Below are 271,206 nucleotides of genomic sequence, written 5' to 3'. Positions count from 1 at the left end.
CAGACCAGCTTTTACAAAGGAAGCAAAAGTGGTTTGGTGCAGCTGATTACTGGGTAGGTGTAAGTTGGACCTGATTGGACAGTGCAAGACCAGAGAAACACAATCTCCAAAATGCTAATTTAAAACCGCCTTTTATTTATTTATTTATTTATTTATTTATTTATTTATTTATATTTTTGTACCGCCCTTCCCTACGGCTCTGGGCGGTTTACATAAAACATTTTTGAACATTCACATAAAGGTAAAGGTAAAGGTATCCCCTGTGCAAGCACCGAGTCATATCTGACCCTTGAGGTGACGCCCTCTAGCATTTTCATGGCAGACTCAATACGGGGTGGTTTGCCAGTGCCTTCCCCAGTCATTACCGTTTACCCCCCAGCAAGCTGGGTACTCATTTTACTGACCTCAGAAGGATGGAAGGCTGAGTCAACCTTGAGCCGGCTGCTGGGATTGAACTCCCAGCCTCATGGGCAAAGCTTTCAGATGGCTGCCTTACCACTCCGCGCCACAAGAGGCTCTTAACATTCACATAGATCACTATCAAAATCAATATAACAGTATAACAATAACAACAACACATAAACTGGAACAATTAGAATGGCACTTGAACAATAACTTGACAATCCCTCAGTAGGTTCGGTCCCTCAGTCTAGGGGGCACCTGTAGGTGTTATGGGTCAGTCGGCCCCTCCAAATGCCTGGTGGAAGAGCTCCGTTTTGCAGGCCCTGCGGAATTGTGGAAGTTCCAGCAGGGCCCTGATCTCTTCGGGGAGCACATTCCACCAGGTGGGGGCCAGGACAGAAAAGGCCCTGGCCCTTGTTGAGGCCCGACGTGCCTCTTTAGGGCCAGGGATCCGTAGCCAGTGGGAGGTGGCGGAGATAGAGCTCTTCTGGGGGTATAGGCAGGGAGGCGGTCTCTCAGATACACTGGGCCCAGACCGCGTATGGCCTTAAAGGTGATTACCAAAACCTTAAGCTTAATCCGGAATTCAACTGGGAGCCAACCAAATTCTTGGAGTACTGGCCGGATATGAGATCTCCATGATGTGTTGCAGGTTGTTCTCAAGAGTCTAGCATTTTTTTTAGGGGGACTCCACATTTGTGGTCCATTCCGCACAGTGCTAACATTGCCGAAGTGTTACCATTGTGTAACACTATTTATTTTGCGTTATTCACGATGTCGTACACAATCTGCAACACTTTGTTGTAGCGCTTTTCGGGGAATCCAGAAAAGTGAGAACAACTGGAAGAGACATGTGCATTCTCAATACAGCGGTAGCAAGCATGTCCCTCCCTAATCTCTCGCACCCGAGCTTCCGGTGTCGTGATCGCCATTCCCCCCCCCTAAACCAGCCCAAGCAATGAATAATCGATGCTTCTTCAGCTGAAATCCCTCCACAAGCAATTGTCTATAAAGTTTCCAAGCACAATACAGCCCCCCATTTGACACTGCCCGTAATTTCAGACAGAAATAGCACTGGGAGGGGGTTACTTTCAGAGCATGTAAATGAGTAAGCGCCAGCTCCTAAGCCAGCGAAAAAGGTCTTTCTGAAAAAGGTCTTCTCCTCTGGAGAAGAGGAGGTTGAGAAGGGACAGGATTGCTGTCTAAGTGTGTTAAAGGTTGTCACTTAGATGAGGGCAAGGAGCAAATCTTGTTGGCATCAGAGGATAGGACCCGCAGAAATGGGTTTAAATTACATGTAGATCGGTACAGGAAAAAAATTTCATGGTCACAGCAGTTCAACAGTGGAATGGGCTGCCTCAGGAGGTGGGGAGCTCCCCCTCCCTGGCGGTCTTCAAGAAGTGGCTGGACAGATCCTTATCCTGGATGCTGGAGGCTGATCCTGCACTGAGCAGGGGGTGGGACTGGATGGCCTGCATGGCCCCTTCCCACTCTAGGATTCTAGGAGTCTAGTTCAGCCATGGGATGAGCTGCCTAATGAGGTGGGGAGCTCCCCCTCACTGGTGGTCTTCAAGCGGCAGCTGGACAGATCCTTCTCCTGGATACCTGAGGCTGATCCTGCACTGAGCAGGGGGTGGGACTGGATGGCCTCTATGGCCCTTTTGAAACCTAAATTCTATCATTCTATTTGATGGTTCTCTTTTCTGCCATTGCCCTCACAAAGAATCTTGTTGGTTGGGTTATGCTGAGAGTGGCTTGAGTGGGGATTCGATCCCAGGCCTCCCAGTTGCCCATCTAGCACCTTTAATAACACCACACTGAACTGTTCCACACCAGGCTTTTGCTGAAGCTCAGCTTTTTACCGGCCTCACCTGTGTGGAGAAGCCCACTCCAAGGGGCTGTTTCTGTGAATTGTCTTACAAATTGCTTCCAGGTGGAGATATTTCCCTCTGGCTCTGCTGCCCTTGGAGAGCCTTTCCGTTTGCTCCTCCTGGGTGTGAAAATGTCAGAGCCTGATGGGAGGGAGAAATATAATGCAGGAGAAACGGCCTGCTTTCACAGAAGATAAGAGAAGGCAAAACAAACATGCCTCTCCTCTCCAGCCATCTGGCAGAAATATTTATTTATTTATCATACTTCTATACCGCCCTCCCCGGAGGCTCAGGGCGGTTTACATTATAACAGAGAACCATACAAAACAGTCTGTAAAAACATGTATAACTGATAACTGATAATTGTAACCAAATAACAACACAGTATAACAGTAAACAATATAGTAATACAAACAGGTCCAGAGCTTGTTGATGAGGAATGTCAACAGCTGCATTACCTAAATGTGGTAGCATCAGGGGATGTCAGGGTCAGTGTAACCTGTGTGACATTTAGAGGAGAAAACAGGCAAAATATTACCGGGTCGCCTTGCTTTATTCTTGCTCTCTAGCCTGTTGTTTAGGCCAGTGGTCCCCAACCCTCGGTCCGGGGACTGAGATCGGTCCATGGATCAGTCGGTACCGGGCCACGGCTCCTCCTTGTCCTCCTCCCCAGCTGCTGCCTCGGGGGCTGCCCGCCGGCTCACCTTTGGTGCTCTCCGGCGGCTGCCATGGCTGGGGCTGCCCCTCGGAGTGGCACTGCGCAGCTGCTGCTGGCAGCGCCCCCCAGTGAGCGGCGGGAAGTCAGGGTCCCGGCAGGAAAGCAAGTGGAGCAGGGGCTCAGGCGGCAGCGGCAACATCCCTCGGCAAAAGACTACCCCACCCCCAGGCCTCAGTAAAATTGTCATGCGTTGACTGGTCCCCGGTAATAAAAAGGTTGGGGACCACTGGTTTAGGCCACACCAGCAGGGCTGGTGCCACCAAGCAGGGCTCTACAGAGGAAGGCCATGGCCAAACTCCTTTGGGTCTCCCTGGGCTTGGAAGCCCCTGGCTGGGGTCACTATGGGTCTGTTGTGACTTGGTGGCACTTACATATGTGCATTCTGAGGAGGGGAAGGCAGCCTGGTCTAGCCTGGTCCCATTTCAGAAGCTACGCAGGGCCAGGCCTTGGAAGGGAGCCCACCAAGGAGGGCTCTGCAGAGAAAAGCAATGTCAAGCCATGTTGGCTTAATCACTTTTCTCAAAGACCCTGTGGGGCTTCCACAAGTCAGCTGTTTCTTGAAGGCAGGACACACACACACACACACACGCAAACGTTAAATTATTCCCAGCATGCACCTTTTCAGCACCATCATTAACTGCGAGGTCCCCAGTGGAAAGAGTGGAATAGAGTTTTCGAAAGCCTTCATTTCTGCAAGAACTTGTTCTTGGCAAGTAGCACGAACCGGCTGACGAACTGAAGCTCGTCACGGATTGCAAAGCAACATTCACGAACTGAAGGGCCGCCACAAACTTCCAGGAATATGGATGCAGTTCATGGGGATTTGTGAAGAGCAGAAAGCAGGAAGTTAAACTGTAAATGGCTCCAGAGCTCCAGGTTCAGTTTGCAGACCAGCCTATCAGTTTATGGTCCAACCACAAATCAAATGGCACAAATGTGTGGTGTTGTGCATTGTGCATTGGCAGGCCACTGTTCCTGTTTTGCCTTTTGGATACTTGTTAGGAGTCCTGTTACTGGAGCTGCCTTCTTTTCAATCCTCCGCGAATGGTGCAGGATAACCTCTGGGCAGGGCAGGGCAGGGCAGGGCAGGGGTGATGGCAGACCCCTTTCCACTTCTAATGGGAGATTCCGTTTTGCTTCTAGTGCTTTGCATGTCAGGCAGATGTTTGGATAAAAGGTCTCAAGGCAAAGCTCACGGCTTCCAAAGGCTGCCCAGCCTGAAAGTTTCTGCACTTGTTCAGTTCATAAAATATTTGTTCTGAGCTGGCCTCTCTCTCAAAGAAGGCAACACAAATACTAAGAAAACTGTATGTTTGGGGGGAGGTTCTGTCAAGTCACAGCCAACTTATGCGCTATTCCTCATGGGGAGATCAGGGCAAGAGACATTCGGAGGTGGTTTGCCATTTATTTATTTTATATTCATATTTATTAACCGCCACTCCTGGACCCAGCCGACCCGTGGCGGTAGTTTGAATCAAAATCTTAAAAGCCCCTCGTAAAACAAAGCAAGCCCAGGATGCAATTCCGGCCTCACTGCTGCTTCGTGGCTGATTCTTCAGAGCTGCTTGTTGTTGTTGCCATTTTTTCTGTGCTTTCTCAAATCGGATCAAAGGCTGTTTGAGGAACATGGAAAGACAACAAATTGAGATTGAGGTCTCGGGCAGCCTTTCACGTCACCGACTGCCAGGTGCCGTAACTGGAGATGCCGGGGATTGAACCGGAGGCCTAGTGCGTGCCAAGCCTTCCGCTGAGCCACCACTGCTCCCACAAAAAGTACGGGTATGGTTAAATCCATGTGTTTGAAGGAGGCCAGGACCCTGGGTGCTCAGCCACTGATGCCTTTGGCCAGGAGATAGTGCTGGAGGCGTCTCTCGTAGGATGGCCGTCTGGCAGGGCAGCTGGGGTCAGAAGGCTCAGTTCGGCTCATGGTGGCTTCCATGTGACTGAGCCTGCCCCGCAGGCAGGGCGGCAGCCTTGTGGCCGGTCCCTCCCCTGGAGGTCAGGCACCACATGGAAGAGTGATGTCCGGCAGATTGTCCCCCCTCGGAAGGCAGGCCCCCCCAGCAGAGTTCTCCAGGAGTCGCCCTTACCAGGGCTGCCTACCTGACTTGGCAGTCCCATCCTTGTCACCAGCATTAAACCTGTGAGTTCGAAGGGAGCCGGGAGACCGGGGGTTCAAGCGGCTCTTTATTGTGGCCACAGCATGATGTCACAAGAGTCAAAGCTGGACCCAGAACCACAACTTCCCTGGCCACGGCACATAGGAGATCTCCTCGCCAGTGCAAGCTGTTGGTCAGTTTCACTTTAAACTCTGCCAGTGAGCTCAGACCTTCCCAGTGAAACCAGGGCCTAGTCTGCACACAATAGATAATGCACTTTCAATGCACTTTCGAAGTTGATTATCCTGTTCTGCACAGGAAAATCCAGCTGCCAAAGGACATTGAAAGTGCATTATCCTATGTGTGCAGACTAGGCCTAGATGACTGGACCAGAAGGAACCCATCCTTGGAGACCTATTTTTTTAAAAAAACTTGCAGTGGCATTAAAGGGGAGTGACTCTGCCCAGCCTCTCCCCCCCCCCCCCAGTTCCTAGCCCCTGTGATTCTGAAGCATGAGGCGGTGACCCTCGAGCGACACGAGATGCAGAGCATGGTGCTGCCCATCAGTGGGGGGAGCGTTGCATAAGCGGGAGAGAAAGGGGAACACAAAGCGGTAACTCAACAATGCCGAAAGCCTTCACAGGGCTGCAAGGAAAATAACCCATTATTATTACAGGCAACAAAAGCTTTTCACGAGGATGAATGGAGGCTGCGGGGAGCGCAGAGAGGCGATGCCAAATGAAAACAGCCGGAAGGTCTTGCCGAGGCCCTTGGCAGGAGTCATTCTGGCCACGCAGCAGTTCCAGCAGTTCCTCACCGACGGAATATTAAACGGGGACGCTTGGACGAGGTGACTCACTGGGGTTGATGGGGGGGGTCTCTGTGGATACGGCTGGGCCTGGGAAACGGCAAGTACGCAACGAGGCGACAGCCGCCTTGTGGTAAATGTGACCGAGTGTTTAAATAAGGACCCAGGTGCAAAGGAGGAGGGTCCTTCGATGCCTCCTATGTTAGGGTCGCCAACTCAAATCCATGTAGAGTTTGGGGTGGAGACTGGGGAGGGCAGACATTGCAGGAGAGACCTCCTGCAAGGCGGGGTCCGTCTTCCAAAGCAACCATTATCTCCAGGGCAACTGATCTCTGGCATTTGGAGATGAGTTGTACTTCAGGGGCTTCTCCAGGCCCCACCTGGAGCTCTGTTGTCTAGGCATACGAAGGTAGGTAGATTGGGATTTAAGAACATAAGAACTAGGGATGGGAGACTTGGCCCGGCTGCTTCGGCAATCACCGAAGCCCAAGGCCAGAGCCACAGCGCAGGGGTAGTGGTGGTGCAGCATCTCTGCTTGTGTGCAGCCGCTGGCTTGCATGCCACTGCCGTCCCTCCTCTCTGCACAGTGGCACTGGCCTCCTTTGTGCGGCCTCAGTGCACCGCTTTGGTGATCGCCAAGGTGGCTGAGGCTGAGGCACACATCCCTAATAAGAGGATCAGAAGAGCCCTGCTGGATCAGACCAATAAGTGGAAAAAACAGGCTGCCTGTCTGCAGAGCTAAGCACTGTTTATTTTGCCCTTCTAGACTAACTTCTCCCTGTGCCCTGACTCTATTAGAGAGTGAGAGCTGAAGTTCGTTCCTGTAACCAGCTGGCAACCCAAGGAAGCCTCTCCCTCCCAATCTCACTCTTGAAGCCACTAGAGCAGCCGAGGTGCACGATTCAAGTTATCTCAGGAATCCTATTTTAAAAGATTTAACCTTAATGAATTTTAAATTTCTCCTGCAGGACTGTTTTTGCTGAGGTTTACCCTAAGGACTGCTTTCCTTCCCTAATTTCAAGGCTCACAGCTTGTAAGTGGGTGTTGGCCGTAGCACAGCACAGCCGATAGGACACAGCCGGAGAGGCCGGGAAGGGAAGGAACAGCAGCGTCCTTTTTAGTGCCAAACTATCAGGGCTTGCTAAATTAAGCTCCCTAAATTATCAGAGGGCTTACACAACTAAACCAAATAGACCAACATATTCAAAGTACGGATCCCCAGAACATGCACTGGTTAGACCGCACCTGGAGTACTGTGTGCAGTTCTGGAGGCCTCACTTCAAGAAGGACGTAGATAAAATTGAAAGGGTACAGAGGAGAGCGATGAGGATGATCTGGGGCCAAGGGACCAAGCCCTATGAAGACAGGTTGAGGGACTTGGGAATGTTCAGCCTGGAGAAAAGGAGGTTGAGAGGGGACATGATAGCCCTCTTTAAGTATTTGAAAGGTTGTCATTTGGAGGAGGGCAGGATGCTGTTCCCATTGGCTGCAGAGGAAAGGACGTGCAGTAATGGGTTTAAACTACAAGTACAACGATATAGGCTAGATATCAGGGGGGGAAATTTCAGTCAGAGTAGTTCAGCGGTGGAATAGGCTGCCTAAGGAGGTGGTGAGCTCCCCCTCACTGGCAGTCTTCAAGCAAAGGTTGGAAACACACTTTTCTTGGCTGCCTTAGGATGCTTTGGGCTGATCCTGCGTTGAGCAGGGGGTTCAACTTGATGGCCTGTATGGCCCCTTCCAACTCTATGATTCTATGATTCTATGCCATTAAGTTGCAGTTGATCCATGGTGACCTTGTAAGGTTTACTTTTTTAATATATATTTTATTTATTTTTAGTGTATATGAAGTGCTTACAGAAAGCTGAAATGAAAAAGAAAAAACCAGCTAGCAAAATAATTGTTTATACATGTGAGAGTATAGTCTGTTATTATCTTTAAAAGTACATATGACATGATTGCCTTCCTCCCAGAGAGTGTGACATGATTGCCTTCCTCCCAGAAGATAAGATGGACTACAGCTGCCCCAAGTATAAGCTGGTAAGACTTTTGGAGGAAAAGATTAGGGGACTACAAAACAGAATTATTACTCTGACCCAAAGTAAGAAAGGGGAGGAGTTCATAGTCCAGAGCTCTGCAACTTGGAATAAAGACAATACAACCAGTCCTGAAGAGGATGAGGAGATTGACCACAATAGGGAGCCTCTGCAGGCAGTTCGGAAAAAGACTGAACGGCGAAGGGCGAGACAGTTCTCGGGGCCTTTAGAGCTCCAGAATAGATTTCAGGCCCTTGCAGAGGAGGTGCAAGGGTCAACAAGGGAAGAGGTCCCAAAACAAACTCTAAGACAAAGGGAAGAGGCCACGGGGACAGAAGGAAATGGAGTTGATAAGAAGAAAAAAAGGAGAGTACTGGTAATTGGAGACTCCCTGCTAAGAGGAATGGATCGCACATGTGGCTGGGCCCGACCCCCTAACCCGAGAGATGTGTTGCTTGCCAGGGGCGAAAATTAAAGATGTTTCAGAAAGGCTGCCCAAACTCTTCAAATCTACGGATCGCTACCCATTTGTGATGGTCCATGTGGGAACGAATGACATGTCCCTGAATACCATCGCTCCTATTTAAAAAGACTATCAAGATCTGGGGAGGAAGCTCAAGCAAATGGGGGCACAAGTGGTATTCTCTTCAATCTTGCCTGTCAAGGGAAGAGGAATGCGTCGGGAGAGGAAGATAATGGAAGTGAATCACTGGCTGCGTAGTTGGTGCCGGCAGGAGAGATTTGGTTTCTGGGACCATGGGATAGCTTTCTTGAGGAAGGCCTACTAGCACCTGATGGACTGCACGTATCGAAACTGGGGAAGAATGTGTTTGGCAGGAACCTGGGGAGATTCATCAGGAGAGCTTTAAACTAAAGCCAGAAGGGGAAGGAGACGATCAACATAGGGAGTGTATGGAAGGAAAACGATCGGAGGCAGCCCAACCGGCAAGGCCAGCTCATAGGGAACCAAAAGTAAAAGGATTCAGATGTCTTTATACTAAAGCCCAAAGCATGGGCAATAAAAAGGAAGAGCTGGAACTTCTCATGCTGATGGAAAGGTATGATCTAGTAGGCATCACAGAAACTTGGTGGAATGATTCTCATGACTGGAATGTAATGGTGGATGGATATGAACTGTTCAGAAAAAACAGAATAGATCGAAGAGGTGGAGGAGTGGCACTGTATGTGAGGAAAGGGCTTATCTGTCAGGAAATTCTAGTGAAGGTGAGCATATCTACAGTGGAAAGCATCTGGGTGAAAATAAGCGAGGGGAAAACAAACAGTGTGGTGGTTGGTGTCTGCTACCGACCGCCTGACCAACGAGAGGATGTGGATGCTGCACTTTGTGAGCAGCTTGAGAAAATATCCAAGCGGCAGGACCTTGTCATCATGGGTGACTTCAATTTCCCAGATGTGTGCTGGGAAACAAACTCTGCGAAGTGTCCTCAGTCATGCAAGTTTCTGACCTGCCTGGCTGACAATTTCATTTATCAAATGGTAGATGAACCCACAAGAGGTTCAGCCATACTGACCAACAGGCAAGAGTTGGTGGATGAGGTGAAGGAGGTGGGGACCCTAGGGGGAAGTGACCATGTCCTCATAGAATTCCTTTTGAGATGAGGAGCCAAGGAAGCTTGTAGCCAGACGCAGATGTTGGATTTTCGTAGGGCAAACTTTAATAAACTCAGAGACATGATGAGTGTCATACCATGGACGAGAATGCTGGAAGGGAAGGGAGCATGTGAAGGGTGGGCGCTACTCAAACAAGAGCTATTGCATGCTCAATCAATGACTATCCCAGAAAGACGAAAACACTGCAGGAGCTCTAAGAAGCCTATTTGGATGAACAGAGAACTTCAAGAGGAACTAAGAAAGAAAAGGGAAATGTTCAGGAAATGGAGGGAAGGACAGAGCTCTAAAGAAGAGTACCTACAGGTTACTAGGCACTGTAGATCAATCATCAGAAAGGCCAAAGCTGAGAGTGAGCTAAGATTGGCCAGGGAAGCCCATTGTAACAAGAAAAGATTTTTCAGTAATGTGAGGAGCAAACGTAAAGTAAAGGAGGCAATAGGCCCACTGTTGGGTGCGGATGGACAAACTCTAACGAAAGATGCAGAGAAAGCAGAAAGGCTTAGTGCCTATTTTACATCTGTTTTTTCCCACAGGTCAAAGTGTTTAGGCACATCTAGAGATGGCCGTAGCCAAAGGATAGTGTCTGGGTGGCAGGTTAACATGGATAGAGAGGTTGTCGAGAGGCATTTAGCTGCACTGGATGAGTTCAAATCCCCTGGTCCGGATGAAATGCACCCGAGAGTACTCAAAGAACTTTCCAGAGAACTTGCACAGCCCTTGTCCATCATCTTCGGAACCTCTTTAAGGACTGGAGATGTCCCGGAGGACTGGAAAAGAGCAAACGTTATTCCGATCTTCAAAAAAGGGAGGAAGGATGACCCAGGAAACTACAGACCGGTGAGTCTGACCTCTGTTGTGGGGAAGATAATGGAGCAGATATTAAAGGGAGCGATCTGCAAACATCTGGAGGACAATTTGGTGATCCAAGGAAGTCAGCATGGATTTGTCTCCAACAGGTCCTGCCAGACCAACCTAGTTTCCTTTTTTGACCAAGTAACTGGCTTGCTGGATCGGGGAAATTCGGTTGATGTCATTTACTTGGATTTTATAAAAGCTTTTGACAAGGTTCCCCATGATGTTCTGATGGATAAGTTGAAGGACTGCAATCTGGATTTTCAGATAGTTAGGTGGATAGGGAATTGGTTAGAGAACCGCACTCAAAGAGTTGTTGTCAATGGTGTTTCATCAGACTGGAGAGAGGTGAGTAGCGGGGTACCTCAGGGCTCGGTGCTCGGCCCGGTACTTTTTAACATATTTATTAATGATCTAGATGAGGGGGTGGAGGGACTACTCATCAGGTTTGCAGATGACACCAAATTGGGAGGACTGGCAAATACTCCGGAAGATAGAGACAGAGTTCAACGAGATCTGAACACAATGGAAAAATGGGCAAATGAGAACAAGATGCAATTTAATAAAGATAAGTGTAAAGTTCTGCATCTGGGTCAGAAAAATGAAAAGCATGCCTACTGGATGGGGGATACGCTTCTAGGTAGCACTGTGTGTGAACGAGACCTTGGGGTACTTGTGGATTGTAAACTAAACATGAGCAGGCAGTGTGATGCAGCGGTAAAAAAGGCACATACCATTTTGGGCTGTATCAACAGAGGCATCACATCAAAATCACAAGATGTCATAGTCCCATTGTATACTGCACGGGTCAGACCACACCTGGAGTACTGTGTGCAGTTCTGCAGGCCTCACTTCAAGAAGGACGTAGAAAAAATTGAAAGGGTACAGAGGAGAGTGACGAAGATGATCTGGGGCCAAGGGACCAAGCCCTATGAAAATAGGTTGAGGGACTTGGGAATGTTCAGCCTGGAGAAAAGGAGGTTGAGAGGGGACATGATAGCCCTCTTTAAGTATTTGAAAGGTTGTCACTTGGAGGAGGGCAGGATGCTGTTTCTGCTGGCTGCAGAGGAGAGGACACGCAGTAATGGGTTTAAACTTCAAGTACAATGATATAGGCTAGATATCAGGAAAAAGTTTTTCACAGTCAGAGTAGTTCAGCGGTGGAATAGGCTGCCTAAGGAGGTGGTGAGCTCCCCCTCACTGGAAGTCTTCAAGCAAAGGTTGGATACACACTTTTCTTGGATGCTTTAGGATGCTTAGGGCTAATCCTGCGTTGAGCAGGGGGTTGGACTAGATGGCCTGTATGGCCCCTTCCAACTCTATGATTCTATGATTCTATGATATTCAGTTCACATCGCATATTAGTCCTAACCTAAAAGTTACTGCTGTCTTTCTTAGCAAAGTAATTGTTGATACATATGAGAATATAATCTGTTATTATCTTAAGTAATATATAGTCAGTTCCCATCGTATGTTAGCCCTAACCTAAAAGTTGCTGCTGTCTTTCTTAAGAAAGACCAGATAATTGCTCCACTGTTCGTCACATTCTTCAGGTGGCTGCAAACGATGGAATTGTGCTCTTTTCCATGATGTATCTGCTGGTAGGTCTTGAAATATTTGTGCTTCTTGATCCACCAAACTCAGCATTGTGTCGCCTGATGCTTTTTGAGTAGGATATTTCTTGCAGCCTTACTGTCAGAGCTCACAAAGATGTCTCTTAGTTGCTTCTTGCGTGCGGTCACCTTTGAATAGACTCTGTATACTTTGTCAATCCGAATCTCTTCCTCCTCTAAGTAGTCTTCCAGGCTTTTGGTGATTTCCTTCCTTGGGTCTGTTTTCCCAAATTCTTCCGAGACGCCTTTGATTTTTACGTTCTTGGCTTTAGATTCTACTTCCAGGGCTTCGGATTTGTCTTCTGCCATTCTCTCCCTCTCCTGTTGATTAACTTCCAGACATTGGATTCTCATTTGATGTGTTGCCAGCTGAGTTGTGTTTTCATCAGCTATTTTTTTCAAACCGTTGATTCTGTCTGAGAGCTCTTTCTTGGTATCTTGAATTTCCTTTTCAACCTTTTTGACTACTTTCAGTATCTCTGAGTTGCCTTTGCATAACAAACGAAACATCTGTGCATTAGTTAGGTTTTCTATTGCTGCAAACAGTCACAGATCACAGACAGGGCGTCTCGCGAGAGTTCGGGCGATCAGGAATTATCAGTTAGTCAATCTCCGTATTCTGTCAACATCTCCCGCTGAGCTCTCCTTAACAAATTCTTAAGTTCTTTCTTTTGTTTGTTTTAACGAGTGTATTTAGCTGGCTTGCCTCCCGTCCAAAGAAATAATTCCCTTGTAAATTGGTTAGGGGGGGGAAGAAGGGGGGCTAGTGCCTGGCTTTAAAGAAGAGGAAAGCAAACAGAGAACTCACAGTCTTTGCGTTGTTTTTTTTTTTTTTTTTTATAATGATTTTTTTTATTTTCATAAAGATAGAAATATAGTCATCATTTGAGAATATACGACCCCACATTGACTCCACAGTGATATAAACTTTTGCCCAAAACTCTAAGAGCCATGAGTCTAAGAGCCATCCACATTTCCACTACATTAAAAAAAAAAAAAGCCTGTTTAGATATACAAAAGAAAAGTTATTATTAATCAACTTACTTGAGAGATCGTAGACCTCACATTAACTGCTTGATACAATCTGAGAGCTATCCTAGCAGATATTTCTAGGTTTGAGTTAGATGCTTAACATTAAACATTTCTTATAGCACAGTATTAGTTTTGGCCCTGTATCAATACCCTGATAAAGGGAGAGGAAAGTAGGGCTTTGCCTTAAAGATGTACAAAGAAAAAAAATTACAAAGGGATTTCATAATTTCTCCTTATCCTTAATACAGATACATCTACAAACCATTTATACTTGGCCCATTCTAAGAGCCATCCTGACAGGTATAAGTTGAGAGCTTTGCATTTTCTACAGATCAATATGAGCTTTGGCCCTATAACAATACACCAATAAAAAAAATAATAAGAGGGGAAAGCCCCATTTTATATTTCCAACGCTAACGATTATATTACCTATATGCCTACTAAGAAAAAGAAACAAGAGAGAAAAAAGGCACTGCTTCCCCTTTTTCATAAAAATAGCAATATAGGATACAGTATATGTTGTTAATACAGAGAATAATAAGATTTCCAGGTTTAGATTAAATGCTTAACATTAAACATAGAACAATATAAGCTTTCAGTCTTCTATAGCTTCTCCTTATCCTTGGTTCTAATACATCTACAAAACAATTTTTGCTTGACCCATTCTAAGAACCATCCTCAGTGTAGGCTTTAGTCCTAGGACAATTCACTAATAGAAGAAAGAAAAAATAAGGGGGGAGAACCCCATTTTACATTTTCAGCACTAATGATTATATTACCTATATGCCTATAAAAGAAAAGAGACACAAAAAAAAAAACAAGAGCGAAAGAGACACTGCTTCCCCTTTTTCATAAAAATGGAAATATAGAATACGGTATAACATTAAACATAAAACAATATGAGCTTTCGGTCTTCTTAAGGGGGTCTCATCTCGAGGCTTGCTACATCTTGTCGTTCCCGTAAAATTATATTCTGTCCCATTGGCCTTTGGCGTAGAAAGTGCAGTTGTACTCTTTCCCGCAAAATATGCATCGATAAATCTTGAGGCCGTTGCACCTCCTGGACTCCAGTATCAATACAATTTTTTCCCCAGAGAGATCCTTTAAATCGGTTACTTTCACTGCAGATCCATATTTCTTTTGATTGATTTTTGTACACTCTTGCTTTGAGATGGCTGTATGTCTTTTTAAAAAGGGTGTCCTTATCTGGGCTGCAGAACTCCGGCATCCCATTTTCCGTCTCCAGAATTTCAGATTTCTCTTCTACTGTTGGTTTTCCACCTTGTTTAGAGCTGTCATCAGCCACTGTTATTGATCCATTATTCCTGTTAAAGACGTCTTCCTTGGCATCTTGGATCTCCTTGAAGATATGAATTTCAGATTTCTCTTCTGCTGTTGGTTTTCCACCTTGTTTAAAGCTGTCATCAGTCACTGTTATTGATCCATCATTCCTATTGAAGACTTCTTCCTTGCCATCTTGGATCTCCTTGGAGATATTTTTGATCAATCCATCTAAGAATACTTTGTAATCTTGGGTTTGTATCTCTATTAGATGAGCCAATCTTTTTAACATAGACATGATTTTGACTTTAAAAAAACCCGGCCCCAAACAATTTTACAAGTGGCCAGTAGAGGTCCTCTGTTTTATCCTCTAATGTTCCGGCACAGGCATGTGACGTATTGAAGCCGGTTAAGGCAGGGATTCTCGTACTGGCACAAAGTTCTCGTGAGATTTTCACATTCACTGCTCTTATCTCTATCTCCGAAAACCAAAACAATTACAATAAGAGCTTTTGCCAATTAATTCGAGTTGATTTGAATCCTTCTTCTGCTTAGTTAGGAGAATTAGCCTGCCTCTTAACGAGGTGGCTTCAGGCAGAGCAGAGTAAGAGGAGGGGGGAAACAAAGGGCTTTGATGCAGGAAGAGAGACGGAGAAAAAAAAAAGCGAGAGATACTTGCAGTAAATGATGTTTTGGAACTCAGCCGAAGTCCTCCCCTCAGTTCAAAGCGTTCATTTGTGGTAAATCATCATGTAGGGTTGAAGCAGATACTTTAAGATTAAAGAAAGAAAAGAAAGTCCGAGGTAGAAAATGGCAGTCGTCCTCTGGACCTGGAACGCTGACAGCCTATAATCCAGGGAGATATACTCCCTAAAGGATTGGAGACGGCCCCAAGAACTTCCTGGGTAGAAAGGTGAGGTGAGGTTTGCGTACCCCTCCTCTTTTCTGCCAATTGCTTGCACAATTGACCCCTGTCAGGCTTCAGAGATAGCAGAGCAGATGCCCTGCCACCCTCTCAGGACGACATCTTTAGCCACACCTGACAGTCTTTGCGTTGTTGATTCGTCAGACTTTGGCTCTTGTCAAGCTGGAAAGAGATAATCTGGGGAAAATGCAGGATTTTATTCGGCTGGCTGTTTCAAGCTTAGAAAGTTGTTTACGACAAGGACACCATTATGGCCCTGAGCACAGGCAGCGGTGATACAGGGAACTTAGTCTCTGCGGATCTGTAGGACCTTCAGGATGCCGTTCCCGGTTCCTGGGGTGACCAGCGAGCGAGGTTTGCGCATCCCGCTCAGGTCTATCAGCTGCTTCTGCTCCTGGCCCTCTGCTTGGCTTGGGAGCTCGTTACAGAACGGGCTAGCACAGCGCCATCTTCAGTCGTCTCCACCTTGTAAGGTTTTCAAAGCAAGAGACGTCCAGGGGTGGTTTGCCATTGCTATGCCTCCACTTAGTAACCTTGAGACCAGCAGTTCTCAACCTGGGGATCAGGACCCCTGGGGGGTCAATCGACCCTTCTTCCAGGGGTCACCGAGGCCACCGCTGCACCGCCACCACCAGTGGGTGGGAGCTGGGAGGGAAGGGGAGGCAAGCCCCAGCCTAGACACTGTGGGTGGGGGCCTGCTTCCATGGAGAGGCAGGGAGGAGGGCCTGGCAGAGAGGGGGACCCACAATGCAAGGCCTCACTGCTGGCTACCTGCCTGCATGTGGCCCATGTCCACCTCCAAGCCTCGTGCAAGGGTAGTGCAGGCAGGCAGGCAGGCAGGCGAAGAAGAAGGAGGAGGAGGAGGAAGAGGAAGAGGAAGAAGAAGGAGGAGGAGGAGGAGGAGGAGGTTCTTATATGCCACTTTTCCCTACCCGAAGGAGGCTCAAAGTGGCTTACAGTCGCCTTCCCATTCCTCTCCCCACAACAGACACCCTGTGAGGAAGGTGAGGCTGAGAGAGCCCTGATATCACTGCCCGGTCAGAACAGTTTTATCAGTGCCGTGGCGAGCCCAAGGTCACCCAGCTGGTTGCATGTGGCGGAGCACAGAATTGAACCTGGCATGCCAGATTAGAAGAAGAAGAAGAGTTGGTTCTTATATGCCACTTTTCCCTACCCGAAGGAGGCTCAAAGCGGCTTACAGTCGCCTTCCCATTCCTCTCCCCACAACAGACACCCTGTGAGGAAGGTGAGGCTGAGAGAGCCCTGATATCACTGCCCGGTCAGAACAGTTTTATCAGTGCCGTGGCGAGCCCAAGGTCACCCAGCTGGTTGCATGTGGCGGAGCACAGAATTGAACCTGGCATGCCAGATTAGAAGAAGAAGAAGAGTTGGTTCTTATATGCCACTTTTCCCTACCCGAAGGAGGCTCAAAGCGGCTTACAGTCGCCTTCCCATTCCTCTCCCCACAACAGACACCCTGTGAGGAAGGTGAGGCTGAGAGAGCCCTGATATCACTGCCCGGTCAGAACAGTTTTATCAGTGCCGTGGCGAGCCCAAGGTCACCCAGCTGGTTGCATGTGGCGGAGCACAGAATTGAACCTGGCATGCCAGATTAGAAGTCCACACTCCTAACCACTACACCAAACTGGCTCTCAAGATTCAAGAACTATCTTTCAAACAGAACACGGCAGGCTGAAATGGAGTACAGTTTGGTCAGAATACAGACTCGCAGAACCAAGATATCCAAGAAGTACATAATCTTAGGGGCAAAGGCTATGGGGGGGGGGGGGCTAAAGGGGCAGGCTGCACATTTTTGTTTTATGCAGCTATTCTACCATGAAATCTGAGCAGTTGATCATTAGGTGCTCTAATAGCCACTAAAGAACTCAGCTAGGACTTTGTCCAGAGTGGGCTAAACAAACAGGGAGAAACTCCTTGACCTGTTGTGGTTTCCACTTGCAGAGTACTTCGGTAAACCTCCTTTATGGCCATTGCTCTATGAAGCCCTGACTTAGCAGATGAAGGATGGATGAAGGATGAAGGATCAATGTTCTTGTGATGACACTGAGGAATAGGGAGATTCCAGCTTGTAAGGCTTGTCCTGCCAGATTGTTCATAAACAGTTTGCCAGCTAGCCTCCATGTTGGATCATAGCTCTTCACTTCTCCATCTTGGAGTTAGCTTTTCTGGGCAGTTTTTAAAAGGGCAGATCTGGATGGCCCAGATCCATCAGTTCTTGGGAGCTAAGCAGAGTTGGCTCAGGTTAGGACTTGGATGGAAGTTGGGGATGCCAGATTTCAGGTGGGGCCTGCCTGGAGATTCCCTGGAACTTTAGGTCATCTTCAGATGACAGACATGAGTTCCCCTGGAGAAAATGGATGTATTTATTGGTGGGTCGACATTGTGCCATTGTACTTCACTGAGGTCCTTGCCCTCCCCAGGCTCCTTCCCCAAATCCCCAGGAATAGCCACAGCTGGAGCTGCCATTTGTACCCCTTCTTACCCCACCATGGGTGGCCAAGAGAGATCTGACAACCTTGAAGGAAGTCCAGGATCGCTATTACTGAAATCAAGATAAACAGTGCCCACAGCATTCTCTTGATCCAGCAAGATAGTAACTTTCTCAAAAATAGATATAAGGTTAGTCTGACATGATTTGTTCTTGAGAAAGCTGTGCTGACATTACAGCCATCTGGTCTAGCTGCTTAAGGACAGACAGTTTGATGATTTGTTCTAAAATTTTACCAGCTATAGAAGTCAAGGTCAGTAATTACCTGGATCCTCCTTTTTCCCCTTCTTGAAGATGGGGCAACATTTGTCCGCCTCCAATCATCTGGCATCTCACCTGTTCTCCAAGAAGTTTCAAAAATAATGGTCAAAAATTCAGAGATGACATCTGCAAGTTCTTTTAGTACCCTTGGATGCAATTCATCTGGCCCAGAAGACTTTGTTTCATTTAAAGAAACTAGGTGTTTGTGGACTGCCCCAACAGTGATCCTAGACCACCATTCCATCTCCCCTGTTGTGTTACATTTTTTCCACATTGATCACTATTTCCCCCACAAGAGAAGACTGAGAAATAGGAGTTGAGCAGTTCAGCCCTCTCTTCATCATCTGTTATAATTTCACTTTCTTGTCCTCGCAGTGGTCCTACGGTGTCCCTATTCTTTCTTACTTGATATATAACTAAAGAAGACTTTTTTGTTATGTTTAGCACTTCTTGTTAGCCTAAGCTCATATTGAGGTTTAGCTTTTCTAACATTCCCCCTACAATTATTGGTTATTTGTTTATACTCATCCTTGGTAATAAGGCCTTCCTTCAATTTCTTAAATTTTTTTTTATTTCTTAAATCATTTGACAACTGCTTATGGAGCCACCTTGGCTTCCTTAGGCTCCTTCCATCTTTTCTTCTCAAGGGAATTATTTGTGGTTGACCCTTCAGAATTTCACTTTTAAGAAACTCCCAGCCCTCTTGGACTCCAATCCCTTTTAAGTCTATTAAAATCTACTTTCCTGAAGTCCAGTTTATACATCTGACTATGTAAAGTTTTTCTCTTTCCCACGATTGAAAATTCCAAAAGCACATGGTCACTGCTACCAAGTGTGCCCACTACTTCCACCTCATCCACCAGTTCTTCCCTATTGATGAGAATCAAGTCTAAAATAGCAGAGCCCCTGGTTCCCCTCTCTACTTTCTGGGAAATGAAACTGTCAGCAGGACAAGTTAAGAAATTAACAGAGTTTGTATTTTTAGCAGAATTGGTCTTCCAACAGATCTGTTTTATTTTAGCCCAGTTTTCTAGCCTGTCAAGATCATCCTGTATTCTGATTCTGTCTTCTGCTGGGTTTGCTACCTCTCCCAGTTTAGTGTCATCAGCAAATTTAATAAGTACCTCTCTAATCCCTCATCCAAATCATTTATAAATATGTTGAACAACACAGGCCCCAAGACAGATCCCTGAAGCACTCCACTCATCACTTCTCTTCAAGAAGATGACGAACCACTCACAAGCACCCTTTGGGTTCGATCTATCAACCAGTTCTCAATCCAACCAACATTAACAGGGTCGATACTGCATTTTACCAACTTGCCAATAAGAATGTCATGGGGAACCTTATCAAAAAGTTTACTTAAATCAAGGTAAACTATATCCACAGCATTCCCCTGATCTAGCAAGGTGGTAACTTTCTCAAAAAAAAAAAAAAGAGAGAGAGAGATACGGTTAGTCCGATATGACTTGTTCTTTAGAAAACCATATTGACTCTTAGTAAGTCCAGCCATCCGCTCTAGCTGCTCTAGGACTGACTGACTGATGATTTGTTCTAAAATTTTGCCAGCTATAGAAGTCAAGCTGACTGGTCTGTAGTTAACTGGATCCTCCTTTTTCCCCATCTTGAAGATGGGATAACATTTGCCTGCCTCCAATCGTCTGGCACTTGTATTGTAAAAAAAAAAAAATGGACAGAGTCTCAGAAATGACGTCTGCAAATTGTTTTGGTGCCCTTGGATGCAATTCTTCTGGCCCAGAAGATTTGGGTTCATTTAAAGAAACTAGGTGTTTGTGGACTGCCCCTACAGTGATCGTAAGCTACATCCCTCATTACATTAAATGATTTTGCCATGTTGAGCACAATTCCCCTTGCAAGAGAAGATTGAGGAGAAGTAGGGGGCTTTTTGCACGGCTTCAAAATCGCACAATGGTTGCCAATTGGAAACGCTGTTGATTTGCCATAACGCACGACGTCGTAGACAATCTGCAACACTCCTGAAACCGATCTGCAAAAAGCGCTTCGTTGTAGCGCTTTCAGGGGAATCCCAAAAAGTGGATTCACCCTCTGGAAAGCGCTACACTCTTGCAAACAATCTGCAACACTAGCGATAAAGACCTGTGCGTTAACATTGTTGCGGTTTCTTCAAAGTCCCTCCTCTTGAGCCTGTCCTCCAAACTTCCGGCGAACTGTTCGCCATTTTTTTTTCTCGGACCGAGCACAGATCAACGAGGCAACGAGACAGCGCCTGGCTTTCTATAGAAAACAATAGAAAACCCGTTCCAACGGCGCCAATGATTTAACGATGATGCGTTGCTACGGGGTTTTCGGGGTTTTTAAAAAAAGAAAGGGGAACCCCACCAATTTCGGCTTCTGGGTGGAGGTCAAAGGTGTCCCTGCAGTTTGATTGACGGCCACGGGAGGCCAGAAGCGCTAAAAAGGGACCTCCTTTGTAGCGATAAGACGGAGACCGGAAGCCTGTGGGTTACGAAACTGACGAGAAGTGAAAGTGCCAAATTCCGCAAAAACCGCAGCTGTGCGTTACGGGCACAGCTAGTTAAATTTCGCTAGTTAAAGTAGCGATTTCACAAACAGCAACCAAATAGCCACTTTGAGCTCTGTGCAAAATGGCCCTAGGAATTGCCACAATTCAGCCCTCTTTTCATCGCCTGTTACAATGTCACTTTCTTGTCCCCCCAATGGCCCTACCATGTCCCTATTCTTTTTCCTACTTTGACTATAACTGGATAACACTTTTTTGCTGTTTTTAGCATTTCTTGCTAGCCTAAGCTCATAACTGCCGCATGCCCAGCACAGAGATGCAGTCCCTCCCAGAAAACATGATACTCGAACCCATGAAGTTAATTTATTCTGAATTGAATCATGAGCAACTCTCAAGAGAGCCAGTTTGGTGTCGTGGTTAGGAGTGCGGACTTCTAATATGGCGAGCCGGGTTTGATTCCCCGCTCCCCCACATGCAGCCAGCTGGGTGACCTCCTTTGAGGAGAGAAAAGTGGCACATAAGAAGCAACTCTTTCTTTTGCTTCTTCATACAATATGCTTCCATGTATGTGTGATCTGTCGACATGTATGAAGTGTATGTAAGTCATCCTTTTATGCCCTGCCTCTCTCCCTGGTGGGAATGAGGGAATAAGACCCAGGGAAAAAACCATCAATGAGGAATAACTGACAGTACCTTCCATGCATAAAGCATAAAAGGATATCACAGGGCTGCAAGATGGAAAAGGAAAGGAAAGGGACGGAAAGGAAATGAAACTTATCAACAGGATGAAGGCGTAGATTTTGCAACCGAGAGAGTGCATGTGCACCTGAGAGACGGTCATGCAGCCATCAAAGAGTAATGAGCTTCGTTAAAGACAGTAATGGAGGGAGTACCTCGGGAAGACAAGGGGAAGGAGGCACAGAAAGAGGAAGGAGAAGAAGTCGTGGAATGCAAGCGAGACTCGCTCCAAATGCAAAAGCTACACAATAGCTTTGAACCCCGATTCATGCCAGCTAAGATTCGTTTCTCACCAGCCTGGTGGATCCGAGTCCATAAACCTGTAAATCTGTCTTCAGGCTCCAGGCCTCCCTTCTTTTCCCAGCGGGAGTTTTCCGCTGTTGATGCATCAATCTCACTATAAGTGTCCTTGTGGAGACAGCTCAGTCTCAACAATACTGTAACAACTTGGATTAGATTCTTAGCCATCTGGCATCCTGTGAACCTTTGATGCCCTTTCGCTCTCCTGCCAAAATGCCTTTGTACCCCTCCCTTATGAACAGGGCTCTATATCTGCCCTGGGTTACCCATTGTTCTTTGTTATTACCAAGATCTTTGCTTAGGAAGATCTTGGCTTGCTTTAGCGTTCTGCGGACTCTTTTTAATAAAGCTCTCTTTGGATTTTCAACTACCTGTTGGATCTCGGATGTGTCTTTATCAATGGACTCTGCAGGCTTGGCTCAGCCTGGTTCCTGACAAATTGATAATAGCCACTTTCTCCCTGTTAATCCGCCCGTCGACGTGCCTCGCCACCCATGGCAGCGGCACGGACGGAGGACTTAGGGTTGGACATCGTGGAGCAGTCCCCGGACGGGGGGCAACAGCGGCTAGTGATCCATGTCCCCGTGGGTGAGCAAGCGGTTGTGGAGGCGCAGATGGTGCCCCTATCGACGTCCTCCCACCAGCGTTCCACCAACCCCTTCGAACCAGCGGGTTCACAGACTTTTCCCCGGGTTGCCTCCAAGAAAGAAGAGGGTGGCTCGGCATCCTCCAGGCACGGAGACAGCGTGGAAGAAGTGCCCGAAAAACTCTGAGACTTGCGATGGCTTCGCCTCGAGGACGGTGCTTCTGCCTAGCCCCTCCAAGCCGACCCTCCGAAGAGGGGTGGGAGATCGCGTTCTCCATCCAGCCCCGACGAGGAGGACGAGGACCCGACCTTGGGCGACAGGAAGTGCCTAGACCTGGCCAAGCTGGGCCGACAAATCGGGGTGGATTTAACCTGAGATGGACACCAACACCTCGTCCACGCAGGAGAGCTAGAGAGTCTGGTGGAATGCGTTGGGGACTAATGGAAAGAAATCGAGTCCCTGCGTACCCAGGCCGACGCGTATCGCGAGCTCTGGTGCACGCAGATCTCTATGGAGAGGTGGGAGAGGGACAGGGCGGCCACCAAACCGGAGGCTAACCTTCCCCCCCCCAAGATGCAGGGGCAAGTCATCCAGCGGTGAGCTGGGCTGCTGGGGGCGTTGCAGACACCGATCTCGGACCCTGGCTGGCCTCCACCTGACTTCCCAGTTTCAGCGAGCTGCTGCCCCGCCACGGATCCCAATGTTCAAGGGGCGAGGGATCACCATCATTGTCCCAACAATCGGCCCCAGACACCAGGACATTTTTATCAGGCCCGTGGGAAGTGCCTTGCCCCCAATCTCCCACACCTCCACCGCCACCGCCAGTGGTGGTAGGACAATGGGACCCATATTATTATTATTATTATTATTATTATTATTATTATTATTATTATTATTATTATTATTATTATTATTATTATTAGATTTATAGCCCACCACTCCCTTGCGGCTCGTGGCGGGTAATGCCCCTCCCCAGGGCCCCAACTGCCTTCCCCCATTTTTCGAAGGTTGCCCTGCCCCTTACTGAACTATTGAAGACCAAGGGGTGGGGATCCCGGGAAAGCCAGCCAGGAGGCTGCGGCCATCAAGGCTGACCTCACCACCAGGCGCCACTTCCTAGAGGGGTCCAAGGAGCCTTTCGAGCTCTGGACCAACCACAAGAACTTGGAGGCTCGGTGCAAACCGCACACCCTCAACACCAAGCAAATTCGCTGGGCGGACTTCTCCCAGTTCAACTTTAAATTGGTGCACATCCTGGGGAAGAAAAACTTTATGGCATCTGGCATCCTGTGAACCTACTCACCTTTGGTGCACTTTTGCTCTCCCGTCGAAATGTCTTTGTACCCCTCCCTTATGAACAGGGCTCTATATCTGCCCTGGGTTACCCATTGTTCTTTGTTATTATCAAGATCTTTGCTTAGGAAGATCTTGGCTTGCTTTAGCGTTCTGTGGACTCTGTTTAATAAAGCTCTCTCTGGATTTTCAACTACCTGTTGGATCTTGTCTTTATCACGGACTCTGCAGACTTGGCTCAGCCTCATTCCTGACAGATTGGTGGTGGGAAGTACCTTCGAGCTGTGGCCGACTTAGAGCGATCCCATTGGGTTTTCAAGGCAAGCAGTCTTCAGGGGCGGCTTGCCATGCCCTGCCTCAGCCTAGCAATCCTGGGATTCCTTGTAGGGATGCCAGCCTCCGAGTAGGGCCTGGGGGTCCCCTGGAATCTTCATCTCCACACTACAGAGGTCAGTTCCCCTGGAGAAAATGGCTGCTTTGGAAGTCAGACTCCTTAGCATTATATGCCACTGTGGTCTTCCCCTGCACCAAATCCCGCCCACTCCTGGCTTCACCCCCAAAGTCTCCAGGTATTTCCCATCTCAGAACTGGAACCCCTGTTTCCGGGGTGGCCTCCCCTGCAGGCACTCTGAGCCTGCTTGGCTTCTGAGACACGACAGGATCCGGCCAGCAACAGGATCAGGCCAGCGTGTGATCAGAGGACGATCATTTATTAGGACCAACCCAAATGGCACCCTGCCTTTGAGGTGTCCAGAACTCTTTACTGCATTGGGTGCTTCTAAAGGAGAGGAGAATAATGTAACTGGATGAACAGGGCTACTTGCCCCCTCTAACCACAAGTTTTATACGAGACTTAAAACCCTTTCGTTTAAGTTAATCTCTGGAAAACGTTTTCTGCTGAGGTTTGAAGAATTGTTTACTAGTTTGCTGAACAAGGAAAAACTGGTTCCAAAGGGCAAGGCAAGGTATAAGAAGAACAGATATTTGTTGTTTTTTAAAAAGAAGAAAACTGGGCATCCTCATGTTCTTGATTTTTGGCCAACATAAACCTGTCTCCAAGACAGCCGCATTCAGACATGGTCAGTACGGTGGATTCACAACTGACCACTTTGGTTGACCCACAGGGGTTATTTGCATCACCAGACAGAAGGTACGCCGTTCTCCCCTTGCTGGTCTTGCATTTAGCACTTGAATACTGGAGGGATACTGCTGAGAAGGAGCCTCTTGAGGCACAGAGTGGTAAGCAGCAGAAATGCTATCTGAAGCAGTCCTAGCCAAAATAGCACACAGGAATAATAAGCATTTGAATATATATATATATATATATATATATATATATATATATATATATATATATATATATATATATATATATATATATATATATATATATACTGATCTTTATGAGCAGGGGTCCCCAACCTTTTTATCACTGGGGACCGGTCAACGCTTGACAATTTTACTGAGGCTCCGGGGGAGGGGGTAGTCTTTTGCCGAGGGACGTTGCCGCTGCCACCTGAGCCCCTGCTCCACTTGCTTTCCCGCCGGCACCCCTGACTTCCCACTGCCCACTGGGGGGCGCTGCCAGCAGCAGCTGCACAGTGCCACACCGAGGGGGAGCCCCCGCCTGGCGGCCGCTGGAAGCAACCAAAAGTGAGCCAGGGCAGAGTAGCAAGGCAGCCCCTGAGGCAGCAGCCGGGGAGGAGGACAAGGAGGAGCCATGGCCTGGTACTGACTGATCCACGGACCAGTACCGGTGCCCGGGCCGGGGGTTGGGAACCACTGTTTATGAATACCAAACAGGGCAAGATTAGATGACCCTCCTTGGTCCACTGTTGTAGTGCCTGATTCCAGGTAGAGTTGGAGGCATTAAAAAGATGGTTCTAATGAAAAAAGCTCTGAACCCCTGACTCAAACATCCCCAGATCCAGGGGGCTGCACCCTCCAACATGGTTCGAACTGTATGTTGAGGTCCAGAGTTTTAAATTGCCCTCCTTTTGTGCTTGGATTCACCAATCAGGAACTGGGATCCAACTTGAGCCTCGTCCAGAGCAGCCCTTCTTGTCTCCAAGGGAACCGATCTCTTAGTCTGGAGAATAAGTTGCAACAGCAGATCTCCAGGGCCCCCCTGTAGGTTGGCAGCCCTAGTTGTGGACCTCAAATTCTAATTCATTCTTGTCCTCTCAGACGGAAATATTTTCTTTTCAGCTGGCTGCCAATAATTGGTGAGGCCGGCCTTTCAGTTTACTTTTCATTCCACACTTCCTTCAGTCGAGACAAGAGTCTCGTTCACGGCCTCTCCGTACAGGTCCCGGATGAAGCCACGGACTTCTCCCAAAGATGGCCAAGATCGGCCTGGGGTTCCCCCCCCCCCCGTGCTTCGTTTTCATTCAGGGCACGTCTCCACAAACTTTGCAGAAGCAGCGGGCAGCACTCACGGCCTCCTGTGTGTTGTGGACATTTCAGCAGGGAGCCCCGCAGGCCAAGGGCCTCTGTTCTCGCAAGCCCTCTGGAAGTGCTGGATGGGGGGAGCCAGGCATTCGCTAGGCCAGGCTTGCTTCTCCTGCAAAACAAGCAGGGCCAAACCTCCTGGGTCTCCCCACTGGGGTCAGTTGTGTCACTGACCAGGTTTTCCCAGAAGATCCCCCATCTTATCTCAAGCTCCCTGCCTAGTCTTGCTCAAGTGACTGTGTATTTCTATCACGTATTTTCAGCCAATATGACCCCTTTAAAAAAATTATTCTTAAAACGTCCTTAGCACACAGAATAATAAAAAGGAAGGAAACCCAAAACGGTATTTTTTTTAACTTATAATAATGTTTCTTTTTATAGCCCGCCCTTATTGGCTGGTTCAGGGCGGGTAACAGCAAGAAGCATGCAAGTATTTGATCAGCCAGAGGGTCATTTGCACATGTCACCCAAATGCCTTCACAGAAAGCTTAGCAGGGTGATTCTAGTTCTCCTCCATTTTACATCTTATGCCAACTCTGCAAGGTAATTAAGTAAACACAATAAAGTATGGGAAACAGGCAAAACACGATAGTGATGCACACAAAGCAACTGTTGTTTTGAAGGCCATATGACAGTTAATGCACAGTTTGTGTTATCTCAAAGCAAGTTTAGTTATCATCAGCCTCAGCAACAGACCACATAAAATGGGCAGGGCACTTCCGATGATGTGCTAGCCCTCTGATTGGGCCTGGGCGGGGGGCCCTCTCCCCCATGGCCATTGAGAGGGGCAGGTGCACCATTGGCAAGTACCTGTGGGCCTCTGATTGACCCTCACTGGGAGGGCCCTGCCCCACTGATTGGCCCTTAGGGAAGAGGACCAATCAGAGGGCTGGCATGCCCACCTCACCGCCACTGAGACCCTGGAGCTCTTGCTGACCTCCTTGCCACCCCGGGGCTATGAGAGGCCTCCTGCCTCCTCTGAGGAAGCCATGGTTCTTCCCAGCCTCCACACTGCCCCTGGGAATGGGGAAGGCCAGCTGCATCCTCCTCCCTGCCGCTGGGAGCAAGGAGGGCCGGTTGCCTCCTCCACGGAGGCCATGCCACTATTGCCCACATCCTTGCCCTCTCTGGGAGCTGGGGGTGCCAGCTGTCTCCTCTGTGGAGCCCTGCGCTGCCTTCCTGGTCCCCGGTAGCACCTATGAGGCGGCTTCTGCAGACAAGGCGCCTGCCCTTCCCGTCTCCAGATGGCAGGGAGAGATGCCCGGCCTGTCTCACCACCTGCTTGGGGGAGCCGGATGGGCCTCTGCATTGGGGGAACAATGGCCTCCAGCCTTCTTCTAAAGTGGGCTTTGCAGCTCATGTTTAACGTAAAACAAACTCCGCTCGTACAAAGGCTACATCTACGCCAGGGGTAGTCAAACTGCGGCCCTCCAGATGTCCATGGACTACAATTCCCAGGAGCCCCCTGCCAGCGAATGCTGGCAGGGGGCTCCTGGGAACTGTAGTCCATGGACATCTGGAGGGCCGCAGTTTGACTACCCCTGATCTACGCCAAACTGTATCGTCCTGTCTAGTGTTTCATTCAGCTGTTGAGACACCTGAGCACAGATTTCACCTCCAAGGCATAACCCCTTTCCCACGTGGCTTTATCAGGGAAAGGTTAGGACACAGGTATTCTCCACTCTTATTGGTCTCTCCAAAGATCTGCTAATCTACCAGTAACAGTGCTTCCATTCATTCAACTGCACGGATTTCTTGTCAAAGTCTCCTCCCCACGTGCAGGCCACGTCACTGACCCTGGGTCATGCACAGTTCTCCCAGAGCTCTCACAGCCCCATCTATCTTACGGGGTGTCTGTTGTGAACAGAGGAAGGGTAGGCCATTGTAAGCAACTCCTTTGGGTTGTAAAAAACAGGATACAAAAAAAACAGCTCTTCTTCATCTCCAGGCAACAGAGATAAGTTCCCCAGAAGAAAATGGCTGCTTTACAGGGTGGACTTTCTGTCAACACTCCATAGCAAGGGACCATCACGAAACTCTGGTCTCCCGTTCTCCACCTCCAGATCTCCAGGAATTGTCCAATCTGGGGCTGATAACTTTATTGGAAAATGGGTTTGGGGGAATTTGCTCTCAGGGATCCCTTTGCTGCCGACCTTCTTTGCTGCTCCACAACATTCTTTGCTCTTGCTCTTCTCTGCTTCGGGCTAGGGAAAGAGGCAATTGTGGTAGGATCCTGGCCTCCACTGTGCTTTCCATCACCAGAAGAGGTTTGCATTACTAGGAGCTTAAAACACACACACCAAAAACCCCACGCACCTTTTGTCATCGCTTATTGACAAGCAAACAGTGCCACCTAGTGGCTGTGTCAGGCAGGGAATTGTGTCTGGTGCGGCTTTGCCCGTGGCTCTTGTTTTATTTTAGTGGCTTTCAAAACAGGCTGTTCTGCACTTGCTCTCTTGGCTATCTGGGACTCCTTTCCACTGAGATGGTCAAGCAGCCCACAAAAAACATTCTTGGAAAAATTAGTCAAGACCTAAAAAAACAAAAAATGGAGCTATAGCTTTTTGCCAGAAGGGGACAGCCCCAGCCCCGGAAGCCAAAATCAGCCGACGTTTGGAGCATTTCAAAGAAATAAAAAGCTTTTGTGGACTAGGAACTCCTAGTCCTTACCCTGTGGCAGCGTGTTCAGTCCCTGGCCTCTCCCCTTTCCGAAAGGACCAGGCAGATGGAGGTGATGTGAAAAGCCTCCACCTGGGACCCTGGAGAGCGGCTGCCAGTCTGCGTAGGCAATTCTGACCTGAGCCTATTCTGCACACATTGGAGAATGCTCCTCCAGTGGAGAATGCTCCTTCACTGTGCTCTCTGCAAATGTATTTCCCCACGCAGAACGGGATAATCTACTTCTGAAGTGCATTGAAAGGGGATTATCCGATGTGTGCAGAACGGGCCCCGGATGGGCTGATATGAGATCTGAAAAGCAAAAAAGAGGGCCTGTTTCCCAGCTGACAATTTCAAACAAGCGATCCTTACGTCAAACCTTATTTTAGATGCCCCCGCTATTGTTGCGGTGGTCCTAGCCACGAACTAGCAAGATTCCTTCCCTTCCAACCCAAAGAGAGGCCTTTTAAGTGCCTGAGATGCACTCCCTTGCATAGTCCATCAAATAAGGATCTGCTGCTTCTCCACAAAGACCTGAGTGCCACGTCTCCCCCCCCCCCCATCCACTGCTGAGCCCCGCAGGGCGCCAGACTCTTAAATCCGTGCTTTCAGAGGTGGACACAGACACCAGAACTGAAGGACTGAACCCAAACCCCACAAAACACCCCAACATTTATACCCAAGCCATACAATAGAGCTTCCCAACAGCGCACACGATTGGTCAGTTTCAATTTAAACTGACTGGATCCTGCAGCCAGGATCTCACTATGCCCTGGGCAATACTTTGCTGCCGAGGTTCCTGCCTGGGACCTCAAGCTCGGTCCTTGCAGGGCCTGAAGGCACAACCCAGACTCCGTCATCCCTCTAACCTGGGGGGCTGGCTGCTGCAACGGGGGGAATGGGTTGACGGCCACTCGGAGCCTAGAACACCTCCCATGATCCATAGTGACTGCAGCGGGGTCCAGAGCACCTCCTGAAGAAGGAGAAGGTTTTGGTACTCCACTTTTTACTATGCAAAGGAGTCTCCAAGCAGTTTACAACCCCCTTCCCATCCTCTCCCCACAGCAGACACTCTGTGAGGTAGAGGTGAGGCCGAGACAGCCCTGAGAGAATGGTGACTGGCCCAAGGTCAGCCAGCTGAGCTGCATGTAGAAGAGGAGTGGGGAATCAATCCTGGTTCTCCAGAATAGAGGCTGCCACTCTTAACCATGACACCCAGCTGGTGTCTGCTGCTGCTGTGGCCCGGCCCGTAGTGGCTACCAGTGTCCACTGCTGCCAGGGCTAGGGCTGGAGAGGCTCCCTAACTCTGCTGCCTGCCAACCCCCTGGAATTACGGGTTCCCAGCATGGCCCTAGACTGCAGATTTAGATATCTGCAAGGGGGAACCACACTTGAGAAAAAAGGTACACAGACCCATTGACCTCCTCGTAGCAGAAGAGACTACCTGGCTTGGTTTTGGGTCACACTGAACCCCTGCACAGTGTGAAATGCCTGGAAGATAACCGTTTGCTTGCCCAATGCTGCTGGTCGTCTCCAGCGCATGCCCCAAATCCATGCACAGCTGGCAAAGACTGATGTTTTCCTCTCGTAGGGCTTTCTACTGCGAGGAGCTGAGGATCAAGAACACCCTGGGGCAACAATCCTCCTCCACAATCCTCCTCTTTGTGCCTCCTGAAATGAAATGAGCCTGGCCAGGACAAGGTTGCCACTCTGGACTGGAAAATTCCTGGAGGTTTGGGGGTAGATCCTGGGAGACAGCTTAGCAGGGATGCCACTCCATGGCCTAGAGCAGAGGTAGTCAAATTGTGGCCCTCCAGATGTCCATGGACTATAATTCCCATGAGCCCCCGCCAGCATTCGCTGGCGGGGGCTCATGGGAATTGTAGTCCATGGACATCTGGAGGGCCGCAGTTTGACTATCCCTGGCCTAGAGTTCACTCTCCTAAGCAACCATTTCCACCGGAGGTTGGCAACCCTAGTTGAGGAGGGGAAATTCTCTTAACAAAATGGTTTCTTTGGAAAATGCATTCTTTTTTTTTTGGGGGGGGGTTGGCGGAGTCAATTAAGAAAGGTTTTATTTGTGTTGTTTTTATAATATTGTTAGTTAATTAGCCAGCATGGTTAAGGGCAGCAGCCTCTCATCTGGTGAGCCAGGTTTAATTCCCCGCTCCTCCTCCCCTACATGCAGCCAGTTGGGTGACCTTGGGCTAGTCACAGTCCTGTTAGAGCTGCTCTGACCGAGCAGGAATATCAAGGCTCTCTCCCTCCCAAGGTGTCTGCTGTAGGGAGAGGAAGGGAAGGCGATTGTAAGTTGCCTTGAGACTCCTTCTGGTTGTGAAAAGTGGGGTATAAAAACTAACTCTTCTTAATTCTCCACAGTCAAAGGGTACAGTACCAGTTCAACAAAGTTTCCCAAAATGGTTGAGTCCAACCATTTGAAAACACACCAGGAACCAGTCGTAATACAAGACCCAAAACCCGAGGTTGGCCACATTTGGACAAGGCCTGGCCATCTCCTACATGCACCACACCGCTCTCCCCCCAAGATAGAAGAAAAAGAAGAAGAGTTGGTTATTATCTGCTGCTTTTCCCTACCCGAAGGAGGCTCAAAGCGGCTTCCATTCGCCTTCCCTTTCCTCTCCCCACAACAGACACCCTGTGAGGGAGGGGAGGCTGAGAGAGCCCTGAGATTACTGAAGAAGAAGAAGAAGAAGAAGAAGAAGAAGAAGAAGAAGAAGAAGAAGAGTTGGTTCTTATCTGCCGCTTTTCCCTACCCGAAGGAGGCTCAAAGCGGCTTACAGTCGCCTTCCCGTTCCTCTCCCCCCAACAGACACCCTGTGGGGTGGGTGAGGCTGAGAGAGCCCTGATATTCCTGCTCGGTCAGAACAGCTTTATCAGTGCCGTGACGAGCCCAAGGTCACCCAAGCTGGCTGAATATGGGGGAGTGCAGAATTAAACCCGGCATGCCAGATTAGAAGTCTGCACTCCTAACCACTACACCAAACTGGCTCTCTTGAATCGTCATTCATCCAGTTGCACACAAAGTACCGGGGAACAGTCCATGTGCGCAAAGATATATATGAAAAATTAATTCCCACCCATTCCAGGGCTGTCAAAAAAACCCAAGGCTTCACAAAACCCTGCCTGAGGAAGGTGGCTCCGAAGCATCCGTTTAGAATCATAGAGTCGGAAGGGTCCATAGAGGCCATCTAGTCCAACCCCCTGCTCAACGCAGGATCAGCCCAGAGCATCCTAAAGCAGTGGTCTCCAACCCCTGGTCCAGGGACCAGTACCGGTCCGTGGATCAGTTGGTACCGGGCCGCGCCTCCTCCTCCTGCCCGGCTGCTGCCTCGGGGGCTGCCCTGCCACTCTGCCGCCGGCTCACCTTTGGGGCTCTCCAGCGGCCGCCATGGCTGGGGCTCCCGTTTGGCGTGGCACTGCACAGCTGCTGCTGGCAGCGCCCCCCAGCGGGTGGCGGGAAGTCAGGGGTGCCAGTGGGAAAGCAAGTGGAACAGGGTTTCATGCAGCAGCGGCGACATCCCTCGGCAAAAGACTACCGGGCCTCAGTGAAATTGTCAAGCATTGACCAGTCCCCGGTGACAAAAAGGTTGGGGACCATTGTCCTAAAACATCCAAGAAAAGTGTGTATCCAACCTTTGCTTGAAGACTGCCAGTGAGGGGGAGCTCACCACCTCCTTAGGCAGCCTATTCCACTGCTGAACTACTCTGACTGTGAAAAATTTTTTCCTGATATCTAGCCTATATCGTTGTACTTGAAGTTTAAACCCATTACTGCGTGTCCTCTCTGCAGCCAATGGAAACAGCATCCTGCCCTCCTCCAAGTGACAATCTTTCAAATACTTAAAGAGGGCTATCATGTCCCCTCTCAACCTCCTTTTCTCCAGGCTGAACATTCCCAAGTCCCTCAACTTATCTTCACAGGGCTTGGTCCCTTGGCCCCAGATCATCTTCGTTGCTCTCCTCTGTACCCTTTCAATTTTATCTACGTCCTTCTTGAAGTGAGGCCTCCAGAACTGCACACAGTACTCCAGGTGTGGTCTGACCAGTGCCATATACCAGAGGTAGTCAACCTGTGGTCCTCCAGATGTTCATGGACTACAATTCCCATGAGCTCCTGCCAGTGTTTGCTGGCAGGGGCTCATGGGAATTGTAGTCCATGGACATCTGGAGGACCACAGGTTGACTACCCCTGCCGTATACAATGGGACTATGATATCTTTTGATTTTGATGTGATGCCCCTGTTGATACAGCCCAAAATGGCATTTGCCTTTTTTACCGCAGCATCACACTGTCTGCTCATGTTTAGTTTACAGTCCACAAGTACCCCAAGGTCTCGTTCACACACAGTGCTACCTAGAAGCGTATCCCCCATCCAGTAGGCATGCTTTTCATTTTTCTGACCCAGATGCAGAACTTTACACTTATCTTTATTAAATTGCATCTTGTTCTCATTTGCCCATTTTTCCATTGTGTTCAGATCTCGTTGAACTCTGTCTCTATCTTCCGGAGTATTTGCCAGTCCTCCCAATTTGGTGTTGTCTGCAAACTTGATGAGTAGTCCCTCCACCCCCTCATCTAGATCATTAATAAATATGTTAAAAAGTACCGGGCCGAGCACCGAGCCCTGAGGTACCCCGCTACTCACCTCCCTCCAGTCTGATGAAACACCATTGACAACAACTCTTTACCAATTCCCTATCCACCTAACTATCTAAAAATACAGATTGCAGCCCTACAGGGGAATCGATCTCTGCAGTCTGGAGGTGAGTTGGAATTCCAAGGGACCTCCAGTTCCCACAAGGAGGCTGGCATCCATAACACACAGCACACTAACATAGCTTTAATAAAATGCTGTTAAACATTTGCAATTGATTCTATAACATTTTAGTTTGTAACCCGGGCATCTGTAAATGCCCTTTTCTTATTAATAGTAATTTGCATGAAGAAGGGAATTGGAGATTATTAACGTCACATAATAATTATACTAGCTCACAGCTTTCTTTTTAAGCTTGGCTGGTGTAATGCACATGCTCCTAGCCATGTGCAATCCAGGGGCACACAGATGCCCATGTGCGCTAAGCGCAAGCAACAGATCAGATGCACACGTGCATACAATCACTTGCTTATTGACTGATTGGATTCGTTTTTATGCCACCTTTCTACCCAAATAGGATGGAAATATATGGAAACATTTCTTTTTCACTGCCCTGGAGAGAGGCCAGTGTTAGGGTTGGAGGCCTCTGGGTGGGGCCTGGAGAGCTCCCAAAATTACAGCTAGGGTTGCCATCTCTGGGCTGGAAAATAACTGGAGATTTGGGGGGTGGGCAGAGCCTGCCAATTGTTTAAGGTCTGGAAAACGGAGGCGGGGGCTATGGTCCCAATCAAGCCCCCACATGACTGGGCTTCCCAGCTCAAGGCATGTTAACTGGGGAGAAATGTAACCAGCACTTACAGGCGTGACCATTAGGCACTCCTGGAGCAGCCGGCTAGGGCCGGATTCCTCAACCAGGGGTTCAAGCCCTGGGGTTTCTGGAGGGCAATGGAAGGGTTTCCTCAATGTTGGGCGGGGGGAGTTAATTAACGTTTATGTATGTATATATATATGTGTACCTGGCCACTGACGGGCCAGGAGGGGGTGGGAAAAGGAGGGGCTGGGGTGGGCGTGTCCACAGCTCTGCTTTCCAACCACATATTACACGACCCCAACACTTCTGGGGTTTCTTATATCCTGAAGAATGTTTCTGGGCTTTCTCAGTGGTAAAAAAGTGGAGGCAGGCTGGGCTAGGGAAATACTAGGAGATGGGGGGGGAGCCTGAGGAGGGGGGAGTTTGGAGAGGAGAGCCACAGAGTCCACCTGCCAACGTGGCCATCTTGCCCAGGGGAACTGGTCTCTGCTGCCTGGAGATCAGCTGTCATCCCAGGAAATCTCCAGCCACCGGCTGGAGGGTGGCAACTCTATGTATAATTCTTGCAGTGCTCTTAGACCTAAATGTTGCTATCAGATTCTTTCATTACATGGTTTATTTTGACTCAGAAAAGCAAGCAGGCAAGCAGGCTCTGATCACAAACAGCCCTGAGCAATTGCAACCTGGGAGGAATGGGAAAATTCCAGAATTCAGGAGGTTGCCATTTAGAAATCGGATCCCCTGGAGAAGGAGGGATTGCTCCAGTGTGGATGCTGCGGCCCTGGCATCAGGGAGCGGCTCTTTTGTTCGCCAAAGAGAACTTCTGCATTTGCTTAACACAGTGAGTGGCTCATGCCATAGGGAGCATTATAAACCAGGGGCCTCCCAGTTTACCGTTTTGCGGCACTGTGGAAGGAGAAAATCCAGCCCCCACGTGAGGCTGATTTGTCTGAGGCATTAGCGGGGCATTGGTTGTAGACGAGCTGCCTGCAGTTGACTCTCCACCCTGAGTAATGAAGCGTTTCCATCACCTTCTCCTTTCTGTGAAGGGCTGCAGGAGTCGCACAGGCTCCTGGACCCTGGCCTGCCTGATGTCCCCACGCAAAACAGGGAGGAGGAAGGCCAGGCGGAAGCGGATACTCTACGATCCGCAGGGCCTGTATTCTGACCACAGGAAGCGATTCTGTCTGCTCAGACCTCAACGGCATCGATCCGGAGCAGCACGAGGGTTCCTGTGACCTTTGCTGGAGGGAGACCCTGTCAGAAGACTGCTGCTTTCTCTTATGGCATTAATGTTGGGAGTGGCCAGAGGAAGGGGTCCCCAGCATGATGCCCACGGGCACCGTGACTCCCACCAGCCCCTTTCCTCGCACTTACCGGGTGTTTTCAGAAAGGCTTCTCATTGGCCGTTGCAGATTTGATGGGCGGGGCAGATTTTTTAAATGTTGCATCAGGGCAGCTGCCCCTGCAGAACAAGGCTCTTTGCGGCCGCTGTTTTGTGGCTGTGTCAGAATTTCAAAGGGCCCTGCAGCCTCAAAAGAAAGTTGGGGATTGCTGAGAGGATTGGACTAAGATTTGGGAGACCCAGGTTCAAATTTTCACTCTGCCTTAGAAGATCTGAGAGTGGCCAGTCATGCGCTCTCAGCCATACGCACCTCGCAGGGCTGTCGCAAGATGGGAAGAATGAAGTAAGCCAGCAAGAAGGGTGGGGGCAGAGGTGGGATACATTTCTTACGAACTATGTTACATGTTCTACGTTGCTGTAACTCAGGGGTAGTCAAACTGCGGCCCTCCAGATGTCCATGGACTACAATTCCCAGGAGCCCCTGCCAGCGAATGCTGGCAGGGGCTTCTGGGAATTGTAGTCCATGGACATCTGGAGGGCCGCAGTTTGACTACCCCTGCTGTAACTCAAGATATTGCATTCCGTTTGGCAAGAGTGGCAGTTTTCACCTGTACGCCCTGCAGTGTGGCTTAGGGGTGGAGGGAGGAAATTTGCCTCCCTTTTCAGCTTGGCCTTGCCTCCTTGGTCTGCACATTGGTGCAGTGTCATAAGATCGCAGTGGAGGAACCCACCGCTTTATTTACCTCCTTGCTTGGTTTGGGTGTCCCTCCGGCTGAGCCCTCTACAAAACTGGGAACGAGGATTTTAAAGCAGAGAATGAGTCCTGGGCAAGAGGGCCTGAGAGGAATTCAATCTACTAACTCTGTTTTCCCACCCGGAATTAATTTTTGAAGCCATTTTTCTCCCAGAGGGGATTTCTACCCATCTGCAACTCCTGCTGCGAGAAGAAGTCGTTTTTTAAAAGGCAGATCCATTTGCCGCTCCCTCATGGGACTGAGATGCGGGGCCAGAAAGCCCCCCATTCGTATTTCATTCACTTTTCCTCTTCAGCTGTCCGAACTGCAAGACTGTGATGCCACTTTACCTTACAGGGTTGTTGTGACGATTATAGTGAATTAGTTAGATGAAACCTCCTGTGAAGTGATACTGAGAAATGATATATTCTTATTGTATTTATTTCATTTCTACCTCGCCTTTCTGTCCAATGGAGTCCTAAAACAGCTTACATCTTTATCCTCTCCTTTTTCTCCTCACAACAACCCTGCAAGGTAGGTTAGGATGGGAGTGTGTGACTGGCTCAAGGTCATACAGAAAGCTTCCATGGCAGAGTGGGGATTCCTTCACCTGCCGTAACCACTTTGTAAATTATGCAGGACACACTGATGGAGCAGAGTGGGGATTCAAAGCTGGGTCTCCCAGATATTCATCTGAAACTCTAACCACGACACCTGGACTGATTATTATATGGCACCCTTTTAAATATTTGAAGATGGTTATCAGATCGCCTCTCAGTCACCTCCTTTCCAGGCTAAACAGATCAAGCTCCCCCAACCTTTCTTCATACGTCTTAGTCTCCAAACCCCTCACCATCTTTGTTGCCCTCCTCTGGACACGCTCCAGTTTGTCTACATCCCTCTTCAACTGGGGTGCCCAAAACTGAACACAGGACTCCAAGTGAGGCCGAACCAGAGGAAGCGTGAACTGGACACAATACTCTGTTTGATACAGACCAAAATCCCAGTTGCCTTTTTAGCCACTGAGTCACACTGCTGACTTATTTTGAATGCATGGTCTACTAAGACTTCAACATCAAGAAAATGAAGATCATGGCAAATAGATGGGGAAGAAATGGAGGTAGTGACAGATTTTATTTTCCTGGGCTCCAAGATCACTGCAGATGGGGACTGCAGCAAAGAAATTAAAAGAAACTTGCTCCTGGGGAGGAAAGCTATGGCCAATCTAGACAGCATCCTAAAAAGCAGAGACATCACCCTGCCAACAAAAGTGCGTCTAGTCAAGGCTATGGTCTTCCCAGTTGCAATGTATGGCTGCGAAAGTTGGACCATAAGGAAGGCCGAGCGTCAAAGAATTGAGGCTTTTGAACTCTGGTGCTGGAGAAGACTCTTGTGAGTCCCCTGGACTGCAAGGCGAACAAACCGGTCAGTCCTAGAGGAGATCAGCCCAGACTGCTCCTTAGAAGGCCAGATCCTGAAGATGAAACTCAAATACTTTGGCCACCTCATGAGAAGCAAGGAATCCCAAGCTTAGAACAGCCTACCAAGTGAACAAATAAACTAGGAGTTGAATTTATTTAAGGTCACACTCGTTTCAGATGGAGCAACAGAAAAACAAGACAGGTAGCCTGGTCTTTTCTCCACAAGGACAGATTTGGGGGTTCCAGATGCTGGTGTGGAGCTCCTGTCCCAGCCCCTCGAGGCTTTTTCATGTTTTCTTTAAAATCAGCAACTGAATCTTATTATAACAGCCCATGTGACCCATTATCCAAATCCACAGCTCTCCTTGTGTTTACAAAAGTACATCTTCAGTCCTTTTCGCTGCAGTTATTAAGGGAAAGATTTCCCAAACCCACAGCTTTCGTTTTAAAAAACCAAAACTTCAGGCCTGTTCATATTTTTAATATTTAATCTCCAGCCCTTTTCACTGTGGAGTTCTAGCGGGCACAGTCTCCCTGTGCAAAGCGGTGCTAGAGCATCCGGGGAAGATCAGGGTGAAGTTGGGAAACTCCCAGAGGCTCCTGCTCCCACCTGCGTGGATGGCGGCGCCGAAAGCGAGGGTCTCTCCCGGCGGCGGGCACGAGAAGCAGCAGCCGCGCCCAGGGCGGACGCGGAGGGGCGCCCCGAAGCTCCCGGCTGCGCGGAGGGCACGACGTGCGCCTGGACGGCGGGTGCCAACCTCCTGGGGTCGCCTGCGCTCCGGCATCCTCCCCGCGGGGTCGCAGCCACGGGCCGCCGAGCCAGAAGAGGTGAGCCAGCCCACCGCGGCTCCGTCAGGCCCCCACGCCGGACACGCCCGCCTGGCCGCCCACCTGCGCCTAGCCCCGCCCCCAGGCCCGCTTGGCCCGCCCCCTCCTGCCGATCAACCCACCGCCAGCCCCGGATTGGCCCCTGGGCGCAGAACCCCCCTCCATGGCCCCGCCCAGCAGGGGGAGCCGGCTGACCCTCCGCCTCCCGGGCTCGGCCATTGGCTCCCGGACAAGGAGGGGGCGTGCCTCCCTCGGGGCTGAGGCCGCCCTCCCCTCGTGGGTTGGGCGCTGGATGCTGCGGTCGCCTCGAAGGGAAGGAAGGGAAGGGAAGGAAGGGCAGCGCCTGGAAGGAGCCCCGCCGCCCTCTCGGGACTGACTCCGGCAGGGACAGAGAGCAGAATAAAGGGGGCGGGGGGATGGGGGCCACCTGCGGGACCAACTGAGCCTTATTCAGGGCACGCCCCCCCCCCCCAAAAAAAAGCCGGCTGGATACAGCAAGAGGGATTCCGCTTCCCAGGAGGTGCTGAAGGCTCTGAAGCCTCCTATTGGTGGAATCCCCTCTCCCCCAGGGCCAATGGCTGCTCTTGCTCAGCGTTCCGCACTCCCCCCCCCCTTCAGGCCTGCTGTGAAGGAGCCTCTGACAGGAGGGGAGGGAAGACCCGGGGGCATCTGTGGGCATGGGCGTGCATCCCTTGGGAGGGGAAGAGTTCCTCTTCTGTCCAAGGCCACAGAAAAGCCCCCTCCCACTTAAAATACTGCTGTCGCTGGCCTCGCTGGTAGAGACAAGCCATGCGTGTCTCTTCTCCACTCTCTGAACTTTTGAGGCCTACTGTGCAGGGTTGTTATGCAGATGAAAGTGGATGCTGTTGATGAGGTTCTTTTGTCTCCTGTTTCATCTGCACAACAACCCTGTGCAGTAGGCCTCAAGTGTTTCAATTCAACAACCTGTGTGGGAAGCCATAAATGTTTCTTCTTCACAATAACCCTGTCCAAACTCCAAAGCAGCCCTTTCTACCTGGGGAGATGATCTTTATACTCTGCAGATGAGCTGTTATTCCAGTAGCTCTCCAGGCTTCACCTGGAAGTTGGCTACTCCTGGGTTGGAAATATTCCTCGAGGTTTGGAGGTGGGCCTTCAAAATTGTACAATGCTTCAGAGCCCACCCTCCAAAGAAAGCAATATTTGCCAGCAGAGATGATCGTTATAGTCTAGAGATGAACAGTAATTCCAGAAGATCTCCAGGCCCCACCTGGAGGTTGGCTACCCTTGGGCTAGAAAAATCCCTTGAGGTTTGAAAGCACAGAGAGACCTCCTAGCTTCCAACGAGGCACAAAACCCACACCAAACCATGGGCCCATTGCATTACAGAATTCCAGCACGCAAAGGGCTTTACTATCAGGACCTTGAACAAAACGTGGTTGGTCATTAAAGGGCCCCTGGATCCACGTTTTGTTCTGCTCCCTCAAACCAACATGGCTATCCACTTGAATCTGCCTTCATGGTAAAGAAAATGTCAGCAACACCCCCAAATTATTACTACTACTACTACTACTGCTAAACAGTTGCAGCCAAGTTATTCTGTCTTTATTAATTAGTCATATTTGTAGTCTATTTCCTTCCTTCCAGGGTGACCCACTGCCCACTCTAGACAGAGATTGCCTGTGGCACCCCCAGCCCGACTCAAACATCTTGGGGAAACCATTCATTTATTTGGTAGGCTTTTTATGCCCATCCTGCTGGGGGGGGGGTCTCCTTACACCCTCACAACAACCCTATGACGGAGACTAGGCAGCAAAAGAGAGGGGCTTTCCGCACAAGGACCAATTTTGCTGAATGTTTGCAGTATGCAGAAATGCTATATTAAATAGTGGAATCTCGTAATTCCGCATACCTTTAATTCTAGTGGAATATTGAAGTCCCAGTAGCGTTTCATTCATTCCCCACAGGTTTCCGGTCTTGCTGGAATCGCAACAAAGGAAGCGATATTTTTCCACGCTTCTTCCTGCCCCTGGCTGTCAAACAGAACAGCCCCCTTCCCTTTAAAAACTGTTTTTTAAAAAGCTGAAAACACCGGTAGCAACAAATATGTGTTCATTCATTGTCTCAGAAAAACCTTTTTTGCTGGCATAGGAGCTGGCGCTTAATCATTTACACGCTCTTCAAGTAAACCCCCCCCCCCCCCATGGATGCAATTTCTGGCTGAAATTATGGGCAGTGTCAAACAGGGGGCTGTATTGTGCTGGGGAACTTTAAAGACACTTGCAGTAGGGAGCTTTGTTTGACTGTGTTAATCATTTCTGAGGAGGGACTTTAGCCGGAGAAGCCTCACTCGTTCGTTGGTTTCGCCGGTCTAAGGGGAAAAAAATGGCGATCGCGTCTCCGGAAGCTCGGGGGGAGAGCGAGGGAGGGACATTCTTTCTACCGCTACATTGAGAATGCACATGTCTTTTTCGGATGTGTTGCAGGTTGTGCTCAGAAGTGTAGCGGTTTTTTTAGGGGGAATCCACTTTTCTGGATTTCCCGAAAAGCGGTATAACAAGCGATTTTTGTGGGAGTGTTGCAGATTGTGTACGACGTCATGCGGAACGTTGAATTAATAGCATTTACCAAAGGCAAGACTTCTGCTACATTTAAGTCGTGCGGAATGGCCCAGAGACAAGCCAAAGGCAAGTGGGGGATAGGAACCACTAGATAGGCAGAGCAAGGATTTGAACTCAGGTCTTCTGGATTGTAGACCAACCACTATTTCCTTGCTTCATGGTGCGCCCCCCCCCCCATAAATGGGACCCCAGGGTTTGTGAACACCTAGACTCTCCCCAATTCTCAGCTCCCCTTTCATCTTGACTAATTACATGTTTCTCACTTCCTTTTTTGACCTGTAATATTCAGGTGGGTGGCCATGTTGATTGAAAGCAGCAGAATGAGGTCTGAGTCTGGTGACACAATATTAAACTGGGAGGGGTAGCAAACACAACTGAAGACAGCAACAGAATACAGGCTCGAATACAGGATCTTGATAGGCTCGAGAAGTGGGCTAAACTGAATAAAATGAAGTTCAATAGGGACAAATGTAAAGTTCTGCATTTAGTTTGGAAAAACCAAATACATCAGTATAGGATGGGGGAGACTTGTCTTGGCAGTAGCATGTGCGAAAAGGATCTAGGAGTATTAGTAGTAGTAGTTGTTGTTGTTAGGTGCAAAGTCGTGTCCGACCCATCGCAACCCCGTGGACAATGATCCTTCAGGACAATGATCCTTCTCTCAGTCATCTCCTCTCCAGGCCAAACAGACCAAGATCTCCCAGCCTTTCTTCATATGGAGTTGAGAAAACTGCTACTTTATTGTTGTTGTTAGTTGCAAAGTCGTGTCTGACCCATTGCGACCCCACAGACAGTGATCCTCCAGGCCTTCCTGTCCTCTACCATTCCCCAGAGTCCATTTAAGTTCGCACCGATTGCTTCAGTGACTCCATCCAGCCGCCTCATTCTCTGTCGTCCCCTTCTTCTTTTGCCCTCGATCGCTCCCAGCATTAGGCTCTTCTCCAGGGAGTCCTTCCTTCTCATGAGGTGGCCAAAGTATTGGAGTTTCATCTTCAGGATCTGGCCTTCTAAGGAGCAGTCAGGGCTGATCTCCTCTAGGACTGACCGGTTTGTTCGCCTTGCAGTCCAAGGGACTCGCAAGAGTCTTCTCCAGCACCAGAGTTCAAAAGCCTGAATTCTTTGACGCTCGGCCTTCCTTATGGTCCAACTTTCGCAGCCATACATTGCAACTGGGAAGACCATAGCCTTGACTAGATGCACTTTTGTTGGCAGGGTGATGTCTCTGCTTTTTAGGATGCTGTCTAGATTGGCCATAGCTTTCCTCCCCAGGAGCAAGCGTCTTTTAATTTCTTTGCTGCAGTCCCCATCTGCAGTGATCTTGGAGCCCAGGAAAATAAAATCTGTCACTACCTCCATTTCTTCCCCATCTGTTTGCCATGATCTTCATTTTCTTGATGTTGAGGTCTTAGTAGACCATGCATTCAAAATAAGTCAGCAGTGTGACTCAGTGGCTAAAAAGGCAACTGGGATTTTGGTCTGTATCAAACAGAGTATTGTGTCCAGTTCACGCTTCCTCTGGTTCGGCCTCACTTGGAGTCCTGTGTTCAGTTTTGGGCACCCCAATTGAAGAGGGATGTAGACAAACTGGAGCGTGTCCAGAGGAGGGCAGCAAAGATGGGGAGGGGTTTGGAGACCAAGATGTATGAAGAAAGGTTGGGGGAGCTTGGTCTGTTTAGCCCTAGATAGGAGACGACTGAGAGGGGATCTGATAACCATCTTCAAGTATTTAAAAGGGTGCCCTATAGAGCAGTGGTCCCCAACCACCGGGCCGTGGGCCAATGCCAAGCCGCAAAGGCCCCAGCACCGGGCCGTGGCTCCCTCTACCCGCCCCCCCGCCCCCCGTCCCCCGCAGTGAGAAACTTCCCAGCCTGCAGGCAAAGCGGCCACCAAAGCGGCCGATTAGCTTGCGACCTGGCAAGCTTCTTTTTGCAGGAGGGGGGGGAGGGAAGAGCGGCCCCTGGCACAAACCCGCACGTGCGGCAAGTCCGTGCATGAGTGTTTGCGGCTGTGCATGGTGCAAATGTGCGTGTGCAGATGTGCCATGCACGCGCGCATGCTCGAAATTGGCATGCATGTGCGATTGCGCAAACTCATATGCGCGGACCTGCCGCGCATGCGCGTTTGCGCATGGACTGCCACGCAGCCGGATCGCCCTCTCCCCCACACCGGTCCGCAGCCTTAAAAAGGTTGCAGACCACTGATATAGAGGATGGAGCAGAGTTGTTCTCTCTTGCCCCAGAGGGACAGACCAGAACGAATGGGATGAAATTAATTCAAAGGAAATTCCGTCTGAACATCAGGAAGAAGTTCCTGACAGTTAGAGCGGTTTCTCAGTGGAACAGGTTTCCTCGGGAGGTGGTGGGTTTTCCATGTTTGGAAATGTTTAAAAAGAGGCTAAATAGCCATCTGACGGAGAGGCTGATTCTGTGAAGGCAAAGTTGTGGCAGGTGACACTAGATGAGCAATTGGGATGTGAGTGTCCTGCATAGTGCAGGGGGTTGGACTAGATGACCCAGGAGGTCCCTTCCAACTCTATGCTTCTATAATTCTATTCTATGACACCTTTAAAGATAACAGAGGTAGCTTGGCTTCTGAAAAAAATGAGCATGTACAGAAAAGCTTCTATGCAGAATAAAAAAAAAATTGCCTTCCACTGGACTCCAGCTTTGTTCCTGGAAAAATCTACGTTCCATGTATGGTTTTTTATGTTCCATGTAAACTGCCCTGAGCCTCCAGGGAGGGTGGTACATAAATACAATGAGTGAGTGAGTGAGTGAGTGAGTGAGTGAGTGAGTGAGTGAGTGAGTGAGTGAGTGAGTGAGTGAGTGAGTGAGTGAGTGAGTGAGTGAGTGAAGTCAGGATTGGGGTGGTCTTAGGGGAAGGAGACAGGGCAGCCGCTGGACATCCTGGGTGTTTCTAGGAGATGGCTCCCTTGGGGAATAGAATAGGCTGGTGTTCCTTATTGGGATATTGCTGCACATTTTCTTTAGAAAATGTTGAATTTGCTCTGGAATCTACCTGTTTGGAGAAGCACTTGATACCATTAGATGTTTGCATTGCTGGAACATTCAAGGATCCTTGGCTTTCTGTGTGTTTTGTCTGTTTAGCAGGAAATAGATTTTGCTCATGTGTCCGCTCTTGAATGAAGTATCAATAATGTACTTGATAGCCTCTGGTATAAAATATGCTCCCCTGTTGAAAGTGTAGCTCCAAAACAAGGAGACCGAAAGGATCGCTGTTCTTTGTCAGGAGAGAAATTGTAGCAGGGCGAGGCCTACAGTTTGCATCTTGGAGAGTTTTAGATTTGAGCGTGTCATAACCATGAAGTTGGTGAACAACTTCTCCATTAAAACATGCAAACAGTTTTGCCTGAAGCGAAGAATCTTAGGGAGAGCTGCCTTTTCTACTTGTTTGTCACAAAGCAGAGTGTTAATGTGTACGTTGGTGTTTCACTTTAAGATGTGTGGTGGGGGGGGGGAGTTAAAGAACTAAAGTTTGGTATTCTGTTTGGACTTTCAGGAATTGCTAAGTACATCTGTGTGTCAATTAGGATCTATAATTGGAAGCCAAGTATGGATGATATTTAATAAACCTAAAACGGTGAGATCTGGCATTTAGTCCTGTTGGGAATTTTAATGAACTCTAATGTGGGATTATTCCTTTGTCAGGATCCTGATGACGTGCCTCAGGGCATTCCCTTTCAGAACTTCTCTATCCATGATAAACGGAGGGTTTATCATGGAAATTATGAAACTGTTCTTTTTAAAGCGGCTTTTGGTCTGCTGATTTGGGGACCATGCTTACACAAGAGACATTTTATTGGAACGAAGTGCTTGTTTGAGTCCCACATCCTTTGGTCTTAACCTTCAGGACTCCAAGAGAGAAGTTAAAATGAGGGATGGAAGGGTAGCTGTCTCTGTGGAGGAATTAAGATTCCAGTTTTGGGCTGGAAGTGCCCAGCCATGTGAACAGCCAAAATATTACACTGTCCAATTCATAAAGTGTGCTGAAATCGGCCACTTCTTCCTACATCGTCCTTATTAAGGATGAATGAAGTAACAGAATATTCACTCTGACCTGGATGGCCCTGGGTTAGCTTGATCTCCTCAGAAGCCAAGCAGGGCTGGTCCTGGTTACTGCTTGGATGGGAGGCCACACCAAGGAAATCCAGGGTTGCCGGGCAGAGGCAGGCCGTGGCAACCCCCCTGTGTTCTGACTGGATGGCCAAGACCAGCCTAATCGCGTCCTGCAGGATTTGTCTTGGGTCGAACTCGGGTGGGAGACCCCCAGTGAAGCCGAGGGGGGCTGCACAGAGGCAGCCTATCCCACCCCACACCCCCTGCGTTCCGGCCTGGATGGCGAAGGCTGGTCTGATCTTGTGAGTCAGCTGCGGCCTGCCAGCCTTTTGCACCACTGATCTTAAGCGCTTCGTGCTCTTGTGAATGCAGCTGAACTGCCCGCATTTCTTTTATGACTCGGAGCGAGGAATGTAGGCTCTACACTAAACTGAGGGCCATTCCGCACAAGGACCAATGTTGCCAAATGTTCACAGAATGCAGAAATGCTATATTAAATAGTGGAGTTTCATCATTCGGCATACCTTTATTTTTAGTGGAATATAGAAGTCCCGGTAGCATTTCATTCATTCCCCACAGGTTTCCAGTCTCGCTGGAATCGCAACAAAGGAAGCGATTTTTTTCTGCACTTCTTCCCGCCCCTGGCTGTCAATCAAACGGAACAGCCAATGGGATGTTGTGTTCATGCTGCCAAAAAGCCCCTTTCCCATTAAGAACTGTTTCTTTTTTAAACCAAACACACCCATTGCAACGAATATGCGTTCAATTGTTGCACTGGTAAGACCTTTTTGCTGGCGTAGGAGCTAACAATTAATCGTTTACACGCTCCTCAAGTAGAACCCCCCCCCCATGGGTGCGATTTGTGGCTGAAATTACGGGCAGTGCCGAACAGGCTGTGTTGTGCTTGGGAACTTAGGGAGATTTGTTTTACTTTAAGCCACTTCTGTGGAGGGACTTTAGCCAGAGAAGCCTCGTTTGTTCGTTGCTTTCCCCATTCTAAGGGGAAAAAATGGCGATCGCTTCTCCGGAAGTTTGGAGGCGAGAGCGGGGGAGGGACTTTCTTTCTACCGCTACATTGAGAACGCACATGTCTTTCGCTGGTTTGTTGCAGCTTGTGCGCAGAAGTGTAGTGGTTTTTTCAGGGGGAATCTACTTTTCCTGATTCCCCGAAAAGCGCTACAATGAAGCGCTTTTTGCAGGAGTGTTGCAGGAGTGTTGCAGATTGTGTGCGACGCCATGCGGAACGTTGAATTAATAGCGTTTACCAAAGGTAAGACTTCTGCTACATTAAATCATGCGGAATGGCCCTAAGGCTTGCTTTGCCTCCCTTTGTAGCCCACATGCTGCCCCTTCTGTATGACCTCAGACCGCCTGTCTCTCTCCTTGATCGTGATCTATGTTATGGATAGTGGGTTAACGCTCTCCGGGCCGAGGGTTAACATGGAGACCTTTGTTTTGTTTTAAATCTTTGGATTCTTTGGGGTCCAGACAAGGTGTCTCAATACCTAAGGAAGCTTTTACTTATGTGTTAATAAATGTTTTTAAAGTTTTTTTTTCTTTAAATGTGTCTGAAAACAGCGAAGTAGCTTAATACATGCTGGTGATCTTGTCTTAGAGCTGATGCGCTTGGGGGCCAGAGAATGGTGGGGTGAGTTGGGGAAGACACAAAATGCATGAAGCTGCCTCCTACGGAATCCTACCCTCGGTCCCTCAGTTTGGTCTGCCCAGACTGGCAGAGGCCCTCCAGGGCCACATCGGCTGCCACCAAGCACTTTGAATGGAAGGTGCCTGCATTGAACCCGGGACCTTTTTGACCCTGGCCCGGCCTGAAGAGGACCTCTGGCAGTTCCACAGGGCTTGTAAGATAGAGCCGTTCCGCCTGGCCTCAAATAATGGCCACAAATCAATTCTGCATAAACAAAGGTAACAAAGAACTGACCTTCCGTAAACTAAATCAATGGTGTCTGATCCATGTCAAGTTCAGGCTAAATATTAATTAAGTGGCATTGAGTAAGGCCCTTCTAGCGTACCAACCTTCTTTCTGTCCAAGCCAGAGGTGCTGGCTAGTCTCAAAAGGGGAGGGGGGGTAGTCCCAGGGTTGGCAACTCCTGGTGGTGACTGGAGATCTGCCGGGATCACAACTGACCTCCAAGCGAGAGAGATCAGGGTCCGTGGAGAAAATGGCTGCCTTGGAAAGTGGTCTGTAGGACATCGTTCCCTATTAGTCCCTCCCCTCCCCAAGTTCTGCTGTCCTGGGGCTCCACGTCAGGAGATGTAGGTCAGCTGAAGACAGAGAGGGGGCACAACGCTGGGGCTTGGGTTGGGGTGGGGTTGCCAACCTCCAGGTGAGGACTGGAGATCATCCAGAGTTACAACTGTTCTCCAGACTATATAAATCGTTTTTTATTTAAAGCATTTATTCCACTTTGGAAGGTGGACTGCACGGCCTTACACCCGACCAAGGTCCCTGTCCTCCTCCAAACCTCCGCCTCCCCGGGCTCCAACCCCAAATCTCCAGGAATTTCCCACCTGGAGGTGGCAACCCTAAAAGAGGTCATCAACTAGTGCTCCTTCTGGAACCCAACTCTATCTACCACCCACTGTCTCTTGAATTCAAGGCTGTGTATTTTGACCACCGCAGCATAAGAATATGAGAGGCTTTGTTGGGTCAGGCCAATGGCCCCTCCAGCCCAATGCTCTGTGTCACATAGTGGTCAAACCCAGGTGCCATCAGGAGGCCCACCACCAGGGCCAGAACTCCAGAAGCCTTTCCCTTGTTGTCCCCCCTGCCCCAGACATACAGTGGCTTGCAAAAGGATTTACCCCCCTCAGTGTTTGTCCTGTTTTGTCTCTTGCTTCTCACAACACTTTGAAGGTGCAAAATATTATTGTAACACAAACAATATTCAAGACAAGAAGAACAGATATCATGACTATGCATAAATATTCACCCCCCCCCCCCCGCCAAGTCAATACTGTGTAGAGCCATCTTTCGCTGCAATTGCTGCTTCAAGTCTCTTGGGGGTATGCCTCTAGCAGTCTAGCCCATCTAGCCACTGGGATTCCCGCCCATTCCTCCGAGCAAGGCTCCTCCAGCTCCTTCAAGTTAGATGGGTAGTGCTGGTGTACGGCAACCTCCAGGTCATGCCACAGATTCTCAATTTAAACCATTCCAGTGTGGATGCTGGGGCCATTCTCCTGCTAGGATGTGAAACCTTCGTCTGACTCTAAAATCTCTGGCAGATTGAAAGAGGTTTTCCTCAAGAATTGCCCTGTATTTAGTGCAATCCATCTTTCCTTCAGTCCTGACCAGTTGGCCTGTCCCTGCCGATAAAAAACCTCCCCACTCCCAGATCCTTCGCCATTATCCTTGGTGTTTGTGGCCTTCTCTGGGCAGGTTTATAGTGGTGCCATATCCTTTTCATTTTGTTATAATGTATTTCATGGTGCTCTGTGGGATATCCATTTATAACCCATTCTTGATCTATACTTCTCCACAACTTTGTGTCTGAATGGTTTGGAGTGCTCATGTCGCTTGCTTAGTGGTGCCCCAGCGTCAGGGGCCTTTTGTGAAGAGTCTATTTATACAGACAACCTATGGTAGATCATGTGCCATTTGGATTGCATCCTGGTGGATTGATTAATCATGTGACTTCTGAAGTTAAGTGGTTGGACTTAACTATTTAGAGGTGCCCCAGATCTAGGAACATCAGAGAAGCCATATTGTATCAGGCCAATGGCCCACCAAGTTCAGCACTCTGTGTCACATAGTGGCTGAAACTCAGGGGCCATCAGGAGGTCTACCAGTGGGGCCAGAAGCCCTCCCGCTGATGCCCTCCAAGCAACAAGAATACAGAGTATCACTGCCCCAGAAATAAGAACAGAAGCCATGTTGGATCAGGCCAGTGGCCCATCCAGTCCAACACTCATCTGTGAGTCTGTCCAAGTACTGTGAACTGCGCCAGAACAGTGAACAACAAGAAATGCAGGATGGGGCCAGATGAGTTACTTTGCCATTAATAATAAATTGGAAATGAGAATTGTCAGTTGATCCGGACGTTAAATCATCTGGAAATATTAAGAATGGAGGAGGGGCTGAGAAGGAATGGAAATAATGTTTTCAGAGAGGTGACTTCTCTACATTAGAGTATATGTATGAAAAATCAATGAAACGTTGGATTTATTCTTTCCCCCTTGGCAGATGCATCACTAAAAACATCTTTGCCTGCATTTCTCACATCTGCATATGAAGCAGTGAATTGCAAAAAGGCTTTTTTCCTTTGTCTTAGCTGCGAACAATCTTATGGCTAGGAGAATTGTTCTCTCTGTCTCTGTGTTGTGTTTTGAGAGAGGTTCCATTTCCAAAATCATCGTGGCTCATGGGGGGACATTGTGCACACTGGTGTAATCCTTGGAAGAAGGACTGGAAGCTAAATATGAGCAGATAGTGTGATCTGGCGCTAAAGGCAATGCATGAAGTCTTGGGCCATATCCACTGAGGTGGGAGCTAATCCAGCAAAATGAAGAGATCTGCTTTCAGAGTAGCTACCTAAAATGTAGCAAGTTATATCCGCTCCTGGATATCATGAGGGGAAAGTTAGTGTCACCACGGATCAATCATAGATGTTGCAGAGGGAAAATTTAAGGTGCTAAATATCAGAATGGAAATCAAATAATGTAGCGATCCTCAACGTGTGGGCCGCGGACCACATGTGATCCTTTGATTAATTGGAGGTGGGCCCCGAAGGACGCCTTCTCCCCACCCCCCGGCCCTTTACTTCTTCCCCCCTGGCCCTTTACAACACACTTCGGGTGTCATTGTCTCCCATCACTCCCAGATGGGACTATCTCGTTGCAAAGAAACAAGCTCAGGGTTCCCATTGATTTGTCATTGTCATGAGTTAAAATTTCCATGAAAATAAAATGTTCCTTATGTTCATTGTTGTGGCGTGTCTGTATCTTATTTTGAAGGGATGTCTAAACATTACCATAGCGATCAGAGAGCGTTAGGGCAGTGGTTGAGAGTAGAGGAGTAAACTACCCCCCCACCAGGCCTCAGTAAAAGGCGTTGAGTGGTCCCCGGCATTGAGTGGTCCCCGGTGATAAAAAGGTTGGGGACCACTGATAATGTGTAGATGACTTTTTAAATTTGGGGTTACTGGGGATAAAAAAGCCCAGTGCAGATTCAGCCCCAGGTTAATACTTGGCTGGGAGACCACCCAGAAACTCCAGGATCGCTTTGGAACAGCAAACAACCTCTGGACATCTCTTCCCTTGAAAACCCTATGAGGTCACCATAGGCTGACGGTGACTGAATGGCATTTTACACATGCCATGAGCATAATGAACTGAAATTGTTTTTCTGTGAACAAAACTGGACAGATATTGTTATGTGGCAAACGGGCTTTAAAAATGCTTTTAGCTTGAGCAAAACAGACACATAAACCACATCTCCTCTATTACTCATTCAACATACCTACTAATTTGGACTAATTAAATTTCCAGTCTTTCTAGCTTGTCAGTCAGAATAATCCAGGAGGAATGAAGAAATTCTGGCACTGGTTTGGCACGGACTTCCCTTCCTCCACTTCCTTAGGAGAATCGAGGTGTCATCCTTCTGATGCGTTCTATAATCATGAATAGAGCCCTTAAGAAAACATTCATTCATGCCAGTATTTCACATACCTGGGAGGAGATGCAGTGCCTCCCTCTAAATGTTCCATATTTAACAGTTTTACGCAGAGTACCCCCCAAACTTGATATAGCCTCCAGTTCATATCAGTGTGTTGAAGAGGCTTTTTGGTTGTGGAAAATCCTGGTTGAGACTGCGGTAGACCTGGTAGCATGGGCAGGGTAGGGCAACAAGGGAGCAGGGCCTAGATGCCAGTTGAGGGGGGTGCAGGATGCCTCTAGGAACAAGGCCAGCCAGCAGCTCTCCCTCAGCTGGGTCATTTGTGACAAGCGGACTGGTGGGTGGAGGAGATATGTGGGGCTGGAGGGCCGTCAGAGGAGATGCCCAAGTGAGAAAGGGTGCCTACCCAACCTGGATGGAGTGCAGCTATCAGTGGCTCACTCCGTCAGGATCCCGGGTGTGGTTTTAGATGCCTCCCTCTCTATGTTGGCTCAGGTCACATAAGTAGCATGGCTGGCATTCTTCCATCTCCGCCAAGCTAAACTACTAGCGCCCTACTTGGCCATAGAACACCTAGCCAGTGATCCACGTGACGGTCACCTCTAGACTGGACTTCTGCAACTCACTCTATGCAGGCTTAACTTTGATCATGAAGCTGCACTTAAGCCATGAGACATGCTCCTCCTCTAAGACCTTACCAGAAATATATTATGTGGAACAGATAAATAAATAATACATTAGTTACCAGGGCCCCCTTGAAACCCTCGAGCTCCCCTTCTCACATTTGTTGGTCCGTGGTTTCCTTAAAATGTGCCAGAGGCCCCCAGGGGTCCATATGGTCCCTATTGAGAATGGCCTTAGCAGAGCATCTGCTTGGCCTGCAGAAGGTCCTGGGTTCAATTCCTGTCCTCTCCAGTTTAAAGAGTGAAGGAGTAAGTGGCAAGTTGTGTACCAGAGACCGTGGAGAGCTGCTGCAAGACTAAGCAATACTGACCTTGAGGGACCAATGGTCAGATTCAGTATAAGGGAACTTCCTGTGACCACATGACCATTTCTTCAGAAAAATCATTCTGTCCTTATGCATCCATATGCAATAGCTGTACCTATTTTATATCTCATAAAACTGATTCAGCATCTGTGGCCATATCCATTTTAGCAAATTGTGTAAACCAAAGGTCACCAACGTCGTGCCCAGAGATGCCGTAGAGCCATCTGGCACCCTAATGATGCCCAAATCCATGAACTGGTGATATTGTGTTACATGCTCTATTGCTAATCCAGCTAGCTAGGTCAGCCTTTTTTAACCTTTGGATTGCGGAGGAGCCCCTGAAATAATCTTTTGGGCTTGGAGGAGCCCCAGAAAGGATGTCAGCTGACCACCTCCCGGCCAGAGTCTCCCACGACCCCCAGAAGGGATGTCAATACTGCATTAACAGACAGGCTCGAGGGGGATGGGGAAGAGGGACAGGAGGGGCTTTGAGGAAGGAGTGGCCATGTGGCCTCTGCCCCCTCCCAGGCACAGAAACCTGAGAGAACTCATGCTTTTGGGGGGAGGGGGGGGCACAATGGAAGCTGCCAGTTCCCTAGCTTGTGGCCAAGTCTATTGAGGCAGGAGGGGAAAGGCCGTGGATGCCCTGCAGAGCTCCCACTGACCCCCGGTTGGGGACTTCATAGGAGGTACAGAGGGCAGAATACCCGTGGATAGTCAAATGCCTGAAACATTCAGATGACAAAGACTTATTTGTCTGCTTATGAATTTGCTGGTTGTCCTGGGACCTTGAGAAATTTGCCTGGCATCAACCAGGGCCAAGGCCTTTTTGGTCCTGTCTCCAACCTGGTGGAATGAGCTCCCAGAAGAGCTGAGGGCCCTGACAGAGCTTTCTGGGTTCCTCATGGTCTGTAAGACGGAGCTGTTCCACCAGGCATTTGGTTGAGGCCAGGGTGGAGTCCGGAGTTACCAAACTGAGGATCTTGCCTGCCCCCTGGGCTAACATTGCATGCGCTGCCAGGGGTTCATGGGAACTGTAGTCCACGGACATCTGGAGAGCCACAGTTTAGCCCCCCCCTGCCCTAGAACAACCAGGAGGACACTGGGGCACCCCAAAATAGTCTTGGGACAGACTTCATCCTCATTTACCACTAAGCCATGGATTAGGGACGGCTGTGCCCCAGAGTCCGTAACAGGGGGAGGTGGCGGTAGGGGTGGTGGTGGGGCAGGTGCTGCCCCTCAGAGAAGACACAGGCTGGCTTCCCTAAGATCTGTCGGCAGGAGCGATTGCCTCAGGAGGGCGAAGCCGAAGAGCCCCCAGGCACCCCTGGCAGCCCCCTCACCTCAGGAGACGGGTCTGAGGGGCCCAGACTCCGGAGAAGCGGCAGAATTGTGGGAAAACAGTTAGGGGCGGAGTGCTAATCTGATTGGGCAGCCCGTGGGTGGACAACCAATCAGAGGCATACAGGCGCCAATAATGGACCTCATTGGCCCATAACCCTTAAGACCAACCCCTCCCAGGACTCCTTGCCCCTTTCATGGTTGCAGATTGTAATTTTATTGGTTTCATATTCTGTAAACGGCCATGAGACGGCTGTTGCCAAGAGTGGCAGTCTAGAAATCGAAAAATAAGTATGTAAACACCAAAGAAGTATAAGAAGATTTGGGGAGGAAAAGCCCTGTCTGGAAAGCATGGCTTGAAAAGAAGAGGTTGAATAAGAAGAGGGGAGTTCAAATTCTTAGAAATGTTTTGTTGTGTTCTTCACAGAGGTTCTGATTCAGGCTGCCGACTCTGAGTTGGGGAATCCCTGGAGACTCAGGAAAGCTCAGAACCTGCCATAATTTGTGTTGGTCTTCAAGGTGTTACTGGACTCCTGCTGGGTTCTTGCTTGGAGGTAGGTTTGGATGAAGACTCTTAAAATCATAGCACATTGGTTTGGGCTGAACTCTTGAGGAACTCCAGTTTCCTCTGGTGGTGCTGAAATTGTAAGTTGTTTTTCTCCCCCCCCCCCCCGGAGAGTTTGTGTTTGTGAACACACATGTGAACACGGCCCCTCATGCACGGTGCGCACAAAAGGGACTTGTTATCTGTGCGGCCAACAGAGGCAGCTTCCTGCTGTCTTCAGTTCTCTGGCAGCTGGCAGCCGTCCACCTCTCATAAACAGCCGCCTGACGTCAGGGCAGTCACGGCTGAAAGCAGCTCAACTGCAGGGAGATTTTTCGGCTGGACGAGCTGTTGAAAGCCCAGCGTTGGTTCTGATAATATTTGGCAGTGCTTTAGAGGACCCAGAGTTATAGGAACGGATTGGCTAATGACAGAAATAATGTGTCAGTTCTGGATAATATTGCCTGTAACAGAGAAGTGATTGGGGGGGGGGGCACTTACATTTCAGGGTTTTCTTTTAACTCACCGTTTCCGACTCTGTATCATTCCATTTGCTGTGTTAGAGATAGGAGCAGAATCTAAAATACAACACTTTGACACACTTGACCTTTTTTGGCACTGTTTGAAACAATCCAACTACTTTCTTAAAAAAAACATGCAGTTCTTGAGAGAGTGAGGTTAGCTGTGCGGTGTATAAAGCTAATATTTCACAAAACCTACCCAATTAACTTTTGCTTTTATTCGGGCTCCTTTTTATCTCAGTTTTGTTTATTTTTCATGTTCACTGGTTTGCACCTCTAATTTCTTCTTGGTGACTTGTAGTGGTGAAAGTTGAGTCCATGTTGTTTATTATTTGATTGTTTATTTATTTGATTTATTTACCATCTGGACTAGCCTCCTTGTGGTGGTTTACAATGCTAAGACAATAAAGCATTGCTTATAAAATTACCGTAATCCAGTATGGCAGCAACAATAATCCCCCAAGAACCCTAAGCACCCCAACAAACCCCCTCCTACGGAAGCCCATGCCTCGAGGAAGATGGTGGAGACAAGTAGGGAACCAAAATCCTCCTTGCCCTGGCCTCAACCACATGCCTGACGGAAGAGCTCTGTCTTGCAGGCCCTGCGGAATTGTGTCAGATCCAACAGGGCCCACAATTCTTCTGGGAACTCATTCCACCAGCTGGGGGCCAGGACTGAAAAGGCCCTGGCCCAGGTCAAAGCTGGGCACACTTCCCGTGGGGCCAGGGACCACCCACAGAGCAAAGTGCTTGGGATAAGGAGATTTATTTATTTCATTAATTTTATTAGATTTTTATGCCACCCTTTCCATATGGCCCAGGGCGGTTTACATGGAACATTTTGGGAAACATGGAACATCATTTATCAATAACAGTCATAACATATCAGTAACCGTCCTAACAATAAATGTAATTTTAGCAGATTATTATAGTTAATTTCCCCCTTCAAGGATCGCTGCCTTGTTGTGGCAAGGGGGCTTGCGTAGCTCAGTGAAGCTATGAGCTATGCCGTGCAGGGCCACCCAAGACGGACAGGTCATAGCTGAGAGCTCTGACAAAAGGTGATCCACTGGAGAAGGCAATGGCAAACCACTCCAGTATCTTTGCCATGAAAACTCTATGGACAGTTCCAATAGGCATAACGATATGACGCTGGAAGATGAGCCCCTCAGGTCGGAAGGTGTCCAATATGCTACTGGGGATGAGCAGACGGCTAGTACGAGTAGCGCCAGAATGAATGAAGCGGCTGGGCCAAAGCCGAAAGGACGCTCAGTTGTGGAAGTAACTGGTGGCGAAAAGACAGTCCGATGCTGTAAAGATTTTTATTCCATAGGAACCTGGAACGTCAGATCCATGAATCAAGGCAAGCTGGACGTGGTTAAACAAGAAATGAGAAGACTGAACATCGACATTTTAGGAATCAGTGAACTAAAATGGACAGGAATGGGTGAATTTAATTCAGATGACCATCAGGTATACTACTGTGGACAAGAATCTCGCAGAAGAAATGGAGTAGCATTCATAATCAATAAGAGAGTAGGAAAAGCAGTCTTGGGATACAATCCCCAAAATGACAGAATTATCTCAGTTCGAATCCAAGGCAAACCATTCAACATCACAGTGATCCAGGTCTACGCCCCAACCACTGCTGCTGAAGAGGATGAAGTTGATCAGTTCTATGAAGCCCTACAACACCTTCTAGAAGCAACGCCCAAAAATGATGTGCTTATCATCATGGGGGATTGGAATGCTAAAGTAGGAAGCCAAAAGATAACCGGGATAACAGGCAAGTTTGGCCTTGGAGTACAAAATGAAGCAGGGCACAGGCTGGTAGAATTTTGTCAAGAGAATACAATGGTCATAGCAAACACTCTTTTCCAGCAACCCAAGAGACGACTCTACACATGGACATCACCAGACGGTCAACACAGAAATCAGATTGACTATGTGCTCTGCAGCCAAAGATGGAAAAGTTCTATCCAGTCAATAAAAACAAGACCAGGAGCTGATTGTGGTTCAGATCATGAGCTTCTTGTTGCAAAATTTAGGCTTAAATTGAAGAAAGTAGGGAAAAGCACTAGGCCACTCAGGTATGAACTAAATCATATCCCTGACGAATACACAGTGGAGGTGACAAATAGATTTAAGGAATTAGATCTGATAGACAGAGTGCCTGAAGAACTATGGACGGAGGTTCGCAACATTGTACAAGAGGTAGCAACTAAAACCATCCCAAAGAAAAAGAAATGCAAGAAATCAAAATGGCTGTCTGAGGAAGCTTTACAAATAGCTAAGGAGAGAAGGGAAGTGAAAGGCAAGGGAGAAAGAGAAAGATACACCCAATTGAATGCAGAATTCCAGAGAAAAGCTAGAAGAGATAAGAATGCCTTCTTAAATGAACAGTGCAAACAAATAGAAGAAAACAATAGAATGGGGAGGACCAGAGATCTTTTCAAGAAAATTGGAGATATGAAGAGAACGTTTCATGCAAAGATGGGTATGATAAGGGACCAAAATGGTAGGGACCTCACAGAAGCAGAAGAGATCAAACAAAGGTGGCAAAATTATACAGAAGAACTATACAAGAGCGAGCTTAACATTCCTGATGACCACAATGGGGTAGTTACTGACCTGGAGCCAGACATCCTGGAATGTGAAGTCAAATGGGCCTTAGGAAGTCTGAGCAACAATAAAGCTAGTGGTAGTGACAGCATTCCAGTTGAACTATTCAAAATCTTAAAGGACGATGCAGTAAAAGTGCTACACTCAATATGCCAGCAAATTTGGAAAACTCAACAATGGCCACAGGATTGGAAAAGGTCAGTTTACATTCCAATCCCAAAGAAGGACAATGCCAAAGACTGTTCAAACTACCGCACCATTGCACTAATTTCTCATGCTAGCAAAGTTATGCTCAAAATCCTACAAGCTAGGCTCCAGCAATATGTGGACCGAGAACTTCCAGAAGTACAGGCAGGATTTCGAAGAGGCAGAGGAACTAGAGATCAAATTGCCAACATACGCTGGATCATGGAGAAAGCTAGGGAGTACCAGAAGAACGTCTACTTCTGCTTCATTGACTATGCTAAAGCCTTTGATTGTGTGGAGCACAACACATTGTGGCAAGTTCTTAAAGAGATGGGAATACCAGAGCATCTTATTTGTCTCTTGAGAAATTTATATGCAGGTCAAGAAGCAACAGTGAGAACTGAACATGGAATGACTGACTGGTTCAAAATTGAGAAAGGAGTTCGGCAAGGCTGTATACTGTCGCCTTGCCTATTTAACTTGTATGCAGAGCACATCATGAGAAATGCGGGATTAGAGGAGTCACAAATTGGGATCAAGATTGCAGGGAGAAATATCAACAACCTCAGATATGCAGATGATACCACTCTAATGGCAGAAAGTGAAGAGGAACTAAAGAGCCTGTTGATGCGGGTGAAGGAGGAGAGTGCCAAAGTTGGCTTGAAACTCAACATCAAGAAAACAAAGATCATGGCATCCGGCCCTCTCAATTCCTGGCAAATAGAAGGGGAAGAAATGGAGATAGTGACAGATTTTATTTTCCTGGGCTCCAAGATCACTGCAGATGGGGACTGCAGCAAAGAAATTAAAAGACGCTTGCTCCTGGGGAGGAAAGCTATGGCAAATCTAGACAGCATCCTAAAAAGCAGAGACATCACCCTGCCAACAAAAGTGCGTTTAGTCAAGGCTATGGTCTTCCCAGTTGCAATGTATGGCTGCGAAAGTTGGACCATAAGGAAGGCCGAGCGTCAAAGAATTGAGGCTTTTGAACTCTGGTGCTGGAGAAGACTCTTGCGAGTCCCTTGGACTGCAAGGCGAACAAACCAGTCAGTCCTAGAGGAGATCAGCCCTGACTGCTCTTTAGAAGGCCAGATCCTGAAGATGAAACTCAAATATTTTGGCCACCTCATGAGAAGGAAGGACTCCCTGGAGAAGAGCCTAATGCTGGGAGAGATCGAGGGCAAAAGAAGAAGGGGACGACAGAGAATGAGGTGGATGGATGGAGTCACTGAAGCAGTAGGTGCAAACTTAAATGGACTCCGGGTAATGGTAGAGGACAGGAAGGCCTGGAGGATCATTGTCCATGGGGTCGCGATGGGTCGGACACGACTTCGCACATAACAACAACAATAGTTAATTCATTGAACAATTTCAAGAGAACAACCTCTAGGAAGGTCAGAATCCGTCAGGTGATGGAGGGAATGGCTTAAGGGACTGCCAGATGTTTTTTAGGTCAGATGTTTTGAGGTCGTGTTGTCTTGTGTTGAAAAGCTAAATGAATGTAAAATAGTTTGTTTTATTAGATTTTTATCCTCCCCTTCCCCTAAATGAGACTCAGGGTGGCTCACAGCATGACAGTACAGGGACTACAATAAGACCATCGTTCTACTAAAATGCAGTTAATCTAACACGCCTCTGTTGGTTAGCAGAGTCCACCAAGATTACGGTCCTGGAATACCTCACACTTCTTGTGGCTTGTTACGTATGTGGGCATTCAATGCCACAATACAAATGGCGGCTTGAAGGCTTCACAATTGCAACCAATCAGTAACTGTCTAGTGACTCAGAGAGTGGGCCAATGAACTGCTCCCGTTAAAGACCAATCAGGTTCTTGGTTGGGCTAGCCAAACTGTATATAAATCCGTGTGGTGTCCATGTTCCCTGTTGGGTGTTTGACGCTGGTGTTGGATTCACTAAAGAGCTGTCTGTTTTTGGAATGACTCTGTGGCCTGCAGGCTTTACACTACTTAGTATCAGAACTTGCTGACTTGTACGTGCCATGGTTTAGTGTTTCTTAAGTGGCAGATTAGAGTACAGGAGACCCAGGTTCAAATGCCCGCTCTGCCTTGGAAGGTGGCTGGGCGACCTGGGGTCAGTCACACATTCAGCCTCACCTGTGACATAGAGTTGTTTTGATGATGGGAGGAGAACAGTATGAGCTGTTTTAAGTCCCTGCTGGGGAGAAGGGGAGCGGGAACAAGTGAAGTCAATAAAATGCAAAATTGCAGGAATGTGGCCCAAGAAGCTCATTCCTTTGCACATATGTTTGGCCCAAGGAACTAATTCCTATGCACATATGTTCAGAAATCTTTCTGACACCAGTGGGAGATTCTCCCAAGAAAACCTGCCAATGATTGCTCTTGGAAGGTGCTGCCAAAATGCTGGTGACTCTGTCGATTTTTCTAGACAAGAGATGTTCAGATCGTTTGCCCTTGCCTGGCTCTGAGTTGTAGCCCTGGACCTGCTTGGTGGTCTCCCATTCAAGCACTAACCTTTTTCTGCACTTCCTTTGTTTTTGCACTTTGATTCTGCACTTACTTTGTTTTTTCCATTGTCAATCCTGCTGAATTCAGATTGATTTGAACCCAGGTCTTCCTCCTTGCTTTCCCCCGAATTGAAATAGAAAGCGTTCTACACTTGATTGGGGATGCTCTGAGGGGGAGAGCGGGGGGCGGGTGAAGTTCAGCTGCCATTAAAGGAGGGTGCTTTATTTCTTTTGACTGCCTGTCGAGAAGCCAAATGCAGCAGGAGGCTGCTTGTCTCTTTCCTTTCCTTAACCAGTGTGTGTGTGTGGGGGGGGGGGGGAGCCGAGCCAGCAGCAGCCTCACAGAACGAGGCAAATCTCTGCTGAGAGAAGAGTGGGCTTCTGGAGCGCAGTCACTTTAAAACAGATCCCAAAAGGAAGGAAAAAATAAATATTGGGAGGAAAGTCTTGCAGCTGGGAACCAGGAAGTCTTTGAACTGACACCCTGGCCAATCAGGGAAGACTGCTTTGCTACGAGGCAAATGGAAATCAAATTCAGTGTAGACGGGAGGGATTTATTCAGGCTGGGAGTGGGTAAAAAGCCTTGTGCACCCAGGGGTGACCCTGCTTAGCTTCTAAAATCGGTCAGATTGGGCTAGCTTGGGCCATCCAGCTCATGATAGAGGTGGGTTTTTTGTTGTCTGCCACTGTGGGACAGCCCTGGACTTCCGTAAAGGCCTCCCATCCAAGTACAAACCCGGGCCGATCCTCCTATAGTTCCAAGATCTGACTGATGTGGATTAATAGAAAAGACCAAGAGTCTAGTAGCTCCTTAAAGACGAACAGAATTTGTGGCAGGGCTATGAGCCCTCACTTGTGAGCAGTGACTCAGAAGCTCACACCCTGCCACAATTTTTGCTAAGTCTTTAAGGAGCCACTGGGCATTGTTCTCTTCCACTGCTGTAGACAAGCTAGCATAGATACTCTGGATTTAATTTCTCAAGTCAGGTGAGGAAACCCTCTTGTATTCAAAGTGGGAGATTGGCTGCTTCTTGGGTGTTTCCCCTTTTCATGCTTGTGGTGAAAATGATAGGAGAACCCCCTTCACATCTCCACTTATGCTGTTGAAGCCTCCTTCCATGACTTTGGACCAGTAACACTGTCTCAGCCTAACCTACCTCACAGGGTTGTCATGAGGATAAACTGGAGGAGAGGAGAATTATGGGGTCCCCACTTGGGGTCCCCACGGAGGGGAAAGTTGGAGTTTACATGAAGTAAGTGAATAAATAATTTTGAAACCATCCCCCCATCCAAAACAGTTGAGGGGTCCCACAGATTACAGGCCACGGTGCTGTTTCCAAATACATTCTTGATGGTGCTTGTAGGCGGGGGGGGGGGGGAGACCTGTGGTCTGAGTTCAAGTCATTGGCTGCAAAAGGTTTGGCAAGAACAAATTCAAATTGATGGTGTGTAAGTTGGGGGGGAGCACAAGAGGGACAGGCCGAAAGAGAGCAAATGGTGTTTGACATTCCTTCTTGTTGAGACTTTTCCCCTGCAAGGCTGCTTATTCGCCATTGGAGATATGACTGGCTGTGCAGATTTTTTAAAGCAATGCTTCGGCGGCAGCTGCTACCAGGATCCAGAGATCTTCCTTGTGTGACTGCAGGGAAGCTGTGGCAGCCATTTTGTGGCTGACTTTGCCTTCTTTGGCTGCCATTTTATGGTATTTTATGGCAGCTCCAGCAGCCATAAGCTTTGCCTCTGGCAGTCATTTTGTGGCTGCACCCCATGTACACTTTGGGGATTTCCCCATACTTTATTATTATTATTATTATTATTATTATTATTATTATTATTATTATTATTATTATTATTATTATTATTATTATTATTATCATTATCATTATCATTATCATTATCATTATCATTATTAATATCCCGCCTCCCCCCGGAGGCTCGAGGCGGGTTACACAAAACAATCCCATTAAAACAGTATCATAAAAGCATGAACCCACAACTAATCCTTAACAACATAGTTATAGCAGGCAGCAAGGTTCAATAACTAACCTGATCTCTACCCCCCCCCCTAAAAGGGAAGTGGAGGGGAGCTGCTGACATACGCAACCGCCGCTTCGTGAGGAGGGGGGACAGATCTTCATTGCTGCCTGGTCTCAACTGAAAGCCTGGCGGAAGAGCTCCATCTTGCAGGCCCTTCGGAATGTTGAAAGCTCTCGCAGGGCCCTCAGCTCTTCTGGGAGCTCATTCCACCAGGTCGGGGCCAGGACAGAGAAGGCCCTGGCCCTGGTCGAAGCCAGGCGAGCCTCCTTGGGACCAGGAATGACGAATAGGTTAGCCCCCGCAGAGCGTAGAGCCCTACGGGGGCCATAGGGCAAAAGGTGGTCCCCCATATACCCTGGGCGCAGACCACGGGTGGCCTTGAAGGTCGAAACCAGAACCTTGAACCTGATCTGTAATATAACTGGTAACCAGTGCAGTTGTTTCAGCACTGGCTGAATACGGGTCCTCCAAGGTGTAGCTGTGAGGACCCTAGCAGCCACAAGAGTACCTACAGGTTACTAGGCACTGTAGATCAATCATCAGAAAGGCCAAAGCTGAGAGTGAGCTAAGATTGGCCAGGGAAGCCCACTGTAACAAGAAAAGATTTTTCAGTTACGTGAGGAGCAAACGTAAAGTAAAGGAGGCAATAGGCCCACTGTTGGGTGCGGATGGACAAACTCTAACTGAGGATGCAGAGAAAACAGAAAGGCTCAGCGCCTATTTTACATCTGTTTTTTCCCACAGGTCAAAGGGTTTAGGCACATCTAGAGATGGCAGTAGCCAAAGGATAGTGTCGGGGTGGCAGGTTAACATGGATAGAGAGGTTGTCGTGAGGCATTTAGCTGCACTGGATGAGTTCAAATCCCCTGGTCCGGATGAAATGCACCCGAGAGTACTCAAAGAACTTTCCAGAGAACTTGCAGAACCCTTGTCCATCATCTTTAAGGACTCGAGATGTTCCGGAGGACTGGAAGAGAGCAAACGTTATTCCGATCTTCAAAAAAGGGAGGAAGGATGACTCAGGAAACTACAGACCAGTGAGTCTGACCTCTGTTGTTGGTAAGACAATGGATCAGATATTAAAGGGAGCAATCTGCAAACATCTGGAGGACAATTTGGTGATCCAAGGAAGTCAGCATGGATTTGTCTCCATCAGGTCCTCTCAGACCAACCTAGTTTCCTTTTTTGACCAAGTGACAGGTTTGCTGGATCATGGAAATTCGGTTGATGTCATTTACTTGGATTTTAGTAAAGCTTTTGACCAGGTTCCCCATGATGTTCTGATGGATAAACTGAAGGACTGCAATCTGGATTTTCAGATAGTCAGGTGGATAGGGAATTGGTTAGAGAACCACACTCAAAGAGTTGTTGTCAATGGTGTTTCATCAGACTGGAGAGAGGTGAGTAGCGGGGTACCTCAGGGCTCGGTGCTTGGCCCGGTACTTTTTAACATATTTATTAATGATCTAGATCAGTGGTCCCCAACCTTCTTATCACCGGGGACTGGGGGATTGGTAGTCTACTAGAGGACCCCTCATTGGATGGCACCGGAGGGGCGGGATTAGCTGGCAGCCACTACGGATACTCTGATTGGGCAAATGGATGAGAAGGACGAGGGAGCAAGCTGGCCTCTGTTTCTTTTTGCCGTGGTTGCTGGAGGCAGTGAGCAGGAACCTCGTTGCCATGGAGTTGTGTGGGCTGCCCTGGGAATAAGGTGCTCCTGGATGTGAAATGAGGGAGACCTAGTCAGAGCAGGAATGGAGAAGGGGAGCTTTGTAACCTCTACTTCTGCAAAGTTGGGTCAATATTGGTGGGCTGAAGCACCTAACTTCTTAGACAGACCCACGGCCCGGTACTGACTGATCCACAAACCGCCACCAGTCACCGGACCAGGGGTTGGGGATCACGGATCTAGATGAGAGGGTGGAGGGACTACTCATCAAGTTTGCAGATGACACCAAATTGGGAGGACTGGCAAATACTCCGGAAGATAGAGACAGAGTTCAACGAGATCTGAACACAATGGAAAAATGGGCAAATGAGAACAAGATGCAATTTAATAAAGATAAGTGTAAAGTTCTGCATCTGGGTCAGAAAAATGAAAAGCATGCCTACTGGATGGGGGATACGCTTCTAGGTAACACTGTGTGTGAATGAGACCTTGGGGTACTTGTGGATTGTAAACTAAACATGAGCAAGCAGTGTGATGCAGCGGTAAAAAAGGCAAATGCTATTTTGGGCTGTATCAACAGGGGCATCACATCAAAATCACAAGATGTCATAGTCCCATTTTATACGGCACTGGTCAGACCACACCTGGAGTACTGTGTGCAGTTCTGGAGGCCTCACTTCAAGAAGGACGTAGATAAAATTGAAAGGGTACAGAGGAGAGCGACGAGGATGGGTTTAAACTTCAAGTACAATGATATAGGCTAGATATCAGGGGGGGAAATTTCACAGTCAGAGTAATTCAGCAGTGGAATAGGCTGCCTAAGGAGGTGGTGAGCTAGGGGGAGCTCACCACCTCCTTAGGTGGGCTCGTCAGGAAATTGCTACTGGTCCAAAATCATAGAATCATAGAATCATAGAGTTGGAAGGGGCCATACAGGCCATCTAGTCCAACCCCCTGCTCAACACAGGATCAGCCCAGAGCATCCTAAAGCATCCAAGAAAAGTGTGTATCCAACCTTTGCTTGAAGACTGCCAGTGCCCCCTCACTGGTTGGATACACACTTTTCTTGGATGCTTTAGGATGCTTAGGACTAGATTGGACTAGATGGCCTGTATGGCCCCTTCCAACTCTATGATTCTATGATTCTATGATTCTATGATTCTATGATTCTATGATTCTATGATTCTATGATTCTATGATTCTATGATTTTGGACCAGTTGCAGTTTCCGGATCAAGCCTAGAGGCAGGCCGGCGTAGAGCGAGTTACAGAAATCTGTTCTGGAGGTGACTGTTCTAAGCTGTTCTGAGCCAGATGGCATTTGTTGTTGGCTTGATTTTGAGTAAAGCGCTACAGGGATGGGAGTTTCAGACAGTGAATCTCCTTGCATTAACAAGCCGCCTCTGAGGCACTGTGGCCATTATAAACAGCGCCACTTCCCCCCTCCCCCTCCCACCTGTCTTCACCACATAATCTTCTTTGGATGTTGTGTTTTTTTCATCTTCTAATATCAGCCTTGAGTCCGTGGAGTGCTATAGCGGTTTTGTGCTGCAGCGCTCACATTAGAGCCTTAAAAAACCACCTCTGAGTACGGTCATGCAGGGGGAAATGGTGGGGAGGGGGGCGGCATTGCAGGACCTGCTGCAGGCATTTTACACAGCACATCACAACGCTTCGAAAACAACCAGAAAGAAAGTGGTTTTTATCCATTGCAGTTTAGCCACACTATGCAAGAGGGTCTTTCTGAACATGTAAAGAAATTCCACCAGCAGCCAATTACGAAAATGGGCCTGTCTGAAATGCCAGAAAAGAACTTTCAGCAACCAGCTACTAAAATGGAATAAAAAGGCAGCTTGAAAAACTCCTGTCAGAATTGCAAAAGGCCCGTAGGCTGCAATTTATATTATTAGCCACTTTGAAAGAGCAGAAAGGCCGGATACAGATTTTGTAAGTCAACGAAATAACTCTTGTAGCCTTGGCTGGGGCCATTTTTCGTTTCTTTCACTGAACAAAGCAACACTTATCCCAGATGAAAGCCTGTCGGCGTGGCCCTCAGCTTGAGTTTGGGGGAGAAACCTGTTTGGTTTCCTGAGGGAGCTGTAGGAGGGGGCTCCGAAGGACAAACGGGGGACGAAGGAAAATAAAGGGGTCTCCGAAGGACAAAAGGGAGCCTTGAGAGACGACATGGCGAGGGTGGCTGCAGCGTCTCTTCAGCCTTTCCCTGGCAATTCCAGGTTGCCAAGGAGAGCTCCGCCTCCAGGCTGTACCTCTCGATGCCAACCACCCTGGTCCTGCCTCGCTTTTTGTGGCAAACTGGCCACCTGCGTATCGGTCCTCAGACCTTCAAGGAATGGAAAGGACACCACGGGCCTTTCCGCATGCAAGGAATGTAGCCACCCGGCTCCCAAAAGGAGGCAGCATCTTCCAGCCCCTCCGTTCAACGTTGCCTCCAAGCGCAAGATATCTTCCATTTTAACATGGGACCTTGGGAATCCCAAAAAGTGGATTCACCACCCTAAAACGCACAATCCCCCGGCAAACAACCAGCCTGCAAAGAACAGAAGGAAGGTATGGAGGGGGAACCGCGCTGTAGTGTGCCAGCTTTGTCCCGCCCCCGTTCCCACCGTTCCCTGCCCAGGGAGGGAGGCAGAAATCCCCCCCCCCTGCCATTTCAAGCAGCAGACGTCTCTCTGTAGTTGTTCTTAACTAAGTGCATCCTTCCGTTCCCCTGCAGTTTTCAGACCCCCATCCCGTCTTCTCACCCCCCACCCCACCCCCCACTGCCCAGACAGTCCATGCTGGTCCACAGTCAGCCCAGACCCCTTCCCCCCATCGCCCTCCCTCCAGCACCCCTTAAGCCAGGAGCAGCCTGCCTCCCGCCCGGCATCCAGGATCCCTCCTCCCCCTCCCCAGCACCCCTCTCGCTGGGCATCCACGGGCAACAGGGAGGCTGAACAGTGAAGCGCTATATGTGCAGAAAATAACTCCTTTGTGTGGAATAGTCTCATATCCCTTGATGGGAAAACCTTGCACAGGATTAGATACATTTATTGGGGCTTCGGTGGATTTCCCTGCGTATCAATTGTTTTTGTGGTATTTTGAGTAAAAAGATCTTATCAGTTGGGTTTGCCCTTCTCCTTTATGAAGTCTGTATCACTGGTATCTGGCAGTACGTTTTATGGCACGCATGAAAGTGACATTCATATCAGATCTGACCCTCGTAATAAATGAGTTTGATGCCTGTGCTCTAAATCAGTGGTCCGCAACCTTCTTGAGGCTGCGGACCGGCGGCAGCAGGGAGGGCGATTGCCCGGCCGCGCATGCCACGCAGGCACGGCCGTGTCGCATGTTTGTGTTTGCGCCAAACCTTTTGCAGCAAATGACTTGAACTCAGACCACCTCCTTTACAACACACTTTGGGTGTCCTTGTCTCCCATCACTCCCAGATGGGACTATCTCGTTGCAGAGAAACAAGCTCAGGTTCCCATTGATTTGTCATTGTCATGAGTTAAAATTTCCACGAAAATAAAATGTTCCTTATGTTCATTGTTGTGGCATGTCTGTATTTTATTTTGAAGGGATGTTTAAACATTACCATAGCGATCAGAGAGCGTTAGGGCAGTGGTTGAGAGCAGAGGAGTAAACTACCCCCCCCCCCACCGGGCCTCAGTAAAAGGCATTGAGTGGTCCCTGGTGATAAAAAGGTTGGGGACCACTGCCCTAGAGGACTGTTTTGAGAAGGGGAGGGATTCTCAGACTGAAAAAATTTGAGCTGCCTTTCCAGGGTGTAAACTGCACGGAGCTTTTATTCCAACCCCAGATCGATTCAGTTCCTGCCCTCTACACAGAATGAGATTTCCGTTTGGATTTGGGGCGATTTTAATTTTCCTTCTGCAGCAAGAAGGATTGATCCGGAGTCACCCTACCTTTATTGTGCTTTATCTTGGAGTGCTGAAAATCTTGAATATATTCAGAAAATCGCATTGTTTTGAATCTGGGCTCTCCTCGTGGTAGAGGACCCATGATTGGCTACAGGTGGTCATGTGACAAGCCTGCCTTAAAGGAGAAGCCCCTAATTTCTCTCAACTTCTGTCAGCCTTGGATTTTTTTGTGTGCCTTCTTCGTCCCCCCCCCTCAAGAAAAGAAAGGATTTTTTCCTCCCTCCTCTGACTTCTTGGATCCTCTCCCCCCCCCTTCAAGAAAACAAAGAAAGAGTCTCCATTTGCCCCCCCTCTTCTGAGCCTCCCTAACCATGTGCAGAAGACTTTCCTGTTTCAATGGGGAGGGGGGAAGAGGAAGACTCGAGTTCAAAGCGATCTGAATTCAACAGGGTTGACAATGGAATAAAAAAAGTAAGTGCAGACTCTGCCCTGAACTCGACCTTATCGTCGCCCATCTGATGTGTGGTCAGACTCCAGTTCGAACTTGCTGCTGGCAGAGGTGAGAAAGGGGCAGAGAGGAGACTCTATGGCTGCCCTTCAGCAGCCTTTTCCAGTGAGACACACAGAGGATTCTAGTCTGCACAGTGCCGGGGGAGTCGCCTCCTCTGTTAGAACATCAATAGAACAGCCAATGAACTGTTGTGTTCATGCTCCCAAAAAGCCCCTTTCCCTTTAAAAACTATTTTTTTAAAACCAGAAAACACTAGTAGAAACGAATATTTGTTCATTCGATGTCTCAGATAGACATTTTTCGCTGGCGTAGGAGCTGGCACTTAATTTGTTTACACACTCTTCAAGTAAAAAAAAAAAAAAAATCTCCCCTGAAGGGTGCAATTTCTGGCTGAAATTATGGGCAGTGTCAAACGGGGCTGTTTTGTGCTCGGAAACTTTAAAGACAATTGCAGAAGGGAGCTTTGTTTTATGTTAAGCACTTCTGTGGAGGGACTCCAGCCCAAGAAGCCTCACTTATTTGTTGCTTTCACCGGTTTAAAGGGGAAAAAATGGCGATCGCGTCTCCGGAAGCTCGGGGGCAAGAGCTAGGGACGGACATTCTTTCTACCACTATTTTGAGAACGCGCATGTCTTTTGCTGATGTGTTGCGGCTTGTGCTCAGAAGTGTGGCGGGGTTTTTTTGTGGGGGGGAAGCCACTTTTCAGGATTCCCCTTAAGCGCTATAAAATTCCGATTGTTGCTGGAGTTTGGCGGGAGTTTTGTTAACGATGTCATGCGGAACGTTAAATTAATAGCGTTTACAAAAGGTAAGACTTCAGCTACATTTAAGTTGTGTGGAATGGCCCTGAGTCTAGTTCAACAGTGGAATGGGCTGCCTAAAGGGGTGGGGAGCTCCCCCCCCCACTGGCCATCTTCAAGCAGCGGCTGGACAGATCCTTCCCCTGGATGCTGGAGGCTGATCCTGCACTGAGCAGGTGGTGGGCTAGATGGCCTTCATGGACCCTTCCCACTCTAGGATTCTAGGAGTCTAGTTCAGCTGTGGAAGGGGCTGCCTAAGGAGGTGGGGAGCTCCCCTTCACTGGCCATCTTCAAGCAGCGGCTGGACAGATCCTTCCCCTGGATGCTTGAGGCTGATCCTGCACTGAGCAGGGGGAGGGACTGGATGGCCTGTTCCAACTCTACAATTCTAAGGTTCCTAAAAGCTGAGAACTGGTAGCATTACAAGCATAATGCAGATGTGATCTCAAAAGTGTTTGGTGCAGGTGTGCTGCTGTCATAGTTGAAAGGGATATAAATTAACTGAGGGTGGACTGATCAGTGGCTTGATGCCTAAGGGGAACCTCCAGCAGTGGTACAACAGAGCTGGGAGGCAGCATCACGGAGGGGCCTTGGCCTCATCCCCCTGTTTCTCTGGCTCTCCAGAGCACAAGTCTCCAGCCTTTATCAACCTGTAGGTGCCTTTGGAATTCTGACACACGGTAGTGGGCACAGCGCCAAAATGGCTGACTCAGGAGGTGGAGCCCAAATGGGTGATGCAGGAGGCTGAGCCAAAAGCAAAGAGACAAGGAAGAAGAGGTGTGGTTTAAGAGGAGAATGATGTAAGCTGCTTTGGGTCCCCATTGGAAAGAAACACATTTGACAAGGAAGACAGAAATGGACACAGCAAAGAAAAAGGATTTCTTAGCACTCTGGGTTCTGGGGAGTAAGGTTCAACGTTCTAGATTTTCCTAGGATGAGTTCTTTCCAGTGTTATCTTAATGGCCTCTGAACCACTGCAGGCTTGTGTCTTCTTCTATCCCCTTGTGGTAACACCAGGAGCTCTGGTCTGGTTGAGGGAAAGCCCAAAATCCCTTCCATCCTAAATCAGTGCTAAACCAGCATGGTGTAGTAGTTAAGAGTGGCAGCCTTAAAACTGGATAGCCGGGTTTGAGTCCCCTCTCCTCCACATGCAGCCAGCTGGGTGACCTCAGGCTTGTCACAGTTCTCTTAGGGCTGTTCTCACAGAGCAGTTCTTCCAGAGCTCTCTCAGCCCCTACTACCTCACAGGCTGGATGTTGTGGGGAAAGGAAGGGAAATCAGCTGCTTTGAGCAGTGAAAAGCCGAGTATATAAACCAACTCTTTTTCTTCCTCCTCTAAGCTGTAAAGCAATTGGGTGTGTTTCCCCGGCCCAAACGAATGTCTCTCCCAGTCAGTGAGGCCTGGTGCTTACTCAGTTTTGTGCGCTGTTTGATGGTATTCCGTGTGTCTCCTGTTTTCCATTGCTTCTGCCAGGTGGGTTTCCTGACTCTGGCCTAACCAGGCATCAGAGTGCTCATTTTTACCCCAGCCCATTTCCTGACTTCATCATCATCCTCACTTTAACAAAATTTACAAAACCTTCATGGCACCAGTAAGCGTCTGCAGGAGCCCTTCTCTCCTTGTTTATTCTTCCGGATGCGAAGGATGTTGGGAGTCCAGTGCAAACATCATTCCGAATGTAAAGGGAATCTTTTCTCCCCTGCCAAATTGTCATTTCAGTCCTGTTTTGTGGCGGGTTCTCAGTGCGAGTAAACTGGGGCTTTAGATTAGTGAGGTATCAGCGGATTAAATGAGAATGGTGTTATTATTATAATGCTTTATTCGTTTCTTACCGGTCTTCCTCCCCCATTGGTACTCATTCTACTCTTCTCCATGTTACGCTTAAAACAACCCTGTAGGTTAGTTAGGCAGCTAACTCAAACTCACCTAGCAAATTTCCATGGCATGAACACAGATTCGAACCTGGTTTTCCTAGTCTGATGTTCCAGGTCAGGGGTGGCAAACTGTGGCTTTCCAGCATGTGCTGGCAGGGGCTCATGGGAATTGTACATCTGGGGGACATCTCCAGGGACATCTGGAGAGTCACAGTTTGGCTGCCCCTGATTTAGATCCTAGTCCATTACTAACTCTAAGACAATGGCTCCAATGAAATATACAGCATAGGGACTCTGACATCTTGCGATTTTGATGTGATGCCTCTGTTGATACAGCCCAAGACGGCACTTGCCTTCTTTTCCACCGCATCACACTATCCGCTCCTATTTAGCTTACAGTCCACAAGTACCCCAAGATCACGTTCACACACATGGCCACCCAGAAATGTATCTCTCATCCAGTAGGCATCTCCTCATTTTTTTGACCCAGATGTAGAACTCCAAACTTGTCCTGATTGAATTGCTTCTTGTTGTCATTTGCCCACTTTTCCAGCATGTTCAGAATTTGTTGAACTCCATCTCTATTTTCTGGCCTCCCAATTTGGTGTTGTCTGCCAATTTAATGAGGTGTCCCCCTACCCCCTCCTCCAGATCATTGATAAAAATGTTGAGAAGTACCGGACCCAGTACCAAGCCCTTTGCTCACTGCTCACCTCCCTCCAAATCTGATGAAATATCACTGGGTGACCTGGGGACAATCCCAGTTCTCTCAGAGCTCACTCTCAGCCTCACCTACCTTGCAGGGTGTCTATTGTGGGGAAAGAAAGGTAAGGCGATTGTAAGCCTCTTTGAGACTCCTTCGGGTAGTAAGAAAGTGGGGAATAGAAAACAACTCTCCTCCTACCTTCATTGACCCTGAACAAGGAGCAAGGAAGCAGAGGTGGTTTGCCGTTCCCTTCCTCTGCATATTCTTCCTTGGAGACCTTCCTTCCAAATACTGACCCTGCTGAGCTTCCAAGACTGGCCTATACCATGCTGGCTTCTCCTTCCCATCTAACTAAACTCTCATCTTGCAGCCATAGCAATATTGTAATACTGGAGTCCAAAATTTCTCAGGTGGGCATTGAGAAGGCGTATAATTAGCATTAAGAGTCCCTTGGACTGCAAGGCGAACAAACCGGTCAGTCCTAGAGGAGATCAGCCCTGCCTGCTCCTTAGAAGGCCAGATCCTGAAGATGAAACTCCAATACTTTGGCCACCTCATGAGAAGGAAGGACTCCCTGGAGAAGAGCCTAATGCTGGGAGCGATCGAGGGCAAAAGAAGAAGGGGACGACAGAGAATGTGGCAGCTGGATGGAGTAACTGAAGCAGTAGGTACAAACTTAAATGGACTCCAGGGAATGGTAGAGGACAGGAAGGCCTGGAGGATCACTGTCCATGATGTCGTAATGGGTCAGACACGACTTCGCACCTAACAACAATAACAACATAATTAGCGCATATATTTGCATATAAGCTGAGTATTTCAACCCTTTTTTAAAGCTGAAAAAGTCTCCATCGGCTTATATGCGGGTATAAAAAAGCTGCCAGACAAGAAAGGAAGATGGGGGTGGGAGACAAGTATACTTAACTGAAGAGGCAGATGCAGGAAGAAGCAGAGATGCAGCAAGCCCAGGAGGAACAGTGGGAGGAGAGGGGAAAGCAGTCTCCGCCTCCCCCCCCCCTCAATGCCTTAATGAGGCTGTGCTGCTGCTGCAGGAAGCTCTGAAGCCTCTCAGAGGGAGAGCAGAGAGCAGAAGGAGGAAGCACCCCTAGAGGAAGGAATAAAAAGTGGAGGGAACAGAACACCCGGCTAAGAAGATGGAAATTGTATAAAAAGAAGGATGGATATAAAAAGGCAAGAGGGGTCAGAGGGATCAGAGGGATCAGAGGGAAAGAGGGAGGAGGGGAAAGAGGGGAGGGGGGAAGAAAAGGAAAAAATGATCCGGCCCAAAAGGGGAGAGGATGGGGAAAAGCCACTATCCAAACACCAGCCTTGGCTTATATGCGAGTCAATAAGGTTTTCCAGCATTTCGTGGTGAAATTGGGTGCCTCGGCTTATATGCGGGTCAACTTATAAGTATATACAGTACTGCTTTTCTCGTCAGTGAGAAGTCAGGGATAGAGACATGCAACTGGAAAGGTCTTAAAAGGTCATCTAGTCCACAAGGCATAAAATTCACACACACAAACACACACGACTCCTGCTCTATGCCCCACAGAAGGAAACAAAACCTCCAGGATCCTTGGAGCAGTCTAGCCCGGAGGAAAATTCTTTCCTGACCCTAAAGTGGCCCTCAGGATCACTTTGTTTTTTTTCCTACTTCATTTTAGCCTCACAACATCCCTGTGAGGTAGGTTAGGCTGAGAACATGCAACTGGCTCAAGGTCACTGAAGAACTTCCATGGAAAAGTGGGAATTCAAACCTGGGTTTCTCAGATACGTGTCTGACCCTCTAATGGTTCACCTCTACCCTCCCCTGCGCTGGTTGTGGAGAAGTGCCACTGTCAGCACAACACACAGTTCTCCAGTAGTTTTGCCCCCTTGGATGACTCCGCCACGGGAGAGTTGACAGACAGATACCCAGAAGCCACCCTGAATCTAAGTTGCTTAAACAGACTGTGCAGACAGCAATGAGATCCAGCGGTGGGATCTCTGAAAGAATGTAGAGGCAGTTCTGCAGGCGTAACGGCATGGCTCCTAAGCGCATTTCTTGAAAGAGAAACATGCAGGATCACACAAGAGTTTTGCGACACCCAAAAGGTGCATCCTTCCCCCCCCCCCCATAATCATACACTTCCACGTGGTGCTTCCCTTTCTGTGCAGGTACAAGCTGTGTTTCTGCAGCGCTGTCTTTCTTTCCACCTGCCCCCAGAGGAGAGCTACTCACGTGCTGTTTTGACATATGATTTCCTGAGATTTTTAAAATTTTTCTATATTCGTAATTCAAAGATGGCCCACCACTTACTGCACAGTACATTTGTTCTATTTGAATCTATTTGGTCTTTTACTTTGATGACGTTCAAACACATTTTAAATAATATCTATTATTTGTACAGCGCATCAGGAAAAAAGCTAAGCACTTTACCTAAGAAGGAAAGGAAGGCTCTGTCTTAAAGATGTAAAAGTCAGATACTAAAAACCAAAATGCCCCAGCACTTTTCTCAGTTAAAAGTGAACAAATTATTCAGGGGGAGAGGATGGTCCCTAAGAATTTGGGGGACACTTTGCTCTTTTTGTGGGGAGAGGAAGGATGTTTGTAAGCTGCTTTGGACTCCTTCAAGTAGTGAAAAGTGGGGTATTTAAAAAACAGCTCTTATTCCTGCAGCAGCCACTTCACAGAAGCTGTTCTGCGGCTGTGTCTACCATGCCGGGTCATCATTCCAGAAGTGCTCACAGACCCCCCAAAAGTTCTAGGGTGTGAAGGGAGGAAGAATGAAGACAGGACAAGCTGCCATTTTTGGGTGCTGAAGTCAATATGTTGCCAAGACTAAAGAACTATGGCAAAGGAGTGCTGATTTCAATTTCCCCACGTTCCCCTGCCCTAGTTCCAGTTTTCAGCAGAAAACAGGCTCCACAGGGTGAAAGACATAACAATTCCCTGTGAAACAAAATCAAAAGCTGAGAGAGACCGAATCAAGGACACGGAGCCCGGCCTGCATCACACCCAGCTGTCCATTTAGCAAGACAATGGGGAACCGGGACCAGGTCCGATCAAAGGGTGCCAACGGACAGGCTACAACCAAAAGGCTAGGTGCAGATTGAAGGGAAGGGCGCCCATACAAGGGTGTATGGCAGATAAAAGAATACAGGACAGCTGAATGAATACATGGCAGAATCGACCGCTTTTGACAGTCTGCTTCTTGGACACAGAGGATACACACACCATGTAGGGCAGGCGTTGTGTGCAGGGCGGGGGGAATAGGGCTGTCATTTCTGGGTTCAAATCCCCGCTCAGGGTCACTGGGCGACCTTGGGACGGAGAGCCAGGGTGGTGTAGTCTTTGAGCATATCAGGTTGGCATCTGGGAGGTCCGGGTTTGAATTCTTGCTTGTGCCATAGTGACTTTGGCCCCGTCACCCTCTCAGCCAACCTACCTCCCAGGGGCGTTGTGAGGGTAAAATGGAGGAGAAGAGAATGATGAAAGCCGTCTTCAGTCCCCACTGGGGAGAAGGTTGGGATACAAATAAATGAAATAAATCAGGCAAACCAAGACAACGACTAAAGATCCCAAGTTCAATCCCCTTCATCTCCAGTTTGAAGGATTTGAAATACCTAAGATCCTGGAGAACTGCTGCTACGAGATATTATTATTATTATTATTATTATTATTATTATTATTATTATTATTATTATTATTATTATTATTATTATTATTATTTCTACACTACCCTCCTGGAACTGGTGGTATAGAGCCAGGGCCTGGCTCTGCATAAGGCAGCTTCTTGCATCCGTTCCTGAGCAGAGGTCCCTTTCTCTCCCATGCAGGGCTTGCTTGGAGCAATCGCAGAACAAGGCTGAGGTTTTGCCGAAACCGTCGCTCCTCGTGGTAGCAAATGTGTGAATGCTACCAGAGATGGAGGCTAGCTCTCTGTCTCTCTGACACCCGCCCCAAAAGAGCGAGAAATATCTTTGCACTTCCAGCATGAACATGCCATGCTGATAAGCAGCCAAGAGAATTATCGCAAGGGGCCATAATCCCCTCTCCGCCTCCCAGTTGTGCCTGTCGTGTGCCAGAAGCAGCTACAAGAAGGGGGCCAATGGACCCAAAGAGGTTTCGCTGTGCATTCACAGGCTGCCTAGCCTGACCTCGCCAGGTCTCGAAAGCTAAGCAGAGCTGAGCCTGGCCAGCCTTTAGATGGGAGACCACCAAGGACACTGTGGGTTCTCATGCAGAGCAGTGGATGGCAAAGCGCCTCTGCCGTGACCTTGGTAGCCCAAGTGAACCCAAGAAATTCTGATATCAGAAACTCAGCAGGGCCATCCCTGGGAGATGGGAGACCATCAAGGAAGTCGGGTTGCTGCACAGAGGCAGGCCTCTCTGTTCCTCTCTTGCCTTGTCCTGGCTGGTCCAGGGTTGCTGCCTTCAGAATTCTGTGGGTTGTCCCCTGCAGGGCTAGGCAGTGCTGGATGGAGGGGGGTGGCAGGCACTGAATAGCACTTTTCCTGTGTTTTGCTGCATTTTATGGATAAACATCCGCAGGAGCGGTATAAATAAAATGCTAAGGGCAAGTTGGGAGGAGAAAGGGGCGGGCTGAGTCCGGGAAAAAAACTCGGAGGGGCCAATCAGGAGCCATGAAGCTCTGGGGCCACGAGCTTCTGGGGCCAAGTGCGCGCGGGCCAAGTGCGTGCAGCTCCCCATTGGCCACTTGGCCTGCCCTGGACTGGCCACTCAGAGGGTTCGCCTCGGGGAAAGGAGCTCCTGCCGGCGACCCAGGGACCTTGGCCGGGGAGGGGTTGACAGGAAAGGAGCAGGGCCCTGCTCCTTTCCTGCTGCTGAGCAAGCCACTTTGCCTGGGGGGGGGGGGCAAAGGCTTCACAAGCCTCCCGGCCTGACATCCCCCCACGTCACCATTCCAGCCCTGGCCAGCCAGCCGCCGTGGCCAGCCAGCCGCCATCGATGCCCTGCTGGAGGCGGCAGGGGGTGGCGGTGCTGCGACCGTGACCGCGACAACCCAGGTAAGACGCCCGCCCCCCACACACCCACCCTCCCTCCGCGCTCTTCCGCCCCCACCCCCCAACACGCCCCTGCAAACTGCCGCTGCTCCACCGCAGCTTCCCCACCCTCAACACCCCCACCTTGCCACGATCCCTTCCCCCGTACCGCGTACCCACGCACCCACCCCTCTCTACCCCATGCTCTTCCCCCCCAAATCGCACCCCCCTCACAACTCCCCCCCACCCTTCACAACATCCCATCCTTTCCCCCCTCCCCTCCCAGTCCACCTCCCTGCCTGCTGCCTGCCTGCCTGCCTGCCTGCCTTCCTCTATTTCTCTATATACTTCCTGCCTCTCTCTCTCTCACTTCCTCTCTTTCCCCCTTCCTGTCTTTCTGCCTTTCTGCCTTCCTTTCTTTCTCCCTTCTGTCCATCCCTTCACCCACCCCTTGCCCTCCTTTCTCACTCCCATCCCCCCCATACACAACTGAGGAAGAGTTCTGGAGCACTCAGAAGTTTGCGCTGCTTTCAGCCATTTTCCTTGGCCTCAATCAAAGCCGTCCCGTGGTTTTTGTGTTTGAGGCTTTTTCCCCGTCTGGACCAACAGAGCTCCTGGGAACAGGTGCTGCAGATAATGTCCCCTCACAGTAGCCTGACTCTGTTGGCTCAGCACAGTGGAAATAAGATACAGGCTTCCTGGCCCAGAATCCGCCTGGGGTCGGCTCAGTGGCCTGCGTAAACTGTAATCTTGGATCTCAGTCCAGCTCCTCTTGGAGAGCTGTCCGCACACCACTCCAGACCACGGTAGCTGTTGGGTGTCTTCTTTACAGGCCACAGCTGGGAATCGAACGGGAGGCCTGAGAGCAGAGAGCTCTTTCAGTGTTCAGTGGTGAAAGGGCATTTTTTAAAAATCGGCTTTGCTGCTCCACCAAGCTTTAGCTCCTCTGTGAAAGAGTGAAAAATTGTAATTCTTCTCTGTGGGCAAGGACAGGGGTAGGGTGGTGAGGCATTAGGGAGCAGTCGCTTTAAAACAGGGAGGGAAGCCTTGCAACCAGGGAGTAGGAAAACTTTGAACTGACATCCTGGCCAATCAGGGAAGACTCCTTTGCTACAGCGCTGGAGGCAGGAGGCAGTGAGTTAATTTGCAAAAAGCAGAGAGCTGCACATTTACTCATGGTGGTTTCTGAAATATCGAGGCTTATATCCACACCAGGATGTTGCGGGGAAAAGGTTGAGTCACCACGAATCAATCATGCATGTTGCCAAGGGAAAATTTAAAGTGCCCCAAATAAAAATGCAAATCGAATTCTGTGTAGATGGGAGAGATTCATTTGAACTGGGATTGGGTAAAGAATCCTGTGCAGACTACACACAGGTGTTACGTATCTTTTTAATGTGGTCTTTCCCAAACCTGCTTTACCAGGGCTGTCTTGTTTCCCTGGAGGAGGGGGGGGGCTTAGAGAAGCCTAACCTGATGTTGCAGAAATGTCACCAGTGACATCACTTCTGGTTCGCACTGATGGGAAGTGATGTCATCATGTTGCCAGCAATGCAGGGCACTGTTATTTGGGCAAAATTCTGTGATAGAACCTGTTTTACCATAGAGATTTTGCCCAAATACAAGAGTGTCCTACACCACTGGCAATACAAGGATGTTACTTCCAGAATATACTGAAAGTGATGTCACCAGCAACGTCTCTGTCCCACCAGACTAGGGCAGAGTCTGCACTTACTTTGTTTATTCCATTGTCAATCCTGTTGAATTCAGATCAATTTAAACTCGGGTCTTCCTCTTTCCCCCCTCCCCATTGAAACAGGAAAGTGTTCTGCACGTGGTTAGGGTAGTTCAGAAGGGGGGGAGCCAAGCTTCTTTCTTTCTGTTCTTGAAGGGGGGAGAGGAGCCAAGCAGGAAGCTTCATTCTTTTCTTTGAGGGGGGGAGAGAGGATCGAAGAAGGCAGAGGAGGGGGAAAAATACAAGACCGACAGAAGTTGACAGAAATTAGGGGCTTCTCCTTTAAGGCAAGCTTGTCACATGACCAGCTTTGGCCAATCAGGGGTTCTCTACCACGCAGCAAATCCCAGATTCAAAACAGCCTGCTTTCTCAATCCAGATTTGAAAAATATTGTGCCTTAAAAGCACCGTAAGATATCGCACAATAAAGGTAGGGTCACTCTGGATCAATCCTTTTTGCTGCAGAAGGAAAATTTAAATCACCCAAAATCAAATCGCATTCTGTGTAGACGGCAGGGACAGAAATGACCTGGGATTGGAATAAAAGCTCCGTGCAGTTTACACCTAGGCCTCCCCCTGTTGCTGGTAAGAGCCCCCAACTTGGTTGCCCTGCCTCAATTTTGGGGGAAATCACCACAAGGATGGCGTTGACAGCCATGCGGACAGGAAAGTCCAGATCTCCCCAGTCTAGCCCACCTTGGTGCTATTTTTTCTGCCCCTCACTATTATAGCTGATCTTAGGGTAGCCAGATCTGGCTTGGGAAATAACTGGACACCTTGGGGGTGGAGCCGGGAGTGGGTGGAATGTGGGACGGAGAGGGAATAAAAAAAACTCCACCCTCCAAAGCCGCCATTTTCTTCAGGGGAACTGATCTCTCACGTAGAGACGTAAAACTGGAGGGCAGTATGCACTTTTTCACATTTCAAACGGTCCTGTTTCAAGCCACTTAGAGGATTTTGCAAGTGGATTTTGCCAGTTCACCCAGTAAAATCCAGTTGCAAAGTGCATAGGAGGTGGATTTTGCAAGTGCGTTATTTAGTGGGTGTAAAGGCCATATTAGAGCCTCTTGTGGCGCAGAGTGGTAAGGCAGCAGACATGCAGTCTGAAGCTCTGCCCATGAGGCTGGGAGTTCAATCCTCACAGCTGGCTCAAGGTTGACTCAGCCTTCCATCCTTCCGAGGTCGGTAAAATGAGTACCCAGCTTGCTGGGGGGTAAACGGTAATGACTGGGGAAGGCACTGGCAAACCACCCCGTATTGAGTCTGCCAAGAAAACGCTAGAGGGCGTCACCCCACGGGTCAGGCATAACTTGGTGCTTGCACAGGGGATACCTTTACCTTTAAAGGCCATATAGCTGCCATGCATGCAAAACATTTCTGGGCTTTTCTTCTGGGTCATAAATCATCTCTCTTGGCAGGCTTCTGTCATTGTGGCTACAGGTGAAATATCTGGTTTATTTCCTTTATGTACACCCCACCTTTCTCCAAAGCAGCTGACACTGTTCCCCTCTCTTCCATTGTCCCCTCATCACAGCCCTGCCAGGTGTGACTGACCCAAGACCGTTTCTGTGGCATCAGTGAGGGTTTGAGCCTGGCAGTCTTCAAGCAAAGGTTGGATACACACTTTTCTTGGATGCTTTGGGATGCTTTGGGCTGATCCTGCGTAGAGCAGGGGGTTGGACTAGATGGCCTGTATGGCCCCTTCCAACTCTAGGATTCTGTGATTCTATGAATTCCTAGATCCTCGTCCAGCACTCATGCTGACTCTCGCTTCCAGGGTGAAGCATTTCTTTACTTATAATGGTGGAGAAAAGTAGCATCCCAGGGATCAGAAATACAAGGAAGTGTGGCCTTGAGGTTTACTATCCAAATCAGGGAGATAGATGGACTTGAGGTTCCTCGTGAAACTGCCCTTTGACATGACATGCCTGTTGCCCAGAGAATATGCACACTCTACATGCGTGGAAGCCCCTTCCCAAAAGACTTTGTTATGTTATGAAAATTTGGTTTTTATATCCCACTTTTCACTGCCTAAAGGAGAATCAAAGTGGCTTCCAATCGCCTTCCCTCCCTCTCCCCACAGCAGACACCCTGTAGGGTGGATCGAGCTGAGAGAGCTCTGACAGGACTGCTCAGTCAGAACAGCACTACCAGGGCTGTGACAAGCCCAAGGTCATCCAGCTGGCTGCATGTGGAGAAGCAGGGAATCAAGCCTGGCTTGCCAGGTTACAAAGCAGCACTCCTAACTGCTACACCAAGCTCTCCCGCTTCCCTTCCTCACAGTAGCTGCAAAGCTATTCTGTGATGCATGTGCAGGGTTACAAGCTCTGGGCTGGGGAATAACTGGAGATTTGGAGGGGAGGGGACATCAATGGAGTGTACTTAGTGTTGCCAGCTCCTGGCTGAGAACTACCTGGGGATTTGGAGGGGCAGAGCCTAAGGAGGGTGTGGTTCAGGGAAGGGAGGACTTCAGGGGGGTAAAATGTAATGCAGTCCACCTTCTAACGCAGCATTTTCTCCAGGGGAACAGACCTCTGTCTCCTGGATATCAGTCGTAAGAGTGGGAGTTCTCCAGCCACCCCCTGGAGACTGGCAACCATATGTTTTCATACAGGCAAGGAAAAGTAACTTCCCAAAGGCTTTTGGGAATTCCAGTCTCCTGAATGCAAATGATAAATGTCAAATAGAGTTAATTTCAAAGAAAACAGGCACAGAGTCAGTCTTTTATACCTTGGACTTAATCCTCTAAGCTTGGCATTCAGGCCATAGTAATTTGTTTCATTAACTGCAATATTTTTTTTATACCTCTCTGGGGCCAGCATGCAAAAAGCCTCGCCTCCTGGTGTGTGTTCCTCGTACGGCACAACTAATGCCCGAGACAACAATTTGAGAATTGTACGGCAGACCGTCTTCCCGGGCTGAGCGTGGCCGGCACCAGGATGTCTCCCTTGGAAAACCCCGAAAACACTGTTGCAGCCAAATCAGGATTTCAGGAGGCCTTGCCAGGCCTTGACAGGACTTCATTTGCGAGATGGGAGACGCGATTGCCCACCCTTTGCCAGGGCTCTCTGTGTCCGTGCAGGCTAATTAACCCCTTCCCTTCTAAGGGGACCCCTGCAGAATTCCCTGCAGATGAGCAGGCAAAGGGGACTTTTGTCCTGAGGACGCTGCAGGCGGAATGAGAAGGCTTCTGGGGGACGGTTTCTGAGGCCGATCTCACTGGCTGGCAAGGAGCCAGGCACCGTTCTGACATAGATTCAGGCAGCTGTTTCTGTGCCCGGCATTTCGGCGGCTCGTAAGCCAGCCAGCAGAAGGCTTCCAGAGAGGCCTCCAGATGCAGAAATGAACTTGGCAAGAATACTGGAGCCAGAACACACGGGCAATGAGAACTGAGCCTAGCCGTCTGGAAGATACGATGCACACTCTCCAGTCTGAAAATCAGCATGCATAAAAGCTATACATGAAGCAGAATCTTAAAAAGGGAATTCCATATGTTTCTACCCGCATTTATCTGCTTCCTTTGTGTGCCCCCTGGCTCCCTGACTGGGACTCAAGCCAACAAAGCGGCCGACATCGGCCTCCTCTCTTCAGCCACTCATTGTGATGAGCGATTGCTTTGAATGGGGGGGGGGGGACATTTTGTGGTTGGCTCCACCTCCTGCAGCCGTGTTAGGGCAGACATCGTACAGCCCGGTGTCGGAACGCCAAAGGCCCCTAAATTAGCGCTCGGTAGAACTGAATTCTTATGTCAAGTTGTAGCAAGGGAATTGGCCACCGCGTCATATGGCAGACTCGCTGTCTGGTAGATGCTCATCTACTGTCACGCCCCAAAAGGGCCCCGCTCCAAAGCGTAGTGGTCCACTGACTGAAAGGTGTCCACATGACCTGTGTCTCCTCTGGGAAGGGACTTCCACTTCAGGTATGCAGCTTTTGGCACTCCTTCATTCCGCTTGTGCTAGTTCTAGCCTAAGGTTTTCCTTTGTGCATTTTGACCTTTTCCACATGTACGAGAAACTCCTGGTTTTCTTGGGACTCGGTCCATAAACATCAGAATCCATTGGGAGGCGTTCTTCTACACCTCTGCACTTCCTGCGCATCTGTACAGTTGAGGAGTCGGTTTATTTTCTCCCAAGTGGCTTAAATGGTGAGGCTTTCCAAGGGAAATGGCTGCTGTTATTGGTATCGCTATAGGGGGTGTCGTAGCTTCCCCCTATATTTTTAGCAAGGCTCTAAATTAGTGATATATCGCTGTGGTGTTAATGAGCGTTCAAATCCAAATTCAGTACTTTTATTGACATATATAGGAAAAAAAACATTTAATCCATAGAAGAAAGCCTTTGCAATTCAGACTCCAGCACTGAAGAAGAAATATCGTGGGGTGTGGACAGGGGCCGATGCAGAATCCTGGCCATCGTCTCAATCATCCGAGGGTGGCGCTCTTGGGGAAAGCACCTGGCCAACGTCTTGGTGTTGCAAGAGCCATCCCTTCTCGTTCATGGATCCCGGAGATGTCCCCTCTGGGGTTTATGTCACTTGCAGTGGAAGAGAACAGGCTCAACAGAGTCGGGTTGTTTAGCGGAGCAAGTGCAGAGTCTCTCCGAGTACGGGACTTTTAAAAGGTGGCCTTTAGTGGACGCGGTTGGGGGTGACTTTGAACATGCCAACATGAAACATCTTCTTAGAGAAAGCGAGGCCAGTGATGAAAAATAATCTGGTTTTCTTCCTGCAGAAGGGAAGATATCAAAAGTTATTGGGGAGCAACTTTTACGCCCTCCAGCTATGATAATCAGAAGGCCAATGTCAAGGATTCGCGGCTTAATGATTTTATAAGCTTCAAGGTTTTCACATCGATCCAGTGAAAGCCCCACTGATTTTAGTTTGCAGCTGATCATCTCTGACCAAGGGAAGAGAAGAGGACGCTGTCATTTAACATCACAGGACTTAAACTGTGCTGGAGCTCTGTAATTTATTCTCAACCAGAATTTAAAGATACGGAGCCAGGCTTGGGAGGCCATTAAGGTAACGCTCATCTCTAAACAGATTGTAAAATAGGAGACACATTTAGGAATGCCAACCAGGCATCACAAAAAGTAATATTGAACCCTCTCCAAATCAAGGGAGATTTTCTGGCCCCACGTAGGAACGCCATGGAAAAGTTTCGCTAAGAGTTCATCATCCGTCTTGTTGTGCATCCCCAGATTGGGACTGCGCACACACAGGCCTGCCATTCACAGCTTACCCTGTCTAAAAGCTTCGAGAGAGGGTGCCTGCCCACCCCCACCCCCCGACTGCACATGCCCGGGCAGAGCAGCTCTCTTTTGCCGCTGCGACCGCTGGGCGTCCTTTGGTTGTTGCTCTGTCTTTTCTCTCTGTTAGCTGTAATTTCTTCTTTTGCTAGTCTAACAATGACCTGCCAAGATAGATTCAAATGAGTAGCCCTGTTGGTCTGAAGTAGCACCATAAAATCAGAGTCCAGTGGCACCTTTAAGACCAACAAAGATTTATTCAAGGCTCACGAATAAATCTTTGTTGGTCTTAAAGGTGCCACTGGACTCTGATTTTAATGACCTACCAAGTGACTTTCAAGAATTGCTGTCAGTGTAATACGAAAATGCTGTGACTGATAAACATGATCAATGCCTGAAGCTTACCCTGACAGGGCAGCTAGACTCAAGGCAGCTCTCTGGGAGAAGGCCCCTTCAGTGGATCCACCCACTAAGGCCTCAACAAGCAACAGGATCAAATCATTGAAACAGAATAAAATCATGTCAGAAAACCTGGGGATTCCGACATTCTGCCCCCCCCCCAGGGCCTTCCCTAAAATCAAGCCCCCCACCCAAGCCAGGGGAGCAAGTTTGTGTGGGTAGGAGGGCAGTGGGTATCATGGAACACAGGATAAAATGGGCTTGCTTGGAGAACGCATCTACCACCAACTTTGGTATGGGACAGCAGAACTGCATCGTCCACATATAAGAGTGGCGGAACTCTGGTCTTGCCAAGTTTTGGAGCATGGGAATCTTTGACTTGGAGGTTTTATGCTAAATCCGAAATGTACAGATTGAATTAATGTGGGGTTAATGATAGTTGAAACAGGCTGTTAGAATTACCAGCTTCATTTTTTTAATCGGTTTTTAGGCTTTTCCATCAGAGATATAAGGAAAAAAGCATATCTCCTACAAAGGAAGGAACTAGAACCTTACTATCAAAAACACAAAAGCTGGGGATTTAGAGGGCTTGCTTCAACTATCATTACTATGCTACAGTGATCTATGACCATTTAGGGCCTTTAAAAAGATTAAAATTACTATCTTGGAGGGGGGGGTGGAGTGATTTAATGAAGATGACAAATAATTGAAAAAATGAGCCAATGGCAGGTAGGAGTGGGTGAGGCCAAGAACACAGACAGAAACATTAGGGGGAAAGTTGATTCAGGCTGATTCCGCACAAGGACCAATGTGGCCAATTGGTCCCATAAAGCGGAAATGCTGTTTTTAAAAGTGCAATCCCGACATTACGCATACCTGCTTTTTTAGTGGAATCCAGTAGCGTTTCATTCGTTTCCCAAAGGTTTCTGGTCTTGCAAAAATCGCTAGACAGGAAGCGATTTTTCCTGTGCTTTGTCCCGCCCCTGGCCGTCAGTCAAACGAACAGCCAATGGGCGGTTGTTATCATGCTCCGGGAAAGCCCCTTTTCTTTAAGAAAAGTTAAAACACACACACACACACACACACGTTCCAACGAATATGCGTTAATTCGTTGCAACAGAGAGACCCATCTAGCCGGCAGCTGGCGTGTGAACTGGCGATTCATCGTTACCATGCTCCCCTGAGTGAAAAAAAATCCCCCCCCCTGCATGGGCACGATTTTCGGCTGAAAATAAAGGGAACTTGCAAACGGGGCTGTGTTGTGCTTGGTGACTTAGGGGAGCTTTAAAGCACTTCTGTGGAGGGACTGTAGCCGGAGAAGCCTCACTGGGTGAATGAAGGCTCGCTGGTTCATTGCTTTCTGCGCGCTCTGAGAAAAAAAAATGGCGATCGCTTCGCCGGAAGTTTGGAGGAGAGAGCCAGGGGGAGGGACTTTGCTGGAACCCCAACAATGGGAACGCACAGGTCTTTTTCGCTACTGTTGCAGATTGTTTGCAAGAGTATAGCGCAAGAGTATAGGGTGAATCCACTTTTCCCGATTTCCCTTTAAGCGCTACAACGAATCGCTGACTGTTTCAGGAGTGCGGCAGATTGTGTGCGACGACTTGCGGAACTGCAAATTAGTAGCATTAACAATTTGCAAGCCTTTTGCAACTTTGAAGTCGTGTGGAATGGACCTCAGAATTGGCTTCCAGAAAAGCATCAGGCTGAAAATCACCCCAAAAAAGCCAGAAGAAACCCCGGGGGGAATACAAAACAACAACAGCAAAGTGAATTCTAAAGGCACAAAAATGCCTGTGGGGAATTGGAATCAACCAAAGCAGTATGGAGCCAGAACCAATTTTAAACCATTCAAAAAAGCCCTTCATCCTAACAACAGTCCTGTGGTATAGGCAAGACTTTGGCAGTTGTATTCCATGTGTGCTTATTAATGCTTTTTCCCGTGTTGTGTTTAATTTCGACCTTCCCAGTTGATTTGAAATTTGAGTCCTGCCGCTTCTTAGAGCAGCCATTGCCGGCAGCGTCCTGTGTGCCCCCCCCCCATAAATAAACTCTGTTCTGCAGTCAACAGTGGTCACCGCTTAAGAGCCCTCCGACCCTCCCGAGGGGTGCCTGCAAGATCTCCCCTATGCATTTTATATAAAGGGGGCTGCCTGAGAGCTTTTGCTTGTCGGATTCTGCCTGCGTCGCCCTCGAAGAACACCTTCTGGTCTTCAGCCGAGACTTCAATGAAGGCTCCTTCTATGCTTTATTTAGCATGGCAAACATATCCCTGTTACATCAGCTCGTGAACAACTCGCTTGTGATCTCATCAGCTAGAGATGTGAGTTGTTCCATGAACAGCAAATTTCGTGGGCGGAGATAGGGGGGATCGTTGTGTGGCATCCCCCCCCCCCGCCCCCAAAGGAGCTGGTTAATTAGAATAAATGTTCACAGGCATCAGGCAGCATTCGGGCATTTGGCTCCCGTTATTGGACTGTTTTAAAGGGAAAACAGCGCATTCATGTAGGGATGCCAGCCCCCAGGTGGAACCAGGGGATCCCCTGGTTTTACAACAGAGATCAGTCCCCCTGGAGAAACCGGCTGCTTTGGGGGGCACTGGGCTCCACTGAGGCCCCTCCCCACCCCAAATCCCGCCCACTCCTGGTTCCACCCCCAAGTTCTCCAGGTCTTTCCCGACCCAGAGCTGGCAACCCTGTGTGTGTCCTGGAATCGGAATGAGAGCCTGCTGCTGCGAGTTCTGTTCAGGGAGCCTTTGCTGTTCCTGTATTGCAGGGATTCCCAACTAGGGGGCTGTGGACCCCCGGGGGCCCACTGGAGCTCTGGAGGGGGTCTGCAGCCTTTCCTCTCCTGCCTTGACGGACTTGGCCACAGGCTAGGGAACTGTCCGCTTCCATGGCCCCCCTCCCAAGCATGAGTGAGGTCTCGTGTGGTTTCTGTGCCTGGGAGGGGGCGGAGCCTGTAAACCCACTCCCACCTTAACCCGCCTCCTGCCCCTCCCTCCCCTCAGTCTTCCTCAAGCCTGCCTGTTGATGTGGGTCATGATGTCACTTCCGGGGGCATGGCAGGAAAGTGTGGCCGGCTGACATTACTTCTGGGGCTCCGCGAAGCCTGAAACATTATCTTAGGGACTCCTCCGTGGTCAAAAGGTTGGAAAAGTTGATCTAAAAGGAAACTCCCTCCCTCCCTCCCCCAAGAAAAGGGTGGCATCAAAGAAAAGAGGGTCTGTCTTATATTTGCATGCAAGTGACAAAGGGTATATGGCAATTCAAACAACTTCCTGTGCATGATGTTTAGGGCTGTCTGCTTAGTTTCTGGGTCCGCTTTGCAGGGTAAACATTGGGCCATTCCGCACTCGTTCAAAATTGCACAATGGTTGCAAATTGAAATCGCTACTGATTTGCTGTTATGCACAGCGTCGTTGATAGTCTGCAACACTCCTGAAACCGATCCGCAAAAACCGCTTCGTTGTAGCACTTTCAGGGAAATCCCAAAAAGTGGATTCACCCTCCGGAAAGCGCTACACACCTGCAACCAATCTGCAACACTAGCGGGAAAGTTCTGTGCGTTACCATTGTTGCGGTTTCTGCAAAGTCCCTACGCCTGGCTCTCTCCTCTGATCTACCGGCGAAGCGATCGCCATTTTTTTGTTCTCGGAGCGAGTGGAGATCAATGCACCGGCAAGCCTTCGTTTACCCAGTGAGGCTTCCCCGGCTGCAGTCCCTCCCCAGAGCTGCTTAAAGTCACCAAGCACCAAGCAACACACAGCCCCGTTTGCTGGTTTATTTTCCCTTTTTTTCCCCCTATATTTTCGGCTGAAAATTGCGCCCGTGGGGGGGGGGTTTCACTCGGGGGGGGGAGCGTGACAACAATGAAACGGCAGCTCAAACACCACCTGCTAGCTAGATGGGTCTCTCTGTTGCAACGAATCAACACAGATTCGTTGCAACGTGTGTGTGTGTTTTTTTTAAACCTTCCTTAAAGGGAAAGGGCCTTTTTGGGAGCATGGTAACGGCCGCCCATTGGCTGCTCGTTTGATTGACAGCCAGGGGCGGGACAAAGCTCGGCAATATCGCTTCCTGGCTAGCGATTTTTGCCGAGACCGGAAACCTGTGGGAAACGATAGAAACGCAAATGGCAGGTATGCATAACGACAAATTCCACTATTTAAAATGGCGTTTTTTTGTTCCGCAACCAATTTCCTACATAGATCCTGGTGCGGAATGGCCCATTGTATAGGCTGCTTGCCTCGGTGTGCCCTTCGTGATAATAGCAAGTGTTGGACTGGAGATGACAACGGGCCAGGGGCGTTTCAGCCTTGCTCAGACTGTGAGAGGCTCATTGTGAGACGGGATGAGGAATACTGTTCATTGCAGTAAGCACAGGCGGACCACTTCCTGTGCCCCATATGCATTCTCTAATGATCCTTCGATGGGTCTGTGGAGCAGGGATCCCCAGCATGGTGTGTGAGCGATCCAGTGTCCACCACGCAACAACGAAACAAGGCGGGGCCTGGTGGGCTGTTTGCGATGTGTTGGGGAGCCAGGTCCCACGGCCCGAAGCAACATGCTGATGTCACCCGGAAGTGACGTCAGCACATTGCAGGGCGGGTGACACGCTGGCTATAGGGCAAACTCTAGGCTAGAATTAGCTTCTTACTATAGAGTTTGGCCCCCAAACCAGCATGTGCGCCCCGACATCAGCATCTGGCATCAAATCTCCACTCTGCCATGGAAGCTTTCTGTGTGAGCTTGGACCTAGCCTACCTCGCGGGGTTGTTGCATTGATAAAATGCAGGAATTGTGATGAAAGTTGCCATTGGGGAAGAGCAGTAGGATACAAACATCTGGAAAGAAAGTAATAATGCAGGCCTCCAGTTCTGAATAAGACTCCGGGGCTGCATTCAGACACCATTTTTAGTTATGTCTGGGATGATGTAATTTGGAAATCCACAGCCCCCCCCCCCCCCACACACACACACACAGCCAACTCTGGTTAACGGGAGGGCTGGAAGCCGTGATTCCTAACCTGAGTTCCAGTCTGACCTGTGAATCCTGGTCTGTGGTAACTCCACTTAGTCATTATGTCCAAGTGCATAAAGCTCAGCTTCTTTAATGTCATCCCAGAGTCCCGGGTGCAAGGAGGCACGGCCACTCCAGCTGCAGCAGATAAACTGGGGGCATTTCCACACATCACAAAAATTAGCATTGCGCCAGTAGGCGTAGCACTAAATATTATTGTGCCCCTCCTCACCTTTTTGCTGTGTCACTTTCGTCTGCCGCCTTTTCAAACTTCTCCGCCTCCACATCAGCTGCTGGAAATGGCAGAAGAGAGCAATGCAGTTTATAAACAACTCTCTTCCGTCTGTCAATCAATCCAGGCAACCAATCCCCTTTCTCAATGCCTTAAAGCGGTGGTCACCAACCGCGAAGGCCCTGGCACCGGGCAGTGGCTCCCTCTCCCCACCCCACCCCCAGTAAGAAACTTCTCAGGCCGCAAGCAAATCAGCCGCAAGGTTCTTTTTGTTGGAGGGGGGGAGAGGGAAACAGGGCCATGCATGCGCATTTGGGCCATACCCATGCGCAAATGTGCATATGTGGCATTCCTGCGCATGTGCTTGAGTGCCGTGCATGTGTGTTTGCGCCATGCGCGGCCGCAAACACGCATGCGCGGCACTCCCAGGGTGCACGGGCCTTTTATTCCAATCTCAGGTCGATTCAGTCTACACAGAATGCAATTTCCATTTTGATTTTGGGCGATTTAAATTTTCCCTCTGCAACAAACATGATTGATCCGGAATGACTCTACCTTTATCCTGCAATATCCTAGATTGGATATAACCCTCAATATTTGAAGAATCGAATTGAGATAGCAGTTCTGAATCTGGGCTTTGCTCCCTGGTAGAGAACCCTTGATTGGCCAAAGCTGGTCATAGAATCATAGAATCATAGAATCATAGAGTTGAAAGGGGCCGTATAGGCCATCTAGTCCAACCTCCTGCTCAACACAGGATCAGCCCTAAGCATCCTAAAGCATCCAAGAAAAGTGTGCATCCAACCTTTGCTTGAAGACTGCCAGTGAGGGGGAGCTCACCACCTCCTTAGGCAGCCTATTCCACTGCTGAACTACTCTGACTGTGAATTTTTTCCCCCTGATAACAAGCTTGTTATCATGTGACAAACTTGTCTTAAAGGAGAAGCCCCTAATTTCTCTGAACTTCTGTCGGTCTTGGATTTTCCCCCCCTCCTCTGCCTTCTTCGATCCTCTCCCCCCCCCCCCCGCCCCTCCAAGAAAAGAAAGAGGCTCCCTACTTGGCTCCTCTCCTCCCCCTTCAAGAAAAGAAAGAGGCTTGGCTCCCCCCCCCCTTCTGAACTACCCTAACCACGTGCAGAACACTTTCCTGTTTCAATGGGGATGGGGGGAAGAGGAAGACATGAGTTCAAATCTATCTGAATTCAGCAGGATTGACAATGGAATAAACAAAGTAAGTGCAGACTCTGCCCTGGTTGCTCTGCAGTAGCTAGCAGTAAATCCACTTTATGTGATTCCCCAACTAGTGCTTTAAAATGGAGGATGTAGCCGGCCGGTTACTGCCCAGATGTTGGATGTTGGCGACATCATGTCGAGGGGCCGGAATATAATGACTACGTAAGGTCAGCATTTCACGACATTTAACGGGAGCGGATGGGCCCTGGGATTTTCAGGCGGGCACAAAGGTTAGTTTGGGTCATCTGCTTGCCTACCTGAAGTTATTTCAATACATTTTATTTTAAGCAATCTTTAGCCACAGGACCATATGGGTTCTCTGAAAATGATGATGGCTTGCTTATATGATTATCTATTTTGCTATCACCCTAACATTCTTTTCCTGCATGAACAGAATCCTAAAACTATACACCAGGGGGCCCCACAGGAGGCCCTGCTGCTCACCAAGTGTCTTTGGAAGGTGGGAGGAGCCTGATGGGGTACTTGTCCCTGCGGGGCTTCTGACTGGCCACATGAAATCTGATTGACAGGGCAGATTAACATAAAGTTGTGTCATTGGCAGCCACCACCGCAATTTTGGCTTTAATCTCGCTCACTCCTCATTTTCCCCAGCACTCAGTTTTCCCTTGTGTATGTTGCTGTGTCCTCTTTTGATTTTCAATTGCAGTTTGATTCCCTGCTCCTCCTCCACATGCAGCCAGCTGGGTGGCCTTGGGCTAGTCACAGCACTGATAAAGTCGTTCTGACTGAGCAGTGATATCTGGGTTCTCTCAGCCTCCCCTCCCTCACAGGGTTTCTGTTGTGGGGAGAGGAAAGGGAAGGCGACTGTGAGCCACTCTGAGCATCCTTCGGGTAGAGAAAAGCGGCATCTAAGAACCAGCTCTTCTTCTTCTTCTTCTTCTTCTTCTTCTTCTTCTTCTTCTTCAGTAATCTCAGGGCTCTCTCAGCCTCACCTTCCTCACAGGATGTCTGTTGTGGGGAGAGGAAGGGAAGGCGATTGTAAGCCACTTTGAGTTTCCTTCAGGTAGAGAAAAGCGGCATATAAGAACCAACTCTTATTTTTATTATTGTTGTTGTTGTTGTTATTATTTTGTACACATCGCCCCTCCCCTGAATGGACAGATGAATGAATGCATGTCTCTTTCATGCATCTCCTGGTTATCCTTCCGAAATCCCAACATGAGAGCCATAGTGGTGTAGAGTTTAGGGGTGTCGGCCTCATTATCAAGGAGGCCTGGGTTCTAATCCCTACTCTGGATGACTTTGGGTCAGTCGCACCCTGTCAGCCTAGCCTACCTCACAGAGTTGTTGTGAGGGTAAAATGGTGGAGAGAAGAACAGCTTCAGCTGCTTTGGGTTCCCGTTGGGGGGAAAGGAGGTGTGCAAATGCAGTCCATCAATAAAAACACAGGACCCCTGTGGCCATTCTGGGCACTTTTACCTGGACAGAAGCCCTACTGAATGCCATAGCCTGACTGTCTTCCGCTCCCTTGGCAAAATGAGTTGCGTCGCCACTAACTGAGAACATGTTTGCGCATCAGTGCCCCTCCCCAGTCCTTCGTTCGTGCCCTTCCCTTTCCATTCGGGTGGGAAGCTCAGAAATCTCTCTTAACAACCGACTGCCTCTTTTGTGGCATGCTGGCTTCCTCTCCCTTGTGCAGCCTGCTCGCGTCGTGCTGCCTGCCATATCCGTCAGGCAGGTAGGAGGGGGGATACGTCGGGAGGGGGCGGGTGACTCGACTGCCTTTTTGGCACACCGAGCAGGCCGGGAGGGGGAGGGCAGAGCGAAGGAGGCGGAGTTACGCAGATGCTGGAGGCGCCGTGGATGTGCCACACTGCTTGGCGTGGACGGAGCGGAGCCAGCCGTGAATCGCGGTTGCTGTTGAAGGCTTCCTGCGTGTGTCAGCGCAAGTGGGCTGGAACATAGTTTTTTTTCCAAATGTAAGAGGGATAACAAGCCGTGAACTTGCAAGCATTACAGAGTCACATCTTCTTGTTATGTTCTGGCACTTCTCTCTCCTCAGGAAAGTGCTGGTGTCAAGGCCTGTAACTTAGAAGTGAGGGCACATCTTAGTTGTTGTTTTTTTTTGGAGGGGGGAGTCAAATTTTAATAAGACACAGGTATGTTTATTTGTGTATTTATTCATTTGCTTTACACCCTGCCTTTCCCCCCCCCAGTGAAGAACCCAAAAGGGCTTGCATTGTTCTCCTCCATTCCATTTTATCCTCACAACGCCCCTGTGAGGGAGGTTAGGCTGGGAGTGTGCAACTGGCGTAAAGTCAGCCAGCGAGCTTCCATGGCAGCATGGGGTTTGGACTTGCACCTCGCAGCTCCCCCTTGAACACTTTTAACAACCATAAGATCACCCAGCAAGCTTCCATAAAAGAGTAGGGACTTGAACCTGGGTCTCCAGATCTTAGTTGGACCCTCTGAGATTGTGCTTTCCATAACAGTGTTGCTCTCTGCCGCATCAAATAAGAGTTCTGCCATCAGGACAAAAATTGAATCAACATTTACATTTGTAAAACTAAATTTTCTGGGGGGATTTGCATGGGCAGCTACCAAGTTACACACCCAAAGGACCAGTAACTGCTGGTAGGAATTTTATGTTTCAAACTGGAGCCTTTAATGGAGTCCGTGGGGTACAGGGCCACGGATCCGAACTCTGTTTAGGATTGCATTCTTGATTATGGTCACCAGCTAGCCAGCATAGGCTAATGGGGTAGTCAAGGTAGGGGTAGGCAAACTGCGGCCCTCCAGATGTCCATGGACTACAATTCCCATGAGCTCCTGCCAGGTCTAAGTGGTCAGACTAGGATCTGGAAGGCCCAGATTCGAATCCCTCCTATGCCATGGGAGCTTCCTGGGTGGCTGATCTTCTGCTTCTCAGAGCTAGGAGACAACTTTAGGGGAAGGAAGGCCTCGGCCTCTGTGCCCCGTTGTCTGCCACGCAGTGAGACAGGAGGCTGGGCTGGATGAATCACTGGCCTGATCCAGCAGGTTTCTTCTTATAAATAACATTCTGAATCCCAGGGCCAGGAGACAACATCAGAGGAAGGCCTTGGCCCGTCTGCCCTGTCCTGGGGCCTCCAGAAGAACTGGTTGGCCATTGTGAGAGAGGATGCTGGACTAGATGGACCTCTAGTGTGATCCAGCAGGGCTCTTCCGGTGTTGTTACGACCTTGGGCCAGTCACATACTCTCAGCCTCACGTACTGTGAGGTTTCTTCCAATTGCCACCATACCTTGATTTGGTGAAAAGATTGATTTATTGGGTAAATGCAAGCAAACCTGATCAATAATGTTGCCAAGACTATAGAAATAATACGATCACCTGGATCAAAGAGCAACCAGTTGGCGGGCAACAACCAAAAGGACAGGTGCAATAAATAAGGAAATAAGTTACCATGAATGGGTCAAGAAAGAAAGCCTAGCAGATAAAAGACTTAAATCGTTACATTTCAGGATACATGGATACACAGATGCATAGCAGAAATAACCACTTCTGACACCTACTTCACAGGGTTGTTGTGAGGATAAAATGAAGAAGGAGAAAATGTAAGCCTCTCCCCTGCTGGGGAGAAAGCTGGGCTGTAAAGAAAATAAAGAAATAAAACTACAAACAGCCGGGGGGGGGGGGGAATATGTCCTATGCCTTCGATAGAGGGCTTAATATATGGAATGGGGGTCTGGAGCATATCACAGCATGGAGCTAAATAACGTCACCTGGTTAATAACAGGCATTAAGCCTCTGTTCAAGGCGTAAGATATTTGTTCTCCTGGCTGTTCTGCTAGTTTTTGTGTAAACCGCCCTGAGCCTCACAGGAGGCCAGTATAGAAATATCATAAATGAATTAATAAACAGTTGCCCATGTGTGACTCTGCAGAGGAGATGACCCATGTGCTTCTTGTTTCCAGGCCAATGATCAATGTTTCTCCCTGCAGAGCAGAGAATCACTACTGAATTACAGAATCACAGAATCACAGAGCTGGAAGGGGCCAAGATGGATACAGGCCATCTAGTCCAACCCCCTGCTCAACGCAGGATCAGCCCAACGCATCCTAAAGCATCCAAGAAAAGTGTGTATCCAACCTTTGCTTGAAGACTGCCAGGGAGGGGGAGCTCACCACCTCCTTAGGCAGCCTACTCACATGACCAGGTGTAGCCTATCAGAGGTTCTCTACCACGGAGCTTTCTTTCCCAAATGGATATTCAGGATTAAAAGCAGTCTGAGATATCGCACAATAAAGGTAGGGTCACTCCGGATCAATCCTTCTTGCTGCGGGAGGAAAATTTAAATTGCCCCAAATCCAAACGGAAATCGCATTCTGTGTAGAGGGCAGGGACTGAATCAATCTGGGGTTGGAATAAAAGCTCCGTGCAGTTTACACCCAGGTGTTGTCAATAAAGAACAAGAGTAGCAGTGGGATTGCCAACCTCCAGGTGGTGACTGGAGATCTCTTGAGTTTACAATTGATCTTCAGCTGACAGATCATCTGAGGGGAAAGGGCTGCTTTGGAGGCTGGACTTTGTGGCTTGTCCCCCACTGGGGTCCCGGCCCTTCCCAAACGCCACCCTCCTCCAGCTCCACCCCCAAATCTGCACCTGGTCCCCAACCAACAGCTGGCCGCCCAGCTAAGAGATCAAGCCTCTTCATGATTCCTTCCATCGATCCAGAACCTGATTAAAATGGACCAGGGGCAGATGGATGAGCCAATGAAGAGAAACAACAGAGCACTGTTCGTTTTAATAATGTTTTGACTGTGATTTTGTAAACAATGTGCATGCATGTTGTGAATGGCCCGAGGCGGTTTGTGGGGAGAGGCGGTACATCAAAACCAATTAATAACAACAACAACATCAACCCCCTGCAGGAAACGGAGTTCTGCCAAGCCGTCCAATGGCACTGCATCCGACTCAGCTCCTCCCCATGCGCTGCTCCCAAACCCCCAGCAATGTCCCCTACTGGACCTGGTAACCCCCAGACCTGCCTGGGACAGGGTGAGTGGGAGTGGCTTGGGGCAAAAGAGGTGGAGCCTGGCACAGCTGGGGGCAGAGGTTTGGAACCTGTCCTTCCAGAAGGCCTTGGGTTTCCCCTGTGCAAAAGCCAGGCTGGATCGCTTTTGAAAACTCAAGACCCGCTTCCTGCAAGGCCACAGTGGCTGTGTGTGTGTATGTGTGTGTGTGTGTGTGTGTTAAATGTAGCATGCACAGAACAAAAAGTCCGTTGTCAGCTGTGTACAAGAGTTGGTGAGAGTTTTATTCCGCTCCTTTTTTTTGCCTGTGGGAGTTATTTCCTGTTGTTGACTCCAGTTCTTTATTTAGAACCACCTTAGCTCCGCAGCAACTGCTAGCTGGGGCGGGGGGGGGGGCTGTCAAAAGAAAAGGGGCCGTCCAGTTGGGCTCCCTTCAAACAGATATCCTGATCTCTGCCTTTCAGTGCCGGGGAGCTGGGCGGAAAGCAGAAACGGCAAGAGAGGACTTCGAACTTCCTACTGCGGGAAGGAAACATGTTGCATCTGACAGAAGTGCTTTCCCTCCTGAGCCTGCCCCCCACGCTGGGCATGGGAGCTGGCCAGCCAGTCGCGTGAGGTTGCAGAAGGGCGCCATTCGCTTTGGCAAGGCAGAAAAAGAATCTACTTTTTAGGCGCATCTTTCTTCTTCTAATAAAATGGCATGGAAGCGAGAAAAGCCAACAAAATCTACCCAGCGACCTTGGGTTTCCCAGCTGTTGTGAATAAGCTGCCTGGGAAGAGAAAAAGCAGCCAACGGGCCGTCTGAGTGCGCATTCTGTGACTGGTGGAGACGGGGCTTTTCAGCTTTCTTCGGCTGCAAATCTCTCCAGGGCCCTCCCAACAACGGGCCCAGGGTTTCCTTCAGCAGCAGCTGCCAAAGAGGAGAGAGGGAACGCCCTTCACCCCAACTGGGGGAAAAACGCCTTGGCTTCTCCCCAGCCTTGCCCGGAGTGAAGAAATGTAAGACTCTTGATGACGGGAGGGTTTAAAGACCCTCCCAAGGGGCCTATGCACACAGGCAGGCAGCTACTTTGCATTATTTAGTTGTTTAATTTCTCTCCTGTCTTTCTCCACCAATGGGGACTCAGTAGTTGACATTCTCCTCTCCTCCGTCTTATGCACACACCAACCCTGTGAGGTGGGCTAGGCTGAGAGGGTACGGCTGGCCCAAAATCGCCCAGTAAACTTCCATGGCAGAGTGAGAATTCAAACCTAGGTCTCCCAGATCCAGTTGGCTGATTGCTGAATTGGGCAGATAGAGCTGAAAGTGTTGCATTTCGAACAGGACGGATCTTAGTATTCTGGTCTGGGGTATATCTAGGGTTGCAAAACTCCGGGAGGGATGTGGTGACCCCCTGGAATTACAACTGGTCTCCAGGCCACACAAATCAGTTCCCCTGGAGGAAATAGCTGCTTTGGGGGGTGGATTCCCCTCCTCAAACCCTGCCCTTCCCAGGATCCAAATCTCCCAGAATCTCCCAACCTGGAGTTTGCAGACCGAGATCTGGAATGATACTGAACAAAAAACTGCAGCTGAATTTTGATCTCCTGGGGAAAAAGAGAAGGGGAAGAGGCCCTATGGTTGTCAGTTACATATTGGGAAATTGGAGATTTGGGGGTGGATTTTGGGGAGGGTCTCAGTGGGCTACAATATCATATAGTCAAACTACTGAAATGGGCATTTTCTCCAAGGGAATGGAACTTTATCCACCAGAGGTCAATGGCAATCCTGGGAGAGCTCTGCAGCCACCACCTGGAGGTTGGCAACCCTAGGAGGCCGATTGGACCTCCTCACAAGGCTTTTGCCAGAGAGCCCACAAGAAAGGAACCACAACCCAATGGCAGCCAATCAGATGGTGGACATGAATGTGCCAACTGGTTCTTTTCACAAAGAAAAAGGCTAAACTGTGTTTCTAGCAACTAGCAAGCCTGTTTCAGTTGCATCGTCACTTTGACAGAAGAGCGGATTTTTATACCCCGCTTTTCACTACCTGAAGGATTCTCAAAGTGGCTTACAATCACCTTCTATTTCATCTCCCCACATCAGACACCCTGTGAGGGAGGTGGGGCTGAGAGAGCCCTGAGATTAAAGAAGAAGAGTTGGCTCCTATATGCTGCTTTTCTCTACCAAAAGGAGTCTCAAAGCAGCTTCCAACCGCCTTCCCTTTCCTCTCCCCACAACAGACACCCTGTGAGGGAGGTAAGAGTCAGAGAGCTCTGAGACAGCTGTGATCAGCCCAAGGTCACCCAGCTAGCTGCATGTGGAGGAGGAGGAGGAGGAGGGGGAATCAAACCCAGCTGCCATTTTAAAACTCTACTGATGCAGACCCGGGACTCATAGATTTTGGTAGGATTTAGGTTTGGCACATTTGCATAACATTGTGGGTTGAATTGCAACAAAACCCCTTTAGCATTTTGCCTGGAAGTTCCCTTGTTAAACATCATCTACTGTGGACAAGAATTGTATTTTCTTTTTGTTTTTGTTTTGTTTTTGCATTCTGCATAGTGAAGACTGCTGATTTTGGGTTGCAAATATCTTCAGAGAATTCTTAAGAAGTTTAACTTTTCTTACAAAATGCTGTGAACTTGAGGAGGGCAGTTGTATTGCGTTGATGAATTAACAAAAATAATGAACTGGGAGGGGTGGGTCCCAGTGAAGAAACAAATATAGAAAAATATAGACGCACAGGGAAACCAATATGGCAATAAAATATCCAAATTGGACTTACATATTATTATTGTTGTTGTTGTTGTTGTTGTTGTTGTTGTTGTTGTTGTTATTGTTTGATTTATATCCCGCCTCCCCCCGGAGGCTCAGGGCAGGTCACATAAAAACCAATCCCCTAAAACAATAAAAGCACAATAAAACATAACACAGTTAATACAAAAGTTAAGACAATTCCCGCAGGGCCCTCAGCTCTTCTGGGAGCTCATTCCACCAGGTTGGGGACAGGACCGAGAAGGCCCTGGCCCTGGTCAAGGCCAGGCGAGCTTCCTTGGGGCCGGGAATGACCATATAGTCTTCTCTCTTCAGTGATTCTTATTATTTCACACAAGTCCCGACGCGTTTCGCCTTACAGCTTTTTCAAGGGACAATGGATTTTATATTTAAGGGGCAACTCTAACTTCTTGTGGCGTCTGAAGCGCCACAAGCTAAGTTTAGCTATTGTGAGCATGACCTTACACTCTATCAAGAGATTCCTTAATAAGTTGAAGACTCTATATAAGTCCAATTTGGATATTTTATTGCCATATTGGTTTCCCATTGCGTCTATATTTTTCTACTATTGATGAATTAACAGCACACACACACAATATCCCCCTTCAAGGATCGCTGCCTTGTTGTGGCAAGGGGGCTTGCGTAGTTCAGTGAAGCTATGAGCTATACCGTGCAGGGCCACCCAAGACGGACAGGTCATAGCTGAGAGCTCTGACAAAAGGTGATCCACTGGAGAAGGAAATGGCAAACCACTCCAGTATCTTTGCTATGAAAACCCAATGGACAAGTTAAAAAGGCAAAACGATATGACGCCGGAAGATGAGCCCCTCAGGTCGGAAGGTGTCCAATATGCTACTGGGGATGCGCAGACGGCTAGTACGAGTAGCGCCAGAATGAATGAAGCGACTGGGCCAAAGCCGAAAGGACGCTCAGTTGTGGAAGTAACTGGTGGCGAAAAGACAGTCCGATACTGTAAAGATTTTTATTCCATAGGAACCTGGAACGTCAGATCTATGAATCAAGGTAAGCTGGACGTGGTCAAACAAGAAATGACAAGACTGAACATCGACATTTTAGGAATCAGTGAACTAAAATGGACAGGAATGGGTGAATTTAATTCAGATGACCATCAGGTATACTACTGTGGACAAGAATCTCACAGAAGAAATGGAGTAGCCTTCATAATCCATAAGAGAGTAGGAAAAGCAGTCATGGGATACAATCCCCAAAATGACAGAACGATCTCAGTTCGAATCCAAGGCAAACCATTCAACATCACAGTGATCCGGGTCTACGTCCCAACCACTGCTGCTGAAGAGGATGAAGTTGATCAGTTCTATGAAGCCCTACAACACCTTCTAGAAGCAACGCCAAAAAATGATGTGCTTATCATCATGGGGGATTGGAATGCTAAAGTAGGAAGCCAAAAGATAACCGGGATAACAGGCAAGTTTGGCCTTGGAGTACAAAATGAAGCAGGGCACAGGCTGGTAGAATTTTGTCAAGAGAATACAATGGTCATAGCAAACACTCTTTTCCAACAACCCAAGAGACAACTCTACACATGGACATCACCAGACGGTCAACACAGAAATCAGATTGACTATGTGCTCTGCAGCCAAAGATGGAAAAGTTCTATCCAGTCAATAAAAACAAGACCAGGAGCTGATTGTGGTTCAGATCATGAGCTTCTTGTTGCAAAATTTAGGCTTAAATTGAAGAAAGTAGGGAAAAGCACTAGGCCACTCAGGTATGAACTAAATCATATCCCCGACGAATACACAGTAGAGGTGACAAATAGATTTAAGGAATTAGATCTGATAGACAGAGTGCCTGAAGAACTATGGACGGAGGTTCGCAACATTGTACAAGAGGTAGCAACTAAAACCATCCCAAAGAAAAAGAAATGCAAGAAATCAAAATGGCTGTCTGAGGAAGCTTTACAAATAGCTAAGGAGAGAAGGGAAGTGAAAGGCAAGGGAGAAAGAGAAAGATACACCCAATTGAATGCAGAATTCCAGAGAAAAGCTAGAAGAGATAAGAATGCCTTCTTAAATGAACAGTGCAAACAAATAGAAGAAAACAATAGAATGGGGAGGACCAGAGATCTTTTCAAGAAAATTGGAGATATGAAGAGAACGTTTCATGCAAAGTTGGGTATGATAAGGGACCAAAATGGTAGGGACCTCACAGAAGCAGAAGAGATTAAACAAAGGTGGCAAAATTATACAGAAGAACTATACAAGAGCGAGCTTAACATCCCTGATGACCACAGTGGGGTAGTTACTGACCTGGAGCCAGACATCCTGGAATGTGAAGTCAAATGGGCCTTAGGAAGTCTGAGCAACAATAAAGCTAGTGGTGGTGACAGCATTCCAGTTGAACTATTCAAAATCTTAAAGGACGATGCAGTAAAAGTGCTACACTCAATATGCCAGCAAATTTGGAAAACTCAACAATGGCCACAGGATTGGAAAAGGTCAGTTTACATTCCAATCCCAAAGAAAGGCAATGCCAAAGAATGTTCAAACTACCGCACCATTGCACTCATTTCTCATGCTAGCAAAGTTATGCTCAAAATCCTACAAGCTAGGCTCCAGCAATATGTGGACCGAGAACTTCCAGAAGTACAGGCAGGATTTCAAAGAGGCAGAGGAACTAGAGATCAAATTGCCAGCATATGCTGGATCATGGAGAAAGCTAGGGAGTACCAGAAGAACATCTACTTCTGCTTCATTGACTATGCTAAAGCCTTTGATTGTGTGGAGCACAACAAATTGTGGCAAGTTTTTAAAGAGATGGGAATACCAGAGCATCTTATTTGTCTCTTGAGAAATTTATATGCAGGTCAAGAAGCAACAGTGAGAACTGAACATGGAATCACTGACTGGTTCAAAATTGAGAAAGGAGTTCGGCAAGGCTGTATACTGTCGCCTTGCCTATTTAACTTGTATGCAGAGCACATCATGAGAAATGCGGGATTAGAGGAGTCACAAATTGGGATCAAGATTGCCGGGAGAAATATCAACAATCTCAGATATGCAGATGATACCACTCTAATGGCAGAAAGTGAAGAGGAACTAAAGAGCCTGTTGATGCGGGTGAAGGAGGAGAGTGCAAAAGTTGGCTTGAAACTCAACATCAAGAAAACAAAGATCATGGCATCCGGCCCTCTCAATTCCTGGCAAATAGATGGGGAAGAAATGGAGATAGTGACAGATTTTATTTTCCTGGGCTCCAAGATCACTGCAGATGGGGACTGCAGCAAAGAAATTAAAAGACGCTTGCTCCTGGGGAGAAAAGCTATGGCAAATCTAGACAGCATCCTAAAAAGCAGAGACATCACCCTGCCAACAAAAGTGCATTTAGTCAAGGCTATGGTCTTCCCAGTTGCAATGTATGGCTGCGATAGTTGGACCATAAGGAAGGCTGAGCGTCAAAGAATTGAGGCTTTTGAACTCTGGTGCTGGAGAAGACTCTTGCGAGTCCCTTGGACTGCAAGGCGAACAAACCGGTCAGTCCTAGACGAGATCAACCCTGACTGCTCTTTAGAAGGCCAGATCCTGAAGATGAAACTCCAATACTTTGGCCACCTCATGAGAAGGAAGGACTCCCTGGAGAAGAGCCTAATGCTGGGAGCGATCGAGGGCAAAAGAAGAAGGGGACGACAGAGAATGAGGTGGCTTGATAGATATACTGAAGCGGTGTGAACTTAAATGGACTCTGGGGAATGGTAGAGGACAGGAAGGCCTGGAGGATCATTGTCCATGGGGTCGCGATGGGTCGGACACGACTTCGCACATAACAACAACACACACAATATCTAGTTACTCCTGGGATGCTTGTATGACCACATCCCTTGAAACACACTCGCTATTCGTCAGTAGGATTTTTGCTCTGAACTGGGGAATCCCTGAAGATTTGGGTGGTGGAACCTGAGGAGAAGGACGGGGACGGGGGCTCAGAGGGGTCAAACACCACAGAGTCCACCTTCCAAAATGGCCATATTCTCCAGGGGAACTGGTCTGTGACCTGGAAATCTTCTGTAATCCCTGGCGACCTCTGGCTACCACCAGGAGGTTGGCAATGCCATTCTTCAAGCAGGGTTTCCTACCATAAGGGGAAAAAGTCTTGAAATGTATTTTGAAAATAAATCCCCACTCCCACCTTAGAAAACAAATTTAGATTGTGCCAGATGAATGTTCTCATTTTATTATTGTCCCAGTCCCAAACACAAACCACAAAAACAACTCATTTCCAAATATTCAGCACACAATGATGAAGAAAACCCTCAACCCTTGCTCAGAGGTAACAAAACACTGTGGTGAGTAGATGTAAAAAAAATGTATTCACCGCGTGATGGCTACATGATGGATGATTTCTATCCCTCAGGGCAAGCGATTCTATTAATTGCTTATTTCACAGCAGCTGGTACCTTCATTAGAAACCATGCGGAAAAGGGAATTGGGGGGACCAAACAAGCTTTCTTCTCGATGGACTGCTCCGGTGGCTTTTTACATGATGTACCAGTGGAGTGATCTTCTAACTGAGCCCCCGTGCAAATATTTGCCTGCTGAAGAAAGGGAGTATTTGAAGCCCTCATTTTTGGCTTGGGGAAAGGGTGGCCAACCAGTTCCTCTGGAGGGCCAACATCAGGGCAGAGAGCCCGAGGCCTTCAGAAGAACATCAGAAGAACCCTGCTGGATCAGAACAGTGAAGGTCCACCTAGTCCACCGTCCTGTTTCACACCTGTTCCTCCAGAGATCTAACAACAAGGCAAATGGGATTTTGGGCTGTATCAAAAGGAGTATCGTGTCCAGATCACAGGAGGTGATGATACCTCTTAACTCTGCTCTGGTTTGGCCTCACTTGGAGTACTGAGTACAGTTTTAGGCACCTCAGTTGAAGAGGGATGTTGACAAACTGGAACGTGTCCAGAGGGGTTTGGGGTTTGGAGACCAAGACATATGAGAGCTTGCCCTGTTGCTGTCTTCTGCCACTGGTATTCAGAGGTTTACAGCCTCTGAACATGGAGGTTCACCATGGCTAATAGCCACTGATAGACTCCTCCATGAATCTATCTGTTCCCCCTTTTAAAGCCATCTGTACCTGTGGTCATCTCTACACCTTCTGGAAGCGAATTCCCTGTAAAGAACTACTAATTTGTTTCCAAGGGGCAGATTCTTTGCTTTTCTCTCGTTTGACAATATCAGAGGTGTTTTTTAAAAATAATATACTTTATAATGGACTCCGGGGAATGGTAGAGGAAAGGAAGGCCTGGCGGATCATTGTCCATGGGGTTGCAATGGGTCGGACATGACTTCACAACTAACAACAATACTTTATTGTTTTCATTACAAAGATAGGGAAACATTAAAAAGTTAGAAGCTTGATTATCCTGATCTCCTCCCCCCTCCTCCCCCAATTTGGTGCTTCAAAGTCTGATACAATCTACTTAGCAAGATAATCGATATAAAAATGACACTGGTCTTGATAGTCTTCCAAAGATTTCCCATTAACTAGATTAGTTAATTTAGCCATTTTTGAAAGTTCTGCCAGTTTATTGTGCCATGTCGATGGAGATGGTAGTTCTGGGCTGAGTCTGCACTTACTTAGAATCATAGAATCATAGAGTTGGAAGGGACCTCCTGGGCCATCTAGTCCAACCCCCTGCACTGTGCAGGACACTCACATCCCTATCGCTCATCTACTTTAACCTGCCACCCCTTTGCCTTCACAGATTCAGCCTCTCCGTCAAATGGCTATCTAGCCTCTATTGCTGTTGTTGCATGAAAGAAAAAGATCTTAGCATTTCCTGGTAAGTTTACCAGACAAATGCTTTGCTGCATATATTCTGGTTCCATTGGAAATTTCCTAAATTTGTTAAATCAATATCAGAGGTTGACGGGTCCTGTGGCCATGTCTGGGTTGCCAATAGGCCTAGAGGAAAATGTCTCTTCCTGTTCAATAGAAGCTTAATATACGGAAAGAGACTGCTGAAATTTTTCACAGCTTGGAGGTCAAGAACACTCCCTGATAAACAGCATCCCATTTTTACTGGCAGGTGGCAATTCCAGTGGATGTGCATCCAGTATTTTGTCAATATGGGTGAAAAGAGAAAGGGGTAAAACGTTATGCCTTCTTTATGGAGTTGTACTCAACAGGTTTCCCTGGCCATTTAATGACCTGAGAGAGGGCACCATCCTGCCCCACCAGCAGCACTGGTTTTGGCAATCTGCAGCTCTAGAATATTTTCCTCTTTTGACCTTGTTACCTGTTAGAGATGCCGGCCTCCAAGAAGGGTCTGAAGATCCCCCAGAATAACAACTCATCTCCAGAAGATGGAGATCAGTCCCCCTGGAGGCCACATGCGGTCTGGGCCCAGTATAGCTGAGGGATTACCTCTGCGCCTACACCCCTCAAGGAGCCTTGCGCTCTACCACCTCCAACCCCCTGGTGGTTGCCTCTGGGATTTATTCCTCCTCCTCTGCTGTCTCCAATCCTCTCTCCCCCCCCCCCCCTCCAAGGCAGAGTGGGGATTTGAACTTGGGTCTCCCAGATGCTGGTCCTACAGTCATAGCCACTGTACCACATAATCTAGAACAGAGTTTCCCAACCAGCAAACCTCAAGAGCCCCTCAGACGTCCATGGGACATGGGGGATTCCAAGATGGGGGTTGCACAGACCTGGAAGCCACGGCCACATCAACCATGTTTCTTCCTCTGGGGCTGTGGCAAGTCGACCCAGTGGGTCTTCTGTTGGGCATCAGGGCTGTCTTGAGTGGGGAGAGGTACATTATTATATATTATTATTTGCGTTAGGAACATTGCGGGCAAAGTGCGGTGGGGTGAGGAGATGGAGGGCTGGTTTGTATGTTTATTTACATATTTTTATTTGCATATTTCATAGAATCATAGAGAAAGGGCCATACAGGCCATCTAGTCCAGCCCCTTGGAATTTTTCAATTTGCATATGGGGGCATGGTAGGGGCATTTATTTATTTATTTATTCACATTTATATACCGCCCTCCCCATTGACATAACTTGTGGTGCCTGGAGCCTTGGAAAATCTTTCAAGTGTAACAAAATGTTGAAAAGGGCAGGTCTAGAACATTATAGCTGTTCTTTGGTTACGATATATTTACTTTATCCACTGCCTTTATCTGAAAACATGAGTATATAAATAAAAGTGCTAACGGGTCCTGGGCGGGGTTTGGTGTTAACGTTTATAGGTCAATCAGGTCACCTGTATGGCTCCTGCCTGTGTCCTCCTCCAGACTAATTGGCCATCCACCCAACAGCCACCCAATCAACTATCATGGCCATCTCCTCACACTGTTTCTACTTGGTCGGGGTCCCTGGCCACTCAGAAGTCCATCACCAGGTTAGTGAGCTGCCAGCACAAGCAGTGGGACCTGTGGGCTTGAGGTCCCTGAGCCGCTGGCTGTTGCCTACAGGGATGAGAGGGAGCTCACTATACCCTTAGGCAGCCCCTTCCACTGCTGAACTAGAGTCACAGAATCCTAGAGCGGGAAGGGGCCATGCAGGCCATCTAGTCCCACCCCCTGCTCAGGGCAGGATCAGCCTCAAGCATCCAGAAGGATCTGTCCAGGCCCTGCTTGAAAACAGCCAGTGAGGGGGAGCTCCCACCTTCTTAGGCAGCCCCTTCCACTGCTGAACTAGACTCACAGAATCCTAGAGCGGGAAGGGACTTGCCACAGCACTGTTAAAGCTGTTCTGACCAAGCAGGAATCTCAGGGCTCTCTCAGTCTCCCCTCCCTCACAGGGTGTCTGTTGCGGGGAGAAGAAAGGGCAGGCAACTGCATGCCGCATTGAGACTCCTTCGGCTAGAGAAAAGTGGCAAGAACCAATTCTTCTTCTACTTCCTCTTCTTCTTCTTCCTCTTCTTCATTGCAGGATCAACCTCAAGCATCCAGAAGAAGGATCTATCAAGCCGCTGCTTGAAGACAGCCAGGGAGGGGGAGATCACTGTGAGGGGGGGCAGAGGTCTCTTCTCATCTTTGCCATAGTTGAATTGAAAATCCCCAGATAATAGCAGATAGGGTGGAGTGGATTTAACAGGAAAGGGAGGAGTTAGGCCCCTAAGATTATTACTCATTTTTTATTTATTCAAGGATAATATTGAAAATCTTCAACTGCTGCTCTGCTACAAACACTGTAAGATGACTGCAAAAGGAAGTTATGTTCTAAAGAAATGAAAAATTGCGGATGAGCACCATGTCTTTAATGACAAATGGACTACTGAGTACTTCTTTGTTTTAAACAAGGGTAAAGCAGTTTGCCTGATATGTCTTGAAACTGACTCGGTATTAGAGGAGTACAAAATTAAAAGGCACTTTGAATCCTATCAGAAGAGCTACTCAAGGAGATCAAAGAGAGATGCGAGTGAACAAGATAAACTCTCCTAAAAAATCAATGTTTGGGCAGCAAAATACTTTTAGAAAGCACGTTGAAGAGAACCTGTCTACTGTGAGGGCCAGCTATAATATTGCTAAATGTATTGCTGAGAGGGGTAGACCATTGTCTGATGGTGAATGTTTAAAAGTGCCTGGTTGAAGTAATGGAGGAAATGGGCCCAGAGAAGGTATCTTGGGTTAGTTCTATCAGTTTATCTACAATTTCCAGGCATGTTGAAGAACTAGGAAAAGAACTGCATATGTCACTGGTTGTTACGGCAAAAAGTTTTGATTTTTTTTCCTTTGGTATTAGATGAGAGCAATGACATTATAGACACTGCTCAACTGCTATTTTTTTTTTAATCAGGGGATAGATTCCAACTTCAGAATTACAGATCTTGGCTCGGGGGGGGGGGGGGAGAGGCCAGCAGGCAAGTTGAGTGACAGACACAACTTTCCCCTCCCCCTGGGCCACACTCAGGTCTGGGAGGGAAGCCCCGTCGCTCCCCTTTGCCGGCACTCCCCAGCTCCTCTTCCGGGGAGAGGGGGTGTGGCAGAGAGGGAGATCTCCGCCTGTTCTTCCCGAAGCTACTAGTCGGCAGGCCTGGCCCGCTTGGGACTTGTTGATCGGTTTCGAGTTGTCAAATAGTTGGCGTGCCTGGCATAGTTTTGGCTGCTGTGAGCAAAGCGAGCCTTTCCCTGCGTGATCGTGCCCATCCTTTCCCCAGACCGTACAACTTGGCACGGGTGGGTGTGCACAGGCTGCCCGCTCTGAGTGGGGAATGAGTGTGCCTCTCGTCTGGCCTGGGGGAGAAGGGCCTCTTCCCCTGGCGCGCTTCCTGCCTTGCCCACCTGGGAAAGCTCTCCAGCAGGCCGCGGATTCAGCTCTGGGCAGCTCTGGTTTGAGAGGCAGTCGCTGCTGCCTTAGGCAAGGCTGCCGGTGGATCCTACCAGCCCTCCTGGCGCAAGGGCCTCCCGCTGGGTCCTGCACGGCTTGATCCTGGAATATTCAAGGCAACATCAGGGCAGAAACACTCTCCTTCACTACTTTGCAGTGGTCTAGGCGAGGTTAGAGCTTGTTCAGAAAGGGCCGTGGAGGCTGAGTAGGGACACCTGAGAAATTTCCTCACATGGTGCGGCTTTATCCTGAAGCAAAGTCTCAGTCCTCCAAGACCACTCTTGCCTACTCAAACCAGCAGCAGTTCTCCAGGGTCTCAGGTTGATGGGGACTGAACCTGGGATCTCCTGCCCCTATTCGGCCACTGGGCCACAAGGCCTCCCTTGATAGAGTTGGCTCTTGTATGCCGCTTTTCTCTACCCGAAGGAGTCTCAAAGCGGCTTCCAGTCGCCTTCCCTTTCCTCTCCCCACAACAGACACCCTGTGAGGGAGGTGAGGCTGAGAGAGCCCTGATATTACGGAAGAAGAAGAGTTGGTTCTTATATGCCGCTTTTCTCTGCCTGAAGGAGTCTCAAAGGGGCAGACGCCTTCCCTTTCTTCTCCCCACAACAGACACTTTAGGATGCTTCGGGCTGATCCTGCGTTGAGCAGGGGGTTGGACTAGATGGCCTGTATGGCCCCTTCCAACTCTGATTCTATGAGAGAGCCCTGAGATTACTGAAGAAGAAGAAGGCAACTTGGTTCTTCTATGCTGCTTTTCCCTACCCGAAGGAGGCTCAAAGCGGCTTCCATTCACCTTCCCTTTCCTCTCCCCACAACAGACACCCTGTGAGGGAGGTGGGGCTGAGAGAGCCCTGAGATTATTTATTTATTCATTTAGATTTCTCTACCGCTCATTTCTTTGCAGCTGCGGGCGGCCTCAGCCCCTGGACAAGCCCCTGCAAGGACCTCCCTCCGTCAAAGGGGCGACTTTGGGAAGGTCCCATTTTGGGGGCCATTTAATTAAAACTTGTCCCTGGCCAAAGGACGACTGCAGCCCCCCCCCCCTAACTTTGCTTCCGGCTGAGGCGCGACGGCTGAGTGGGGGGGGGGGGCGGCCCTGCCAGGCGCCGTCTGAAGGCTCCCCGGGCCACGGAGGGGGGGCTTGGACCACCTAGCGTTGCTTGGCCTCCCTGGCAGGGCTGTGGTGCGGGTGAAGGGGAGGCAAGGGGGAGGCGTGGGGGGAGGGGGGCTGACGAACGGACCGAGGGCACCTTTCGGGGGGGGGGGAATTCCCGGATCCCGTCCGCACCTGGGGGGGAGCCAGGCCGCCTGCCCCGCCCGCCAAGGCCTGCGAGGGGGCTCGACGGCGGATCCATTCTGGGACGGGGCTGGCCTTTCCCCCCCCCCGTCATCCCCCCTCCCCTTCCCTGCCGGGAGCGGCGCTGGGCCGGGCGGGGCCTGCCGTGTGGGGGGAGGGGCTGAGCCTCCGCCCCTCCCCCTGCGGGAGCCGGAGCGGCAGGGGGCGGGGCTGGGACGGGAGCGAGGGCGGGCGCCCCCGTGGCCCCGCCCCTCCCGCTCCCCCCGCCCCCTTGCGTCTGGCTTCGTGATCGCGGCGGCCCCGGAGGGTTGGCCCTGCCCCCGCCAGCTGCAGCCGCCCCGCCCCGCCTGGCCCCGCCCCGCGAGGGAGGGAGGGAGGAGGAGGAGGAGGAGGAGGGAGCGCCAGATGGAGCGGGCGGCGGGCGCCTAGCGGGGACGGCGAGAGGCAGCCGGAGGGCAGCAGACGCCCCCCCACGCCATCCCCCCCCACCGCCCATGCTGCGCGCGGAAGGACGGCGAGAGGCGCTGCCCGCGGTGAGTGGCCCCCACGGGACCCCCACCCCCCCGCCAGCCCTGTTTACCGCCCGGCTTTGCACACGCAGCACACACTCGCTCACACGCAACTCGGCCAAGTTGCAGGCGCAGCCCCGCCGCCCTCGGGGGGAGGGAGGGAGGGTCTTTGGGGCTGGCCGGGAGAATCCTCCCGGGCGGCCCTGGTGCCTGCCCCGCGGAGCCACCGCCTTCCCGGCCTGCGCAGCGAGCGTGCTGCAGGGGGCCCCCCTTGGCGGAAGTGGGGTGCCCGAGGGGTGGGGGAAAGGGAACCCTCTCCGGTGGGGTTGCCAACTCCCGGGAGCCCCTGCCCAGAACTGGGAGCTGCGGGCCGAGGCGGAGGATGCCTGTGGCGGGGTCTCTGCGGGGTCCGGCCTCGGCCGCGCCGCCCTCCTTCCGGCCCCAGACCTGGGCTCGGGGTTGCTTGCGCGGCGCCTCCAGGGTCTTCGGGGCCCAGGGCTTCTTCTTCCGACGGGGAACCGGCCGGACCCCCGCCCAGCGCCGCCGCCTTCCGCACAAGTTCCCTCGCCGAAGTTTGGCAGCCGGGTCGTGATGCCCGGGGCCTGTTGCCAACCCCCGCCGGTCCCGCAGGGAGGGCCCGCCTGGCTCCCGGCCCCGCCTTCCGATGCCCCGCAGGGCGGGCGCCAGACCCCCCCCCCCCCCAGAAGAGGCTGCCAGCTCAGACTGGTCAGCAGGGCCTGTTGCACGGGCAGGAAGGCCGCATGATGAGAATATAACAATATTAATAATAATAATAATAATAATAATAATAATGGCTAATAAGGCTCTTTTCACAATAAACGTTTGACCCTCACAGGCAAGGAGATATTAGGAGGCAGGGGCCTTGGTTGGGGGAGCGTCGGGCATTCCTTCCTCCTGTGGCAGATAAAGGGCCTTCAAAGAAAATCGATGTTTAAGTTTTAAGGGCAAGCATTTCTTGCTCTTAAGATGGAAGGGGCGGGGGAATCGGGAGTATGTGGGGCTGGGGCAGGGGTTGTCAAATTGCGGCCCTCCAGAGGTTCATGGACTACAGTTCCCATGAGCCCCTGCCAGCAAACGCTGGGAATGGTAGTCCACGGACATCTGGAGGTCCGCCGTTGGACTACCCCTGGCACAGAAGTTGGAAGATGGAGATAGGATTGTCCAGCCGTTGTAGCATCCCTCTTCCCTCGTCCTGCAAATTGGAGTGTCTCTCTAAAGCATTTGGGGGGGGGGAATAAAGAGAGGCACAATTTCCCCCTACATTGCATTAAAGGAAATTGGTGTAAGCTCTAGCCTATGTTGCACACTTTCCCCGTTTTAAAAACTGTGTGTGTGTGTGTGTGTAATGGTATCTAGTTGTGACTTTTAAGGCTGACTTGAGCTTGTGATTATCAAGACGGTGGGACTTAGTTTGACTTCTCATTCACACGTAGCTGTGCATAACAGAATTCTTTGGTAGTAGTTTACTCACCTAGTGCTTACGTTTCATTCTTGTTTACCATACAACATGTGTGGAGAGGAGATCCGTAGATAGTCCGGCTGCCAGCAAGAGACGGTCGGTGGTGTTCTGCTCACGTTAGGGCCCTGCTATTCCTAGTGCTAGCCAGCCCCAGCGCTCCTTAGTTTCCTAGAAGTGATGGGATCCCGCTTACCGAAGGCTGTGCAGAAAGACAGCCCCCAGTGCCTTTGTTGTTGTTTGATAAACCACGGATTACCCCAAAGACTCAGAGATGCTAACTAGCATGGTTAAAAAACGGTGGCCTCTAAACCAGGGGTAGTGAACCTGTGGTCCTCCAGATGTCCATGGACTATAATTCCCATGAGCCCCTGCCCGCAAATGCTGGCAGGGGCTCATGGGAATTGTACTCCATGGACATCTGGAGGACCACAGGTTGACTACCCCTGCTCTAAATCAGAGGACTGGGTTTGATTCCCACTCTTCCATGTGCAGCCAACTGAGTGACCTTGGGCCAGTCACAGTTCTCTCAGAGCTCGCTCAGTTCTGCCTACCTTGCCCGTTGTCTGTTGTAGGGAAGTGGGGGGGAAGGAAAGGCAGTTGTAAGCCACTTTGGCAGCCTTTGGGTGGTAAGAAGCATGGTATAAAAACAGCTCTTCTTCTAGGGCATAAATAGTGGTCTGTGTGAAGGTGTTTTTGTTTTTTAATAACAGTTGTTTTGTTGGTATGGTAAGCCCCTCTGAGTTCTACAAGGCAGGTAGGAAGCTGATGGGTGTTTCAAATAAATAAATGTAAACATAATGAAATCAGATTGATTGAAGCTCATTCCCCCGCCCCCGCCCCACTTTTTGGGTTTGTTTTTTGCAGATCGCTCACTGAAAGTTGTTTCACTTACTAAAAGCAGTTGGTCCCCAAAACTTTAGGACTTAGCAGTACAGGTGGGGGGGGGAGGGGGGCACAGAAGCTTATCTTGCTGAACTGCTTTTAATAACAGCGACTGGGCTTTCTTCGCTCTTTGGTATGAATCAGTGGTGCAAAAGAGCATGACAGAGAGCTTCATTTCATATCTTTTGCACATTTCGGAAGTAGGAGAGACACTGTGGCAGGCGGTATTTAGCAGTGTGTGTGTGTGTGTGGAGGGGGTTGCATTTACATAACCTACGCTGGAGCGTGCAGAATATTGTTGTGTGTGTGTGTGGGGGGGGGGGATATCCTTTCAAAGCGTCCAGGCGTGTTCTGATGACCCACTTTAGACCGCTTCTTCCCTGGGCCTTCTGTGGAAAGACAGTTTCTGTCTGGGAGGAGAGGACAAGTGGAGACAGCTCCAGTTGCATCCGCTTCTTGGCAAAAAAGAGCGAGGGAGGAAAAGGAACCGTGCCGGAAGCTGCAGTCTCTGGTTGCAGCAGAGTCCAAAGACTATTTGATGGGGGGGGGGGCAAAGTCCAGGGTCGGTGGCTGCAGGCTGGTAAGAGAAAGTCCGCAGGCCCCGGGGCAGCCAGATTGTTCTTCCTCCTCCTCCTCTTAAAAAAAAAAGGGGGGGGAGCTCTTTTTTGTCTGTCAGAGAAGGGGGAAACTTTTACTTTGACACTTTGGTGGGAGAGCAGGCGTAGGGGGTGTGGAGGAGGGGGAGGCACCATATGTTGTGAAGTTCTGCTGTTCCCCTTGTGGGGACTCTGCTCGCACATAACCTCCCCCCCCCCCCCCCGTTGCTTTTTGCAGCGCAGGTGCTTGGGGGATCTCTGCAGGCAGGGCATGGGTGCTGGGTGCTTTTGCACAAGATCTGGAAGGCCACGGAAGGAGCCCTTTCTCTGCTGGGTCTGCATTTCTCCTGTCCCCCCCCTCCTTTTTTTCCTGTGTTCCTTCTGGGCAAGCAAGTTTGCATGGCTTGGAGGGGGGAATCTAAAAAGCTGTTTACCAGGGGGAACTGACTTCTGGCGACCCCATGGGATTTTCAAGGCCGTGAAGCCAGCCCCTTCAGCGGTCCGTTTGCAAGCGGATTTTGCCATTTCACCCAGTCAGTTCCCGTTGCAATGCGGATTGTTTTGTGTGTGTGGAAGTGTCTTTAGGAGCAGGAGGGGTTGGCCATTGCCTGCCTCCGCGTAGCAATCCTGCACTCATCCGGCTACTAACCGGGGTTGGCCGTGCTCAGCTTCCTGACAGGATCCTGACAGGATCAAGTTAGCCTGGGCAGAGATGAGTATTCTTATTCTTATTATTATTATTAGATTTATTTCCCGCCTCTCCCAATAGGCTCGAGGCGGGTCACAACAACTAACCCCGTTAAAATTCCCATTAAAACGTCAATCTACTAACATGACGGCTAAAAATCCCATCCCTCCCCCAATTATCAAAGAGGTGAAGAGGAAAGGATAGGGGAGTAGCGTACACTCCAACTCCTAGGGGGGGAGCGATGTCCCTGATTTGCTGACCCCAGCCTCAACCATAGACCTGGTGGAAGAGCTCCGTTTTACAGGCCCTGCGGAAAGCTGACAAATCCCGCAGGGCCCGCAGATCACCCGGGAGCTCATTCCACCAGGGAGGGGCCAGGACTGAAAAGACCCTGGCCCTGGTCGAGGCTAGGCGCGCTTCCTTTGGGCCAGGGACGACCAACAGGTTCTCACCCGCAGAGCGTAAGGCCCTGCGGGGGGCATAGAGCGGTAGGCGGTCCCTCAAGTATGTGGGTCCCAACCCGCGTATGGCCTTGAAGGTTAAAACCAAAACCTTGAACCGGATCCGGGCAGCAATTGGCAGCCAATGCAGCTGCCTCAGCACCGGCTGGATGTGGGCCCTCCAAGATGTTCCAGTGAGGACCCTGGCAGCTGCATTTTGCACCAGCTGTAGTTTCCGGGTCAGGGACAAGGGTAGGCCCGCATAGAGCGAGTTACAGAAATCTATTCTGGAGGTGACTGTCGCATGGATCACTGTGGCCAAGTGGTCAGGGGACAGGTAGGGCGCTAGTAGCCGGGCTTGGCGAAGATAGAAAAATGCTGGCGAAGATAGAAAAATACTCTCTTGACCTGAGCTTCCATAGTCAGGGAGGCATCAATGGTCACACCCAAATTCCTAGCTTGGGGCACGATGGTAAGTTGCACCCCTGCTAGGGTGGGTAGACGCGCTGCCTGTTCCCGCCCCCTTCCCCCCAGCCACAGGACCTCCGTCTTGGAGGGGTTGAGTTTCAGGTGACTCTGCTCGAACCATTCAGACACTGCTTCCAAACATCTGGCAAATGGTTCCGGGGGGGGGGGAGTTCGGGTGGCCGTCCATTAGGACATAGAGCTGGGTGTCATCAGCGTACTGATGGCAACCCAGCCCAAAGCTCCGTACCAGCTGGGCCAGAGGGCACATAAAGATGTTAAACAATGTAGGGGAGAGGACCGCACCCTGAGGGACCCCGCAAGGGAGTCTATAGAGCCGCGAGAGCTCTTCCCCCACAGCAACCCTCTGGGACCGGTTCTGGAGGAAGGAACGTATCCAGCACAAGGCTGTGCCCCGTATCCCCGTGCAGGCAAGGTGGTGGACCAAGATCTCATGGTCCATGATGTCAAAGGCCACTGACAGGTCCAATAGAACCAGCACGGCCGGTCCGCCTCTATCCAGCTGGCGACGGAGGTCATCCAGCAGGGCGACCAGTACCGTCTCCACCCCGTGGCCAGGATGGAGGCCAGACTGATATGGATCGAGTGCCGAGGTTTCCTCCAAGAATGCCAGGTGCTGGTCCGCTGCAGCCCTCTCCACCACCATGCCCAGGAACGCTAAGTGCGACACTGGGTGACACTGGGCAGGGTCCAGCGATGGTTTCTTCAGGAGAGGGTGGACCACCGCCTCCTTGAGCCGCTCAGGAAACTCTCCCGTACTCAGGGAGGAGTTGATGATGTCTCTGAGCTGGCCTTCTATCTTCTGGCCACCTCCCTTGAGGAGCCAAGAGGGACAGGGGTCCAGTGGGCAGGTGGTCGCCCTGACCGAACCTAGCAACTTGTCCACTTCAGAGGAAGGGAGCCGCCTGAAGCCATCAAACCTCACTGCCAAAGGCGGCCAACAGGTCTCCAGTTCATTCACTGTATTAATTGCGGCGGGAAGGTCGCGGCGGAGTGACAAGACTTTATCCGCAAAATGGCTCGCAAATGCCTCGCAGCCGAGTGCCAATTGTCTAGTATTTTGGCGCCCCTCAAGGGCGGTGAGTGATCTAACTACCCTGAATAATTGGGCCGGGCGAGAGCTTGCGGACGCGATTTCCGTGGCAAAGAACTCACGTTTAGCCACTTTCACCGCCATCTCATACGCCCTCATAAGCGTGCGATAAGATGTTCTTGTAACCTCGTCACGAGTCTTCCGCCACACTCGCTCCCGTCGTCTCACTTCCCTCTTCTTCTCCCGGAGCACCCCCGTGTACCAGGGGGCCCGTTTGAGTCGAGGGCAGAGAGGACGTTTAGGGGCGATCTCATCTATAGCAGCCGTCAGGCGGGACTGCCAGTCCTCCACCATGGCCGCAAGTGAGTCGCCAGGAGGCATCGGGTCCCGCAGAGCATTCTGGAAACTGAGCGGATCCATGAGTCTCTGCGGGTGGGCAAAAATCCGCCCGCCTCCCAACTGGGGAGGGGGTGGTATCCTGAGCCGGGCCCGCAGGTCATAGTGGTCTGACCACAGCACAGCCAAGGCTGCATCCAGAACCACCTCTATCCCAGCACCAAAAATCAGATCGAGTGTGTGGCTGGCTTGATGGGTGGGCCCAGCAACAAATTGCGAAAGCCCCAGTGTCGCCATGGATGACACCAGGTTCCCGCCAAGTCCTGAAGAGGACGAGAAGCCTGGGGAACTGCAACGCCCAGGTGGCCGCCACCTCCAGCAGGCAGGGCAGGGCATCTGGCGGGGCGTTGGGCGGGTAATATACCAGCCAGATGGCCAAGCTCTCGACCGAGCCCAACTCAGTACCACCACACTCCACCCCACCGATTTCCGGCCCCGGGAGAGCCCTGTAGGAGAGAGCCTCCCGGACCAAGATTGCCACCCCCCCCCGTCTCTTGTGGGTCCGGGATTGGTGAAGAACGGAGTATCCTGCTGGGGCCAGTTCTCTCAAGGCCACCTCCTCTCCATCTCTCAGCCAGGGCTCCGTTATGCACGCAAGGTCAGCCTTCGACTCCGCAAAGAAGTGTTGCAGAGTCACAGCCTTGTTCTTGATCGACCTTGCATTGCACAAGACCAGTGTCGGACCCACTTTCCCCTTAGCCTCCACTCTCACATCCCTGGGGTTAGAAGGGAATCGAGTAGATACAGCTTGCAGTGGCCTTTTTGTGTGTGGCGGCCCTGGGCTTCCTGAGCAGCCCCAAATGCTAACCGGGCCGATCCTGCTTAGCCCCTGAGACTGAACGCAATTGGGCCAGCCTGGGCATCCGGGCCAGAGCCTAGGGGCAAGAGTCGGGTTAGGGATTCCTTGTCCAAAGGCCTTCTCATCTTCGGGGCAAGAGGACAATCCCAAGGCCCTTCCCTTACTTTCTTCCTTTCGCATAGAAAGGAGATGGCTTTTCCTTTAAGGGTGGAGAAAGAAAGAAGTTTGCCCGGTTTATCTTTCCGGCCCCTGTGGCTGTCAAACATCGGTCTCCGCTCAAACGCCGTGTCACAGTCAGAGGACGGGCGTATTAATATGGTGATGCCTCAGTGGTGCTACTGGGTGTATTTGTGAACTAGTATTCTGTTGTAATGGTCCAATTCGTTTCTCCGTTGGAAGAGAAGCTGCCGAACCTCAGAGAGCTCTTGAAAGAGAGCCAGAGGGTGTCGTATTTAGGAGCGTAGGACTGGTGTCTGGGAATTGCGGGTTCAAATCCCCACTCGTGCCCCATGGAAACTTGCTGGACGACCTTGGCCCAGTCACACACTCTCAGCCTAGCCTACCTCCCAGGGTTGTCGTAAGGATAAAATGGAGGAGCCAAGAATGATGGAAGCCCCAGTGGGTAGCAAGAGGAAGGAACGAGGTCTCCAGTAGCATCGCTCCCTCCACAGTCTGCGGAGAGCTACATTCACGGTGGCCGTCTGCCCAAAGGCTTCCATCCCTGGGGGAAGCTCTCAGCTTCTGCTCCCAGGTGGGCCCCCTGCCCACCATGAGTCCCATCAGGCAGGGCTCTTGCCCACTTTCCTGAAATGGGGCAGCTGTGCCCCGTTGGGGAAGAAGAGTGGGAGAGTGTTGCTGATCCCAGAGTGAGTGGCCTGAGATACCTAAAGGGACGTCAGGGTTAAAGTCACCATTGGGCACCAGCACTATGGTTGCCAACCTCCAGGTAGCACCTGGAAATCTCCCACCATTACAGTCAATCTCCAGGTGGCAGAGATCAGTGTCCCAGGACAGAAGGGCTGCTTTGTTGGGCGGACTCAACAGCAACATGACTTGCTGAAGCCCCTTCCCTTTCCAAACCCCGCCAGGTCCCACCTCCCCAAATTTCCAGGTGTTTCCCAACCCAGAGCTGGCAACTCTGTTCGGCACTCAACTGGGGTTACCAGGGTGTGAGCACGCAGACTAGCCTTCCCCTGAAATTTACGGTGCATCTTCATTTGCGTCAGAAAGCTTACTGCTGTTTTCCATGGTTAAACATCAGATGTGGCCATTTGGTGAGTTCGGGGTACAGGTAGGAGAGGATGTGAAAGACCTTCACCTGAGCTCTGGAAAGCTGCTGCCAACTTGACCTTGATGAGCCGAAGGTCTGATTCAGTGGAGAGGAGGCTTCTAGCGTGCCTCTGGCAGAACGGTTACAGGCTTGCCCTTGTATGATCCCTTTTCAGTTCTGCAGTTTTCTTGCCTCGGGCCCCTTCCCGTGCTCTTCAGAGGGTACAGAAAGGCTGTTCTTCTGTCACATCAACCCAGCACCCATTTGACTGTCTCCGGCCATGTTTTTGGCCCTATGATGTTGCTGTTGTGGTTTCCCATTGAGCGCAGAGGCTAAGAGAGGAATCAATTAGCTGCTCGGGGAATTTCATGGATACTTGGGGAATCCCTAGACAGGAGGGGCTGTGGCTGAGGGGCGGAGCCTCTGCCTGCCATGCAGAAGGTCCCAGGTTCAATGCCCCACATCTCCACTTAAAGGACCAGGTGGCGTGAAAGACCCTCACCTGAGACGCTGGAGAGCTATTGGCAGTCTGAGTTGACCTGGACTAGAGGTCTGATTAGGTATAAGCCGCTGTGATGTGTATTCATGTGTCCGACTTTGAACAGCTGTGGGCTTGTGCCAATGATCCAATCTTGTGTGCGTTGCTGAGGTGGTACTCCTGCTGCACCCCCCTCCCATTTCACAAAGCTGTTAAGGTTTTCCTGTTATAAGGTTGCACGCCGTTATACCTGGCGCTTATTTAAGACCGGGAGGGAGAAGAGACGGCAGCTGAGCATCGCCGCTAAAAGGGCCAATAAGGGGTGCTGAACCCTCTCTTGCCTTTTCGTTCAAAAATCCAGCCTGACCAGACCGATGTGTGACATTATTTTAGAAGCCATTTGGCTCTGCAGTACTAAGTTGGTGCTCAACAGCGAGTGATTAAAAAGGGACTTGGGTGGCCAAGCTCTTAAGGAAGAAGGTGGCGTGTTCAGGCTGGGAACTGGGTGGAACGAAGAAGAAAAGCTGTTTTTTTTACCCCGCTTATTTATTTATTTTATATTATAATTAAATTTATATACCACCGCTCCCAGCAAGCTGACTCGCGGCAGTTCTTAAAGCGGCTTACAATCGCCTACCTTTTCTCTCCCCACAGTAGACACCCTGTGGAGGGGGGGAGCTCTGAGAGAACTGTGACAGGCCCAAGGTCACCTAACTGTCTGCATGTGGAGGAGGCGTAGGGAATCGGTGCTTAACCACGACACCACTGTGTTGTAGAGGAATGTTATCGTTCAGCTTCCCTTCGGCATTGTCTGGCAAAGCTACACGGGGCCAATCTGGAAATCTCTTCCTGCCCTTCACCTCAGTGAAACGGGGAAGGAGTTGCCCCCCTGGCCTTCCTCGCAGAGGCGTTTACTGGAACTGCCGGGCGTTTTAATGAAACTGAAAGAGTGTCACGGGAGTTTGAATTGGAGAACGGGGACTGCAAAGGACGATGGCCTTTACACCCTCCGGGGTGGTGGACAGCGCTTGGGGTGCTTACAGCTATTTCGTTCATTTCCTTTTATTTCCACCCCACCTTTTGCCCCAGTGGGGACCCAAAGCACCCTGTGTCATTCCCCTCTCCTCCACCTTTCCCCTCACAACGACCCTGTGAGGTGGGGTAGGCTGAAAGTATGTCACTGGCCCAGGTCACCCAGCAAGCTTCCAGGGCACAAGTGGGGATTCGAACCTGATGCTCCCGAGTTCGACACTTTAACCGCTGGCCCACACTGGCTGGCTGTTGTTTTGTGGCTATCTGGAGGTGTTTGGCATGGAGTCGTGGTGTGATGCAGACTCACAAGGTTGCTCTCCTGCAATTACAACAGAGGCGACCGCTGTGAGCAAGTGGAGGAGAGGGACTGTGGCTGGGTGGAATCTCCCTCTGAAAGGGCCAGGCAGTGGGGGGTGGCAAAGACCTCCGCCTGAGATCCTGGGGAACGAGGGAGCAGAGGATCCCGGCTTGGATGGCCTGTGGGCCTCATTTCTGCATGCTTCCGCTTCAGAAGCGTTTCCTGTCATCGCTGAGGTCCCCTCCACAAGGGTGGCTTCTGAGGGAGACGAAGGCTTCTGGGGTGCGCTTGTGCGAGTGTGGCCCCAAGGACTTTGTGTCAGAAGTCCTAAGGAGCATTCAGCCTGGCGAACGTGGGCTGCTTCTGCGCCCGTCTCCGGCATCATCCTTTGAAATCTTTTGCTTCCCTCCTTGTGCATAAGGAGCAGCAGAAAGGAAAGGAAAGGCCAGGATGGGAGGTAAACATGTTGGGAAGAGGACGCATTTGAAGCAAGCTGCACAGCAAAGTCAATCAACAGGTCCAACGAGTTTTTTAAATGCCTCTGGGCAGGTTTGCCTTGTAAAAGTGCAGGGAGATGCAAAGCAAAGTCCTTCCGTTGTTCGGTGGTTGGCAGGAGAGTCCCGCCTTAATATCATCTCATCAAAAGGTCTTGGAGGCTGACGGGTTTTTAAAAAGGGGTTTCCTCCTCTCCTTGCGTTTAAACACAATTCCCCTGTTTGAATTTGCCCGGATACTTACTTTTAATAGTTTTTTTGTTGGTGGTGGCTTTGGAACCGTGAGCTGTTTTTCCCTTCTTCCCGAGGCGCTCGGGCGTCTGTGAGCCAAAATGCTATAATCTGGCCTCGCTTGTATTTGCACGGCCATTGCAACACAGAGTGTGTGTGTGTGTGTGTGGGGGGGGGGATTCCTGAAGTGGGACTCGTGTTTTCAGTGTCTTTCTTAACAGCCTGCAGGATTTGAATATTTATGAGGCAGGCACTGCTGTGTTGAACTTTTGTTACCTCGTCTTCCACAGAAGTGTCTTATCACTTGGCAGTCGTGGTCGAGAGAAAGCAGCTTCGTACTTGGCCCCCCCCCCCCGCGAGGGAGGCCTGCAGTTCCTCGGCTACGACTGGAAAGTGAGGCCTGGATCGCCCTCTCCTCCCCAAATGCTTGTGAAGCTGATATTTCTGGTCCCTTTCCAGATTATTTTGTTGCCCGTGTTCTTTACGAAGAGCATCTCCCCTGCGTTTGTGAAATGGAAGCTCTTCTGTGCACAAAATACTACCGTGTCTCGGCTTGCAGCAGGCAGGATTTTGCTCCCGGACTGGAGTTCTTCCTGGTCTCCTTCCCGATGCAAAAAAAAAAAAAAAGTAAACATTGATTTATGTCCTACAAAATGCAGAAGGGTGTGTATGTGTGAGCCACTCCTGTTTCTCTCCTCAGTACTTTACAGCATTTAAACCTTTTCTAACAGGAAGAATTTGATAGGAGCCTTTGCATATTCCTTAAGGGAGAAAGGGCCATTAGGAGAGCACTGCTTCTTGCTTCCTTCCTCAAAACCTACCTCCTGTGGTAAAAATGCAACCCTGTGTTCTCCGCCACACGTCTGTCAACAAAGAATTGTGGTGGTGGTTTGTAAAGGTGAGTTTGAGCACAAAGGTTGGATTCATTTACCGCAGGAATTTAAAATGAGTGGCAGGAGAGGATAGCCGAATTAAAGGATGGCCCCTTAAATACTGTTGCAAATACTTAGCGCACGTATTTATTTGCGCTCCATCTTTCTCAGAGATTCTAGGCCAGGGGTGGCCAGACTGTGGTTCTGCACAAGTCTATGGACTACAATTACCATGAGCCCCTGCCAGTTTGGCCACTCCTGTTCCAGCTGGCTTTCGTGGTGAACGACAAATGCAACAACTAGGCCAGGGCATCCCGTTAACAGGAAGGCAGAAATTCGAAAATGGAGCGGAACCAAAAGTGTGAGCCTTCAGGAACACTGTCTTTGGTGAACCCTCCCAGGGGCTGATCCAGCACAGGGCCCCTTCGTTGCTCCTTTAAACCTGAACGAGGACATAAGATTTGAAACACGGCACGTTATAACCTCCCATCTCGTAATAAAGGAAAAATGAAGTTGGCTCGGTTTGTTTTGTTTTGGTTCACAGACCTGCATGGCCATGGGCATTGCTCAGCGGCAGAGCCCCGCTTGCTACACGGAGGGTCCCGGTTCAGCCAGTGAAAAGGTCCAGGTAACAGGCGGTGCGAAAGGGGGGGGGACTCCAGATAGCCCCCATCAGCCAAGTGAACAGGACTGAGCTTGATGGACCAGGGTCTGATTCAGTGGAGGGCAGCACGGTGTGTTTGAGCGTCATGCTTTGGGAGGGGACCCTGGCTCAGGGGCAGAGCCTCTGCTGGGCAGGCAGGAGGTCCCAGGTTCAATCCCAGGCAGCATCTCCAGTTCAAAGGACCAGGTAGCAGTTGATGTGCAAGCTTTGCACCTGAGACATTGGAGACCCACTGCCAGTCTGAGCAGAGTGGCCAAGAAAGACCTTGATTCACCACGAAAGCAGAGTTTTTGGCTGTCTTGGGCGCTGAGTGGGGTCCTCCGCACTGTGAGTTAACCCTTCCTCCGACCTGGATGGCCTTGGCTAGCTTGTTCCCATCACATCTCAGAGGCCAAGCAGGGTCAAGCCCCGGATGGTGAGCCTCTCCCTTCACCCCCCCCCCCTCAGCTGCCCCACTGCCTTTTAGAGGAAGATATTTCTGGGGTGGCCAGGAGGTCGACACGGAATGTTTGCGAGCAGCGTCATCGGCGTGGAAGCGCGAGGGCCTCCTAGGCTGGCCCTATGGCCGCAGGAACAGGAAGAGCTCCGTCAGCCGGACAAACAGGCTGGGCCGCAAGAGGAGTCCGGGCAGCTCGAGGGAAGGGAATGCGGAGGCAACTGGGCGGGGTGGGGGTGACTCAGCTGAGGCCTCAGACGGACGCAGGGAAAGGTGTGCAGAAGGCCCATGGAAACCGCAGGCGAGCGCAGGAGGAGCTGAGGAGAGGGAGGGAGGGAGGGAGGTGGATGTCCTCGAACAAGCGCCTGCAGAAGCCGTGCATTGCTGGCAGAGCGAGGAGGGAAGGGAGACGTGAGTGCTGAGGCAGTAAAGGGGGCTGGCCGGGAGCCAGGCTGACTGAGGGAAGCAGGGCTAGTCGGGCAGGGAGGAGGGAGGAAGTGGAGGGGGAGCGAAGGGAACACACGGGGGCATGCTTCCTGCAGGGAGAGAACTGCTACCATCTCTCTCCCCCCCCCGCCCGTTCCAAATGGGGGTTCTTTTCAGACGGCTTTTAATAACCGTTGTCCGGCCCCTGCCCAAAACTGGACTGAGGCAATAGCTGTGCTGGTGCCGATCAGGGTCTAGGCGGATGGGTCCTGTCTAGATGGCCTGTACGGCCCCTTCCAACTCTATGATTCTGTCCTCTGCCTTTGGGTGGCCAGCCTCCAGGGGGGACCCCCTGGTGAAAATAGATGCTGGGGGGGAGGGGGACTGCATTGTATCCCACCGAGGTCCCACCCCTAAATCTCCTGGATTTGACAACCTCACCTCCTCCCCATGTGACCACGAGGGGCTGTGTGGACAGGGTTCGTCCCCCGTGACTCTTGAGGGGTTTCCAGGTCAATGTCAAATGTTTGGCTGTTTGGGGAAAGGAGTCTCCACCTCAGCCTTCTGCAAGCCCCAACAAGAGCTGTAGTTAAGCCAGCATGGCGGACCGGTGCAAGTGTCGGACTAGGATCTGGGAGGATCCGGGTTCGAATCCCCTGGGCGCCCTGGAGGCCCTCGGGTCATGTGGCACTACTCACCTTCTCAGCCTCACTGCTTATGAGAGTAGAAGGGAGCTGGGGAGAACAGTGTTGTATGCTGCTTTGGCTCTTCATTGAGCAGCAAAGCAAGGTATAAGTACAAGAATTGGACTCTGAATTGGCCGTGGAGGTGACAGGATCACCGCTGAGACTGGACTTGATGTTTCCTCTCTTCTGGCGTGTTGCCTGAGAGTAGCCAGTGGTGTTCCTGACCAGATGAGGAACCCAGACCGGATCGGCCCTCATCGCCTTTCCCCCTAGAGCAGCTTCTTTAGGCTGGGGGGAGGAGGGGGGAAAGGGGGTCCTGCCTAACTGAGTTTTCTTCCCACGGGAGGCCTGTCTGCAGCTGTCGATTTCCACAGTCAATGAGTGCTCCTTGGACAGGGCCAAGTTTCAAGGGGAAGAGTGGGATTTAGGGAAGGCTGGAACCTCGATGGGGTATAATGCTGTGAGGTCCGCCTTCCAAGGCAGCCCTGTTCTCCAGGGAAAGTGGAACGAATGCTTTCAATAAACTATAACTGAATAAGTGCTTGAAATGGTCTGGAGATCAGTTGTGATTTCAGGAGATCTCCCGTCCCCTGCCTGGAGGATGGCAACCCTAGGCGCCGTATAGGTTGGGAAACCCCTGGTGATTTTGGGGTGGAGGCTCAGGGGGGGAGGGGAGATTTGGGGAGGGGAGGGGCCTCATTGGGGTATTCGATGTCACCTTCCAAGGTGGCCCTTTTCTCCTGGGGGAACTGAGTTCTGTCACCTGAGGTCATCCCAGGAAATGGCCAGCTGCCATCTGGAGGGTGGCAACCCAATGTGGAGGCTCTGCGTGAGGCACCTCCCCCCCTCAAAGCATGAAATGTTGAAATTAAATAAGTTTTTTGGACTTTGAATCCTGGTGGGACTTGGCGATCGCTCAGAATCACAGCCAGTCTCCAGATGACAAAGTGCAGCTTCCAAGGGCAGGCCTTAGGGCAGGGGTGGCCGCCTAGCAGCTCGCCCAGGTGTCCATGGACTACAGTTACCATGAGCCCCTGCCACCCTGTGGGCCTAACGTTTGGCATTGTTTGGGAGTGAAAACATCCTCAGCTGAAGTTCTGTGCAGGAAGTTTTCTGGATTCTATTTGGAAAAGTTTGCAAAGACAGAGAGGAGCTCTTCAGAAGAGAGTTTACTGCTGGGTTTCTTCCCTGCTTCCAAAGCTGGCTGGAGATTTTTTTTGGGGGGGGGGCGGGGAGGGCACCTGCCACAAAATCCCCCCCCCCCAAGCAGCCCTTTTCTCCAAGGGAAACCGATCTCTGTTGCCTGGAGATCAGCTATAATAGCGGGCGATCTTCAGCCACCCCCTGGAGGTTGGCATCCCTGCCACAAACCCATGTTCCCAAATGATCTCCAGATGGCGAGAGTGAAGACTCCCTGGACAGAGCGGCCAGTTTGGAGGTGACTTCAGGGGGTCCCCAGCAGCAGCAGCAGCAGCAGCAGGCCTGCCGCGAAATGGCTGCCGCAGGAGGCTGAGCCACGCACAGAACGGCTGTGCAGCTTCCCTTCCGCACGCGGGGAAGAGTTTACTGGGATGGCAGCTGCTGCTGAGGCAGCCTGAAAAGCAAAATCTGTGCTGCCAATCATCTCTCCAGTGCTGAGCAAAGGACGTCTCATTCCCCCTAACGCCACCAGTACCCAAAATTAATGCCTTCTCCCCCCCCCCCTCCAGTGGTTCGTAGCTCCTTGCAGAGCTCGGATGGGCTCTCCCCTAAAATGAGAGCAATCTATAAATGAGGTTTCCAAAGAAGCCATTTCAGCTCTCCTGCCCTCGTATCAGGTTAGCCTACCTGTCCAGTTTTGTTGTGAAGATTGGAAGATAATATGCGGGGAAAGCTTTGGACATTTAAAAACTGTTATAATGATCAACAGGAATTGGCGATGGTTGGGAGAAACGGATTTTCTTTTTTCCTGCCCCGTTTGCGTCTGCGACTCAACGAAGGCTGTGCTCAGAGTCGTTTCTGAAGTGAGGAGGGTTAGTTCTGTGAAGAGCAGTGCTTGTGTTTTGCATGTAAAAGTTTTGGCCTGACAGATGCATGCCGCAGCGCATCTGACGAAGGGAGACTCGGACCCACGAGGGCTTACAATAATAAATATAAAGCAGCACATTAAATAAACCCTTCCATATGATAAGAAATGGTCTTGCAAGGATGCTTTCTCATTGGCTGAATTAATGCAGTTGCAGTCCACTCCAGCGACTCCTGCAGGGTGGATTTTGCACATTGCAATCCCATGGCAAAGTGCACAGAAAGGGTGTCATTGAGTGTGTGTGAAGGGGCTCTGGGGTCTTCCCTTGGAACCTCTGGGCTCTTGTTTGATTCTGGAAACTCATTATAGTCTCTTCCAGGGTGCTAATTTTGGTGTAATCATTTTGCAGCTGAACAAGGCAATTTCCCATTTTTTATTATTAATATATATATTTAATTAAAATGTTTTTTGTAAAAAAGAACCAGAAAAATCAAGAAGGGGGAAAACCCCTCAAATCTGGTAACTAATAAAAAAGGAAAAAATATACAGTAGAAACAAAACTTTAAAAAGGCCCCAATCCACTGATTTACCCGAAATGGGCATGTCTCTCCCCTGTGTTGCAATACAAGTCTCTTGGCCAGGGGTAGTCAAACTGTGGCCCTCCAGATGTCCATGGACTACAATTCCCATGAGACCCTGCCAGCATTTGCTGGCAGAGGCTCATGGGAATTGTAGTCCATGGACATCTGGAAGGCCACAGTTTGACTACCCCTTGACTGTAGTTAGGACATGGAGGGCGCGCTGTCACTGGTCATCGGTTAGCCTCCAGAAGATGGGCAGATACTTTCAGAGTCCATAAGCATGCTCAGAAATCAGTACAGAACTGATACAGTAAGTTCTCAACCTCTGACTGCTTTGGTTCAGCCCAGGCTAGGCAAAAAAAAATGGGTTCCCTTTTGCTGCAATGATGGTTCACGGCTGTCCCGTTCCCCAAGTGCATTTCCTGAGAGAAGTAACTTCTTTTTTTATTGCAAGAATTTGGCTAAGTGTTACAGTCCTGGCCCAGCATACTCACTGGCTTAGTTTCTAGTGTGCGTTTTTTAAAGGCTAATTTTGATGCTACCAAGAGTGTCGTGGTTAAGAGTGGCAGGCTCTAATCTGGAGAGCCAGGTTTGGATCTCCACTCCTCCACCTGCAGTCAGCGGGGTGACCTTGAGCCAGTCACAGCTCCCTCAGAGCTCTCTGAACCCCACCTGCCTCACAGGGTGTCTGTTGTGGGGAGAGGAAGGGAAAGTGATTGTCAGCCGCTCTGAGACTCCTCCGGGTAGTGAAAAGCAGGGGACAAACAAAACAGCTATTCTTCATTTGAATTCCTGCCCCCCCTCCCCAGGGAATTTTATTAAGGGTCTGCAGTGTGGATTGGGGGGGGGTTAATAACAAAGTATCTTTGGGGAAAAGATTTTATAGCAAGGTTGAAAATACAGACTCCAGCTGAGTAATTATAAATACCTGGAGGGAGGGAGAAAAAACACAGAGGGGGGCTGGGGGGGGGGTCTGGTTTCCCCCTGTGCTTCAGAAACTGTCATTATGGGTTACGTAATGCAGATCTCAGGAGGATCGGGAGTTCGGAGAGTCTGGTGCTTCTCAATGCACCTGTCTGCATTAAATGCGCATGCGATGGTCAGGGGTGGCATTTTGTTCAAGCAGCTGAAGGGGATTCGGTGGCACCATCAGTTCACTAGCAAAACTGCAGGGTGGGGGGGGGGTGAGAGATTACAGAGTTTTTATACATGGTGCACATCCAACATCGTCCTTAAAGCAAGCAAGAAACTTTGAAGGACTTCAGTCCGTGTGGGGCTTGTGCTGCCATCTTTCAGGCCTTGCAGGGCTATTTGGCACTGACAGTATTTGCTGGCGTATAAGACCACTTTTCCCCCCTGAAAAACATGCCCCAAGTGGGGGGGTCGTCCTATACGCCCGTGCACTTCAGTTGGGGTAGACAGAGCTGCCCATAGTGGCCCATAGTCTGTATTTTGAGTGGAAATGTTGGGGGGTCGTCTTATACGCCGGCAAATACGGTAATTTGCGCTCGGGCCACTCCGTCTTGCCACGTTTCGTCTCTTCGTTTTTGCTTTGCTTTTCTGCACGGTGCAGCAGTCTCAGTTTAAATCTTCACCTGCGCCTCTGTCAACAGTCACCTTTCCCCTCCGCGGAGAAGACCTCTTTAGCTGTGGACTTTTGTGCCAAGATGCTTGCTTTATTTATTTATTTAATTTTATTTCTATGCCGCCCTTCCATATGGCTCAGGACGGTTTACGTACAACATGGGGGACACATGGAACGAATTAATATATAACATAAACCAATACAACAACAACAATAATCTAAATAACACAATTTCAGTTATCCTAAACAACAATATAACAGGAACAGGAACTTAGCTAAGGCCCTTAAAGAGGCCAGACTGGTTCAGGCCACGGAGGTGGCGGGGGGGGGGGGTCAGAGGTGGGGGGACCTGTGGTCGGTCTCAGGCAAACGCCTGGTGGAGGAGCTCCCTTTTGCAGGCCCCGCGGAACTGTGGGAGTTCGGACAGGGCCCTGATCGCAAGAATGGTCACTTCATCGGGATCCCCCATTTCTCTGACGGCCTGGAGGAAGGGCTGTGTTACTCCGTCCCAGGGATGGAGATGACAGGCGTGGACATTGTCATTTTGTTTTCCTGCTACCTGATTGCATATGCATCGTGGGCTGGGTCAAGGGGCTAGTTAGGGCGAGTGAGTGCGATTCCGTGCACAGTTAGTCTGACCATGGCCTGGATGGCGCAGTCCTTGGATGGGGGACTACCTAGCAAGGCCAGAGTTGCTACGCAGAGGCAGGCAAGGGGAAGCCGCCTCTGGAGGTCTCTGGGTTTGCCCTGCCTGACAGCATTTCCCACCCCGACCCTACTCGGTGGCCTTGAAGTAACTCTGCATGGGGCAGGGCTGTTGGAGGATTTGCCCTGCCCCACTGCTTCACCCCAGAGGCTTGCACCCTGCGTAAAAATACTGTGGAGGATAAGGCACCGTCGGGAGGCTCCGTTGAGCTACTGTGTAGGAAAGGCTAGGTGACTTTTAGAAGAAAGAAAGTCAGGCCAGCTGTTCGGAGAGGTGGTGGTTGTCGAAGTCCGCCTCTCCTGTGAAAAGGCCAGCTTGGCAGAGTGGGCTTGGCCAGCTAGGATGAGGTGTAAATTGGCTTTTAAGAACAGCAGAATGATTTTGCAGTTGCTTCCAGCTCAGAACACACCCCTTGTGTACTCATCAAGGGACCATGAGTCGCTTCTGACCTGTGACGACCCTGTAAATGCACAGCCCCCGTAACATCCTGCTCTGGACAGCCTTGCCCACGTCTGGCAAATGGAGGGCTGGCCCTTCCTGGATAGGGAGAGGAATGGGAAGGTGACTGTAAGCTGCTTTGAGCCTCCTTCGGGTAGGGAAAAGCGGCATATAAGAACCAACTCTTCTTCTTCTTCTTCTAGGTTCAATCCGTCCCCTGGGGTCTGGCTCTTTTCTTGCTGTCTTTGACTTTTCCTAGTCTTATTGTCTTTGCCCGTTACTCTGGCCTTCACATAACGAACAACAGCCTTGGTTAAGTCACTTTAGCTTTTAGGGCAGGGGTAGTCAAACTGCAGCCCTCCAGATGTCCGTGGACTACATTTCCCATGAGCCCCTGCCAGCGAATGCTGGCAGGGGCTCATGGGAATTGTAGTCCACGGACATCTGGAGGGCTGTAGTTTGACTACCCCTGTTCTAGGGAGAGTTCAGGCTTGATTTGATCTGGAATCTGCTTCCACAGATAGATGAAGAGGGGTTGGCCGTATTTGTCTGTGGCAGCAGAAAAGGACCTCCTTAAAGGCAGGGGAGGAACTTCAGATCTCCTTCGGGTATTTGAAGAACTGAGCAGTGACTCCCAGAAGCTCTTACCGTGCCCCAGATGTTGTCGGTCTTTAGGGTGCTCCTGGGCTCTTGCTCTTCCCCACGGCCGCAGCAGCACTGATTCCACCGCTTCCGTTCCGGTCGTGGGCTTCAGTAGGCAGCTGCCAGGTAGAAAATGGTGTCAAAGGGGCCCTCGGTGTGGGTTTGACTTTCAAAACAGTGACCTGCAGTCGTTTGCTGTTCTCACGCAGAATGTCTTACATCCACGTGTTGTGTGTTGGCAGACTGAGAGGGAGATTTTGTGGAAGCTCTTTGCATGTTTCATTTCTTCCTTATCTTGGAAGTTATGCGTTCTTCTTCTTCTTCTTCTTCTTCTTCTTCTTCTTCATTTTATTTTAATGTATAGTCCTCCCTTCTTTGTAAGCAGTCTTGAGATGGTTTACAACACATTGTTGTTGTTAGGTGCGAAGTCGTGTCCGACCCATTGCGACCTCATGGACAATGATCCTCCAGGCCTTCCTGTCCTCTGCCATTCCCCGGAGTCCATTTAAGTTTGCACCGACTGCTTCAGTGACTCCATCCAGCCACCTCATTCTCTGTCGTCCCCTTCTTCTTTTGCCCTCGATCGCTCCCAGCCTTAGGCTCTTTCTTCTCATCAGCTGGCCAAAGTATTTGAGTTTCATCTTCAGGATCTGGCCTTCTAAGGAGTAGTCAGGGCTGATCTCCTCGAGGACTGACCGGTTTGTTCGCCTTGCAGTCCAAGGGACTCGCAAGAGTCTTCTCCAGCACCAGAGTTCAAAAGCCTCAATTCTTTGACGCTCGGCCTTCCTTATGGTCCAACTTTCACAGCCATACATTGCAACTGGGAAGACCATAGCCTTGACTAGACGCACTTTGTTGGCAGGGTGATGTCTCTGCTTTTTAGGATGCTGTCTAGATTTGCCATAGCTTTCCTACCCAGGAGCAAGCGTGTTTTAATTTCTTTGCTGCAGTCCCCGTCTGCAGTGATCTTGGAGCCCAGGAAAATAAAATCTGTCACTATCTCCATTTCTTCCCCATCTATTTGCCAGGAATTGAGAGGGCCGGATAACATGATCTTCGTTTTCTTGATGTTGAGTTTCAAGCCAACTTTTGCACTCTCCTCCTTCACCCGCATCAAGAGGCTCTTTAGTTCCTCTTCACTTTCTGCCATTAGAGTGGTATCATCTGCATATCTGAGGTTGTTGATATTTCTCCCTGCAATCTTGATCCCAATTTGTGACTCGTCTAATCCCGCCTTTCTCATGATGTGCTCCGCATACAAGTTAAATAGGCAAGGCGACAATATACAGCCTTGCCGAACTCCTTTCTCAATTTTGAACCAATCAGTGATTCCATGTTCAGTTCTCACTGTTGCTTCTTGACCTGCATATAAGTTTCTCAAGAGAAAAATAAGATGTTCTGGTATTTCCATCTCTTTAAGAACTTGCCACAATTTGTTGTGCTCCACACAATCAAAGGCTTTAGCATAGTCAATGAAGCAGAAGTAGACGTTCTTCTGGTACTCCCTAGCTTTCTCCATGATCCAGCGTAGAAGAAGAAGAAGAAGAAGAAGAAGAAGAGTTGGTTCTTATATGCCGCTTTTCCCTACCCGAAGGAGGCTCAAAGCGGCTTACAGTCGCCTTCCCATTCCTCTCCCCACAACAGACACCCTGTGGGGTGGGTGAGGCTGAGAGAGCCCTGATATCACTGCTCAATCAGAACAGTTTTATCAGTGCCGTGGCGAGCCCAAGGTCACCCAGCTGGTTGCATGTGGGGGAGCGCAGAATCGAACCTGGCATGCCAGATTAGAAGTCCGCACTCCTAACCACTACACCAAACTGGCTCTCGTATGTTGGCAATTTGATCTCTAGTTCCTCTGCCTCTTGGAAATCCTGCCTGTACTTCTGGAAGTTCTCGGTCCACATATTGCTGGAACCTAGCTTGTAAAATTTTGAGCATAACTTTGCTAGCATGAGAAATGAGTGCAATGGTGCGGTAGTTTACAACACATAACTAGAGCTAAACACCTATAAAAACATAACACCTTGAAAACTCACACATTTGCTCTTTCCAACATAGCTCCACTGGCCATTCTGTTCAGAAACTATTCAGAGGCTGTGATGAGAGATGCAGGGAGTGGCTGGCATATGTTGCAACCCACCATGAGTCAGTATCCTGAGAGTGGTGGATAAGAAATTTAATAATAATAACAACAACAACAACTGGGAGGAGGAGGCATGAGATGAGGAAAAGCAGAGGGTCCCATAGTAGGGTTGGGCGGCCAGCGCCGGGAGAGACCGGCCGCTTTGGGCACTGAAGCGCCCACCCCCATCCCATAGTTTTTCCTCTGTTTATCCTGGCCGCAACTGTGGGCATGGTGGAAGAACACCGTTTGACAGGCCCAGCGGAACTTCAGTAGTTTGTCAGGCCCCGGATCTCAGTTAGAGCTCGATCCACCAGGCAGGAGGCAGGGCCAAGGGAGCCCCCACTCTGGTTGAGGGTGGCCAGGGATCACCAGCAGATTAGTAAAGGTAAAGGTAAAGGTATCCCCTGTGCAAGCACCGGGTCACGTCTGACCCTTGGGGTGACGCCCTCTAGCGTTTTCATGGCAGACTCAATATGGGGTGGTTTGCCAGTGCCTTCCCCAGTCATTACCGTTTACCCCCCAGCAAGCTGGGTACTCATTTTACCGACCTCGGAAGGATGGAAGGCTGAGTCAACCTTGAGCCGGTTGCTGGGATCGAACTCCCAGCCTCATGGGCAGAGCTTCAGATAGCATGTCGCTGCCTTACCACTCTGCGCCACAAGAGGCTCTTTTAGCAGATTAGTACATATGTGCAAATTGTAATGTTCTCCAGGGAGCATGTAGGGCGAGGTGGTCCTGTAGGGACACGGGGCCCAGTCCATGAAAGGCCTTGGACAGGGGTAGTCAAACTGCGGCCCTCCAGATGTCTGTGGACTACAATTCCCAGGAACCCCTGCCAGCATTCGCTGGCAGGGGGTCCTGGGAATTGTAGTCCACGGACATCTGGAGGGCCGCAGTTGGCTACCCCTGGCCTTGCAGGTTAATACCAACTCCTTGAAATTAATCTGGAACTCCACGGGCAACCAGTGCAGCTGATGGAGGGCAGGTTGAATGTGGCCCCTCCAGGGTGTCCCTTTGAGGGCCCACAAAGTTGCATTCTGTACTAGTTGCAACTTTTGGATCATAGCCAAGGGTAGGCCCAAGGAGAGCAAGTTACAGTAATCTAGCCTAGAGGTGAGTGTCACAGGCATCACCATGGCTAGGTCTTCCAAGGACAGAGTGGGCACTAGTAGCTTTGCCTGGCACAGATGGCAAAAGGCCTGGCGAGCTACATTCGTGACCTGAGCGTCCTTAGTAAGGGAGTCAGTTCAGGCTCCGCATTTTGAAATCTCTTGGTTCTCTCAGCCTGGCAAGAACCAGTAAAGCTTCCTTGGTTTCCCAGTGCCGTTTCCGATCGTTTAACAAGCAAAAACGTGGGGGCTCTGATTTCAACTATAGATGTGAGTCTCTCGTTATTATTATAAACACGCTTAATAATCGATTTATCTTTTTCATTAGCAAGACTCGGTCCTCCGTTCAGAAGATAAGTTAATGAGGCCATAATTGATTCGAAAGGATAACATTTAGCGGAGGGCTTCTCGACTGTGGGCGCTGTCCGGGAAGCAAGAAAGCACGCCTACCCTAAGCCCCCAACAGGTCTAGAAACTTCTCCTGCCAGACCTAATTACAATTATTTTATAGTTATCTCCTGCCCTTCCCTAGTCAACTCCGGGTGGGTAACATTACAGAACAGAACGACCGTGAATATAAGACAGATGCCCCCAAACGAGAGCCAGCCTGGTTGAGTGGTTAGAGCCTGGGAGACAAACCTTGAAGCTTGTTGGTGACCCAGTTGTGGCCTACCTCACAGGGTTACTGTGAGGAAGAAACAGAGGTGAGAACAATTTTTGTTTTGTTTCTTCATGTCATTTATGGTCTGCCTTTCTCACAGGGACTGAAGGTGGATGGCCTCCAGGAAAATGCGACGCTCGGTAACCAGTGAGTTAAGATACTAGCTGTCTGGAACTACCTGAAAGAACAATGTAATTCTCTTTGGCCCCCGTTGGGGAGAACAGTGGGGTAAGTAAACGACATCATAAAATATTCACTGAAAGTTTTTCTTGTTGGACGTAATTGCATATGAATTTAAGACAATCTCTATAGCTGTTTTTTTTAATGGATTTGTCATTTGTTTGGGGGGTTTTGCCATCAAGTTACAACCATAGAGCTTTCAAGACATAAAGTTGGAAGGGGCCATCCAGGCCCTCTAGCCCCACCCTCAAGCATCCAGGAGAAGGATCTGTCCAGTTGCTGCTCGAAGGCCACCAGTGAGGGGGAGCTCACCACCTCCTGAGGCAGCCCATTCCTCTGCAGAACTACTCTGGCTGTGAAATCCCCCCCCTCATATTTAGCTGGTATCATTCTACACATAGGTTAAACCTGTTGCTGCATGTCCTCCTCTCCTCTGCTGCCCACAGGAACCTTTCCCTGCCCTCCTCCAAGTGACAACCTTCAGATCCTTCAAGAGAGCCCTCCTGTCCCCTCTCAGCCTCCTCTTCTCCAGGCTGAACCTTCCAAAATTGCTCAGCCTCTCCTCCTAGGGCTTGGTCCCCAGGCCCCGGATCGTCCCCCTGGCTCTCCTCTGCCCCCTCTCCATTTGGTCCTTTTTGAAGTGAGGCCTCCAGAGCTGCACGCAGGACTCCGGGTGGGGTCTGAGAATTGCAGTGTGCAGCAAAGGGGCTGTGCCCACGCAGGAGTTTGCCATGGCCCGCCTCTGTATAGGAACCCCGGATTTCGCTGAGGGTCTCCCATCCAAGCACAACCCCTCCTGTCTCTGTCAAGATGGAGTAAATGCTGTAATTTAATAGAAGCTGCCTGAATGATAGCTGTGTTGAACCTGCTCGGTTGCGAGACAAACAGGTCGGGGAGCTGCCTTTCGGTTGCAATGGGGCCTTCCGTAGCCTGTGGTTTTAAACCCTTGGGGGAAGTAATGCGGGGGAGGGGGGCATTTGTGCGCACGTCTCCCCCCCTTTCCCTTTCCCTCTCCGGCACGGCGCCTGGCCATTAATAAGCAGCGAGCTCCGGCTTTGCCCCCTGGGCCTCAAATAGTACAGCATGCGTCCAGAGAGAGCAGCGAGGAACAGTAGTATCGGGTTACAGTTTCAAAATATCGCCGGAGCACGTTAGCTGGCGTGTGCGATTGACTTGGCGGCGTATAATTGCGTGGCTTATTTGTGAAGGGGAAGCCTCCCCCCTGCCCCTCCCCTCCATTAATCTCCCTGCTGCCACTGCAGTCTCCACGACTCTTGGCTTTTGCATTGTGTGTGTTTCTGCAAAGCTGAGCTTCTGCAAAGTGCCGCTGGACCTCCGCTCTGCACTTTATGCCCATCGAGATCGGGTCTGAGTGGAACCTCTCTTGGCGCCTTTCTTTTCAGTGGGCAGCTGGCTTTTAAAAAAGATCTTGAGAGGACCAGCCTGCTGCAGGGCTTCTTGGTGCAAGCGGGCAGAACATAGCGCCTGCCGTTCCCCCCCCCCCCCCAGGAGCTTCCATGCAGCTCCAGCATTCGCACTTGGCTGCTTGAGGAGGGCCAGTCGTCAAGGGCATTTTCCCACCACTCTGGGCAGGCAGAATGTGACTCTCAGCCCTCAAAGTATGTCAGAAGCGAAGATTTGTTGTTAGCAGTGCACAAACGGCAATCACAAACCCTTTCAGAGCAGAGCCTGAGTCATCTTTCAGCCCAACAAAGTTTAATTCTGGGGATGAGCTTCCATGTGCATGCACGTCCTCAGGTAAGTTGAGCAGGCAGCACCAGCCACGACAGAGAGAGAGAGAGAGAGAGCAGCTATTCCCAGCCAGGGCTCTGTGGACCCCTGGGGGTCTGCAGGAGCTCGGAAGTGGCACGGTATGGGGCAGCCTGGCCTGTCTTCTCAGCTCCTGCTCTTCTTTCCGGCCCACGTGAGACAACATGGTCATAGGAGCAGTAAAAGCTGGGAGAGAGAGCAAAAGGAGGCCTAAGGTAGTGGTGTCACTTCTGTGGGGGTGGCAGGGGCCGTGGCCAGCTGACCTCTTCCGGGGCCCTGAAATTCTGAAAAATTATCTCAGGGGCTCCTCCATGGTCAAAAGGGTGAAAAAGGCTGCTATAGAGAGAGATTATACAGGCTTAAGAAAGAGATATTGCTAAGTCACTCACTTCTCACCTCAGTTTGTTAGCTCCTTGGTTATCTGCATGTTGCTCTGCTGGCATTCACGGGTTTGACCAACTGCTTTAGTCCAGTCAGAGCCGTCCGCACTGCTCAGGTCCTTCTGCATCCTGGCCACAACTGGCCCCCTCCCCCCTTCCTGCATAAGGCTTGGCAAAGTCTGTTCCAAGGAATCTGAATGAACTGTGCATGCGCATGAAGGCGGATGTGCAGTATTAGCCTTTGTGGTTCTTAAAGGTGCCCTGGATTCGATCAGGGGTCCGTGACCCACCTGAATCTATACTATTAGAGAAAAGCCCCGGTTCGCCGGGAGCCTCACAGTCCCAAGCAGTAGACACTGCAGGGTTGGACAGACTGTGGGTCCGGGGATGTCCGTGGACTACAAGGCCCATGCTGTCTGGAGAGCCACAGTTTGGCCACCCCTGATATGCTCTCCAGAAACAAAATGCTGGCAAACCGTTCTGAAGAAGTGAGCGGTGACTCATGGAAGTTCCTGTCCTGCCACAAATTTTGGTAGGGGCTCCTGAGCACTTTCTCCTTTCTATTCTGGAGTACTTTATTCTGTGGATAGTGTCAAAAGAAGTAATTTTTTAACGGGAGGGTAGTTGTCTGAGAGTCTCATTTATCCCGCTATTGTAAGGATGGTTCCTTCTGAAAACCATGCTCCATGTGAGCATTTGATCCTAGGGTTGTACGCTTCGGTGTGGTTCAGCTGCCTTGGCGATCACCAAAGCCCGAGGTGGCCAGCAGTGTGGTGTGGAGAGGAGGGGGGGGTGGCGGTGAACCAGCCAGTAGCTGCTCTGCATGCCGCCACCACCCCTTCCCTCCGCGCCACTGGCCTCCTACGCACCAATTCAGACATCGGTGATCGCCGAGGCAGCCAAACTGTGCTGAAGTGCAGGCCCCTATTGGATACTGTTTGGAGCCTTCAGGCACCTTTGGAATTCTGACAAGGCACGGTTGACCCAGTTACAAAATGGCTGCCGCAGGAGGCGGAGCCGACTACAGAGTGACATTTTACTTACAGTCACAAGATCCCTACAATACGGTTGCAGCTGCTGCCAAAGCGATGTTTTTAAAAAACTGCATAGCCAGCTAATCGCCAGTGGGCAGGCAGAAGCCTTGCTGGTGGAAGGCCCACACGGGCACTCCCACATTCTAAAAATACTTGGCTGGTGCCCTGGTGCCTGTGAGGACCATGTTTGGGACGCCTGACACAGATGAACTATTATTAAGTAGCTGACAGCCTGTCAGTTTTCCACCTTTCCAAAAACCAGGTATCAGGCGTTTGGCAAATGAAGCGGGTTAATTAAAAACCACCAGATTCCCTCCCGCCCTTAGGCTTGGAGCATTCCTGGTTTTGGATAGATAAATAGCTGCCGGTGGGGGGGGAGGGGGGCATTCTGGCTCTGTAAACTTCAGCCGAGACGGCCTAGTCCTCCTCTGCAAGTTTCAAAAAGAGCCTTGGGGATTGTGCACACCGTGGGCCAGTGCAAAACGTGCTTTGTGGATCCAGAACCTGTCTCCCTCGCTCTTGCAAGCGTTCGGTTTGATTAACTTCCTTTCGGACGCTGTCCACCAATCGTCCACGTGCGGCGCAAAATGGGGGAGAATAGGTTTGTGTTAAAAATGTAAACCAGACGATCTTTCCAATGTGTGGTTTTTGGCAGTGCTGGAATCTCTGCAGCGAGCACTAAACAAGCCTTTGTTCTCCGCCTGCCTCGCCATCCCCCCAGAACTGAAAAGGAGCCAATTTTGATGTAATCCAAAATAATGGATCCTTAATAAATAACAAAATTCCCTTGCTGAGGGAAAAGAAGGCCGTGGTTGATGTAGAATTGGGCCTCTGCAGTCAGGGGAAAGTCACTGAAAGCAGCGGGGGGGGGGTGGTTTTTGTGAGCATTTATTGCAGGATTAGAGGGGGGGAACTAACTTAATGTTGTCTTCTCCCCCTGCCTGACTTTTTCCTAAGTTGTATGTAGAATAGTAATATGGAGCTCAGCAGAGCAAACGGTAAGGAATTTTTGTCAAATTGGAGTTCTAGTTGCCTATGGACGTGTCCTTCAAGCTCTCTGTGGTTTGGGACCAGGGTATCTGAAGAACCCTCTCCACCCAGACAGGAAACAGGACCCCGGGGAGAGGCCCTTCTGAGCAGCCGGTCAAACTGTGTTATGGATCTACTCCTGCAATGCTGTCTTGAAATGCCCTAAGCTGTATGGGAAGCCGGCATAGGAATCTGGTAGGTAGGTAGGTAGGTAGGTGGATGGAGAGAGAGAGAGAGAGAGAGAGAGAGTTTGTCTGTGGGGCCCACAAGAGAAGGCCTTTTCAGTGACAGCCCCGTGGTGATGGAACAAGAAGAAAAAGAGTTGGGATTTACACCCTGCTTTTCATTGGCCGAAGGAGTCCCAAAGTGGCTTCCCATCGCCTTCCCTTCCTCTCCCCACAACAGCCGCCCTGTGAGGGAGGTGGGGCTGAAAGAGCTCTGAGAGAGACAGCTCTGTGAGAACAGGACTGTGACTAGCCCATGCTGGCTGCCTGTGGGGGAGGAGTGGGGAATCCAACTCAGCTTGGCAGATGAGAAGCCCCCCAGGGGGGTGTGCCCGGTGCCCTCACTTGTGATCTTTAGAAGGCCGCAGAAGATGGCTTGCGTTAGGACTGCCTTGGATTACAGCCGCTCTAAGTAACGCTTTTAAATGTTGGGGCTTTTTTTGTATTTTTATGTAATCCATTTTTGGTATTTTATTTACATTATATCGGCCACTTTGAGCTCTGTCAGGTGGCTAATAAATGTCCTAAATAAATATCTGTTCTTGGTAAGTCTGCTGTGGGAAAGCCGTCATAACGTTGGCCAGGAGTTTGCACTCTGGGCCTGCTTGGCCAGTGCCACCTTGGGCTTCCGTGATCGCCCAAGCGGCCAAGCAGGCGACCCTCCTCTTGAGCCCTTCACCTGGTCCTCACGCTGTCCCGGCCTCATCAGATCTGGTCAGCCCTGGCCAGGACTGGGGTGGGAGACCCCCAGGGAAGCCCACGGTTGCTACGCAGAGGCAGATGCCGTGGCCAAGCATCTTTGCAACGTGTCTGGATTGAGCACATCAGCGCTTCTGGTGGAAACCAACTCCCACTAAGCTCACGGTTTATGATTTCCACACTCCCTCCTTCTAGGCTAAGCCTCCCAGGGAAGGGGGCCAGGGACTGGTGAGGCTGCCTTATCCTAGAGTTGATCCCTGCCGGTATTCTCTACTCAGGCCGGCGGCAGGTCTCCAGGATCGCAGGCAGGAGAGGCCTTTCCCATCCCCCGCTACCTGGTCCTTTCAGCTGGAGATGCCGGGGATTGAACCTGGAACTATCTGCATGCCAGGCAGGTGCTCTGCCACAGAGCCAGAGAAAAGCAACCTGTTTGGGGAAGGTGCAAAAGAGGTGATGACGTAGAATAATGCAGCGCTGGGGTGATCACTGGTGATGACCAGAGAAGCTTGTATCTCGCTGGGAAAGCTTGCGAGTGCAAAAGAAGAACCAGGTAGTCGTGGGAGGTAACCAGCAGCACGTGTGAACGCAGTGGGTTGCAGGCAGCAGCCAGTGTGCTAAATGCTGTAGCACATGAGCATGCGCTAGATGTGGTACTTGTGGAGCAATACTGTGCCGGCCTTTATAGGCACCTTTGCACTGGCAACTGCAATACCGGGGCGGGGGGTTCCTTTTAATTTTACCTAATCCATGTCGTTTATAAGCCTAAAGGAAACTTCTGAGTTGAGTAGTGTCTTAGAGAGCAAGAAGCAGCTTCCTGTCATCAGGCACAAGTAACTTCGACCCTCAAAACCTCACCCCTGCAGCTCCAACAAGTATTTAATGCATGACTGGATGCAAATCTACAGGCAGTTCTGCACTTGTTAAATGTCGTGAAATGCTGACCTTACGTAGTCATTATATTCCGGCCCCTCCGCATGACGTCGCCAACATCCAGTGTCTGGGCAGGAGCCGGCCGGCTACATCCTCCATTTTAAAGCGCTCGTTGGGGAATCGCATAAAGTGGATTCCCCAACCGATTTAGCATGAGCTACCGGAGACCAACCAGCAGGCGACCAGCAGAGGGAAGGTGTGGAGGCTCAAACGCGCTTAAAGACTCCTGCCTCGTGCTGCTGGTGCCCCGCCTCCCTCGCCCTTGTTCCCGGCGACAGGAATTTCTTTTAAAAAATGGCTAACATCCTGGAGCAATGAATAGGTGGACAAGCGTGCAGGCGATGCCAGAAATAAAAGGTTTTTTTTTTCAAAATTGTAACACGGAACGTGCCTCTCTAAAGTTTCTTCCCCTCTCCCCAAATCAGAAACCAGATTAATTTTTTAAAGTATCAAAGAACTCATGATCCCATAAGCCGGCTGCAACCTCCAATTAAAAGCGCTTGTTGGGGAATGGCATAAAGTGGATCCCCCAACCTATTTAGCGCCAGCTAAGGGAGAGCAACCAGCAGGCCCCCATCAGAGAAAGGCATGGAGGCTCAGATCTTATAAAGGCGCCTGCCTCCTCCCAGCTTCGCACCCGCCTCCCTCCCCCTTGTTACCAGGGATGAGAATTTCTTCTTAAAAAGCTCTAACTTCCTGGAGCAACAAATAGCGTGCAGGCGATGCCAGAAATAAAAATTTCCCCCCAAAAGTTGTAACACAAAGCATGCCACTCTAAAGTCCCCCCCTCAAAAAAAATCAGGAATAAGATTAATTTTTTTAAGTATCAAGACTCGTGATTCCATAAGGGGTGGCATTAAAAAAGCACTATGCATCTATGGTAAGATGCATAGGCATTTAAATGGAGAACAATGAATTTTTTAAAAATTTTAGTGGGCATTGCGGGAGCTTTAAAACAAGGAGAAAGGGGATTGGCTGCCTGGATTGATAGGCAGAAGAGAGTGACTTATAAACCGCATTGCTCTCTTCCGCCATTTCCAGCAGCCAATGAGGAGGGTGAGAATCATGAAAAGGTGGCAGACCAAAGTGACACAGCAAAAAGGTGAGGAGCGGCTTGGAGGCGCAATAATATTTAGCGCTACGCCATTCAGCTGGTGTAACGCTATTTTTAGTGATATGTGGAAATACCCTACGTATTCCACTGAAGACCAACACAGCCAGCCTCTGAAGCGATCTTCATTATGGAAACAAATGGTGGGTTTAACTCTAATTTTGCCTGGCTGAGCAGCTTCGTTCACTTCCTTAAAAAATGATGTGGGTTTGAATCTGCGCTCCACCACATGCAACCAGCTGGGTGACTTTGGGCTCGTCATGGCCATGCTAAAGCAGTTCTGACCAAGCCTCACCTCATAGGGGGTCTGTTGTGGGGAGAGGAAAGGGAAGGCGACTGTAAGCCTCTTTGAGACTCCTTCAGGCAGAGAAAAACAGCATATAAGAACCAACTCTTCTTCTTCAGTAATCTCAGGGCTCTCTCAACCTCCCCTCCCTCACAGGGTGTCTGTTTTGGGGGGAGGAAGGGGATTGTAAGCCACTTCAAGACTCCTTTGGATGAGAAAAGCAGCATATAAAAACCAGCTCTCCTTCTTCTTCTTCAGTAATCTCAGGGCTCTCTCAACCTCCCCTCCCTCACAGGGAGTCTTGTAGGGAGAGGAAAGGGAAGGCGACTGTAAGCCGCTTTGAGACTCCTTTGGGTAGAGAAAAGTGGCATATAAGAACCAACTCTTCTTCTAATTGGATTGTCCTCTGATGCCTGTTGGTCAGAAAGCTACATTTGAGCGGAGAGCTTTGAGACGGGGGCCAGCTTGGATCATAATGGGCCCTAGGCCTCAACTGTGACCTGCTTATTTGCAGATGGACCCACACCTGAGCCTTTGATGGCATGACTGTTAGGTTGTGCAGTCTAATATAAATCTTAGATGTCTTCGATCAGCCTTTCTCGTCTTTTTTACCGTTGAGAAACCCCCGAAGTATCCTTCAGGCTTCGAGAAACCCCAGAAGTAGCTCAATCATGTGGAATATGGCTGGGAAGGAGAGCTGTGGACACGCCCACCCAGGGCCCTCCCCTTCCCACCCACTCTAGGCATATCATTGGCCATTCTGGGAGGGGGGCAGGTCGACAGGACCATATATGGTCGTATCACCCGGTAAATGTTTAACCAATTTTTAAAATATATTACAGGCCCATCAAGACACCCCAGGGTTTCACGAAAGCCTGTGTTAGATAATTAAGCTCCATTGCTTGCTTTCTGCTTTGCATAATTTTAGAAATGTGTGTTGCAGATAGATGAACTTATATTTTTGAGAATTATCCCAATAAAACTATCATCATAACAAATAAAATGGTGACGAAGATATCTCCCGAATCCCAGCAGAGAATGGTGCATCGTTTTTACACCCCCCTGGACTGGGATGATTGTGTTTGTTTGGGATAAGGCTCAGGCAAGAGTTTTTACCACCTTACGGAGTCCAGGAGCACCTTTAAGACCAACAAGGATTTATTCAGGGCGTGAGCTTTTGAGTGCAAGCACTCTTCCTTAGACCTGGCACTCGAAAGCTCACGCCTTGACTAAATCTTGGTTGGTCTTAAAGGTGCTACTGGACTCTGATTTTAATGTGCTACTTCAGACCAACACGGCGACCCATTTTTATCCACCTTGCAGAAAATTGTCCCCCCCCCCCCCCCGCTGACCCTGGGTGGGATCTGGAGATTTCCCAAAATGACAATTGATCCCCAGACTCGAGAGATCAGCTCCCCTGGAGAACATGGCTGCTTTGAAGGGCTGATTGTAAATTGTAAATTCTCAGCCCCAAGCCCTCTGCAGAAAGTAACAGGAGGCTGTTTGAGCGTCTGGCGTAGCAGAGACCGGTTGCTGCAGCACACTCTTGCCTTGTGATTGTGGTTAGAGCCGTTTGTGCTTTGGAGACGGGACAATGCTCGCCTCTGCCCTGCAGAACTCAAGGGCTGGAGGTTGGGGGAAAGAAAGGGAAAGAATGTCTGGTTGTGTTTTTTGGCCAGACGGTCTTGCTGCAGCTGTTGCTTCCCCTAATACTTCACCCACAAGCCCCTCTCCCAACTTGTAGGGACCAGTTGCTGCTGGGGAGCTGCTGGTGCTGTAGAACCGTCTGGTAGATGTGCAGAATTGCCCCTGGGAATAAGAGTGTGCAGACACCTGCTAAATATTGCCGTTTTGGTACACTTCAGTCACTGTTTGCAAGTAGGTTTTGCGGTTTCACACAGTAAAATCCACTTGCAATGTGCGCTGAAAGTGAATTGGGTTATTTAAGCAGGGGGAGTCCAACTGCGGCCCTCCAGATGTCCATGGACTACAATTCCCAGGAGCCCCTGCCAGCATTCGCAGTTTGACTACCCCTGATTTAGGGTGTGTGAAAGCACCCTAAATCTTTAAAGCAGTTGGGGAAATCAAACAGCACTATAGTTAAGGCATGATTCAGAAGTGGCTTCCTAGATGAACTCTGAAGGATGGAATTAGATGTCAAGGCTTCCCTCAGTGGGAAGGTTTCCTGCACTTGAGGAAGGAGGGTTGGTGTTTATACCCCACTTTTCACTGCCTGAAGGAATCTCAAAGTGACCTTCCCTTCCTCTCCCCAAAGCAGACTCTCTGTGAGGCAGATTAGGCTGAGAGAGCTTCTGATAGGACTATAGGAGAACAGTTCTATCAGGACTAGCCCAAAGTCACCCAGCAGGCTGCATGTGGAGGAGTGGGGAATCAAACCTGGCTCACCATATTAGAAGCTGTTGCTCTTAACACCCAGCTGGAACATGCTCAAAACCAGGGGTCCCCAACGGTGTCAGAGAGCCTGCTTACACCTTTCTGGGTGCCCACCTAATGGTTTTAGAAAGTGGGTGGGGCTTCTGATTAATTATGCAGAATTTGTAAGACGTTGCTACAACACAAGGATTTTCTCTGTGTGAGATCATTGAAACAAAATGCAAATCCAGGCACACCTCTAAGAATAGGGGGCCAAGCCCGTTGGGCATTAGATTGGGGGGGTGGAGTGGAAGAACTCTGTGGACAGCCCTCCCCCCCCCCTCATCTGCAGCCTCCAAGCCTCGGTGGGAAGTGAAGGAGGAGGGGGTAGTTGGGTGGGGGACGGAAGGCGATTGGCTGGTTGCTGGACAGACAGGCAAGTTGGTTGGAGGAGCAGGTGCTCAGGGGCAGGGCAGACACGCTCCTCCTCCAAGGCCTTGCCAGAAATATTTTATGTGGAACAGATAAGCTTCCGTGTGCATTTCCACTTCTTTAGAAAGGGAAATTACTAGTCTATACATGCAGGTAAGCAGTTAGTGCGCCAGAAAAATATTTCTTGAATAATATGCCCATGTGAGACTAGGACGGGGAGATCCCTGTTCTGCTCCGCGCCTGCATGTGTGCAGCCTCTGGCACTCCGATGCCCGTGCCTCCCCTCCTCGCGGCACAGCACTGGCTGTGTGAGGGGCGAATGGCCGCTTCGGGCACCAAAGCGCCCAACTCTAGCCCAAACTGTGCCCTCTTGGCTCCTGCCAAAGTAGCCATGCCTCAGTTTGCGAGACTTTTCTGGACCGCTGGTTTCATCTGTTTCTCTTTTGTTGCAGGCCCTCTTCAGTCCCTTAATGTTGCACTAAATTTTCAGTATTTATTTAAAATATATTCATTGGCTACCTTTCTCTCCTTTGGAACTCAATTGCGACCTACCTGCAATTAAAACTCACGGAGATGTCCCTGTGGAAGGGAAAAAATGAAAGACTTCCCTTGATAGTGCATTTTTCATTGCTGGGATTCCGTTGTGAAACTCTACCTGTTGTGCATTGTTTGTGATATTATTTTGCACAGAAGATGAGGTACTGGAGCATTCTCTCATCCCCTTTTCCTAGGTATTCTTAAAATTGCACGCCTGCAGTGGGATTTCCTCTGCGTTTGTGGCGGCAGCCATATTGTGGTTATGCTCACCACCCTGTTATGCTCACCACACATTCAGAAAAGTCCAGTGGCACTTTAGCAAGTAACACAATTGACTCCAGCAAAAGTATTTGTGAGTCTGAGCACAGCACCTCAAATGCTTGGAGGAGAGAGGCGATTAACTCTTTCCCCACCAGCTGCTTCCTTTCCGATCACAGTTGTCCCAGCAGCTTTTCACACCAATGTGTGTGTGTGTGGGGGGGGAGATAACAGGGGAGGTGTGGGTCACAGTTTTCACCCAATTCAAAAAAACAACAACCAACAAACCTTGGAAGAGCAGACTGCACCTGTCTCTCACACACCTCAATCCTTTTGGCCATTGGGAAGGATATGCAAAACAAACACAAAAACCACGTGTAAAAATCTGGAGGTGCGTAGTATGGATTATTTGTGTTTTCATTATTTATACTTTTATTCCCCCCCCCCCCTTTCACTCTTGGACAGGCTTAGGAGGGCAGAAATTGTGTTCTTTCTCGCTTTATTTTACAACCCTCCAGTTGCACCAACTGTTTTCTCTTTTTTTTACAGCTTTATTTTCACAAGCTGAAATTATAATAACAAAACCTCTTGAAGGTTATTTTGCACCTGTTTATTGGCCCACTCGTCTTGCGGTTTTATTTGATTCAGATCGTGGCAGAAGAGGCATATTCAGTCTTGATGTCACAATAATGCCCTCTGGTCCAGCAAGGAACTCCGGGTTTCCTCTTCGCCTGTGAGGATGGGGATGCCCACATACAGAGTTAACACCTTTGTGAGCACAGCAGGGAGCCTCACTTTCCTGGTCTGTTCTGCTGATCTGTGTGCAGTTGTGAAGGGACAGTTTTGTCTTCCTTTGCAACTGACTGGTATCCCTCCAATCGAATTTAGAGGATTAGTGCCTCTGGATGTGGAGGTTCCCTTCAGTCACCATGGCTAGTTGCCATGAATCTGTCTATTCCCCTGTGCCTGTAGCTATCATTACATCCTCTGGCAGCAAATTCCATGTGCTACTTTAGTGGGGAAAGAAATCCAGGAATGGGTAGGTCACACCTCAGTTCATATTCTTCCATTCTATCCTACGGGAGGACGGGGGCACCCACTTCAGGAGCCTCTAAAAGCCGACCCTGTGAACCAATCCTTTTGAAATTCAGAGGAGAGTCAGGGAAGAGCTTCCCAGAGCTATTCTGAAATGTTGGAGGCTGTACTTCAAACCCCCACTATTCCAGGCCCCTGGAAAGGCGTAAAAGCCAAAATTCCCATTTTAGTCAATGTTGCCATTGACTTACATGGAAGCTGAAGGTGCTGAATCTGGCCTTGCACAAGCCTGCTGATTTTTTTGTTTTTTTTTTGGGGGGGGGGGCTTTAGAGAGGCATGCTTTGTGCTTAAACTGTGGGGAATTTTTTTTTTTTTTTTGCTTTGCCTGCATGATTGATCGCCTGTTTGTTGCTCTAGGCAGTTTGCTTTTAAAAAATAAAAAAGCCTCATCCCCAGGAGTAGGGAGAGGGAGGCGAGTGCGAAGCGGGGACTGGAGGCGGAGATGGCGCTTCTTCGGCTCCGCACATTTCCTTGCCGTCCGGCCTGCTGGTCGCTCTCCTGTAGCTCGTGCTTTTTCGGCTGGGGAATCTGCTTTATGCGATTCCCCAGAGAGCGCTTCAAAATGGAGGCTGGAGCTCCCGGTTTGCTGCTGGGGCACTGGATGCTGACGGCGTCGTGCAAAATGCCAAAAATACGGCCTTTGTAGAAGGCAAGCATTTCACTCTATTAATGGTGTGCAGAATGCCTCCAGTATTTCATTCTAGTCCCGTCTCTCAGCAGCACATCTGACCAAAATGTATTTGGTTTTGTGTTTTTTGACCCACCAGAGACATAAAGCACCAAATGATACAACAAACACTCTTTATTTTGTATTTCCTTTTTCTCTGCCAGGGACGCAAGGTGGCTTTACAGCATGAGCAGGAATAAAATGCCACCTTTGGAATGGAGGGTCCTTCCCAAGCAGGGTTTGGCAAGGCTTCCGCATCCGTTGTTGAAAGCGGGAAGAGCGAAGGGTCTCCTGGGCCCGCCAAAGCCCTCGGGTGCCCCCCAGGTAGACCCCTGGGTCCCTGCCATTGGAAGGGGACTGGGGGAATATATTGTGGAGGGAGAGAAGACAGGCTAAAGTGTAATTGGAGCATAGTTTGGCAGGGATGTCCCTGTGCACCAAGGGAAGAGGAAGAGCATGAAGGTCTCTCAGAGTTCACTCTGTGGACGCTCATTCTTCCCAAACTTCTTTAGTGTGTGTCTGGAATCTTTCTTGTCTCTGCTGGTTGGGATCGAAGTGTTAGGCAGACGTGTAGCTGAAGCCGGTCCAGATCCCACACAGGAAGGCCTGGACAGCAGACTCCCTGGAACCATCCCTTGACTCAGGGGTGCTGAGACCTTCCCCAGGCCCCGTTTCCCACAAAGTAAATGTAGGGTTCTACCCTGAATCGGGCCGTAGGGCCATGGGGGTCAGAACTGCCTGCTCACAGGCAATGGCTCTGTGTGGGGGTCACAGGTCACGGGTCCCCAGCATGGCCCCCTGGGGCACCTGCCCAGACCTTTCCTGGTGCCTACCTGGGGTTTTTAGAAAGTGGGTGGGCCTAAGTGGGGTTCTTGCCTAGCAGGGCTTCCGATTGGCTGTTGGAGATCTGTGTAGATTACAATAGCATTGATTCAGTGTCACTTTCCTTTGTTCCCACTCTGTTTTCCAGTTTTTTTCCACCCCCCCCCTCCCTGCACTTGGGCTTCTTCGGTTTGTGTGTGGCTCTGCACTCACCACCCTGTGTCAGAATGCCATATTTACCCACAGGTTCAAATGGGTTGGGGGACCCTGTTCTGGGTAGTGGTTTTTCATGTCACCCAGTTAGTTCTTTTAACAGGACATGTCGGGGATTGAACCTGGGACCTTCTGCATGCCAAGGAGAGGCTCTGCCACTGAGCCCTGACCCCTCAGCAAGGAAAGCAGAGTACAAACACCTCAATAATGACATCTCAGTTGCTCTCAGCTGCAGTCTCATCTTGGCCAGTAGCTTTAAAAAAATATTCTTCCTCCTCCTGAAATATATGGAGAAATAGTATTGACTGATTCAAATGTGGAATTTGCTGCCAGAGGATATAGGAATAAACTGGTCTGACCCAGCAGGGCTCTTCTGATGTTTTTACAAGATTGGTTTGTAAGACTGACCAAGTTACGGTCCTGGAGGCCACTAAACACAGATCTCGTGCCCTGACTTGAGTGGCCGAGGACAGCCCTGCCTCGCCCGGTCTTGAAGCCCAGGGTGGCTACGCACAAGAGGTCCAGGGTGGAACATCTCTGGTCTTGGGATCCCAGCTGTGGCTCCCCGGCCCTTTATGCACACAAATGCTGCTGCTCAATAAAACCAGAGTCCAGCCAGGCACCTTGAAGTCCAACAAAGATTTATTCAAGGCATGAGCTTCTGAGCGACAAAGAGTGCTTGCCCTCGAAAGCTCCCGCCCTGAATAAATCTTTGTTGGTCTTAAAGGTGCTCCTGGACTCTGGTTTTATTGTGCTCCTTCAGACCAACATGGCTACCCACTTGAATCTACAAATGTTGCTGCTGTTACTACAGTCGGAAACCTGGTTTGGCCTTGTGGCTTTTCCTGATACAGCGAATGCTCAAAGCAAACAGATTTTTTTTTAACCAACTTGCATTCGGGGTGAGTTCCGGCTGGAAAGTCAGCTGCCTGGTTGTACAGGAAAAGGCATGAGTCATTTCAGGGCTTCCTTCAAAAGTATCAAGAGAATTTGCTTTACTTTTTTGGTCGGCTACTGAAACTTGAGTTTTAAGTAAGGTGGGGGGGCGGTGGGGGGGTGGGTGGGGGACACCCGACTGACTTCTCAGCATGCAGGCCTTTCTTGGCCACTTTAGAAAGCAGCTAGGTTGCTTCATTTCTGCACAATGGCAAAGCCTGATTGTGTGTGTGTGTGTGTGTGTAAGTAAAGGGGGGCTAAGCATGCATTGGTTGTATCTGTTCTTACCCGTGTCAGTCCCCACCAGTCACCAGGTTGAATTTATAGATTGGGGCTTCTTTTTTCCTCCTTCCCCCGGAAAGACAAATTTGCACATATAATGCTTAGTAGGGTAAAAGAAAAGATAGTGATTCCCCCCCCCCAATTTATTTAAATAGCCTTCATAGCGGAGCCCCCCCCCCCCCCCGCCTCCCTTGTGGAGCTGCCAGAATTCCGCTCCAGCACAAAGCTGCTCCAACTGTTCCGCTCAGGATCTGGCCCGCCTGCGTGTTTTTGGCCGACAGCCCCCCCCCAGCCCCGTTCGAAGCCAAAGGAAGCGGCAGCATGCAAGCGGGGGGGGGGAGGGGGGAGAAGCAGGGGACATTCCTTGCATTCGGTACTGGGGAGGGAGAACTCACGCACGCGTCCAAGGAACAGCGCTAAAATCTTGGCTTTTTCTCCCTGGTCCTTCACCCTGGATTCTGGGAAAGCAGCCAAGGAGTTTGGGTTTTAAAACGTGTGTGCACTTTGGCACTCTTCAGGCTCTATATAAAGAACACGACTCAGGAGACACACTAGCCTTGCCCCACTTTGTTTTGTTCTGTCCCCCCCCCCCAAAAAAAAGGCTTTGTGGCACGATCCTCCCTGTGAGCCTGAGTTTCCCCTCTCGGTTGTCTTGCTCCCCTCGGCCGTAGCGGCCTCCCCTGCTTCCCTGTGGGCAGGGGTCTTCCACGGGGCTTTGGATCAACTACTGGAGACTTATTGGTGGTTCATATTTGTAAGAACGTGGCTTGGGCAGCTGCTGCCACTACAAAAATCTTCCCTGGGCAACTGGAGTTGACTGTCCTCCTGTGGCTGGCTCCGCCTCCTACGGCAGCCATTTTGTTGCTCTGTCAGAATTCCAAATGTGCCCTGTGACGATGGGTTGGAGGACTTTGGCACTTTACAGACTCTCTCACTTAAGAGACCCTCAGCCTGCCCACCATGACACCCCTTCCTTACAGCTTGCTGCTTTAAATGAACCGGAGTACCAAGTTGTCACCGCCCCGTAGGTTTTCGAGGCGGGAGACGTCCAGGGGTGGTGGCCGGTGCCTGCCTCTTTGCCGCGACCTCAGGCTTCCTTGGTCCCAACGAGGGCCGTCCCTGTTTCACTTCCGGGCTCAAGCTCGTGTGGGTAGCTGAGCAAAAAATGTCAAAAAGACCGTCCAAAAGGAGTGGAGGGGGTGTGGCTCCCGGGCGGAGGGCCCAGGTTCAGTCCCCAGCAGTGTCTCCAGTTTACAGGGCAAGGTACTGGTGATGGGAACGGCCTCTGCCCAAGACCTTGGAGAGCCTCTGCCAGTCCGAGCAGGCAGCGCTGACCACGATGGACAAGGGGTCTGGTCCCGTAGAAGGCAGCTTCATGTGTCCACCGGAGCTTTGTGTCGGCTGTCGTCTCCTCACCAGGCTAAGCAGCGTTGGCCTTGGCTACTTGGGAGGGACGGTCTCCAAGGACTAGCAGGGTTGTCAGGCAGAGGCCGGCCTCTAAAGGGCTCACCCCTTGAGAACATTGCAAGGGCCCCCAAGTCAGCTGCCACTCAAGGGCCGTTTCCTCCAATCGGAGGACGACTGTGCAGCAGGGGGGAGGGTGTTCTCTTCCAGGCAGCAGGCAGAAGCATTGGGGGTTGTGCCCGGCAGCATTACGAGGTTCAAGGCCAGCTTGGTTTCTCCACCCAGTGCAGAGGAAGTGATCGCAGTGCAGGAAGGCATGGATGATTGCTCAGAGCAGCCTTAGGAATCACGAAGCCTGCGGGGCCCATATGGGGCTAACTAAGATGACCTCGGCTTTCTGAGGGCCTTGGGAATGGCTGGGAGGCCTACAGCAGACCCTCTGTACCATCAGGGCATCTTCCTGTTCCACTTATAAAGGAGGATGGGAGAGACCAGGTTTTGCCCTGGAACGAAAAAAAATACGATGTAATTCTTCGCTGTCAGCCACTGCATTGAGCAGGGGGTTGGACTAGATGGCCTGTATGGCCCCTTCCAACTCTATGATTCTATGTTCCCTAGCCCTGCCATTGGAATCATGTTACGTGTGTATAAATTAAAGGGGGGGGGGGAAGAGGAAATATCTTCTTGCAGTATTGAAAGTGGAAATCTGAAGAAAAAAATAGCCAAGCTGCCTTCCACTGATTCAGCCCCTCTGGCCATCAGCTCAGACTGGCAGCGGCTCTCCAGGGCCTGGAGGTGGCGGGGATTGAACCGGGGGCCTTCTGCATGCCAAGCAGATGCTTTGCCGCTGAGTCACGGCCCTTCCCAGAGTTTGGAAGGGCAAAGGGGAGAGAATGGTGGCGCTGGGCTAGAACAATGGAGCCGAAGGAAGAGGCACATCACGGCTTCAAAACCTCTGCCCTTAATGGCTGCGAGGGGGATATGCTGAGAGCCAGTGTGAAGTGGTGTAGCGGTTTGCAGGGGTAGTCAAACTGCGGCCCTCCAGATGTCCATGGACTACAATTCCCATGAGCTAACGCTGGCAGGGGTCTAGATTAAGATTTTTCTTCAGTGGCTATTCCCTCTCTTCTCATATATCAACAATTGTTACTTTTGAGTGAGAAATCTCCTCTTAGTATAAATTGGCCAGCTGGCTCATACGTTTTCCCGGGGATCCATATCCTGAATGTTGCTGAATGAACATATTGAAAATATAAAGAATCATACCAGAGACATTAGTAAATAAATTTATTTTTGCCTCTACACTATTTTCTTACCATTTCTTGCTGGTTCCTGTGCAAAGTGGCTCGCCTTTCGCCTTGCTGGGGGTCCGTGCTCAAAGCCGATGTCGTTTGGGGTTGTTTTTCTTTTTCACAAACTTACCCGCTCCAGTGGAGCATTTTGATAAATATTCCCGTTCTAATTTCCACAAGGGCGTGGATGGCGGGAGAGAAAATGCTTTGTGCGTGCCTGCCTTTCCCAAACTGGAGCCCTTCCAAGGAGAACTTCTGTAGCTGCACATCCAAGAACGGTGCGCCTTTTATTCATTGAGGTTTTAAGTATTTTTTTAAGGGCGAGTGAGGGAAAGCAAAAACAAATGCACTCACCCAGAGCATTTGCCACGGTAGTTGTTCTGGCAGCTGGGGGGGGGGGTCAGCAGCAGCCTCCAGATCAGCCTTTCTCAACTTTTTTACCGTTGAGAGACCCCTGAAACCTTCAGGCTTGGAGAAACCCCAGAAGTCACATGATCGTGTAGACTTTAGTTGGGAAGCATTAATGTGGACACGCCCACCCAGGGACCCTCCCCTTCCCACCTCCCCCAGGTCCATCATTGGCCATTTTGGGAAGGGTGAGTGGGTCAGCATGGTTATATCACCCATAAAATGTTTAACAAATTTTAAAATATCTTTAAACCCCCCCACCCCGCTCTGGAGGAATGGGAGGAATAAAAGAGTAAGGGCATGTGGGGAGGAGTTAGGGCGGGCCCTGTCTGGGATAAAAACTCAGGGGCCCAATCAGGAGCCACAAAGCAGCTCCTGATTGGGTCCCCCGAGTGTCCATCCAAGGCCAAGCGGCCGGCTCCCCATTGGCCGCTTGCCCGAGCCTCGCTTGCCCTGGCTGGGGAGTCACTGGACAGACAGAAGACGCTGCCTGCCCGGTAACTCCTCCAGCTGCCCTCCTCTCACTAGGGAAAGGAGCAGGGACGCCGCGTCAAAGTCCCTGCTCCTTTCCCACCGCTGCCATTTTCCAGCTTCTGCCGGCCCTGGGCGCTCCTTCGCGGCAGAAGCCTTGCCGGCCTCCCCATCCCTTTTCCCGGCTTCTTCTCAAACGCTGTTTGAGTCTTTTCGCAGGGGGGGGGAGCGGGAGCCGGCCTTCTCTCGGCCCCGGGAGTGGCCTCGCTGCAATGAGCCTGCTCCCAGGGCCGAGAGAAGACCGGCTTCTAGCGGTCTAGTATTCTAGTATTTAAAATAATTAACTCCCACCCATTCAGGAAACCCTTCCAGGACTGTCAAGAAATTACGGGGTTTCACGAAATCCGGGTTGAGAGAGCTCGTCCCAGTTAAAGAAGAAAGCGCTTCCGACACATCAGGCCACCGGGAAGGGAGCCCCCGGCCCCTGTATTTTAATTACAGCGGGCTTGATTACTAGTTAATAAATATGTTAAAAAGTACCGGGCCGAGCACCGAGCCCTGAGGTACCCCGCTACTCACCTCTCTCCAGTCTGATGAAACACCACTGACAACAACTCTTTGAGTGCGGTTCTCTAACCAATTCCCTATCCACCTGGCTATCTGAAAATCCAGATTGCAGTCCTTCAATTTATCCATCAGAACATCATGGGGAACCTTGTCAAAAGCTTTACTAAAATCCAAGTAAATGACATCAACCGAATTTCCCCGATCCAGCAAACCTGTTACTTGGTCAAAAAAGGAAACCAGGTTGGTCTGGCAGGACCAGATTCATTTGCCTGTCCCCCTAAAGAAGACCCAAACAGGTCGCTCCATTCTCTTCTCCTCTGTTTTGGCCTCACAACAACCCTGTGAAGTAGGTCAGGCTGAGAGTGGGCTGGTGTCCCAAGGTCCCCAAGCCAGGGCTCGTGGGGATTTGAACCCGAGCCTTCCAGATATTAGTCAATGTGCTTAACCACTAGACCACGCTAATTTTCCTTTTTTGAAACCTGGCACTTTTGGTTCTGACTTCAGCCTGCTGTTTAAAAAAGGACTAGAAAATCCTCTCTGTTTTTTGCTTTCCCCGGAACACAAACAAGAACCGTGTAGCCCACCCACTTGAAGCACTTAAGCAGAACACACTCTATCATATACCTCTTGATCACAATCTTATCCACTTATTCCCTGCCTCCCCCTCCCATGGTGGGAACCCACTGAAGCTACGGCAGCTTCCTCTCCTCCGGTTCATGGCCACAAGAGCCCACTGAGGCAGGCAACAGTGAGCGTGTGGCCGGCCCTTGGCCACCAAAAAAGCTTCCGTGGCAGAACGGGGGATGTCCCAATTCCTAACCATATACCCGGGGGCCACTGGCAGTCCTATTTGGTAATAGCTGGCTCCCAAAAGACCAGAGGAATCTGAAATGGGGAAATTCTGCCTTGGAAAGCAGCCACCTGGTACCCTTTGTGTCCAGGGAGTGTGAAGGGGTGTGATCCTGCAGAATAGAGTTGGGAAGCAGAGCTGTGGACACGCCCTCCCATGGCCCCTCCCCACCAGGCCCGTCATTGGCCATTTTTGGAGGAGAGGGTGGGTCAACATGACCATATATGGTCGTATCATCCAATAAATGGTTAACAAATTTAAAAATACATTTAAAAATTAGTGAACTCCCACCCATTTGGCAAACCCTTCCTGGGCTGTCAGGAAACCCCAGGTTTTCACAAAACGCTGGTTGAGAAAGCCTGCTTTAACTATTGCAAACGCTGGCAAGGGCTCGTGGGAATTGTAGTCCATGGACATCTGGAGGGCCGTAGTTGACTACCCCTGGATTAGAGAGAGGGTCAGAATGGGATGTCTTAAAGCCATGTTTCCTCCCCTTTGTTTTCAGATATATGTTGGGGAAAGGAGGAAAACGGAAGTTTGATGAGCATGAAGATGGGCTGGAAGGCAAAGAGGTGTCTCCTGCTGACGGTCCATCGAAGGTGTCGTACACCTTACAGCGTCAGACTATCTTCAACATTTCCGTTATGAAACTTTACAATCACCGGCCATTGACAGAGCCCAGCTTGCAAAAGACAGTTTTGATCAACAACATGCTGAGGCGCATCCAGGAGGAGCTGAAGCAGGAGGGCAGCTTGAGGCCCGTGTTCATCACCGCTTCACAGCCGACGGATCCTCTGGAAGACAACTTCCGAGAGGTCCAGCCCGCCTTTAGCCACCTGGCCTCCCCGCCGCTCCATCCTGCCGACCCCGCGAGCACCACGCCGTTGGAGTCTTGCCTCACCCCAGCCTCCCTTCTTGAGGATGACACTTTTTGCACTTCTCAAACTCTTCCCCAAGATGGGCCTACAAAGCCACCGCCTCCAACAACCCCGCCAGTAAAGGACAGTTTCTCCTCAGCTTTGGACGAAATCGAGGAGCTCTGTCCATCACCTACCTCCGCTGAGGCAGTACTAGCCGCAACAGCAGCAGAAACCACGGCACCGGATAACTCTAAGGAGGACTCCACCAGCGAATCTGCCTTTCAGAAGCCTGAGGGGGCACAGGAGAGCCGCGTGAATGAACCTCGGCTCATGGATTCTTTACCCGGCAATTTTGAGATCACAACATCAACAGGTTTCCTCACAGACTTGACCTTGGATGATATTCTCTTTGCCGACATCGACACGTCGATGTATGATTTTGATCCTTGCACGTCCGCTGCGGGGGCCGCCTCCAAAATGGCCCCCGTATCTGCAGATGACCTCTTAAAAACTCTTGCCCCCTACAGTAGCCAACCAGTGACCCCCAATCAGCCTTTCAAAATGGACCTCACAGAACTGGATCACATCATGGAGGTGCTGGTTGGGTCTTAAAAGATATATATATCTTTTTTTAATGTACCAGTATAAACACTTGGTAGTATTGACTCAACTGGGCCCCCCTTCCGAGTCTCCTCAGACACACACATATACACAAACACACACTGTGCATGTGGTAATTGCTTGTCTTTTTTTTTTCTTTTTTTGTTAAGGAATGGATCCTACTAATTTTTGCTTCAAGCAGAGTTGGAGTGCCTTCATCCATGGATGGCCCACTTTTAAGCTTATTTTAGAAGTGGTTCTAGGAGAACCTGAAAAATCCTGATATAGGGTAAAAACAAAAGGATAATGGTAGACGGTATTGATTTGTCTGACAAAAAGAAAAGGATTGTAAAAGTTAAGCACAAGGATTTATGATGGGGAAAAGCTGTAAATTGCATGAGCATATCTGTCTATTTTTTCTATAAGTTTTATTGTGAGAGGTTTAAAATATTATTTAGATAATTGCAAGTAATGCCCCCCCTCCCCCCGCCCTGGTATTTTTAGCCCTCTCTAGGTTGATTTAGCCACTCAGCCATTTAATTTTTTTAGAGGTATCAATGATCCCTCTTTACAATGTTGCATTTACCGGCTCTTTAGAAAACTGCGACCCCAAATTTATTTTATATTTTTGTACAGATTCTGCAGTTTATGCTATAGGGCGTCGGTGGGGGAATCTTTTTCTTAAAAAAAAGGAAAAAACAAAAATGTTGTTTATACAGACAAAACATAACGAAATTGCTGTTTTGGCAGGGGTTGCTCTGCTGCTTCCTGCATCCTCCCCATCCCCATCCAAGACCTGCTTGTAGCTTTCTGCACAATTTTTGTTTTTTTGCAGCACCGATGGGGCAAAGAGAAACGCACATCAGATCGACCTGCAGTTGCCGGGCCTCCATCCGGGCGGAGGGATCTTCCCCTAAGAACAAGTTTCACAGATATTTACACCCAGCCGCCTGCAACTGTGATTTAATAAACACAACTTTTAAGAGCCATGTATGTTCCAACATGATGTCAAAGAAAGTTGGCAGGAAATAGCTGTGGAACTTCATTCTGATTAAAAATGTTCTCTTTGCCCTTCCCTCTACAAAACAATAATAAAAAAAAAACCCAACATTGAGAATGAAGGCTTTCTGTTTGTTTGGGGTTTTTTAAAATCCATTAATGAAGTAATTTTTAAAAAAACACGAAACTTTTGAAAACAAGATTTAGCCACAGCACATAGAGTTAAGCTGGCTTCAAGCCACTTATATCAGTGGATTTAAATCTGCTTAACTCTGTGTTGGAGTTTTGGAGTGTGTCTCCTTGCAGATTAACGCTTTATTTTTTTTTTTTTATCGAAATGTAGCCACGAAAGCAGTCTGTCGATATTTGCTGTTCCTCTCTTCCCTGAAAGCATTTTTGGTCGGGCCACATTTTGGCCGTGCTTCCTTGAAAGAAAGCTGCATTGAAGTCCACGGAACTTCCTTCCAAGGAAATCTGCACAGGGCCCAGGGGGGGGGGGGGATCTCTATCCCAGTCGTTCTGTTCTACCATCGGCCGCCTGAATCGAGCTCTTTGGATTCCCCCTTTCCTGCTGTTCACTGTGTCGAGAAATGCTGGGGGGAAAAAACAAACACGCATCAACTTCAGTATTACTGCAGTGAGTTCATCTCTTCTCAGCGCTGGACGGACTCGTCCTCCGCTGCCGAAACTGGAGCCAGTCGAGTTACAAAGGATGGGGGAATCTCCTGGATGGCTGGTTTTGCCAGTCAGCTGCATTGACCTGCTTCACACTTCATGAAAGGCCTGTTGGGTGTAGGGACAAGTGCCACTCTCTATGCATGTCGCCCCTCCCACAGACGTCTCTGCACGCATCGCGATGTCTCCCTGCATTCATCGCGATGTACATTTATTTTTAAAAGAAAACTTTGCAATGTCATCATGCCTCTTGCTGAAATCCACGCTGGCATATTATTATTTTTTAAATGGTACTTAATTGAGTACAGGTTACAAACTATATTGTTGAAATGCATACGGCTTATTTAGAAATAACTTTTTATATTTATTTAAGAAATTTTAAATTATGTTTTTATGTAATTTGGCAATATTCAGTCCATTCTGCTTGCTTCTTGTCATGGATTAAAAAAGAAAGATGGGATCTTGTCCGCCTTTAAGAAGGCAGCTGTATAAACCTGGCACTTTAGAACTGGCCACATCTATATATTTATTAAATTACATGTATGTATTAAGTTTATACACATAGATGTAGAAGATTTTGGGAAAGTGGTGGGTTCAGAGGTCCATGAAATTCAGGAAACGGTGAAATGTAATTATGTGAAATTGAATGGACAATACAGAGGTCAGTCAGCGGTCCTATTAAGCTTGTAAACACTTTTAATAGGTAGGGATTGGAGGTTTTGCTATGCTATTTAATATGTGGATTTGATCTGTGCATAATCACTTCCTTTACTTAAAAGGGAGGCAACCCCGAGCATAAGAAGATGACCCCCTAAAAGCATTGTAGATGCACAAAAAATTTACAATTGGATGTAATTTATACACAAACCTAAGCACAGACATCTCCTTTTTATGGTGTACGGGGGAAGAAAACAATCATGCATTTGAGTAAAAATCCATTCATTTTGCCTTGCATTTCCTGGCCTCCTTGACCCCACCAATTATTTGTTTTTTCCTTTCTCTGCATAGCATGGCAGGAATAGTGAGTGCCCATTCACTGCACTGGAAGTTCACCAAACCAACAGCTTGGGGGAAAATTCGCATTAGTCTTTCGGATGCCCCAAGACTCCTGTTTGTGATTTCCACAAAGGACTAAACTGGCATAATAATTTTTTTCTCATCCTACCCAAATTATTCTTTTTAGAAAAAGATGTAGTAGCCGTCACACAAGAACTGTTTGAATTCCATTGTCCTTGTGAGAAAGGCCATCTTGAACATCTCCGGGGCACGGGTCCTGCCCCACTCTCTGAAGTGCCACCTGAGGGCGCTATACGAGGAACCTGGTGGCAATGTGGCCACGTTCCACGGCCACCCCCCAAACCACTCTCCCACCCCAAACGTTCCAGGTAGCCACCCCAAGAACCAGGGGTAATCTCAGGATTTGCAATGTCGGGTAATAATCTGTTTGGCGCACCCCCGAGGTTATCTCACAACCACTCTGTGCTGGTACAGTTGGGGTGTGAGACTAAGACGCCTACGTCAAAACCGAATTACTATGCAGGGGATGGCCAAAAAAGCCCAAAACAGAACAGATGGTTTACCCATTACTAAACTCAAATGTTATACTTAGAAACAACTGCCCTTTTCTTTGGACTAGCTAATTGTGCATTTAAAGCGATGCCATATGTTGGGCACCCGTTCAAATGAAGACTTTTTCTTTTTTAAGAGCAAAGCTGTATGCCATTGTTCAGCAAGAACAACCCAACTGGGGCTGCCCCACAGCTGTAGCTGTTCCCCAATGCGCCAATGTGCCTCCAATGCACATATGGGCCCTTCTGGGTGTCCTTAACCACAGACGGACGCTTGCTGTGTGATTCTGGCTCTGCCTCCACATTTGGAGGGTCAAGGGGTGACGTTTGGCAAAGGTTTCTTGTCTCCCTCCGTGTTGCCCCCACCTCAAAGGGAAAAATCCTCTGGGGTGCTTCTTGTTAAGGCTGAAGTGCAATGGAGTGACGAGAAAGGAGCAGAATTGAATGGGGCTTTTGGAATTTGAAGTGATTATTTCTTTTCATAAGTTATTTATTCCTTTTAATTTTCTTTCTGTCTCTTTCTGTGTAAATATATTTATTTTATTGTGAAGCTAACAACATCTGGATTGTAACTTGTACAGAATGTATGGTAGGAATGTATTCTGTTAGGAATGTAAAAAATCCTTGTCAGGGGGCTTGAAAAGCGTGGTTTGGAGATGATCCGTTTGGGTCATTCGCAAGGCCTCCCCTCCTCTTTCCCTTTCTCACAACCCAGTTGGGTAGAATTACACAAAGGAAAGTCTTACGTTGGTCATTGATTCCTGCTCAAGAGAGCCAGGCCCTGCCTGCGGTCTTAGGGTTGTTGAGGTTTGGTTCCAAACCCTTTAGAGACCTAAAGCAATCTATTCTCACACTGGTAGCTTTGTCTAAGGTGGCCATCCTAAGAGCACTTTCTCAGGAGTAAGGCCCAGTGAAGACAACCTGCTGAAGAGGCTTGCCATGAGTTAACTATTCTGATCCATCTGTCCAGCTGAGTGCACCAGGGGACACATTTGGCCCATATCAAGCAGAGTGTTGCTGGGCAGATTTTGGATTGCACCAGTAGGCAGAAATTTTGGGGACTCTTACACCCTAATGTAAAATTACCTCTGTCTCCCCTCCGGATTTATTCCAGATGGGGCCATGTACCACGCGATCCCTTCCCATCGTATTTTCAATCTTTTCAGATTTTTGCTTCCATTTCCCAACTGATTTTTAATTGGGAGATGCAAAACCGTTGATGGGGGGGGCAAAGGACAAAAGCCATAATTAATTAAGCAACCCAAGTGTGATCCTGCCTTAACGTGAGTCTGCCCGTTGTGGTCAGAAGCCCTTCTGTGGCGAGCTGCCTTAAAATCATCTGTTTTGTCGTGGTGCACCATTTGTTTTTGTTTTTGTTTTAAGTTTGGAAGATTACATTTGGGATGCTTTGTGCAATGCTGGCAGCAATGCAGATGCTCACAGAACACCCGTGAGAAGATTCGAGTCCTGTGTGGCCCACGAGATTTTTCGGGACACAAGAGAGCGTTGGAAATGCAGTGTCCTCCTGGGACTGGCGTGGCCCGGCCTGGAGCACGGGAGAGTGAGCCTGGAAGTGCTTGTCCTGACCCAAACCTGCCTTGCAAGAAGACCTGCCCTCGTGCCAAGCCTCTCCGGCATTCGGCTTCCTGTTTTTGCAGAGCTGTAGGAAGATGTGCTCGTGCGAGGAGACGGAGGGAGCGCGTGGCACAAAACTTCCCTGGAGTCTGCAAAAAGGCTGCCCTGAGTCTGGGTGAAGCTGCCCTGCTGTGCTTCTCGACGGAGGGCGGACACCCTGGCTTGACACAAAAGGGACCCATCCCACCTTTTAAAAGGCAGCTGAGCAGCCAGACAAAAGGTGGGCAGGCTGAGCTTGCTGGCTTGAGGGTCATCTGAACTCTTCAAGAGGGACGCTCGGTTGTTTGGGGGAAGCCATGGGGCTGAGGAGGAGGCGGGGCGGGGGAACTGCAACACCCCCCCCCCCGGCCGCCCCAGGACATTCCAGGCAAGAGCCATTCGCTGCCTCTGCAAAGCAACCCTGAGCTTCCATCCAAGTCCCGACTCTGCTTAGCTTCCAAACTCTTGGCGTGCTGCTCCTGGTACTAAACTGGAACAAACACTTCACGCACCTTGGTAGTATAGGTATGCTCCAAACTGCTCCTGATCCACACCTCTGCTCTGGGATCCTCCCCACACAGCCACACACAGCTGCAGAATTTGGGCATCGCATTGCCTCAGAGACCAACGCGTTTTTCAGCCCATGAGGCTCCCTGGTCCAAGCGATCTGCGGAAGGGAACTTTGGCCATCGCAAGCTCGTTGCCTGAGAATCTTGCCTGGTTCCTCAGGGCCTCTGGTGTTAGATCGAACCAGTGAGAGAATAGACTTGTGCTACATGGTTTTAACACTGTTTTCTAAAACCTGACTAGTGGATCTAAAGTTTATAATTAAAAAGGAAAAGAAAATAATTATTGTATTTGCCTCTAGAATGTAATTTTGACTTTAAAAAAGAAAATTCCAAACCGTATCTTGCTTTTACAGACCTGTTCAGTGCTTATGATTTTACGGCTGAATTTTTATTTTGGAAAATTTTAGCTCCTAATTTTGTAGTCTTGGGTTTTTTCTTGTTTTCAGTGTTATGCTTAAAAAAATAATAATAACCCTAATGCAAAAAATTGGGACTTTTTTGTTTAAATTTTTTTAATTAATGGAAGAAATAAAAGGGTAGACGCTTAGCAGTATAATCTGTACCTGCACTCTCAAGACAGAGATTTGGGGTGTGGGGGAAGATAAGGTGTAAATACTCTGACATGGTCTGTGCATGGGTGCTTAAACAGGGCTCTTATTTGTCAAAAAAAGGCTGAATTTTCTCCCCCCTCCCACGAAATCCCTTGCTGCCTCCCCCTTCCCAAACCACAGACCTTCGAGCTGTGCCTTTCTATGCAATATGACAGACATAAACATCTGAAACCAGATGACTGTATTCACTTGTAGGTATGGGCTGTAATCAAAACAGTTGGGCAAATTACATGGAAATGATGCGGTCTTACTTTTGTAGTTTTATATTATACAATAAACAGTTTTTAAAAAATAATTTTCACAGTCTTTGGCCTTGCTCTTTTTGTTAGACACTCCAGAATCAGGGTCCTCAAACTTTTTGAGCCTGTGGGCTCACTGGGCTTTCTGAGACAGCGTGGTGGGGGAAGCGACAGAATGGCTGCCTCAGGAGGCGGAGCCAGCCACAGACTAGCCGTCGCAGCTTAAGTACAGAGGCGTGTCCTGGGTGGCACCGCCAATCAAATATCAAATAGCCAATCAGAAACCATGCTGTGTGAAAGCCCTCCTTGGCCCTGCCCTAAATACTAAAATATTTGGTAGGCACCACAAGAGGTGTCAATAAGCACCATGGCGCCCACAGGACCTCTGTTGGAGACCTGGACTCAAGAAATGAGGGGCAAATACTGTTGCAAAGCAGGCAAGGAGGTGGAATTGGTGGGTTGCACAGTGGCTAGACCTAGCTGTAAATAGCTCCATATAACCATCTCTCCAAAAAAAGGATCAAGAAGAGCTGATTCCGGGCACTGCACCAAAAAAGCCACCTCCAGTTCCTTTTCTCTCCAAAGATGTCTGGCCCAGAGAGGCAGATGCCTTTAGGAGCTGGGATGTGGGCAAGAATGTTTGGGTGGGAAAGCTTTAGAACAGTGGTGGCCAAAGTGCCTCTCCAGAGCAATGGCTCATGGGAATTTAGTCCATGGACCCTCACCCCTGCTTCAGAAGTTATCTACAGATGGGAGGGGTGGGAAGCCTCATAGACGCAGGACATTCAAACCGATTCGATGTCTAGAGCAAAGAAGAAAGGGACTCAACACCTCATCAAACAATTTTTCCAAACAAAAGTTTTGAAAAATAAGCAACCCGGCTGCTCGTCTTTATTGTGGAAGTCCATCGTCTTCCAGGGCCTGTTCTTTGTGGCAATCTGGGGTTGTGAAGGGCTAAGGGGGGTGGGGTGGGAGGGAAGAACTCTGCAAAATAGGATGGCTTACTGTTTGGCCAGCATTTCCATAATCACTCTGCAAGGCTGGTCAGACACCACCTTAGCCCTGTCGCCAACCTCCAGGAGGTGGCTGGAGATATCCCAGTATCTCCTGGGGACAGAGATCAGTTCACTCTGAGAAAATGGCCACATTGGAAAGTAGTCCCTGGCATTAGGCCCCGTTCATATTCCACCCACCCATCCCCAAATCTCCAGAGCTGGCAACCCTACACCTTAGCTGGTCAGTATTCTGCTTCCCCTCCCCTCCAGAGAGACCACTGAGATGTCCATGGGAGGGTGGACGCTTCCTCTAAAAGCAACACCGGTCGGAAGGGTCCCAGGCTGTCCTTCGGAGATGTCCCACCAGGCAACGGCCAGCAACTGTTCTTTCTTTTGCCGTGTCCTTTTGCACTCGGCCTGTTTTGTGAGTTAGGAAGGTGGGGCCAAAGAGGTTTACACATTTCATTCTGGGAGTGTGCGCCTCAGGAATTTTGGTTACCTTTGTGATCCTCTTCCTCTGTTGACTCCCTCCTCCCAAAGGCCCGTTGACACCAGCAGATGGAACCCGGAGGCCGGCCGGCCTGTCCTGTCTGGAGATCCTGCTTTGCTCTTTGCTGGCCCCTTTGTGGCTTTCAGGCAGCTCAAGAAATGGCGCACGAGCCGCTCTCTGGCGCCCGAAACATGGCGCTCTCCCCCAAGACTCAAAATGACCATTGCAGATCTCGTCATTTAAAGTGTTTTGGTTTTTCAAGTCCTGCAAGCAGAGCCAGCTGAGAAAAACAGACCATGGCTTTAGCCTCTTCTAATCTCCAAAAGCAAATGTTGAACATCCAAGGTTGCCAATCTTCGGTTGGTGGCTGGAGATCTCTGGGATTACAACGAATCTCCAGGCAAGAGAGATCAGCTCCTCTGGAGAAAGTGGCTGCTCTGGATGGCATTATTAGATTGAACTCTGTTGCATTAAACGCCACTGAAGACCTTCCCTCCTCAGGCCCTGCCCCCCAAACCTCCAGGCATTTCCCACCCCCATGGAAAACAGACTTGGAAGTTGGCATCTGCGAGCAATGATCAAGGCATTGGGCCTTTGTCAGGGCAGGTGTGAAGGCTTGGACTCTCCCCCCCCCTCCCAAGAGGTGGAGCCTTTTGGCTTGCAGGGGGAAAACCAAAAACTAGAAGACAGAGGAAGTGCCTCAAAGCAGCAGATTCCTCAAAGCATCAGGGAGGCATCAGGGAGGCCAGGCCAACGCCTGCTTTTGCAACTCCTCTCCAGACTTCAGTGGTTTGTCCCCCTGGAGAAAAAGGCTGCTTGAAAGGATAGTCTCTGTTGAGGTTCCTCCCCAAACCTGCCCCCCCCCCAGGATCCACCCCTCCTCAAATCTCCAGGCATATCCCAGCCCAGAGCTGGCAACCATATTATTATTATTATTATTATCATCATCATCATCATTATTATTATTATTATTATTATTATTTAGATTTATTTCCCGCCACTCCCCGTAGGCTCGTGGCGGGTCACAATAGTCTTAACCTCATTAAAATACCCATTAAAAGACTTTAAAAACAATCCCAACATGGCGGAAGTTCTTATTATTCCCACCCCTGCTATCAGAGCAGCAGGGAGGGTGGGGAGGAGATCTAACTTACTAGGTGTGGGAGTGGAATGCTGGCACTCATTTGCTGACCCCGGCCTCAACCAAAAACCTGGCGGAAGAGCTCCGTCTTGCAGTAAGCTGGTAAATCCTGCAGAGCCCACAGCTCACCCAGGAGCTCATTCCACCAGGTAGGGGCCAGGACCGAAAAGGCCCTGGCCCTGGTCGAGGCCATGCACACTTCTCTAGGGCCAGGAATGATCAGGAGATTCTCCCCCGCTGAGCGTAAAGCCCTGCGGGGGATATAGGGCGGTAGGCGGTCCCTCAGGTATGTGGGTCCCAACCCGCGTATAGCCTTAAAGGTCAAAACCAGAACCTTGAACCTGATCCGGGCAACAATTGGCAACCAATGCAGCTGCCTCAGCACAGGCTGGATATGGGCCCTCCAAGGTGTACCAGTGAGGACCCGAGCAGCTGCATTTTGCACTAGCTGGAGTTTCCGGATCAGAGACAAGGGTAGGCCTGCGTAGAGCGAGTTACAGAAATCTATTCTGGAGGTGACTGTCGCATGGATCACTGTGGCCAAGTGGTCAGAGGACAGGTAGGGCGCTAGTAGTCGGGCCTGGCGAAGATAGAAAAACGCCTGACCCGCTACTCTCTTGACCTGAGCCTCCATAGTCAGGGAGGTATCAATGTTCACCCCCAGATTCCCGGCCTGGGTCACGATAGTAAGTTGCGTTCCTGCCAGGGTGGGTAAGCGCGCTGCCTGGTCCTGCCCTCTGCCTCCCAGCCACAGGACCTCCGTTTTGGAGGGGTTGAGTTTCAGGCAACTCTGCTCGAACCATTCAGTCACTGCTTCCAAACATCTGGCGAATGGTTCCGGGGGGGAGTCTGGGCGGCCGTCCATGAGGAGATAGAGCTGGGTGTCATCAGCGTACTGGTGGCAACTCAGCCCAAAACTCCGTACCAGTTGGGCCAGAGGGCACATAAAGATGTTGAATAACGTGGGGGAGAGGACTGCGCCCTGCGGTACCCCACAAGGGAGTCCGTAGGGATGCGAGAGCTCTTCCCCCACAGCAACCCTCTGGGTCCGGTTCTGGAGAAAGGAGCGTATCCAGCGCAAAGCTGTGCTCTGTATCCCCGTGCCGGCGAGGCGATGGATCAGAAGGTCGTGATCCACGATGTCAAAGGCCGCTGATAGGTCTACCCCATGTGGTGCTGCCCTTAAGATGCCCCAGAGCCTCCGGGACAAAAGCATCACCTTGGGAAGGTACCCGAGACATCTCACCAAGAGCGCTCTGTTGGAGAGAGCAACTCAGCATGCCCGAATATGGGAGGGGGAGGGGAGCACTACAACACCGTAAAGGTGTGCAGATGTTCTCTCCTTGACTGGGTTGCTTCTCTTTGTGGCCAAAGGATGCTATCTGACCCTGTTTTCTCTTGCTTTGTCCTCTAACCCTCTCCACATGGCCTTCTACTGAAACGTGCCTCCAAGGTCTCTCCTTTAGAGGCAGTGCCCTCATCCCCCCCCCCCGCCCACGTGATGCCGGGCAAATTGGCCATTCATGAAAAGTACTCTTTCCACTGGGGTTCTTTCTCTTCTTTCAGCTGCAACCTGAATGTGGACTGGATCTACTTGATTAAATGTAAGTTTACCTTTTTGTGTGATATGCCCCTTGGGAGATAGCCTCTTGTGGCGCAGAGTGGTAAACAGCAGAAATGCTGTCTGAAGCTCTGACCATGAGGCTAGGAGTTCGATCCCAGCAGCTGGCTCAAGGTTGACTCACCCTTCCATCCTTCCGAGGTCGGTAAAATGAGTACCCAGGTTGCTGCTGAGGGGGTAAATAGTAATGACTGGGGAAGGCACTGGCAAACCACCCCATATTGAGTCTGCCAAGAAAACACTGGAGGGCGTCACCCCAAGGGTCAGACATAACTCGGTGCTTGCACAGGGGATACCTTTACCTTTACCTTTTACCACTTGGGAGATTAATTTATTATTAAGTTGACACATGAAACCACTCCTGGCCAGCTAGCCTGCAACAGCTCACAACATTTAATAAAATCTGTAATCATTAGCATTATAATAAAAACAGTGAGGGGTCTTAGGAGGAGTTGGGCCTCACCTTTTACTGGCCAATCAGGTTGCCTATACAGCTTCTGACTATGTCCTCCTGTAGCCTGATTGCCCATCTGCCCAGCAGCCGCCCAATCAGGGTGCATGTCCTGCTCCCGCCTGTCTCCTTTCACCTCACAGTTCTTTCAGTTTGTCAGAGTCTGTTGCCCCTGGAAGCCCCCCTCCTTTGCATATTGCATATTGTAACAGCAACATAGTAACAGGAACCCTGGGGTGCCTGTGAGTGGCCTTATCTTGTCGCTGGAGCCGGCTGGCCCAAGGACGTGTGAATTGTAGCACCTCTGGCAGGAAGCCTGGGATGGCACCTGGGAGAGGAATACCCCTCCCCTGGAAACATTCAAGTTTTGGGCGGGAGAATTGTATTGATAAACGCTTGTAGTTCTGTTGTTTGGCAGATTTGACTTCTCGAGTTATAGTGACTAGAGCTAACTTCCATTAAAGCTTTCTTTTCACAGAAGTTTTGTTGTGAGTTCTTTTAGCACTTGACAGTTACCTGTTTGAACTTTTAAATCGGTACAGTTCAGGAATCTTCCTCCCGAAAACCGGAGGCATCATCGCCAGACGAGTTCTACCGCTGGGCGTGGGCAGGAATGCAGATGGGCCTCCCCTGATGGTTGTGGATTTAGGAGCTGTGCTGGAACGGGAATCCTGAGAGGCTGGCAGGCAGGGAGAAAAAACCTGCTGTGCAACTTGAACATGGGTGCCCCAGCCGTAGCATGCACTCTGGGCACAGTCACGGCATTCGCAGGGGGCAGCTGGCCAATTCCTCTGGTTAGAGGATCATGCGCAGACAGACCACGTGGGGAATTCCAAATGCTGCATGAAGCAGCCCAATTGCCTGATAAAAAAGAAAGATGGAAGGAATGCATGCTGAACCTAATATAGGGACTTGTTTAGTATCCCACAACAAACCCACTAGGGAGGACCCAGGTTTGAATCCCCACTCATACTGTAGAAGCTGGCTGAGAGACCTTGGGCCAGTCACCATCTCTCAGGCTTGTTGGGAGGACGAAATGGAGAAGAGGAGAAGGTGGTTGGCCCTCTAGAGCCTCCCCTGGGGAGGAAGGCAGAGTACAAATCATCATAGAATCATAAAATACTAAGGGCTGTGGGGGAGGGCTCAGTCTGGGATGGGGGGACAACAATTGGCCCCTTGCCCCTGGACTGACAAGCGGTGGGCCCAATCGGCTGGCGTGACCCGCCCACCGCCCAGCCTGGACTGCCTTTTGCTGACAGCCGCCATTTTGGCCCCCCGACCTACCCTGCCATGTGGCCCACGGAGGGGGGCTCGGCCCGCCCACCAGACCCTTTGCCTCTCCCCCCAAAACTCCTTCCCCCCCTGGCCCACACCTCCCAAGTCCACCCATCCCCAAACACCGCTGGCCCCGGCTTTCCCCCTCCCCTGCGTGATCTCCCAAGCCACTCCCCCATCCCCACTCACCACCACAGCTGCTTTCCCCCTCCCCTGCACAATCTCCCAAGCCCTCCCATCCTCACTCACCACCACTGCTGCCGCTTTCCCACCCGGCCCCCCCCCCTCTCAACCCCCCCACTCTTACCCACCCATTGCTACTTGCCCCTCCCCCAACGGGCCCTTCCCCACCTTCCTTCCACCCCTGCCCCATCCTCTTACATGGCACCTGCCTGCCTTCCTCCCAGCATTTACTTCCTTCCTTCGTTCCTTCTGCCCATCCATCCACCCAACCTGCTAGCGCCTGCTGTATTTTGGCTACAGTGGGCTTAATATCTAGTCATAGAATAATAGAGGTAGAAGGGACCTCCTGGGCCATCCAGCCACACATGGTATGCACTTTACACAGTAATCATAGAATCCTAGAGTTGGTAGGGACCTCCTGGGTCATCTAGTCCAACTCCCTGCACCATGCAGGACACTCACAACCCTATCGCTCATCCACTGTAACCTGCCACCCCCTTAAGCCTTCACAGATGGCTCGCCAGTCTCTGTTTAGAAATGTCCAAAGATGGAGAACCCACCACCTCCTAAGGAAGCCTGTTCCACTGAGGAACCGCTCTGACTGTCAGGAACTTCTTCCGGATGTTTAGACGGAATTTCTTTTGAATTAATTTCATCCCATTCATTCTGGTCTGTCCCTCTGGGGCATGAGAGAATACTATCTATATTAAAGACTTTATAAAGTGTAGCTGAGTGGTTGAATGGGGTCTGTAAATTATGGCTCCTACCAATACATGCAAATGTTATCCTTTTCGGAGACCCCCTCCTATGATATGTGCCTGGGGTCACCACTCTTCGCTATTATTTAATTCTGTGCTGAGAGTGCGTCAGGAAAAAAGCCGTAATTTACAGATCCCATTCAGCCACTCAGCTACACTTTATAAAGAGTTTAATATAGATATTTTATATAGAGTGTATTATCATAGTTCTGACCACTGAGGAAGACCCAGTAGGGTCGAAATTCATTTGGTCTTATGTGCTGTTAGTTCTGTATAGTTTTTATGAAGTTTTTATTCTGTTTTAAATTGTGCACTATAATAAAAAACCAACAAGTTTTACATTATTTTATTGTACAGCTCAACTTTTGAGTTCCTACCTGTTAAGGTTTGGTTGGGTTTCTTTTTTTGGTTTTGGTTTTGCTCAGAGAAAGAGGCCATCATTCCATATTGAAGATTTAGAGGTATATTGTTGTATAGGCATAGGACTGGGCTGGTAAATGGGGGCAGTAGTTGGCCATGCAGTAGTCTGGCCACAGTGATCCTTGCAACACTCACCTCCAGAATAGATTTCTGTAAATGGCTCTATGCAGGCCTGCCCCTGGGCTTGATCTGGAAATTGCAGCTGGTACAAAATGCAGTTGCTAGGGTCCTCACAGGCAGCAGTCCCCAACCCCTGGTCTCAGGACCAGTACCAGTCCGTTGATCAGTCGGTACTTGGCCGCAGCTCTAACTCATCATCCTCCCTGGCTGCTGCCTCGGGGGCTGCCCTGCCACTCTGCTGCTGGCTCACCTTTGGTGCTCTCCAGCGGCCACCATGGCTGGGGCTCCCCCTCGGCATGGCACTGCGCAGCTGCTGCTGGCAGCGCCCCCCAGTGGGCGGTGGGAAGTCAGGGGTGCCAGTGGGAAAGCAAGTGGAGCAGGGGCTCAGGTGGTGGCGGCGATGTCCCTCAGCAAAAGACTACCCCCCCCCGGGCCTCAGTAAAATTGTCAAGCGTTGACCGGTCCCCGGTGATAAAAACGTTAGTGACCACTGCTCACAGGAACATCTTGGAGGGCCCACATCCAACCTGTGTTTACACAGCTGCATTAGTTGCTAGTTGCTGTCTGGATCTGGCACGTGGTTTTGGTTTTGACCTTCAAGACTCTTCACAGTCTGGGACCCACATATCTGAGGGACCGCCTTCTGCCCTGTGCTCCCCGCAGAGCTTTATACTCAGTGGGTACTAACTTGCGGGTCATTCCTGGCCCCAGGGAAGCAGACCTGGCCTCAACCAGGGCTAGGGCCTTCTCATAGAATCATAGAGTTGGAAGGGGCCATACAGGCCATCTAGTCCAACCCCCTGCTCAACGCAGGATCAGCCCTAAGCATCCTAAAGCATCCAAGAAAAGTGTGTATCACGGTCCTGACCCCTACCTGTTGGAATAAGCTCCCAGTTGAGCTGCAGGAGCTTTCTGTGTTCCGCAGGGCCTGCTAAACAGAGTTCTTCCGCCAGGTCTATGGTTGAGGCCGGGGCGGGAGGAAGATCTGATCAGGGCCCCCCTGGTGTTAAGCAGCATTGGGTCATGTTCCCTCGATGGCCACCTCTCCCAACTCCCTTATTTAGATATGTCTCTGGGGGGGATCGGAGAATTGGATAATACCGCCATGTTCTTGCTTTGTTTTGGTGTATTGTATTTTATGTTTTAATTGGGTTTTAGTGGAGAAAATTTGTAACCCGCCATGAGCCATTCTTGGGAATGGCGAGAATTATAATATGATATGATATGACATGACATAATCTTTAACCGCTCCTGCGGAGCGGACTAAATAAAGGAGTAAGGGCTAAAGGGGAGGAGATGTCCGCGCTAAACACTTGGAGGGCTTCGCGGCTCCTGATTGGGCCCTCTGAGTGTCACTTGAGCACCAAGCAGCCAATGGGGAGCCGCAAAAAAAGCCTGGGCCGGCCAGGGAGTCACCGCTCAGAGGAAGAAGACTTCTCCAGCTGTAAGTCCTCCAGCCAGCTTCCCCTTGCCCAGGGAGCCTTCTGCCGGGTCCTGGGGCAGGCTCGCCTGCCCCTGGGCCTGGCAGTAGGCTGCAAAGCCTGCTGCTGCCTTCCCGAGCCTTTTGCTGGGCCCTGGGGCAGTCTCGCCTGCCCCTGGGCCTGGCACTAGGCCGTAGATCCTGCCGCCCCCCTCCGGAACCTTCTGCCGGGCCCTAGGGCAGCTGAGCCTGCCCCTGGGCCCGGCAGAAGGCCGCAACGCCCTCTTTCAGGCCACCTACTTTCAGGCCACCTCTGATCCTGCCTTCCTCCCAGCATTCCCTTTATCTTTCCCTTCCCCCCAGCATTCCCTTTGTCCTTCCCTTTCTTCCTTCCTTCCTCCCTCTCTCCCATCTGCCTCTTTCTGGCTACCTGTTTCTCTCCCTCTTCTTCTGTCTCTATCTTCCTCCCTTTCTTTCTGTCTTTCTCTCTGTCTCTCTTTCTCCTTTTCCTCCTTCCTTCGCCCCATCCCTCCACCCACCCACCATGCTAGGGCCCGCTGTATTTTGGCCACAGCGGGCTTAATATCTAGTATAATATAATAATATAATATAATATAATCTTTAAACAGCCCCGCGGTGCAGAGTGCCGCGGACTGAATAAAGCATTAAGGGCAGTGTGGGAGGAGTTAGGGCAGGCCCTGTCCGGGATAATAACTCGGAGGGGCCAATCAGGAGCCGCAAAGGGGCTCCTTATTGGCCCCTTCAAGTGTCCATCCCGCCCCAAGCAGCCAATGGGGAGCTTCACCCACCCAGGGAATCTGCCCGGCTGCTCCAGACATCCACGAGTGAGGGGTGGGCCGCGCCGCCTTCTCCCGGCCGGCGGAGCAGCCTTGAGAGAGCCTCGGGTGGGGGGTGGGCCTTGCCACCTTCTCCCGGCCGGCAAAGTGGCCTCGCCGCGTCGTAGACACGGCAAGGCCACTCCGCCGGCCGGGAGAAGGCTCGAGAGAGCCTTGGGTGGGGGGTGGGCCTGCTCCCAGGCCATCTAGCGCCCATTTCATTTCCAAATGAAATGGGCTTTAGAGGTAGTATAATATAATATATTATAACTAGAAATAGAGCCTGCTGTAATCTGCAGACAGCGGGCGCTATCCAGGCGTACGAGTTCTGGGGCGCAGCAGGGACCGATCTGAGACTGGGCAGTGGGCGGCCGGTGAAGAGGCCGCGAGTGGGTGGGCTGGGCCGCATCCTACCTGCATCTGGAGGTCAGGCAGGAGCATGGAGCGGGCGGGAGGCTGGTCGCGGGCTCGAAGGGCAGGAGGTAGGCTTTGGGCTCGGGGCAGGTCCTCCGTCACGGCTGGTCGAGATTCGGGCTGGGTGGACAGGTCTGCGGCGGCCGTTCCTGAGTGCGTGGGGGTGACGATGGCAGCATTTGGGTGGCGGGGCAGGCGGGAGCAGGGATGCGGCTGCGTGTAGGTGTGTGGGGTGGCGGGCACGGGCGCTCCCGGCCGCAGGCGGCTTCATCGAGGTGCAGGGTGATGAGGCGCTGCGGCAGCCGGCGGCGGGGCGGTGGGCACGGCTGGAGCCGGAGGGCGGCGGCGAGGTGGCTGGTGCGTGGTGAGCGTGCGAATGGCAGCAGGGAGGCTGCAGTGAGTGCCGTCGATGGGGGCGGATCGGGAGGTGCTTCGCGCTTCCCGATTCATCAGTCCAGCGGCAAGAGACCAAATTGGTCCCTTGCCGCCGGACTGACAATCGGAAGGCCCAATCGGCAGGCGCTTTGCGCCTGCTGATTGGGCCCTCCAATTGTCAGTCCGGGGGAAGGGGCCTATCAGCACCCTTCCTCATCACGGACAGGCCCGCCTTGGGTGCCCTTAACCGATTATATAATCGGCTCCGCAGGAGCGGTTAAAGATGTAATGTAATGTAATGTAATGTAATGTAATGTAATGTAATGTAATATAATATAATATAATATAATATAGTAATCATGGCTCTCTGTGAATCATGGAGTGAATGAAGCGGATTTGATAGGCTGCAGACAACCTGAAACCACTTTAAACACCAGTTCCGCTTCCCTCCAGCCTTAGGCATAGAAAAGGGTTACCTAAGCAACATCAGTAGGGACGGATTCTTCCCCAGTGAACAAATCCAGAACCTGCTGTGATGTCAGCTCGGAACCTGGCCTGCCTGTTCAGTTGGGAGCCCAGTCGACAGACAACCCACGGTGGGGTAGGCAACCAGGGAAGTGAACATCCCCATCTATTCAGAAAGGTACTCTGTGGATTGTGCACCTGGGCGAAAGAGCCCAGAACACGGAAAAAGGTAAGGGAGATTTTCCTCTCTCTACAGGCTGCAAGACGGGGGAGGGGGGGGTGAAGGCACAGGGACAGAAGCCACCAGCCCAGAGGGAAGGTTGGAGAGATCTGGCCAGCCGAAGAGGGGAAAATCCAAAATGGCTCACCCTGGGATGCTAAAAATATTCTTACCAATCAGTTACCCCTCGCTAGATATTTAAAGAGGGTTGCATTATACCCTGCCGCACTCCCACCCCACACCCCAACCTCTCCACTTAAAATGTCAGGAATTTCCCAATCGGGAGTTGGCCACCCACAATGATAAGAGCTCTATTCAGTGTAAAAACTTTGCTTTGGCAGCAGCCGAATAAAAGTCTCCACGGCATGGCTGGAGGGACGCTGCGGCAGCCATTTTGTGGTTGGGTCAGAATCCCAAAAAGGCCTGCAAGCTCAAAAGGGTTGTGGACCCCGGCTTAGGTAAACTAAAACAGATAAAACAGCTTGAGTCTTCTTTTATTCTGTAACCCCAGAAACCTTTTTTGAATCTCTGGGATAGGCCAGGAACATGATATTCGGTCGGACCGCCTTGGGGGGAAGCTCTGCCATTCATTGATTCGACCCATCACACACAACCCGCTTTTTTTGTTTGTTCGTTTTTTTAAAAATCTGCACGGAACAAGGGCTTCCAATTGAAAGCCTGGGAAAGATTAGTGCAGCCAGAACAGCCAAGAGGAGAAGCAAAGGATGAGCAGGAATGCCCCGCAGCTGAAGGCAGCCACTGCTCTAATTGTTTGAGTAATTGGAGAAATAACTTTGTAAAACCGCAGGGAGGACATGCTGCTCATGGGGGGAAAGAATGTTCCCCCTTTGTGTCGGATGACTTACACACTTTGTAAGTGTAAATTTTTTAAAAAACAGCCACCTATAAAATTAATCAGATGATTTCTCACAGCAGTGTGGACTTTGTAGGTTACTTTGACCCTAAACATTGCAAGTTTAGACATTATAGGTGACTAGCAAGAGAGCCCATTGCAACCAGGAATGCAATGGGCACTAGGACCCAGGGGACACCGGGAGATGCAGATCTCTCTGTGTGTCTCTCCCTCTTGTGTCTCTTGGTGTGCCTTGCAGCAGGAGGCATAGCAAGTAATTAGGGCTGGTTTGTAGGAGGGAAGGAGGGCTGGTATGCAGTTTGGGTCTGTCTCTCTCTACCTAGCAATACAGATCATATTGAAAGATGAAATTTTCCAGAAAGGATACAGTTATTTGGAGAATTGCCTCCTTCTCTATGCCCTGCCATGACAGCTTCACTCATGTGTGCACTCATTCTACTTTGTGGCCTCCACCTTGTGGCATGGCCGGCCAGCCTGAGGAGGCCAGGAAAGCTCCCAACATTCCTGGCTTTTGGCAATTGAATTATTCAAGAGGGTTTTTTCTATTATTAGGGGACGGGTGACCAAACTGTGGCTCTCCAGATGTCCATAGACTACAGTTACCATGAGCCGCTGCTAGCATGCAATCCATGGACATCTGGAGAGTCACAGTTGGGCCAGCCTTGCATTAGGAGACTGTGAAGTATAGTAACAGGCTTCCTCAGGAGGTGGTGGATTCTCCATCTTTGGAAATTTTTAAATAGAGGCTGGATTGCGATCTGACGGAGAGGCTGATTCAAGGGGGTGGCTGGTGGCAGTAGATGAGCGTTTGGGATGTGAGTGTCTTGCATAGTGCAGGGGGTTGGACTAGATGGCCCATGAGGTCCCTACCAACTCTAGGATTCTATGATTACTGTGTAAAGTGCATACCATGTGTGGCTGGATGAGCCTATGATGTAACTTCTGCATCACTTACTTGGTCATGCTGGGAGGGCACAGCCCGGCTGACCTGTGAGCACAGCTCCCATCAGCCCTCCAAGGTGGGTAGGTAACGAGCAGCCACCCGGAGTCTCCACCCAGGGATGTCCTCCCCTCTGGCCTCCTAGAATGCCTTAGGGCTCTCCTTTCTCACTTCTTTGGGCACGCTGCCATCAACTGGCCATGGCAGGAGCTACCTGCCTAGAGGGCCACCCCCCCCCCAGCTTTCCTTGCTGCATGACCTACTAAAAGCTCCACCTGGAGTCTTCTATCCAGCCACTAGCTACCAGGGGGACAGTTTAGCATAATCTCAGGGAATTAGTGATCTACCAACTCTCTCTCTCTCGCCCATTTCAAACAGCTTGTTCCAATGGCGGACGCTGACGTGGAATGAACAAGATCAGCCAAGATTTAAAACAGTGAAGGTTTTCTTAAAAGGAAAGTTTGCAAACAGACTGAGCTTGACATCATACTGACCCAGGAGGACAAAGAAAATGAGTAGATACACCTTCCTCTGTCCTTTGCTTCTGCCCCTGCCTCAGCCTGTCTGAGTCTAAAGAAGGCCCCGTATCTGAGCACAGGCAGGAGGCGTGTTCCAAACCGTGTCGCCTTTCCTGGGCAGCCGGTCCTTTGACTGATCCCCGTGTGGGAGCCCCTTTCCCCAGATGAGTCCTTCGGAATGGAAGCCTCTCCTTCCATGCCCACCCCTCTAAGGGTCAAAACTCTCCTTTCTGGGGCTGCCAGGAAGAGCTTGTCTCGCTCTGGGCCTGTCTGATTCCAGCCCGTCCCCCGTCTTCAGGCAGGAGGGCCCCTGTCATTTGCCAAGCAACTGGCAAGCACTGCAAGGCTTGGGAGGAACTGGACTTCCCCTTCCTGCCTGTCTTTTGCTCACTGAGAACCATTTTACAAACCAGGCGTGGGGTTTTTGCAAAGCCCAAGCCTCAAAATACAATACGTTTCTGTGGACCTGACATTATGCTTTGTTTCAGCTCTGTCCCAGATTTCTGGAATCTTGATTCTAATTGGATTGCTTCTTGGCGGTCTGGCCCCGTTGCCTGTACTGACTTACAGCATCTCATCTGCCTTAACCCTCAAGGAGGAGGGCAGCCCCCCCAGCCTGTGCTCCGGCCTTCACCGTGGGCCTGAGGCTCCGGCCAGGAATGCAACATGGAAGAAACACCGGCCCCTCAGCCGAAGAACCCCCCAGCTGGAAAATACCGAATCCCTGTCATGGAGGCTTTGGAAACAGGCAGTTTTTAAAATCACATTTACACTTGCAGATACTGTTTTAACTGTGCAATTATATTACTGTATGTTTTATTCTGCTGTTACCCGCCCTGAGCCAGCCAGGAAGGGTAGGCTATAAAAATAAAGGTTATTATTCTTATTAGGAACGCACAGCTTCCCCTCCTTGGGCCTGGGCCGCAGTGTCAGGTGGGAGAAGACCATTCGGTTGGCAGCGGCCCATGCCTGCTGTGGGCCCCAATCCGGCAAGAGATAGTCAGACCGAGTCAGGTGGGGGAGGGAGGAGGCAAACTCCCCAGGGCTCCGTCGCTCCTTGGATGGCAAAGAATTCTCTATGGAAATGAAGGGGATCGAATGGCAGGAAGGGGCACGGAGGGCGACACCCTTGACGCGGGGTTGCACACACGGTCCACATTGTACACCTGTTCCTTGCTAAGAGGATGCAAGCTCTCTCTGATGCCCACCCACAATCTGTCGGCCAAGACCCTGACTCATCGTTTGCCCGCTCACAAGCTGCCCCTGGGATGCCCTGAGGCTGGGGAGCACTGCTGGGGGGTGGGGTGGAGATGCTGCCACCCTTGAGATGAGAGCCCTGCTGAAAAACTGCTGGCCCCTGGCTGGCCACTTCTCACCCATCATCAAGTACGTGACCATCTCATGGAATTCCACTGACCCGATGATTGCATGCTTGGTGGAACACAGTGCAGGATGTCACCTCCTCCGTGGCCCTCCAGCATGGGGAAGAGAAGCTCAACATCAGCTCCAACAACTGAGCTCCAATGACTCGCATGGAGCATGTTCGAAAGCCATTCCAGGAAACCACTGGTGTGCTCTGCCTGGGGCAAGTCATTCCCCTCCTTTGAGGGCTGGAATGAGCACTGGACTCTGCAGTGTAGCCAGGCCCCAAGGGGACACCAATTCCACAGGCCACACATGTTGGTGCTGGCATCCGTGACCAGGTAGCCCCAGGTGGTGTGCCTGCTGGCCAGCCACTGCCTCAGGTGGCGCTGCATCACCACAAGCACCTTTTCAACCATGCGGCCCACATCCATCTCCTGTGCATGGAGAGCCATCTTGTAGCCAGGAGGCAGTGGTCCTCCTGGAGTGTGGTCATGGTCCCACCGCTCCAGTTATTTCTGTTGCCACTGGTGGATGGTGAGGGACAGGTAGCCATGATGGCGACCACTCCAGAGGTCCACCTTGACTCTGACAAGCTTGGCCTTGACCAGCTCCCCTGCTGAGCGGTGCACAGAGGGCTACACTTGCCAGCTCATGGTCCTCCGGTGGGGAATGGTATACCAGGCAGCATGACCTCACAGGGGGTGGCTTGCCTTGTAGTCCCAAGCCCAGCAACCTCTGAGGGGCCTGCTCTCCACTCTGCCTCCTGCTGCTGAGTGGGAGTGGGCCTCTTCCACGCCCCACAACTGGCTAACATTCCTTCCTCCAGCAGCAACCACCTGGGCTGTATCCTTTTCGGGTGCCTCTGGAGAACGGTGGTGGTGAAGCGTTGTGTGTCCTGGGCCATTGACGTACTGCAAAACATGCACCAACAACTGAACAAATGAGCACACAGTGAAATTTTTGGCAGACTTTGGAAGAGAAATAACAACAGTTAAATAGGCATGTTCCATTTCAACTATTATTTTAAAGCTCTTATCTTGGTTGTTATATTGGCTGCTGTACGTATCCTATGTTTTCTTAATGAACTAGCTGCAAAGCCCATTCATAAGAATGAGTTTTGAAAGGCTCCCCCTCACCCCCCCCCAGGCACCCGCAGCCGGCGGGGGAGCAGGCAAGTCCCTGGGGCCCGCAAGTGCTCTCGTGGCCTCCGTAAGGCGTCAGGCGCACTTGGCGGGCCGTGGGGAAGGACTCTCTTCCCCCTCCCCCCTCCGCTGCAACCGCCATGGATAAAGATAAGTGTGTGACATACTCAGACCTCTGAAGGAGGCCCTACACGGGCTGAAATGCGTCAGGTCTAGAGTTGATATCATGCATATAACATTGTTCTTGCAATAGCCTGTGGGCTGTGTATGTAAGTTTTTAATTTTTTAAGTTTTTGTGCACAATGAAGGTCACATAATTAACTGATGATGTTACACAGACACTCAACCTTTTGAGGTTCTGACTATTTTCAGTTCCGTTTCTGTGGGTCTGCTTCCAGAGAACATCTCCCCCCCTTCGGTTCTTGCATGGGCACAGAACACATGGCCGTATGCCACACAGGGGTGGAACTGTTGGCGGAGTGGAATTGTGTCCCCATGCCCACGGCTGGAGCAGGGGGGAGGCACAGTTGCTTACTGGTGGGGTGCCAGGGAATGCAAGACGAGGGCGGAGAGGTCTTATTGCAGCTCATGTGGCAAGGTGGAGAGTCACGTGATGTGCTGGTGGCGGGAGGCTGTGCTCATTGCCTATGACCATTTGGCACAGGGGAAGGCAATGGCACCCTCCCACATCCACAGCGCAACCCCTCTCACCTCCCAGGAAGTAGGCCGGCCGGCCGGGCAACAGGCAGACATCGGTGCCCCCCCCCCCCCCAGGAGAAAAAGCTCAGAATAGGCATGGAGAAAGCGGTACCAAAACACCCCGAGTCACTCCCTGAGACTGGGACAAGTCCCCCAAGGTAGGATGACACACAGAAATCATGCCCCCAAGGAGAAGCAGGTAAGTGTGTGTGCATGATGGGGGAGCTCAAATTCAGAGTAGTGGTCAGTAAGGTCAAGTCAGTGGGCAGTAGACAAACCTAAAGGTAAAGGTATCCCCTGTGCAAGCACCGGGTCATGTCTGACCCTTGGGGTGACGCCCTCTAGTGTTTTCATGGCAGACTCAATACGGGGTGGTTTGCCAGTGCCTTCCCCAGTCATTGCCGTTTACCCCCTAGCAGCATCCTGGGTACTCATTTTACCGACCTCAGAAGGATGGAAGGCAGAGTCAACCTTGAGCCGGCTGCTGGGATTGAACTCCCGGCCTCATGGGCAAAGCTTTCAGACTGCATGTCTGCTGCCTTACCACTCTGCGCCACAAGAGGCTCTAGACAAACCTAGGTCACCACAAAACAAAAAGCAGGTGTGTATGTGTGGATAAACAGATCAGAGCCCTGCGTGAACTTCCACAATTCCGCAGTGCCAGCAAAAGGGAGCTCCTCCACCAGGCATTTGCTTGAGACCAACCAACGCAATAACATCCGCAGGTCGGACACCCCCCCCTGGCCCCCCTAGACACCTCCTCCATGGCTTACACCAGTCTGACCTCTCTGGGGGTTTATCTACGCAGTTCCTGTTAAATTATTGTTGATCAAGCCATAGAAATTATGTCAATTTAAAACCACTCTTATTCTGTTATATACTTAGGATGTTCCATGCACTACCCTGCAATGTTATATGTAAACCACCCTGAGCCGTATGGGAGGGCAGTAGAAACATCTACGAAATGTACCAGTGAATTAAATTGGTAGAGAACTAAGTTGAAGGCCCCACTCCCCCCACATCTCTGCAGGGGAGTAGATTCCCCGCTCCTCCACATGCAAACAAGTGAGTGACCTTGGGCTCGTCACAGCCCTAATAGAGCTGTTCTTACGGAGCAGGCCCGTCAGAGTTCTTCTCAACCCCACCTACCACAGGGTGTCTGTTGTGGGGAGAGGAAGGGAAGGCGATTGGAAGCCGCTTTGAGACTCCTTTGGGTAGAGAAAAGTGGCATATAAGAACCAACTCTTCTTCTTCTTCAGTAATCTTAGGGCTCTCTCAGCCTCCACCCCCTCACAGGGTGTCTGTTGTGGGGAGAGGAAAGGGAAGGCGATGGGAAGCTACCTGGAGATTTCTTCAAGCAGCAAAAAGCAGGGTACAGAAACCAGCTCTTCTTATTGCCACGGCTACCTGTGCAAGCTCCATTTTGTGCTTCAGAGGAAGCTCTTTTGAAGGCAGCGGTGGGAGGTGAGTGCAGAAGGCAATGTTTTTAGAAGAGACCCCCCACCCCACCCCACCCCACCCCACCCCCTTTGAGCCGCCAGTGAGCACAGCCTGAGAAGGCAGGGAGCTGGCCAGATGAAAACGGGGATCGCAACCTAATGGGGTAGCTCCTGAATCGCAGAACTAAATGATGCCACCGTTCTGCCAGTGAAGCCTGGCCAGCAAATTAAACATATTATCAACAAACGATTCCATCTTGGGAGAAAGAACATCAGAACAAAAATGATCACCCCTGGGGCAGGAGGATCTGCACGGAGCTTCTAAGCAAGGCTGAGGGCGGGTGGGAATGCGTGGTCCCTCCCTTCCCTTGACATGTGGACTGGCCCCCTACAGTGGGCCAGCAGCAGGACAAAAAAGTAATATCTCTGTATTGCGTGGCTACAGTGCCACAACCCATGCGCATTCCATGTTGTGCATTGCACAGGAGACCGAAATGGCAAAACAGGTAACAAAGATAAATACATTTCAGCTTGACTTCCTGGGATGCCCAAATATATTATGTTCCAGGGGTGGGGGGCAGGGATTGTGGTGCTGGCCTGCAGCAGAGGAGCTAGACTGGAGTCCAGCAAGACCTTGGAGAACTACTTGCAAGGGCCAAAGCTCCCTTCGTCAGATCTCTTAAGGGACTACTTGACTCAAATCTAACCCATATTAAGGTTCTACGATGCATCCCGTTGCATCCTCTTTTAGCTTCCAGCATGGATGAAATGTTTTGATTTTTAAGGCCCATTTCCAAGTCTTCCCGAACGTAGGCAATTTAGGAAGTACTAAGAAAAAAACCCTCCAGTGAAACCTTTCATTTTAGAATGAGTACAATGCTCCTGAAAGTGTGCTGTGAATCCAGGCAGCTCTTAAGCCCAGGCATTTTTACCTAATCTACTGTGTATTTTAACTGTGTATATTCTGAGCTGCACAGGAAGGGCAGGAGACAAATACAACCAACCGGCCAAAAGCAAAAAAAAGAAGAAGGCAGGAGGGGCTTGCGTTGCCTTATGTTAACCTGACTCCTCCTTTGTGGTTGAGCTTTTCACCTCTCCTTCAAACCATAGACACCCAATCTTATTGTCCTACATTGCTGGGCATGATCAGAAAGACTCAGAGAACCATAGAATAATAGAGTTGGAAGGGACCTCATGGGTCATCTAGTTCAACCCCCTACACTATGCAGGACACTCACAACCCTCTCGATCATCCACTGTCACCTGCCACCCCCTTGAACCTTCACAGAATCAGCCTCTGTTTAAGAATCTCCAGAGATGGAGAACCCACCACCTCCCGAGGAAGCCTGTTCCACTGAGAAACCACTCTGTCACAAATGTCTTCCGGATGTTTAGCCGAAAATTCTTTTGAATTAATTTCATCCCATTGGGGGCAAGAGAGAACAACTCTGCTCCATCCTCTATATTAGATATCCCCAACCTGTGGGCCATGGACCACATGTGGTCCTTCGACTAATTGGAGGTGGGCCCCGAAGGACACCTTCTCCCCCCCCCCTGGCCCTTTACTTCATCCCCCCCCAGCCCTTTACAACATTGTTGTGGCGTGTCTGTATCTTATTTTGAAGGGATGTTTAAACATTACCATAGCGATCAGAGAGCGCTAGGGCAGTGGTTGAGAGCAGAGGAGTAAACTATCCCCCCCCCCGGGCCTCAGTAAAAGGCGTTGAGTGGTCCCTGGTGAATGGTCCCTGGTGTTGAGTGGTTCCTGGTGATAAAAAGGTTGGGGACCACTGCTCTATATGGCAGCCCTTTAAATACTTGATTATCAAATCCCCTCTCAGTCGTCTCCTCTCCAGGCTAAACTGACCATGTTCCCCCAACCTTTCCTGATATGTCTTGGTCTCCAAACCCCTCACCATCTTTGTTGCCCTCCTCTGGACACGCTCCAGTTTGTCTACATCCCTCTTCAACTGGGGTGCCCAAAACTGAACACAGTACTCCAAGTGAGGCCGAACCAGAGCAGAGTAAAGCGGAACCATCACCGCCCGTGATCTGGACACGATACTCCGTTTGATACAGCCCCAAATCCCATTTGCTTTTTAGCCACACTGCTGACTCGTGTTAAATGTACGATATACTAAAAATCCTAGATCCTTCTTGCATATACTACTGCCAAGACTTGCACTGCTACTCCCCATCCCATATTGGTGTAAATGGTTTTTCCTACCTAAATGAAGAACTTTACATTTTTCCCTATTAAATTTCATTTTATTTAGTTTGTAGTTCAGTTCTCGAGCCAATCAAGATCATCCTGCATTCTGATTCAGTCGTGTTGTGTTTGCTATCCCTACCAGTTTAGAATCATCTGCAAATTAAGTTTCCCCTCTAATCCATCATCCAAATCATTTATAAATATGATGAACAACACAAACCCCAGGACAGATCCCTGGGGCACTCCACTTATCATTCTTCTCTAAGAGGATGCTGAACCATTAACAAGTACCCTTTGGATATGATCAGTCAACCAGTTATCGATCCACTTGAAAGAATTAGGATCCATACTGCATTTTACTAACTTGTGAACAAGAATATCATGTGGAACCTTATCAAAAGGTTTACTGAAATCCAGATAAACTATGTCTACAGCTTACCCCTGGTCCATCAAAGTAGTCACTTTCTCGAAAAAAGAGATAAGGTTGGTCTGACATGACTTGTTCTTGCAAAACCTGTGATTAGTCCTAGGAATCACAGCTCTCAGTTCCAGCTGCTCAAGGACAGTGTTTGATTATTTGTTCCAACATTTTGCCAGCTACAGATGTCAAGCTGACGGGTCGATAATTACCCGGATCCTCCTTTTTCCCTTTCTTGAAGAAGGGGACAACATTTGCCCACCTTTAATCATCTGGCACCTCACCTGTTCTCCAAGAAGTGTACAAAATAATGGACAGAGGTTCAGAGATGACATCTACAAGTTTTTTAGTACACTTGGATGCAGTTCATCTGGCCCAGAAGACTTTGTTTCATTTAAAGGCAGGCACTAGGTGTTTATTCCTGGCAAATAGATGGGGAAGAAATGGAAGTAGTGACAGATTTTATTTTCCTGGGCTCCAAGATCACTGCAGATGGGGACTGCAGCAAAGAAATTAAAACACGCTTGCTCCTGGGGAGGAAAGCTATGGCAAATCTAGACGGCATCCTAAAAAGCAGAGACATCACCCTGCCAACAAAAGTGCGTCTAGTCAAGGCTATGGTCTTCCCAGTTGCAATGTATGGCTGAGAACGTTGGACCATAAGGAAGGCCGAGTGTCAAAGAATTGAGGCTTTTGAACTCCGGTGCCTGAGAAGACCCTCGCGAGTCCCTTGGACTGCAAGGCGAAGAAACCAGTCAGTCCTAGAGGAGATCAGCCCTGCCTGCTCCTTAGAATGCCAGATCCTGAAGATGAAACTCAAATACTTTGGCCACCTCATAAGAAGGAAGGACTCCCTGGAGAACAGCCTGATGCTGGGAGCGATTGAGGGCAAAAAAAGAAGGGGACGACAGAGAATGAGGTGGCTGGATGGAGTCACTAAAGCAGTCGGTGCAAACTTGAGTGGACTCTGGGGAATGGTAGAGGACAGAAAGGCCTGGAGGATCATTGTCCATGGGGTCGCGATGGGTCGGACATGACTTTGCACCTAACAAAAACAACAAAGGTGTTTATGGACTGCCCCCACAGTCCCATCCCCCCTGTTGTGATATGCTTTTGCCACATTGAGCACCACTTCCCCCACAAGAGAAGACTGAGGAGAAATAGGAGTTAAGCAGTTCAGCCCTCTCTTCATCCTCTGTTATAATTTCACTTTCTTGTCCTCACAGTGGTCCTACAGAGTTCCTATTCTTTATTTTGCATGAAATATAACTAAAGAAGCCTTTTTTGTTATGTTTAGCACTTCTTGCTAGCCTAAGCTCATATTGAGCTTTAACTTTTCTAACAGTCTCCCTACAGTTATTAGTTATTTGTTTATACTCATCCTTGGTAATAAGGCCTTCCTTCCATTTCCTAAATGACTCTTTTTTATTCCTCAAATCATTTGACAACTGCTTATGGAGCCAACTTGACTTTCTTAGGCTCCTTCCATCTTTTCTTCTCAAGGGGAATGTTTGTGATTGAGACATCAGTATTTCACTTTTAAGAAACTTCCAGCCTTCTTGGACTCCCATCTCTTTAAGTCTTTCTGACCACAGGCCTGTACCCAACATACCTTTAAGTCTGTTAAAATCGGATTTCCTGAAGTCCAGTCTATTTGTCCAACTATGTAAAGCTTTTCTCTTTCCCACAGTTGAAAATTCCAAAATCATATGGTGTGCCCACTACTTCCACCTCATCTACCAGTTCTTCCCTACTGATGAGAATCAAGTCTAAAATAGGAGACCCACCTGGTTCCCTTCTCTAATTTCTGGGAAATGAAGCTGTCAGAAAGACAATTAAGAAATTAATGGAGTTTGTATTTTTAGGAGAGTTGGTCTTCCAACAGCCTCTGACTGGTTTGGTGGTCTATAGCACAATAATACCATTCTCATTTCCTACTCCTTTTATATTTACCCAAATACACAACTGAACTTTCATGCTCAGGTATCCGTATTTCTTCACAAGTATAAAGATTCTTATCATATATTGTTATTCTTCCCCGCTTTTTTACTTGTCTGTGCCATTTGACTAGATTGTACCCCTCCATTCTAGTATTTGGTTGTTTTATAGAGTTGGAAGGGACCTCATGGGCCATCTAGTCCAACCCCCTGCGCTCCCAGGTCCCCCCAGATCCACAAAGACTGTCTCAATACGTTCCATGCTGCGCAGTATCAGAAAGCGGTAGAGCAGGAAGCAAAGGTGCCAGGTAAACGCTGTAAGGTTTGTTGGAAACGGAGTTGCCACAGAAGGAGGAAGGCATCTTTGAGCTGGAACAAGGGGACAGGTGCTAGGGGCTTTTCCCCAGGTGCTGGGCATGTTTGCAGTTTTGCTTGATGAAAACTAAGACACCTGTAAGTTTAAAATCCCAGAACTGTCAAACAGGTCTATGTTATACATGCAAAATCAAATGATGCCTTTGACAGTAAAGCTATAAAATTCGGAAAGCATTATCATTATAATGGTTACTCGTCCTTTGCCTTCCCTTAAGTAAGCAAGGGTTGCATATTCTTCAATCTTTCTTAAAATTTTAAAGTCTTACAAAATTTGAGGCAGGGTATGACCTTGTGTGAGTCCCTGCTCACTTTACTCATGGAAGTTCATCCCCTGCCATAAAACTGGGTTGGTCTTTCCGGTGCTCCTGGACTCTGGATCTTTCCTACTGCTACAGACAGACTAACCTGGCCACCCACCTTGAACTCGCCCCAAATTTTGTGCCTCAAGTTGTACAGCTGTTGGACAAAGGCTTGTTTTTGTTTAGGGACTGGACGCTCAGCTCTGTCACAGGCAGGTCACAGGTGGTGAGGATACGCCACTGCCACACACACTAACAGACTATACATAATTTTATTTTTTTATTTTGTGTAAGCTAAGAGGAAATTTATACACTGAAATTTCAAAAAGACCTTGAGCATGCACATAAACCTTGTCAGAGGTTGTTTTCTACATAGCATTCTCTTTTTTTCCATAGGAATTTCCCCAAACATTTACAACCCATAGTTTTACTGTACATACAGCCTAAACCATAGCAATCTATGATTATGTCAATTTACACTGTGCAAAAATCAAACAAAGAATAATGGTACAACAGAAGAAAAAAATGGTAACAGGTATATTCATTGTAAGACATTCAGATAGTTTTTGGTCCTTCCATTCCAAACCAAAATAGATTTTTTAACACATAGATCCCCAAAATCAAGTAATTAGGCAGTGCTCTATAGCTTAGCTAAAGAAGACAGTAAACCTTATGAGAGGCGATGATAAATCCATACTTCCAGAAGACAGGAAGCTGAGGGGGAAAAAAAACAGTCCACCCCCCACCCCCACCCAAAAAGAGTAACAAAAGCCTTATTAGATGGATCAAACAAAACCACAGAAAAGATCTCCTAACCGTTTCGGCTCATTTAGCAAAAATGTTTTTCAGAAAAAGGGGGGGGGGAATGCAACTCATTCTGAAAAGAAAACATTTCAGGGGTGAATTCAAAGAGACCAGAAGTTTCTGGGGTTTTTAAAAAATGTTTATAAAGTTTTGTAAGGAGGACACCACCAGTGTATTCCACAAAGACGTAAATGTTTACACCCCAGCACAAAAAAGAAAAAGAAAAAAAGAGATAAATCTTCAAAAAAGATTCAACCCTCCCCAGTTATTTACATTTTTTTCTAATATAAATTTAGGACTCCAGTATGTAAATAAATATACATATTTATGTATACCTTTCTAGTGCTGCTTACCAACAAATCAGCTGAACTCAAATTTTTCAGAAAAGCAAAGATCACTTTTAGTGGACCCAGAAAAAGAGCCGGGAGGGGGTGGGGGTGGGGAGGAATCACTGGAAATGGGTGGATCCCCTCCTCACTTAGTCTACCTGGTCTTGGCAACTTGCTGAAGGTGTTAATGTGGCCGGGAACATCAACACCTTGGCATGCATGAAAGTTAAGTCAGGAAGGCTAGCAATCACCTGGACGGCCTCTTCGCTGAGCTGCTCCTCCTTCCTGGGCTTTCTGTCGAGACAAAAGAACAACAAAGGCTAAAGAAGAGTCTGTTGCAGTGGCTCTGCATGTCCGGAAACCCACAACTCTCAGGGTGTCTAGGTATTCCTCTCCTCAAGCAGGAGACCTCTGTCTTAATCTGGGAGCTGCCCTCTGCCCCCCCCCTCTCCCCGCCGGTCCCTCTGCCCCCTAGCTTTAGATTAGGCTTCTCTCTCTCCTTTTGACTACAAACTGAATGATTTACTTGATCTAATTGAATAAACATTTTTGTAATAAATTTTCCTTAATGTTACAATTTTATGACTGGGTAAACACTGCTATATGAAGAAGGAAGGAAGGAAGGAAGGAAGGAAGGAAGGAAGGAAGGAAGGAAGGAAGGAAGGAAGGAAGGAAGGAAGGAAGGAAGGAAGGCTGGCTGGCCTTGTGTTGGTGTAGTGGTTAGGAGTGCGGACTTCTAATCTGGCATGCCAGGTTCGATTCTGCACTCCCCCACATACAGCCAGCTGAGTGACCTTGGGCTCACCACAGCACTGATAAAGCAGTTCTGACCGGGCAGTGATATCAGTGCTCTCTCAGCCTCACCCACCTCACAGGGTGTCTGTTGTGGGGAGAGGAATGGGAAGGCGACTGTAAGCCACTTTGAGCCTCCTTTGGGTAGGGAAAAGCGGCATATAAGAACCAACTCTTCTTCTCCTTCTTCTTCTTCTATTAGGACCCTTCAGCAAATCCAGGAAAACCACATGAATAGAGGAAAAGAGGTCACTGGGCCAGCAGTCATCTATGTGATGTTTTGTAAAAAGTGTTTCGGGATAGATGGGAAAGATGGCTTCTTGAGCACTTCTCTTAAGGAGGAGCTCGTGGTCCGTATAGGGGGCTGAACGTATCTACGTCCGGCAGAAACAAGCAAGGTGCGCAAACCTTTCTAAATTCTCCTTACAAGAGCTTTGAAAAGCTCCGGAGCCCTAAAAAGGCCCGTTACTGATCTGCAGAGAGTGATTCTCAAGATCTTAAGCTATACGTGACTAAGGCCAAGAAGCAGTCAACCATCAGAGCCTTCTTTAACAAGGATCACCTTTTCTTTCTCATTCCTCTCTCGTTTTCTGAACTGCTTTGAAGAGACTTCAGAGTTCTCTAACTTCAAATGCCTGCTATCAACAGTAAGTAACGTTTTAATGACACTGAATTGTTTTTGTACACCTCCCCCTGTCTTGTCTACCAAGCCACGGCAGTGAGTTCATCTTTCACAAGCATATGAACAATTTTTAAAGATAAATGAGCTAATTTGGACTGTTTAGATTATACGGAGATTTCCCTTGATAACGGCTCTCGCGATATCTCTCCCACTGTGTGACTTTCTAAGCAATCAGAACTTCTGCGGGAGGACCTCTCCTGGCTGTTTGAAACACTTCACAAAACTGGCTGGTGCTGACTTCTAAGTCTGATTTTTAATATGGCTATTTTGACTCAGATGGTCCGTCTGTTAGCAAAACAAAGAGAAGATCTGAATGCCTTCACAGAAAATTTGTTGAAAGATATTTTTAAGGAAATCCGAAATGGCAAGAACAGGAATGATGAACCAAATGATAATGATAATATTAACCAACTAGAACAAAAAAATAGCAAGAGTGAAGAATTACAGAATTGGAAATCTTCAGCGGAAGAAAATTGTGAAGCATTGGAGATGGAGTCCTTCAGAAAGCAAGACCTGAAACAAGAACTTATTATCATCACTGATCGTTCCCCCAGATGAGGTTACCTTTACTGAAAAGACATATCTCAAAGCAGAAGCACAAAAGAATCAGCCAAAAGACACATTGGTTTGTCCTGAAAGTAACTATTCTAAAAGAGCTTCCCAGGAAAAAAATGGTCCTAACACACCCCAGATTGGAGATCAGGAGGTGCAACTGTTTCAAGAATCATTGGCAGATATTCTGTGGAAAGGGGCACAACTTCATTTCCTAAGACTCAAATTGAGACTGGGAGACTTAAGAAGACTGGGAGGAGGCAAGGGGTTGGGGGGCTAACATTTTTTCTATATTCTGTTTCTGTATGGATGGCATTAATACTTACAGCAACTGCAAAGATTTTAAAACAATTTGAATTGAAGAATTTAAGAGCTGCAAATGTTATGATAAAATGTACTGCTTCTTCTTTTTTTTCTTTCCCCCTTTAAAAAAATACTGGGCTAAAGTAGCTGTAAATGTCATGATAAAGGGGGATTTTCCTTTTTAATTTTCTTTTTATAAATACTAGATTAAAGTTCATATTGTTTTATAAGAAATGCTTAATGTTAAGTACTTATAATACGTTGTTGTAAACAAGTGCAGGAACCAGCTGATTTTCTAGATTGATATAGAATCATAGAATCATAGAGTTGGAAGGAGCCATACAGGCCATCTAGTCCAACCCCCTGCTCAACGCAGGATCAGCCCAAAGCATCTTCTCCTCTGCAGCCAGCAGAAACAGCATCCTGCCCTCCTCCAAGTGACAACCTTTCAAATACTTAAAGAGGGCTCTCATGTCCCCTCTCAACCTCCTTTTCTCCAGGCTGAACATTCCCAAGTTGACTGTAAGACCGTTTATGCACTGGGAACTTCACTGCCCCAGCTCCTGTGCAGGAGCACAAATCAGGGGCGGACAATGTGCAACAGGCCAAATGCTCTCCCATGTGGGTGCAGGAAGAGGTGGGACAACCTGCCACAACTAAAACTCCAGCCTGCAGCCTGGTATGAAATCTCCAGTGCATAAACGGTCTAAGTGCTGGAAATCTTATGTTAAAGTGGGATTTTTTTGTTGTGGCTTTGTTGGCAACAGACATCTACAGTATTTAGCAATGCGAAACGTCAAGCAAATGGGGACTTTGGGGCGTAGAGGGAGGGATGAGATTGTAATATTGTAATCAAAGATATTTTTCCTTGTTCTTTCTATATAATAGTTTTAAAAATCATATTTTTAAAAAAAGTGTTTCTACAGGTGTGTTTTGTGTCTTTGTACAACAGCAACAAAAGTGAACAACTGCTGACAAAAACACTTTGTGTCATATTGAAAACTGAAGTTAAAAAAGATTGCATTGAATTTTTCCTTGTTTGTACCTGAAAACAGCTGAACAGCCAAGCTAAAATTAAAACCCGAGGGCTCATCGTAAAGGTTTAGGACTCCCTCCAGTGGCAAACGGTTGAAACCATCTCAGAAGGACGTGTTGCTTTGGACACTTCTTTGGGCATGCCGTCAAGCTGCAGCCAACTTCTGGCTACCCCGTATAGCTTGCCACTGCCTGCCACTGTCCAGCAACCCTGGGCTTTCTCTGCAGTCTCCCACCCCTTCAAGTACTAGCCGGGGCCAATTCTTCCAAGAGGGGCCCAGGTGGTCTCCCGTCCAAGTCTTAACCTGCTTAGCTTCTGCGATCTGACAAAATCCAAGTCCTCCATCCAATTCTAAGTGTGACTGGAAGTCCCTAGGCCCTCCCACAAAAACACCTGTTTGCAGAAGCAAGAAAAAGAAATGAGTAAAAAAAATGAAGGTGGAGAAAAGGCCCTGCAAGATGAGATGGGATCAGTGGCTCTCCATTCCCAGTGGTGCCAGGTGGGACAGCCTCTCGGAGGAGGCCAGGAAGAGGTGACATTCTGTGGAATGTGCACAACATTAATGCTCGGGAGGGCATTTGTGCAGAGGAAAGTGGATTGGCTGTATAACAGAGCACTTTATACGGGCATTTATATAAAGGGAATATAATGGTTGTCTACTGCACTGTTTATTGCCCTAACTACATGGCCTACTTTTGCAACCCAATTCTCTCCGTTGTTTATGGGCTGTCATGTCCTACCGATCTTTTGCTTGCACTGTTTGCTAATCTCAGCCACACCTCATACCCACATGAAGCTGCCTTAGACTGAATCGGGCCCTTGGTCCCTCAAGGCCAGCTGTGCCTACTCAGACTGACAGCGTCTTTCCAGGATCTTGGCAGAAGTCTTTCACATCACCTACTGCTGGGTCAGTGTAGTGGCAGATGCTGGGGCCTCCTGCACGCCACACAGATCTTCTGCTGCTGATCCACAGCCCCTCCCCGCATCCTACTGCGATGCATTCTTGGATGCCTCCTGCAGTCTGGCTGTATGGAGTTTTTAGGTTGTGTAACCTGCCTCCAGTCTTAGCAAGAAAAGCAGGCTATAAAGTAATTAAAGAAAGTTACTAAGTATAAAGCAATGTGGCCATAGACCGCTTCCATCTGAGGCTGGCGTTTGTGCGGTTTAAACACCCTTTCAATGGCATGCCTCAGTGTGGAGCAATGATCCTCAAGGTGCTGCCCTTGAGTGTCTTTCCACGTTCGCATGTCCTCCTTCCTCAAAGCAGCGCTTCCCTGGAGCAGGGAACCAGTCGTGGCTTTCCTCAATCTTCCTGGAGTGGGAGGAGCTTCAGAAGAGAGCAGGAGCAGGAGACATCCACTCTGGGCATGAAGGGAAGACACCACCTGGAACCCCTACCTCCAGTACAGAAGGATGCTTAGCTTGAGAGAGCTCAGCATTCTGTGACTGGCCCAGCACCCTATCAGTCACTGATGCCCCAATGCCTGCTTTCCATGTCACGACCGTGCCCATAGGCTCAACAGGCCCTTGGTTTCGACGAACCGGTCCCCATGACTCCAAGTTAGAAAAGCAGCCACAGCAGAAACTCCTTTCAACCAAATGGACGACCTGGCTCAGATACAGAAGATGGACTGCAAAATACAGCTAGATTAAACTCAGCAGGACCTTAGAGATGAACAAGGTCTGCTTTTGAGAGTCAAAGCTCCCTTGGTCAGGTACTGAGACAGCATATTCCAGCTACATCCCAAGAATTCAGGTGACACTGGATTCGAAGCTAGCAGTTCTCCTGCAGACCAACACCAGAGCATGAGCAACTCCATATGAGGAGCTTCAGAGGTCTGTGACACGTGACACTTTGAGGGTGGCTGCTGTGGTGATGGCAACCCCACAGGGCTCGATGAGGAGCAAGTTATGAAAGGCAAGGGACATTCAGAGGGGGTCTGCCACTGCCTGCCTCTGCAGAGTCCACCTGGACTCCTCCGGGGGCTTCCCACCAGGCCATCCAGGCTATGGGGAAGCTTTTTAGGGTGTGCTCTTCATGTCACCACTTGGTTAGCTGCAGACTTCAACCTTCTCCCCAAAGGGATGAGGCTTTTAAACGAGTGATGGATTTACCTGGCCGATGTGCTCGCTTTCTCTACTGTGGACATCAGCTTGGCAAACGCATCCGTCACTTTACTGGCCGCACTAGTCGTTTCCAGCTTAGACGTTGTCAACTCGTACAGCTCTGGATCCACACCTTAGAGCACAAAAGTCAAGTCAGAGCCAACCAGATCAGCCCCATTACAGAACACCATTCCCCAACTTCTGTAAACATCTGAACCACCGAGGCTTCCTACTGGAAAGGCAACACCATCGGGACGTAGGATACCAACACGGATCATTACTCTGAATTTACAATGCAAAGACAATTTTTTTTTGTTTCCCACATTCTCTGAGAACATAGCTATTAAAGGGATTTCAGAACCCAACAAAATGCTGCTGGAGTAAAAGGAGGAGATTTTGAGATGGGTAATATAGTTCAATTCTGATCAAATGGAGGAGAGGACAACGGCACAAAGCGGTCCCCACGAGGGGAAAAGGTGTTGTATAAAAGAACAAATAATAAATAAGTTAAAAGTAAAGGTATCCCCTGTGCAAAGACCGAGTCATGTCTGACCCTTGGGGTGATGCCCTCCAGCGTTTTCATGGCAGTCTCAATACGGGGTGGTTTGCCAGTGCCTTCCCCAGTCATGACCGTTTACCCCCCAGCAAGCTGGGTACTCATTTTACCGACCTCGGAAGGATGGAAGGCTGAGTCAACCTTGAGCCGGCTGCTGGGATCGAACTCCCAGCCTCATGGGCAGAACTTTCAGAGCATGTCTGCTGCCTTACCACTCTGCGCCACAAGAGGCTCTTAATAAATAAGTTATATATATATAAAAAAAGAGAAACAACTGGTTTTATTGTCATGATGAGGAGTAAGAACTTCACTGATTTCATAAATGTGTATCTCATTATAGCTAAACCTACACATATCTTGTCTCTGGATAGGACCCAACTGTATATCTTTTGATGAAGATAAAGTAATGGGAGAATATTTGCATCCCATCATTATTATGAGCCCAAAGGAGGTTCCAAGTTCAAATAAAAAATACGGACTAAAAATATTTGAAGTACTGTCAGATGTTTACAGAACCGTTAAAAATGGCCAACACAATCTTTTCTGTCGAAACACATAGAGACTAATCCTTAAGAAAATCTTTGAAAATCCCATTAAGGTACACCAGCTTGTGAAGCTGCATATCACAATAGGCCCTTTGATATTTTAAAAGGGTTATAATATGGTGCTGCAATTAATATCTTTATGACATTTGTTCATTACAGTCTTAGTTGTTAGCTGAAGGTGGATTACCTTAGCTCACTGAGTTATTGCCAAGACATGTTATGATGTTGCCATTAAAGCTAATTTTTATACTATGGCAGTTGCAAATGTCTCAGTATAAAAAGAGAATATGGGAACTGATTTATTAAAGTTGCATACTGGCCGCTTTAAAGAAAACTGACTCAAAATGTCTGGTTGTTTCCATAAGGAACAGTTATACAGTGTTAACAGAGAAATGGGCAAATTTTAAAACCTTAATGAGATTGAGTGAATTCAGCCACCAACTTTAGCCCGATGCGCCTAAAGTATGCACATATACACACTGTTACACATGGCCCACTCACAGAGCTGTCGGCTAGAAGCAAATGACTTTCCAAGAAACAAGAGGGGGGGGGAGGCCATGGTCACATCTGTTGACGAATTTGATGCCCTAGAGCAGGTGAGTGAAGGTTCTTCCTATGTCATCATTTCAGATGTGCCCTGAGAATTAGGGCAAAATTACTTTACTAGATGCCAGAAAAAGGGCCCGCTAGAAATGATCAACGCTGCCAAAATTTAAGATGGAAGTCAATGGGTTTAAAGTTAGCATCACAGCTAGTTATGATGTTCTACACAACTCAGCAAGCTTCTCTGGTTCTGATTCCCAGCAAACAGCTAAAGCATTAGGATATAAGGAGGCTGGAACCACGAGGCTTAAAGTGTCAGTGTTGCAAGTGGGACATTTTGTTGACTGCACGGACTCATTGTGGGTCCAGCGCGGAAAGGCGTTACTGGGAGAGCACAAACCCCCGTTTCTGCTCCAGACTCTGACTGAGCTGCAGGCACCAGACCAAACTGTGATTCGGAAGGCGAGGCCTGGCCTATGCTTGTGCTGCTGGTTATCTAGCTCACGCTCTCTACTCGTCCAGAAAGCCAGGCTAGATGGAGGCGTAGGAGGCACGTCGAGGTTTCCTACGGCCTGTATCAGTCTAGAACACAGAGAGCAAGGAAACTTGACTCTTGTGCCTCAAGCAGGTAACTAACTAGGCTTTGCGTGGCACGACTAAGCTCCAGCCTAAAAGAACGCTTCCGCTACATTCCCAAACATACAGCAGAGTTTCTACATTTCATGGCAAACTCCCCATCTTCTCTGCCATTTTACTTTGCTATTCATCTGTACCGTTGCTTTTCAAAAGAATGAATCTTGGTTCTACCAAAACACAAACTCGGCACTGCCTTACCAGGCTGCTTGCTCAAAAACTAGCACTTGTTATTCTGCAGTAATGCCTTGCAGAGCTACACTCTCTTCTCATCTTACAAGCCAACGCATGGCTGACCTTTAGAATAGCACTTGTTCCATCCATCGAGGGACTGTGTTTCTCCGACAGAAGTGCACTGCTTGCTAACTCCTCTTCACTTCAAGTATGGAGACCTAGTCCAAGGAACTGGGCAATGTTCTCACCGAGACTCAACTCCACCCTCAACTGCTTGGGACACCTTGCCACAATCCTTGCTTTTTTTTCTACCCACAAGAGTTTTAAAAACCTAACCATCCGCCCCGTCCCCAATGATCTGCAGAGAAAACACCTGCTTTCCACTTGAAGCAAATGTGGAAGAAAGAAGCCATATCAAAACGGCTGGCAGGCGTCTTCAGAGAACCATCCCAGCAAAATCTTCTTGTTTGTAGGAAAGTCATGTAAAGCGGCTCATGCTTTTTAGTAAACAGAGAGATAGAGAGATGAAGTTTGCGGTGTTTTAGCGCTCGGCTGACCTGGGATGGTGGTGGTGAAGCCAGAGCCACTGTCCTCCACAGGTCCAAAGAAATCAAGGTTCAGAAGAGCGGAACCTCCATGAGCTTGGAATTCAGTGACCGTATTGGTAGGCAGCCATACAGAAGGTAAGCCAAGGGAGGGATTTACGTGTAAAAAGGGGGTAAGACACACACTTGAACATGCCAGTTAAAATTAGTACTCATGACACAGTTTTTAATAATAATAAAAAATGTAACACAATTAGCGCTTACAAGATTAGTTTGCAGATTTCTAAAAGGTGTTAACAAGTCCGCGTAATGTCGTCGCATACAAAACGCAGCGAAGAATTCGACACTTGTAACCTCAGAGCTAGCCCAGTTTTGTAAACTTTTTCTAAAAAGAAAAGTGGACAGAACCAGAAAGATCCCCGAAGAGATGCACCCAGTTAAAGGGAAACGTTTACGATTCAGAACCATTTGTCTAAATTTAAAGCCACACTATTCTCTTGTGGCTAGCACAAAGCTCAAGGGACACTGACCAGCTGTTAAAGAGTGAGTTGTCAGTAGTTTGGCACAAAAATACAAATCACACAATAGCAATGGTTCCAAAACATACCCAGCTTCCTCAGCAGAAAAACTTGTCCCCCTTTAATATGGAATTAAAAAAACAAAACCAGAAAAATCGGAAACAGATACATTTTTAAAGGGAGTATTAGAAGAAAGCATGATGAATTGACGGAAGGAATCAGACACCAGACAGAAGCAAGGGGGTTCATCCAGGCTTTCTTTCTTGATGTGAGTCACAGAGTGATTTATGTCCCCAAACATGCCATACTGGAGTGGCCAGGCTGAGAAGTGGAGGAAGCGACAGCCCCCCATCCAGCCCACTGTGCTTAATGCCGTTTCGACAGGGAAGCCCCCCTTGGCTCTCTTGGCCCCACAGAAGCATCAGCTGCCTTGTGATTCACAAGACGCAGTAGACTTCGCAACGTTAACAAAATCTTTCTTTAAAAATCAAGGGCCCTAGCATGTGGACGTGCGTGATCTCCGCACAGCTGGAAACAGAATTTCTTTTAGGAAATGTACCTTTGTTTAAAACTGCCTGTGGCCAAAACCCTTGTGGTGTGATTTTTGCCATCCAGCATTTGACAATGTAGTTAAACTCTCCCAGGAGTTTGTTGGGGCAAGAATCAAAATCTGTGGGGTAAAAACCACTTAAAATCCGCCAGTCGTAGAGTGCCTAATTGGTCTGCGTAGGCAACACAAAAGTCAGCATATGTCTTACCTTGCTCTTTAGTGCTTATACATATTTCTTTAGCTGGGCACCGCTAAACAGAAAGAAAGCCTGAATTTCCAAAGTTAATGTATAGGGTTTGTTTTTTTCAAAAAATGACTAAATCAATCAATCAGCAGAGGGATGTTTGTCTGAACTTTGTAGGTTTCTTAACTCTAGCTCTGGTGCTAGAGGCTCTACGGAGAGACGTACCATCTAAAGGGTTAGTAAGGCCACTGCTACTCCAGTCAAACTGGACAGGTGGTAGAGATTCCTAGGGTTGAAAAGTCAGAAATCAAATATTTACAGTCAGGTAAAAAAGGTCACAGCATAGCAAAAACGTTCTCCGGCATGCAAGCCAAAGGCAGCCCCCGGGAGGGGACAGCACGGGCTCCACGTGTTCTTAGTTTGCCACGAAGCCCCCAAATGGTGTCCCAGGCCCCCAGCACGCGAGGGGAAGCTCAAGGCCTACTTTGGGGGGGGGAGTCAGCAAGAGCAAGGGGCTCCGTGAGGCCAGCCATGCTGCTGCGCCTCCGTTATAGGACTCTTATCCCGGCAGAGAAGGGAGAGGAGGCTAGCAGAAACGACGCAGGTCTCTGGCCCAGCCCCACCTGGTTAAAGATCTGTGGACTTGTACCTGCCAATAGCTGACAGAATACAGAACCGCCCCTCTCCTCATTCCTCTCTCCCCTCCACCGTACCTTGTGACCCCTGGGGTTAGCAGGTGGGCAGAGATGGGGGAAGGGTCAAAGGGGGTGCAGTCTTCCCTCCTGGCTTTGTGACGGAAAGGGTGGACAATTTCACCCCTTTCCCTCTCTTCACTGCAGCTTGGCATGAGCAGAGGTCTGATGACCCCAGAACTAAAAGGAACTGCACAAGGTGAATGGGGATCCACAATCCTTTGGCAACTTTTGAGAGGACTGCCTATAAGGGAGCTAAGATGGGGCCAGCTTCAGTCAGAAATGGAGGTTGCTCTTCAAGTAGTCAGCTGCTCCTTGTAGTAAGACCTGGATGCACTTCAAAATAGGGAAACTGAAATCTCCATGAAACTTGGCCCAAGAGGCTAGGTTAGCTAGAGAGATGCCTATAAAATTATAGGCACACAGAATTCTTTCCTATTTCAAAAACACAATGGGAAAAGGAAACCCAAGGTAGGTTTACCCCTGTAGGCAGTGCTTCTTTTTTCTCTACATGCTGGCGCTCACTCAGAAGGCTGCCTCAATTTTGACAAATTCCCCTTCTCTGGGATTGCAAGAGGCCACCCCAAAGGGGCCAGCACTCAGTAACAGCAAGTACCCCCACAAACACAAAAACCTTTCTGCCTATAGGAAATAAATCCCAACAAGAATATTGATTTTTTTCTTCTGGAATGATCCCCAAATGGAAAGGAAAAAAGAACCCGCCAGACTCCACTCTGGACACAGGGTGAGCTCGATCCAAGCCCCAGCAAGGTGAATGAACTGGTAACGGAGGAGGCCCCCCTCCTACAATCCACTGGGCCCCCTAAAATTCTACTCTGGCAGGGGATCAAGCAAAGGGCAAATGAGAATGGGGAACCTGCTGAGGGAGGGAAGAGTGCTCCCCTGTCTACCCTAAACATATGAAACCATCAAATCAAATAGATTTTGTGTTCCTATGAGGTTTGTCTCACTTGTGCTTTTCCCTTTTCTGTTGTACTTACCCTGCCCGCCCCTCCCCACACACACAACTTTGCTATTTCTATTCTACTACAGAATCTCCTTCAACACAGTTGCCAAGCAGGACAGGGTTAAAGAGCACCAACAGTTTGTTCAACTAAGTTGTCACGTTTTTGGTCAAGAGGGAAAAGATTGAAACGAAACGAGCTAAAGATTGTGGGTGTGAGACTCTAGGAAGAAAAACAGACTCTGCCCGGCTTTTTCTAAGTCATACCGACATGCTCCAGGGAAGAAACGTGAAGAGCAGCTTGTGCCGTTTCAGAGGCTTGAGCATTCTTAAGTTCTGTTAAGTTCGAGGGCCTTGCATGGCGAAAGGGGCCTAAAACCACCAGGGAACCAGGGCTGTGAGCTGCTGCTCTAGACTAGAAAGCCTCCAGTCTCAGTTGCCCTCCCCTCGTGCCCCACATTCTGTTCTTCCCTCCCCCCGGTCAGTTCCGTGGCCTCCACCAGCAGCAGCAGCAGCAGCAGAAGAGGGCAAGAGTCCAGGACTGCCTTAACGACTGACAACATTGGAGGAGCTTCCCTGAGTCGTGGCACGCAGCTGCAGAGAGGGGCTCCTGAACAGCTGCTCTTTTCTCCTGCTGCAGACAAACACCCATCTTGATCTAGCTACACGGCACATCTACGTATCGCCAGAAAAAAACCCTCTAATCTGGTGGGGGTGGGAAGTGTGGGTTGGTAGCTCAGACGACAGTTATCTAGACTGTCCAGGCCACAGGCTGCGACTGGCATGCAGAGGAGGCAGTTGCCCTGGGAACCGTTTTGCCACACAAAGTCCCTTCCTGCACTGGCACTGCAACGCTGGGTGTTCGCAATGGGGCAGCAGTTTACCCTACGTCTTCCCAAGTAGAGATGGGGGAAGATTTTCCCCACCAGACCCAGTCCACCCTCCACGAAGGTTCCACGGCATGGGGAGTGGAGCATGGGGAGCTGTTTTTTTTCCTGTTTAGGAACGTGGTAGCAACACCGGGTTCCTAAACAAATGAAAAATGGCCCATGTGGCTAGGGGATGCGCATTTTGTGTCGGCCCAGGGAGGGAGGAGGAACTGGCCTGGACAGCCTGACTGTTGCCTGCCAGACAGGCCTGGCTTGACATCGGTCCTGATGGCACCCACGGCATGGAAGGGAATGCGGTAAGAATCTACGTTCCCACACCACGAAGCAACTGAGGGCCTGAGTCCGGCCAGCCCCGGACCAGCAGCAACATCATTTGGAAGCGGGGATTCGCCCTGCAACCAGACGAGCGGCAGCCCGGGCCTCATCCCAATGGTCTGAAGTGCCACCCTGTCAATCAAACCTATTATTTTGCCAGCACAGTGTGGAAATGCCAGGCAGGCTTTTAGTCTGTTGTTAGAGCACGGCTGTGCACCCAAACACAGAGGTTCTCCTAGACAAATAAGTTGGTCAAAGCCACCTTTACTTCTATTACTATTTGGACAGACTGAGGGACAGCCTACCCGTGTTCTCCCATTCTGAAACTAAGGAACATCAGATACCCCCTTCCCTTTTAAGAGACTTCTTCCAACTTCAGTGGTTCTTCCTTTGGGGGAAGGCCCCTTAGGCTGGAGGGATGCTTTGTGGAGGATGACCAGATTAGGTCCATCCCAAGTTTTTTTAACCCCACACAGTACTAATGAGCACGGCAGTGCAAGATCATGTGCCCAACCTACAGAACAGGTAGGAGATAACACCAAGGCCCTGCCAATCTAGAGAGACCCTGGAGGGTTCTGAAGGCCAGAGAGGCTCAGAGGAGGTCTGCCATGACCTGCCTCTTCATGGCAGCCTGCCTGGGCCATTCAGATCAGGTAACCTACATAAGCCAGGACTATGACCTGTCAAATAGATTACACAAGTTCCCGCCCCCCCCCCTCTCAGTTGAAGGACCTCCCTCAAAGGACCGCCTAGGGCACTGCGAAGTCTGCTGGTCAATGTTGGAGGGGGAAAGTGTGTGCGTCTCCCATGTTTACCGACAGGCTTTGCAGTGACATTCTCTGCATGTGTGTTAAGCACTACCAGGTGATTTCTGACTTGTGGTGACTCTATGAGTGGATGATCAGTCGTTCTGGACATCGTTAACAGCCTTGCTCCATCTTGCCAATGGAGAGCTGTGCCTTCCTCCCCAGGTTGGGTCTTCCTCTTTCCCTGCAGCCTTCACCTTCTCATGATGTGGCCAAAGTACAACAGCCTCAGTTTAGTCATTTTAGCTTCTAGGGAGAGTTCAGGCTTGTATTACATGGTCTGTAATTAAGGGCAGAGTTCGGGGTCAGATCAGCTCATTCAAAAGCTCAGGGCAGCCTTGAGCAGCTGGAGGCTCAGGTCTGAGACACCCCTTCAGTCACCCGGGGCCAGATCCCAAGGGAGTGGCATGGGGAAAGGAGGCGGCACATCAAAAGACCCTGAGCATTTCCCCGGTAGATGTGTTCTGCACATACAACCTGAAGCACCACAAAACGCCCCAAATGGATTCTGCTTTTTTTTACCTGGAACTGATCAGGTGCACACAGATTCATCTCCGGCGATACAGGGGGAGTCTGTCCTATTGAAGCTATTTTTTCGGCAGCAGATACTGGTTTTAGAGGCTCCTTCGTCGGCTCTAACATACCCTAGCAACGAAGAAACCACACAGTTCAGAACCTGATTCTTTTACAGGCAACATGGAGTCCAATGCTCAAGGGACAATATTCCTCACTAGGCTTTCAGATACACTTTTGGATGCTGTCTGGATGGCTGCTTAACACACACACTAAAAGCAGGTTCCTATGCCTTAACCAGAAGGAAAGAAAATCAAAACATTGTTTTCCAAAGCTAATTGCGATCAAAAACATTTGATTAACAGAAACACTTTGCATTTTAAACCTTTATTAATGCAGGCAAGTGAAAAAACACAAAACCTGATTCTATTTTTCTCATAAGAGAGGAGTTATACACAACCAGATCAGAAACCCATTAAGCCACCTAAATGCTGGACATCTGAGATGCGGGATTCTTTTTTAAAATTACAAACGTTCAGCAGATATTACCATATTATACAAAGGATGTTTGTCCAAAGAATACACATTCCCAAATTTAGAAAGCAGGAGGCAAATTTACAACGAGAAGTAATTTCAAATATTATGCTCAAATATTGTATTCAATGAAGAGGCAGAACAAGAATTAACCATTAACTGTAAAATGCTGAATATGAATGAAGTTACCACAAACAGTGGTTTAAAATTTTGTGTAATAAAGGAAGGAATATTTGCTGTCTCGTGATGTAAAGAATTTGTAGGAAGTGCCTCCTGGGCAGGTCCCAGTTTCCCTCCCACATTCCGGAAACCGAACCGGAGCATAGTCTTTTATTTATTCCAGAGTGACAATTCTAGGCCTGATAGGACCCTAAGTTAAAGAGTGCTTTAAGTTATAGGCCATATTCCCTCAAAATGCATAGGACTCCAATCCATGTATTAATGTTTATGAATTGAAATGGAGAGTTCAAACTGACCCCTCAAGCAACTGAATGGAACTGCTGCGGGGGGGGGGGGGGGTCTCTACTTACCAGGCCTGCTGCATACATGGGCACTATGACAGGTTGCTTCTTGTTGCCTGTGAAGAGCTGACAAGACATTTCATTATGATTACGTGGCAATACGTTAACTGGGATGCTAAATGTTTTCTTCTGTTGTGTCAAGGCAGCCCTGCTCTAACCTGGACGCGCTATTCCACCCTGGGTTTTCCAAACACCTGGAGGGCCTTTTTTCTGTGTGTGTGTGTATATAAGTGTAGCCACCACCCGGCCTTTTTAAGAATTGCTTGTGGGGGGGGGCAGGGCACTCCCAGCTTCCCTTCTGCGTTCTGAGACCCGGCCTCTGTGTCTCTCGCTAGCCGGTGTCTGGTCACCACAGGGACCGCTTGCGGCCTTTTGCCCACTAGTGAAGCAGACCCTTGCCCCCAGACTGCCCTACCCTTCCTCCTGACGTGCCTTTTAAAATAGTGGCGGAGGTCTCGGTAATACAGAAGACCACCTCCAGAATCTTGACATTTTAAAGACATTGAGTTAAAAGTTCAAAGGAAAAAAAAGACAAAAGTATTAGAGGTAAGTACAAAATGAGAAATAAAATAGGACCTGTTAAGTTTTCAAATTCTCAACCACAGAAAACTTATTGTTTGTTTCAAAATAGTATTTAATATGAAAATTGCTTGCTTAGTCTCAATTGCAGAAATTTTTTTTAAAAAGCTGTCCCTTCTTATTACATTTTTAACCACTCCTAGCGGAGCAGATAAAATAAAACAGTAAGGGCCCCAAGGGGGATGAGGAAGGGTGCCGATAGACCCTTTCCCCCAGACTGACAATCGGAGGGCCCAATTGGCAGCCGGGACTCGCCGCCGGCCCGCACAGCTAGGAGCGGCCCGCGGCGCCACCCGCCAACGCTACACGTGCCTGCATCGCCGTGGCCGCCGCCTACCACGCCCGCACACACTGCACCTCACCCACCGGCCCACGCAGCCAGGAGAGGCCGGTGGAACACCGTGCTGGAGCGGCGGCAGCGGGAACGGCTGGTGGCAACCCGTCCTCGAGTGGCGGTGGAGACCACAACGCCCAGCCGCCCAGCCAGCTGTCTCCTACTCTCCAGCCGCCAGTTCCTGACTTGCCCTCACAAACCAAGGTAGGCTGCGGGGCGGGGGGGGGGGGGGCGGACGACTCGCCACCGCTTTACACGTCACCTACCACCCACTAGCGCCCACTGTATTTCGAGTACAGCGGGCTTAGTTTCTAGCCTCTAATAACTGGGCTATTATCATCAACTTCAGTTTAGTACATTTCTTTTCCCTTATTCTGGAAAACCACATCAACTTATTCTTTTAACTTTCCTACAAGAAGTCACATTTCTAGCATTTGTTCAAAGTATTTTTATACATCTTACCCAATATACCTGGGCATATATGTATCAGGAATACTTCATTTAATAAAAAAATATCTTTCAATTTAGCACTCAATGTAAACTTAACTGCTAACAGTATCAAAAGTTATATTTAAAAGAAGTTATAAAGTACCTTTAAAAAGAAACTGTGCGCAGGACTACTTTTAGCACAACACCAGACTGAGTTAGGGATTCAAAAGAAAAGGGCAAAACGCAATCCCTCTGGCCCTCCTCTATATATGCCATACTATAGCGATCCCCAACCTGTGGGCTGCGGACCACATGTGGTCCTTGGACTAATTGGAGGTGGGCCCCGAAGGGCGCCTTCTCCCCCCCCCCAGCTCTTTACTTCATCCCCCCAGCCCTTTACAACACACTTCATTGTTGTGGCGTGTCTGTCTCTTATTTTGAAGGGATGTTTAAACATTACCATAGCAATCAGAGAGCGCTAGGGCAGTGGTGGAGAGTAGAGGAGTAAACTACCCCCCCACCCACCGGGCCTCAGTAAAAGGCGTTGAGTGGTCCCTGGTGAGTGGTCTCCGGTGATAAAAAGGTTGGGGACCACTGCCATACTAGATATTAAATATAAGGCAGGCTCCTTAGCTTAGAAAGTTACAGATGTCTTACGGGGGTTCCATTCCTTTCAAGCCTCTTTCAAGTGTGCAGCTCAGGACATGGCAATGGCTGCTTCCTACAGACCTCAGTTAAGAGTTCTGGCTGCCTCAATGGAAATGGGAGCAAAAAAGAAGGAGGCCTTGTTTCTCTTTCTCCTCCCACTGACCAGGTCAAAGAAGCTTTTCCAGAAGTCTCCAGGAGTTTCTTCCTGATGTCTTTTTAGTACTTAATTCCTCCAAATCTGTTCCCTTCTACTGATCACCTGTCTAGCTGGAGGATGTGGGGGGGACTCGACCATCCCACACTGTCCTTAGCTGGACCTTTTAGCATTTCTTAGGAGGTAGTGAGGTTAGGAAGGAAACTGATTTCCACCCTTCTGGCCTGCTCTGTCCAAAGAGAAAAAAAAACTTTTACAAACTTATGGTGAAGGCTGTGTTCAATTCAAACCTCCTCATAGGGTTGGATCCTCCAGGAGCAAGGAACCTTGCCCCATGCAACAGGATCCCTGTAGCACTGGCTTCAAGAGGAACAGATCCAGGGGCATCAATTTCATGAAGTTTAATAATGATATTTTTAGCAATAAAGCTGCTGCATTTTGACACTGTCCTGCCAGAAGCTCACAACAAACAAATATTCCCATGTCAATATAGCCGTGGCTCAGACAACCACCTAAATGGAAGAAACTGCTTACAGATCACTCACTATGTTTCTTGTGTCGATTCCTAAGGACCAGAGCAGCTTCTTGTTGCTGTGAGAACCGCCCCACTGGTATCGCAGTCCATATGCATCGTGGATGCCCTGAAGCTGTGCCCACACATCCAGCAGTTCCCTGCACAGCGAATCAGAGGTCATGTGAAACAGAAAGAGAAGAATGCAAGGATTCAGCAGCTCCAGTCATTTTCTTCTGGGCCTTTAAAAGATGGGCATGCTTGGAAATTCCAATTAGACACAAAATCTTATGGGCATGGTGCCAGTTGTGAGGCACACACAACTATCAGTGCTCCTCCTTATCATTGGAAAATGATGGCTGCAAACTGATGGCGGGGCACTTGATTGGAATTCAAAATATTAATAAGGAACTGGAAAGCAAGAGTAAGTAATAGAGTCACATCCTAATTAAACTACTTCATTTGTACATCACTTTTAAGTACATAAGTTGTCAGTGCACAGATTAATACTGGGACACCAGTATGATCTTGTGTTTTCCATGTGTATGCAACTAAAACTGAATTCTTATTTGGGCACACTGGGGAAAAACTGCCATATAATCTCCAGATACATACATATAATCCTCTCTGTATTTGTCCCATGTTACTTTAATTGTGCACCTGAAATTTGGTCTGAATGACTGAAAATAAATCTGACTTGACTTGGGTTTGTACCTTTCTGGCAGTTTCTCCTCCGGCCTTCCAGGTGCACCACCAGCTTCTAGTAAGAGTTTCAGAGGAGTGACCTCTTCTTCTATTTCACAAACAGGTACGCCAGGAAAACAAGCCTCAAATATTCGTTCCAGACGACTTAATAGTGTTGTCTGCATCGGGACCAAAGAATACTGACAATTACATGAATGTTTTTCAGAGTTAAGGGAGAGAAAAATATAAAATAATGAGTTTTGTACATCAGTTAACCAATGATTCAATTGGTGGCAAAAGAACACAGAGTCATTAAAAAATCAAACTATATAGACAAAAAGAGCAACATTTTTTTTAAAAAGTTGACTCCTCTAAGACACGGCATCTCCAACCTTTTTGAGCCTGCAGACACATTCCATGGCATGGTTGGGCACAGCACCAAAATGGCCACCAAAGATAACCACAGCTGCTTGGCTTCCGTAACATAGTGCAGATCCTTGTGCTGGGGTGGCAGCTGCTGCCAACGCCACACTTGAAAAATCTGCCTAGCCAATCAAATCTCTAATGGCCAGTCAGGAGCCTTACTGTGCAAAACCCCCAGCTGGTCCTGCCTACTGCCTAAAAACACTTGTTGAGCATCAGAAAAGGGTTCAGCAGGCACCATGGTGCCCACCATGTTGGGAACCCCTGCTCTAGGTCATTTAGCAATGCTTTATTTGTGTATTGTTCCTCTCGAGTTTTAGCAAAACATATGCACTCTTCTACAAAATCCCACCTCAGCCTCTGGATAGGCCCAACTGGGCCCTTCCATTTCTCAAAACCTTCCCACAGCTTCTCATGCGCTTGATCAAGAACTCAAGCGCATGCAAACAGGAAGAGCACAATTATAGAGGGGTCTTTGGAGTGATGCAGCAAGGGGAAGTTTATTCAGTATGTATTAATCAATATGGAAGCTGAACAGAATTTGAGTTCAGCGGTTTATTCAAGATATGTTTTCGCGTCCATGGACACTTCCTCAACCTAGAGAGGGGGGATGTGTGCGTGGGGGGGGGGAGGGCTAGCATACATACATACATACATAGAAACTGGGTAATTATAGCGGAGATAGGATTAAGGCAGATATGACCTGTGAAGGCAGAAAATTAGCATACAGAAACAAGTAAATGGCAATTAATTAGCATACAAATCTGTTGAGAATATGAGAATAAAGTTTGAGTTCAGTGGCCCCGTGAATACCAAACAAATGTTGTTTCTGGGTGTGAGAATGAGTGACTTAGGGAATTTCTGCACATCAGAAAAATAGCGTTACGCCAGGCAAATGGCATAGCACTAAACATTATCGCGCCTCCCAGTCCCTCCTCGCCATTTTGTTGTCTCTTTTGTCTGCCGCCTTTTCGTGCTTCTCACCCTCCTCATCAGCTGCTGGAAATGGCGGAAGAGAGCAACGCAGCAGTAAAACTGAGCTGTCTCAGCCCCCTCAACAGAAGTCAAGCAGGCACAGACCGGTGGCTAACAGTGTCCAAAGATAAAGATGCCATGAACAGTTTCCATTGCCTTTGCCGGTGAGGGGGGATATGTCTTAAATTTAAACAATACAAGTAAGGTGCACTCTTTAAATTTTCACAATTTAAAATAATTTACATAGGAAGTCTGAGTTGATTTCAATGCCACAATATGAACCACACTATGTTTCCATAATCAGTTTCTGCCCATAAATGTATTTGTTGCTACGGAGGGGGGGGGGGGGGAAGAGAGAGAGAGAGAGATGACGCCCTCCAGCATTTTCATGGCAGGCTCAATACGGGGTGGTTTGCCAGTGCCTTCCCCAGTCATTACCATTTACCTCCCAGCAGCAAGCTGGGTACTCATTTTACCGACCTCGGAAGGATGGAAGGCTGAGTCAACCTTGAGCCAGCTGCTGGCATCGAACTCCCAGCCTCATGGGCAGAGCTTCAGACTGCATGTCGGCGGTCTTATCACCTTGCGCCACAAGAGGCTCAGTGTGGGTCTTAAAAGTGCCACTGGAATCAAACTTCTTTCTGTTGTTTCAGACCAACATAGCTACCCACCTGAATCTATACTAGGTTCAGAGTTTGTTGTTGTTGTTAGGTGCGAAGCCGCATCTGACCCATTGCGACCCCATGGACAATGATCCTCCAGGCCTTCCTGTCCTCTACCATTCCCCGGAGTCCATTTAAGTTTGCACCGACTGCTTCAGTGACTCCATCCAGCCACCTCATTCTCTGTCACCCCCTTCTTCTTTTGCCCTCGATCGCTCCCAGCATTAGGCTCTTCTCCAGGGAGTCCTTCCTTCCCATGAGGTTGCCAAAGTATTTCAGTTTCATCTTCAGGATCTGGCCTTCTAAGGAGCAGTCAGGGCTGATCTCCTCTAGGACTGACCGGTTTGTTCGCCTTGCAGTCCAAGGGACTCGCAAGAGTCTTCTCCAGCACCAGAGTTCAAAAGCCTCAATTCTTTGACGCTCGGCCTTCCTTATGGTCCAACTTTCACAGCCATACATTGCAACTGGGAATACCATAGCCTTGACTAGACACACTTTTGTTGGCAGGGTGATGTCTCTGCTTTTTAGGATGCTGTTTAGATTTGCCATAGCTTTCCTCCCCAGGAGCAAGCGTCTTTTAATTTCTTTGCTGCAGTCCCCATCTGCAGTAATCTTGGAGCCCAGGAAAATAAAGTCTGTCATTACCTCCATTTCTTCCCCATCTATTTGCCAGGAATTCAGAGGGCTGGATGCCATGATCTTCGTTTTCTTGATGTTGAGTTTCAAGCCAACTTTTGTACTCTCCTCCTTCACCCGCATCAACAGGCTCTTTAGTTCCTCTTCACTTTCTGCCATTAGAGTGGTATCATCTGCATATCTGAGGTTGTTGATATTTCTCCCTGCAATCTTGATCCCGATTTGTGACTCATCTAACCCCGCCTTTCTCATGATGTCCGCATACAAGTTAAATAGGCAAGGCGACAGTATACAACCTTGCTGAACTCCTTTCTCAATTTTGAACCAATCAGTGATTCCATGCCCGGTTCTTGTTGCTTCTTGACCTCCATATAGGTTTCTCAAGAGACAAATAAGATGCTCTGGTATTCCCATCTCTTTAAGAACTTGCCACAATTTGTTGTGCTCCACACAAAGACTTTAGCATAGTCAATGAAGCAGAAGTAGATGTTCTTCTGGAACTCCCTAGCTTTCTCCATGGTCCAGCGTATGTTAGCAATTTGATCTCTAGTTCCTCTGCCCCTTCGAAATCCTGCCTGTACTTCTGGAAGTTCTCGGTCCACATATTGCTGGAGCCTAGCTTGTAGGATTTTGAGCATAACTTTGCCACACAAACTGAATTGTGACAAGTTTCTACGATACCTTCTTCTTCCAGTCACCTCCTGTGATATCAATGTACAGTGTGAGCAATTAAACACACCCTACATAGTTTGCAATGCTCCAATGGTCAGTACTAGATGGAAGGATTTACCCACAAGGTCTCCACTAAACAATGTGGCAATACCAGAAAACAGTTTGACCAAATCAAGAAAACAGTTTCTCTAAGGAATAGTAATGGAGTATCTACCTTTAATGCTGAACTAACACCCCGTTATATAATATACAGAACTGCAGTCAGTAACTTTATCAGGGCTGAAGGGAACTGGTTGCATGAAAAATAATTCCATTTCATTTTTCATGTTTCAAGTTGAACATGCTCGGGACATGCCATCCTGGGAATCAAATCAAGCCTTTGAATATGCACGCCATAGTTTCTTCAGGAGAAGGTCAACTTTTGGTAACCCACAAGAAAGGAAGAACACTTTTAATATTAAGAGGAACTTGAGGTCTTGGGCAAATCTAAAAAGAGCAAAAAATTGAATGGGAAGCCACAAAAGGCATAATGTGAGTAGCCTAACAACCTTTTCATCAGAGGGAATGACTACAAAAGTGAATAAACTCACACAGAATCTATACATTTCTAAACTTTCTAACAATGAGTTTGGGTCCAACAATAAATCCCTGTTTTCAGAAAAGTGTTGAATAGCAAACGTTATTTGTGGAGAAGGGTATTAAAAATTGTCATGCAGAACCACAGAATAAAATATTCAAAAACTCCTCAAAACCATAATTAGGCTACGAGCAGACATACAATGGGTCAGGTTCAGTACTACAGCTTGTACAAGTGAAAACATAACCAAAAGATGAAAGGTAGCTGCTTGCACTACATTAAGTGCCCCCCTCCATGTGCATGTTTTGCTCACGTGCTGTAATACATAGGAAAAAACACTGATCAGAAAGAAATTGTGTTTTTCAGATCCATATATTGGAGCTTAAACATATTAGTAATCACGGTTTCCAAATACTAGTTGGGTAAAATTGGAGGGGGGGGCAGTCCTGGGAGGCGATACTTCTATTACTACCGAATATTTCTGAAATTTTTCAAGACTCATTTCCTTGTACCCTGAAATATACAGAATATCCTGAAAAATCCTGGCTACCATCCGAAGACCAAAATATTTTTGGAAAAATACTGATCCGGTATTTTTCAGATATAGTTGGACGGGATCCATCTGAATGTGTCTCTCTAGAGCAGGGGTAGTCAAACTGCGGCCCTCCAGATGTCCATGGACTACAATTCCCAGGAGCCCCCTGCCAGTGTTCGCTGGCAGGGGGCTCCTGGGAATTGTAGTCCATGGACATCTGGAGGGCTGCAGTTTGACTACCCCTGCTCTAGAGAAAAGTGCAAGGTGCTGCACAAGGTCCTGAGCAAACAGAACTGCTGTAAGTCTGCCAGGGCTTCCACTTGAGTCTCACCGAATCCGAACCACTGGTCACATAATGTCACTTCCCATGCCATCAGAAGTCAACTTCATGCTCCTTTGAAGCAGAACATGCCATAGCAAATATGTGCCACTCTTGGGGACACCCTGTAAATGAACAGCCCCGCACGGAGAGGTAACACTGCAGTCAGGGAGAGACTGCTTTGCTTGGGAGAGCCACAGTCCGGCTGCACCTGTCTTCATCCCTTCCTTCTGACATAAACTCACGTGCCATTAAGCTGTTTCTCCACCTTTTGATCACTCACATGGAAATAGGTAGTATTGGGACCTCCCCCCCCCCCCCAAACTGTCTACTCAAATATACAGCCCATTAGAACTGATCTTCATATTTATTGAGAGATGGCTAAATAAAACTGTTGTGCAATATATGGTACAACTCTTACAAAGGAATCTTGGGAACCTAGGTTTTGAAAAAAAGGAAATATAACATATCACTGCTGAACATCATCTAAAAATGTGAAATGGTGGGGGTCTAGAAACAGTTGGAACATGGTTTTTCTTCTGCTGACCTCCTTTCACCTCCTCTTCCAGCAGAAAAAAACCTACAGTTCCAGTTAACAATGGGTAGATGCTTCCATTCCATTAATGCCTCTCTCCTTGCCTGCTTTCCCACTGAGGCAAGAATGAAAGGGCATCAGGAAGACACAGAGAATAGGAAACCACCCACGGAAAAACACTCAGAATGAGTAAAGCGCTTTAAGATTTTACTCACCCCAAATGATTTATAAGAAATATATGCAGTGAAGAATCTACTGATCATAGTGGCAATTTGGATGTTTACTGTTTGAATGCGACTAGTTTTGTCTGTGATTAGTGACACAGTACTAAAAAAATGACTATTGGGTACTTACTTCTCGTCTGATGAAAGGAGGACATCTTGGTGGGTGATTCCCACCATCCACTCAGGATGCAGGAACTACCCCCTCCCCCCTCTTTTTCCTGTCTCCTTGGTAGAAGTCATCCTCCCTTCCATTTCGGTAACTCCAAAAATCACAGTCAAGCCAGACTATAAAATTGTATATAATAGATAACACGCAATATTAACTTAAAGAGCCTCTTGTGGCACAGAGTGGTAAGGCAGCAGACATGCAGTCTGAAGCTGCCTACCCATGAGGCTGGGAGTTCAACCCCAGCAGCCAGCTCAAGGTTGACTCAGCCTTCCATCCTTCCGAGGTCGGTAAAATGAGTACCCAGCTTGCTGGGGGGTAAATGGTAATGACTGGGGAAGGCACTAGCAAACCACCCCGTATTGAGTCTGCCATGAAAACACTACATGGCGTGACCCCAAGAGTCAGACATGACCCGGTACTTGCACAGGGGATACCTTTACCTTTAATATTAACTTAAATGAACAAAAAAAACCCAGAAGAGTTACAACAGGAAGAAACTAGATAAAACTAGAAAAGGAACTGGTTGATGACAACTTGGGAGGAATAAGATGTCCTCCTTTCCTCAGATGAGAAGGACCCAATGATTGTTTTCCCTCCAAGGCAGAGGACACCTTAGTGGGACCTCCAATAGCACTGTTCAGTTTTTGGGATCAAGCATCGCCATTTGCATTGGTTATGTGCTGGAAAACTCTTCCGCTGAATACGGCATTAGCTGAGCTGTATATGCTGAAATATTTGACAAAGGGAAGATACAAGACCACATCGCCACCTGCATACTTCCATTGTGTCATGCATGGCGGTGGCTGCATTAGTTGCTGTACTTCTCACTGAGTGGGCAGTTATTCCCTGTGGAAGTTCCAAGTGTTTAAGGCTTATAGGATTCCATAATATACACTGTGAGACAGCTACTGATGACAGATCTGGACCTTTAATTCCCAATGTTCCATAGGGAGATGGAAATAAATCAGTTTGACTGATATGCTCTGTGCTGAGTATGAGCACTTCCAGAACTCTAAGATCTAACAGGCAGCAGAGACTTTCTTTTGTGAAACATAGAATTCACCTTATGTCTGCTGGGCCTATTCTTAAGTGTATTTTATCATTATGGAGGGTACATAGTTCAGCTTTATTTGTTTACTAGCAAGAGAAAGCCCATTGGAACCAGGAATGTAATGAGTACTAGGACCCAGGGGACACTGGCAGGCGCAGATCTCTCTCTCTCTCTCTCGCCCCCTTTCCATCACAGCAGGAGCCATAGGAGGTAATCACGGCTGTTTGTAGCAGGGAATGAGGACTCGTTTGGGCGGCTCTCTCTGTCTCTCTCTCTCCCTCGCAGCAGGAGCTATAGCAGGTAATCAGGGCTGGTTCGCGGTTTGGAAGGGCTCTCTGTGTCCTGCAGCATCTGAGAGCAAAGTGGCGCTAGTCCAGGGAGGGAGCTGTAGGTGCAGGGCCAATCAGGATGCGGCTCTATTCCAACTCGGGACAGCCAGGACACTCTCCACCCTCAGGGCTGTTTCACAAATATTAAGAGGAACAATGGATAAGGATTAGATTTTTTTATACTGCCCTTCCATAGGGTTCAGGGCGGTTTACAAGGAAAGTCTTGGGGGTATTACATAGAACAGCATAGATATAAGTAACAGTCATAACATAACATCGACAACAAGTTCAACAGTGGTTATAAGACTAATGGAATATTATAACAGATTCAATTGAACAACAATTTTGATAGCGACGACAACTTTAACAGAACCCCAAGGGAGGTCAGATTCATTCAGGTCATGGGGGTGTGTCTAGTAGGGGGGGGCCATGGATGTTGTTGGGTGGGATTAGCATCAAATGCCTGGTGGAGGAGCTCGTTCTTGCAGGCCCTGTGGCAGCACCCCACAGTGGGCGGCGGAAAGTCACAGGCATCGGCGGGAAATCAAGTGGAGCAGGTGCTCAGGCGGCAGCGGCAACGTCCCTCGGCAAAAAACTACCCCACCCCCAGGCCTCAGTAAAATTGTCAAGCGTTGACCAGTCCCTGGAGATAAAAAGGTTGGGGACCACTGCCTCACCACTTCTGCCATCAATTTTAGCTATTCTTGATGAGGATGTCAGAATTGCCCTAGTGTAATGTCCACTGATACTGAAAGTGCTGAGAACTATGGCTCTTGAGATCATAAAAGAAGCTACTGCAATGGTCTCTGATTGCTGCCCCCTGATCAGTTTTCACAGAACTGGACGGAAGGCATGCAGTAAACCTCTTGGCCAATGCAATGACAAGACAGTCACAGCCTCCGATATGGGTGATGGTACCTGGCGAAGAACTGACCTGTTTGATGATTCGAAGACATTGTGAAGAGAAATCTGCTCAAACAGATCATTCTTTCCAAACCATTCTGCCTCTTGGGTCTTCTGATGGCTGAGCTAATCGGACTGTGAATTTGCATGTTCCACCCACCTTTTATGTCCCACCCAGATAGAGAATAATTTCTTCTCTGCCCAGACTAGCCGTCTGGATGCTAACCTTGACTTAGAACCCCCTTGCTCGTTTAGATAAGTTTTGGTTAGTATACCAACTGTCCTTATCAGGACACAGTCATGCTTTATTTGATCTTTGCAACAAAGAAAAGCTAGATGGATTACAAAACAGCAGATTGACCAGTATTGTTACTTCTATGGGATTCCACTGACCGTGTACTGGAACTCTATCCAGTATGGTACCCCCAACCAGACAGGCCTGTATCCATGAAAATTTATTTAACCTCTGTGATCCGATAACTCTTGCCCTGTTTGAAATTGGTATGGTAGATGAAGGTGCACAATCTGCATTTCACCTCCAGTGGGACTCGGATCAAAATGCCTGGTTTCCTAGATATCTGATTTTGGAAGGGTCAGTGTAACTCCTGCAGAAGACCAGAGTGGAATCTGTCCTATCATACTGCATCTATGTTTGTCTCCACTGGTTCCATCTGATCCTTCTTGTTTATATCTAGGGCATGTGTTAGGGACTAAAGGAATAATTTCCCAAGTGCCTTCACCATACTTTTCTGGATTGCTGTGACAGAAACCAAGGCTCTTGATGATAAGCCAAGGAATCCAAAGTTGAATTGGCCAAAAAAGATGTGGCTTTAAGAGCCCTCAGCAAGCCAATGGTTGTTGTCTGGAATGAGCTTCAGTATTTCCCTTATCCAGACTGTCGGAACCCTGGACACAACAGAAACAGTGGTGGATGTTCTAGCAGTCACTACTGTGGCTTTCTGTGCTTTCTTTAATGCCAAGTCAGTCCTTTTATCTAAACTGTCTCTATTGTATCCTTCTCCATCTTCAGACAACAACCCAGAGACTGTAATGCTGTAACTGGTGCATCAACCAGGGGTATCTGCAAAAGCATAGTATGGTAATGCATACAGTCTTAAAATGAAGCTAGTGAACTGCCTGTCAAATATGGCCATGGGCTTCGTCCACCCTGCTTTCATCTGCTTCTCATAGAACTCAGGAGAGGAAAAACCTTCTGACTTGAGCTAATCTTGGGTCGATGTTTGGTATCTGACCTTGCTGCCTGATCAATCTCTGTGAATCGCCAAAATTAAGAGCTGTCTTTGACAGTAGGTATCGATAGTCTCTTTTGCAATATTATACAAGAAGCCTGTAGGGGCAAGTTTCTGCTTTTGGGTGTCTTTCAGTTTTGATGCTGCAGGGCTCCTGTGTGTCAGTGAGTGACCAGACAATCTGATGGAGAGGTTAGCTAAAAGCAGGCCCAGCCAAAGGGAGAATGGGCCAAAGAGCTAAATAAAAATCATTCTTAAAATAAAGCTTTATCCTGTTCTTCACAATACTACAGACATCACACGTGAAAAATCTGACTGACTGCTCAGGCGATCTCTTTCTACTCTCCATCTTCCTCATCTGAGAGAATTCTCGCTCCTCCTTATGATTAGTGTCACTCTTGGAAGAGGGGGGCACGTCTTCCTCTCTTCCACGCTGTTTTAGTTGGCCAACTTTCGACCTAAAATAATTTCCCTTGAATTTGAACACTTTGGAAAAGAGAGGGAGGAAGGGCAGCTAGGGTCTGTCTGATCTTAGAGCACCCTGGGATCTGAAATACACCGTGTCTTCTCACATAATTTGTCTCTTACGTGAGAAAGTTTCTTGATTAAAGAGCCTGGGAGCATTTTCATTACTGATCTGATGAACAGGATGGACCATGGTTGCTGGCTCCCAACGATGCCTATTAGGCTTCAAGAAGCGGAAGGCTCAGACATGACCTTCCTGTGGAGACTGGAGCCTCCAATTCATTGCTCCTCTCTCTTCTATCCATAGCTTGAGTGCTATGCAACTCTGCTTAAAATGGCCACCGCTCCAATTTGGAGCTTGTCTTTGCTGTCTTCCCTGAACCTAAGGAGCAGGGAAGGGGAAGTCAGCAGGGAAGAGTTAAAAATGTAAGTAGGAAAGGCTAAGATGCAAAGCCTAGCAGAGTAAAAAATAAGGAAATCATAAGAGAAGTCTACTGAAATAAACTGCTCTCCTTGTTGAGGCAGGAAAATAACTGGAGGAAGGGAAACTCCCACCAAGAAGAAAGGGGGGCGGGGCGGAGTAGTTCTTGCCTCCCTGAGTAGATGGTGGGAATCACCCACCAAGATGTCCTCCGCCTCAGAGGATTCTTTTTTCTATCTTGATGATCCTGCTGGCTGTTACCATACATTTAACAAGTTCACTATACATTTTAATACTGTTTGGTATTATTATATTTAATATTCATTTTGGATCTATCGCAAATGTAATTTTCAATAGCTTTTGCATTTCATAATGAATTATAATCCAATATTTCCTTACCAAATCTTGCAGAGTGGTTAGGAGTGATGGAACTTGGGTCAGTGGCAAAACTTACTGTATATACTCGCATGTAAGCCGAGGCAACTAATTTTACCACAAAATCTGGGAAAACCTATACGTCAAGGGTGGGAAATCCTCCATCATCTCAGGCTCTCCCATCCAGCCTCCCTCCCCCCAACAAATACAGAAAAGTCAAGAGGATGAATAGCTCCTGGTTTTTGTACACTGCTTTTCACCCACAGAAACTAAAAAAAATAGTGTAGAAGAAGTGATTAAGAACAGGAAGAAGTCAAAAGGAAAAAAAGATCAGAGTCCCTCAGTCAAACCGTGCATGTCCTAGAAGCAGCCAGAGCAACGATTGGTTGGCTGGAGCAGGCTGTTATTTCAATTACCGTATATACCCACATATAAGTCGAAGAGGGCTTATAGGTGCTGAAAAACTAGGCTTATACGCGAGTATACAGGGTACATATTTAATGTGAAACAGCTAAATATCATATTTTAATAGAAAATGGAATCCAAGAATAGACTATATTGACAAAATGAGATGGAAAGAAACAACTGATTAATATGACATATGTAAAAGATGGAAATATGAACTTGGCAGGAAAAAAACAGGTGTTTGGAAAAATATACAACATATTGTGACATGGCAGCTTAATATCCATCATTCTGTATATGAAACGTGTGTCTTTTTCTCTCTACTCAGTATTACAAAATCTTCTTTGAATAAATACAAATTTATATCTTAAAAACGAAAGGTCGAAAACCACTTTCTCTACCTTCTCTATCCCATGCATAATTTTAGAAACCTCTATCATGTCACCTCTCACCAGTTGTTTCTCCATGCTAAAGAGCCCTAACCTCTTCAACCTTTTTTAAAGGGAAAGTGCTTCATTCCCTTAACCATTTTAGTCGCCCCTTTCTGCACTTTTCCCAATGCTGCAATATCTTTTTTGAGGTGCAGTGGAACAGAATTGCTTACAATATATCAAATGAGGTCGCACCTTAGATTCATACAGGGGCTTTATGATACTGGCTGATTTGTTTTCAATCCCCTAATAATCCCCAGCATAGCTTGTGTTTTTTTGCAGCTGCACACTGGGTCGACCTTTTCAGTAAGTTATCAGCCAAAACTCCTGGTCAGTTACTGCCAGTTTGGACCCCATCAATGTATGTTTAAAGTTTATTCTATTTCTTTAAAGTCAGCTCATCCTCTACACTGTGACTGCACTGCAGATAGTCCAACGCAAATAACACACCTTTCGTTTATTACAAATTTATGGTTTCTAATAGAAAGAACCAACTCATTTTTTAAAGCAGCTGAAACTCAGAAATATTTATCTGTGATTATTTAACATACTGTAAAAGTTCCAAAGTGGCAATTGCTCTTTTTCAGATGATCATCCCATGAGTCTGGGAGAGAGAATATATGTATGTTTTACCAATTTGTATATCAGGGATAAAAACCACAAACACCCATGCAATAATCCACGTTGTGAGAAATCAATTTATGAATTCACCTGATTGACCGTGCAGGTCAAATTATACCAAAAAGCTAACTTTCTTACTTGTAAAGGAAAAAAGAATCTGTCCAGTGGCTTAATCAAAGTATAAGAGTCTCTGTTATCTCTTTATTTCCACCTGGTCTCTGCCAAAACGGTCTCCAGATTATTCTCCATTTTCAGTGCTTTCATCAGTGGCAAAATGAGGCTTCAAAAGTGGAGTCCAAGAGCTTACAGCCTTGACTCTCCACACCAAGAGAGCGTTTTTTGCCTCATTATATTTTCAAGTGATTATCAAAAACAACAGCACTTTCAGCACTTGGGGATATATCCAATTTATTAATAACAACTTTGTGGAGGCCTCATTTTGCCACGGATGAAAGTACTGAAAAGGGAGAATAATCTAGAGACCGTTTTGGCAGAGTCCAGATGGAAATAAAAAGGTTACTCTTATACTTTGATTAAGCCATTGGACAGATTCTTTTCTCCTTTGTTGTTTTTGGGATCACCCACTTTCTTCTTGCAGAACTTTCTTACTTGTGGCTTCCAACAGGCTAGAAGGGATATCCCAATGAAGCTTATGAGTGGCTGTCCACAATATACCATACCCAATTCTTTTGAGCATGTTAATAGCTTGGTGTGGTGGTTAAGAGTGGCAGCTTCTAATCTGGAGGGGGGGGGGAGAACAGGGTTGTTTTGCTTCTGCATTGTCCTGCAGTCATTCACCTTCCAAGAATTGGTGCAGATGTTAGACTGATTCAGAGTGGGCTTGAAGAAGCGCACAGCCAATTCTAGGTTTTGATGGGGCCCCCTCTTCTGTCCCCTCATAACATTCTCCCGTCCTCCATTTTATCTCCCCAACAAGCCTCTCAAGTAGGCTAGGCGGAGAGTGTATGACTGGCCCAAGCAAGCTTCCACAGCAGCATGGGGATCCAAACCTGCATCTCCCAGATCTTGGTCCAACATTCTAACTCAAGGGTCTCCAACATGGTGTTCCTGAGTGCCCACTAAAACCTAACCTGAAGCCTGCCACATGCTTTCAGAAAGTGGGCAGGATCATGTGAGGTTTAGCTCAGCAAGACTTCTGATTGGCCACTAGATATCTGACTGCATGTGCAATGCTGCTTTGGCAGCAGCTGCCACCACAGCACAAGCATCTTCTGTGTGTGACTGAAGGGAGCCTGTGACTGGCTCCACCTCTTGTGGGAATTATTTTGTGGTTGCTCCTGCCACAGAGTCAGAGTTCCAAAGGTGCCTGCAGGCTCAGAAAAGTTGGGGGCCACTGCTCTAACCCCTCCACCACACTGGCTCTTGGTTGCATGATCATTTCCATTTGAAGAATGACTAAGCATCAAACTCTACAGCCACTCTTATGGGCAAGACTTTTGTTCTAAGGGAAGACATCTAACACATTAGGCCCAAGAGGCAACCTTTGCCAATGAAACTGAATTCTTTTAGACAGCAGGTGGTGACTACGATCAGATCACATAATAGCACTGAAATTGGAGGTGACATTGCTTTGTTTTTCGTCACTGAGAACCAATTCCGTTTCAACTTAACCTTTTATCCCCAAACTAGTAGGCGCTTCTACAGGACACTAAAGTCAAGACATCAGGACCACAACCATTTCTCAATACTATCTGAGAAGTGACACGCCAGGGGTCCCCACTGAGGGCTCAGCACACTTTTCCTAGGGACTGCCAATGGCCCTTAGGAAGTAGGCGGGGCTCCTAGCCACTGGAGAGTTTTAAAACGCTGCCTTGGCAGCAGCTGCTACCACATGAGGGGTTTCGTGGTATGATTGAAGGGAAGCTGCAGGAACCATTTTGTGGCTGCCATCACCTCTTGTTGCCACCATATGGTGGCTACACCAATGACACTGCGTTAGAACTCCAAGGGTGTCCACAGGCTCAAAACGTTATTCGCCTTTTCTTCTACTATTTTCTCCACACCATGCAAGCCATGGCTCTACTCAGTATATGTGGCGGTAAGCCATATTCCCCCCTCTAGCCAACAAACCCAGCTTTTGTGTAACTTTGCACACTGGGACAGATAGAATAAGTCAAGCGATCATGGCTGAATTTCCGCCTAACAAAGCTAGCTGGGGGGTGAGGCCTCACCCATCAGAACCCTTCTTTGAACACCGGATACTGAAATTACCTGAACAGCTATTGTAGCTACCTGAATCGATGGTGGCAACTCGGGCAATTGCATGCTGCCACTTCCATGGGAAGGTTTTCCAGAAACACTGTCTGTTTTAGGCGATGCTGAATCTTCCGTGCCAGCGGTGGCCTCTGTCCTGTGTGCCAGCCACAAGTCTGTCTTAGGAGACCCCGCTACCTGCTCATCTCCAAAAGTGGCCCAAGAACAGCTCTCGCCTGGCTCTGACTCAAAGGCATTCCACTCCGTCACTTGGTTGCAACCGGCAGAGCTGAACTCGGAAAACTCATCAGTATCTGGGCACTGTTTTGTTACCAAATCAAAGTCTCCAAACTCATGCTCATTCCCATTTTTCATTTCTGGCAGCGACTGGATCTCCACACTGGAACCTGGATCAGTTTCCCGGAGGTTTTCCAACCCACTGTGCAAAAGTTCATTTGGTTCAGAAGGTGCCACTGTGGCTGATGGTGGATGGTCACAGTTTCTACCTGGGAAATCCCCACATTCATCACTTGGTTTCTTGGCTTCCTTCTCAAAAGTGGGTTCAAAATTTTCCTGGCTCACACAAACACCAACAGCAGGCGAACCATTACTTATTGTGCCAAAGTCCCCAAAATCTTCTTCATTTAAGTCACTAAACAAGGCTGGTCCAAGCTCGCTTTCACTGTTTCTCACAGTTTCAGGGACAGGTAGGTGCTCATCGGTGGGAAGACTGCCAAGATCTTGAACACTGTTTTCATGAAGGTTTAGTGGACTTGCAGTATCACTGGCTGCCTGAGAAAAGTCACTTTCTTGGCTACTTCCAGTGTCACACTCTCCTCCGCCTTCAATACCGTCTGCCGTGCCTCCTTGATTCACATTTCTTTGTGAGGAAGAGAAAATACCAGCATGTTCCAGTGCCATGCTTTCCTGCTCTGCTCTGGAGTCTTTATGGACCACGGCGTTTGTGTTTGAAATGCAGACCGGTTTGCCTTCAGTGTAAGTCTCCCCTTCATGTTCACAGCTTCCACTTGAAGCCACGTCCTTCATAGGTCCTCCATGTCCAGTGCGATTTATAATATTGCTTTCGTATACACTTAGTGCTTCTCTTTTGCTCGGATTTTTGCATAATTTACCTCCTGCTTCTTCTGCCTGGGCTGCCGGCTCATGTGAGAATGTGGCAAAATCTGCAAAGTCCTCTACTGTGCTGGGGGCAGGCCCTAAATTCAGACCAGGGCTATGAGTGCTAACTGCTTTTAATGCCTTTAAATCAGCGATACCATCCAAATCTTCCACTCCTGGAGGATTAGTGGCATCCAGTGCTGCAAACCCATTTGTTAGGACTTCTGGACACTGCAGTCTCTCGCCATTACAGCTGTCTGTTTGTTGGTCCTGACCTGGGGATGGCCTATCAGTCCGAATAACGTCAGAGGGCGATGCCTCCAATGTTTCAGTTCTGTTTACCCCGACTGAAATTAACTCCTCAAATGATGAGCTCAGGCTTCGACACACACATTTCTCTTTGCTGGGGCCAGCAGGAAGTCCTTTAATCGAATTAGGAAGTTCCGTGATGCCATCTGCATCGTATCTGACAGTAGTAAATATAATGCCGTCCACACTGCTCGAATAATCAGTGTTATATGGAGATTTATGGTCTTCTTTTGGACCAGAATAATCTGAGGCAAAGTCAAAGCCTATGCCGGAACTGCCAGCACCAGAAAAGCCACCAAAATCACCAAACTCGTCATCTTCCTCTTCGTCAGCTCCATTGTCTAGTGGTGGAGGGGAAGACGAGTACATTCGGATGATCTCAGGTTCCATGGTTCACCTATCTATGCAGAATGCTTTGCACCTACGAAAAGAGGAGAAAGGATATATTCAGTATGTAAAGAATACACACAGACATGGGTTAAGAAAAAGCTGTAACCAATATTCTGTTGGGCAATTCCAGGAAGCAACCACAATGATCTGCAGTCAAAGAGATAGATCCGTGTCCAGTAGAACCTTAGAGACCAGCAAGTAGTATGAAGGTATGAACTTTCAAGAGTCAAGGCTTTCTTTGTCAGGTACACACTGGAAAGGAGATCCCCAAGTCCTTATATCCCCATCTGAAGGTGGGAGGGGTACTGCAAGGAAAAGGTGCAAAAGTGCAACATTCATTGAAGTCAGTTATAGCAGAGGAAGGAGGCACACTGTACCTTTGCAGCCATGGTCATTCCTTGCAACACCCCTCCCACCTTCAAACGGGCATATAAAGACTCAGAGATCTGACACTCAAAAATGTTTATCAACTCACTGGCTAATGGTGGTGAGTGGCTCTCTCATACTGAGAATCCAGGGCAGCTCTCTTTTCTAAAGAGGAGGAAGAAGAAGAAGAGCTGGATTTGATATCCCACTTTTCACTAGCTGGAGGAATCTCAAAGTAGCTTACAACTGCCTTTCCTTCCTCTTCCCACAACAGGTACCCTGTGAGGGAGGTGGGGCTGAGAGACTCCTGACAGAACTGCTCTAGCATGACTGTGACTAGCCGAAGGTTTACCCAGCTAACTGCATGCGGAAGAATGGGGACTCGAACCCAGCTCTTCAGATCAGACGTGCCACTCTTAACCACCTCTTGGTATATTTCCTTTACTGCACATATATGTTGATCAGTTAAAATATGTTCTGATGCTTACTTGTGAGTTGCTTAGAAACTTATGGAAGAGTGATGATTGGAGTGCTGGCAAAGGAGAGGGCAGTCAGAGGCCGGAAGGTCCCCTCCTCAATGTGCAAATGCTACACATGTCAGAAAGTGACTTGTTTGGGGTTCCGAGTGGGGGCAGCTACACCCTTTGTGCGATGGCTGCTGGCTTCTGCAAAGCACCTAGTTAGGTACTGTAGAAAATGGAATGCGGAACTAGATGAGTGCCAAGATCCTAGTTTGCTTATGCTTGGCCCAGCCTTGGAAGGGGCACTGTACCAAGTCAATTTGGACCTGTGGGTCACCTTACCAAAAAGGTTGGGGACGCTGACCTACAGAACATAGTAAAGATTGAACTGACCATTGTAGCCTAAAGCAGTGGTCCCCAACCTGCGGGCCACGGCCCGGTGCTGGGCCATGAAGGCCATGGCACCGGGCCGCAGCTCCCTCTCCCTGCCCCCCCCGCAGTAAAAAACTTCCCAGGCCGCAAGCTTGCGGCCCGGGAAGCTTCTTACTGCGGGAAGGCAGGGAGAGGGAATCAGGGCCGCGCCCGCGCATCGCACATGTGTGCATGCGCCATGCGCGGCTGAAATCGCGCATGCGTGGCACTTTTGTGCATGCGCGATTTCGGCCACGCATGGTGCATTCGCGCATGCTCAATGTGCGGCCCGCGCATGCTCAATGCGTGGGCGCGGCCTGCTGCTCTGCCGGTCCCCAGCCTCAGAAAGGTTGGGGACCACTGGCCTAAAGTATCTTTTTTTACGTCATACTTTCCATGAAATAGAATGCCAGAAGGGACAGGGAAAACACACTAAAAATCCAAGAATCTGTATAAGAATTTTGGGTGCTGACGCAAAACCCAAACTTTCAAAGGCCTTTTGCTCAAGGAAGGTATTTTTATCTGCCAGAAAAGGATGCCCAGTATGAAGTTGCTGTCTGTACATGGGGTTCCTAGTATGAAAGGCTCTACATTTCCTCTGAAAGCATTTTAAATATTGGCTGGTGGGGGCCAGTCCTCAGAAACAAAAATGTACCCATCTCTCGGCAGCACACGAGACAAAAAAGAGCTGCTTAAAATTCAGACACTGCACCCAGTCCACCCTCCGAGTCGCATTTAAATCATCCAAGCAGGGGTGAGCATCCCCGCTGGAAAGGTGAAACACCTCAAACCCTTTCAAGCCTGTTGCTCACCAAGGTTCATCTGGCCCTTTTGCCACAAGGAGATTTGAGTGTTCTGAACAAGCCACTCTTTATTATACTAGTAATAATGGCTGTTGTGCAAAAAAAAAAGTAGAACGGGCTCTAGAATGCTGTTGTTGGCAAGGGCTGTCCAGAGCCCATGGCCCAGGCAGGACACATCCATTCCACTCTGCCCCCACCTCAGCCTTCATCTCCTCTGTGACGGCTCATCTCCAGACTATAAAGATCAGCTCCCCAGGAGGAAATGGCAGCTTTGGAGGGGGACTCTGCTGCACTGAAGACACACCGCCAAATCCTGGGGATATTTCCAACCCAAGGGGTAGCCAACCTCCAGGTAGGCCTGGAGATCTCCTGGAATTACTGTTCACCTCCAGACAATAAAGATCAGCTTCCAAGGCAAAATGGCTGCTTTGTATGGGGGGCTCTGTGGCACTGTACCCCACGGAGGTTCAAGGATGCTAGCCTCCAGCTGGGATTTGGGGATCCCCCAGAATTGCAGCTCATTTCCAGGCAACAGAGAAGTTCCCCTGGAGAAAATGGAGGGTCTGGAGGGTAAGCTCAGAGGCATTGTAAGCTTTTGAGGATCCACTCCCAAATTCCCTGCTTGGCGGGGCCTTTAAATGCTCACCCGTGCCCCCTCTGAATCTTCTGGCCCCTGCAAAGGGAGGCATTCTGCAGCAGGCCCTTTGGGTAGCAAACAGTCTGCCTCGCCTTCTCTGGGCTTGGCTAGTCTACCCTTCTGAAGCCTGAGGACTGCTTCCCTGTCCCTCAGGAACCATCTGCAGCCTTCAGTTCTACCCATTTATTCAAGGCTCTATCTCAGCCTCTCTCAACTCTTACCACTGAGAACCCCCTGAACCATTCTTCAGGCTTCATGCAGAATACATCATAACCCGGGTGCTTATTCTTGGTCTAAATACTGAATAGGCCCTACTTGTTTTCCAAGATCTGGCTAGCCTGCTAGATGGTATAAATAAAGTAAACAGAATGCAGTTACACCCAGTGAAGGTGACAGGTAGTCGATTCAGGACAGACAACAGGAAATGCCTGTTGACACACTACGTAATTAAAAGCACGAGGTATTCAGGTAGTTTACAAGGGAGAAACAGGCAAATTCACAGACAATGCATGTATCAATGGGCATTAGCCATGATAACTGAAGAAGCCTCTCTGTTTAGAGGCAGAGCATCTGTGAATGTGCCCATCAGAGCAAGAGCAGGGAAGAGCTGTTCCCCCCATCCCCTGAGTATCAGCTCTCTGATGCATGTGGCCAGACACGATGAGAGTTAGGATGCTGGACTAGATGAGAAGCCCTGCTGGATTAGATCCATCTTATGCTGTAATGACAAAGTGAACCTTCTTCGGTTGGCTGCAATATTTCACTTCCAACTCCCCCCCCCAAAAAAAAACACACAAACATTTCAGAAGTTTGTAGGAACCAATATTTGCTCTTGATGGCTTCTTATAAACACCCATCCCTAAATTCTGACTCCCTGTGATGCATCTCGGATCCTTGCTTGGTCCCTCCCCAATCCACACGAAGTCTCACATACTATGGGGAGCCGCAGGAGACGCTGATGCATTTCCCCAGACCACAAGCATCTCCTTGGAAGTGCCCATGCAGGCAGCACACAGCTACCCCAGATGCCATGCGGCATTTGTCAAGGACAGGGAGCACTAAGGAGACGGGGATGTGGGAAGTTAAGAGGCATGGCCAGGGAGCAGATGGCCAGAGGCCACCCAAGGGTAGCTTTACAATGCGGCATCAGAGGAGCAAGGATGGCCAGTGCAGGACTCCAAAGCACACAACTGATGACTGGCTAGGCAGAGACATCGTTGGCCCCCAGACCTGGGCCCTGCTACCTAACCATGGCAATGATGCAGCAAGTCAGAGACCACCAGATACTAAGAGCTTGGTAGCATGTGGGCACAGAGCAGGCGTCACAGGGGTGGAGTGGGGGGGGAGGTAGCTGCCAGTTTCCTGCATTGTACAGGGGGTGGCCTAGAAGACCCTTGAGGTCCCTTCTGCTCTGTGTTTAGGGTCCCCTTTCCAATCCCTAGTGGTAGCTTCAGACCTCCTGTCACGCCAGACCTTTCTGACCAGGGACACACCATCTCCTACAGCAAACTTCAGACCAGCCCGGCCACCCACTTGAATCTCTCGTGAAGGAGGAGGAACCAAAACCTACGGCAAAGCTGTTTGGCATGCAGGCCTGTTCCCAGCGAAAGCCTCAAATGCTCGGAAGATGGACAGCTTTTAGGGGATTTATATTCTTCAGCCTTCAGATAATGGGGCACTCTGTTCCTAAAGAGATCTTTACATATACAAAAAACCCATCTAAGAAGGAAAACCAGAATGGCACAAATTGCTCTGGTAATTAAATGGACTATCATCCACTAGGTTAAAAAGCCCTACTCCAGACAGATTTTGTTCCGACAATCATGTCTTGCTTTCTTCTTTTAAAAGGCCTGACTACGGAGTAAGCTAGCATGAAGCTTTTTGCTGGGTATCTAAAACTGGTTCTTTTGTTTCTGATTGACAGCACATGGCAATTCTATACAACCTTAACTGCACAGATGTACTAAAAATGTACTAACGCATTTGTGCCACACAAGGGTGCAATCCTCCCCCTATGCAGCCTTCCTCAACTTTTTTACCTTTGAAAAACCCCTGAAACATTCTTCAGGCTTCGAGAAACCCCAGAAGTGGTGGGATCCTGCAGAACAGGGTTGGGATGCAGAGCTATGGAAGTGCGCACCCAGGGGTCCTCCCCTTCCCACCCCCTCCAGCCCCATCAGTGGCCATTTTGGGACGGGTTGATATAACTATGTAAGGCCATATCACTCAATAAATGTTTCACAAGTAACCCCCACCCTTTCAGAAAAGCCTTCCAAGGGCCATCAAGAAACCCCAGGGTTTCACAAAATGCTGGCTGAGAAGCCCTGATGCAGTGGTTAAGAGCAGTGGCCTCTACCCAGGAGAACCAGGTTTGATTCCCCATCCCTCCATAAGCAGCCTGATGACCCTGGCACAGTCACAGTTATTTCCTCAGAACTCTCTCAGCCCCACCCACCTTGCAAGGTGCCTGTTGTGGGGAAAGGAAGGGAAGGGCTGCTCTGAGACTCCTGAAGTCAAAGATAAGCAGAGTGCAAAAACCTACTCTTTTTTCTGCTGCTGAAGGTGTGAGACATGTGCAAAGAGCAAATGTCTTGCTTTCTGAGCATACTGAGGCTTACGGAGATCCCTCTGGAGGTGTGCCTAGTGTCCTCACAAAGGGAAGGTCAATGAGCTGTATAACTAAGGACAAGTTCTTAGAGAAGGAAGCAATTTAGACCCAGAAATAACACAAAGGACAAAGAATTTTAAAAATTTTCCTCTTTAAATGCTACTGCCCTGATCCTACTTAAGGGGAATCATAGAATCATAGAGCTGGAAGGGACCTCCTGGGTCATCTAGTCCAACCCCCTGCACTATGCAGGACACTCACAACCTTATTGCTCATCCACTGTCACCTGCCACCCCCTTGAGCCTTCACAGAATCAGCCTCTCCATCAGATGGCTCTCCAGACTCTGTTTAAAAATTTCCAAAGATGGAGAACCCACCACCTCCCGAGGAACCCTGTTCCACTGAGAAACCGGTCTATCTTTCAGGAACTTCTTTGGGATGTTTACATGGAATCTCTTTTGAATTAATTTCATCCCATTGGTTCTGGTCCGTCCCCCCGGGGCAAGAGAGAACAACTCTGCTCCATCCTCCATCTGACAGACTTTTAGATAATTGAAGATGGTTATCAGATCCCCTCTCAGTCATCTCCTCTCCAGGCTAAACAGGCCAAACTCTCCCACCCTTTCTTCATACGTCTTGGTCTCCAAACCCCTCACCATCTTTGTTGCCCTCCTCCAGTTTGTCTAAATCCCTCTTCAACTGGGATGCCCAAAACTGAGCACAGTACTCCAATTGAGGCCGAACCAGAGCAGAGTACAGCGGTACCATCACCTCCCGTGATCTGGACACGATACTCCATTTCATACAGTCCCAAATCCCATTTGCCTTTTTAGCCACCGAACTGCTGACTCATGTTCAATGTTTGGTCTACTAAGAATCCTAGATCTTTTTCACACATACTACTGCCAAGACATGTTTTCCCCTTCCTATATTGATATCTATGTTTTTTCCTACCTAAATGCAGAACTTTACATTTTTCCCCTATTGAATTTCATTTCGAGCCTATCAAGATCATCCTGTATTCTGATTCTGTCTTCGGTTGTGTTTCCCCTCCTAGTTTAGTATCATCTGCAAATTTAATAAGTATCCCCTCTAATCCCTCATCCAAATCATTTATAAATATATTGAACAACACAGGCCCCAGGACAGATCCCTGGGGCACTACACTTGTCACTCTTCTCCAAGAGGATGCTGACCCTTTGGGTACGAATTGTCAACCAGTTATCGATGCACCTGACAGAATTAGGATTTTACTGCATTTTACCAGCTTGTCAACAAGAATATCATGTGGAACCTTATCAAAAGCTTTACTGAAATCCAGATAAATTATGCCCACAGCATTCCCCTGATCCAACAAAGTCGCTTTCTCAAAAAAAGAGAGATAAGGTTGGTCTGACATGAGTGGGGGTGGTTGAAAGATGGCTCAGAAGGAGTTACTGTAGATAGACCACGTCTTGCTTACTTTGGCCCTGAAAGACCACGTATTTAATACAACCGGCTATATTCCATGCATGTTCATGATGCAATAGAACTGTTAATCTAGGAGGTCACGGATCTCCTTAACATTCAGCCGCGTTAGTTGTGCAACAGAGGTCAATTCCAACATTGCCATTACTGTCACCACTGAGGTATCTTTATAAAAGCGCCATTTAAAGTACTTTTCTACAGCATTCAGCTCATGAAGGCAGTTCTGCCTACAGCATCCAACAGACTTAAGTCTTTTCTTTCAAGCATCTATATTTAATCTCAAGCACTGAGGGATATGGTTCAAAGACAAAAAAATCAACCTGTGGGGTGTAGGTGGGCAGTCAGTGAAGGACCAATTTAATCAGACTACTGTGGAGGCCTGGATTTCAGGGGGGGGGGGAGCTGTACTTAAATCAGTTTCTTAAAGTTCCAAAATTGGGAAGGATACTTGTCTGCGTGAAGCAGCTGTTGCCATGTTTTAAATTTTGAACTAATCTAGCCTTCTGGCAGCTCTTTAATGAAAACTAATGGAATTTGTCCTTGACTGTTCATAGCCTTTAACTGTTTGCTTGGACTTTCTTTTCTCATTTTACATGAAAGGACACAACCAAAACTAGAGACCGCCCTTTTTGTTGTTGTTAGGTGCGAAGTCGTGTCCGACTCCATGGACAAGGATCCTCCAGGCCTTCCTGTCCTCTACTATTCCCCGAAGTCCATCTAAGTTTGCACCTACTGCTTCAGTGACTCCATCCAGCCACCTCATTCTCTGTCATCCCCTTCTTCTTTTGCCCTCAATCGCTCCCAGCATTAGGCTCTTCTCCAGGGAGTCCTTCCTTCTCGTGAGGTGGCCAAAGTATTTGAGTTTCATCTTCAGGATCTGGCCTTCTAAAGAGCAGTCAGGGCTGATCTCCTCTAGGACTGACTGGTTTGTTCGCCTTGCAGTCCAAGGGACTCGCAAGAGTCTTCTCCAGCACCAGAGTTCAAAAGCCTCAATTCTTTGACGCTCGGCCTTCCTTATGGTCCAACTTTCGCAGCCATACATTGCAACTGGGAAGACCATAGCCTTGACTAAACTCACTTTTGTTGGCAGGGTGATGTCTCTGCTTTTTAGGATGCCGTCTAGATTTACCATAGCTTTCCTCCCCAGGAGCAAGCATCTTTTAATTTCTTTGCTGCAGTCCCCATTCTTTGCTGCAGACCGCCCTTTTAAAGTGTTAAAAATCGATAACTCCTGATCCTTCCTCCTAGAGAATTACAATGGTTTGTGCTGGAATTATAGTGCTGACTCTTATTGTGAACAACAAAAATTGAGTCCAATAGTAACTTTAAGACCAACGAAGATTTATTCGAGGTTTGAGCTTTCAAGTGCAGGCACTCTTCATCGGACAATGGAGGAAGGATCATAACCATACAGATATAAGGAGAAAGTAAATTAGTGGCAAATTAGTAAACTGTGTCATATCAGCTAAATTAAGCCATATTATGCCATATGATAACTCTTTGCTAAAAGAGCTGATCAGTCCTTTTGAGTTCAGTTGTAGTTCACAAAAACACTGGAGAAATAAAACTGTCCACATTAGTAATTAACGGCAGACACTTTCTCAGTTGTTGCTGGCCCCATCTGTCTCCACCCAAGCGTGGAAGCATCCCTGCAAGTGACAAGCTGTGCTGGCCAGTTATCTTGTCCTGAAACCACAGAGTTAAATCCAAAAAGCATTACACATTACTAACATGGACAGTGGATATTATAACACAGTTTACTAATTTGCCACTAATTTACTTTTGCCTTATATCTGTATGCTTACGATCCTTGTTCCATTTTGTCTGAGGAAGAGTGCATGCACTCAAAAGCACAGATCTTGAATAAACCTTTGATGATCTTAAAGATGCCTGATTGGACTCAATTTTTGTTGTGCTACTTCAGACCAACACGGCTACTCCCAGCATAAATAAAGGCTAAAGACTAACTTGCCTTCCATAAACCATTTCCTGCCCCCAGCTCATTTTCCACAAATACTTCAGGACAACATGACCATATATGGTCATATCATCCTATAAATGTTTAACAGTTAAAATAAAAATAATTGACTCCCACCTATTCAGGAAAACTTCCCAGGCTGTCAAGAAACTCCAGGGATTCACAAAATCCTGGCCCAGATTGCAGCCTGACACGCTTAACTCCTACATCACAGTGGCTAAAACATATTTAGGCAAGGCCGCACCAAGTGGGACTTCAAATATTAAAGTCAGACTAACAGGTCAACCACATGCAAAGATGCCCCCATGATCCCACTGCACTTAGGCTGGAGGAACCGTGACTGGGATGGGCCAGGCTACACCCCTCATCAGATCCTGGAAGCTGAGCAGGGTCACCCCTGGCTATTATTTGGCTGAGACCACTAAGGAAGCCCAGAGCTGCTCGGAATTCCTCTTGCCTTGAACCCCCCTCCCTCCAGTGGTTCCCGGAAGTCCACTTGGCTTTTATAGCCCATCCCCAAATCTAGAGTAACTTGCCCAGGACAGTGCTGCCAAAGTGTTTTGCCAGCGGGTGAATAAATGAGAGAAATAACATTTCTGGCAGCATTCGTACAGGTGCCAACGCCAAATCCTGAGAACTCCAGTCTCGGACTTCACTCTGCAAGCGCTCTTACTTATTAAATTCTGTCCAATATTGAATTCCAAAATTAAGTCACTTAGGATAGCAAACTCCAATGCAGTGTTGGATGATAGCTATTATATATGTGGGACAAACATTCAGTAATGAATTTGAGAGGGGACCAGATCATTTCAGATCTGGAATCATAGAATCACAGAGTTGGAAGGGACCTCATGAGTCATCTAGTCCAACCCTGCACTATGCAGGACACTCACATCCGTATCACTCAACTTCTGTAACCTGCCACCCCCTTGAAACTTCACAGAATCAGCCTCTCCATCAGATGGCTATCCAGCCTGTTTAAAAATTTCCAAAGATGGAGAACCTGAGCACTAGTACAGGTGCCTTTGGCTTATTGTACATATTTTTCTTCCCTTTTCAGCTTGGCCTGAACAACGCAGTTTGATCTGGTTCATGGTAGGTGTTACTTTGTTTTCCCCCAACTACGGGAGGTGGATCAGAGAGATAAAACAAGCTATTGTATTCAAGCTTCTCTGTGCCAAACTGTAATGGCAGACGCATTTGAGTTGTGTCAACAACCAGAACCTGCTCGCGCAGATGTGTCAAAGAAGTCAGAAATGCAGCATAACACAAAGTTCTCCCTATGGCCACACCTTCCTTCGCCCTTTATGCCCAAATGAAATGAATAAGAAAATAAAGATTTATCCAATCTGTACTGCTAGATAACCGGGGCCCTGACCTGGGTGGCCCAGGCTATCCGTATTTCATCAGATCTCAAAAGCAAAGCAGGGTCAGTCCTGGTTAATGCTTAGATGGGAGACTGCCAAGTCAGCCCAGAGGCAAGCAGAGGTAAACCTCTGAAAATCAAAAAACCCTGTGAAGTAGACATAAATCAGCTGTGACTTGATGGCACTTCCCACCACCAGATAAGCAGGGTGACCCCAGGAAAAGGAGACTGAGTTTTTAACTCTAGTATCCATGACGCTCATCGGCTGCAATTCACAGATCTTACCAACTGCTTTGCTTATTGCTCAGTTCCATCTCGACTCGACTGAGCCCTTTCTGGCTACTAACCTCCCTACCCTCTTTCTCCCTGTAAGGCTTGATAAAGTCTGTTTTGGTGTATCTGAACAACTGCACATGCACACAAAAGCTTATGCCCAGAATTAAACTTTGCTGGTCAGAAAGGCAGCCCTTGACTCAAACATTGTTCTCCACTTTACAAGAAGTGCAGCCCACATGAGAAATACCCAGAGAGGAAAAGATGAAGACCATTCGGCGTTACACGGGCTCAGGGGCTGCCAAACTGTCTGAGCCTGCAGGGTCTTTCTGACACAGCATGGTGGGCCCAGCCACCAAACGGCAGGACAAAATGCAGAGTGGGGTCATGCCTAGCTCTGAGAGTAACTCTTCAGCATTTCAGGAGGCAAAAGCTCCATTTAACAAGAGGCTTGCTTGTGCTTCTTCAGATTAGTCATTTTAGCAGATGACCTTTGTTGATTTGAAAAGTGATTTCATATTTAGAGCATGCTGAGGTCAACACTGCCGCAAATCAGTGCCTTGGAAGTGTTTTAAGAATATCCCAGAAAAGCCACATGTTGGTAAAATGACTTGTACAGGACACCAGCAATGTGGACAGCTTTTCCACCAGAGCAGGCACCAACAACACAGGCAGGATATTTTTTTCTGGCACAGTGGGTGGTAATGACACTCCCAAAGCATTTACTGATGGCCCCAGAAGGCCAGCATGATGAAGTTATCAATAATTTAGAACAGACAACTCCCCCTTGCAAGAGGATAAGAAGCAGCCTTTGCTTAAAAAGGCAGCCACACAGGTGTAGGGAGGGGGAGAATAGAATGGCAGGTAGTTTCACCTTCCTGCCACCGCTCCCAACTCTCAGAAGCAACTTAAGTCAAAGGTTACACCAGGGCAGCTGGATACTGCCCTTATTCAGTTCTGGGTGTGCTGGATCAAAAATGTATCTTACATTATTACGGTTCTGCCAGCAGGCTCCCCAGCACAACCTCCCTGTTCTTAAGGAGGCTGGCTTGGAAACAGGTAGCTCAAGAGTAATCTGATGGAAGAAGAGGAGAGGCCCTGGGGCTTAGTGGCAGAGCATCTGCCTGGCACGCAGAAGGTCCCAGGTTCAATCCCCAGCATCTCCAGCTGAAAGGACCAGGCAGGAGGGAATGGGAGAGACCTTGACCTGAGAACCCTGGCTCAGTGGCAGAGCCTCTGCTTGGTAGGCAGAAGATACCAGGTTCAATCCTCAGCATCTCCACTTAAAAAGGACCAAGCAGGAAGGGATGGGAAAGGCCTTGACCTGAGACCTTGGCTCAGTGGCAGAACCTTTGCTTGGCAGGCAGAAGGTCCCAGGTTCAATCCCCGGCATCTCCAGCTGAAAGGATGAGCTAGTGAGTGTTGTGAAAGGCCCAGTCTGAGACCCTGGAGAGCCACTGCCAGTCTGAACAGACAACACGGACTTTGATGGACCAGCAATCTCCACCAGCATAAGGCAGCTTCAAGTGTCCAAGAAGCTTTCCCAACCACTGCAATCTCACCATTTACGCTTCTTGCCAAACAGGCAGCACAAATTACCTCCAGGAATCAATATTATTATTATCATTATCATTATCATTATTATTATTATTATTGTATTTTTAGACCGCCCTTCTCCAAATAGGTCTCAGGGCGGTTTACAACATAAAACACAATAAAATCCCCATAAAAACCTCAATTAACATCAACAAAAGTTACATATAACATATAAGCGGCGGTGGTCACAATTCTGATATTAGTTACCCAAGTTCCCCCCAAGTTCAGCCTGGTGGGGAGAATAATATTCAGAAGAGGGTGGCACCAATACAATAGATCTAACAATGATCTCGATGTTAGAGATCTCAATATTGGAGGGGATCCTCTAATGGATTTGTGGGAGAGCTGCCCTGGCCTCAACCATAGGCCTGGCAGAAGAGCTCCGTCTTACAGGCCCTGCGGAAAGCTGGTAGATCCCGCAGGGCCCTTAGCTCTTCTGGGAGCTCATTCCACCAGGTTGGGGCCAGGACTGAAAAGGCCCTGGCCCGGGTCGAGGCCAGGCAAACATCCCGTGGGCCCGGGACAACCAGTAAATTCATACCCGCAGAGCGGAGTGCTTGCGGGGGGCATAAGCAACCAAGCGGTATCAACACTTTACCCATCGACAGACCTAATCCAATTCAAGTGGGTAGCTATGTGGGCCTGAAGCAGCAGAACCAAGTCTGAATCCAGGGATACCTTGAAGACCAGCTAAGTTCTTCTTCAGATATAGACCAAACCAGAGCCCTTCAGTAACCAATATCTTAACCCAAAACTTCCCCATCAGGATATTAAAATTCAGATTTACAACAGATACACACACACACAAAGAAACACCATGTTGCACTTCGCTTAGCCAGGATAAACTTACATCATCTATCATATGTCACTGGATTGCACTGAAACAGGTCGCTTTAGCAGAAACACTATAGTACCTCTATACCATCAGTGTTTGAATAAAGGCTCCCATCTTCCATTCGCTAAGGGAAACCTGAACTCCTGCTATTAGATTTCATTCCAGCTACCTGATACAGTTGGCTAACCTTCCAGCTTAACAAGCACCTCACTGAATGTTGGCCTCACGCACTTTAGGCAGACTATACAACGCAGCTGGTATAGAACAGGGAGGGTTGTCATTTGTCTGGACAAAAAAGCCCTGCCCCTTTAACAAAGCCATAAATGTGTGAAAATGGACAGGCAAAGCTTCCCATGGCATGGAGTAACCTCATCAATACCCTCCGCTATTAAGGGGCCTGGACATTTCCCCTGCAAAGACAAGAGGGAAAGACAGACACCACTTTCCACTGTGCATCAGGTGGTTTGTAATGTTGGCCCTTTTCTGTTTCTATGAGCTACTCAAAAACACTCCTAGATCTTTCACCACTTCTGTTCAACCTACACATTAATAGCCAATGTGGAAACTTCTTTCCATCTCCTTCTGAGCAGCAACTTCACAGAATCAGTTACTCTGATACTTGACTATGTACAGAAGTTACAAATATTTTACTTAATTAATCTGGCTTTTAATAGACTCTACATGCTTTTAACAGACCAGAGGTCCCCCCCCCCCCGGCAGTGGGAGGATCTAGGGGGAAGTGAAGAATTTTGGGGCAGAAGGAGGGTAGCAGTCTGATGCTTCCTGCTGCAGCCATGTTTTCCCAGTGAGAGACATTCTAAGGTGCTTACCACTGCTTGCCTTTGGGTAGTAACAACCCTGGACTTCCTTGGTGGTCTCCCAACCTACTGCTGACCAGGACCAAGTCTGCTTAGCTTCCTGAAGAAAATGACAGCTTCAGAAGGACTGTTTATGCACTGGGAACTTCACTGCCCCAGCTCTTGTGCAGGAGCACAAGTCGGGGGCGGATGAGGTGCACCGGGCCAAATGTTCCCCCATGTGGGTGCAGGAAGAGGTGGGGCAACCTGCCATGACTAAAACTCCAGCCTGCAGCCTGGCATGAAACCTCCAGTGCATAAACGGTCAAGGTGAGCATATTCTTGCTGAGCCCCTTCCCCTCTTCAGACTCTGTCCTTTCCAGGTTGCACCCAACATCTCCAGGAATTTCTTAACCCAGAGTTAGCAACCCCTTCCAAAAGTCTGGAAGAGCCTTTTCCTGCTTGCTCCAGTCTATGGGATTTTCCACTGCCTGCTTCTCTCTCTCCCTTTCCCCCTATCTGTCTTTCCATGATGAGAACCCAAAGTGGATTTTACAGATGACACCAGGAAAGAGCTATGTGTTTGTTGGTTGCGGTGTGGGGGGGGGGCACATGAGGCATGTGGCCTGGGAGCCAAGGGGGCAACCCAAAAATGTTTAGGAGCCACTGACATAGACCTTCCCAGTGTTGTTTTGATGACATGACAGGACTGAAGCCACCTTGGGACAATGGGGCCTGCTTCACACTTCAAAAGGCAGATGCTAGCAATGAAGGGGAGAGGATTTAAGCGGTCCATGTTTGAAAATTGAGGAATTAGAGGCTAACTTACACACATACACAAAACCCTCTTCAAGTTGAACAGAACTGAAATCCACATATATTGGCAAAGCTTACATTCAACTTCTCCCTCCTGGAGGAGCACAAAATCCACGCTCCTCCTCTCCTGCTTTTAATATTTCCCTTCTAAAACCAGCATGGCACAGCTGATGCCAACTTTCTTTCCCGTCCTAGCATGACTTTTACCCACCATGCAAAATTTTTAAAGCATCTCCCAAAATGGAACAAAGCCACAATCTCCAAAGTACGTGGATGAACAGACAGTCAAATAGTAAAGCAAAAATACAAGAGTCAAGCCAGTCCCTTCATCCACCAACCTGTTGTCTGGAAAATTCCATGCAGTGATCCTGCAGTGATCCTAGGCCACAACTTCCCTCCCTCATCACATGAGATGATTTTGCCCTGTTGAGTATGATTCCCCTTGCAAGAGAAGACTGAGAAGTGGGAATTGAGCAGTTCAGCCCTCTCTTTATCACCTGTTACAATGTCACTTTCTGGTCCCCGCAATTGTCCTACCATGTCCCTATTCTTTTTCTTACTTTGAATATAACTAAAGAACCCTTTTTTGCTGTTTTTAGCATTTCTTGATAGCCAAGCTTATATTGTGCTTTAGCTTCTGGATGGGAGTCCACCAAAGAAGTCCAGGGTTTCTGTGCAAAGTCAGACAATTGCAAACCACCCATGTTTGTCTTGCCCTGGAGGGTCCAATCTCATCAGCTCTCAGAATCTAAGTGGGGTCAACTCTGGTCAGCATGTGGATGGGAGATCACCAAAGTCGTCCAGGGTCATGATGCAGAGAAAGGCAATGGCAAACAATCTCTGAACATTTCTTTCCCTGAAAACGCCATGGGGTCGCAACAAATTGGCTGTGACTTGAATGCACTTTCCGCCACCAAGTTAATGTGTGCTGCACTTGAACACAAAGAACTGCTAAGAAACAAGTTATTTCATTTAAAGCATCAGTAGCGCTTCGCCTCCTAGGGGTCCTCAGCATACCTGTGAATCTTAATAAAGAAGCGGAATGTGATCAGAAGTTCTTCCATGAATACACAGCATTATGATAAAGGCAGGGCAAATTATTAGGCAGGAACATCTTTGTTAATGCAAATAATTACAGGTACCCATAGGGAAAAAAACATGTCAGCTTCATGATCCAGCACCAACTGCTCTGAAGTCTCCTTTCATGTGTGTGTGTAGTGCCATCAAGTCACAGTTGACTTATGGTGACTGCAGGGTTTTCAAGGAAAGAGGCATTCAGAGGTGGTTGGCCATTCCCTGCCTCTGAAGAGCAGCCCTGGACTTCTCTGGTGGTCTCCCATCCAACTACTGACCAGGGCTGCCTCTGCTTACCTTCCGAGATCTGACCAGCCTGAGCTATCCAGGTTAGCCCAAAGTCTTCTTGCCTTGTTTTAAATATTAAGGTGTTCTTTCCCATTACTTATGCAAAAGCAGTTCTGTGGCTGAAACAGAAGATATCCATTTCTCTTCCTCTTGCTTGCATGTTAGAAATATATTTGTTGTCATATTTAGTAAGGCAAATAATCCAATGGGATTGTTCTGCAAAAGACGGCAGTGGGGTTTGCTACTTTCTTCAGGCTCCCTTTGGTCAATAGGGACAAAGCTGAAGAACAGTACTGAGAGTAAATAAAGCAAAAGCAAGTTACTGCTCCAACAGCTTCAGCATTTCCTCAGGATTCATTTCAAAGGTAGAAATAGTACACCTGAAAAGAAGAGATGGTAACTCAGAGTGGGGTGAAAGGGAAAACCTAGATTTCTCTTGTTCCAATAAAAAGACAACCCAACATTCACAGGTTTGACTGCTTTGTTTAGGTTAGCTCATTGTAGCTTTGTGGTAAATCCTCAGCACAGAAGGTAAAAATAAGGGTTTTTAAGGGATGTGCCCCAAATTATACAAGTTTATCTTTCAGGAGTTAAATAAGTAGCTTCTCCATTCACATCATGAACTAGGGGTAATACAAAGTAAGAGGTACCAGAATTAAGATTCCCAGCCCAATGGAAGGCAGGCTGCCCCTCTACCAATGGTCAAGTGTCCCTAAATGGCTTCATTTCTGTTACAATCTGTTTCAGAACCAATTTCATAACAGTGTAATGTATCTGGTGGATGGCCTAAAACAGCTACGAAGAAGGAAGTTTATTTTCCTTGCTGTCCCCAAAAGAGCCATTGTGCACAGCTCTCAATCATGCACACACACACACACACACAGAGAGAGAGAGAGACACACACACACACACATTCAGACAGAAGAATGAAATGAAGACTTGTCTCCCTATCAGTACCCCATGAGTTGGGCTTCATAGGACCACTCTGAATGAGGTGATGGACCAACAGCCCGTTCTATCCTTAGATTTCCTCTTTGGTGACTGTTCTATAAGCACCCCTCGAAGATCATTTTCCAGGCACCAAAAATCAAAACCTTACAGCAATCTTTATAAAACTGAAATTCCTTTTCCTCCTCCAAATTTCCCGATGTGCTTCAGCACAGTCCTTTTTGTGTCTGTTCATTCTCTTGCTAGTCAGTTTGAGGTTAGTTTCTGCTTCTATCCTGTAAAGAGTACCCAAAACGTTTTTAATGTACTCCCCAAGGCACTCCACAAACACACTTGGCATGGTGACCTGCCAGGTGTGGCAAAGGTTTGCAGCACGTCTATTACAATATATTAATTATAAACAGATCTATAATTGAAAAGCCATCGTAATTCACACATGAAGCTGCCTGCTGCTAAAGGAGACCCTTGGTCCACCCAATTCAGCATCCTCAGACTGGCAGGAGCTCTCCAGGGTCTGGAGGAAGGTCTTTCCCCTCCCCTCCCGCCAGGATTCCGGGGAGTGAACCGGGGCCCTTCTGCCTGCCAAGCAGAGGCTCTTCCATGCGGCTACGGTCCCTGTCCAGCGCCTGGGCAACAGTCTTCGGCGTCCCCTGCCACGCGCTCCTTTCCTCTGGAAATGCCGGGACGGAGCCTGCCCGCTTGGCCATGCCTCCGCCCCCCCCCCCCCGGTCAGCCACCCGAAAGGGCCCGTCTGGAGCCACGTAACAGGCGCAGTCCCAGCCGGGCAGCAGGCCGGCCGGCCGCCTCCCCGGGAAACCCCCCCGCAGGCCGGCTCCTCAGCCGGGCCACGGCCTCCCTCCTCCTCCTCGTCGCCCCGTTCCGGTGGAGGGCCGCGCCCGCCCCAGAGGGAGGGAGGGAGGGAGGGAGGGGGGGAGGCAGGCAGGCCTGCGGGGCCCTCCGGAGCGCCGTGCCCGGGAGGGCGGGGGGTCCCGTCCCCATGGCGACCGAGCGGCGAGGCCCCGGCCCCCTCCTCACCTCAGGGCCGCAGGGCCGGGCATGGCCGAGCCGGGAGTCCCGCGGCGGAGACGGCGGCCGTCAGGGCAGCTCCATCCGGCACTCAGCCCTTCCTTCCTCCCTTCCTTCCTCCGTCGCCGCCCCGCGGCCGCCCCCTTAGCCCATTTTCTCCCGGCATGCCGCGCGCCCCGCAACGCTCGCAACGGCCGGACGCCGGGAAGGCGCCCCGCCCCTCCTGGGGGATGCGTCAGTTCCGGCAGCCGAGGGGCGCGCGGCTGAGCGTGGGGAACCCACACTTCCGGCCCTAAACCGACCCCAGAGGGTTCCCCTCCCGACGCTCGGATGGACGAGGGGGGCGGCGCCGCGAGGCCCGTGGAGACATGGAGGGAGGGGCCAGTCACGGGCCCTTTCTGGCCGGAGGGTCGCACCGAGGGGTTTCCCCGCTCCCCTTCGACGACGACCTCAACGAGGCCCAACGGCCATCCCGGATCCGGGGTCGGAGTGACGCTGAGCGATGCGGCAGCCATTTTGGAAGCGGGAGAGCGAGGCTTAGGAAGGGTGGAAGGCCAATGGAAGCCGAGGCAGCCATGATGGAGAAGGGCAGAGAGGAAAGAGCGGACCGCGGCTCTGACGTCAGCGGCCGCCTCGCCGTCGTATTGCCCCGGTGGATGCCAACGCCCCGGAAAGCCCTGGAGACCGCGCGTCTCAACGCTGCAACATGCATCAGGACACTTGGCGACCCCGAGAGTGGCCGGAAGAAAAAGATGTCCTTGATGGGGTGGCTTCCTACATGAGACTCACAGTCTGTGAAGGAGACACTCGATTTAAAGGCGCGGCCACAGTTTATTAGGGCCAGTTTGGAAGTAATCCAGATTCTCTGGAGAAATGGCCTCCTGGAGATATGGGGGAAGTATAGAGGGGCCCAAGACGTAAGATAAAGATAAAGAGCGGGAAATAAAAACCTGCAAGAAGACACAAGAAGAAGAAAAGAGATCCGATTGGTTTACTTATATGCAACGGACACCTAAGATCAAAAAGAATCAAAGGAATTCTGAGCGAGCCAGCTGAATTTGAAAAGTTGATAATGCAAGACAAACGGCATCTTTGGAGTGGAATTTATAAACTTCTGCATAAATATGAGACAGAACAGGTGAAAACCTGCATGATCAAGTGGATGCAATACTTTGGGGTGATTATTATCGTGGAGGGAAGGGAACAACCAGGGTGTCAAAATGTGAAGTTGACAAAAGGCCTCGTGAAAATGGACATCAGTTGCTTTACAGGTGGCATGTGACACCTAAGGTTGTTGGCAAAATGCCTAAACAAACTGATGGTACATGTTGGAATCATCAAGATGGTATCAGATCCTTCTTTCATATGTGGTGGAATTGTAAACTGATAATTTGCAAACTGTAAGCTTGTATTAGTCCCCAAATGCATGTTGTTAAGCATTTTACCCCCAAGTAGACCTAATCAGAATGCCGAATTCTTTGTTTCATGCAGCAGCAGCAAGGCTCATTGCTACAAGACTTTCAAATGAATATCTGAAATTTCGGCAGAATTTCCCAAACTTTTTAATATTATTGCTAAAAATAAATATATATATTAAAAATAAATATAAAATTACTCTCCCTGTCTAGGGAGACTCAAATCACAAAAGGAGCAAACACCCTATCTGGATCCAAACCACCTTGTCATGGTGATCCATGCAATCCATGGCCATAATTGAGAAATTACAAATGCTGCTGCCCAATTCACCAGGAAACCATGGAGGGTACATATAAGAGCACTTTTGCAGCAACTGCATTAGCTCCCAGTGGAGTTCTGAATTCGGTCCAAGGTTTTAGGGCTGTTTCAAGGCCATCTGGGACCTACATTATCAAATGAACTGCCTGTCTGAATGTGTCTCCCGGAGAATGCGGCAATCAGCAATTCTGCCCCGAAGAAGCACCACTGGCCTCCACCACGGCCAGGACCCTCTCGGTCCTGGCCCCCACCTGATGGAACGAGCTCCCGGAGGAGATCAGGGCCCTGATGGTGCTAGCACAGTTCCACACGGCCTGCAGGATGGAGGTTTTTTTCCAGGCTTATGGTTGAGGCCAGAAGGCCAAGAAGAGCAGGTCACCATATGGGCCTTCCCGACTGGTTTGGGGACTCCTCCGAGGGAAGCCTGCAGGCAGAGACTCCGCAGATATCTCATGTTGGTGTTTTAGTCATTTTGAAGTAACTAGGTGTTTTACTGGCTTTATTTTACAATGTCAGTCTCCATGCTTAGATGACAGGTTCATGAGAAGAAGCTGATAAGCTTAAAAAATAACGAATAAGAAATAAGAAACCAACAGCCATTTTGTTAAATGAGTGTGAATTGAACACAATATTTTTCTAACAAACATTTTTGATTCCTGACTTTGAGCTTCTTTGGACAGTGATTTCTGTTTTCCAGCCTCCAAGTGGTGGGTGGAGATACAGCTGATCTCTGGGCAACAGAGACCAGGCAACAGAGATCAGGCCCCTGGCTCCAAGGAGGGATATCTGGCCTCACCCAGGGCCACGGCATTTTCTGTCCTGGCCTCTTCCTGGTGGCATGAGCTCCCGGAGAACACCAGGGCCCTGTCAGAGTTAGCATAATTCTGCAAGGCCTGAAGGCGGAGCTCTCCCACCAGGCTTTTGGTCTGGGCCAAAGCTAACATCTTGTTATCTACCTATTTAAGGCCCCACCCACTCACCTGTCCACCTATCTATGCATCGATATAATCCTGAAATTCAACACTCACAATAGACATTCTACGAGTGTATCGCTGTTTTAATCTGTCACTATTTATTTAAATTAATTGTAATTTTTATCTATTTTATTTATTTACTAGGGGCAAAGCCCGTTGTCTCCAAGAATACAACGGGTGCTAGAGCTTGGCAGTGGGAAGAGGAAGGGGAGGAGTTGTCCAGTCTGTAAATGCATGGGGTTGAATGTGTGTGTTGTGTGGGAGGTTGTGGTGGCATGGTGAGGCCATGGGTGTGGAGATATGGGTGTCAAGAACCTGTGGTGTGGAATGTTCGTTGATTGTGGGAGAGGACTGACCTTTGGGAATTGTGGCATAGTGGTTACAGATGAGCTTTCCAGAGCCATGTCCTCAGATATGTGAAGGGAAAATCAGACTGGAGACTCTTCTTAGGGGAAGATTACATGGCAACCAATTCCCCCCAGTTCTGCGTCATTTTCCTTCTTGTGTGAATTAGGCCACATTCACCGAAATGCCCCTCTGCCCTAATACACATGGGGTAGTCACAGTACACAGGTGTCCACCCTGTTACTTCTGTCTCCCATGTTTTCACTGTTGGTAAAATGTTATGTGCCCACATGCTTCTCTCATGGTTGCTCCTTAGAAGAACGGATTTTTGTACCCTGTTGCTTACTACCCAAAGGAGTCTCAAAGCGGTTTACAAACACCTTTTCCATTTGTCTCTCCACAATAGTCAACCTGTGAAGTATGTAGGGTTGTGAGAGATCTGAGAGAACTGGGAATGGGCCGCAGTGACCCAGCAGGCCTCAGGTGTCTCAAAGCATTTTCCAATCGTCTTCCCCTTCTCTCCCCATAGCAGACTCCCCATGAGGTAGGTGGGGTAGCGAGCCTCACAGGGAAGCTGGCAACCCTAAGAGGAAGACTCTCTGTGCACAGCAGTCTTGGCCTTAACAAGATTTTTAATACTGTTTTTTTATTTGCCAGGCCAAGGTTATTTGCCAGTTACTATTTCAGTGTCTCCAGACATTTACTTGTTCTCTATTCAGTTTCAGGCTGTAAATATTTATTTAGATCTTCCTGCACTTTCCAGACTCACAGGACTGATGCTGGTCTGCCTGTCTGCGCCCCAGAATACAAACAGTTGCTGATAAGGGCTGGCCATAACCCATAGGCCAGGAGGGACACTCCTGCACCACTCCTCCCAACTGCAGGCAAAAATGGCTCATTTGAAGGCTGGACTCTGAGGCATTGTACGATTTTGAAGTCCCACCTCCAAACCTCCAGGAATATTTCCAACCCAGGGGTAGCCAACCTACAGGTGTGGCCTGGAGAGCTCCTGGAATTACAGCTCACCTGCAGAGTGGTAGAGAAGAAACATTTAAGGCTTCCCACACAAGTTGTTGTTAAATTGAAAGACTTGAGGCCTACTGCACAGGGTTGTTGTGCAGATGTTGTGCAGATGAAAAAGAGCCAGCTTCCTCTGCAGAATAACGCTGTGCAGTGGCCTCAAATCTGCAGAGAGTTGCAAAGAAGAAAGACATATGGCTTGGCTGTGTCTAACCCCCAGCCAGAGCAGTATTTTAAGTGAGAAGGGGCTTTTCTGCGGCCTCCCTGTCAGGCAACTGTTTGGCAGAAGGGGAAACCCCCCCCCCTCAAAAGGAAGGCCCTCAGGCTCCCCTGTGTTGCTCTTGGAAAGGCCTCCCTCCCTCAGTCAGGGCCTGGCAGAGGCTCCTTCGCAGCAAGCCTGAAGGGAGGGAGGAGGAGGGGAGCACTCTGCAGCCTCCTGCCAGCTCTGCCAGGGTTCTGAGGCAATTTGCAGTTGGACATAGCAGTTAGGACAGCCTTGTGGCAAAAAGGGCTGGCACAGCCTGTCCAAGCCTCTGTTTTCATCCCCCTTGGCAGCCCTGCAGACCTCCTCTCCCTTTGGTGGTCAGGAGCAGACTGGCAGCCAGACTGGGCTGGGTGAATGGAATTTTGGTCTGTCCTGGTGAGGGGCCAATAGGAAGGCACTTTGCGCGCCTCCCCATTGGCTGCTTGGCCCTGGATGGACACTCGGAGGGCCCAATCAGGAGCCGCTTCGCGGCTCCTGATTGGGCCCTCTGAGTTTTTATCCTGGACAGGGCCCGCCCTAACTCCTCCCCAGATAGCCTTACTCTTTTATAGGACCCTGTCCTATTTAAAGATTAGGTTTAAGGCCTGCTGTAGCCCAATTAACAGTGGGTGCTAGCAGGCGGACATCTGGGTGCGGGAGCAGGCCAGTGGAGGGGCGGGGAGTGACGGGCTTTGAAGGGGCCAGCCCCCCTGCCTGTGCCCCCCCGAGTTGGCTGGCTCTCCACGGGCCTTGGAGGCTGGGCCTTCCTTGTTGGCCTGCGGGAAGCCTCCCCTGGCCAGGCCACTCCCCGGCGATCCTGCTGCTGCATCGAGCACCTGAAGCGAAGTCCAGCCTGATGGTCATGGCGGCGCCGGTGCTGCCCCCCCCCGGGCTCACCTGTGTGTGCGGCGGGGTGGGCCCGGAGTCGGGAGCCGCAGCACACGCCTTCTGACTGGCCCCTTGGCCCCGGACTTACAAGCGGAGGGGCCAGTTGCCCCCTCCCCGGACTGACAGTCAGTCCGGGGCCAAGGGGCCAAATAAGGGGTTTCGATCCCGGACTCGGCCCACCCCAACCCCCCTTACAGTTTTACTCAAACTGCTCCCACGGTGCGGTTTACAGATAAATAAATTTGTATACCTGGTTGAGGCCAGGCATGCTTCCCGGGGCCTGGGACCATCAGCAGAACAAAGTGGAGGTAAGTGGTCCTGTGGGTCACGGGTAGACAACCTGTGGTCCTCCAGATGTCCATGGACTACAATTCCCATGAGCCCCTGCCAGCAAATGCTGGGAACTGTAGTCCATGGACATCTGGAGGACCACAGGTTGACTACCCCTGCTGTAGGTAAGTAGGATCCAAGCCACGTATAGCCTTAAAAGTCAAAACCAGTACCTTAAACTCGATCCGGAAATCAACTGGCAACCAGTGCAGCTGCCTCAGCAGTGGCTGAGCCTGGGTCCTTCAGGGTGACTTACGGAGGACCCATGCAGCTGCATTCTGAACCAGAGGCAATTGGGAACAGGGAGAGACCCCAGTGTGATTTGTATTTTATATTTTTTTTTGTACACCACCATGAGCCGGCTCACTTAATTATAATAAAACGATGGACCAAGCCCGTTGCATTCAGGAATACAATGGGCACTAGATCAGGGGGGTGGGGTGGAAGAACTCTGTGGAGAGCCTCCCCCTCCCCCAGGACCTGGAGAGGCTGCAGGCAGCTCTTAGGGAACTCACTGGTAGAGGCAGCTCTCATGCAGCAGGGATCTTGAGCCTCAGAGGGAAGTGGAAGGAGGAGGGCGTGGTTAGGGGTGGGGGAACAGAAGGTGATTGGCTGGCTGCTGGACAGACTGGCAAGCTGGTTGGAGGAGGAAGCACTCAGGGGCGGGACACTCGTGTGAGTGGGTGTGAAGCGCTGATTGGCACTTAAGCCATGAGAAACACTCCTCCCCCAAGGCCTTACCAGAAGTATGAAGTGGAACAGATAAACTAAACTGACCACTCCCCCCCCCCCCCCGGAAAACAGCCACTTTGCAAGGAGAATGGCCACTGAATACCCCACTGAAGTCCCTCCCCTCCCTGGACCCCTTCTCAGGCCCCACCCCCAAATCTCCAGATGTGTCTCCACCCAGAGTTGGCAACCGTGGAAAATGTGGATCAACACCGAATATCCTTTCCTGTCCTCAAGCAGCCAGCCTCGTGTGGACTCGGTCTCAAGGCAACCTCCCCACTGCCTGTTCAGACTCAGGTTGCCAACTCGGTGCTGGGAAATTCCTGGAGATTTGGGGGGGGGGTGCCTGGGGGGAGTGGAGGGGCCTCAGCAGGGATGGGGTGGCCAAACTGGCTCTCCAGATGTCCATGGACTCCTATTCCCACAAGCTCCTGCCAGCATTAGGCTGGCTCTCCCTACCGCCATGCTGGCAGGGGCTCATGGGAATTGGAGTCCATGGACATGTGGAGTGCCACAGTTTGGCCACCCCTGCAATCTGGACACTCCTTGCAGAGCAGTTCTCTCAGAGTGCTCTCAGCCTCCTCTACCTCATACTGTAGAGAGGGGAAGGGGAGGTGCTTTGCTAGGGATGCCAGTCCCCGGGTGGGGCCTGCGGATCCCCTGACTTCACAGCTCATCTCCAGGTGACAGAGATCAGGGGAAATAGGCTGCTCTGGAAGGTAGACTCTGGGGCATTATACACAGGGGTCCTTCCCTGTCCCAAATTCCACCCACCCACGGTTCCACCCCTCTGTGTCTCTGGATATTTCCCAGCCCAGAGACTCCTTCAGCAGGTAAAAAAAGCAGGGTGAAAAAACATCTCTTCTTTTTCTTCCAGCTCTCTGTTTATCTGTTTCTGTGTTTCTGGGACAGCTCACGTGAACAGTGGCTGACAAGCCGTCCCCCAGAGAGTGACCAAGCTGGCTTCTCCACCAATGAGCTACAGCACACGTGCTTTGAGTCCTTGCTCCGGGCCTTTGTATTATTCAGCAGCTGCAGAAATGGCAGGCCACACGCTGCCTGGCATATTAATATTAATGTGTGTGCATTTATAATGGACAAGCACCTAGTGATCTATTACCATCCTGGCTCAGAGAGAACTGAGCCCTGATGAACATTTTTGAAAGGCATTTGCAAATAACATCAAGAGGGAACTGGTATTTACTGGAGACAAGAGCAAGGAAAGAGTGGGCAGTCTATTGCCGTGTAGAGAATCTTGGTGGTTTTGCAGGTTATCTACAGCATTTGACCCTGGACAAGTCTGTCCCTCCCCCCCCCCCCAATCTCCAGGTATAGCCCAACCCAGAGCTGGCATGCATAAGTCTGACTCTGAATAAACTCAAAGCTATTAATCTCCTATTTCTTCTGCTAAATATATATATATATCGATTCATATTCTGGCCACAAGAGGGCAAAACCAAGGAAGGAGCCATTGGTGCTCATGTACAGATGGCCAATTATTGCCTAACATAGAGGGTGGCCAACTTTGGGTTGGGGAATGTATGCATACTTGGGGATGGGACGTGGAAAGGGGTGGGGGGTGCAATAGACTTCATCCTCCAAACCTGCCATTTTCCTCCAGGGATCTCTTGTCTTGCAATTCCAAGATCTGTCCAGCTGCCACCTGGAGACTGGCAACCTCATTCAATGTATGCATTTTTTTTTTCATTTAGGAAGAAAAAAATCACTGAAACATATGAAGAATTGGTTCAGCAGCAGAAAAGACCCAAAGTACAGGGAATTAGTTGATACTCACTTGTTTGGAACATATTCCTCTCCATTTTTATTTTCAGGCATTTATAAAGTTAAAGGAACAGATTAGATAATAGCAGTATTCCAGCAAGATTCTCGACTGTAGTGCAATCCACTACAATCCGACTGTGTGCATCAGACCCAGCGTGACCAACCACCAGATTTGGCCTAGAGATCACCTAACATAAGATCTAATTCAGTGTTCTGAGAGGGTGGACTCTCTGGCTTTGTACCCCCCTCAAGTCTCTTCCAAAATCTCCTGACGTTTCCAAGCCCAGAGCTGGCTAAACTACACTCGCCCTGACTTCACGGGGGGAGACTTATTGGGAAGCTGCTGCTCCAGTGCAGGGGTAGTCAAACTGCGGCCCTCCAGATGTCCATGGACTACAATTCCCATGAGCCCCTGCCAGTTCGCTGGCAGGGGCTCATGGGAATTGTAGTCCATGGACATCTGGACGGCTGCAGTTTGACTACCCCTGCCCCAGTGGGGTCTGTTTCTGGCACAAGATGCTGGCCAAACATTTCCGTAGCTTCCTGGAGAAGGCATGGCACAAACTGTCACCATAGTTTGTGAGCTAAGCGCATTGCACCGGGGGGGGGGGTGTTCTCAGTCCCTCTGATAAGTCTTCTGCCTTCGCACCCACTTTTTCTCAGAGACAAGGTCGTGGAATGGAAGTCCTCAGTTCATACTTATAGGCAGAGTATAGGAGTATCAATCAATCAATAAGCCTTTAATGGCATGAATGATAAAAACAGGGTAACAGTAGATCAGAATAAAATAGCATATTGAAAAGGGGAAAAAAACCCAAAACTCTGTGGCATTGTACCCCAATGAGGTCCTCTCCTCCCCAAACCCCAGCCTCCGAAAACGCCACTCCCAAATACCCACAGATTCCCCAGCTTGGAGTCGACAACCCTACCTATAAAGCACAGGTATGTTTCACAGCTCAGGAACACGGATCAGGCAGCTGCTGGACATATCTGGTGGCACATTCAGCTACTGCCCCCCCGCCCATGTTCAAGGGAGCCGCCTGCATTGTGTTACAGCAAGGAGATGGCTGTATAACGTTACAACTGGCACGAGGCCTGCTCAGTAAGTCATAGAATCATAGAATCATAGAATCATAGAGTTGGAAGGGGCCATACAGGCCATCTAGTCCAACCCCCTGCTCAACGCAGGATTAGCCCTAAGCATCCTAAAGCATCCAAGAAAAGTGTGTATCCAACCTTTGCTTGAAGACTTCCAGTGAGGGGGCGCTCACCACCTCCTTAGGCAGCCTATTCCACTGCTGAACGACTCTGACGGAGAAAAACTTTTTCCTGATATCTAGCCTATATCGTTGTACTTGAAGTTTAAACCCATTACTGCGTGTCCTTTCCTCTGCAGCCAGCAGAAACAGCATCCTGCCCTCCTCCAAGTGAGAACCTTTCAAATACTTAAAGAGGGCTATCATGTCCCCTCTCAACCTCCTTTTCTCCAGGCTGAACATTCCCAAGTCCCTCAACCTATCTTCATAGGGCTTGGTCCCTTGGCCCCAGATCATCTTCGTCGCTCTCCTCTGTACCCTTTCAATTTTATCGATGTCCTTCTTGAAGTGAGGCCTCCAGAACTGCACACAGTACTCCAGGTGTGGTCTGACCAGTGCCGTATACAATGGGACTATGACATCTTGTGATTTTGATGTGATGCCTCTGTTGATACAGCCCAAAATGGCATTTGCCTTTTTTACCGCTGCATCACACTGCCTGCTCATGTTTAGTTTACAATCCACAAGTACCCCAAGGTCTCGTTCACACACAGTGCTACCTAGAAGCGTATCCCCCATCCAGTAGGCATGCTTTTCATTTTTCTGACCCAGATGCAGAACTTTACACTTATCTTTATTAAATTGCATCTTGTTCTCATTTGCCCATTTTTCCATTGTGTTCAGATCTCGTTGAACTCTGTCTCTATCTTCCGGAGTATTTGCCAGTCCTCCCAATTTGGTGTCATCTGCAAACTTGATGAGTAGTCCCTCCACCCCCTCATCTAGATCATTAATAAATATGTTAAAAAGTACCGGGCCGAGCACCGAACCCTGAGGTACCCCGCTACTCACCTCTCTCCAGTCTGATGAAACACCATTGACAACAACTTTTTGAGTGCGGTTCTCTAACCAATTCCCTATCCACCTAACGATCTGAAAATCCAGATTGCAGTCCTTCAACTTATCCATCAGAACATCATGGGGAACCTTGTCAAAAGCTTTACTAAAATCCAAGTAAATGACATCAACCAAATTTCCCCGATCCAGCAAACCTGTTACTTGGTCAAAAAAGGAAACTAGGTTGGTCTGGCAGGACCTGTTGGAGACAAATCCATGCTGACTTCCTTGGATCACCAAATTGTCCTCCAGATGTTTGCAGATCGCTCCCTTTAATATCTGCTCCATTATCTTCCCCACAACAGAGGTCAGACTCACTGGTCTGTAGTTTCCCGGGTCATCCTTCCTCCCTTTTTTGAAGATCGGAATAACGTTTGCTCTTTTCCAGTCCTCCGGGACATCTCCAGTCCTTAAAGAGGTTCCGAAGATGATGGACAAGGGCTGTGCAAGTTCTCTGGAAAGTTCTTTGAGTACTCTCGGGTGCATTTCATCTGGACCAGGGGATTTGAACTCATCCAGTGCAGCTAAATGCCTCTCGACCACCTCTCTATCCATGTTAACCTGCCACCCAGACACTATCCTTTGGCTACAGCCATCTCTAGATGTGCCTAAACACTTAGACCTGTCTGCGTATTCAAAGGAGCAATAAAATTAAGGATTGTTTCTCTGCATCCGGAACTCCTTTGCCTTGTTCTAAAAGGCCAAGAGCCACTCTTGGCGTTTTCAAAGCCACTTCAAGAGAGCATCCTCCAACCTTGTCCCCCTGTTTGCCATGGTTTTATGCTCATTTTTTGTTCTTTGCTGATCCTGAGCGTTCCTAAAGTTAGGGCTGATTTTGCTGAAACCCTTAATTTAGCAGAATCGAGAGCAACACTGTGGTGGAACGCGAGATTTGTCGTTTCCCCTAGCATTGCTGATTATGTAGGAAATGGTTGTTCTGTCCAGGGGTCCTCAACACCGTGCCTGTGGGCACCCAGCTCCTGCCCTCTCCTCTCCTGGGGCTTTTGTCCAGGAGTGTTTCTGACTAGAAGTTTGATGGGCTGTGCAGTTTTTTAAAAAGTTCCTTTGGCACCAGTTGCCACCATAGCACAAGGCTGTGTATTGTGTCACTGGAAATTTGCTAGCAAAGGTGGTAGTGGGGCGGGGGGTGGGGTGGGACATGTCTTGAATGTTCCCAAACCAACTGGCATGACCAAGCTCTGCTTTGGAGGCTTTGTAATATTCAACACATTTTCAGAAATGCAGGCACTCAGCAGGGGTAGTCAAACTGCGGCCCTCCAGATGTCCATGGACTACAATTCTCATGAGCTCCTGCCAGCGTTCAGTTCCCATGAGCCCCTGCTGTACAGATTCTGATTCATATTTTTCACTTATACTGTGTGGCCCATTAATTTTGTGTCTCCCACCTGGAGGTTGGCAACCCTAGCAAGGAGGGGCAGTCATTTTTCACAGATCCCCCCACAGTATTCCCCGAAAGCCCCTTGGCCCCCAGGAATAGCTGCGGGGACGGGGGAGAGAGAGAATGTGGGAACTGGTAAAGGATCTGCCCCTGTAAAACTTCTAAGCACTCCCTTTGCCATGATAAACAGAATGTCTGTTAACAGGGACTGACTGAATGGATTATTTTCACACTAATGTTTTTATGTGTGAGCATTTGAGGTTGTCCAAGTTATGCCAAAGGAGTTTGCTTCTAAAAATACGCCATTCCCCCACCAGCTTCCTGCAGCTAAGACAAGGTGCGGTTGTCCTGTTTCTTAGAGACCGCTGGCACACACGGTAAAACTGATCAATGCAACTGCCAGCCAGTGATCTAAAAATCCTGGGAACTGTAGAGCTTCATTGCCTTTGGCTTTATAGGTTCACAACACAGGAACAATCTGAGGCTTCAGCTCTGTCGGTCGGTCTAAACAAAATCTGAGCCCAGGGGCCCCTTTAAAATCATAGTGTTGTTGGTTCTAAAGGTGCCACCGGACTCAAACTTTTTCCGGCTACTTCAAATAAACCCAGCAACCCACCTGAACCTCTCATCCCCCTGTTGATCTGTCCACCTTTCGTGCTGGGCCTGAAGGCAGATTTCACAGAGTAAATCAGTGTAATTCAGTGGGACACCCAGTGCACAGCGCATAGGATATGACTTCTAGAAACCCAGAACCTGTGAAGCACGGGGCATGTCCAATGGACACGTTAAACGGGTGCAAAAATTATACAGTAGGAGCACAGCTGTGAACTCTGGGATGGGAACTACTTGGGGATTTTGGAGGGAAGGAACCTCAACCAATAATAATAGCATAGGGCCCACCCTCCAAGGAAGCCATTTTCCCCAGGGGAAGGTCAGTTGTCATCCCAGGAGCCACCTTGGCATAGTGGCTAAGAGAGCGACCATTCCCACGGAGCAGTCCTGTCACAGCTCTCTCAGCCCCACCTCCCTCACAGGGTGTCTCTTGTGGGGAGAGGAAGGAAAGTGACTGGAAGCCATGTTGAGCTTCCTTCGGGTAGAGAAAAGCGGCATATAAGAACCAACTCTTCTTCTTCTTCTTCTTCTTCAGTAATCTCAGGGCTCTCTCAGGCTCACCCACCTCACAGGGTGTCTGTTGTGGGGAGAGGAAAGGGAAGGCGAATGGAAGCCGTTTTGAGACTCCTTCAGGTAGAGAAAAGTGGCATATAAGAACCAACTCTTCTTCTTCTTCAGTAATCTCAGGGCTCTCTCAGCCTCACCCACCCCACAGGGTGTCTGTTGTGGGGAGAGGAAAGGGAAGGCGAATGGAAGCCGTTTTGAGACTCCTTCAGGTAGAGAAAAGTGGCATATAAGAACCAACTCTTCTTCTCTTCTTCTTTTTCATCAAGATTTTAAATTTGACATGTAAAAACGGAAAAAACGGAAAAACAGAAATTTTAAAAAGATGGAATTTTAATGTTTAATATTTTCACATCCATTTTACGCAACAATGTGATTCTTGCAACTTTTTTCCCCTCCAAAGTGTTTGTATTCAAATGCAATACAAGGAATTGAAATGGATTTATCCAGCATGTTTACGAGGGACCTAACAGTGCAAATTCAAGCCCCCACAGAATTTCAGGTTTTGACTTTTGGAGTCTGAGCATCCTCATTGACAAGCATGCTGTCTGATCATGAGGGATATTTATTTGTTAGATTTCTATAACTGCCCTCTTGGTACTGCCATCTCAGTACAAAATATAGTATACCAGAGTCAAATAAAACCATGTAACTTTAAAATCATTAAAATATATCAGATCAATGTAGCTGCAAGGTTGTCAATTAAACAATTCCCTTCTTAGTCTAGTTCGGGCTGCTTAAAGAATAAAATAGTTTTTCTTGTGAAGAGAAACAGCTATGGATTAAAAGAGAAGAGACCTAACTTAACTGTTGTCATAATTCTGTTAACAACTGTCCTGGTGGCAAACAGGGGGAAGTGTGCTCAAAAAGCAAGTTGTTTCAGGACACTGGAGAAGATAATTGGAAAATCATCAGGAAGTTCTTGTTCTAACTATGCTCAATATACATCTCTTCCGATGCCCCCTGCAGGCCACTCTTTATAGTCAGTTTGATTATGTACATTGCAGATCTTGCATATTCCAACAGCAGACACCTTGCCCTCCTTAACATATTGAATGAAGAATAGGAAATGCATGCAGATTTATTCTCACAGTGGCCTTCTAAATGCAAATGTATGGAATAATAGAATAGTGGTTTCAGCATCCCCCAGGAGTTGTTGAAATGGGATTTAACTGCATCAAAGGAGGTCTGTGAAAGATCGGTCATGGAAGGTAAATCTTGTTTAGAGGAATTAATGTGAAATGTAAGGCATAAAGAATCAATGGATTAATTAGCTTATTAAACTGACTGAGAGTCTGGTTAATATTTACAATGGACAATGTCACCTATCAGAGTGCTGAGCAAACCTCCCTCCTCCGGACCCTGGTTGTGATCAGTGATGGATTTCATTACTCCAGCCTCCAAGGGGATACACCTGGAATAAGCCTGCGAAACGGCCTCCTGCAGGATTAGACCCCTGGTCCGTCAAACTCAGGAGGGACTACTCAAACTGGTGGCAGTTCTGCATTGTCCATCAAAATCAGGATGGCCTGGAGTTTGTTGCTGTTAAGTATGTGCCTACTAAGGGTTGCTAACCTTCACATGGCGCCTAGGAGCCTCAAGAGGAAGAAGAAGAAGAAGAAGAAGAGTTGGTTCTTATATGCTGCTTTTCTCTACCTGAAGAAGTCTCAAAGAGGCATACAGTCACCTTCCCTTTCCTCTATCCACAACAGACACCCTCTTGAGGGAGGGGAGGCTGAGAGAGCCCTGAGATTACTGAAGAAGAATACTTGGTTCTTATATGCCGCTTTTCTCTACCCGAAGGAGGCTAGAATGAGTGAAAGCAATCTGCAGCACAGAACTGCCCCTGCAGAGCCTGGAGAGAAGCATGCATGGAGAAACATATTATCAGGCCTCTGTCAAACTCTCAATTAACAGATTTGCTGTTTAAGAAAATTGTGCACAGTGTGAAGTACATCTTCCTAGAATTAAAGGGCAAGCTTGCATGCATAACTTTGATGTTTTCCCTGGGGCCCCCTCCCTCCAAACTGAAAATAGCTGTGCTGAACAAAATACCAGACCCAAAAGTTTCCCAGGCTACGTTTCCCATACGAAACATGCAGTAGAACCTGGAACCTACAAAGCATTCCTAACCCATGCTTATGCCAGCTCAGAACAATAAAAAACGCTCCAGGAGATGGAGACCTGCCTCCCCCCTCAGGCTTCTGGCCTGGGGAAAAATACTAGGCAGTGAAAGCAGACCAACATGTCAAAATAGGGAAGGGACCACGGGAACCAGTAAAGCCGTAACATGTGAACAGGGTCTTGACAGACATGGGCAGCAGCGTCCCAAAGCAGCTTTAAAAAACATCTGCACAGCCAATCAAACCTCCAAATCAATCCAGCCTTGTAAATCCCCTACACGGCCCCATTCATTTCCTAAAAACACTTGGCGGACACCAGAAAACGTGTTGGTAGGAGACATGGCACCCAAGGGGACCACGCTGGGGAGCCTTGCAATAGGCTTTAAGCACGCTTTCCCCTAGAACAGGGGGGGCAGGGCCTCATGGGAATTGTGGTCCATGGACATCTGGAGGGCCACAGTTTGCCCACCTCTGCCCTAGAAACTGCCTTCACTCATAGGACTGAGCTGTTTAGTAACCATGCGCTATGCCAGAATTTTTGTACCAAATCACGTTTGATGATTGAACTTACCTCGTTTGGCCGCTACGATTGGATGCGACTTGACCACCAGGCTTGTTGGTTTGACCATGCACGTCCTGAATGCCTGCAGCACAAGCCTGCCCTGCCCCCACCCTCCAACCTGCTGATCCAAAGAACCTGGCAGCTCTTCAACCCAGCAAGGACTGTTCATGAACACCAAACGGATGCAATTAAACACAACGTTTATGATTGACTGGTTGAGATGCTTCATGATTTTAGAAATCGCCCATCAAACATAACTATGGCGGAGCAAACATTCAGTGAGGGTATGTGAAAACAGGTCCAAAACACCAATTACACTTTTGTCTCAAAGGCAAAGTGACCCCAGATAGAAGACCCCCTGAGATGTGCAGGAAGCAACACAGGAGCCACATAGCAAGATGGCCTTTTACGTCCTGTTCTGGATGACCCAGCCTAGCCAGGCTGGGTCCCAGTTAGAACTTGGACAGCAGACCACCAGGGAAGTCCAGGGTCCAAGGTGGACGCAAGCCGTAGCAAACCCCCTCTGGGCATCTCCGACCCTGAAAACCCTTCAGGTCTGCCGTACAACTTGAGAGCACTTCACCTCCACGCACCTCTTGCCAGAAAAATAATTAAGTGATCTACAGAAGCGTACTAGACTCCTAGGGGTTCTTAAGTGCAGCCCACATCTGAAGCAAGCCTGACCAAAGTCCCCCAGCACCCCGCACTGCACTGCTAGGAGTAGGGAAGGCAAAGGGCTCTGCCAAACAGCTGTCATGGGCTCAACAAACAGTCCATCGAAACCCTGGCTCCCGGTTCAAGGCTGTTGAACAGAACAGAATCGAACCGTTGGGTGTTTACGCACCCGGACTAATAACGGCATTTCTACTCATGCAAAGTACATCACACCCATGTCTTTATTGTTGAAGCTTAATTGGTATTTGTACTTTGAGTGACTTGGTCCCCCCACCCCCCATGTCATGCTAGGGTGCTTTGGCATTTCCTGTGTTGCGAGATCCCGGATTCTGGGGCATCCCTTGTGCCTGTGCTCAAAGATGCCGCCAAGCAAAGCATTTTTGGCATTTGCTGAACTACGACTGTATCTCAAGAACACCGAAACAGCTCAGGACTGTCAATGTGAGGACACAGAATGATTTAAACAAATGTCCAAAATTAAACATTAATCCACGCTGGCTCCAGCCATGCTATTTTTAAAGCAGGATTAGAATCCACTTCTCTGATTCTCCCCCCCCCCTTCCTCAGTAACAACACAGAACGTGGTGCCCTTGAGAAAATGTGTTTTGAGGAAATATATTTTGATAAAATATGCCTTCGTTGATGGATCCTGTCATAGAATCACTGAGGAAGAAATTCCTTTCCCCTACGAGCTGAGAATCATGTTGTTAAATGTGCTTTCTGTTTTTCCATGCCTGATTGTACCTGCAATTCTACAGAGATGAAACCATTTTTAAAATTACAGTCCTGTCAGGGACTTTCTGGGTGTGGAAGAAACAAGGCCTTCTACAGATCTCGTGGTCATCTTATATCCATTTTTCTGAAATAAACTAAAGAGTAAACTCCCAATTAGATTTCAGAGACGTGAAAGGAAGATCTCAGGTAATAAACAGCTTGTGTCTCACAGGGGGGAATCCATGAATAATCGAAACATCTGACATAGGAACCTTTCTTGTGTGTTCATTTTTTATTGTCAAGAATATTTTTACCATATAGAAATATTGTTGGATTTCTTAAGACATTATTATAAAATGACACAGTCATTTCAACATTTTATACATGAGATTTCATCCAGACAATTTCCCATAAGAGACTCTACCTGCAGTACAAAGAGTACAATACTCCTACAAAGCTACTGGTCAGGGGAAAAGGGGGGTGGGATAATCCACTCAAAATAACTTTTCAGGTTCCGGCATAAACGGGGGGGGGGGGGGGAGAAAATCCAAGAGACTTTTGAAGTTCCAGCTTAAAGTACGTTGCCTAAATATAATTAAACGTGGGCTTTTGTATCAGAACAACGGACTGGCCAAACCTAAGGGGAAACAAATTATTTTCATGTGCAAAGCTTACCAATGGGTGCCTTGTACACAGCCTAATATCCTGTTGAGATAGAAAACCAAAGACAAACCCACAAAGGAGAGAGTTTTGAAAGGTCTGGGAATTAATTTCCTGATAGCTTAGTTAATCTTCACAGTGCAAGTGAGATTCCTGTCAGGTATTTGACCTGACATGGATTTCAAGGTGAAAGCTGGCATGCTTAAAACTCTAGTCACAGATTCCATGCAGTTTTGAGGAACCCCAGGTTGGCCCCCAGTGCTTTCCAGAGCACAAGTGCCTTCTTCTGTGCGCCCCAGAAAGATTAATCTATTTTAAAAACCCAATAAATAACAATTTAAAAGAAAACTTCTGCTTAGGGATGATTGTACAGGGTCCAAAAAAACCAAATGCCTATTGACTCTGCCTATTCTTACACAGATTACATAAGCAGTATACTGTTTCATCCTAAACCCAGCATTTACTAACTATATACATTTGGTATTTACTATGATTGTTTTAACACACTGATTTGCTTCCAAGATTACTTAGGACTGGGTTCTAGTGTTCCCCTGGAAGTAAGTGCTATTCAGTTCAATGGGGCTTGATCCCAAGAAAAATTTCCCTAGAATAGTAGCCTTGAAGCATTTAATTCCTGTGTTCTGGGAACAAAATCTAAATCTCCTCTTAAATGACTCTTACGTACTTATTTGTTCCTTTTAAGGAATCGTTTTGAGACCTTCCTTCTTTTACCCCCATTTTGGCACATCTTGCAATGGAACCCCTCTAAGCACATTCACTTGAATGGACTTTGAAGGGAGTTCTCTCTGCTCAGGATGGCTCCCTCAGTTACTGGGGAGTGCTCCTTCTTGCTATGGCAATCTTCAAGGAAGACTTTCTCCCTCTTATTTATATCCCCCTAAAGCAGAGTTAAGCAGTTTCTTCTATACCTTAGTTTCTTATAAGCCTCACCTACTTTGTTCACCTGGCCCATCTAGCCCAATCACATCACATGAGAGAGCTCTGTTAGAACTGCTTTTGTGAGAACTGCTTCGACTAGCCCAAGGTCACCCAGCTGGCTGCGTGTCGAGGAGTGGGGAATCAAACTCTCGAGATTAGAGGCCACTGCTCTTAACCACTACAACAAGCTGTCTACAAGCCCCCCCAAAAAAATCCCACCTCTTGCCTTGAAAACTTAATGAGGTTGCCCTAAGTTAGCTACAACCACCAGTTTTGGGTGTTCTGGCACAATGCTACCAACAGAGGTAGGTGAAAGAGGCAGATTTTGATGATGACCTTGTGCCTTGAACAATAAAAATGGTACCTCTCTTGGTAGGCCGCACACAAGGTAATTGGCAGAACGGGCCCCCATGGCCATACAAGGGTCCAACCCTCATTTTAAGGGGTGCTATATGAAATTTAAAAACCGACCCAGCATCTAGCTCAATGAATTACATGGGATTAACCCTGGAATTACGGCTTCTGTGTGTTCCCAGCCAACCGATACTGACTCTGTCATTACTTTGGCTGTGGCTAAAGGCAATATCACTTCCAGCAGGAGCTTCAAAGCAAGGGAGGGGATTCCCTGCCACAGAAGGTGGCAGCGGTGGCTACAAGCATCAAGAGGGGACTGGATAAATAGAGAGCAGAAGTCGTCCATCAGTGGCTCTTAGCCACAAGGGATAGATCAGGGGTAGGCAAACTGTGGCCCTCCAGATGTCCATGGACTACAATTCCCATGAGCCCCTGCCAGCATTCGCAGGTAGGGGCTCATGGGAATTGTAGCCCATGGACATCTGGAGAGCCACAGTTTGCCTACCCCTGGTATAGATGGAACACTCTGTCTGGGGCAGGGGGGCTCTGTCTTCTTGGTGCTTGGGGGGCCAGAGTGGGAGGGCTTCTGGAGTTCTGACCCTGCTGGGCGACCTCCTGATGTCACCTGGGGTTTGGCCCTGGCTAGCACGTGGATGGGAGACCTCGCAGGAAGTCCAGGGTCGTGACACGGAGGGAGGCAATGGCAAACTACCTCTGAACGTCTCTTGCCTTGATAGGATTGCCATGTTAGCTGTGACCTGATGGCAAAGCAAAATCAGTAATACTAATGAGACGAGGCTGAAAAAATTAACACACGTACTTGATTCTTCAAACTGTAATACCCAAATCCTATTCCAGCCCTCCGTGAAACACAGTGCAGATTGTACGAATGGGCCTGAAGTGCCACCGGGCTGGTTCCTTGTGTAATAATGACAGTGATGGCACAGCTACGACCACTGACAACGACGCTCTGGGTGAATGTTTTGGCTTTTCCTAAATCATCCCAGCAGGCTGCTTAGAAAGTCCAGGTTTGTCCTTGATGGGACCGAGAATTTCATCCTCTGATCCAACAAGGGCCTCAGTAGGCTGCTTGCCTGTGAAGAAGAGAGACACGGACACAAACACGAACGGCATTGTCAAGTGTGCAACCACACCTAGCAGCTCCTATCCATGGAGAAGGAGGGTCCATCCCAAGCTCTGAGAGACCATTACAACGTCTTGAAAACCATTTGGGGTGAAGACAGAAAGAGCTTCCGTGCACTACGAGGGCACCCAAAGAATGCCACCGGCCTCCCAAAGACTAAGAGGATGTATGGGAACGTTCACCCTTTCAACTTTTGCACATTCAGGAAATTTTAGCCTTTGCTGCTCTTAAATGTCCCATAACAGTTTTCAGTTAACACATTAACACAACGAATATCAATAAATAAACTAGAGGAAAACTTAAAAAAATCGTATTAATATTACATTGTGCAAAAACATGTAATGACCTACATTCTAAGCAAATACCCTGACTAAAATACACGGGCCAAATCCAGAAGATGTTACTCAGCTTCTACAGCATCCTCTCCTTCCCCCCCAGATAAAACAAGAGAAAATGGCTGCAGTCCGATGCACAGTTCAGAATGCTCAAGACCCCCTACCCCTCCAATACAAAGTGACTGGGTCCACACCGTGCTGGACTGCAACCAGTCTGTCCAGCTGTTCACATGCTTCTGAAGCCCTTGAGACTTTTTTGCCCTCGGTTTTCATGAGACTCTTATTAATGACCTGAATAACAACTTCGATATTTGGCCCTCTTGGGTGTGATTTGTGTTATAACTTACACTAATTCACTTAAGTGACAGAGCTGTCCTTGCAAAAGAAAATGTGTTTCGCTCCTTGCCCTTCGGTAACGTTGAAGTACTTTGTCCTGAAGCTGCCCTTTTAATGGGGAAGAGGCATAGCTCCCGTCGTTTAGACAGTGAAGTCTCTCTCTCAGAATCCGTTATAATTTGATTATCCAGCAGGGTTAGTCTTTCTTTTTTAAGATCCAGATCGGGACAAAGGCTCATCGGTTCATCATTAATCTCTTTCTTCGTTGGGATAAACAGAATTTCGGTTTATCAATATTCTTTGCTGTGTGCAGAAATGAAACAGTGATGCTTGTGTCCAGGTAGAGTTGGCACTGCTTCTCCCAACAGGTGTTGACAACACCTGAGCCCATTTAGAATCTTACATTTTTGGTTTTTTTCTCCAATTCTTTTCCTTTAGTTGTTTTTTTTTTTTAAACCCACAAGGTCAACCGAGTTTAGTAAGCTGTAGATCTCCATTTATCTTTATCGTGTCAATAGAAGACAACTTCTCAATACGATGGTAAAAATCAAAAAGCTGGTGTCCGTCCACGAATATCCTAAAACGTGGGTGCTCGCAAAGTATTTCAACCTGTAAGAAATAAACAATGAAGCACGATCACCATTTTTTGGACGGACCATTTCCCTGGACTCAAACAATGTGGTTATGGAAACCGTCTGTTTTATCTTAAGTATGGGAGGGTGGTATAAAAATCTAATAAATAAATAAATAAATCCCACTGGTCTCCCAGGTTCTCCCAACACCTGGGGGGTGGGTTCTCCCTTCCAGTTCAACCACTGCGACCCAGATTGGTAGGAATTGCCTACTGGGGGGCCCAGGACTTTCTTCCACATTCTAAGGCAGGGATAGTCAAACTGCAGCCCTCCAGATGTCCATGGACTACAATTCCCATGAGCCCCTGCCAGCGAACTCTGGCAGGGGCTCATGGGAATTGTAGTCCATGGACATCTGGAGGGCCACAGTTTGACTACCCCTGTTCTAAGGCCTTGACTCAGTTTTCTCCCACTACCCAGAGTCTGGTTACCATGGGGACAGTTTCCTGCCTTGTGCACCACTGGGGGTGTAGCCACATGCCAAATGACTGCCTATCCCCTTCCTCCTGGCACTCCTTTTAAAATAGCATGTCCAAGACAGTGGAGGTCTGTGTGATACAGAGAACCGGGATCAAAACTTATAATGCATTTATTAAAAAGAAAATGTTCACAAGCATACGTTTAGCACAGCACCAGACTGAGCAAGTGATTCAAAAGAACAGGGTAAAACACAATTCCTCTATCCCTTCCTCTATATATGTCATGTTGTTAAATATCAGGCAGGCACCTTAGCTCAGAAAGTTACAGATGTCTTACGGGGGTTCCATTCCCTTCAAGCCTCTTTCAAGTGTGCAGCTCAGGACATGGCAATGGCTGCTTCCTACAGACCTCAGTTAAGAGCTCTGGCTGTTTCAATGGAATCAAGAACTTTTGGGTGCTCCCAAGTCTTTTATCACCTCTCTTTTCCCCACCCACAGACCAAGTCAAGCTGGGGCAAAGACGCTTTTCCTGAAATCTCCAGAAATCCTTCTAGTACTTAATACCGCCAAACATCTGTTACTTGTTGGGGTATGGGGTTTTTACTCATTCAGACTTCCACCTCAAAAAATGCATTTTGCACACTCTGTTTCCACTTGACCATGAACTTTGTGTTTGACAAGTCATGCATAGAATTATTGTGATCTTGTGAAATCCTATCACATAATCACACGGCCACTTTGATCAAATGTGCTGCACTTGGGTGCTGGAGATCTGTGGGAATTGAGGACAAGAAATCCTGCTCACAGAAGCACCAGCAAGTTCTGGGGACAAACAATAATCTCTTCATTTCGGCTCCCCATCAGCAACATGGGAACGATCGTGACCTACTTTAAGGCAAGGCACTAAATGTACTCAATACATTTGGAAAATTATTCGCAAAGTAAAAGTGCCGTAGCATTCATCAACGAATAAACAAAACAATAATTGATTAATAATGAAACGTCCTCAGGACCATCAGTCCACTCATGACATCAATAGTGCTGCGGTCACAAGAATTCCAAGGAACAACAGTGGTGGTTCACATCGCCAACGTAAATCACTCTTCAACTCTTATCAACATCAGATCACTGGGTAGTTATTGATCTTTAAGGACTTTTCATGCTCTCTGGTGTCCTCAATCCCTTCCCATCAGGGCACACATCATTGTCATTTGACGAACTAGGATATGAGGCTGAAACGTCCCACCTTGGCAAAGGCTGCCCAGTATCACCCTGGGTGAGATCCAAACCGAGATAATGGACATGGCACAGTTCTAGTGACAGGGATGAGCTTTTGAAACACGGGAGGGGGGTGGAATATGAAGTCCTCAGGTTTAGAAATCCACATCCCCATATGTAGACCAGACCCTTATCCTTGCATGTTCAGAAGTGTCCAAGTCAGCTAACAAGACTTAGGGGTGCCTTTGGGGTGAGTTCCATGCAGCAGCCTTGAGTTCCAAATGGCCCATTCCTTCTCGGGCATCCTTGTAGCCTCACCCATGTCATGGCCAGGATGTGGCTGGCCTCTTCTGTCCTGGGCGGGCAGCCGGCCTCGCTTGCTCATCCTGACGTCTCAGCTGGCTGCCTGCCACATGCCTCCCCCCAATGCCCCATGCTGCTGGCTCAGTGCTGCCCACTGGGCCAGGTGCACAAGGGCTGCGGTTGCTGAGGGTAGGGGCTGGGCCTGGGTCCTGGAGGGCAGGTAGGACAGATGGCAGGATGGGCACCGCCTCGCCCTGCCCGCACTGGTAAGCAATATAATGCCTTAGTGAATTTCTTTCCCCCTCCCAGTCCAAGGCTTGTTCACATAACCAGTAAGGCCCTCGATAGAGCCTATGTTTGGAGAGGTCAGATTTATTTTTATCTGGAAGATCAGCAGACACATCCCTTCTATACCATCAGATTTTATATTAAAAATTAATTCCACAACTTTGAAACCTGTCTCGTTCCAAAGTTTACTAAATGCAGCTCAGCACAGACATGATGAATGTCTATTCAAGGCAACAGGAAAAACTCTCATGGGCTCCAGCCAGACTTGGGTCATAACCCAACTCTTTGTAAGGATGTTTATTTACAAGGCAGCGCTTTTTCTCACGGTGGGGGATGGATCTCACTGAAACAGGGCCCAGGACTGTCCTACTCAGCGTCCTAGGAATGCTCCCTTGTGGTCCATGGGAGTTAGGGGGCAATTATCCAGTCCTCACTGTTCACCACGGTCCTCTTTTTTCTGACCTGGGGGGCCCAGGTTATCCTGGTCTCGTTTCTTTTTATTTATTAATTGATGATTAGATTTATAATTCACCAGATCTCAGAAACTAAGCAGGGGCAGCCTTGGTTTGTCTTCGGATGGGGGACCCCCAAGGAAGTCCTAGGTTGCCACGCAGGGGCAGGCAAGGGCAACCCACCCCTGATGTGATCAGGTGAATCTGGGCTATCCAGGCAGACAGAGGTGGTTTGCCATGGCCTGCCTCTCTGTAGGGTTTCCTTCATGGTCTCCCATCTAAATACGAACGAGAGCTTTCAAGGTCTGACCAAACTGGGGTAGGCTGGACTCTTCAGTTCTTCTCATCCCCTTTCCTGTATCTATGTTGTGCTAATCTTGGCAGGCTATGAGCTTTGGTGTGTCACTGTTCACTTCTCACAAAAGCTCCTCCCCTGCCACAAGTTTTGTCAAGCTGATTCTGCACCAGTGGCACCACTCCAGGCGGCTGGCGGTGTGTTGTGGTGGAGCCAGGACAAAAACTGAAATTCCAGCTACTGGGTGACTTGGCTCATCAGGTGTGAAAACTTTTAGATACATTTTCAAGGTGCCTTTTTGTGTGTGTATTTTTATTGTATGGGGGGGGGTTATCTATGAATTTGTTGTAAGCAGCCCCAAGACCATTTTGGAGAGGTGAGGCCCAGAAACCTAACAAATAAATAATTAAATAAGAGAAGGAGTTGGAAAAGTGAAGCAGTTGGAAAAGATAATCTTTTGTAATGGATGTAGGAATATGCTGGCTTGTGAACTGAGCCTGCTCATGAGCCATTTGAAGACTACTCAGCTGTTTGGGCTAAATGCCCTGATCCGTCTAAACGTTGCTTCCTGCTCTTCATGAACTGCCCTGAACTGCACCAGATACTGCAATTTCATGGCGGTTCTTCAGTTCATTTCACAAACCACAAACTAGCCAAAATTTATGATGAACTTTAGTATGTCAGACAGGTGTTTTCCTTTCCTTCCATTCTTGCCTTCCTCCTCCATGCCCCTTTCTCAATCTAATTTTTTCAATTGGAGCGGCAATTTTTGAATAAGGCCCTCTGGTACTTCTTGCCATCCAATCCCTGCACCAAATGACTGAGGTCCTGTGGCTCGGAAGAAAGGAGCCAGAGGAGGAAGCGAGCTTGCCCAGCCTGGATGGTGTGCAATTAAAGAACGCGCACACAGTTTGGGTGTGATTCTGGACACCTTCCTGGCTATGTAGTCCAGGTCACGAAAGTAGCACAGCTGGCATAGAATCATAGAATAATAGAGTTGGAAGGGACCTCATGGGTCATCTAGTCCAACACCCTGCATTTATCTACCTATGCCAAGTGAGGCTCCTAATGCCCTTGGTGGCCCTGGAAAACCTAGCCACAGCGAACCATACGACGGTCATCTCCAGATTAGACTTTTGTAACTTGCTCTGCATGAGCCTTCCCTTGTCCTTGACCCAAAAACTGCAGCTGGTACAAAATGCAGCTGCCAGGGTTCTCACCAGAACACCACGGACAGCCCATATTCAGCCTGCACTGAGGCAGCTTCATTCATTCATTCATTTGTTCATTCATTTATATACTGCCCTCCCCAAAGGCTGGTTCCAGTTGAATTCTGGATCTGGTTGTGACCTCTAAGGCCATCCACGGTCTGGGCCCAGCATATCTGAGGGACTGTCTTACTCCCTATGCCCCTAAGAGGGTGTGCCACTCTGCCCATACCAACAGGTTGGTGATCTCTGTCTTACCTGACATTTGCCTGCCCCTGCCTGGTGGAACGAGCTCCCAGAAGAGCTACAGGCCCCACAGGGACTAATGCATTTCCGCAGGGCCAGGCGGAAGGGACCTCATGGCCTCTCCTCAATTGTTCCCCAGCATCCCCATTGTATTATGCTTTTGTTGTTTTAAACCAGGGGTAGTCAAACTGCAGTCCTCCAGATGTCCATGGACTACAATTCCCATGAGCCCCTGCCAGCAAACACTGGCAGGGGCTCATGGGAATTGTAGTCCATGGACATATGGAGGGCCACAGACTGGCAGCCTACAAGCCCAATGAAACAAATAATGTAATATAAATCTGTTCCACAAATATATTTCTGGTAAGGCCTTGGAGGCGGAGCGTGTCTCATGGCTCAGCACTTAACACCCACTCAGGGGGGCTGTCTCGTCCCTGAGTGCCTCCTCCCCCAGCGGCCAGCCAATTGCCTTCCACCTCTGGCCATCCTTCCACTTCTCTCTGATGTTTGGAGGCTGCAGATCCCTGATGCCAGTGAAATCTAGCACTTGTATTCATGAATGCGATGGGCTTGGCTCCTAGTAATAAATAAATAACAAGCCAAAAGAAGACTCTAAATAGCCATTTGTGCCTGGTTCTTCCATATGTAATATCCAGCACCATACCAATTCTCCAGTCAATGCAAACAAGTATTTTAATATGATGCTCAGAGTACACTCACACAGTCCAATTAAATAGTCCTTCACCAACACTGGCCAATGAATCTTAAATTTCTCTGCTCCCTAAAAAGTGCAGAAGACGCCAAATTCACCTCCAGAACCTACAGCACCAGAGCAGATCAATGCAGGCAATGCCAAGTGACCTAAGAGTAATCTGCTGGCCTGATCTGACCTCAGACGCCAACTCTGCATTCAAAATCACACTCTTCCTCTCAGGAAGTGTAACAACAAGAAGCAGCCATGCTAGCAATTAGAATTATTTGGGTATTTATTTGCTCCCGAGAACAAAGCGACATTCAGCATCTGGGTAGATCAGACTACCTCTTATTATCAGACAACATGGAATATTTACCAGTGCACACAATTCACTAGAAAGGTAAACATATATCCCAGCATATCGAAGGTTGTTAATGGAAGGAGTGAAGATATGCAATGGAAACAAGCTTTGCAGCAATGCTGTGGCAACACTTACAGCCAAAACAGGAAGTGACATCATGCAGACATCACTTCCAGATTGACACCAGAAAGGACATCAAGGAACCACCATGATGCCTATTCCAGCTCATTTCCCCCATCAACTGAGAGCTGGTGGGCACCCAGGGGTTCACAGTATGTATACTATACCATCTGTAACTGCTCCTGCGGTATTCAATAAAAGGGTAAGGGCAATGTGGGAAGAGAAAGGGCGGGCTCTGTCCGGGATAAAAACTCTGAGGGTCCAATCAGGAGCCCCTACGAGTGTCCATCCAGGTCCAAGCAGCCAATGGGGAGCCGTGCAAAGTGCGCCTCCCCATTGGCTGCTTGGCCCAGCCTCGCCTGGCTCGGCCGAGGAGTCACCACGCAGACACTGAAGGATGGCCGCGTGGTGAGTCCTCCGCCTGGGTTCTCCTTCCACTGGGGAAAGGAGCAGGGAGGCTGGGTCGAGGACGCAGCCTCCGTGCTCCTTTCCTGCCCCAGAGTCCTTGCTCAGCAGACTTCTGCCGGCCCCAGCCCACCTTCGCAGCATCCAGGACGCTGACAGGGTGTCCCTGGGACTGCCAGAAGGCCGCCCCACCCCCCACCGCCACCACACCCGCCTCTTTGGGGCAGCTTTCCCGTGGGATTCATCCACGGGTGTCCCTGGGACTGCCAGAAGGCCGCCCCACCCCCCACCGCCACCAATTGCCTTCTGCCGGGCTCAGGCACTCCCTTGCAGCGTCCTTTATGCTGCTACGGAGCTACTAGGGCCGGCAGAAGGCCCCCCCCCCCCCGCCCAAGAGCCTTTTCCCGCCCCTACCCCCCTCTCCCCTTTCCAAATCGCCCCCCTCGATACTCCGCCCCTGGACCCTTCAAATACCCCCCTCCTTTCCCCCCACTCCCCTCCACCTACCTCCCTGGCTGCCTCCCTTCCTTCTCCCTTGCTTCCTCTATCTCTCTATCACTTCCCCCCCAACTCCCCCTCCCAATTCGCTCCCCCTCACGACTCCCCCCTTCACACACACCCCTGTCCCCTCCAAGTCCACCTACTTCCCTGCCTGCCTTCCTTCTTCCTTCTTACCTTCCTTCTTTCCTTCCTGACTTCCTCTACTTCTCCATCTACTTCCTGCCTATCTCTTTCTCCCTCTTTCCCCCTTCCTCTCTAACACACTTCCTGCCTTCCTTCCTCTCTTCCTTCTATTCATCCCTTCACCCACCCCTGTCCCTCTTTTCTCAATCCCATCCCTCCTTCCCTTTCTCAATCCCATCCCTCCTTCCCTCTGTTGTGGGGAGAGGAATGGGAAGGCGACTGTAAGACGCTTTGAGCCTCCTTCAGGTTGGAAAAAGCGGCATTTAAGAACCAACTTTTCTTCTTCTTCTTCTTCTTCTTCTTCTTCTTCTTCCTCTTCTTCTTCAACCTTCCTTTCCTCCCTTATTCTTCCCTATGCTCTCACGCACGGGTAGTCAACCTGTGGTCCTCCAGATGCCCATGGACTACAATTCCCATTAGCCCCTGCCAGCATTTGCACCAATATTTTTTAATTTATTGATTGGATATTTCTAATTAGAGACCCAGCATGGTGTAATAGTTAAGAGTGGTGGACTCTAATCTGGTAAAGGTGGAGTATGATGTTTTTCAAATAATCTCCCCCAGTTTCCTGATTGGCTCAGAAGGAAACTTCCTGCTCCTTTTGAGCACACTTCCTCCTGCTTCCCTCCAGAACAGACTGAACAAATGCAGAACAACAGTTAGACAGTTAGTCTTTCTATAGAAAATGTATTTGTTTTCTTAATAAAACAATATTATCCTTATAAGCAGTTTGGTGTAGCATCCCTCTTTGCATCCCTCTTCTGCCAGCACAAATGAATTAAATAAATTAACCACACTACACTGGCCCTTAAGTGCTCAAAGTTAAATCTTGCATGGACCCTCTTTTGATACATCCTACATTCTTTTTTGTAATATCAAAAGATATGTTGTTGTATGTGAAAACAGCAAGGGCAAGAGCAAAATTATCTTTGTAGATTTGTTTTATGGGTTTACATTTATCCTTCTGCTAACTAGGAATATAATGAGCAAGAGGTATCTGTGGAAATTCTCCACCAAATTCAGCATAAGGACATGGATGAAAAATGACATGTATAAAACCAGAATGCACGGAGACAGCAGCAGTGAGAAACTGAATTACACAGCCACACTTGAAACAGAGGGGTCCTTCCACTGCGCTCTTAATTAATGGTTCTAATAATCCAAACCAGAGTGGTTGTTATACCACGGAAATCGCAGCACCTCTACTGTACTGCAGCATTCCTACATCTAGGGCAGCCTATCTCAACATATTTACCATTGAGAAACCCTTAAAACATTCCCCAGGCTTTGAGAAACCCCAGAAGTCGTGCAATCATGCATAATGTAGAAGCAGAGCTGTGCACACACCCACCTGGGGTCCCTCCCCTTCCCAGACCCTCCAGGCCCATCATTGGCTGTTTGGGGAGGGGAGGGTGGGTCAACATGATATCACCTGATCAATGTTTAACAGATTAAAAAGAATATGAAAAAATAATGAACTCCCACCCATTCAGGAAACTCTTCCAGGGCCATCAAGAAGCCCCAGGGTTTCACGAAACTCTGGTTGAGAAAGCCTGATCTAGGATGTCCAGAAGAGTTGAGGTATATTTGCATAACACAGTATCCCTGTATGGCAGGGTTCCCCAACATGGTGCCCTAGGGCAGGATGGCACCTGCTGACACCTTTTCTGGTGCCCACCAAGTGTTTTTAGGAAACACTTTTACTGGCTGCGCAAACACTGGAGAACAGATCAAGGCAGGGGTGGCCAAACAGTGGCTCTCCAGTTCTCTGTGGACTACAATTCCCATGAGCCCCTAAAGTCCATGAACATCCGGATAGCCACCATTGGCCCACCCCTGGATGAGGGTGATGTCTTGACCTCTCATGCCTTGTAAATTACTCAATGCCACACTTACACACTAGCGGTGGTTAACAGATTCAAATCATGTTTTCATATCCCAGTGTGACATACCATAACAACGTCTCACGGTTAGCTGAGCGGCCTGTGCTTGGACTCCCACACCAACCATGAATTAAAGCAAGGATTCCTCTGACATCTCAAGGGAGTCTCTGTATCAGGGGTCCCCAGCCTTCTCAAGCCTGCAAGTACCTTTTGAATTCAGACCCAGTGTAGTGGGTGCCACTGCAAAATGGCTGCCTCAGGAGGTGGAACCAAGCGAGGATGGCCTTAATTCGAATAAAAACTCTTCAACATTTCAAAAGATTCTCTGTATTGTTTTAAAACGTTTTGTGTATATTCTCACTGGGATTAAATTCTCAAGGAGGATCACCCAGAGGTGGACTGTCCCAAAGATGCCAGAGGGTACCGTGGCCTTGCTCAAAGTCCTCCACAGCTGTTTTGCGAGTGATTTGTAGGACTCACCCTAAAGGGCTGATCGGGAATGAACGGGAAGTAGGGGAGCGATGACTGCTCTTCTCCCCACTCCCCCGACACGCATGAATTCCTCAGGAGCTGCCTGTCCGGGAAGGTGGCTTTCAGTTCGATCGCGATGTCTGCCGGAGGATCCTCGGAGTCCCCGCACGTGAGGCTGATGTCAAAGCTGTCAAGGGGAAGAGGGGCCTTTTCATTCTCTCGGAACAAGCGGCCCGATCCGAGTCGACGCACACTCCCCTCCCCAGCTTCGGAAGACCTGCGCATCCCAACTCGCCTTCCTGGCTGCGGGCCAAGGCCGATACCCCGGGTGTTGGTTCCAGCCCTGCTAATCTCCGTTCTCCCCGAGAGTCGCTCCTTCCGCGACGGGTTGTTTTTCCTTCCCCTACAAGGAGGATCTCTCTATTTAGGAGCAGGTCGTGGATGAATCCCACGGGAAAGCTGCCCCAAAGAGGCGGGTGTCCGTGGGAAGCCCCCCGCCCGCCTGGCTCTTACCTCTCGGGGTTGAGGTCCACGATGCCCATCACCAGCACCTTCTTGCCCGGCCGGAGGCCGCCCCGGATGTGTCCGCAGAAGGGCACGATCTGTGGGGGTGGGGGTGGGGGGGGGGCAGGCAGCGTTAGGGGGGCGTCTCCGCCCAGGCAGGTGCCCCAGCCCCGCATCCCGGCATCCCGGCCCCCCCCCCCCCCCGTCCTCCGTCCTCCTCTTACCAGCCGCGGGAAGAAGACTTCGGCCTGCAGCGGGGAGCCCAGCGCGCGGCCCAGGGGCCCGTCCTCCATCTTCTGGGGGGGGGGGGAGAGAAAGAAGGGCCTGGGTCTCGGGGGGGGGCAGGAGGGGGCCCCAGGGAAGACCCCTCCCCTCCCCTCCCTACCCTCGCCCCCGCCTCCCCTGGAGGGCCGCCCGGGCAGGACCGCAGAGGGGAGGGGGGGGCAGGAGACGCCCTCGGGGACCCCCCCCGCCCCCCCCGCCCCCCCCGCCCCCCCTTCCCCGCCCCCCGACTCACCGCGGCGTCCCGCTCGGCCACCGACCCCGCCATCTTGCCGCCGGGACGAGGGAAGGAGGGAAGGAGGGAGCCGGAGAGGGAGGCGGCCCACGGGCAGCCGACCCAGGCAGGGGCCGGGGGGAGAGGCGGGCAGGGCGGGCGGGCGGGCGGAGCTCGGGTTGGGCCGACGCAGCCGCGCACGGAGGGGGAGGCGGGATCCTCAGGCCGCGCCCGGGAGGCCTCCTGGGAGGACGTGGCCGGGAGGCCTCCTCAGGGAGAACGCGGCTGCTCCGGAGGGATCCCGCCAGCCCCCCCGGGCGCTGCAGGGCCTCCCCAGGCCTCCCCAGGAGGTTGGCAACCCCGGCGGCCGGGCGGGAGAGGCGGCGCGGAGACCCGACAGAGCTGCGTTCCTGGCTAGAACCGCTTCCCGGGCTCGGACTGGCCTCGCCACCCCCCCCCCCCTTTCCAACCCCCGCACCTGGCAGGGCTTTCAGGTTATTCATTATTATTATCATTATCATTATTATCATCATCATTATTATTGTATCATTGAGATCACCTTCGCGAATCCGGGGTTGGTCAGAACAGGTGTAGTCATACTGCGGCCCTCCAGATGTCCATGGACTACAATTCCCAGGAGCCCCTGCCAGCGAATGCTGGCAGGGGCTCCTGGGAATTGTGGTCCATGGACATCTGGAGGGCCACAGCTGAGCCAGGGCTGTGCCCAGGGCCACCGAGTGCCACTTCCTGGACTTCCTTGGCGGCCTCCCCTCCAAATATTAACCAGGGCTGACCTTGCCTTGCTTCTGAGATCTGAGAAGGTCAGGCTGGTCCAATAAAATCAGAGTCCAGGAGCACCTTTAAGACCGACAAAGATTTATTCAGGATGTGAGCTTTCGAGTGCAAGCACTCTTTGTCAGATTGTGATCTTCTTACATGACAGGGAATATATGGCAAAAATCAGTTCTGTGTCACAACCAAATACAGCCCATACAAATACAACCAAATACAGACAGCTGGTCCAGACCATCTGGGTCACGGCAAAGGGCTACCTAATGAATTCATCGCCAGCCTGCCTTTCCAGCTCAAAGAGATCCTTGATATGGGGGGGGGGGGGAGTTCACAGAGTAGTTTAGCAGTGGGATGGGCTGCCTCAGGAGGTGGGGAGCTCCCCCTCACTGGCTGTCTTCAATCAGCGGCTGGACAGATCCTTATCCTGGATGCTGGAGGCTAATCCTGCACTGAGCAGGGGGTGGGACTGGATGGCCTCCATGGCCCCTTCCCACTCTGGGATTCTAGGAGTCTAGTTCAGCATTGGAAGGGGCTGCCTCATGAGGTGGGGAGCTCCCCCTCACTGGCCGTCTTCAATCAGCGGCTGGACAGATCCTTCTCCTGGATGCTGGAGGCTGATCCTGCACTGAGCAGGGGGTGGGACTAGATGGCCTGCATGGCCCCTTCCCACTCTGGGATTCTAGGAGTCTAGTTCAGCAGTGGAAGGGGCTGCCTAAGGAGGTGGGGAGCTCCCCCTCACTGGCCGTCTTCAATCAGCGGCTGGACAGATCCTTCTCCTGGATGCTGGAGGCTGATCCTGCACTGAGCAGGGGGTGGGACTAGATGGCCTGCATGGCCCCTTCCCACTCTGGGATTCTAGGAGTCTAGTTCAGCAGTGGAAGGGGCTGCCTAAGGAGGTGGGGAGCTCCCCCTCACTGGCCGTCTTCAATCAGCGGCTGGACAGATCCTTCTCCTGGATGCTGGAGGCTGATCCTGCACTGAGCAGGGGGTGGGACTAGATGGCCTCCATGGACCCTTCCCACTCTGGGATTCTAGGAGTCTAGTTCAGCATTGGAAGGGGCTGCCTGAGGAGGTGGGGAGCTCCCCCTCACTGGCGGTCTTCAGGAAGCAGCTGGACAGATCCTTCTCCTGGATGCTTGAGGCTGATCCTGCCTTGAGCAGGGGGTGGGACTAGATGGCCTGTAGAGCCCTTTCCATCATCTTGAAGAATAAAACCCATACATTGTGGCAGACCTGAGATTCAGAGCTGTGGCTTCTTGACTTCTGGTTCGAATTCTGTTTTTTACTGGCGTCGTCCAAAGCTCAGCTTCCCTAAGAGTCATGGGGAACATGCCAACGACTATAATTAGTAAACATTAGTAATGCCTAAGCATTTAAAAATACAACCACTCGCCAACACAATCTCCATAAGGATTATCTGACACACATCTAGGTTAATATCCTCCTAGCTCAACCAGCTCCTCTTGGGCAATCCTGGCGGGGACAGTGAAACGCCGGATGTTTCTGTTCTCCTCCTGGCAGGAGGGGCAGCCTTGCTCTGCTTTCCCTGCTGCTGCCAGGGAGAAAGTGTGTCATGGGCACCCACCCCATCTGGCCCCTCGCTTTTCCAGCAGACCTTTGTCTCCTGCATAAAAAGAAAGTGGACTCGGCAGGCAAGTGGAGTGAGAGCCCCTGTTGCAAAAAACTGAGATGAGATTTTCACAGAATCCGAATCACAGAAAACACAGAGCTGGAAGAGATCCCAAAGGGCCATCTAGTCTGGCCCCCACCTTATCACACAAATGCTCATCCAATCTCCTCTTAAACCTTTCCAACAAAAGAGATTGCACCACCCTCCAAGGCAACATATTCCACCAGCATACAGCTCTCACCATCAGAAATGCTAATATTTAAATGGCACCTCTCCCATAAATTGAACCCATTGAACTAAAGCTGCAGGAAACAAGTTGGCCCCCTTTTCAACAGCTCTCTCCCCCCCTGGCCCTCCTCCAGACTATACATCCCCCACTCTCAGCCTCTCCTCATGTGCTACTATCAAGCCAGGTATCCTCCAGTGCGGAATAGAGAGGGATTATAACTTACTGTAGAGTCTACTCCTAGCAGTGGACCCCAATATCGTCTTAACTGCCCCAGTTGGCTCATATTCAGTTTATTGTCCACCTGAACTCCTCAGCCCCTTTCACATGTGCTACTATCAAGCCAGGTATCCCCCAGCTTAAATTGGTGCACCTGTGAGGGAGGGAGGGAGGGCTGAGAGAGCTCTAAGAGAATTGTGAGTGGCCCAAGGTTACACAGCTGGCTGCATGTGGAGGAGATAAACAACTAGCATTTCTGTGCCAACATAATATATTTATTCCATTCCTGTCTTCCTTTCCATTGGGGCTCCAAAGTGGCTAACATTGTTCTCTCCTCCAGTTTATCTTCACATCAACCCTGCAAGGTGGGTGAGGCTGAGCATGCATGATTGGCCCAAGGTCTCCCAGAAGGCTTCCATGG

General features: G+C 49.1%; 3 protein-coding genes and 2 long non-coding RNA genes across 17 annotated transcripts; 3 read left to right on the top strand and 2 right to left on the bottom strand.

The window, feature by feature from the left end:
- Positions 1-34,328: 34,328 nt before the first annotated feature.
- Positions 34,329-236,850, bottom strand: AFTPH (aftiphilin). 11 transcript variants are annotated; one of them, XM_077315725.1, is made up of 11 exons: positions 236,633-236,849; positions 234,973-235,029; positions 217,074-218,904; positions 202,894-203,042; positions 202,214-202,340; positions 199,534-199,590; positions 198,479-198,601; positions 194,515-194,575; positions 193,050-193,133; positions 190,051-190,174; positions 183,705-184,864 (listed from the first exon to the last, which is right to left on the bottom strand). In XM_077315725.1, exons 3-11 carry the CDS (start codon positions 218,871-218,873, stop codon positions 184,720-184,722), a joined length of 2,670 nt encoding a protein of 889 aa, XP_077171840.1. In that variant the 5' UTR covers positions 218,874-218,904; positions 234,973-235,029; positions 236,633-236,849; the 3' UTR covers positions 183,705-184,719. The 11 variants fall into 11 exon arrangements, 9 of the variants coding, with proteins under 9 accessions (XP_077171840.1, XP_077171866.1, XP_077171813.1 ...); XM_077315751.1 differs by lacking the exons at positions 193,050-193,133; positions 234,973-235,029 and adding an exon at positions 193,645-193,674 and having other exon boundaries at positions 236,633-236,848; XM_077315698.1 differs by lacking the exon at positions 234,973-235,029 and having other exon boundaries at positions 236,633-236,848.
- Positions 93,663-106,046, top strand: LOC143822396 (uncharacterized). Its single transcript, XR_013226148.1, has 4 exons — positions 93,663-93,902; positions 95,093-95,627; positions 103,127-103,204; positions 105,304-106,046. It is a non-coding gene; the product is annotated as an uncharacterized LOC143822396 (long non-coding RNA).
- Positions 108,396-160,091, top strand: SERTAD2 (SERTA domain containing 2). Of its 2 annotated transcripts, none has more exons than XM_077315676.1 (3): positions 108,396-108,534; positions 132,150-132,277; positions 152,806-160,091. In XM_077315676.1, exon 3 carries the CDS (start codon positions 152,810-152,812, stop codon positions 153,770-153,772), a length of 963 nt encoding a protein of 320 aa, XP_077171791.1. In that variant the 5' UTR covers positions 108,396-108,534; positions 132,150-132,277; positions 152,806-152,809; the 3' UTR covers positions 153,773-160,091. The 2 variants fall into 2 exon arrangements, with proteins under 2 accessions (XP_077171791.1, XP_077171800.1); XM_077315685.1 differs by lacking the exon at positions 108,396-108,534 and adding an exon at positions 120,592-120,613.
- On the top strand, positions 169,977-174,444 carry LOC143826728 (uncharacterized). The gene is made up of 4 exons (XR_013227113.1): positions 169,977-169,991; positions 170,988-171,228; positions 173,412-173,548; positions 174,040-174,444. It is a non-coding gene; the product is annotated as an uncharacterized LOC143826728 (long non-coding RNA).
- A 16,894-nt stretch (positions 236,851-253,744) lies between the features above and the next one.
- On the bottom strand, positions 253,745-268,095 carry LGALSL (galectin like). Of its 2 annotated transcripts, none has more exons than XM_077315654.1 (5): positions 267,940-268,095; positions 267,647-267,718; positions 267,432-267,520; positions 266,928-267,105; positions 253,745-257,848 (listed from the first exon to the last, which is right to left on the bottom strand). In XM_077315654.1, the coding sequence occupies exons 1-5, from the start codon at positions 267,970-267,972 to the stop codon at positions 257,705-257,707; spliced, it is 516 nt and encodes a 171-aa protein (XP_077171769.1). In that variant the 5' UTR covers positions 267,973-268,095; the 3' UTR covers positions 253,745-257,704. The 2 variants fall into 2 exon arrangements, with proteins under 2 accessions (XP_077171769.1, XP_077171762.1); XM_077315647.1 differs by having other exon boundaries at positions 267,647-267,715; positions 267,940-268,092.
- Between the last annotated feature and the right edge of the window lie 3,111 nt (positions 268,096-271,206).

The sequence above is a fragment of the Paroedura picta genome, chromosome 1 (assembly GCF_049243985.1).
Source record: "Paroedura picta isolate Pp20150507F chromosome 1, Ppicta_v3.0, whole genome shotgun sequence".
In the NCBI taxonomy this organism is placed as follows: domain Eukaryota; kingdom Metazoa; phylum Chordata; class Lepidosauria; order Squamata; family Gekkonidae; genus Paroedura; species Paroedura picta.
Note: the sequence above shows the minus strand (reverse complement) of the source record. Positions and strands in the feature narration are given on the sequence as shown.

What these genes read in the sequence shown, in the direction of transcription:
- LGALSL (XM_077315654.1), bottom strand. Translation starts at nt 267,972, where the DNA reads ATGGCGGGGTCGGTGGCCGAGCGGGACGCCGCG. An exon ending in AAGTCTTCTTCCCGCGGCTG is followed by an intron (nt 267,521 to 267,646) that starts GTAAGAGGAGGA and finishes CCACCCCCACAG; the next exon opens with ATCGTGCCCTTCTGCGGACA. An exon ending in TTCCCGATCAGCCCTTTAGG is followed by an intron (nt 257,849 to 266,927) that starts GTGAGTCCTACA and finishes TATTTCTTACAG; the next exon opens with GTTGAAATACTTTGCGAGCA.
- SERTAD2 (XM_077315676.1), top strand. Translation starts at nt 152,810, where the DNA reads ATGTTGGGGAAAGGAGGAAAACGGAAGTTTGATGAGCATGAAGATGGG.
- AFTPH (XM_077315725.1), bottom strand. Translation starts at nt 218,873, where the DNA reads ATGGAACCTGAGATCATCCGAATGTACTCGTCTTCCCCTCCACCACTA. An exon ending in TAGCTACAATAGCTGTTCAG is followed by an intron (nt 203,043 to 217,073) that starts GTAATTTCAGTA and finishes GTCCCGATGCAG; the next exon opens with ACAACACTATTAAGTCGTCT. An exon ending in GAGGAGAAACTGCCAGAAAG is followed by an intron (nt 202,341 to 202,893) that starts GTACAAACCCAA and finishes TTCGCTGTGCAG; the next exon opens with GGAACTGCTGGATGTGTGGG.